Source organism: Diadema setosum, chromosome 14 (assembly GCF_964275005.1).
Source record: "Diadema setosum chromosome 14, eeDiaSeto1, whole genome shotgun sequence".
Taxonomy (NCBI): Eukaryota; Metazoa; Echinodermata; class Echinoidea; order Diadematoida; family Diadematidae; genus Diadema; species Diadema setosum.
The window spans coordinates 39,161,294-39,439,362 of record NC_092698.1 but is presented as its reverse complement, the minus strand read 5'-3'; the positions used below and the strand labels follow the sequence as shown (position 1 = coordinate 39,439,362).

The following is a 278,069-nucleotide window of genomic DNA, read 5'->3' as shown; positions in this document are numbered from 1 at the left end:
GACGTTGATTCTTTTATTATCGGAAATGGTGGTTGTTAAAGGAAGTAGCATGGATGACCGCAAACTGTCCATGTCAAGAAATTAATTGGTTGCGGAGGTGTAAGTTCATTGGCTTAAAGATGATAATAATAATTAACAGTGCTTATAGCGCATAACACATTATGTATAGTGTCCCTATGAGCTCAAAAAAAAAAGCATGAACTAATCGTTCTGATGTGTGTTATCAATGAACTCTCGAATTTTCCCAATTTAGTAAAGTGTGAATGAAGCAGAGCGACATTTTTGCGACACAAAATTTTCCATGAGCAATTTATCATCCAAGATAACATCTAAATTTCTGAAAATGTGTGCTGCATGGATGTAGTACCATCAAAATCAAGAGACTTTATGGATTCTACGGCCCGAAAACGCGAAGAGATATGGATAAATTCTGTTTTGGCACTGTTCAACTTTAGCTCATTGAGTATCGACCATTCCTTTGTCACTGATACAAGATTCAATCTGTGGGATGACATCTTAACTTTACATTTCTTAAAAGCTAAATAAATAAATGAATTGATTACAGATGCACATGGTTCTTTAAGTAGCTATATAGTATCAGTTTATTCAATAGCTGTGATTAACCTTCATATTTCGCGACAATTTGTTTCATTCCTGTGTTAACCGTATAAATCCCAAGCTATTTCGGCCCTCCCCTGCAGGCCCAAGGCACAATGTGCCCCCCTCTTTAACTTCTTTATTATACGATGTATCACCGTCAAATCGTAAGTACAGCAACTCATACTCTACATGACCCGACATTTGAAATTTCTCAAGGTCACCCATTGAAGGCGCTAATTACCAAAACATAAAGAAATATATACATAATCTGCTAAAATCATGCTTTTTCTTTATATTTATTCATTCCAGGATATAAGTCATTATTTCATACCAATCATTTTTATATTTGCCACAAAGGAAAAGCAAGTCAACTTGGGCTATTTGTTATGGTTGAAATTTCTCAAGGTCAACATATGGGGGTACTATTCATTACAATATAAAGCAATATTTGAGACCTACGACGCATTGTTTGCAATAAGTATCTAATATTGGTATCACATTTCATATTTCCATAGTATTGGAATTTTTAGTTTGCAGATTGGTAATATAAGAAACAAACGATAGGCCTAGTACATGTAACCCTTGTGTGAAAATGACACAAAATAACAGGGTAGTCTTTGGTATATACTGTATTTTCAATTATTTCTATTACATCTATTGTTTTATGCATATGTCACAAAAAATAAAGAAAATACTTGTAATAAGAAGACCATTACAAGCTAATTCACGTCCATAATTATTTCATATTTCGGTCCTGCAAGAAATTACACATCCATTATTAAAGTTGGAACAGAAAAACATGCAAAATCTGACGAACGTGGTTGTAAGGTTACGGTTGCCATGGCAACCAGCAATATCGGACGTAGCTAAATTATATATCAAAATGTTTGCAGTAGTTTTAGGAAAAGTCACAAATTTGGTTTAAATTGGATAAAGGGCGTAGGAGTGGCAAATGAAAATATGGTAGGGGCACAATATGCCCCCCCCCCCCCCCCCCTTGGGCTCGGCTGGTTAATAAACGCTTTCCAATAGGTGATCCCACCACTGCAAGCCCTTGAAGCTTTTACGTGACACCTTTTTCTTTCAGTTTGCTATACTTTTCCATTTATTTTTTTTTTATCTGGCTTGCTTGCTACCTTGTTATGATGACCTAAGATATCCCTTTGTTATGTGCTACGTGTGACACATGTTCATGTCATCGATAGAAAAAAATAGAGTGGTTCTATGCTCCGATGCAGTAATAATGTTAATACGAACTAAAGGCTAGGTGTTCTTTGATACGTGTTCATTCTGACCAGATACTTTCAATGTCACATCATGTCAGTAGAGTGTGTCAGACAGCAAACCTCGATCTGAGAAACGTATCTCGTGTTAGAAAGTATCGTGCAGAGAATGCAGATAACCTTTTACTGAGCAGGCTTGATTATGGAAATTCTCTGCTGGCAAATATGAATGTCATTGATGTGAAAAGACTTCAACAAGTCCAAAATCGAGCGGCTCTCCTGGTGCTTGGTGGAAAGAGTAGATCACCTTAGTGCTCCTTTACTGAAGCAGTTAAAACACTTGCTCCCAATCAAAGAGCATATTGATTACAAACCAGCCCTTCTGGCTTACAAGTGCATAATGAATAGCTTGTCAATACCTATCCCACCTGCTACCAGGTATACAGTCTACAACTCCGGTCACAAAATGATAAAACAATCTATCCTACAAATCCCACAAGCAAAAACCAAAGCTTCTGATCGCACATTTTCATATGGTGGATCTGTCGTCTGTAATACGTCACCAAAACAACTCTGCCTATGTGTATCAGGAGAAATGCCTAGAAAGAAACTTAATGAATGTTGATTATGTTGTCTCTATATTTCGTGAATGTCGGATGTTGATTGTACCGCGCTTTGATCAGATCCTGTAAAAACACTGTCCATCGCCAACTGAAACGAGCGCTTTACCTTTGGGGATTCAGGCACTTCATACTCGGTATATGAGAAATTATGCTCAGGCTGATCGTTGTAGGAAACGAAATTTTGTAACTATAACACAAAACAAGCGAAGTGAACTTAACTTCGTTGTTTGGAATGCTGGTCTCTTAAAGCAAAGGGGAAAGCACTAGCACTATATTATGTGATTTTCTGAAAGAGAACATGATCTCTTTGCTGCCGCTGATACATGGCTGACAAATTCTGAATGTGATTGAGATAGAAAATATAAAGGCAGCATTACCTAGTCTTAATTTTCATGTTCCAAGAGCCAAATTCTCTGCACCAGGGTTGGGGTAGTTTTCTAGTCCATAGAGAATTTGATGTCCTCACACGTCCACCTAAACATCAGTGGTGTACAGTTCTATGAGTACATTACTGTGCATTTTCTGTTTTGTAATCAAACCCATCATAAGACAGTAGTATCTTGTTCTTCTTGATCATCTACCGCCCATCATACAGCAGGCCAGTCATACAGTAGTAGATTCAAGTCTAGACCAGCAAATTTATTTAATGAGCGATATTCATCAAGACAGATATTTATGCTGGTATCTACATTGTATTGATGTATATATATATTTATATATATATATATATATATATATGAAACCTGCTCCATCATGTTATTAGTATTAATGCTCATCGCTCCCTATTCAGCTTGAGTGTCCCCCACATAATATTGAATTATTCTTGCTTCCCTAGAAGCTGGACTGCCACTTTTCCTATACGTTGATGGCCATGTGTGTGTTTGTGTGTGTGTGTGCGCGCGCGCGCGCTCGTGTGTGTTATAATTTGAAGAAATTTAACTTATTGTGATCGCCTCATTCTCCCCGGGTCTAAAGACCCGTCTATCACGCCGTTGGATGTGGGTAACTCAGTGAAAAGAAAATCCCTGCTTCTTTAGCAAATTAAATAAATGATATGAAAAATAAATGAATAAATAGATGAATAAATAATAGAATACAATAAAGATAATAATGTTAATGCAATTGTCACGACCAGTCTAGCTCCAGTAAACATGCATGCATGCAATCAAACAATCTGGAATCTGATTTCATTTTTTTTTCTTTATATAAACATATTCTTCGACGTTTGTGTTTCCGTATTACTTCAGGATTTGTCATTCCTTTCAATAAATTTCATGTAAGAATTCATCTCAAATCAGTATCTTGGAATCTATACCCTACAAGCAATGCTTATTTCTCTTGTTGTATTCGATAATTCACTCATTTAATTTGTTGTTTTCTATTTGTTAAAAAGTGGAATATGGAACGATAAAAACAAAAAATATTTATTATATACAATTCAAAATAAACAGGCCCGACAATAGATAAGAGCCTTCCATCGAAATAGAGCGGAGATTAGGAAGATCTAAACCCCATCTGTTTCTGATACAACTTTGCAGTTTGGACTCCTTAACTTAGAACCCCCAATTGGGGGAAAAACATTTTGAAACAAATATCCTTCGGAATCTGTTTGCTCGAGATACAATAACACACTATATTCACGTCCTACATTCATCTGAGGGATGTGTAGATATATCCATGTCATTGTGGATCTTATATAGAGTAATCCAATGACTCATTTTACTAGTAGTTGTTTTGACACGTGGAAAGAGCTGTCATCACATCAAGTATAATTACGTATGTTCATTTTGACGGCGCCTGTGAGACATGGAACAATTCATGGAAGAGCAAATACAACACTTTACCATCTGTTTACTGGATTTTGTATCTAAAATCAATGTCTGATATATTGAATTGTTGCAAAACTTGATTTTTAAAAAATCTCTATTATTTTTGTACTTTGGTTTATCCATTGTATTTTCAACCAAAAAAAAAATAATCACAGAAATAAACTGAAATCAAAATTTCGAAAATAAAAAGTACATCATCTGAACGAATTTCATGAAGCTGACAAACTAGCACATGAATAATTTTTGTAGAAAAGACAAGAAGTAAAAATGTGATCTAAGAAAAATGAAGACTTTGCTATTAGTCATTCATGAAGAAGGACTGAGTTATGCTTTACCAAGTCTTTTCCCCTTGCCTTCTATGACATTCTTCGCAAAATTTGTATTCTATTCTGAAGATTAAAAAGATTTTCTTCTAATTGTCTTTTTTTTTCGGACAGCATGGCACCGTGGGGTGGATGATGTCATTTGCTAGCAACTTTTGGTTGATTCGCAGGTGGTGTGTAAGAGGTGGGTATCGTACAACTACTTTACTTATGGGGGGGGGGACTTCAAGGACATTATTTAGTTGTGTTTTCTTTTTTTTCAATTCCAAAGTTGTTTTTTTTTTCCATGGATCTTAAAGAGGGATCGTCTCCTAGTCTGCTGACCGAGGGCTATTCTTTCTTGTGTCGATGAGGTCAAAGAGGCAACACATTGTTTTTCTTTCTTGTTTCTTTTTTCTTCATTGTTAAATGTTGTATCTCCTTCTAGATTTATGAGCGGCAGAAGTTCACAAATTTTAGTCAGAAACAGTCGTACTTTTGGGGGTGGGTCATCTTTCCATATCATTACTTTTATCATGAAAGATTTGGCTTTGCGGTAGGCCCTTGTGATGCTTTGCTTTTGAAAAAAAAAAAAGATGTCTGCAACGTGCAATTTCAAAAATAAGTAATCCCATTAAAGGATTAAAGGGAGTTTATTTCTTACAATAAAAAGATTTTATCTTTTTCCATACAATAAAGGATTGAAAACCCATAACCAAATACACTTCCTGATGGGAACATGATTTTCAACAAATGTGTGCCTTTAATGCTTGCATTTTTACACACAATGTTTCTGGATTCATATCATTAATGTAATCGTTGATGTTATTTCTTTTGTTTTTCTTTCTTTTTGTAAAGAGCCGGGATATATTGACAACGAATGATGGTAGCTATAGGTAAGTTTGCTATTTACATAGACCCTATGTATAAGAACAGAAACCGGATATACATATGTATATATATATATATATATATATATATATATATATATATATATATAGATAGATAGATAGATAGATATTGTGTATACTACTACAAACTACTACTGTTTCAAAATAATCATAAAATCTGAAAAAAAAAATATGTGCACAATATTTGTGCTTACAGCTCAACAGTTTGACATTGATGTAGATGATCATTGTAGTACATGGATGAGACAGAGATCGCATTTGAATTTAGATTCGGGCATATAAGCTTTTGCTTTCCATAATGCCAGGTCCTCATAACAGAGTTTATATCTGATGTTTTAGTGCAAAGGGGAAGGTTATCCCCATAAAATATTTTATTGCTATTCTAATGGTCGACTGTGTCAGTCATTCTACTCTGATGCAAGTCTGACTTTGTTTTATCTGCAAAATCAAAATTATAAAAAGTAACAAGAATGCCTACCTAAAAATGTTTAAGAATTTAAAGAATCTTCGTAACATATTCTTCTTTTGGTTTGCTTTAACTATGGTAGAACTACCAAACCTGCCGACCTCTGATAAACCAGCAGCATTTCACTTTACTGTATAATAGCAGGTTCATATATCAAACGTTCTCAAATATTCGGTTTTTCTCGACTATCACTGCGCTGAAAGTTTTAATTCATACAATGTTATAACCAGCAGTGTCAGTGGTGTCTGTCCTTCTCTGTTATCTCTTTCATTCATTTCTATTTTATATTCTAGTTGATCATGCTCTTTGTAATAACCTGGATTTCTATTTTAGACGTTAGCGTATCTCGATGGATCTCAGCTCCACATAACTAGATGAGCTTACTTTATACTTATAGAGTTATGGCATGGATTGGAGATACCGAGGGGTTGTAATATCATGAATGCCCAGTTACAAGCAGCCCATAGTTGTAAGTTGTATATATTATGCCGAACAGAATCAAATGAAAAATTACTTCTTTTACTTTTCGCGATCGTGCATGCCAAGTTACACTCTAGGGATATTGTCTCGTGAACATTATATTTCAGGTGCAAGTTTCTTCACTTTGTCTCCCTCTACAAATTAAATTTGTTAAGATCGCAACTGCTGATCTGAAAAAATAACAAACATGTCAAAAAAAATGAACTAGTGGGACTCGAACCTGACATACTGCTACAGATCAGCAGTTGCGATCTTAACAAATTCAATTTGTAAAGGGAGACAAAGTGAAGAAACTCGCAGCTGAACCTTCACCCCTCTGAATAACATCTTTCTTTCAACAATATATTTGTTGAATTTATGCAACCAATTTCAGCAGATCACAATCGAGTATTTATCAAATGAGGTATGTCGTATGTATGAAATTCAAACCTCTACTGGCAGGTGACTACATCTGGGTGGCAGTTATCATCGCTCTCGTCATTTTAATCTGCTGTTGTGCGACGTTTTGCAAGTCTTTTGGATCACGACAGGATGGCGAGAACAGTAGCGGTGCTAATCAAAATCGTGTGCTCCATGTCGAGAGTGTGTACTCTCCCCCGTCACCCGGGATTCGACCCGATGACTTCTCACCACCGCCCATCTATTTAGACTACACCTCATCACCGTTCAATTTTGCCCCCGGAGATGGAAACGAAGGTGGCATTGGCTTGACTAACATGGGACAAGATATGATCGATGCTCCACCTTCTTATGATGACGTCATAAAGGCAGATAGCAGTCTATGTCGAAGAGATGGGCAAAATGAGAATAATAATAGGCCTTCAGAAGGACCAGACGCATGACAACGTGATCTACAAGATCGCCAAACTGAATACTCACTAATGATTATAATAATACAGTGTATGAATAAAACAATTTCCGACATACCTTTATCTGAAGGGTTGTACATATGGAAATAAAAAGTCTTACGCTCCGCAATAGGAATCTGCAAGGAAAATACCGCTCCGATGCCTATCGCTCTAGGCGCTGTTGGATACCCGTGAACTGAATGCCTACATTTTGATGACAAGTTCGAAAAAAAAATGGCAACAAACTGTAGCAGACTGCGCTCTGAGCAATACCATTGTGTTATACTGCCATTTAGGCATCAAATCTTACATTCCTACTTAAGCACTCTATGTACATATTAATGATTCTTTGAAGTATGCAAATTACAGTGCTTCAATTAGCGGTACAGAAGATATTCTGACGACCTCGTCATGTAATGTCAATCTATGTTTCTAGATCTGTTACATCGAGCAAGAACGAAGTTGAAGATCACACTGTGACGTGCTTTCATGTTTTGACCTGACATTTCTGTATTCTCAATTTGTTACGATACAAGTGTAAGTGTGATCTAGATAGTGAATGTGATCCACGACTAAATTGTGCAGACTTCTCAAAGTAGCGTTCCTCGCAACACTGGACGATTCCTGACGCGCAATACATTTTACATTTGTGCCATCTCTGTTGTCTCAAAGTAACCTAAATTTCTCAGAAGACAGAGAAAATTTTTATAAGTGCCAAAGATAGAAACAGTTTCAATCGCTTTTTACTGTTTGGATGGTTCAGATACACTGATTAGATAGCGTCATAATCGCTGCATTCTTCATTACAAAGATCGACGATGTAAAGCTCGTTAACTGTCAATCGAAGTATACATGCAGATGCCTTCTTTTGCATTTATTAAAATTAGTTCAGTTGGCTGTACGTATAGGCCTATACAGCGTGTCCCAGAAAAAACGAAACGGGTTTCCATGCAACTTTTTACTATCAAAATCATACATTTTCTTTTTGAGATATACATCAATGGAAAGATAAACTTTCTTTCATTTGATGTACAACTTATTGTTCATCGTTCATGCATGACTGAGCTAGAACAATGAACAGTGGTGATACCAAATTTTCATTTGCACGCACAAATGGTGACTTTAAGTGAATTTTTCAGACTTTTAACGTTACGTTTCCGAAAAACAAAGTTCATAACCCAAATATTCATATTTGCTCCTTTCATATGAGACTAATACGCGTCAAATATGAATAACGCATTCTTGAGGAAAATTTGCATGAAAACATGCTTCATTTCTACCGATTCTACGGATAGTCGACAAACAAACATTCAGCTCTATCGACTTTGCATTAGACAATGGGCTCATCTGCACCATTGAATTCACACAAAACAACCGCAGTGCTACAGTGAATGTTGTTCGGAGGGGGGGGGGGGGGGGGGAGGTATTTATAGAGAATGCTGTATGAGACCGAAAGCCCTTTGTTGTCATTTATTTAGAATAAGCTATATGTAGAAGACTAATATCGTGAGTATTCTCAGGCTGCACGCAGTCCAATGGCTATGGGAAATCAACATTACAACAATTAAACACATTTTGATGAATGTGTACCTCAAACTTATTCCTCTGTTTTCATTACCCTCTACCGTATCCGGGCACTTACCCCCTGGGCAACTACCCTCCGGATAACTACCACCCGGATAATTACCCCCCAGGTCTATTCCCCCCTAGGGCAACTACCCCCCGGCCAACTCCCCTCCTAGGGCAATCACCCTCCAGGGCCATTACCCCCTAGGACAACTACCACCCGGTCATCTACCCTCCTAGGGCAACTACCCCCAAGGGCAATTACCCCTAGGACATCTACCCCCTGGACAACTACCCCCTGGGTAACTACCCCCTGGATGACTACCCCCGGATAACTACCCCCCAGATAACTACTCCCCGGATAACTACCCCCTGGATAACTACCCCCCGGAGAACTACCCCTGGGTAACTACCCCCCGGATAACTACCCCCATGATAACTACCACCCGGATAACTACCCCCGGATAACTACCCCCGGAAAACTACCCCCCGGATAACTACCCCCAGGATAACTACCACCCGGATTACCACCCCGAGATACCCCCCCCCCCCCCATAACCATACCCCGAACCCCCGCCCCCTCCTGATACTTACCCACTGGACAACCCTCCCCCCCCCCCCGAAAGTTACCATACACCCGTTGTAATTTTTCCATTAGTTCATACACCATATCAGAAGACTAAGCTCATGTAGGCCCTACATTAATGCACCTTTTTCTTACACTGTCATCATTTACTCTTTTGGCTTGTCATTTTCTACCATTATAACACATTAGACGATAAACATAGGAAAAGGAGAGTTGATTTCACTGTAATTCATTATTCCCTTAACATTAGCGAGGGACCCTTCGATATAAAGCCATAGTTTCTGATAGGATCCAGGCACGGTTTTATTAAAGTTATCAGTCCTGACAAGCTGTCAATTCCACACAATTACCAATCGTTGTAGGTCGATCAAAGCAGGTCCATGGTAACAAGTCAGTGACTCGAGCTTATTAATGAAGCAGAACCCATGGTTTTATTGAAATTATTAGAGACTAACAAGATGTCATATCTGGCAACTTTTATCAAACGGTGCCCTAATCTGTCATTTGAGTAAAATTACAGCTTATTTTACATACAAGTAGAATTATGCAAGTTTCCAAATTAAATGTTCTCGACACTTTAAGGAGAAATCCAGTTCAAATATAAGCTAGTCTGATGAGAAAGAGTAAAATATCACGAGCTTGACGGTATTTCTTTTTCCTTTTTTTTTTTTTTTTTACAAAACACCTCTAGTTGTTAACGAAGTCTTTTGTCCTGCACCCTCTTTTTGAATAGATCTATAGAGTTGTAGTTGACAGAATCCTTTTTACATTAGGGCTGCTCTGTTTTATCCCGGCCATTTTAAGACTACATGTCAAAACCAGACGCCTGCACGATATGAAAAAATATTGTTGTTGTTGTTGTTGTTTTCAATTCAAATAGCAAACGTTGTTCGAAAATGACAATGAGAGACGTAATTTTCTGGGGGGGGGGGGGAGTTATTGCAAGAGGGGTGATTGTTTGGAGCCTAATTCTAATAAGGAGTGATTGTCAAGGGAGGTAATGCTCTGCGGTGATCATATACCAAGGATGTGACAATCTCTTCCGCATCCTTGATATACTAGTTGTTAATGCCCAATGATGCAGTAGGGCAATTCTGAAATGAGCGTTAACGGTATAATAGTAAAACAGTTACAAAATTGATGAAACAATGTAAAGAAAGCAAATTGAGACAGAGACGAAGTACACAAATAAAGATATAGTGTACTCCCGTTACAACGAACACGGTTATAACGAAATTTCGTTAAAATTTTTCGCAAAACTTCTGGTCCCAAAATTATCGCCATTAAAGTCTATGGTACAAAATTCGCTTATAACGAAGACGGTTATAACAAAATTTTCGTTATCATGAAGTCTTTTCTGAGCACCACTGACAAAGAAAAACAAAAGAAATGTGCTCCGTTACAACGAAATGCGGATCGCATTCGAAAATGCGTAGCAGAACAAGCATTTTTATAGCGTCTCTGCATGCATGAGCGAACGCTTCACATCATTGTATGTTCACTCCATATCGGATCACGCACAGTTTCCGAGGGGAACTTGCGTTATTGTAATACAATAATCTGAATTCAGATAAGGTTTGCTTCATTGTTCCGAAGTCCTTTAATACAAAACACAGATTCTGATACAACTAAATGTCCGCAATAGTTCGGAAATGAAATATTAAGCACATTTTGGCGTTATTCCAAAGGTTCGTTAATCCGATAATAAAATATGGTTCTTATTCTTATTCTTATACGGTTCGTTAGTCCGAAAATGATAGGAATTCAAAACGAATCGTTAATCCATGGTGGAACAAGGTGAGTAGACTAACAAAACTTAAGAATTACAATCGTCTAAAGATAAAGAAATCTTCGAAATAACTAACCTTTCTCATTCTTTTTTTTTTTTTTTTCATTAACAAACTTTCTTCGGAATAACGAACCTTATTTCATTTTCGGATGAAAAAGCTTTCGGAACAATGGACTTTTTGAATAGTTAACCTTTCTAATTTTTTTTTTTATTTATAATTAACCTTCAGAATGACGAATCTCATTTCATTTTCAGATCAACGAACCTTCGGAAAATGAACAATGTATTATTTCAATCTAAATCATGAACTTTCGGAATAATGATTTTTCGGAAATGCGAACCTTCAGATAAACCATCGGAATCCCGGGAATGGCGAGACTTCGGAATAAGGAGCCTTCGGAGTAAAATAACGTACTTAAGTAAGAAAAGAACCTTTAGAATAGCGAATTGTAACCAAATCCTTTATACACCGTCATTTCGACACATGTGTGACACCACAAACAACTTTATGCTCTTTTTAAAATGTAATATTTAAACGAAATTAAAAAGGTACTCTCCCATTTCACATAGCTTTCCAGCGTATGATGATGATTCCACAAACATTTTTTTTTTTCTTTTATGCGCGGTTTCCTTTTTTTCGTTATGCATTGCATATCATATTTGTTCGGTTGTAACGAAATTTCGTTAAAACGAAAAAAAAAAAATGCCGGTCCTGAGCATTTCGTCATAACGGGAGTGCACTGCACATGAACACAAACGAGATAAATCCCTTGTATTAATGAGAGAAAGAGGAAAGGTGAGTAATGAATGACAGGAATAAAGTACCTTCACGGTACATGGACAGAGAAAAGCGAGAGGGAAGAGGAAGATGATGGGTCAAAACCAGGGCACGTGAGGCATGAGATATAAGCTCCTCAAAATAAAGAAGTGTTACATGGAGTTGTGGTAAACGATAGACGATTGTGATTAAAAAAAAATTGCAAAAAGTGAAGTGTAACATTTCTTCAAAATGTCTTTAGTTCAATGGTAAAGGCATTCAAACTTAAAACTTCTTTTATACTACTATCAAGAGAAATCCGAAATTTCGGAACAGTAAGAGAAAATACAGATTTAGCGAAAATAGTTTTGGTTAAAGGCATTGACATTTACTGGATTACCGGGAAGGATATGCAGGGACAGTTTCGTTTTTGATGAACATAGAATCAAAATACAGAAGGGAGAAATTAAGCTTGTACATAAATCGTCCTAAATGCAAACGATACAAATCGTAAATCCTTAAGATGTTGTTTTTATAAGATGAAGTATCAGTATGGTATCTCAGTATGGCATCTCCTGGCAAATGATACAAAGTACTTCGTGTTCTGTAGTAATAATATTCTTTATATTAAAAGTAAGAGTTGGGGGGGGGGGGCAATGACCCGAGAGGTAGTTATCCGGGGGGTAATTGACGTGGTGCACTGTCCTGGGGGTAATTTTCCTTTTGATAGTTATATAGGGGAGGGGGGTTGTAGGCCTACTTATCCGGGGTAATCATCCATGGGTAGTTATCGGAGGGGGTAGTTATCGGGTGGAAGTTATCTGGGGTCTAGTTATCGGAGGAGGAGGTAGTTAACCTGGGGATAATTATCCTGGTGGTAATTATCTGGGGGTAGTTATCCGGAGGGTAATTATCCGGGGGGTAATTATCCGGGGAGTAATTATCCGGGGGTAATTATCCGGGGGGTAATCATCCGGGGGGTAGTTATCCGAGGGGTAGTTACCCAGAGGGTAGTTTTCCGGGGGGTAGTTATCCAGAGGGTAGTTCTCCGGGGGGTAGTTACCCAGGGGGTAGTTCTCCGGGGGGTAGTTATCCAGGGGGTAGTTATCCGAGGGGGTAGTTATCCAGGGGTATTTATCCGAGGGGTAGTTATCCAGGGGGTAGTTTTCCTAAGGGGGAATTGCCCTGGGGGTGATTGCCCTAGGAGGGTAGTTGTCCGGGGGGTAGTTGTCCTAGGGGGTAATTACCCTGGAGGGTAATTGCCCTTGGAGGGTAGTTGTCTAGGGGGTAGTTGCCCTAGCGGGGAATTTTCCTGGGGGGTAATAATCCGGGTGGTAGTTATCCGGGGGGTGGTTTTCCAGGGGGTACTGTTCCTAGACCCCGCGCTTCTAACATTTCAAAGGTGTAGGTGCAGGGCAGAATGGGGGAGGGGGGTGGGCTCGGAAGGATTATTTTTTAGCCCGTTACTCCCATCCCACCTTCCGAAACATTCCGCTGATGAACACCCTTTGCTCTGTAGTTAGCTGCATGGTCAGGCAAGCTCATGATCATGTGCTAATATTTACGACCCTATTCACAACCGAACCGTCTGAAACAATCCTTTTTACCCACTCCCTTCACGTTTGTGTAAATTCATTGAAGCATGAAGGCCATTGTTATCTGCCAAGTTAGGCAGGTGTCGGGAAAGCCAACTGGCTCTTTATTTAGTATCTATCTATCTGGGTTAAATGGAAGGATATTTTCAAATTAAGTTTTCTCGAGCAGGCGTCGATCACTTTTTACGCATGGGATATCATATGAAAGGAAAAAGAATGGATATTAAGGCTATGATTTTATTTTTTGCAAGAGATTGCTAAAAAAAAAGTCTGAAAAATTCATTTTAAGTCGCCATTTGCTCGTGCAAATGAAAATTTAGTAGCACTACTATCTATTGTTCTAATTCAGTCACGCACGAATTTTGAACAATGAGTTGTGCATCAATGAAAGAAGAGAAGTGTATCTTTCAATCCATGCATATTTCATAAAGCAAATACATGTATATGATTATGATCGCAAAGAATTGCAATGAAACTCAGTTTCGTTTTTTTCTGGGACACGCTGTATAGAGTATTGTTTACGATCAAGTTGTTTTGGACCGATGGTATCAACTACATGTACTAGTATAGGACTACTATTATATGCACTTGTTCCATGAACACGATTAAGCTATTGACAAAGTTTGTCTAAGAAGGATCTCTATGTAGTAGGCGGAAAAAGCGAATTAAGAGACGAACTGAGATTAAAATATTTACCATTTTCATACTCACCGCAGGGGCCGCGGAACGTATTTTGATATGAGTGTGTGTGTGTGTGCGTGTGTGTGTGTGTGTGTGTGTGTGCGTATGTGTGTGACAGTAGTGATGTGTGTATGTGTTTGTGTGTCCCTGTGTGGAGGGGAGTCTAAGAGCAGTGCATGCACGGATACTTGGGTTGAGGGTCAATGGGCCGAATGCATAAACGCTAGCAATTGCTTGTGCTAGCCTTAAAATTACTCGAATCCGTATGCATAAAAACAAGCAATTGCTTGCAAGCAGAAGCTTTTGCTAGCAAGCACAGGCTATTGCTTGCTGCCCGCAAGCAATTGCTTAGAGACCAAGCATTTGCTTAAAAACATATGCATAAGACATACCATTTGCTAGTTCTTGCTAGCAATTGCTTACGATTTTCCAAGCTCTGTAAAATGAGCTTGAGCTTTTGCTTGAACTGGAACGTTCCCTTTTAAGTATCATTTTCATATTCATGAAAGAAAGACCACACTTGTGAAGGAGTGGTATAAATCTACAAGAAATTACTCATAAGTAGTGTAAGAAACTTTTTCATTTCAACAACGAGAATGTCCGGTGGTTAGCACGCAAAATGTGATGAAAAACAGGTAGGATGTCTGACTTCGGTGGAGAGCGAGGAGACCTCTCTCCACGTGCGATCTGGCAGATCCGGGCTGCTGTAAGCTGCAGTGATGGGAATCAGCCAGTAATACGTGTGTGTGTATAGATGTGTGTGTATGTGTCTGTGTGTGCATTTCATAGCTCTTCTGCTATGTCAGGAAATGTTTCCACACACACATGCCTTTTCAAATACATGCTGCCACACTCGCCTTTGTTCTTGTGTTCGCACAGGCGTGACATCCCTTTTGTTGAAAACGCAAGCAATTGCTTGTGCGGGACAAGCAAAAGGTATTGGCATAAGCAAAAGATTATGCATATGGATTTGAGCATTGCTTGAGCTAGACCTTTTGCTAGACGAGCTTCTGCTTTTGCTGGAAGCAATTGCTTACAAGCAATTGCTTGTTTTATGCACTCGGTCCAATATCGCCTCCCAATCCCCCTGCTCTCCCCGAGCGGAATCTCCGGGCGGAATCTACTGGAAATTTTGATTTCTTTTTTTTTTTCTTTTTTCTTTTTTGGTATTTGTTTTTAAAAGAGTTAAGGGTTGCTTTTTTTTTCTATTTGTTTGTTTGTTTGTTTTTTAAAGCAAATGGTTTGTGTGTGTGTGTGTGTGTGGCTGCAGTCTTCCCCCGATATGAGCGGCTCCTACGAATAATTACCTGTAGTTTATTCGGCGTTCGGAACAACATGGCAGATGCGTCACATGGCAGATGCGTAGGTGGTATGAGGTCTATGGGGCCTATGCAACAGCGCCCTCTTGGATCCTGAATCGGTTTCCCTTTTAACCGGAGGGCCAAACCCAAACTCTCTCTACAAACTAAGTAGACCATGCTTATTTTAAAGTTTTTATTGTAACAAACAACATTCCACTGGTCTACCTCAAAAAATTTGTTGCAAAAGCCTCCAAATCCAAGATGGCGTCCAAGATGGCCGCCATATTTACTGAATTTAATTTATAAAATTAGGGGTCAGTTCCATTTTCGGTTCAGGAGTTATAATGTCTCAAACTTGAAAACTCACTACGTAAAAATGGCCACTTTAGTTGTGACAAGACCTTGTTGGTCGTAAAAAGAGTCTGCGCAATAAGACTACTACACGCAGTGCAAAATAGCAGTGCCAGTGGTGCGTGTAGTGGTCTTGGCAGACGCAGACTTCTTCTTTGACAAACAAAGGTTTGTGCCTGCAAACTAACTTTTCATACCAAGTGGTAGCTCAGGTGACGCTGATCGCTAATATTTCAATGTAGATTATTCTGAAGCAGATGAGATGAAGCAAAAAATATCTTTCAAATAGAGGTAGAAGCTTGAAACAATCTTGCTATAAAAAGTTTAAAACAAAATTTAGATCAATCACTCAAAAAATTCAAGATTGCAGGCCATCAAAGCTGACATAGTGTATTGCGCCAAAGTAAATGTATTATTTCGATTTTGATACAATTTTGTCTGTTTTGCTGTCTATTTATAGGGTTTTTATGTATTCTGAACATTGTAATGCTATATCAAACCATCTTAGTTTTTTATGGAGACATTTTTCAGAATGCACCATGAATATTTCTCTAAAAAGTAAAAAAAAAAACAATCAAATTTAAAAATGTTTATGAAAACCATGTAGAAATTAACATCTTTCCCACATAATCAATATTTGGAGAAAATCAGAGGTCAGTATATATTTGGTTCAGGAGTTATAATGTCTCAAACTTGAAATCCCATTTTACATAATATCATGTATTTACACGCATCTGTTTCCAAAGATGTCACAGAGGGTCAAATCCAAGATCGTGCTTACTTTTCGAGTTCCACTCTCTCTATAAACAAGACCATACATGATACTAAACATAATAAGCAATGTTCCGTAAGTACACCTCAGTAGATTTGTTGCAAAACCTCCAAAGTACAGATGCGGTCCAATAGGGCCGCCATTTTTATTGAATTTAACATTTCAAATATAAAATTTGATAGAGACATTGGATTGCAACAAATTTGATGTCATACGAAGGAGGGTAAAACTTCCTAAAAGTTGATACCACTTTAGCTGTGTATTGTGATAAATGAGGGGGGGGGGGGTTGTTTGCTTTTTTTTTTCTTTTTTCTTTTTTGGTGGGGGGAGGAAATCCATAATTTTATAATGTTTCGAAAAAAGGAAGAAATGTAAAAATGCATGATTTAGTATTTATCAAAGAAGAACTTAAGAATTATTTTGAAACCTGCGATTGAGATTGAGATTTACTGAGATTGAGACATAATTCATATTTATGGAACAACAGGCAATATCATACACATTTGGCAAGTTAACATCTGAAACTTGAAAAAAAAATTATATTCATGCATTATAAATTTTGCATACAATGTGTTTGCATGGTCACATGTAATACTGTAATGGTCTAGCGACTTGCAAGTGCCTGCAAACTAACTTTTCATGCCAAGTGGTAGGTGACGGTGGTCGCTATTTTTCAGTTCAGTTCAATTCAAAGTTTATTTCATTTTTCGACAAAACATATGTTTCACTTCTTTTGATAACAGAGAATAAGGTAAATAAAACATAGTGAAATGAAAAGACTGTACAACAATTGAGGACCTATAGTAATCATACATTGTATAGTAAAAAAGAAACAGAAGTGATCAAAGTGAAGTACATGTATTACTGTAGCATTTCATAGTAGATTGTTCTGAGGCAGATAAGATTGAACAGAAAGTATTTTCCAAAAAGAGATAGGAGCTTGGAATTTGGCACAAATTTTGCCAATGTGTCATATCTAGCGACAAAAATAGTATCCACACAAAATTCAAGATGGCGGTAATTAATCGAGGTTGTCGTTCAAGGCATTATTTACCATTAGTGCACGTAAAACAAAAACCCAGCTTTAGTTAATTCCTCAAACTATAGTTCTAAACTGTGAGTTAGAGATAGAACAACTAATGTACCAACTTAAATTAGTATAATTAATGCTAAATATTGTTAGATATACTAAATAAATCTGATAAGAATTTTTTTTATACTAAGCTGTCAACAGTTATCATGGTTATAGTTTCTTGAAAAGAAATGGTGATATCTCCGTATGTTTTAGGCTTTATCATAATTTTTTTACATGGTAGAATGTTTTGTACTAACCTGCACATATAAATCGAATGTGATATCTCTCCCAATGGTAAACAATACCTTTAGTGTGTTGCGTCAAAGTTAAATCTCAACTTATAATTTGATATATTTTTTTTAATCTTCTTATATTGCTGTCTATTATATGTTTCTATACATCCGAACGATATTGTACTAGTGTAAACCATATTGAGGGTCTTTTTTTTTTTTAGGGGGGGGGGGTGTGGAGCTCATTCCAGTGTTTGGATAACGCCCGATCTTTGATTTAAATAAATGCTTCTGTATCAAAGATATGCTTTTTTACTTGTATGTTACTCTGCTGTTGTAGAAACGTGAATGATGATGGTATATGTGTTATAATGTCTGATCCGCAGATGTCCTTGAAAGCCCTTCTGATCCGAGAAACCCCCCCCCCCCCCCGAAAAATCCGACATGGCGGCAATTTCTCAAATTTGCTCTTAAATGTGTTGTGCGAAATTACTTTTTAGTATATTGTTCGAATAAAACTGTCAAAATTGATTATTCGTGCTGTATATTCGCAGTTACAAATAAACATGCTGAAATTGTATTTACTGTTATTAGATTTTTCTTACATTGTTTTTAGGCTGATTTCATGTGGGTTATAGTGTCACAATTGATCTGAACTCATGCCATTGGTAGATGCTTTCCCATATTAGATATCAGGATCAGTCGATAGTGAAAATGTTCATTTTCATTCATTTTAGAGTGACCTCAGGGATCACTCGAAGAGTGACGAGTGATCCCTAAGGTCACTCTAAAATGAGTGAAAATGAACATTTTCACTCAAAGTTCACTCCAATTTCACTCAAAATTCACTGTTTTCTGTTATTCACTCCTTCAAAAGTGAAAACTTCCACTCGATTTTTTTTTTCTTTTTCGGAGTAGAATATCACTGGTTTTCAAAATGTCTCCATAAAAAAAAAAAAAACCTAAGACGGTTTAAAATAGCATCACAATGTTCAAAATATATAAAAACATATAAATAGATAGCACAACAGACAAAATTGTATCAAAATCGAAATAATACATTTAATTTGACGCAATACACTATGTCAACTTTGATGGCTGTCATCTTGATTTTTTTTTTCAGTGGTTGATCTAAATTCTGTCTTAAACTATAACAAGATTGGTGCCGAGTTTCAAGCTACTACCTCTATTTGAAAAATATTTTTTGCTTCATCTCATCTGCTTCAGAACAATCTACTTTGAAATAATAGCGATCAGCGTCACCTGAGCTACCACTTGGTATGAAAAGTTAGTTTGCAGGCACAAATCCTCGTTTGCCGAAGAAGAAGTCTGCGTTTGCCAAGACTACTACACGCACCTCTGGCACTGCTACAAGCGCCTGTGCCAGTTGTGTGTGTAGTAGACTCTTTTTACGACCAACAAGGACTTGTCACAACTAAAGTGGCCATTTTTACATAATGAGTTTTCAAGTTTGAGACATTATAACTCCTGAACTGAAAATGGAACTAACCCCTAATTTTCTCCAAATATTAATTATATGTCAAACAAAATTCTTGAAACGTTTCAAGATAATCCTTTAGTCTTTCTCTGTTTTATGCTGAATCAAGCATTTTCATGATTTTCATTTTTTCAGAAAAATATCAAAAAATCAGTGTATTTTCCTTAAAATCTCAATCCAGTTATCACAATAACCCACAAAAATGGTATCAACTTGTAGAAAATTTTATTCTCTTTCATATGACATCCCATTTGTCGAAATTTGATGTTTCTATCAAATTCTATCTTTCAAATAACAAATTCAGAAAAATATGGCGACCATCTTGGACGCCATCTTGGATTTGGAGGCTTTCGCAACAAATTTTTTGAGGTAGACCAGTGGAATGTTGTTTGTTACAATAAAAGCTTGAAAATAAGCATGGTCTACTTAGTTTGTAGAGAGAGTGGAACTCGACCTCTGTTTTTAGCTTTTGGCCCCCGGTTATTTAACCCTATATACATATCGATACATTGTTCAATAATTAACACGCTTTCAAACAAAACTTATATGGAATTTTTAGCATTGAATTGATGATGGACCACTATGCATTTATTCGTATACATCCATACATGCTTCTATAGAAACAAAGTATTGCAGAGATTGCATCATCATATATAATATATCAGATGATTCATGAGATATTTTAGTCATCGTTTACTGAATATATCGGATCGCCTGAAGACCACTTATTTAAACCTCATTGTACTGCTATTGGTTGTCCAAGTCAATCTGTCTACAGGCCTCTATACGCCCTTCAACTGCAAACATATACATTTAAAGGGAGATTCAGGTCCAATTTAAAGTTAGTCTAAAAGGAAAGAGTAAAATTGTATTAGCACAACAGTGAAATAATTGATAGAATCTGACATAAGAAAGTCAAGTAAGACATTGTTCATTTTAGCTAAGTTTGGGCAAAAGTCGAATAGTTGATATGATTGAGTGTGCTTTTGTTAAGGGGAACTGATGATGTCACCCCTACACAATTTTCTTGATCGTATACAAAAAAAGAAAAAAAAACTGATTTTTTTTTTTATTTGCCATGAAAATGCAACAGAATGGTTATCCAGGCTAAATAACTTCAAAATGATGTTCAGTCACATGACATTAAAATCTGAGACTAGGCCATAATTGCATTTGAACAAAAAAGATGAAAATTTAAGATATTATGTACAATAGTTATATGGCAAGTTGTGAAACAATGCAAAGACATCTTCAGCCCTTTGTGTACTGAGAAGTTTTGACATTGACTGCTCACGGACTCAAAACTTATTAAAACTTTACAATTCCTTAATTTTTATCCGATTTTGATTAATTTTTCACTATTGTGCTCATATATAAAAAAAAGTTTTACTTTTATAAGTCTAAAATTACCCTTTTCAATTTTACAGCAGGATAATATATATAAAATGTGAAATGGACACAACTATAGATTCTGACTTGCACCTATATGATGAATCTATGCATTTTGCTCACGGAAGCTTTCATACGAAAGATAAGCGGAAAAAAAAAAAACTTTGATAAAATTGTGTGTATGTTTGTGTGTGTGCTTTTGTTGTTGTTTGTGAATTCAAACGTGGAATAATAAACCATTGTATTCATAATGATGATATTCTGTCATTGTGATTGCTGATCTCAGTCAAACGATTTGGGCATTGCCATGTCGGAAACGCATGGGCCATTCCTTTTTCGAAAGGTTAATACCTTTCCCATTAAAGCTGACTTACAAAAGGAATAAAATCAAACAAATATAATAGTGTCATTTTCATCGAAATCAAACCAGATGAAGAATCTTGTGAAATTTTAATATTTACACTTTAGCACAATAATGTCAGCCTCAATCTCAATAGCAAATTTAAGGAAGCCGCTGCATTCAAGTCTCCCTTTGGTTTATAAGGAAGGTTTTTGGTGAATATTCCAAAATTATTCTTATGAGGATCTACATTTATAACTGTCTATTACAACTCTATAAGAATTATTATATGTCGAGGATACATGTCTTTCTTTCTGAATCTAGTTATAAAGAATGTTTAGTGAACTGTGTGCAAGGAAATGGGCACCTCAGATGATGTCAAGAATGTCTGAAGACCAGGGGGGCATTTCATGAAGGAACTTGTCGGATAAAATGTCCGACAAGTCAAATTATATCCGACAAGTTCAGAGAAATCAGCCAATCAGACTAGAGAATTTCTCAAAACTTGTCGGATATAATTGACTTGTCAGATATTTTATCCGACAAGTTCCTTCATGAAATGCCCCCCGGGGGCGTTTCATCAACGAGTTCGTCGGAGATTTCACCGACAAATTTGCTATCAGCCAATCAGACCAAGGATTTCATTAGCTTTTAACAGTTGCCAGTGTAAATCCTTGCGTCTGATTGGCTGATAGCAAATTCGTCGGTGAAAACCTCCGACGAACTCGTTGATGAAACGCCCCCGGGGGGCATTTCATGAAGGAACTTGTCGGATAAAATATCTGACAAGTCAATTATATCCGACAAGTTTTGAGAAATTCTCTAGTCTGATTGGCTGATTTCTCTGAACTTGTCGGATATAATTTGACTTGTCGGACATTTTATCCGACAAGTTCCTTCATGAAATGCCCCCCCCCCCCCCCCAGGGGCCCGTTTCATAAAATTTGTCATCAGTGACAAGTTGTCATAGATGCGACAAGCTACTGAAATCCTTGCATCTGATTGGCCGAGAGAAAATTTGTCATAGAAATGTGGCAGTTGTCACTGATAACAAGTTTTATGAAACGGGCCCCAGAAGTCATCGCCCTTATTCACCCACTATTGGAGTATACCCCACATTATGGCTTTAATTATGCTAGTGCACCAGACTATACCCTCTTACGTTGCTAACCCTGCATGTCTGACTTAGATCAAGCGATATTTTTAGATCAATGTCCTGAATTCGTCATACCAAATTCGAATAACTCAATCAGGTGATAATGCATCTAGAAATTGGGGGGTGGGGGGACTTTGTCTGCAAACTTATGTTGAAAAGATATTTTGAAATTTCCTATCCGTGTTGGGTTTCAGCGTTTTTGTCGTTGTTTGTTTTTTTTATAAAGTCTTGCTTTGTTTATTATTGAGTGTGAGGATGAGTCAGGCAATGTCGGCTCATTTCGAAGAGGCAGGAGTGACACTACATTCAAATTTTGCTACATGTATAAAAGTGACATGGTTAGAATACTTGTCAGTCCTATATGACCTTATATACAAACACCCATGCAGCAAAATCTTTAATCCCAGAAATTGATGAAATATATCTCACAGTACATCATCAGCTTCAAACTATATAATACCCTCCCGACGCTATACGAAAAGGAAGCACGTGCACGACGTCGTATTCGGACATGTTTCCATTTTATGTGTATTGAATTGGTGCTATACCATATCTGGACGCAAAAGTTACTCGCGAAGGACAATGTTCGAGGAAATTATTGTCAAACTTTAATACCAAAGTAGTGTGAGAATCATTGTCCTCTTGTAAACAATACCTCATCTGGAAAACCCAGAACGTATAGACGTATAGTAATAAACAAAACAAAGAGAATCATACTGAATGTAAAAGGGGATAGACAATAATCCGTTCAAAAATTATGAATTTTTAAAGTCTTGATACAGCCGTTGCTGAAGAAGGAGGACCCATAACATGAGAAGAGGGAAAGGCAAAGAGGGAGAGTGAGATAAAAATGGGGGAGATGTGGAGAGAACAGAAAAATGATAAAAAGATTTATATTGTACAATTAACATATATGATGCCTTTTAATTGTCTTTATAAACATAATTTACTTTGTTTGTGTCCGGAGACCATTTTGACCTTTTGTGGTGATATACATACTGCCGTATACAGGTATCATAAACGTTGTATGACATCACCGTTAATATGAGGAGTTTGTAGTTTTCTCTGTGCTTTACTATCATACGATTCCATCACGTATGCAAGGTGACAGCAAATACAGGCCTATAGAATTCTTACATTGTTTATTGACTTTAGAAAAAAAAATGTTGAACAAACACAGAATTTAATCAAATTTAACCTGTCTCTTCCTTATACAGCAATTGAACTAAAGGATACACACAGTCATTTTTTACGAATTATCGTATATCACATAATAGAGAACACATATGATGCTTGCTGACAGTGATTGGGGACTATGATAGAAAGGCAAGATTATCAGTTCTCATAAGCGAGAGTTATACGTTAGAACGCATGTTTTCAACTTTTGATTTGCAATGGAATTGTCAATACTTTAGGTCATAGAGAAATTCAATTCAGCATGTATACAATCGATAAATATATATATATATATATATTGTGGTCACAAAGTATAATAGCTTGCAAGCGATTACTGTCCATGCAAAGTGGTTTGTTGTTTGTTTTTTTTTTTTCAAAAAAGCGTGTACTTATAAAAGCTATGTAAATCGAATCTTTCCGCGGTTTAAGAAAACTTTCCCGGTCGCCTTTTTTTTTCTAAAAATTGATAGAAAATTATTGCACATAGTTATATGCCGGTACTGCTATTTTTACCTTTCAGGTGCAAAATGATATACCTAAGAACCTGACGAAGACAACTCATACAGCATCAGTAGTGTAGGAGTTTTTATAGTCATGATGAAATCGGCCATGTCCCATGATTGTGTAGAAACAATTCCGCTATAGGATTATCTGGATTAGTACTTCCGGTGGTGACTTGATGTTCCACATCATGTGGTGGAACACCCTGATCAGCAGATCTGGAGCTGGTTTCCTAGGGGTCCACAATATTTCAGCATTGCTGGCATATCTGTAATTTTTCATACCAGTGTACCGTATATTGTTATCACAAGCAACAGTTTTCTGCCCATGTGAAAAGTGAAACTATAACGGACTGCTATAACCTTGTAATCAGTTATGTTTCATATTTATGACGATACACGACAGGTTATGCAACATGGAATGTTTATACGAGGATCCCCAATGGTGTTGAGAAAAGAGGAGAATTTATCACTTTTAGGCACAAAAAATCACACGCACACACACACACACACACACACACAAACACGAACACACACGCGAGTGCGCGCGCAGGTTGATACGCACACACACACACACACACACACACTCAAGAACACGCAAAGAATCACTTCCCTTCGATCCATAACTATTCTTTAATACTTTTCATGCCCGTAACTAGGATTTTTATGGGAGGGTTCAGAATTAGTAGTGGACCTCTTCCGGGCAAGCAACAACAATAAAAAAAAGGCTCCCCCGTGCGCTTGTTTCGTTTCTTGTGCCACTTCCAGGTTTCATCGGCTGACAAGCAAAAAAAAAAAAAAAAAAAAAAAAAAAAAAAAAAAAAAAAGGCTTCAGCACAATTTTCTGATGCCACTAGATAATAAACAAGACTCCTTTCATTAGTTTGTTTATCACTATTATTTCTCGTCTTCCTTTTTTTTTCTTTTTTTTTTTGCTGCTGCTGCTGCTGGCAAACGGGGGGGGGGGGTGTCCGCGACTAATTTTTTTCTTTCTCTTTTTCTTTCCGCTTTAGCTCATGTTTAATGAATTCATAGTCTTTTTCAATAATCAAAGACAAGTTACTGTTGCAACCGTCTCTTCTCGCTCATTTTTGTTTCTTCTGGTAATTAAAGTCATGACGCAAAAGACCTTATTTTCTCCTTATTGGAATCGTTTATTCATCTCGTAACACAATCTGCCTCTCGTGATATTTACCCTTCGATCGTCTCCTCTTCCTTCGTCCCTTCCCTCTCTTAAATAGTCTCTTCCTGTTGTTCAGGTTTCACGATTATCTATTCTTACAACGTTTGCGTAGAGTATAGAACCACGAGGTGCCTAGGCCTATATCCAGAATGTTCTGTGATATTTACACGCTTGAACCCGGTTCGGTTTGGAATTTTGGGAGAGCAGATGGGCCTATCTTACCCCTTTCCCCTCTTCCTCCGGCCCCACCGCCCGGCGCCTACTTTACTAGTAGCAAAGGGTGCGCTTCTATACTCAAGTTTCAAGTTTCAAGTTTATTCAAAGTTTCCACAATACAAAAATTTACATAAAAACAATAATATGTAACAAGGAATACATTGTTGAATATATGCGATTAAAAAAAATTGCAGAATATTTGAATATAAATTGACAATGCATGTAGATGCATTAAAGTGGAGGGGTCTTAGAAAAGCAAGCTTATATAATAAGACCCCTGAAAGGCAAGTTAAGACATGTAATATAGCAACTCACAAATATATACAAACATATTAAAGCCACAGAATAATTTTAGTGGAATCCCTCAAGAAGCGCAGCAACCACACCCCAGAGACCAAAAAATTTACACCAAATTTATTGCCCCCCCCCCCCCTCGAGTCAATTTAAAAATTTATTTTATCGGCTAGTGATATATGACCACAAGAACTAGTCACAGTCTGTTTCGAAACAAAACACTTCTACGACATGAACAAGGTTAAGGATATACACAGCACACGTAAATATTTACAACTGAGTGACACGCGCCTTAAAAATAACAACAACGCATACATACACAAACATTACCATACACATTTTCCCCGTAATCTTTACCCTATGCACCATGGGCGTAAATCCCGGGGGGGGGATGGGGGGGATATATCCCCCCCTGAAATGGAGGAGGGGGGGATGGCCTGTACAATCATCCCCCCCTGAATTTTGAGGGGAAAAAATGGAGGAAGCAGAAATGTGATTGTATAAATTTTGGCATACTGCATGACGTTTGTACGCCGGCCTCCAGACAGGTAACAGAGCTGAACAGTATTCTATCTTGTAGGAAAATGTATAATTTTCTCAAGCGCTCGCTCGCTTCGCTCGCTCGCGAAGAAAGTAACATCAACATACACTGTAAGGTATGGCTCAGGCGTTGACAACGTCTAATAGTATAGGTCTACATATAAACATGCTATGACGCGAGTAACTGGGGACCATCTGCAAAATATGTACGAACACATACAAACAAACAATAACAACAACTTTATCGCCATAATTGAATCCCCTCCATTTCCTGAATCATTCCTGAGAAACGACAGTGACTGATGACTCAGTCAGGATACATCTATGGGCATACCAAGGGAAGATCAGGGACGTCGAATCTATGGGGGGCAAAGGGGCATTACATGCCCCGCCCCAAAGGAAGTGTTTAGACAGACAAATCATTTATCCCCCAAGCAATTCCCGAGATGAGGACAAATCTCGAACTTTCTTAGTGGAAAATTGTCCAAATATCGCCAGAACTATGCACCAGATCGTTGTATTGCAATCATGAACATGCAAAAGGTCCGCTATACAGGATAAGGGATAAACTTTGTACACTTTTGACATAGACGTATATTTCCTAATTTATCAAAGAGTGTGCAGCAGATCTTTCACTTAACAAAAGCAACCTCGATGGGGGGGGGGGATGGTTCTCAAATAAAAGTGGGACAAAGAAAAGCGAAAAATATAGCTACAAACGGCAGTTTTTGGAGTGTAAAATGTTAAAATTTTAAAGCTCGCTCGCTCCGCTCGCTCGCATTTAACCGCTATGCCATTCTCCTGATGTTGCTGCCAGTGATTGACAGCAGGTGCACCCGGTGCGCCCCCCTTAATTTCTAAAGTGAAAATATAGCTACAAACGACAGTTTTTAGGACTGGAAATGTCAAAATTTTCAAGCTCACTCGCTTCGCTCGCTAGCATTTAATCAGTATGCCATTCTCCTGATGTTGCTGCCAGTAATTGCCGGCAGTTGCGCCCGGTGTGCCCCCCTTAATGTCCAAAGCGAAAAAATACAGCCACAAACGGCAGTCTTTGGACTGTAAAATGTCAAAATTTTCAAGCTCGCTCGCTCCGCTCGCTCGCATTTAACCGCTATGCCATTCTCCTGATGTTGCTGCCAGTAATTGCCGGCAGTTGCACTCGGTGTGCCCCCTAAAAAAATAGCTACAAACGGCAGTTTTTAGACTGTATATGTCAAAATTTTCAAGCTCGCTCGCTCCGCTCGCTCGCATTTAATCGCTATGCCATTCTCCTGATGTTGCTGCCAGTGATTGTGAGTATAGCTACAAACGGCAGTTTGGGGACTGTAAAATGTCAAATTTTTGAAGCTCGCTCGCTTCGCTCGCTCGCATTTAATTATTATTCCATTCTCCTGATGTTGCTGCCAGTAATTGCCAGCAGTTTTCGCCCGGTGTGCCCCCTTAATTTCCAAAGCGAAAAATATAGCTACAAACGGCAGTTTTTGGACTGTCAAATGTCAAATTTTTGAAGCTCGCTCGCTTCGCTCGCTCGCATGTAATCATTATGCCATTCTCCTGATGTTGCTGCCAGTAATTGCCAACAGTTTTCGCCCGGTGCGCCCCCTTAATTTCCAAAGCGAAAAATATAGCTACAAACGGCAGTTTTTGGACTGTCAAAAAATGTCAAAATTTTGAAGCTCGATCGCTTCGCTCGCTCGCATTTAATCATTATGCCATTCTCCTGATGTTGCTGCCAGTAATTGCCAACAGTTTTTGCCCGGTGCGCCCCCTTAATTGCCAAAGCGTAAAAATACAGCCACAAACGACAGTTTTGGGGACTGGAAAATGTCAAAATTTTCAAGCTCATTCGCTTCGCTCGCTCGCATTTAATCATTATGCCATTCTCCTGATGTTGCTGCCAATAATTGCCAGCAGTTTTCGCCCGGTGCGCCCCCCCCCCCCTTAATTTCCAAAGCGAAAAAAATACTAGTACAGCCACAAAGGACATGTGGGACTGTAAAATATCAAAATTTTCAAGCTCACTCGCTTCGCTCGCTCGCATTTAATCGTTATGCCATTCTGATGTTGCTGCCCGATTGCCGGCAGTTGCGCCCGGTGTGCCCCCATAATTTCCAAAGCGAAAAAAATACAGCCACAAACGGCAGTCTTTGGACTGTAAAATGTCAAAATTTTCAAGCTCGCTCGCCCCGCTCGCTCGCATTTAACTGCTATGCCATTCTCCTGATGTTGCTGCCAGTAATTGCCAGCAGTTGCGCCTGATGCGGCCCCCCTTAATTTCCAAAGCGAAAAAGTATAGCTACAAACGGCAGTTTTTAGACTGTAAAATGTTAAAATTTTCATGCTCGCTCGCTCCGCTCGCTCGCATTTAATCGCTATGCCATTCTCCTGACGTTGCTGCCAGTGATTGATAGCAGTTGCGCCTGGTGTGCCCCCCTTAATTTCCAAAGCGAAGAATATAGCTACAAACGGCAGTTTTTGGACTGAAAAATGTCAAAATTTTCAACGCAAAGAGATTTCACCGTAGGAGGGGAAACCCCCCTACCATACCCTCCCCCCTCGCTTGATTCGTTCCCTCACATATCCGCTCCTCCTAAGATCAAATCCTGTCTACGCCGATGATAGGCCCCATTATTTAGTAGGCCTTCACAGTGATGTCGCACAGCAAGAGCTGAAATACCACGATTTTGTCATTCAATAATATATTGTGAATATTTCATTTTCTTATTGTTTTTTTAAAGAAAAGAAAACAAAATTTTCACCACAAGTGAGCACCAGATCGCTGAATTTCAGGTCTGAAAATGCAAAATCTTCCTCGTGTGGGAGAGGGATACCCCCCCCCCCCCCCATACACACCCTTCCCCCGTTCGGTCGTTCCGCTCCCCTTCACAGATATTTCCACACACACACACAAAAAAAAATGTTTTCATACTTTTAAGGTCTGATTTTCCGCCGAAAGTTGTCTGACAAGCAAAAAAAAAAAAAAAAAAAAGCAACAAGAACAAAAAGTCTTTATGTTGTTGCTGCCACTTTTCTCCCACTTTATATTTCATGCAAAAGAGTGGGGCATCCGATCCCTGTAAAGTGTGTGTGTGTGTGGGGGGGGGGGGAGGGGGGGCACAAAGCTTCTCCCCCCCCCCCCCCCCCCCAAAAAAAAAAAAGGCTGCGCCGGTCCGGTTATGGGCTTGTAATCGTGGTGATGGTGACCATCCCCCCCACTCCTCAGTATGGATTTACGCCGTTGCTATGCACAGTTTACGCCCTCCCACCACACCGTAGCATAGTTTCGAAATGCTGGAGTAAGAGCAAAGCTGTTTCTACGCCGAGATGTCCCGGGCCGCGTATTTTTTATTTACACGCAAGCCTGTGGCTTTTCGCAATCTAATTCAATGAAACCGCTCGTGATGCGTCTATGCTTACTCCACTAGGGTTGTTGGTTGCGAAGAGTGAGCACCGAGCACTGAACCCTCCGCTCGCGATTCGTACACGTTCATCATGAGTGAGTGTGTGTACGCGCTGTGAAAGTTTTGCTCGCCGTGGTAGACCTGCATCCAAGTACATGTACGTATGTAAACGAGTGAGAGTGCGAAAAAGAAAACAATACAAAATAAAAAATCTGACCAGGAGGAGAGGGGAAGAGAGAGAGAATCATAAGGAAAGAGATAAAAAAAGCAATGAATACTGTATTCTGTGATACAATGTATCTCATCAAATGAGGGTACATTCCATGGAAGACCAATTATTGGTGTATGATGGGGGTGTCAATGGGCTACACTGACCGAATATTATATATATATATATATATATATATATATATATATATATATATATATATATATATATATATATATATTCATTTATATTCATATATATCTATATATCTATATATATATATATATATATATATATATATATACAGGTTGGAGTGATTTTAAAAGGGATGGTAGGGGCGCTGAGCATACTCCCAAAGAATTACATTTAGATGGTCATTTTTCGCCTTTGTAAATTGTAGGCCTATACACGTTTGCGTTTACTGATATGTGGGGGGGGGGGGACTGAAGGTGAAGCCAATCCACCCCCCCTCCCCCCATATTGAAACGCATAACGACACAATAGGCCTACACATGACGAGTAATCTAACAGAATGTAAGTATATAATGTAACACTTTTCCATCTCCGTTGATTGATAATTTAGATATTGACAGGAAAGATTGAAGGGAAAAGGAGTGGAGAAGAAGAGCATGGTTGGAAAGCTTGAAGGGAGAGTACTAGTAAGTTATGGAATAGGCTACAGCTGGTACATATGCATGTACATGTATCAGAGAGTTGTGAAATAACATGATCGCTTAAATCTAATGACACCTGAATGGAACAAACATCATACAGTACATTGGAAAATGTTTGCCTTTTTTCACATTTTAAAATCAATACATTGTATCAAAAGTACTGTATTTGTCTTTCAGACCCTCCTCACTCTCTTCTTTCCAAAACGTCTCTCATCTCCCGTCTCTCCATACATCATAGTATTTGTTCCAAATTCAAGCTCTCTCTATCTCTCTTGACTCCCTCTCATATCACATGATTTCTGTTTCTAAGACCCCCTCTATTTATACATTGTATGTACATGTACATTTGTATTAACTTTATTTCTCAGACCCCAACCCCCTGTTATATCTGTTGCTATTAAAGGCCCCCAAATCTATCTTCATACTGATGGTATATTATTTTGTTTCTCAAACCTGTCCCTCTTTCCTTCATACTAGTTTCAAAGACTCACTCTGCATATTCATTTTCCGACCTCTCTCGGACCCCCTCCTTTTTCAAATTCATGACTCGTGTATTCCTTCCTCGATCACTGCTTGAATTAGCATTATCATACAATTCATTTTTCATACTCTCTCTGTCTCTCCCATTCTCTCTTTCTGATTCTTAAACTTTACAATGTTTGTTTACAAGACCACTTATTACTCTCTACATTGATCAGTTTGTCTAGAAACATGTACAGTCACATGTTATCTAGGAAAATTACACCACTGTTGCATGAAGTCATTATACACTTTATTCACTTCTTTATGTTCAAGCACTTTTTTTTTCATGAAGGTATACTACAGATGTACTCGGATCCTCCAATATCCAAGAAGTATTGTGATACAAACTAGAACTATCACTCAATGTGATTAATATCCCCAAAACTAAACACTGAGGCATGCAGTTAGCGCAACAGGCAATGATCACTTTGTATATGCTTTTCTTAAAAAAGAAATACTATGACAATGTATTGTTCAACATTGAATAAAATTAACAAAAATGCGTTACTATGCTCACTGATAGTCACATGTTCCATATCTCAAGTCAAGTGCTCAAAACTTGTGTGAGTAAAGTCAGTAAATCAGCAATTTCTATGATTTTCATTAAGAATACTGTTACCATGTCAACACAATGTTTGACATTAAGAAAAAATGAAGTTTGCACAACTATATGTCATAGCTGTCACGTGGTCATGTGCCAAATTTCAAGTCAAATGCTCAAAATCCGAGGGAGTTAGGTGAATTCACAGTATCATTGCATAAGATTTTCATCCAAAATGTGCTGTCACCATGTGTAGAGCCCACTAATGTCAACAATAATCGACCAGTAGAGTCATAACAACCACTAATGTGACTGCCGTATCTTCAAGCTATATGCTTACTTGACGACAGTCTTCTGCATTTATACACTCCGTTAATTTAGTCAGTGATTTTCTTTATTCCGAGTGGTTCCCTATCGACGCGTTCTCTCATTATACTCTTTTCTTTAATCAGTCGATACACGTATATCTCAATTTTATATTCATTTCATCTCATTTTCATTTCATTTCATTTATTCCATTCCTTCTTTCTTTTTCGTCAAACATAACACGAAATGAATCAGAAGATATAACATAGTCATGTATTCGACTTTACATGGTAGATAATGGTTAACAAATAGGAAAGTATACATGCACACCGGCAGAATACAAAGTTATGTTTGAAGGGGAAAAAAAGAAAGAACTGAGAGGTTCACTGAAAAGCATGTTGTAAATTGTGAACCACTCAAAGGATTCTTGTGAATACATTAAACTTTTTTTTTTTTTTTTTTTTTTTTTTTTACAAAGACAGGAGAGAACAAGACAGGACAATAGACAAGACAATAGAAACACAACGACATTACATGACTTTACAGTAGGGTATACCATGACAGTAATAAAACACAAAAGAATAATGGAAAGGAAGGTGAGAAAGGAAAAGGAAATGAAAGGAAAAGCCAACACGCTAAACATCGGGATCCTAAGAGGGAATTGAGGTGTTTCAGCTCAGTCAGCCGAGCAAAGTGTATACAAATAAGATAATGTAAAAAATACACAATGATGAAATCAATGATTGACGATGAACCCTTAGGCTGTAAAGACCAGCTAAGTAATGAATCGTATATATTAAAAAAATATATATATATTTTAACTTACGCTGAAACGAATTCAAAGATAAAGAATTTTTTATATCACAACTTAAAGAATTCAAAAATCTAGGGCCAGTGTATATAAATGTATTTTGAGCCAATAATGTTCTCAGAAGGGGTAAATGAAACTCATTTGATCGCCTGGTGGGATAATTATGAAAATATTGATTTCGGGGAAACATTAAATCAAAAATGCTGGAAAGTGCATTTGTGTTATATTTAAAAGTAAACTGACCCAGCTGTAAGAAAAACAAATCTTTGATTTTTTAAAATGTATCTAACAAATAATGAATCTGCATGGGAACGTGGAGAAACGCCACAAATAATACGAAGTGCCTTTTTTGTAATAACAATAATCTATCTAATAAAGTTTGATGGGCACTATACCCCATGCTAAGATTCCATAATTTAAATAAGGTAATATTAATGAAAAATACAACGTCAGCAAAGAAGACAACGGGATATGAGATTTAAGTCTATTAATAATACCAATATTACGCGAAATTATTTTACTAATATTAGAGGCTTCCACGAAAGTTTATCGTCCACTGTAATACCGAGAAACTTTATATGAGATACACGCTCTAAGTGAACGTCATCAAAGATGATATCTGTTGGTAAAACTTATATAGACTTACTGAATAACATATAGTTAGTTTTCTGAAGATTCAGTAATAATTTGTTGGCTCTTATCCATTGAGTCACTTTTTCTTAATTCGGAATTAACAGTAGAGTGATTGGATTTTGGTGGGAGAAGAAAATATTTGAATCATCGGCAAAACGTATAAAAGAAAGTATGTCGGATGATCTACAAAAATCATTTATGTAATATGATGAAAAGTAAAGGTCCTAATATACTACCCTGAGGGACGCCACATTTAATAACTTCAAGACTAGATTCGGATGTACACACTGCATGTTTCATTCTCTTGTAAACAAAAAAGAAATGACTGTATTTCATTTTTAAATATCATGATCGATGCAGAAAATTCTTAATAAATTCATTTAAATCTGGATCGTGTAATGTCATAACAACCACTATAATATCATCATAATACGTCGACGACAAATGTCATAATGGCCATAACACTAATGTCATAACACGTCGACGACAAAATTTAAAATCGAATTAATCACAAAATGTCATAACTCGTCGACCACAAATGTCAAATTTTTCAAATTTACTGCAAATGTCATAACGCGTCATAGGGGAGGATCTAGGAATTCCGTAAAGGCGGCGTGCCGCCTTTACAAAATCAAAGACTGGCGTGAACCCCCCCCCCCTTTTCTTCTTTGTATTTCTGTTGTTTTAACAAATATAGAGAGGGGGCACAAGAGAGGGAAGCGCCCCCTCTCGATCCGCGATTGCGTTAACCACAAATGTCAAAATCGGATTAACCACAATGTCATAACACCTCGACCAGAAATATCAAAATTTCCAAATTTACTGCAAATGTCATAACGTGTCACAGGGGAAGATCCAGGAATTCCATAAAGGGGAGGCGCCTTATACAAAATCAAAAGCTGGCGCAACCAGCTTCATTTTATTTCATTTTATTTCTTTTTGTTATAACAAAAATATAAGAGACGGAGGGGGGCGCCGCGCCGCCCCTCTACAAAAGTACAAGCTGGCGCACCCCCCCCCCCTCCCCCGCCCCCATTTTTTGTTTTTTGTTTTTACTTCTGTTGTTTTAACAAGAATATAAGGGGCACCAGAGGGGGATGCGCTCCCTCTCGATTCGCGATTGCATCATCCACAATTGTCAAAACTCATTGCTTGCATTTCAGGGGCGGATCCAGGAATTCCGTAAAGGGGAGACACCTTTCAAAATAAAAGGCTGGCGCAACCCCATCCCCCTTTTTTTTTTTCGTTTTATTTCTTTTGTTTAAAAGAAAAAAAAAGAGAAAGAAAATGAAGGAGGGGTTACTTTTGTAAAGGCGCCTCCCCTTTTATACGGAATTCCTGGATTCTCCCCTGCGTCACATTTGCAGTAAATTTTGAAATGTTGACATTTGTGGTCGACGTGTTGTGACATTTGCAGCAAAAATGGGAATTTTGACATCAGTCGTCGACGTGTTATGACATTTGTTGTTAATCCGATTTTGACATTTGTCGTCGACATGTTATGACATTAGTGGTCATTACGACATTTTGTCGTCGACGTGTTATGACATTAGAGGTTGTTATGATATTGCACGATCCAAAAGAATGTTCTGCATCGATCATGATATTATAAAAATGAAGTACAGTCATTTCTTTTTGTTTACGAGACAATGGAACATGCAGTGTGTACATCCGAATATAAAACTGAGATATACGTGTACAGATCAAAGAATAGGCTAAGAGAACACATCGATTGGGAACCACTCGGAATAAAGAAAATCAAATGATCTGACCGAATTATGGCACATGTATTGGGAGTGTAAATTCAGAAGACTGTCGTCAAATAAGCATATAGCTTGAAGATGCGACAACCACATTAGTGGTTGTTATGACATTAGCGGTCGATTATTGTTGACATTAGTGAGCTCTAACATGGTGACAGCATATTTTGAAAGAAAATCATATAATGATATTGTGAATTCACCTAACTCCCTCAGCTTTTGAGCATCTGACTTGAAATTTGGCACATGTGACAGCTATAGTTTTGCAAACTTCATTTTTTCTTAATGTCAAACATTGTGTTGCCATGGTAACATTATTTTCATGAAAATCATAGAAATTGCTGATTTATTTACTTTACTCACTCAGGTTTTGAGCACATGACTTGAGATATGGCACATTGTTGTGAGTGAGCAAAATAACACATTACTGTACTGTTAATTTTATTCAATAATACATTGTCATGGCATTTTTTTCCAGGAAAAGCATACAAAGTAATCATTGCTAGTTGAGCTAACTGCCTCAGTGTCTAGTTGGGGGTATATATTAATCACATTAGGTGATACTTCTAGTTTGTATTACAGTACTTCTTGGATATTGGAGGATCAGATTACATCTGTACCTTCATGAAAAAAAAAGTGCTTGAATATAAAGAAGTGAATAAAGTGCATGACTTCATGCAATAGTGGTGTAATTTTCCTTCATACATGTGACTGTACATGTTTCTAGACAAACTGATCAATGTATATAGAGAGTAGAAAGTGGTCTTGTAAACAAACATTGTAAAGTTTAAGAATCAGAAAGAGAGAAGGGGGAGGGACAGAGAGAGAGTATGAGAAACGAATAAATTGTAATATATATATAGGCTAATTCTAGCAGTGATCGAGCAAGGAATACACGAGTCATGAATTTGAAAAAGGAAGGGGTCGAGAGAGGTCGGAAAAATGAATATGCAGAGTGAGTCTTTGAAACTAGTATGAAGAAAAGAGCGGGGCAGGTTTGAGAAACAAAATAATATACCATCAGTATGAAGATAGATGTAGGGTCTTTATTATAGCAACAGATAAGGGTCTGAGAAATAACATACAATGTATATTTATATAAGGGGTCTTAGAAACAGAAATCATGTGATATGAGAGGGAGTCAGGAGAGATAGGAGAGAGCGTAAAAGTAATCTCATTCATCAACCCTTTGCAAGAACTCAAACTGCCCAAAATTCATTTGTATATATTTGTATTAGAGAGTGGAATAATTTGCCGTTGAGAATTAGGTCAGCCTCATCACTATCCAACTTTAAACGTACATGTCGCATCTATCTTGATAAGGGAAATTTGTAAAACAAGAATTGATTAGGGAAGCTGAATTTAAAAGTATAGTAAAATAGAAAGTATCTTTCTGCAATTTCATGTGAATTATATGTATGTGCATGAGCGTTTTTGTGACACGTGTTTGTGTGATTGAATGTGTGTGTGTGCGCGTGTGTGTGTGTGTGCTTGTGTTGCATCTGTCCTATGTAAATATGTTACTATTATACTTCTTGTTAATATGTTTAAAACTTTAGTATGTTTTGCTTTAGTATGTTTTCCTATGTAAATATGTTACTATTATACTTCTTGTTAATTACGGGGTATGTTTAAAACTTTAGTATGTTATGCTTTGTTTTATATGTTTATCCGATCCGGGACCCCTTTTTTACAAGCTCTGCTTCTTTTGGGGTCCCAAACCATTCATTATTCTTATTGCTGTATCCTTTTGTAAAATGTCAAATGTTTAATGAGTATTGGTTAAATAAACTTGAAACTTGAAACTTGAAGCTTGTATTTGGAACAAATACTATGATGTATGGAGAGACGGAGAAGAGAGACGTTTTGGAAATAAGAGAGTGAGGGGGTCTGAAAGACAAATACATTACTTTTGATACAATGTATTAATTTTTAAATGAGAAAAATGGCAAGCATGATTTTCCAATGTATTTCATTCCATTCAGGTGTCATTAGATTATGCGATCATGTTATTTCAGAACTCTCTGATACATGTACATGCACATGTACCAGCCTATTCCATAACTTTCAAATTTTTTGTTTTGTATTGTCTTGTTTTTCGCACTCTCACTCGTTTACATAGTACAATGTACGTACATGGACTTGTTGGATGCAGGTCTACCACGGCAAGCAAAACTTTCATACACTCACTGATGCACGTGTACGAATCGAATCGGCGCGAGCGGAGGCACTGTACAAGTACTACTGAGTATTCAGTAACCCACAGAACTCTTCGCAACCTGAGCGGAGTAAGCATAGACGCATCACAAGCGGTTTCATTGAATTAAATTGCGAAAAGCCACAGGCTTGCGTGTAAATAAAAAATACGCTCCCGGGCCGTTGGCAAGGAACACAAATCGTGAGCACCAGAGAGTCGTACACATTATGCTATGCGTCGCGACAGGATAGCCGCCAGCGTAGCACCAGTACAGTGCCAGCATGCAAGCTGCAGCAGCTCCTCCGCGGGGCCGCACGCTTGCGTAACTGTGCTATTGCACGTTGCGAAGACAGTTGCCTTGTCGTGAAGGAAAAATGAAAAAGCTGTGTAGGAGAATATGTTTGCGAGCCGTTGACATCAAAGCTGACAGGGAAAGGAACAGCATTTAGACTGGATTTTAGATGCATTTTGTCTTAATTCTCAAGTTTTCAAGTTAATTAGCTCCGGTTTTTCACGTTGACGCCTTTCCAAGGCCGGCCTAGCTGGCGCTGGTAAGCAGTTGAGTGCTCGAGAGTACGAGCACAGTCATGAAAGGCACTTGTTGGCTATTGACCCCATTATTGATTGACCGCAGGCCTACACAGAGGGTCTAATTGTTTGAGAGTTGATAGCAAGGGTGGCAAGTCTACCAATACATGTACCTGATTTAGTATTGTATAGATCTATTGATTTTGTTTTCACTTGATCATATTGTAACGAAGACTAACCGTGTTACAGATTTAAATCACAGCAACTTGTTGTTGACATGTTATGACATCGTTTTCACTTTTCAGTTCAAGCAAACTTGTAACGGGTTAGACTTACAATACAAATGTCGCTTGGGAGTATGCATGAACATTAAACCAACCAAGCAATTAGTACTAATACAATTAGTATTGATCAGTAGTTATAGATCTAATGTTAGAGGTTAAGTACTGGCATTTTAATAATAATCAAAATCACATCAAAAAGCTTTGAAATAGATCTATAAACACCCTGCACTGGCTGCAGTGCGTACTGCTGTTAAATGTTAGTGTTACACTGTTATAGGCCTACAGTTATGACTCAATGAGTCAGTGTTACTGAGTGTTAGTGTTGTCGGCTGATGTCTGGATTTTGGGATCAAACTTCATTCATTCATCGCAACCAAGGCAAAGGAGAGTAGGGTGCACACCCCAGTGAAGTGGTCCACGTCACATTTTCTCTCATCCAACATGTTTATGCCTGGAAGGGTCATGTACTGGTATCATAAACTGTAGGCCTATGTCCAGATCCAGCCAGGTTTAACAGTTAGGCAAAAAGAGAAGTTCTCCTCAGCATCCTGATCACCTTTTTACAAATTCTCAGTCTCAGACTACAGAGTCAAACTTTTGTTGTGTATGTCAATTCTAAAGGAATGACCAGTTTCATAAAGGATGCCGTCCCTTTCATCAGAGTGATGCAATGATGCAGCCACCAGCAGGTTCCCATATTAGTTTTAGATACACTGGAGCTGGATTGGTTTAAACTTTGCACTTGGCATATATTTCATAGCATTTTTTACTGTGCATGATATTAACTGCATTAGGCGACGGACAGTGCTATGCACCCAATTATGTACCCCTGTACCAGTTTATAGGGGACTGGGATACAGCTGGTGGCAGATCAATTATTGGCGTCCAAATAAAGCCACACCAGTTGCAGAACAAAATTTAACTGTGTTTTACTAGACTGCTATACCTGCCCGCCACTGTATTTCTGCTCGTCACGACACTCCTTCCAATGGCTCACTTCTCCTAGAATTCCTATCATCTCACTTCCAGTATAGTCTGTATAGTGTAGCTTCCTTTTTGAACTGCCGAAGGGATTGCTTCATCAAGTATCAAGTATAGATTTCTGGTTATTGTTCTTGAGGCTGTATGGTGCAGTACCAGGTACAGTACCATGGTAAAACTCGGCCTAGCGGGTAAGTGCGACCACTTGTAATGCACACACTGGGGACCGAGATTACCCTTTAGGCTGAGTTTATCCATAGCTACGGTATATTCGATATTATTTCTTGTCATGCATATGATTCAAATTGTGAAAACAGGAACAATTTCCATCAGTCCAAAAGACTTCATTTTCAAGCAGTTTAACTGTACAATGTACATGTAGTAAGCAAGGCAAGTATGGACTACAGTAGTTTTTGCTTATATGAGTAGGATTGCTGGAAAACAAACCAGTGACTACCTCTTGGATCCCTTGAGTTTGTTCAAAGCCAGAAAGTGATATTATAGACCAGGGGTGGTATTCTGAAATCCTTCCTTGGAAGAAGGTTATTCCTAAGTCAGGATTTTTTTCCTAAGTGGTATTCTGAAAATCTTCCAAAGTTTCTTCCTAAGTCTGTTCCTTAAAGTTTTTTTTCTTAAACTTAGGAAGAAACTTAGGAAGGGGGCAGGAGTACAGCTGTATGCAAATTTCTGACTTCAAGGAAGAAGTTGGTATTCTAGAATGCACTTAGGAAAGAAATTTAGGAAGATATTTAGGAAAGCTCCACCCCTGTCCTAAGTACGTTGTTAAGAATAGCAAGCTGCAAACATCGTGATAGGCGCGCTTGTCATTCACTGCGCGCACATGTACTTTGATGTGCGAAATGAGCATGAGAAAAGGGACATGCTGCGCACATGTGTATTTGGCCCTACGTCATAGTAATATGTGATTGTCATTGGTTGGTTCCTTATGATACAACATTTCGTATTGGCTTCTGAAAATCTTCCTAAGTTTTTTCCTAAGTTTCTTCCTAAGCCAGAAACTTAGGAAGTGCCTAGGAAAGACAGAACTGGTATTCTGAAATTTCTTCCTAGGAACTTCTTAATGCAAGTTAGGCCACACTTATCCCCGCCCACGTCTTTTCTTATGCCAATACGAAATGCCGTATCATAAGGAACCAACCACTGACAATCATATATTACTATGACGTAGGGTCAAAACATGTGTGCGCGGCATGTCCCCTTTCTCACACTCATTCCGCGCATCAAAGTACGTGCAAGTGCGCGCAGTGAATGACAAGCGCACCTACATTGTATCATGATGTTTGCAGCTTGCTATTCTTAACAACATACAGTATGTACACTGTACGTAGGACAGGGGTGGAGCTTTCCTAAATATCTTCCTAAATTTCTTTCCTAAGTGCATTTTAGAATACCAACTTCTTCCTAAGTCAGATATTTGCATACTCCCGCCCCCTTTCTAAGTTTCTTCCTAAGTTTAGGGGGAAAAAAAAAAACTTATGAACAGACTTACGAAGAAACTTAAGAAGATTTTCAGAACACCACTTGGAAAAATCCTGACTTAGGAAGAAATTCCTTCCTAGGAAGGATTTCAGAATACCACCCCTTGTTGATTTTAACTCTGGTATGTAATCATGTTTGTCAGTGACAGGGTAAATGGGAGGGAAAATCATTGCATACACTGTAGTTGTACATAATCGGTGCATAAGGCTTGACCAGTTTTTAATTTGTTTGTTTGTTTATTCCTTCTTTTCCTTTGATAGTAATGGCTTCTTCACCAGAAGGCAGAAGCTCTCAATCCATGGAGCAAAGTCACAGCAACAAGTAAGTATACAATCATCGAACCTGGATGACAGAATGTCATCATAGTGACACTGTGGGGTTATACAATCAAACCTCCCTATAGCAGTCACCCTAGAGAGATGAAAAGAGTGGCTGCTATAGACAGATTTGCTGCTATAGACAGGTAATCTGACATAACAATTATAGTGTGTATTGCAGATCTTTTCAAGACCATGGAAACAGTCTGGGAATTAGTAAGTTCCATATGACAGGTATAAGCAGGCATGATATTCTGTAGATTTAAATCTGATTTCAGATTTTTTTTTTCTCAAGTTTGTACACATTTTGCTATTTTCATGTATTAAAATCACCTGAATCACCTGTGATTTCCGATTTTTTTCAAAAACCTCAATATCATCCCTGAATAAGTTAGATTAAAAAAAAAAAATGCCAGCCTATTGCTGGTGAAATATATAGGGCACTTTTAGAGGTGCCTGATGTTATGATTTTTGTCCGTATAGTACAAAACAAGCACCCTGTTTACTCAGGGTGCTCCCACAGTGTATAAATGGAGCACCCCGGAGTTGGGTTATGGGTAAAAACGCATGTATAGATGTATCAGTGAGTGTGAATTGACAGTCATATTGCTTGCATCACTTGTGAACATGTAGCATAGGCCTAATGTTTCAATGATCAACCCAAATTTCAAAGATGTCATTAAGAGAAGACAAAATTGATTTTCTTGGTATTTTTGGCATTGTGTGTGTTTTGTTTGTAAGACTCATCAGGGTTTGCTTCTCATCAGAAGATTTTCTTGTACAAGGTGGCCCTGTAATTGGAACCGTGCATTGCCTTTACAGGAAGGTTGAATCTAGTCTAGGCAGCTCCTCTAGTGTGATGATCTATGGAGTCAAGATAGAAAACACACTTACCATCCAAGATCTACAGGCTTTAAAAGCTGCATTTATGGTATGTATACTCAATTTGCCAATATAACATAGAGGGCAATCTGTCATAGTTTTTAAGAGCACTTTTTTTTTTTGTAATTCATTCTGTAAATGATATCTTACTTTTCTGTGCAAGAGTGGGCATATTGTCTTTCAATTATCTATGTTGTTGTCTAAGCTTGTTGTGATGCAGGGCTTTTATAACATGATCATAGATAAGAATAAGTCATGAATATACCTGAAGGATAATGATGTTACTGGATTACGTATTGTACTGTATACGCAATAAATTTTGCAAGTCTAAATTTTTGGCGAATCGGGGATTCCCAACAATTTCGCGAGTGGTTAAATTTGCAATTGTGGAGTCCTGTACTGAACAGAGAAATGTACACGCGTACGTTACATTCACGTCGGAATCAGAGTCAATATTTTCGCATGTCTTTAATTTCGTGAATGGCACCTGACTCGCAAAATTTGCGAAAATAAAAACCTCGAGAAATATTCGGCGTATACAGTATTCATTTTGTAGTATTTGCTACATGCATCAAATTTTATTGAATTGTGCAATGAGTTGATATTTTTGTATACATTTTACTACAAAAATTACATGTTTCACATCATATTTATTAGAAGTACAGCTGTGGTATTTTTTTTTTATTGCAAATGCTGAAGAGATAGCTTGTCATCGGATCAAAACCTGGGGAAAAAAAAAACAAAAAAAAAAAAACATTAATATGCTCAGACCATGGACCTACTACACATGGACATTCATCATTTCCTTAATTAATGCATGCCTCTGTGTAAAAAGCGTCACAAAAGCATTTTGAACATTCTTCCCTGCTTTGATCATATGAACTCCGCCGAAAAGCCGGGGCAAAACACAACGCAGCTTTGAAAAATCAAAACTAAATGCGCAGAAGATAACAACTGTCTTAAATCAAGGAAAATGCCTGTGCAGTTGTGGTAGGTATTGATATCACCGCTCAGACATTTCTATTTGCGAAATGCAGGTACTTTTGAAGAGATAGCTAATTTTTTAGGTAATTGATCATGATTTGTTATCTCATTTTCCACCTTCTCCGCACATTTTTCCAGAGTAAAAACAGATAGTAGGGGAAGAGGATATGTCTGTCTTACTATCAGGCAAAGTCATGTGTGAGCGCTAGCGAGCGAATTGGTAATTTCCAATCCAATGAAACGGGATCAGGCATGTTCTGAGGTTTGCTGCTACTCGTCATTGGCGTTTATTCAAATATGTTTCAGTCTGAAAAGGCGCATCAGTCAAATAAGATCAGAATTAGCGAAACAATTCTTTTGTCAGTGACGATGCATGATTATGCAATCATCATTTTTTAGACACCTGTATGTACTCATTGAGATGCGCATAGTCAGGTGGCAGCGGACCTCGTACTTCAAAGTGGTAGGTTTCGGTGAAAGTCCATTCGTTAGTAGGTCCATGCTCAGACCAAGGAGGTTTAATAGCTGGAGTTTTAACTGGCTGTAATTATTCAAACAGTTGTCAGATTTCTATTGATGTACAAAAGAATTCCGCAGATGCACTTGTGCCTTTGAAGATCGATGTTCCAAGCCGCCGTCTTGCTGAGCAATCTGAAGATTCATTTTGGAACGTTATCATAATGTTGGCCATATTTTGCTTATTCATTTATTAAATGAAATGAAATTTCAATTAATGATAAAGCATGTAAAACAAAAGTCATTTCCGTCCAGAAATTTGAGCAAAAGAGTAAATCAGAGCTGTATCATGTGAAAATGTTTGAAACTGTACCATCCTAGAAAGCTGGTTTTATCATTTTTCCGCTTAATTTCCACAAGTGAAAGTAATATGGAATAATCTTCAAGTATAATTCTTTATTGATAGATATATCAGATTAGTGCCCGGGTATGCCCAGTCGAGTAATTTTCATCTTTATTTCAGCATTTTTTGCTCGATTTCTATTCGCGCATCCTCGTGTCTGTACCACCTACATTTTATGAGAAGGGATAGCGAAAAGTGATTACCACCACAAAGACATATCTTCCTTTGAAAGTGGCTGGTGATTATGCAATGAGACACGAGTCAATTGTCTTCGTATCTGCGCGGCACACCCTGTTTGGCACATGCTTCAAATATTTTTGAGCGGCGGCTTCGAACATCTAGCAAAGGGAATAAGACGGTTGTGACTCCATTCTCTAGAACCTCCTTTCTCAGACTAAGGTTCCAATACTTGTGATGTGCTTTGGTACTTCTGCACTCTCACCACAGAACTTTTGAATTCTGGTATGCTCAAAATGTTAAAGATTCCAGCAATCCTCAGCACTTCAGATGAAGCCTTGATTAACCATGCTTCTTTTTTCCCCCATTTACATTTGGTATCACACCAGAATCATATACAAGTAATGAGATACAATGTAGAGATATCTACTCACTAGGCGTTTTCACATCAGCCCGATAAACATCCAAGCTTGAAAAATTTTCCGCGATTGCAAATTAGAGCGCTATTTCATTTGTTATTCACATCAGCCTGAAGAGGGGGTAGCCCGAATAGTTAAAAATTTTCAAATAGCTAATTCGACAGCTGAGTATGTGCAAACAGCATCAGTAATGTGTGTGCCCTCTCAAAAATTCCTCATGCTTTGTGTGCAGTTTGCCTCGGTCGATCGGGTCACACACGCTAGGAATGATGGAATTCATCGCGCAAATTTCTCGAGTCGTTTTCACATTATCCAATAGCGTGCTACTATCCTGCTATTTCAGAAATTTCCCGAGTTGGAGTCGAGAAATTTACTCGATCAGAGCGATACAATTAGCGCGCAAATTTGTGTTCACATTATCAAATAGCGCGCTATCTCGCTATCGGGAAAATTTCCCAAGTCAGAAGATAGCGCGCTATCTCGAAACATCGGGCTGATGTGAAAACGCCTACTGTAATTGAACCGTCTGGTGGTGATTGTATTGCAGGTGTTATGTGTTGCCTTTTGACATTGAATGAATTAATCATGCAGTAGTCATTAAGTAGTCATTGTGAGAAACTAGAAGTATCCAGTTGTGAAATTAAAGAGGATAAAAGTGCAATTAAGACAGGTAAATAGCACATCAGAAATGTACTTATGGAGGTTAGGGCATTGATACATTGATCTTTAAACATTCTTACAGAGATATACAGACAGAGATGGACTTGATAAAGAGGAATTTTGCAATCTTCTGGACACTGTGTTGACAAAAGGCACACAAACAGAGGTAAGAACTTCAACTTAGCAATCATGTCATGTATTATGCATGATTACATAGTTCATAGTACTCAATCATCATTAAAGGGACATTCCGGACGATTTTCATAATTTCACATCATGTAGTACATAAATTGACAGCTCCATGTATAGATTCGTGGAATTTGTTGTGATCCTTGAGCAGAGAAACCAATAAATTGAAAATCTTAAACAAATTACACTGAACAGTGTTGATACAGTGTAACATCAGAGCCTTATATATTTCAGAAATGTAGCAGTGCAATTCCATTACAATACCACTTGCTCAACAAGTTCACCTGTGAAGAATCATATGCATGCCTTCTTCTTTTGTTCTGCTTCCGTGAGCCCCAACTCATGCATTCTTGTTGTGAGGCTGCCATGTCATCATCCTTGTTCATTGCAATTTGTTATAAATTTTGAAAACATTCTCATTCCTCATCCCAAACACTGTAAATTCTGAAACTCTGTACTCAATTTAAGTGATTTATAGTTGTTCAAATGTAAAAGTCTGAAAATCATCCAGAGGTCCCCTTTAATTTGAAGAAGAATCCAGTATCCATGTATACTGCTGTAAGGAATCAGAACCATCACTGGCTGTTGGTGGAAGCTTGGTAGTTTTAAGTGGATATGACACCCTTCTAGTAATAAAACTTGTCATCAGTGACAAATTGTCATAGATGTGACAAGCTACTGAAGTCCTTGCATCTGTTTGGCTGAGAGCAAATTTGTCATAGAAATGTAGCAGTTGTCACTGATGACAAGTTTTATAGAACGGGCCCCTGGAGGTCATTGGTTCAAGTCCAACCCGTGAAAGTGTTTACCCATGATTTTTTTTTTTTTTTTTTTTTTGGGGGGGGGGGTGTTGGGGATCACGGCTACAATTTAAACACGGAATAATCACTGCTTATTTATGTTGAAGAAGGGCGATTTGTCAATCAGTTGCAATAAAAACAACATAACCCAAGAATCACTCAATTTGAAGTAATGTGCACGACCCACTGCTACGAAGGATTAGAACCATGACTGGCTATCGGGCAGAAGCTGGTAGTGTAGTGGATGTGATGCCTTTCCAGCAAGCAAGAGGTTTTTGGTTCAAGTCCAACCTGAGTTTTTATGCCTCCGCCACGAAGCGGTGCCGGAGGCATAATGTTTTCGGGTTGTCCGTCCTTCCATCCATCCGTCCTTCCGTCCGTCCTTCTGTCCGTCCGTAATGAATTTTGTGGACAGCGTAACTAAAAAACCTTTTGAGGTATCCTAATGAAACTTGGCATGTATGTGTATTAGGGGGTGAAGTTGTGCCTATCAACTTTTGGGTGCACATGCTCAAGGTCAAAGGTCAAAAGGTTAAGGTCAAATACGTAAAATTTCACTATTTCCACCATATCTATGCAATGCCTGAAGATATTTTCTTGAAACTTAGTGTATACATGTATTACCCAATTAAAATTCTCTGGTGAAAGTTTAAGGTCATGAGGTCAAAGGTCAAAAGGTCAAGTAAAAATATTAAAACTTCACTTTTTTCTCCATACCTTGGAAATTGTTCAAGGTATCTTCATGGAACATAGTATCACATGTACTGACTGGCAGTGATTATCCAGAGAATTTAGGGTTCATGGGGTCAAAGGTCAGGGGTCAAAGGTCAAGGGCAACACTTCAAAATTTTACTATTTCCCTCATATTTATGCAATGCCAGCAGGATTATTTTTTTTTATATACTTGGTGTATGCATGTATAACTAATAGAGATTCTCTGGAAACTTTCTTCTTTTTTTTGCGTAAAAGGTCAAAGATCAAGGGAAAGTGCTGAACTAACTTTTTCCTCCATATCTCGGAAGTGGCTCAAGTTATCTTGAAACTTACTACATATTTATGCATCTTCTGCCTGACAGTGATTATCCTATGAATTTTAGGGTCAAAGACCAGATGAAAATGGTAACAATGTACTTTTCAATACAGAAATTGCACTTTTTCTCCATACCTTGAAAATTACTCAATGCATAAACTTATAAATGGGTCAAAGTCAAGTTAAAGTCCTTAAATTCCCAAATACATGCTCTCCTATTCATCCAATTAAACCTAGGTCAAGGAAGGTGAACATTCAACACATTTGTGACAAACTTGTCATTTTAATATTTTGCCAGTTTTGTGAAAATGTAATCACACATTGTCCACATGTACTGTAGACCTATTAGGAGAATCATGCATTAAATGGCGGAGGCATACCAGTCGCCATTTCTAGTTTGCCCATATTTTTTTTTTTCAATCTTGGCTACTACCAAAACAGCAGGTGTTTATTTATCATGATGAAGAGCAGTTATTATTTTGTCGATCAGTTGCAATCAAAACATTTTGAGGCAGGAAATATACAATTGGGAAAAAAAAAATTTTCATCCAGTACTTGAGTTGGGATGTGTGATGATATGATTCAAAATTAAGAATAGAACTATAAATGGTTAAATGCCTTAAATGATAATACTGCAAGGTCAAATATGTGTCAAAGATCACTCTTCTTTTATCCCTTTGAGGATGGACCGACTTTGCTACAACACGCATTTCCCATAGACACCTGCCTGAGTAAACTCGGGACTCGTCCTCAATGAGTAAATGCAATGAAATTTTGCAAGAATAAATTCAGCAAGTAACATCCAATTATGATTTTTTTTTTTTTTTTTTAGGAAGGATGGAAAATAATAAGCAGTCATTTGCGTGGAGTAATAGTCTTGAAAGGACATAGTCAATGTCTAGGGTACTTGTACAAAATGTGCCACTCTCCTGCCATAGCTTTAGCAAAGAATATCTGATGGTAAACTTAACTGGTAAGAATAGATGAACTACCACCATAAAATCCAAGGTCAAAGGTCACTTGAACATAGCTAAAACTTTCATTTTCCAGTCATAGCATTCACTGGGACAGTCCAATTATTCCAAATTAATATTAAAATATTACCTTTATGCAGAAGGGGTTAATCAAGATTAATAAACTTTATCAAAACATGACAGCAAACCCAGGTAATTGTGGCAGAATCGATGTAGAGTAATTGCTTGAGAAGGCAGAGGCAGTCCTGTTGATTGCACACTGCAGTTGAATTGTTATCATTTAAATACTACCAAATTCTAAGTGTAATATTTAACAGGTAGTACATTGTATTTAGTGAAGATATCATTGTTTCAAATAGATACATGTACAGTTACTGTATAAGCAATTATGTCATGCTATGTCATGCTATGGTGAAGCAACTTTGCAACAAAGTGAAATGGTGTGAATTCAATGTGAAGTAGGTTCTCTCCCCATAAAATTTCCTTGTTATCCCTCAGCACTACACTCTGTTGGAGGCATTATGATTATGGGTGTGTCATACATGTATGTGGCGAAATCATATTTAGTTTGATTTGTGCTACAGTAATGATAAGGATATTTCTTGTCACCCTCTATTCCACACATTTTTCTCCAAAAGGAAAGGAAATTATGGAACAGCATTTAAAGCAAACCAAAACCCAAAAGACAATTAAACATGTATAAAAAGTACATATTTCACCAATTCAAATGGTACCCGACTCACCCCTTCATATAGCCTATTTAGAAACAAAACGGAAATTCTAGAAGCATTCTCAGCTCTCTGAGATGCTCAGAGAGTGCCGTGTACGGTTCCATTCATTTTGACCTCCCGGGGTTTGTGACGTATTTTTGGACTAACGCTGATTGGTCAATTCCCCTAAACCTTTAACTGTTCGTGTTGACTCTGTTAAATTCATATTCTCTACTATCTAAGCATAATTTGAATAATTATAATCACTACTATAATAAGAAAAATTATTTTAATAATCTACAATCTTATTTTGGACAAAAACGTGCCAATAAATCAAATAAATTAGTCTTAATTTTGAACGAGCTTACCCAAGCCGAAATATCCGAAATATCGCCATTACGAACGCGTACGTGTTCGCTGTTCATTAAAATTAATTTGTAATTTTTGAAGAAAAAAAATTTTCGAGCAGTAACATTCATTAAAATATTTGTATATATATATATATATATCTTTGCATTAAATTCTTAAAGATTGAAAATTGTATATTATTATGTATAAAAAAAAATATTTAAGTTTACTATACAAATGATGCACAGGATAGAGTGCGTTAGTGGAGGCGTAGCGCACTCGAGGGTATTTACAATTGTGAAACATGCACGAGGCGAAGCCGAGTGCATGTTGCACTACATTGTAAATACCCGAGAGTGAGCTGCGTCTCCACTAACGCCACGAAATAATCCTGTGCATCATTTGTTTTATAAAATGGGTCGAAAACTAACAACATTTTTCACGTACCTTTGTGGATCAAGATGTCCGAAGATGTTCGTCCCAAACACTCGGAAATCCCGCACATATAAGTACTGTACGTATAAGAGTATACGTACGCCACACATGTTATGCACAGAAGAAAGGCCAGCCGGCAGCCCGAACTAGAAGTTGTTTACAGGATTGACAGCGCGTATAGTAGCGCGCGACGCACTTGTAACAACTGATTGAGTGCGCACTGCTAGTGCAAACATTGTGACGTTGGCCGTGGATGTTAGTGAGAAATTAATACAAGCACATGTGACTCATTTCAGCGCTTCCAGTTGGCTACATTCTTGAACCCATTTTATAATTTGTTTTAATACAGCGTTGCATATACGGCAACTCATTCCCCAGCTTGCAGCATCTTTTGCATGCACGTCGCACACAACGTGTATAGACGTACCGTAGTTATGGGTAAACTCGGCCTAGCGGGTAAAGTCGATCGGCCCCAGCATGCACAGTACAACTACTTGTAATGCGCGCTGGGGGCCGACTTTACCCGCTAGGCCGAGTTTACCCATAACTACGGTATATAGACGCTGTATCGTATACCCGAATTCGTGCATGCATGTGAGCGCTGAAGCTGAGCTGAGTAGCTAATGTACTCTGCACTGTCGATACTGTCACTCTTTGTACACCAGAGTCTACATGTAATTTTATTTTCGAATTCATCGTGAACTTTAACTATTTCACTAACTGAGAACTTGAAAGTTTGCAGATTTTAGACTGTACTCTGTGTAAGTTAGCATGGATCAGGCTGAATTAAGGACAAGGGATAGAGCCATACAACTTCGAGCCGACCTACAATGTAGATCTATCAAAGGATATCAATTTACGGTAGGTATGCCTGAAGTTGAAGCTGGATGGAGACGCCTAATCTAGCCTATGCCATGGTGTACTAATCATCGGACCGGGTCAGGTGATGAGTTCAACGGGCCACACCCGGGCAAACCAAAGGCTGCGGTGCGGTATGCACGAGCTTGTGGCTGATACTGCTGCTGCAACGAGGCTGTGCGACATGGAGGTTTATACGAAAATTTCCATGTACTTGAATGTCAATATCATAATGGAATACAACAACGTTTCATTCTTCACGGAAATCTTGCATCTTTTTTAATGGTGGCATACTATTTTAGAATTTGGGGGACCTGTAAACATTCGGTGTCAAACTTTATCACGCCTGTCATTCGTAAAAAAGGCTGCAGGTCCAGCTAGCTGCATATTTCATGCATAACATAACAAGCCTGCATGTGTTGTGTATTATACTAGTAACACGCGCGCGCGAGCAAAAGCAACAACGAAAACCTACAAAACAGACATAATTATTCATCAAAATTCACGTCAAAATAAGTAAAAAAAAACAAAAAACCTGTCTCTCAGAAGCTCTTGCTAATCTTTTCTTGGTTCCAGCCCTCACTTTTGACGGCGGCCTAAACGAGAAGATAGAAGGCACGGCTCCTTCTTTCAGGATTTTCCGAGGCTTTGTCCCCATGAACCGAGCCTGCATGTCATCCTCGAAGTCGTCGGCAAGGAAGTGGTCGCAGCAAATGACGTTGTTTCTGTCGAATTTATATTTACTTGACCCAAATTTTTCAACTTTAAGTGCAGCCAACCACCTCCGACACAATTCTGGCTCCTCCAGAGGATCGGGGATGGGATGAAAACTTCTCACCGGAGATTTCCCACTCCGGTTGTAGCACCCGTATGCCTGGCAAAGCACCATAGTTCTAAAACGTGGGAGCTGCATACTGCAGCTGCGCTGGGGTTTGTTGATGTCCACAAAAACGTCACAACTACGCAGGGGGTCTCACCGGAAAGTGTAAACATGGCGGACCCCACTGTAGCAGACGACACAACGAATGTGCATTTTGCCAGGTTCTTTATGAGTTGATAAAGGGCTATTCAGATGGCCAATTTGGATGATCTATACATCAAATTGAAGCTACAGGTGCCCTTAACACAGTTATTAACTTGAAAACCCATCGTTTTGGTTTCCTTTAAGAGAAAAACAATAAGAAATTAGAAATTGGAGAAATGACAAGAAATACAAGTTGGTGAGTTAAACTGAAGAGCCAGTCCGGTCATATTGTCAGTTCTAATGAATAAACTTTGTCACCAAAACTGATCAGATTTTGCTGTTAAAAGAAGCATCCAAAAGTACCTGGTTTTCTGCTACTGAAAAACATTTTTCTGTGCATTACATACAATAAAACTTGCTACATTGTATCTTAATCTATTCTACAAAATGGGAAATAGTATATCTAGTAAGGTTCATATGAGTCACATGAGGCATGGTCACACTACACAAAACTATGCATAGTTTCTCTGTCCGCTATTTTGATTCGCATCTAGGTTGGGCAGTGTGACCGCAAACTTTTAGAGAATTTACCAACAAAATTTGCTGCAAGACTGTGCATTCAGTCTAATAATCACATCTTCTTATGTTTACTTTCTTTTGCAGTATGCTGAGCTTTTTGACAAGATTGATGTGACGAAAGAAGGCACTGTCAATTGGGTAAGATTGACACAAAGTTTGGTGGTGATAACAGACTATCACCAAAATGTCACTGAATCAAAGGCTTGATTCTTTGATTTTCACTGTGTTGGACTTATGTCATACAGTGCACTCCCGTTACAACGAACACGGTTATAACGAAATTTCGTTATAACGAAGTATATCTTCTGGTCCCAAAATTATCACCATTAAAGTCTATGGTACAAAATTTGCTTATAACGAACACGGTTATAGCGAAATTCCCGTTATAACGAAGTCTTTTCCGAGCGCCACAGACAAAGAAAAACAAAAGAAATGTGCTCCGTTATAACGAAATGCGAATTGCTTTCGAAAATACGTAGCGGAACAAGCATATTATATCGTCTCTGCATGGGTGAACACGTCACACCACTGTGTGTTCGCTCCTTGTGTTACGCACAGTTTCTGAGGGGAACTTGCGTTTATTATTGTAATACAGTTATCCCATCACATTTTACATAGCTTTCCAGTGTATGATGAGTATTCAGCAAACAGAATATGATATATATACATGGTTTCCTTGTTTTCGTTGTATTTGTTCGGTTATAACGAAATTTCGTTATAACGAAAGAAAACTGCCGGTCCCGAGCATTTCGTTATAACGGGAGTGCACTGTACTTATGTAGATTATGAGATTTCAGTGAACTAGTATGATCGAAATGTGCACAATATGGTTTTAGGATCGTCATATCCCTTTATCATATATCCTGTTGGATTTTGTTAGTGATTACTAAAGTACTTCACACCATCTACAGTAGTTCCACAAGATTTTACATTTGCTGTTAACCTATGTAGCTTTTTAGACTTCTTTAACCATGTATACTGCAAGCATATCATACAAATAGTTGAATTTGTGATTGAAAAGAGCAGTGCTGGAATGAGACAGAAGACTTTCCAATAGAAAATTTAGTGATGACGTACCTGAGAGACTCAGTCTATGCATTGCATTTCTCATATGGAAGGCAATACTGCTGTGTATTGCTAAGTTTGCAAAAGTCAATCGACCATCAGAATTTGCAAATATCAAAACACTGCAAAATAAATGGCCTATGCAAGAACCTCACACACCTATCAGAATGCACCATTAGTTCAGATTTTTTTTTCGCTATTTGAAAGTTTGACATTCCAGAGTGGGTGTAACAAGGCAATTTTTCAGTTCTGAGAAATCTGATTTTATCCAACCAATGCATCAGAAATCCATTTATCCAGCAGCGCTGTCCAGGAGAGACTATTGCAAAAAAAAAAAAAAAAAAAAAACAGTGGGGAAAACAAAGCAGTACTGTGACTTTTCATGTGCAGCAACTCCCTTGCCTTAACACTAAGTTATCCCATCATCACAAAGACTCACACCTTTTATCAAGTCAGATGTCTGACAATGAAGATGACGATCAGCAAACTTTCGATATCAGATTAAAGCATTGCAGCTGCTATAATGATAATGAGGAGAGGAAAGATAGCCCCCAAATCAGGTAAAAAGTCTGCGCATCAAACTACTTTCCAGTTTTCAAGCAATTCAAACAAAATTTGGCACACATGTTAAGCTCAATTTAAAGTTGTGCAAGATATATTTTACAACATAGCAGAAAGTATGTTGCCATGGTAAGGGCACATTATGGCCTTCAAAATCAGACAAAAGACTTGCAGATGAAATTACAAGTATACTTCTCCAGTTTTTCAAACTTGTTTTTACTTAGTTGTGCAAGATTGTTTCAAGAGTACCAAATGCTGTGTCATGGTAACAGGGCATTGTGTTTCCAAAAATCAGATGAAAAGTGTGCAGATTGAACTACTTGCCCAGTTTTCGTACAATTCCAATGAAATATTACATGCCTGTTAGCGCAAAGTTAATACGTGCAAGGCACATTTTCAGTATATAGGAATAGCGGATAGTGGGTTGCCATGGTAACATATTATGGCCCTCAAAATCAGGCATATGGCTTATGGATCAAAACTGCTTCTCCATGTCTTCAAGTGATTCACAAAGAAATTGGCACACATGAAAAACGTGCAAGGTGTGTAAAATGCATTTTTCAAGAGTATTGGAAATTGTGTTGCCATGGTAACAGGGCATTATGTCTGGAATCTCACTGAAATCAGGTTAAAAGATAGAACTTTAAACATATCATTACTGTAATATAAAGTTGTGTGGAACAAACTTACAAGAGGAGCAGAAGTGTGTTGCCATGGGAGTAGTGCATTATGGCCACCAAATCAGGACAAACCTTTGCAGTGAAGTTCTTTTTCCAGTCTTTAAGTGATTCAAATCAAATATGGTACACTTCTGAACTTCATGCAATGTTGTGCAGAACAAATTTGTGAGAGTAGCAGAAAACCCTGAGGGACACCTGATCCTACTTCCACATGAGATGAAGTTGTGCCTTCCAGTACAACTTGTTGTTTCCTGTTGTTCAGGAAGCTAGATATCCACTTGATATTATCATCTCTGATGCTGTAGTACTCCAGTTTGAGAAGCAATCTCCTGTGTCCAAATTTGTCGAAGGCTTTTCCGAAGTCAGCCACAATAACTTCAGTCTGATTGTGTTCCTTCATATTCTTCAAGAGCTCACTGACATTGTTCGCTCAAAAGTTGAAGCTTAGGAATGTCTTCGACGAACGCTATTTTGATGGTCATTGCAGGATGTTGGTTTTATTGCTAATTCTCATAATGTTACTAGCAATGATGTGTTCCAACAGCTTAAATGCAAGACAGATGGGTCAATAGTTTTCTAGGTTCGTTTTGTCTCCCGTCTTCAAGATAGGCACCACATTCTCCCATAACCACTCATGTGGAATTTCCCTGGTTTTGGAGGAAAGATGGAAGATTGCGCAAAGTGCTGGAGCAACTACACAAGATAACTTCTTCAGAGCTAGGGCTGGGATTCCCTCAGATCCAGGTGCTTTTCCAGGTTGGAGTCTGTCCAGCATCTTCTTAATGCCTGCTGTGGTGATGTTAATTTCTGACATGGGTGAATAGGGAGACTCTATGGGGAGAAGATCTGAGAGTTGACTTGTCTCCAGAGTGAACGCCTTCATGAACTGGCGGTTCAATACCTCTGCCTTCTCCCTTGAACTTTTCACTGATTTTCCATCTTCCTTTAACAAAGGACTTCCATTGCTGTCTAGTCTGTTGTTTTTCACAAAGCTCCAGAATCTTTTCATACAGGTAAACTCATCTGATATGTCAGGAGGTGTGAAGAGAGATTCTACATGATTCCAGTAGGCTGTGCATGACTGTGCTTGGATGTCCTTTTTCAGCTTCTGTAGTTTCTCTTCAAGATTCACTGGGATGGGTTCTTGTTTCTTCTGGAACCAGCTGATTTTTTTTTTTTTTTTTGTGCAACCTGTCCCATTTCTTGATAAGCTGACGAAATTAGTTGCAGCAATTTGTCGCAGCATTTGGCTGCATATATGCATTTAGGAATTTAGTTTCAAATGGCAAATGAATAGAAACATGCATGTGGCCTGATAAGCACTCATCAGGACACATGCATGATGAATGATTGCACGATGAATGACTGCAAAATTATGCTGCAGACACAGGTAAGGCAGCTGTGTGATTCTAGATGAGCTGGGACTGTAAATGACATGTGTGATGTGTGCTGTGTGTCTGATTCAGAGAGGTGTTTGATTGGTATGGAGTATCTTTTTGTAGTCTCTGCATAATTGGGTAAGGAATGCTCTGCCAGACACTAACAGATTAAAGCAGAGACTACTGTATTTGTAAAAATAGGCACTATGCTCCTAGAGTCCCCCTCCCCTGTATGAAACCAGAAATGCTCTGAGTAAATACACTTCAAACACTATTTGAAGCAGATCCAGGGACTATCCCTTTGGTGCTGGGACTAAATTGGGGGCCAGTTTTCACACCTATTCACATTCTCTACAAACTTGGCAGGTATTGTTTATTGCATGTGTGATAGTAAATAGACACCATGCCCTTCTGGAGGTCCCCAAAAGCTTCCCAATTTTGCTTTGTTCTTCATGAGTAGGACTCGTAGTCTGCAAGAATGTTGTGGGAGATGAACTCATGATCGATGCTCAGCTGAGTGCTAGACTCCTTGGTCTCTTGTTCAAAATGCGACAGGCATCAGTAATAATGGCATACATGAGATTATCAGTATGAATGGATAATGGATTTTTACTGCAATCAGACAAATGCTATTTCCTGACTATTATACCCATCAAAATGTCACAATCTTGCCCTGTAAATCATCTTCACAGGACAAGTTTACATCACACCTTCTTCTGGAGTATGTAGAGAAGGATGACAGAGTAAAGTCAACACAGGTACTACTGTATGTATGAAGATTGTATTGGAATGGCATGTAATGTCTTTTGTTTGATTTTGGTCTCTTGTCTCTAGATACTAATGTGAGTTTCTTAGGAAAAATTGGAATTATGGTTTAAAATTTTTTATTCTTTTTTTTTTTTTTTGGATTTTTGATTTTCTCGCAACTCCCTGGAGACCAGGCTAGTCTCCAAGAATATTAGCCTTTAACCCAATCTGGGCAGTGGAATTATGGCATGTATACAAAGACACTGAGATACAATGTATTCCATGACAAGCAAGGTTACATAATCTTTATAGAGTTTGTTAAAGTGCTTTTTTTTTTCCACTTCTAATCTGCTAGTCTATGCTCTGTAAGGTTGTACCTGCCTCTATATACAGTGTATTTCATTCATCCAAAGTGTTTCTAAAGCAAACAAGAAAGAATTATTGAGAGTGAATGAGTGCAATGAAACTTGCTTCGGATGCCATAATGACTGTTTATTCCAGGAATTAATCAAAATGCCATTACTTACATATTTTGATTAGATGTGATTGATTTATTCAATTTGTAAGCTATCACGTATAATGCCTGTTAATGATTTGATGTGTGATTTCACAGCTACTGCAAAATATTACTTTACAATTTTATAGTAAATTTTGAAATTACAATGCATATGAAATATTAGCTTCGTATTTCACCCATCAGCCTAACGACTTGAAATTGTATATTTTTGGACACAGCATCACCAATTGTTATGATGCAATAACCCATTCAATAATGATTGTGACAAAGGGTGGAATTTATCATAGGAAAATTTTCAGTCTGCAGTAAACATTTAGATAGTGTTCAGTGGAATTTGTCCATATTTTGGCTTATCAACCTTGAAAAATAAAGTGAAGAGAGAGTGAACTCTCTCAAAGTGTAAATTGGTTGTCAGGTAGAGTTGAGCTGTAATGATCAGTGGTATTTTCTATGACTTTCAGGTACCCCAGTGGAAGGATATTAAACACCTCCCCAGGTAAGACTGAGAAGAAGTGGAAAGTTATATACTGGTATTTGATTTAAAAAAACAATGATGATAATTTATTATTTACTATAGCACTTGATAATGTCTGTCTCAGCCCTGAGTCTGTCTTAATTATTAAATCAATTTAATGTTGAAGAAAATTGTGATAGGAATGTATGATTGATTTTGAATACAAATATGTAAAACCATGCCATGTAGTTTCAGCGATGATTTGACTAAATGAACACAGACGAATATGTCCCTTGACTAAAAAAAGCTACATGTAATTGATAACAAAACTAGTATTTTGACAATCAGTCGTATAATCAGATTGGCCTTTTTGACAAAATGTCCTTGTGGTGTTGGCAACCTTTTTGTGATTGGCGTTAGTCATTGAACGGTAATACATGTACGTACATGTATCATATGACCGTTTTTAGAGTTGGTTATGGGAACACAGACTGATTGCTGACTACTTAGTCATTCAATTTTAATTGAAGCCATCCCTATTATACATATGCAAGACCTTTTTTTTTTTTTTTGGGGGGGGGGGGAGGCATTGCATGGGTAGATGTTACTCATTCATTACAGGGGCCACGGAACGTTTTTCAGTGTGGGGGGGGGGGGCTGCGGGACTGGGGGGGTTGTCAAGGTCAAAAGGGGGCTGTCCCCCTCCCACGGTGAGAACTTTTTGCATTTTGATGTTGTAAATGGTGCGATTTGATGCATGTTTTATCAACTTGAAACGGCCCCACTTGTTTAAGGTAGCAGGATATTTTGATGTGGATTAATTGACCAATTTGCCTATAAAGTGATAGCATTTAAATAAACGTCTTGTATTACAGTAATTCTTACAATGAATTTCATGAACGCTGTCTGTTAAGCAATCAAACAGAAAAGGCATGCACACGAGGGTGTACATAAGGGATATTTCTCCTCCTTGACAGAGGTGATTTTACATTTTCAGACCTGAAATTCAACGATCTGGTGCAAACTTTTGGTGCAATACTTTGAATTTTTTCTAGCCCCCCCCCCCTCCCCCCCCCCCTCCCCCCCCCCCCAAAAAAAAAAAAAATAAGAATGGAAATAATTAGGGCTTGTTCTTCAGGGAAGTGTTAATGGCAAAATCATGTCATTTAGCTCTTATTCCGCGTGTGCATCATCTGTGTGTATGTACAAATTCCAGTAAGGTAGAGAGGAAGGATGTGGGAGGGGGATACCCCCTCCTGCTCTACAGAGCTTTTGCATTTTTAAAATTGAAAAAAAGCGATCTGAAGCACACTTTTTGTGGGAAATTCGGAAATTGTCATCCCCCAAAGTGTAATAAGTCTAAGGGGACCAATCAGTGGGAGGGTGGCAAAGTTGAAATTGAGATATCTCATATACGCATATTTGATAGAATATTTGGGAAATCATCCCCCCCCCCCCCCTCAAAAAAAAAAAAAAAAAAATGATCGGGGAACTGAGAGAGGAAAGGGTTGATCAAAAGGGGATATTACCCTTGTACATGAGGGAACTATTGATTTTTTCGGAATGTAAAAGTGATAAGTCTTGTGCACTCAGAATTACTATAGTATTCAGAATCTTAAGGCCCTAGGGGGCGACCGCCCCCATCACCCTCCCCCCCCCCCCCCTTGCTACACCGGTGCTTAGACGGGAACTTTATGTAAGGGCGGAATCTTTGGATATTCAAATTCATGGGTGTTGTGATTTTTTTCCCTGATTTTTTCCCTTTTTTTAATCTTTCTTTCCATTTTGTTTTTGTTTTGTTTTTTACGAACCAAAAGTGTGGGGGGCTGAAGCCCCCCCCCCCCCCCACCCGGTGTTGCGGCCCCTGCATTACACTCAATGCCTCATGAACATTGTACTCCAACAATAATGCTGCACAAAGTCAAAATGACTTAGATTGCAAGACATAATTGTACTTTGGATTAAACGACTGAAGTTTCTAGACTGATTAATTTTGATTTGATTTATTGCAGAGCTAGAGCCAATGCTATCAATGATACAGATTGCTCATTCAAGGATACAAAGATTTTACTTCTATTGAAAACATGAAGTTATATTTCAGATGTATATTAAACATGATTTTGTGCATGTTAGTGTACATACCATTAGTAATATCTGGTTATTCTGTTCCACAAGTCCTCACAAGGATGTTGTGCAGAAGGTAGCATACATCAAGAATACATCTCGCTATATCATCGTGAGCAAAGAAGGCAGTATATCAACATTTGACAGTCAGCTAAGAACGCAGAAATCGATCAAGGTGAGAAATGGAGACACATCTATAGCTAATCTGGGGTGTGAATATGTGCACAGCCAAAGGGCATGTATCAGCTGCAGTTATAAAGTAGAACTATGCAGATTAATTGTTATTAAAGTCATGAGTCCACAAAGTAAGATATCATATAATGGCAAGGAACTATCATGCCTAAAAGTGTAGTGTAGGGCTGTGAATGCACTACACTCGCAACTGTATAACTGAACAGCTTTGGCAGCAGACTTAGCACTGTTGACAATGGGATTTTAACTAAACACACAGAATGTACAGTGTCCTATCAAGCAGTGGACCACATTCCTTGTATGTACTGTGATGTTCCTGCATAGATTTGAAAAAAGTCAGATCGAAACTGGGTTGTGATTTACTGTTGCTCATATGGAAGTTATCAGACAGACCAAACAATGTAAAGCCTCAAAGACAGCCATGTGAGAGATAAAATGATTTGAAAGCAAACCGTTATTCACAAATTTTCATAGTGATCCAATCTCAAGACTAAAACTCTAGCTTTGTTACTGAGACACTGTTGTCATTACCTCATCATTTTTAATATCAGTTTTATGCCATCATGTTTATTTTCCATATCTTTCCTCTTTTCTTTTGTTTCTTATTTTGTCTTATGTAGATTAGCAATGAATCAGTAAAGCCAAGAGACGTGTGGGTCACAACATTTGTTGTCCTCCAAAACATCAACAAGATAGCTCTTGCATTTACGAGCAAGGAGATCGGTAACGTTCAGCATTTTATTGTTGTTTATTAATAGACGAGGTTCCAATGACGTCACCAAGTCATGCTGAGGGGCAAAAATTGCGTAAGGGGAACCCCATACGAGTGGGCAAGCGCGTAAGAGTTACATAACCACGTCTCATGATAGGCAGGCAGGTATACGCTAAGCGTACACCGTGCTTGAGTCATGCGCGTAATACACATGAAATTTACTTTTGCCCCTCAGCCAAAGCGTCATTTGACGTCACGGAACCTTATCTATACCTTGATAATCTATTTGTACATCTGTTTGTCCATCCAAACATCTGAGTTTTGTTTACATAAGATGACAAACAAACAAATGGAGCTTGATATAACTTTACATATGTGTATATGAGTAAATATGACATTGTCACAAAAAAATCAAAATTTTATGGGTGGAAGATTTTTTTCTGAAAAAGAAATTACTACTTTGATATCATTTTTCTTATTTGTTTTGGCTTAAAACCATGTACATATATTACATTGTATGCATTAGATCTAGATTTACATATTCTCATTTGTTAATGTCAATGGTAGCTTGGCAATTAATCAAACACACTGCCCAAAAGTCGCGTAAACGCATAAATCACGCAAGAAATTTGGTTGTGCATGCTTGTCCGTCGAGAATTTTCGCTGATTTACGCAATGAAAATCACTGATGAATTGCGCAAGAACTACGGAAAGATCACACAAAAATCACTAACAAACCACGCACTTTCAGCGCATAGGCACGCAAAGGCCTCAGATAGGGCGAATACGTGGTTGTGTGTGACGACTGAGGTCCATGGTAAACCACGCATAGTCTGCGCATTATCACTAATGAACTGCGTATGAATCGCGCAATATTTGCGCATGAACGCGATAGCGGCAACATTTTCGCGAATGATCACTGATATTCCACGCATATTTCGCGCATTATCGGCGTAAGAACTACGGAAACTACGCAAAAATTATGTAAAACAGCGCAATACTGCATAAACTTTTATGCGAAGCCGAGTTTTGAGCTGCTCAAAACCTGGAATCGTGTAAAGTGCCGATCCGGCGCACATTGGCGGACAACTACGAAGGTTCCACCTCAGACAAACTCAGGAAATGTGCAAATCGCGCATGTATCGCATAAGGCTCGAATTTCTTACGTGATTCATGCGTTTACGCAACTTTTGGGCAGCGTGACGGGGCCTTAAATTTAGTGAGCTTTGGGCTACATGTATATAGAGGCATCAAGATTTTCATTGACTACAATCTTCTGTCTAAAGTGCATTTACTAGGAGTTATGTCAACCCTTGTTAAAACCTTTTGGAACATGGTGTTTCAATTTGTAAAAAGCACCAAATATTCAGATGACGCTGCAGTGCGTACTATTCATTTGGGCCTTCTTTTCAGTGTTTTATGATCTGAGTTCCAAACTGGAGTTCAATGTACAGTACAGAGTGTATGGGCTTGAACACACCCCTCTCAGCATGGATCACTGGTGAGTTTAGTTTTCACTCACACCTCTTACAGTAAATCTCCCCTGCATCATTTGGTATGTACACCAGCAGAATGCTCGGTAATAATTTTGTGTTTTACGGAGTCATGCTCTGTAATGTACGCTTGTGTATCACTTATCAGAGAAATCTGACTTTCTGGGGTTCATTTTCTGCATGTTTATTATCAGCTGCAGTTATATTATTTCTGTAACAATAAGAGGTCTTCGTAAATTCCTTTTTTTTCCTCTTCTTCTTCTCTTTTTTTTTTTTTTTGGGGGGGGGGGGGAGGTGTATCACAAACACAGAAATGATAACCTGGGTGAATATCCTGACTCGCCTAAATCAGAAACATAATTCTTTATGGGATTGTATCAGTTTTCGTCAATCTTATGACATATACCGGTATGTAAAGAGGATGGTTTAAATGCTTTGTGACTACATGTATGATGAATTTCATATGAATTATGAGTTGATGCAATGAGTACACCATGAAAATATCTGTATCACAGTTAGCAGTATTAAGAGAGCAGAGTTACAAGTGTATGTCTAGAGGACTTCTGCATCAGCAATAAAGATTGTTTGATTGATGAGTGAGATAGTTTGAATGTAAATTTTAGATGAGATAAGATTTTAGGTCAATGATTTCTGACACATGAAATTTGGAAGTCTTGCAGCAGTGTTATGACAAAGGGTCACTGTCATACATCATGCTTACCAGCTTGTGGAGAAGAGTCTCTGTCTTCAAATAACTTCTTACCAGATTGGAGATAGACTGTTCATTGTCAGTATTTGTAATGGTATTAGCTGAATCATGCAGTCTGCCTTAACATGCTTCTGGCAGATGATGGTCATTGTATCTCGCTTTTGTTGAACCATCTAGTGCAAGTTAAACTTTTGCAATTATCTCAGATGTGTACGTCTTCCTAATTATTTCTTTAATCAGGAGCTGGTTCAAATGTATGATGTTGCCTTGTAAATGTTACACTAGAGCATCATCAATGATAAGCTTTGCAATGTTTGCCATCTCAGCAACACATGGGCAGTTTTGTTGGCAATAATCCTTTTTGTCAGATATAGACAGAAACAGAGTTCTCCGTTTTATGTTTCAGCCATTGCCATTGATTTTTTTTTTTCATGAACAGTCATATAGAGATTTTCAATTTGATACAAATGCACACTCACACTTTGCTCGTTTGATTGTTTTGTTTTTACATAGGAGCAACCCAAAGAACTCCAATGAAGCCATTCTAGTGATGGGAGATACTGGTGGGCATGTCAATGCTTTCCACTTCACTTCAGCAAATATAGCACTGTTTGACAGACCACAACAGCCTGGTGGAGAAGGGCAGGGTGATAAAAAAATATATATATATTGACTCCAGACATCTTCATTTTGTTAAAGAATTGTCTGTGTGTTTGTTTGTTATTTAAGTGTAAAAATTGCTGATGTCACAGTCAACAAGCACCAATCTCTCTTTATGTTCCATAGCTGTGGTCACACTACACAAAACTACTTAATACTTCCCAATAACTTCCCATAGTGTGAGCACTTGATCACGCAACAAAGACAACTACATGTAGTTTGAGTGATGCAAAACTTCCCGTAGTTTCAGGCTCTAACATGCATGATCTACATGGGCATAAACCATTCACCCTCCTAGAATATAATAGTATGTCCAAAAAAAAAAAAATTACAATCGGATTTTTGCATTGAAAATTCCCAATATGATTAAACTGTAAATGCTACTTCAGGGTCTTGAAATATAACATCTTTAATAGCTCTATTTTTGTAGAAAACCCCATTCAATTTGGTTAAGCGGGTACAGAGAAAAATGGATTGTTGTAAAGCATGTCATGAGTCTGATTCTTCCAAGTTTAGCATTTGGATGCTCTTGGAACTGCATATTAATGTGTGAACACAATAGCCAAACATGGAGGGAAGAGATTCCTGACATGCTCTACAATATTCCTCATTTCTCTATGACCACTGGAGCAAATTGAATGGGGTTTTCTGTAAAATGTAGGCAATGAGTCATAAGCTGTGTTCAGAGTAACTTTGGAGGAAGGGTCAAGCTTAGTCGGAGTAACTTCGGAGGAAAGGTCGGAGTAGTGCCCGTCTGAACAAGATCGTGGTAACTTCCTCCGGTCGGAGGAACTTACCACGACCTCTTCCTCTGACCAAGATACTCCTGAGTTTTCTCAGGAGTATCTCGCTACCACGACTAGCCAGTCAGAGTAAATTGCCCGTGCGGACAAGCCCTTGGAGTATCTATGAACTTACATACCTCTCGACCTAGGTAAAACTTCCAGGGTCAAACCGCAATATGTTGACATTTTGCGAGTACACGTGCGCGAATGTAATGCAATTCTAACCTAGTCGGTCGCGACGAAGAAGCTAGCGCTCAGAAAGTCCCATCAACAAGAATGGAGAAGACAAATGTCGCTGGTAAAAAACAATCGTATGGTTGACATGCGCAGCGCTACTACTTCCGGAAGTTACACCGACCTCCACGGTGATCCCCGCGAAAGCTGTGGTAAATTGGTCGGACTTTCTTCCCACGACCGTCGTGTGGCATGGACACAGGGTCGTGGCAAGATAAGTATAAAAACTGAATTTTAATTGCTGCGGCATAAAATTTTACTCCGACTAGAAATACGTCTGAACATGGCTATAGTTTCATACCCTGAAATTGTATTTGAATTGATTCACTGCTTTTAAAGTTATCATTGCGTAGGGTCCCGTTGTAATTTTTGGAGGGACATACGGTATATTTACCTTTAACAGTATGCGTGCAAAATAATGCCCAGTATGCATAAACAGCATGAAATGAACCTAATCATGTGACAAACTTCTGGAAGCTTCAGCCATGTGTGGTCACACTGCACAAAACTAGGCATAGTTTGAGATAAGTGAGAAACTTCCCAAGTGCATGCAGGAAGTTTCACTGGTAACTTCTCAAGAAGTTTGTGGTCAGACGCCCAAAGTATGCAAAGCAAAATATCGGGCAGTAAAAGTATGCTTAGTGTGAATGCGGCTCATGATTGAGAAACTGTCTGATATGTGCAAAGTTTGCCAGTCTTTTACCTTGATGTCAATGATTTCTTTGTGCGCCAGCTTCTCTTTCACATGAATGATCTTAAACGCTCTAAAATACAATTATGTACATGTAAAAGTGTAACTTTTGAATCACAAAGATGTTGCAGCAGCCTTTCTGTAATAATATAATTCAGTTCAGTAATGAATGAAAATTAATTTAGAAACAAAACGAGAGTCGAATTATTAAAGCAATTTTGGAATAAAACTTCTCTTCTTTCCCTACGTGCCTGACATAATCATGCTCTTAGGTACATTGGCAAGTCCTAGCTTCCATGTATTCATGTTTGACAAAAGCTTTTTTTAGAAATTGCCAATTTGACAAATGGTCTGAAAAAAAAATTCAATCTTTCATATTTTGCCATATTTATTTCAAAGTCAGAAGAAATGTACTTAACATTTTTTTCTGTGTCATCTTTTTTTTTTCTCAGAACAAATAGTGAATGTGAGCTTCAAGCAACTGATGAAAGACAGGTTCAAATACTGTCGCCTGATAAGACACAGTGGTCACTCAGAGTGGGCAAGGCAAGGCAAGTGATAACAGGACAAATTTTTCATTCTCAATTAAAGAAGTGCATTCAATTAATCATTGCCACTTCTCATTTCAGAAATGATTTTTTTTTTTTTCCTGCCTCCGCCACAAAGTGCCACCAGAGGCGTTATGTTTGTTGGTTGTCCGTCCATCTTTCCGTCTGTCGGAAATTGATTTTGTGGATGAGAACTATTTAAGGTATCCAAGTGAAATTTGGTATTTAAAAAAAAATGTGTATATATATATATATATATATATATATATATATATATACACACACACACACATATATGTATGAATGGAGGAAGCTATGCCTATCAACTTTTGGATGCACACACAAAAGGTCAAAGGTCAAGGTTATATCTTTTTCCCCCATATCTCTGCAATGCCTGTTAAAAGGTATTTTCATGAAAACTACTGATAGAGATTATACAGAGAAAGTTGTGGACCATGAGGTGAAAGGTCAAGGAAAAATGCTAAGATTTCACCTTTGTCGCCATTTACTACCTCAGAGATTATTCAGTGCATCCACTAAATTAAACTATCAAGGATCAAGTGAAAATTTTGAAAGATTACTTTTTCCCATATTTCTCTAAGTATTGTTCTGGAAATTGGATATCATTAGTAAGTGATTATTTGAAGAAAGTTGTGGTCCATGAAGTCAAAGGTCAAGTAAAAGTTTTCAAATTCCCAGATATTTGCTCCCTGAAACATGTTAGCCATCGTAATGAGACCTAGTCCAAGGAATGTACATTCATGGTTGTGCCAAACTTTCAAATATGTCATTTCATTTTTTTATTTATTATTATTATTATTTTTTTTTTTTTTGCAATCATGTGAAACTTGTCTGACATTGTCAAAATGTACCACAGACCTATTGGGAGAATAATGTGATATGGCGGAGGCATAGTAGTTGCATAGGGACATTTTTAGTTTTCTTCTGTTTCGTTTGTTTGTTTCAGTCTAAGGGGGAAAAAAAGGACTGTGTGGATGACACAGGAAGATTGTGTTTGAATCTCTAGAGAGTACAGCTGTACCACGGAACCTGCTGAATGTTAATGATTACAAAAGATAATTGTGTCCTTGTGCCATTAGTCTGTTTTTCATTGTGTAAGGGGATGTTAGAAAAGTACCTACAGTGTAGTCTAAACATTTGTTATACTTTTGCAGACATATTATGGCTGTGCTACACCTTCACACTATACTGTAATAGTGGATATTTTCGCGCGACTAATTTTTTTCACGCTCGATCCGGTAAGAAGAGTTTTGTGTGTTTTTAATTCTGCGTAATCAAGATATCAACTACTGGAACATATGGCAAACAAAAATATTCATGTGCTTTTGTTTTCATGCTAGTTTCTAGTTGCGCAAAATGTGCAAAAATTTCAACACAGTGAAAATTTCCACATTTTTAAAGTATTTGTTTGTTTGTTATTCATACTTGGAGTAGGCAGTGGTGGGAGAAAGAAGAGCAGCATATTAGTTGTGTATGTGTGTGTTTTGTTTGTTTAAATAAGCTAATTTTAAGGAATTATACAGTCATTCTTTAGAAGGGATCGAAAATGGGTCCAGAGCAGTATGGTACGAAGAAAGTGAGTAAAATAAAGAATGCTTTGAACAGTTGTTAGCATCAAATACAAATGATACACTTATCAAAGAACCGTGCAATAAAAATGACTATCTTGTAGGAGAGATACGTTGTAATTTGCAAGGGATTATGTTCTTTTATGAAAATTTGTACTGAAATAAAATAACTGGAAGTGATAATCATTTTTTCTTATTTTTTAGATCAGATATATCTCAGAACTATATATGAGTAACAAATGTCAAGGATTCTTTGAGAGAAAAATATAGATACGGGAATGTTGTAAACGTGTTTAAAACCATAACGTTGAATTAATTGCCCACTAGCAGGTTATTTGCACGGGACCAAATTCTTTTATGAAAATTGATGCTCCAGAAAGTTTTTCTTCGGAAATGCTATTTTTTCGATGTACTAAAACAATGTATAAAGAAAAAGTAAAATGTTTAAATATATTATTTAAGAACAATGAAATTGAAAACTGTATAAGCTGTTAGTTTCGCGAGGGTTTAATTTTCGTAAATTTTGCGATTCATACTTGAACTGTGAATTTAACAACATGTGAAAATGTCACCATGCACTAAGGTAACCTAGTGCACTTATGAAGGCCTCTCTGTCAGCTCAAGAAAATAACATTTCGCGAAAATGTCCCTGACCTCCTCATTCGCGAAGATATCTATACGCGAAAATAACACCGTATACAGTAAATATCCTGAAAATAACTAACAGAAAATTTTCTTTGGCAGTTTGGCCATATATTGGAGAAATTTTACTCAAAGATTTTAACATAGATTGCAATAGGGTGATTTATCTTTGTCTCAGACAAGGACTGGTGTAATTACACTGTCAGAAAGATAAATATTCTAGCTATGTAAAAATTGCAAGCCCATTACTGTATTAAGTGTTTACTAGAACTCTTTTTAAAACTTTAACAATCAGAATGAAATATGTTTTCACCAAAATGTTCAAGTGAGATTAAGTGGATTAAATGAAGGACAGGAATACTGGGGAAGCCATAGACTAATAGAGGATGTAATACATCATTGTTTAAGTAGTGATATAGTTTTTTGATAGCTCTGGATTTTGAAAATGTTTTTAAGACCGTCTCATTCTTAGTGTATCATAGCTGCACTATAGAAATGTATCTTAATTTTATTATCAGTTCATTAGTATGAACTTCATCTGCTACGAATACTGTAGAAACTTAGATATATAGCGTCTGACATTCCACAAGAATTTTACTTTTGTTATTTATTGATAGTGAGGTATGCTCAACACCTCAACTGCTTCATCTCATGCTCTACCACCTACCAAAGTGCCATGGTGCTGGGATGGATTGAGAAAGCCAAGCAAAAGATGAAAACGTAAGGCTTCCTGCTTGTCTTTGTCCAGTCATTCCAAAGCTTGATAATTTTTGAATTTCATCTACTGTCTGCCAAGGAAGATTGATGAGTGTACAGATTTTATGGTTGAGTTGTGTTGGTTTGTTTTGTTTTGTTCTTTGCACATGGGGGGGGGGGGGGGGCTCCTTGGGGCTGGGACCAATTTGAGGACCAGATTTCACATCTTGATCTTCTTCTTTTAAAACACATGGACAAATTTGTACAAACTTAGCAGGTATTACTGCCAGTGTAATTGAATATTCAACTGGATAGCATGCCCCTGTGGATGTCCCTCCAAAGCTCCAAGTTTGCTGTATTCTTCCTAGGTGACAGGCTGTAAGAATGGATGGAACTTGGTCTCTTGTTTGCTATGTTACTTACATAGCAATGATGTTCTATCTCTGACTACATTTCAATGTTTATTTGACAGGAATTCATTCAACATCTCACAAGGAGTGAATGCATTTGCCTACCATGAAGGACTGAATCTCATCGGTATGTATTGTCTCTTAGTTTTGGTGTGAATACAACCATTTTCGTATCCTGGCTTGTTTGATAGTGACTGGCCTGAAATCATTTTCCTTTACAGGTATGAAATTCAATTTAATTCAATTCAATTCAATTTATTTCCTCATAATCATGGAAATAAAAATGAAGATATGCAAAGGATATACAGAATTACAAAGTATAACGAACAATATATAATACATGCATACATTAAAAAGTGTGGATTTACAAACAGAAATTGAAATAAAAGAAAGTACAATGTAATTTTAGGACCAGTGACTCCCCTCTTTACAGACAGACTGTACACATATGCAATGACGATCTGCATAGCCAGGTTTTTCCATACATTATGATGCTACCTCTTCTTCAGATAATGTGGTAGTTTCATTATGTAGGGAGCATTAGATAAATCCAAATTAATGTACAGCAAGCATTAATTTTCCAGCAAGAAAAGATATGTGAAGAGATATGTGAAATCTTCAGTATGTTCATGTGTTAATTTATGTAAATTTTGTACACAGAAAAACTCCAAAATTATTTCTACTTCTTGACATAATTATTAGAAAACTAAGAAATATGCTGCAGATACTGTTATGTGAGTGGTATAAATCAGACTAAGAATTAAAGAAAAAGAGAATTAACCCTATTCCAACGGGGGGGGGGGGGTTAAATTGACCCCCCCCTCGACATTTCGCGCCACGATTCCGCGATGCGCAAAGATTTTGCCGCGTCGTTTCATGACTTTTTTCATTGAAGTCTCCCGCATATTTTGAGACCAAATTTGCAACGTCCGGGTACTCTGTTCTGAAGTTACGTAACGTTTTGCATATGCATGTCAACCCGAAAACGGCTCAAATTCATGATATCGTGTGCAAATCCAATGCAAATTGTCAGTGGTTTTTTTTTTTTTTTTGTTAAATTGATATAAATTAGATTATTTCAACTTTTGATAACTGAAATTAATCAATTCTAGTGTAGATAAGCTTTAAAAAGTGCCTGCAACAAATTTTGGCAAAAAAAACAAACAATAGAAAACAAAAGGTCGAAAAACAATAAAATACATAAGAAATTAACAAAACAATAAAAAAACAAAAGAAACTAATTTTGATTTTGCTATTTTTTTACAAGAAAATTGTTTGATGTGTCTTGAGGAACTCTGACACAAAAATTTAGTGATCCTTCAGTCATTTAAATGGAGTTATAGGTGAAAATATGATTTCATGCGTAAATTTGCATAATTAATATACTAAAAATAGAAAGCCAATTTTTTTTCTATTGTATGACCATGTAATCTTGTAGTTGACATCTGGCTCTATCTTCAGGCAAAATTTCGCGACGATCACGCGATTGGCGGCCGAGATCTGAAGGGGGGGGGGGGGGGGTTCAAATGGACCCCCCCCCCCCCCCCAGTAAAAACTTGGTCTCAAATAGCCCAGTTAAAGGACAAGTTCACCTTCATTAACATAAGGATTGAGAGAATGTAGCAATATTTGTAGAACACATCATTGAAAGTTCGAGGAAAATCGGACAATCCGTTCAAAAGTTATGAATTTTTGAAGTTTTTGTGCAGTCACCGCTGGATGAGAAGACTACTGCAGTGTATGATGTCACATGCGTACAACAATATAAGGAAAATATAAAGAGAATTTCACAAAATTTTATCTTTTGAAAAAAAGTACACATTCCCTTGACTCGTTACTGACATATGTTATGGGTAATATTATTCCCATTGCCTTTAGAAAGAGACAAGTCAAGTGCTCTTTTATTATGCGAAAAAAATGAAAATATGTTGAATTTTCTTTACATTTTCTTTATACTGTTGTACTCATATGACATCACGAGCCTTAGTAGTCTCCTCATCCAGCGGTTCCAACACAAAAAATTTAAAAATTCATAAATTTTGCATCGATTGCCCAATTTTCCTCAAACTTTCACTGATGTGTTCTACTAATATTGCTGCATTCTCTCAATCCTTATGTTTATGAAGGTGAACTTGTCCTTTAAAATAGGGTTAAAGGAGAATTAAAGAAAATCAGACAGATATCTGAAAAAACACACATACACACCAAAAGTTATGTAATGTCGAATGAAAATGCAGTTGTGGCATTGCTGGCCTGATGCTCTTTGATTTGTACAATTGTTTCCTCCAAAGCAACCTTTTTTTTCAATGGAACCTGCTCAAGGTATAGCAATGTTTGTGTTATTTGCATGTTGCATGTAAAGGCAATGAACACCACTTTGTGTATGTAGAAGCAATGTGCCTGTCTGAAAATGGAAAAAAAAAATCATCTCTAGGTCTATGGTTGAAACTTGAGATGCTATGTTTAAACCACCTGCTGCATTTATCATGGTCATGAAATTCTTATTACTTTCCACTTGGTTTGTAATAATTGGTTGCTGCACCTTGCCAAATTTATTCAATTCAACTTCTTATTGTGGTTAGATTATTTTTCATCCATAAATGATTTGAAAAGTTTGCAGTGTTGCTGTCGTAAATCCTATGTAAATGTACATGTTTCTAAGAGGTCTTAAAGCATGTTGAAGTGGATTTTCTTGATTTGTACAGCCACTGCTGGAGTAGACCATCACGTGTGTCTGTGGAACCCATATGTTGTCTCAAAGGCTGTTGGGGTGAGTATTTATTCAGATTTGTTTCTGTGCACTCTTTGGAAAAAAAACAAACAAACAAACAAAAAACATGCATTCATATGAAAACTTTTTAATAGAGCAGAAGTCAATCAACCCTTTATGTGCCCACTAAGGTACTTCACTAAACTTGCCAAGCTTTCTTTTTCACCATTCAGTAATCCATCCAAAATTTACCTACAAAGTAGTTGTAGATTAGCATAAAGCCCACTAAGGTGTAGCAGTGTGCCTTGGTTCAAGTGGAAGGCCATAGTGACACAATAAAGATTGATATAAATGAACAAAGAAATGAGCAAAGAAAATGGGATTCCAATAGAATAGGGATTAGAAGGATAACGTTCTCTATATTCAGTGACAACTAGTTTGTAGACATCTTTGCCAGTGAATGAAGAGAGCACTTTAGCTAGCTTGCCAGTTGGCGAACAAAGCGTGATGTGTTACAAATATATAGAAGAACAAAAGTTCACACATTCAGTTTGTTTCTCACACGTGTATACTTTTACATTGAAAAGATTAGACATTAGAGAGCAATAGAAATATGATATATTAAAAGGGAGAAAAATACCTGCACCAGCCTAATAGTTTATTTCAAGACATATCCTGGATAAATGACTAAATGTGAATTAGTCCTAGTTGTATGTTTTCTCCATTCTGTCAGACTTGATTGAATATTCTTCTGAGGTGTCAAATCATGAAAGCATAAATCAGTCTGGAGTGGGACAAACAGTGTGGGGATGAGACATGTTATGCCAATTAAAAAGCAACAACTAGATACTTCACAGCATGATGAAGTGTGGATATTTTCCAGGCAAGAAAAGAAGACAAACATTTTGTTGTCAAACTAATGTCTTTTGTGTCTAATGTAACTAGCTTCTGCGTGGTCACATGGCTCCTGTGATGCATGTCCAGTTCAACTTTTCCCGAGGGCAGCTGATCAGCTTCTCCAAGGATAAGGTCTTGAGAATCTGGGATGTACAGCTCCAAGTCTGCTTGCAAAGGATTGCTGGAATGTTCCCAAAAGGAACAGAGAGTGAGTTCTTATATCACATTGAATAGAAAGAACCAAGCTCTGTTAGCTCATTTGACCAGAATAGGTCCGATAAGGTTATACCATCATGGCAAGGTGTCCAATGTCCATTGTCTGGCTTCGGTCATCCAGCATATGTTGGCCATCCACAAGCTACTAATGCTTCTTCTTTGTCATTTCTTGTCCAATTTTTGTTTTTAAAAAATTATATGATCAGACTAAATTAGAGTTCAATTAAATCTCACAGGGTCATTTGTATAATTTTCAAAATTGGAAAAAATACTTCATTTATCAACTAATTTCCATTTGTTGTCCCCGCCGAACGAGTTCGAGCAGGGGACTATGAAACGGGCTCCGTACGTTCGGTGTCCGTGCGTCCGTCCGTGCGTCCGTCCGTCCGTCCGTGCGTCCGTCCGTGTGTGCGTCCGTGTGTGATCATAATGTTAAATTTGCTACTTCTCTGTCATTTATGAGCCAATTTTGATTCTGTTTGCTTTATATGATAGCACTACATGGGAGCTTTGAAACTTCTACACAGAATTTCAGTTGTGACCTTTGACCTTGACCTTTGACCTATATTGTACATTTTGCTACAAAATGCTACTCCTTCGCCATTTCTAACCCGATTTCGATTCCGTTTGCTTTATGTGATGGCACTAAGTGATACACAGAATTTTGACCTTTGACCTTGATTTTTGACCTATATTGTACATTTTGCTACAAAATGCTACTCCTTCGCCATTTCTAACCTGATTTCGATTCCGTTTGCTTTATGTGATGGCACTAAGTGAGGGCTTCAAAACTTCTACACAGAATTTTGACCTTTGACCTTGATTTTTGACCTATATTGTACATTTTGGTACAAAATGCTACTCCTTCGCCATTTCTAACCTGATTTCGATTCCGTTTGCTTTGTGTGATGGCACTAGATGAGGGCTTCAAAACTTCTACACAGAATTTTGACCTTTGACCTTGATTTTTGACCTGTATTGTACATTGGCTACAAAATGCTACTCCTTCGCCATTTCTAACCCAATTTCGATTCCGTTTGCTTTATGTGATGGCACTAGGTGAGGGCTTCAAAACTTTACACAGAATTTTGACCTTTGCCTTCTTTGACCTTTGACCGTGATTTTTGACCTGTATTGTACATTGGCTACAAAATGCTACTCCTTCGCCATTTCTAACCCAATTTCGATTCCGTTTGCTTTATGTGATGGCACTAGGTGAGGGCTTCAAAACTTTTACACAGAATTTTGACCTTTGACTTCTTTGACCTTTGACCTTGATTTTTTACCTATATTGCACATTTTGCTACAAAATGCTACTTCCGGTGGGGACATATATTACGCACCGCGTAATTTCTACTTTTCCTTGTTAAATTTGTTTTTACTAAGAGAAATGTAGAGAATTGAACTATGGCTTCATTTTTTTGTCCCCGCCGAACGAGTTCGAGCAGGGGACTATGAAACGGGCTCCGTGCGTGTGTGTGTCCGTGTGTGTGTGTGTGTCCGTGTGTGCTTCCGTGTGTGATCAAAATGTTCAATTTGCTACTTCTCTGTCATTTATGAGCCAATTTTGATTCTGTTTGCTTTATATGATAGCACTACATGGGAGCTTTGAAACTTCTACACAGAATTTCAGTTGTGACCTTTGACCTTGACCTTTGACCTAGCTATATTGTACATTTTGCTACAAAATGCTACTCCTTCGCCATTTCTAAACCGATTTCGATTCCATTCGCTTAATGTGATGGCACTAGGTGAGGGCTTCAAAACTTCTACACAGAATTTTGACCTTTGACTTCTTTGACCTTTGACCTTGACTTTTGACTTTATTGTACATTGGCTACAAAATGCTACTCCTTCGCCATTTCTAACCCGATTTCGATTCCGTTTGCTTTACGTGATGGCACTAGGTGAGGGCTTCAATAACAAAATACTACTTAAATAATATATATATCTTTAGCTGCAACAAACTCATTGATGCCAGTCCAAAGATTTAAATTTTCGGCGGGGACATATATTACGCACCGCGTAATTTCTACTTTTCCTTGTTTAGCACATGAAATTGCACTGCTATACGGCATTACTTTGATCTTCTCTCGAGAGTCTGAGAAAAGGTAACGTATCTAACTGCGATTTGGCGACATGATATAAATTATTTTTTAGAGAAATATAAAAACATGATATTGTTATGTAATATTATTTGTCATTCAGGCACTTGAGGGGCAATGGAATTAGGTACTGACAAAAGATTCGATTTGAATGATATTTTAACAAGCAACAACTTGTTATATGAGCACTTCCTATTCTGGCGACATGGGGTGTTTAGGGTTACATCAAACTTCGAATCGTATTTCTAATATTATCCTGGATGTCCCAATAGCTTTATTGATATGTATTTTACAGGTCTAACCTCTTGGATGAATTTAATATAAAAAAATTGATTTCTGAGGGATAAAATATCGATTTAAACTGTATGAACATGCTGGCGACACGAAAATCGCAGTTTTGCGCACTTTTTGGGAGAATGTCCCATATACATGTACTCTTAGACAAAATAGCAAACCTAGTTCAAGGAAAGTGAACATTCAACACATTTGTGACAAACCTGTCATTTTAGTATTTTCCCAGTTATGTGAAACTGTCATCACACGTTGTGAAGACCTAAGCTTGTACTGTACACCTATTAGGAGAACCATGCATTATGGCGGAGGCATACCAGTCGCCATAGCGACATTTCTAGTTTATTTTATGTTGTAGATGTATGCATAAGTTAGACAAACAGAACTTCTTCTTAGTGTATTGACAATGAGTATGAAGCATTATTATTCTTATTCTTTGTATTCATTTTATGTCACAGAAGAAAAGCTTCGTTCATCAGCCAGTTTTCATTTGTTTGTCTATGCCATATTACAGAGAATGTGAGATACACAGACATTTTACACAAAATCATGACACTTCACTTGGCATAAAACATACAAAGATACATCACAAAACAAGACGATACAAAGATCATGACACTTCATGTACAAAAAAAAAGAGAAATTGTGCAAGTGCAAGGAATCAGCAGAAAGGCGGAGGCCTTATACAAAAGCTGAGACCCTGAGATAATCATAGCAATTATACACTTAACACAATACACATACACACACACACTCACACGCAGTAATAAAATAACACTGACTATAACTGTATGGAGTTACAATGTACAGAATACCTGATCATACACACAAGCAATGTTCCAATTATATAAATGATATAGTTTCATATGAAAATTATTACACCTTATTCAACAAATATTGTTTATATCTCCTTTTAAAATAGTTTATTAAACTTTGACTTTTCTGAATAGTTTCTGGCAAATGATTCCAAATGTGCGGTCCTGAGAAAAATACAAATCTCTTGTACACAGATGTTCTAATTTGTGGCAAATGAAAATTATTAACATTTCTTGTATTATAATTGTGAACACTTTTATTCAGTTTAAAACACTCTAGAAGAGACTTTGGTAATAAATTATTTTGGCAAGAATACATAAAAATAGCAACTTGATATCTATACATGTCATAAATATTAAGAAACTTCAACTTTTAAAACAAAGGTCTTGTATGTGCATGATAAGGTGAATGACAAATAATTCTGATTACCCTTTTTGGGAGTTTAAAAAGCCTGTTCATATATTTCTCACTTGAATTTCCCCAAGCAGGTAAACAATAATTTAAATGCGCTACAATTAAAGAATTATATACAATAAAAATTCTTGAGGGAACTTTTTCATCCTATTCAAAACACCCAAACACTTTGCAATCTTGTTGCAAATAACACCAATGTGAACATTCCAAGATAATTTGTCGTCAATTATAATTCCTAAAAACTTTGCGGAAGAAACTCTTGTAATGTTATAACTTCCAACCTTAATTTCAACATGATCTGTATTTACATGTCGATTTGTAAAAACCATAAAATTTGTCTTTTTGTAATTCAAAACCAATTTATTGATATAAAACCAATTTACCAATTTATCAAACTCTAAAACAAATTTATATTGCATATTAGTAGTATCTTTAAAGGACATAAACACCTTTGTATCATCAGCAAAAAGAATTAATTTTAACTTATATGACACATTAATAATATCATTCACATACAATATAAATAAAAGCGGGCCAAGAATGGAGCCCTGAGGCACACCACATTTAAGAGTTTGCATTTGAGATTTTACACTTCCAAACTTCACATATTGTTGACAATTATCTATTAGCTTTTAAACCAAGTCCAAATAACACCACAAATTCCATAAGCATGTAACTTACTCAGTAAAACAGAATGGTCTGAGACATCAAATGCTTTGGTTAGATCTGAAAACAAACTAAACATTATCTCATTACTATCAAAAACTGATTGTATTTTGTCTATAAAATCAGCCAACGCTGTGGATATATTGACTACTATTTATAATATTGCACTTTCTGAAAATCTCTGTAATCAGCTGTAAATACACTTCTCAAGAATTTTCGAAAATACCGGTAGAATTGATACTGGGCAATGATTTGATCATTCATCCTTACATGTATGTCCACCTTTATGAATAGGAATAACCTTTGCAATTTTAAGTTTATCAGGAACAATTCCACTCATTAAAGAAGCATTAAATAAAAAACAAAGTGGAAAACATATAATATGTATAACCTTTTTAACTAATTTTATATCTATATCATCAAATCCAGGACTCTTTCCATTCTTGAATTTACATACAATATCAATAATTTCACCAGGAGTTATTGGAGCAACAAAACAAAAGCAGATGTGATGTTTTTCTTCACATACAGTTGTATTGAGTATGACATTGATCATTTGCAGTATTGTCAAATTGTGAGGCAAGATTTGGTCCAATGTTAATAATTAAAAATAACCATTAAAAAGATCTACTATTTTATTTGGTTCACATAAAACCTGGTTATTATACTGAACTGATTGCGGCATAAATTTATTATTTGAACATTGACCTGAATAATCATTTATCACTTTCCATGTTTGTCTAATATTTCCTGTTGCAGTTTTAAACTTCCTTTTATAAAATTCATTTTAACCTTTTTAATTTTACTTGTAACTTTAGTACGAAATTTTTTATACACACATTTCCGGTAATCAGTTGGTTTTTTCAAATATTTCTTATACAATACACACTTCTTCTTACACATTTTCAATGAATTATTGGTAAATCAAGGTTGTTCTTGTATTTCACATTATATCTAACAGGTATAAAAGGAAAACAATTATCATACACACATGTAAATTTATTGAAAAAAGAATCATAAGCCTGGTTTACATCACCTTCAAAATTCCAACAAATATCATTAATGCTAAATATAAACCTATGTAGTTGTATATAATCATCATTAATGTCACATTTCAAATAATCATAATCAAACTTCATTCTTTTAACCTTCATCTTAGAAATGGAAAATACAGGAAGATGATCACTTACTGTATACACCATATATTTCACGAGTCTAAATTTTCGCGTATCGCGACTTCCCGACAATTTCGCGAGTGGTTAAATTCGCGATCGTGGAGTCCTGTCCTGAACAGAGAAATGTATATGTGTACGTCACATTCATATCAGCATTAGAGTCAATATTTTCACATGTTTTTAATTTCGTGAAAAGCAGCTGACTCGCAAAATTCGCGAAAATAAAAACCTCGTGAAATATTCGGCGAATACAGTACATATGTACATCAGCAAAAACAACACCAGAAGTAGTTTGTTCTGTATAATTTGTCAATACATCTGAGGGTTGCTGTGGTACTTGTAACTCAAGTAGGAAGATGAATTAATGGAAACACAGAATATGTCATTAATAAATCAATGAAATTATTTTAATCTTGGCAAGACTTGACATCTTATAAATTAATGTTAAAATCTCCCATAATATGATGACATAAATGGTATCCTGGGGTAGCAAATAAAAATCAGCCATTTTGTTGAATTATTTATTTTTTTAAAAAGGTTGTACCCTGGGTGCCAAAAAGAGGAAATTATTTAGGTGCTGGAGCTAGCGTGTGCTAGCCACTGCACTGCACTGCACTGCACTGAAGCACACGCTAGTGGTATCACAGCGTGCCATGCATGCAGAGTATAACATACAGTGGCATGGGAATTACTATGTACACGCACACACAGTGCGTGCATTTTTCTCTGGCTGTCGTCGAGTAGACATGAGGTGGCACTACACAACGTGATGCATCATATATATAAATTACCTTCTCTATTAACAGTGTTAACCCGTTCCTTCCACAATTCTTTGAATGCGCCCCCAAATGAGATTCTTTCCTGCCCATCAACAGAGAACAGACAGGTTGGTAATCCATCTGAGCGAAAGCAGTCAAGCGGTACATGTATCCCCTTACCACGGTCAACTACATGTGCCATCAAACAATGAAAATATTGATCGAGTGCGAGGTATATGAATAGAGTGACAGTGTGCGCTGATGGGCCCACAGACACTTTTGTTTTACATGAAACCGGGCACGTGAATGGAATGACTGGGGTCAGCGAACACAAAAATCTACTCGAGCTCAGCTTTGATTGCTATGTACATGTCCATACGAGTTTTATAGCAAAGCAGGCGCAAACTAAATCAGAAAAAAAGGTAATAATGCTATGATATACACATTTTTCCGGCAGAAAGAAAACCTATGGTGATAGAATGAACTCTTATCTTTTTATCAAACCCATTTTTGCGGGCATTACAACACAAAGAAACATGAATTTAGGCCACGAAAGTAGGCACTCTTGTCTTCATCCTGGGAACCTGGTATACCAGGTTCCCGTATGTCAGTTGCTCCCACGGGAACCTGGTATACTAGGTTCCCGTAAGGAACGGGATAAGAAGTACTTCAAAAGTTTCTAAAAATAATTGCACAGACTCATTAGGTGGCCTATACACCACTCCTACAACAATATTCTTTCTAGAATTACAAACTTCAAGAAAAATAGATTCAAAATATGTGGTATTTACATCTGAATCAGTTCTTTTGTGAAACATCAAACTATCATGCATAAAAACACCTACGCCTCCACCCTTCCATCCTTGGCGACCTTTAAAACATGTTTCATAATTTGGAGTATTATAGAATGAATCAGAGTCTTGCAACTAGGTCCCTGTCAATCCTATTATAGAAAATTCTAAATCTAAAATACCCAAAACAGATATCAAATTGTCGTAATTTGTACGAATACTTGAACACATGAAAAATAATCTAGTGGAGCATTAGTGAAACCTTTTTCAACCACACAAAACTGTTGAATTCATTTGGAGTATAAAATGATTGATCAAGTCTATATACATTATCCTCACTTTCTATAGGAGATAAAATATCTGATAAAATTTGTGTATCTATAGAATTTAAACACTGCAAATATGTATCACGATCAGGCATTTATATTGCACTCTCACACATTCACACACACCCACACACACACACACACACACACACACACACAAAGAAACAAAGATTACACACAAATATACACAATAAGTTAAGATAGATAGGATATAAAAACCTAATAGAAAGGCAATCAACCGGAAACAAACTTCTTACAGTTTTCTACAAGAATACAGTGGAGAATGCTGGAAAGGATGAAACGTCCAGCTTGTGGGAGGTGTGTCACACAATCTACGTCTCTAAGTGGTTCAGATCTGAATGAGACTTAGTCAACTTCTTCCTCACGCGGTTGTTAGAGTCCTTGGTTATAACAAAAATCCTGCCATCAACAGACCATGCTGCTGTTGTATTCTTGTGGGTGTAGGCTGCAGACAAGAGCTTGGCATTGCTTGGAGTAAGATCTTTGGCGACAACAGTTACTGTTCTTGTTCCCTTCAACTTTCTCCTTTCTGTCATGAAGCTGTGCTTAGTCTTGTATGATGTAACCTTCACTATGATGGGACGGGAGTTGCTCTTTGAGTTCCGCAAACTCACAGCGTCGGCGTAGGGGTGTTCCTGACGTGCAGGTTGTCCAATTCTGTGTGAGCGATCTATGTTTTCAGGTGCTGCACGCACTCCAAGCTTATCCGCAAGTTGAAACACTAGCTGATCGGTATCTTCTCCCTGTCGTTCAGGCATCCCAAAGATTCTGATATTGTTCCTTCTGCCATATTGCTCTAGTGAGTTGAGATTTGATGTGAGCGTAGCGATGGTCTCCTGTTTTTCCATAGTGGATTTGATTCTATCGATATCAGCCAGTTTGCTGTCCATGGTCACTTGAATGTCATGGAGCGTAGAGGCATTTCTTTCAATCAGTTCTTTCAAACCATCCTCTCTTTCTGCCATTGCAGTTTTCAACTTGTGTATTGTTTCATCCATAGCCTGTCATATGACCTTCTGAAAAGCTTTTCCAATGCTCTCAATAAAAGAAGAATTGTCCAGGAGTTCACTCGTAACATCCATAGCCATACTACTCATTTCACAGGTAGCTGTAGCTGTAGCAGCTTTCTTTTTGGAGTTTCTTGTATCTTTTGGCATCATGAAAAAAGTCCAATAATGTCTCAGTTTTAAAAGTATGAAGTGAGAGCAGTTGTACTTGAAGGTCAGTGAATTGGGAACTGGTCATAACTATCAATTGTGTAAGTTAAGGCAGTTTAATCACAAAATTTGCACGAAATGGTTTTCTCCATCATCTATTTGCCAAATGTGAATGTTTGGGTTGTTTTGGGGGGTTTTGGAGGTTTATTTTTTTCTTTTAATTTTTTGTTTTTGTTTTGTTTTTTATTGTAGATAAAAATAAGATACACTAAACATCTACATAGTATCTTAATTATTTGATCAAACATTAATTTTGGTAATTTTTGCAATTTGCTGTAATCATGAAATAGCTTCAGTAATCTCCTTCAGACATGTTTGCCTATTTCCTGTATGTTTATATCTAGGTGAGATACATGGAATTACTAAAACATATGATATAGATGTTTGACCTAAAAAAAAATGTAATGATGAATTTAATGTAAATTCTTTTAGAAAGTTTCAAAATTACTTCCAGTCTGACTTTTTTTTTTCAAATCCTAGCTGAAAGTCAAATGAAGCAGCAGGCACACTTATTCACAGGGCTTTGTTTGATACTCAGCCTAAGTTTGTTGTCACTTTGGTTTTCCTCTTTGTAAACAGTGTACACCTCCATGTACTTCCATGAGATGACCAACCGTCTCTTCATCTCCTTCAACTATCAACTAACCATGCTTGAAATGAAGCCAGAGGTCAAAGACAGGGTCATGAGCCATGACAAGCCTGTCAGCATGGCCATCTACAACTCTACATTCAATCAGGTATGATATGCTTGTGCAATTTAACTCCATGCATATATTGTCGCAAGGGCGACAAGACCTCATATATACAAAATATCAAATGTTCGGGAAAGAGGAAAAAATGGCACCCATAGCACTATCTGTAATGGGATAGCCTTTCCTTTGACATGCTGTGGTGTCTTCATTTTGGGGGGTAAGACAGCTAGGATATGGAGAGGACATCACTTTTAAAACTGATTAATTGACCATTAATCCAAAAAGGTCATTTTCACTAAGATTTGAGATACAAGGTCTTGTCACCCCAGCGACGATATGTGACCCGCTACAACAAAAGGATCCTAAAGTCGCTGACGGGTGAGCCGAGAAAATCAAGTTTGAAGTCAGATCACCAAAATCTGTCAAAACGTTCAGATTTCTGTTTTTAACATAATTTTGTAGTCTAATGTATCTTCTATCATCTGCCGAAATTTCGAAGCTAAATGATCAAAGGAAAGGCCTGAAAATAGCATTTTTCTGGGCCATGCTTGGCTCGCCCATCAGCGACTTTAGGATCCTTTTGTTGTAGCGGGTCACATATGCATTTATTCTAGATGTTGCCATTCCTGTTTCCTGTATCAGTTTTTCAGCCTGTACAATAACTGTAATCAATATATACTGTATTTACATTTTATTATTTTACCAATTATTCCTGAGATCTTATTCAAGTAAACTCAAAGTTGAAACCTTAATTACATTATAAGTGTTTCCACTATTAAGACAAGACTTTTTTTTCAAGAGTGATTATATCCTGTGGTAAGAGATCATAATGTTTGCTGGCATCCATGAGTGGTGATCAGTTTTAGTATAATACTACTGAACCAAATATATTTGCAGGTTGTGAGTGCTTGCCATGGCTCCACAGTCATCGTCTGGATGCTGGACAGTGGTCAGAAGGTCAAGCAATTTCTCAACTGTCACGGAAATGCAGAAATTACTTGTCTTGCATTTGACCACAATGAAACCAGGATCTTCACAGGCAGTTCTGATGGCACTGTTAAGGTAGTAATCTTCTCAACTCTCATTTGCAAAATAGGATTTGAACTACTGGAACAAACGGCATGTAAAAAGTATTCATAATTATGCTCTTATTTTCACGCTACCTTCTGTTTGCGCGAAATGCCCGAAAATTTCCACTTTTACAGTATATTGTTGATGCCAGGAAAATGTGCAGTTTAAACTGTTCCAATGTCATCAGCATTTATCAAAGTACATTTAATATTATCATGTAGGCCTACCTTTTTTACCTAAGTGTGATCAGCACCACAACCCACCCCCCCCCCCCAAAAAAAAAAAATGGAATAGCAATAAGTAGCAAGAGTAGCAATGAGGTCCATACTATTGAGTTTAGTGTAATTTTCTGTGTATCTGAAACTTGGAGCTAGTGAATTCACCTGAAGCTCTGTTTCGGGGATGGGGTGGGGTTCATACATTTTATGAATTTAAAGTGTTTATGCCTGACTTTTTTTGTGTCTCCCCTTCTACCCACATTAGTCATGAAAGTGTGCATGGAAATGCTGCAAAAACTACCGGTATATAAGCAAAACAGATAGTAGTAGCATTATAATGTGTACACACATGTAGTCACAATTGTACTGTAGACTTTCTGTCAGAATATCAGTGGTAAATCAGAATTGACCCTCAACTTCACATTGGACAAATAAAAAAGCAAATATATAAGAGAAGTAGGCAGAAAATCATAGATGACATATTTCATTTTCTCAGCTATAAGAATAGATTATGCATGGACACTTCACATGAAGACATCTGTTGATGAAAAGAGTAGTTTGGGAATTATTTTCCCCTTGTTTGTTATGCTTGCATGGTTAGTCACACACATGTATGGACTGGTCAGTATCCCAACAATTGTGCAACATTAAAATGCGATAAGTGCAAACATTCTGCAACTGGGTGCATGGTACACTTCACGCATCATGTCCATTTGTCAGTTCTATGATCATGCATGAACATGCAGTGACTGGGGTAACTTACAGCAAAGTCTTACCCCCTGTTCCTGTGTTTGCTTTAGTTTTAAATCCTTGTATTGTTCCATATACAGTAAGGAGTGGTTCAGTGCAGCTAAACTTTGATCCATTTATTTATTTTTGTTTTTATGCCTCGGCCACGAAGTGTCGCCGGGGGCATTATTTCTTTTTTCTTAAACTGTCATTTGAATATCAAAAATCACTCTATGCCAAGATGAGGTTCAAGTAATCCAAAGGAATATTGTGTCTTTTGTTTACAGATGTGGGATTTCAATGGTCACTGTCATCATCTCCTGAATGCTGGGATGGGCAACCCTGTGGACATTAGTCAGATAGAAGTCATGAAAAGAGCCCTTATTGTCATCGGATGGGATAGGTAGGAAGCATTTTTCATTGACACAGGTTGCTGTTAGCTAAAAGCAAACCAACCCTTAGTCACCTCAGACCACTTAAAACTAATAACCTCCAGCAAATTTCTTTTCTGTGCTAAGTTAGATGTTGAATATTTTAGATATTTCTGTGTGTATCTATGTATGTATGTATGTAGATATCTATTTGTATAAATGCCAACAGAAAGAAATTCCTAAATGGACAATAAAATGAAATATGAATCTGAATCTGAAAAGGCATACATCAACAACTTAGTATATGCTGTTAGATTGTTGTAAATTGTATGAGATATTATAAAGATGGTTGCCACTTTTTTACCATTAGTGAGGAGGTAGCAGTCATTTCAAGTAAGAAAGATATTTGCAGATTTACAATCTGTTATCAGAGATAGTTGTCTGCCGATTCATTTATTGTATCTGTTCATGTCTTACTTAAATGTGTCAGAAAAAAAATAGACTAAGGTGAATATTGTCTCTTTAACTTCTAAAATTTGAATTGAGAATTCTGTCACATTTTGAAGCCTTGATGGAGATCAATTAAGTTATACAAGATCAAGATTAAGATCTGATAGTTTAAAGATAATATAAAGTTTTGGTACCTCAAAAGTTTCCCTGAATTTCCTTGTCTTAGTTTGTGTTTCAGGTTAAAGTACCTTTTATATAACTAACACTGTGAGACTTACTCGCCCCAAAGTGCTCTCATGTCTTAGTAATCATGCAATAATGGTTTCGTACCAGAGCCGCCACCGTACGGCGGCTCTGGTACGAAACCATTATTGCATGATTACTAAGGCATGATTACTTTGCCAATAGTCCCTTTCTGTTCGAATTGATGACTGAATGTGACTCGGTCGAGAGGACCTTGGGAGAGCTACACTGAATTGACGGCCAGCGCATGCGCACACAAACATCTTATCCGTTCATGGATTTGAAATTTGTGCGCATGTGATGTGTGCCAATGCGCTGGCCGTAGTATTCATTGTATGTAGCTCTCCCAAGGTCCTCTCGACCGAGTCAAATTCAGTCATCAATTCGAACAGAAAGGGACTATTGGCAGAACCAAACATTGCCCGAAGCCTGTTTTCAATACTTCAACTTAATTGGTAAGTCTTCAAATTGAAGAAATTTTTGGATTTTAAGTTGATATTTACCCGCGATACTAAATCTTTCATGATCCTGAATACTACAATGCGAAGCCCCATTACGCTATGCGTATGGGGCTGCTGGTCGCAGTTAATTGCATGATTACTAAGACATGAGAGCCCTTTGGGGCGAGTAAGTCTCACAGTGTTAGTTATATGAAAGGTACTTTAACCTAAAACACAAACTAAGACTAGGAAATTCAGGGAAACTTTTGAGGTACCAAAACTTTATATTATCTTTAAAGGGATCGTATTGTTTTGGTTGAGACCTAATTTCAGGTTTCTAACATTTTTTGGGTGAGATAATGAGAAACCTCTTGTGAAATATGAAAGAGCATGTAATTCCATGAGGAATTCATGTTTATTTGATGAAAATTAGTTTTGAAGTGGCTGAGATATCCAAAACAGAGCGATTCTAATAAGTTTGGGACCCACACTTTTTTACGATCGCTTTGTTTTACTTTTTTTTTTTGGATGTTTCAGTCATGTCAAACCCAATTTTCATCAAATAAACTTTGAATTCCTCTTAAAATGGTATGCTCTGTACTATTTCATAAATGTTTTCTTGTTATCTCACAAAAAGTTAAAAGCCTAATTCTCATCTCGACCAATACTGTACCATCCATTTAGTACTACAGTTGTAGGACTGAGATACATGTAGTCTTGAATTGTTATCCTATACTGTAAAAGTAGATATTTTCGCCTGACTAATTTTTTGCGTTTGGCTGGGTAAGAAGAGTTTTGCATGTTTTTAATTCCATGGAATCAACTGGAACATATAGCAAGTAAAAATATTCATGTGCTTTTATTTTCCCGCTAATTTCTGGTTGCGCGAAATGCGCGAAAATTTCAACACCGCGAAAATTTCTACTTTCACAGTAGTGCACAGGATGCTTGTTACATGTTGTAGATTCGTTTAGTTAAGTTTAGTTTGTGCTACTACACATTCAGCTGAGGAAGTGAGACAAAGATTAACTACTGTGTACCTCATTAGCAAGGTTTGGGTAATTTCCCATCATCTTTGTTTTAAGTCTTGTTGTGACTTATGGATGTCTGATTTATGTCTGATTTATTCTGATGTCTGATTTATGGATAAAACATTTCCCATTATTGACAGTCGGCTTTTGAGGTATTTCCTCCTTTTTTATCATGCTCTACAAGGTACATCACAGTGTTTCGCAATCAGCAAATCAACCAATATCTTGTTGAGCCATCCGAATGGAGAGGAGGGAAGGTGAGACAAGGAAACTGTTGAGAATCTATCCAGCATCATTTAACACCAATTCAAGCAAGAGTCATATTTGAATTACTTCTCTTTTTTTCCTCTGTGTAAATTTTGTCCAGCAAATACCAATCATTGTTAATGTACATTCTGTGTGTTGTCATGTTTCTTCGTGTAGACCGTTGTATTATTGAGTTTTATGGTATAAGATGGCCGTGATTTGGCAAAACAACGTATCTGCGTTTTGGTACTTTCGAGATATTCGCGATTTTAGATTTTGAAGCCACAAAGTACTAAAATTGTTACCATTTCTCTCCAGTCGAATAATTTTCCGAGATACTTTTTTTAAAATATGGCTTATATCATTCTTCTAGTATCTAGTTAAAATTTAAGTCAAAAAGAGATTTTTTGTTCAAAATATCAAAGACTTTTTGTAGATACGTTGTTTTGCCTGATCACCCAAACTTCGGATCACGTGCGTGGTTAGGCAAAACAACGCAAGTTGTTCTGCGCACCACGGCAGTGGCATGGCAGAACAACATATCTTACTTCGCACTGAGCAGTTTTAGCAAGGCAGAACAACGTATGTGATATTGTATGTGATATTGTATGTCAATATGTCAATGAGTTTCAATTGCACCCTGTGACACACGTCTTTGTCATACTTTATATGATATATTTGTTGTGGTATGCAAGATGTAATGCATTAGGTTCTACCTCTAGTATTCTGAGAAATATTTTGGAAGCCTTGTACTTTGAAATTAGCTGAGACTCAGAGCACAGTCCTTTCTTGTATTTGTGTTAATGCAACATGTATAATTATTGACAATTGTGTTGACTTAAGCTGCCACCTAGTCCTGTAGGCTGTAGACGAGGCTGTACTGTAGTTTTTGTTTTTTTTTAAAGACTTCCACTTTTAGTTTTAAACCAGCAAGATCGATGCACGTATAATTTCAATTACCAGTCCTTTATCTTTTTAATGTGAGCGCTCTTCATATTTTTCAATTGATGTGAAAAGAGAGAGTATTTTGGTTGGGTCACTAAAATAAGCCTTATCATTATGATCGACAGTGCGACAACATGATGTCAATCTACAGCCAGGTTTTAGAGTCTAGATAGATCTAGCACATTTTGAGATAAATTTCAGATAATTTATACATAAAATACTTCCACTAAGGAGGCTGACAATCACTATTTTCCCGAAACTAGGACCCCACAACCATACAGACTAACACACTCTAGATGATAGATCTAAAGTTAGGCCTAGTCTAACTTAGTACAGTCTATTATACATGTAATGTTACTGCAATCAGCCCGCTCACGAAGTGAGCGGGAGGGTCCCTGGGCTACATGTAATGTAACTTAGTCAGGGATGCCAAGTTCAAAAAATTTTTATGAGTGAGATTTTCATGACTCGGCATCTCGGCGAGCGAATGTGCGCACGAGCGAGGGTGTGGGAGGGGTTTTCCCCCCTGAGGCCTCCCACGGTAGGGAGCTTTTTCAATTTTTAGCTCTTAATGGTGCGATCAGGTGCACACTCCAGTGATTATTTTTTACTTATTTTGAAAGACAAAAGGGAAATATACCTTCAATTGCAACTATAACTTTAATCTTTTGAGCTATGCTCATTATTATAGGCCCAAGTTGCAGACTTTGCCCTATGCGTGAGAAAAATGGGTGTCATGCGTGAGATCGTGAGATGGCCCCTAAATTCTTGAGTGTCACGCAGAATGCGTGAGACTTGGTAGCTTTGCTTAGTTACAGTGGTCAGTGCTGGTACAGCATTCATGCCATGGCACACGTTGAATTGAAAGTTAGACCTAAACATTCACGATTCAAACTTGTTTGTTTTTTTAAGCTTTAGATCTAGATCTACTTACCTTTCTTTTGGTTTTTAAGAGAAAGATTCAGAATGAACTGCCCTCTGGAACAGACAGTAACTGCAGCTCTAGATCTAGATCCATTCATCATGAACGGTAACCGTTGCAGCTGAAAAGCTGCACTGACAATGCTCGATCGATTGTGTGCATAACGTTAACATGCAGCCGCAGCTGCTGCGGCTAGACCGGGCAGGCAGCTGCATGCTGCAGTTACGTTGTTTTGCCATGTCACACAACGAAGATGCGTTATTCTGCCAGAAAAACCGGAAGCTCAAATGAGATCTGGGACAGAAACTGTTTTGGCAGAACAACGTAAGTAAGTTACTTTTTTTTTGCCAAATTATTTGGACTTATTTTGAAAAATCGCTGAAATTTAAATGCATTTTTCTAAAAATTAATATCACTTTGAGAGCTGAAATTTTGACAGATGTTCAAAAATGGCTTAATGTATCTAAAAAGCCAAAAACCTGAAAAACCACAAAATTTCAGATACGTTGTTTTGCCAAATCACGGCCGAAGACTATCTAATCTTCGATGGCATATACCCCGTGAGGAAAAGAAAATTCAACCCTCAGCACAATTTCCTGCATTTCATTACAGTGGGCAACAGCATGCTTGTCGTTGTTAATAACGAGAAGAGAAAAAAAAAAATAAAATGGAACCCTGTATTGAACAAATATTTTGCCCCAAATTTGCATGCTTCTCCCTTGAAGAATCATTTTATATCGAAAGGTGCAGTAAAGAGCACCAAGACTCCAGGGCCCCATTTCATAAAAGATGTTTGGATGACAACTCTTGGAGGAATGACAACTTCCAATAGCAACGGCCAATCAGGAAGCTGGATTCTTGTTGTTACTATGACAATTGTCATTCCAGCAAGAGTTGCTATCATATCAACTTTTTATGAAACGGGGCCCAGGTTTACAAGCATTAATGTATTGACTGGTATTATACACTATACTGCTAGGAGCATCAAGACGACATTCTGGGTGCATCTTTCACTGGTCCTCACACTCTGGCCACTGGGAGCTATGATGGTGAAATTGTTATCTGGAATACAGGGTCAGAGGTTGCCTCACGACATCTTCAGCAGCGCTTCCTGAGAAAGATGGCCAAAACTAGGGAGAAGTCAAAAGTGGTACAGTTACATAGTGGTCACTGTTTTCAATATTGAAGCTGTAATCTAGGGATGAAAACAGCTTCCTTTCAACTTTGTTACAGAAGTGTGATATAAACTCATGGGATCCTGGATAACTTTTCAAGTTGTTGCAAAGTTTTAAAGACTGTTGCAGAATTTTGATGGAAAAAAAAACCCTGCTATATCATGGACAAGGTATTTATCTATTATGATTTTGGCAAGATGTGTGCTGTTGGGTCAAAGTTATGATCCATGCAATAATTATTCCTTGTGATGCAACTAATTGTATCCCCCGGCATGTATGCCGGAGGATATACTTTGGATTCAGCAGTAGCGTTACGCCGCCACCACCGCGTCACATTCTTATGTGCACTCTAGGGGCCACAAACTTTGACGGATTTCTTTGAAATTTTGTATGGAGGTTCATATTCATTTGGTAATATCTCCACACCTATAACTTTGGGTGATGCTGCCCCCAGTGTTCCATCTTTTATAAGGTAAAATGCCATATTTTTGTGTGCACTCTAGAGGTCACATTTGTATATTTTCAAATTTGGTGTGGAGGTTTATCATGATGTAATCTACAAGCCTATAAATTTTGGATCTGCTGCCCTCCATTTTTCTGTCTTTTATAGGGTCAAAGGTCATGTTGTTGGTGGATGGTTTGTGTGCGCTCTATAGGCTTCATTTCTTGACGGATTTTGTTCAAATTTGTTACGAAGGTCTACCATGATATAATCTACAAGCCTATAGATTTTGGATGTGCTGCCCCCAGTGTTCCATCTTTTATAGGGTCAAAGGTCATGTTCTTGGTGGATGGTTTGTGTGCGCTCTATAGGCTACATTTCTTAACAAATTTTGTTCAAATTTGGTAAGAAGGTCTACCATAATATGAGCTACAAGTTGAAAGATTTTGGATGTGCCGCCTCCAGTGTTCCGTCTTTTATAGGGTCAGAGGTCATATTGTTAATGGATGGTTTATGTGCGCTCTATAGGCTACCGGTACATTTCTTGACGGATTTTGTTCAAATTTAGTATGGAGGTTTATCATGATGTTATCTACAAGCCTATAGATTTTGGATGTGCTACCCCCAGTGCTCCGTCTTGTATAGGATCAAAGGTCATGTTGTTGGTGGATGGTTTGTGTGCGCTCTATAGGCTACATTTCTTCACGGATTTTGTTCAAATTTAGTATGAAGGTCTACCATGATATGATCTACAAACCTATAGATTTTGGATGTGCTGCCCCCAGTGTTCTGTCTTTTATAGGGTCAAAGGTCATATTGTTGATGGATGGTTTATGTGCGCTCTATAGGCTACATTTCTTGACAGATTTTGTTCAAATTTGGTATGGAGGTTTATCATGATGTTATCTACAAGCCTATAGATTTTGGATCTGCTGCCCTCCATTTTTCCATCTTTCCATCTTTTATAGGGTCAAAGGACATGTTGGTGGTGGATGGTTTGTGTGTGCTCTGTAGGCTACATTCAAGCGCGGCGGAACACTTCTGGTTTTAGAGGGGCAAAATCTCGATGGGGGCACATAGTGACAATGCGAGATCCTCGGTGAGGGTATGGGAGGGGGATACCCCCCTCCCAGGGTAAGAACTTTTTGTAAAAACAGGGTACAAAAGTCACGTTTGTAAGCATTTAAAAGCAATTTTCTAGGGAATCAATATATTTTTTTTTTAAATTAGTTTGAAGGACTATGATCATAACATACGGGGGGGGGGGGGGGGGGAGCGAAGTGATGGAGCGGGGGAGGGTGTGGGAGGGGGTCGTAGGGACATTTTGTAAAAACAGAGTATAAAAGTCACGTTTATAGAGCATTTAAAAGCAAATTTCTAGGGAATCAAACATAGGGGAAAATTCAGTGCGAAGAACTATGATAAGAACATACGGGCGTACATTGTGTGACGGTGTGAGATCCTCAGCGAGGGAGCAAAGCGACCGAGAGGGGGAGGAAGTGGAGGGGGATACCCCCCTCCCACGGTAGGGACTTTCTGTAAAAATAGAGTATAAAAGTCATGTTTATATAGCATTTTAAATCAAATTTCTAGGGAACTAAACATAGTAAAGAAATCACTGCAAAGGACTCATAACTTATGAAAAACTATTCATTTTACTACAATGTATAAGTACGGGCAGAGCGAGCAAGCCACTTTCACTTTGCCATTCGTCTGAAATGTATTCATTAAAAGCTTAAACGTGATCGCATTGTTCGAGTAATAAAAAATATTATGATACTGCTAGAATGCAGAGAAGAAAAGGAAAAATGTAAGGTTCACTAAAGGTATGTTTCAGCGGGCACACTCGAGGACTCAAGGCTACCATCTATACACTAAATTTTACTCGTAAGTTAATATTAGTGTGTAGATATAATAAATGTATATTGTTAGTGTATTTTCAGTTCTGAACTTGACAACTTTTAGACAAGAAAATGCCTTCATTCATTTTGGTCTTTAAATAATAGATTAATTATTTGTTACAGGGGGCACTTTGGGGGGCAAAAACTGGTTTTACCCCCCCCCCCCACTTCCGGCATCCTTGGCTACATTTCTTGGCGAAGTTTGTTCCAATTTGGTATGAAGGTCTACCATGATATAATCTACGAGCCTATAGATTTTGGATCTGCTGCCCCCAGTGTTCTGTCTTTTATAGGGTGAAAGGTCATATCATTGGTGGGTGGTTTGTGTGCCCTCTCTAGTGCCGGTGGATACAATCAAATTGCGTGGCAATGGAAATTTCTAGTTAATAGAGTAATATGAGACCTTCAGTACCATCAAATAAAATGTGTTACACTGTGTACCAATCCTTTAATATTTGTCTGACTTTCTCAGGGCCTTCATGGTAGTATCTCTCCAAGCACACAAAGACAGCAAACCCAGCTGCACTCATCCCAGAGTAGCCGCCAGCATCACATCATGACTGCCAGGAAAGGAACTAAAGCAGCAGGTCTGGTAGGAGAACATGATGTGCCTGGAAAGAGACCGTCCTCTGGCGAGAGTCAAACTAGTGAAAGTGATGAGGTGATTTTAATGCTGTATGTAGAATAAGGATATACTGTCAAAACAAGGACTATGAAAATATGTTTAAACTACAACTTAAACTTTAGACTACAGTGTATTAATTAATAAAATTCTTGGTACTTGCTTGGTAAATAGTGGAGCGGCATAGCCGAACAATTGTGCATTTTGTGATAAAAGCACCAAATTTCGTATACAGGTTAACAATCACGTTCAGATTAAATTTAGATATTGGGCCATTGTAAATAGCGCCATCAACGTCTATGGCAGCCATTTTTCAAAATGGCTGCCATAAATGCCATGTTTTTCGTAAAATTTGCTAATTTTAGGAGAGAAAAGTAAACAAGATTTTGGTTACAAATGGGAAATTACATTCAAAATAAATCTAGATATTGATCCATCGGGAATAGCGCCCTCAACGCCCATGGCAGCCATTTTTCAAAATGGCCACCATAAATGTCATTTTTTTTTCAAAACATTTGCTAACTTCAGAAAGGAAAGCCAGTAAGATTTTGCAAACAAGTGGGAAATTGCATTCAAAATGAATTTAAATATTTTGCTATTGTTAACTGCGCCCTCAACGTCAATGACAGCCATTTTTTTTAATGGCTGTCTAATGTGCCACTTCTTCGATGATTTTGCAAATTTCAGAAGGGAAAAGTTAATCAGATTTTGCCCATAAATGTTAATTACATTCAAAATAAATCTAGATATTGGCCATCGGAAATTGCGCCCTCAACGGCCATGGTAGCCATTTTTTTCAAAATGGCCGCCATAAATACAATTTTTTGTTAAAAAATGCAAATTTCAGAAGGGAAAGCCAATTTTTTTCTTTTTTGTGCAAACAAGCGGGAAATGACATCCAAAATAAATCCAGATATTGGGCAATTGAAAATTGTGCCCTCAATGGCTATGGCAGCCATTTTTTTTTTTTTAAATGGGCACCATAAGTGTCACTTTTTCATTTGAAAAAATGCTAATTTCAAAAGGAAAAGTCAATGAAATTTTGGTTATAAATGGGAAATGACATTTAAAATACATGTTAATCTCGATATTGGGCCATCGGAAATTGCGCCCTTAACGGTCATGACAACCATTTTTCAAAATGGCCGCCATAAATGCTATATTTTCGAAAAGATTTACTAAAATCCGAAGGGAAAGCCAACGATATTTTGCAAACAGGTGGGAAATTACATTAAAAAGTAAACTTATTGGGCCTTTGCAAATTGCCCCCTCAATGGCCATTCCAGCCATTTTTCAAAATGAATCACCATGAATGTCTTTTTTTTTTTCGTAGTGTTGCAGACGTCAATCGGAATTTCCACAAAGGTGGAAAATTACATTCAAACTGAATTTGATAATAGGCCATCCAAAAGTGCACCCTCAGCAGCCATAGCAGCCAAGTTTCAAACAGCTGCCATGGATGCCCCCCCCCCACCTTTTTTTTTTTCAAAAATTTGCTGATGTCAGAAGGAAAAGTCAATAAGACTTTGCAAACAAGTTGAAAATTCTGCTCAAAAATAAATTAAAGTATAAGGTCTTCTTAGAAGGCGCCCTCAAGGGCCATGCTGACCGCCATGGATGTCTGCTTCTTTTCTTATTTTCTTTATTTTTTGGGGGAAAGATTTGATAATTTCAGAGAGAAAATCAATGAAATTTGTACATATGTTGAAAATCATATTCAAAAGAAAATAATATATGAGGCCATTACAAATGGCACCATCAACGACCATGGCAGCCATGTTCCAAATGGCCACTATAGATGCTATTTATTTCTTGAAAATATGATAATGCCAGAAGATAATACAATTTCTTGTGCAAATTGACAAAAGACATTCAAATAAATTCAAGTTTAAATTTGAATTTGAAATGAAGATATTGAGCCACCATTTAAACATCGTCCCCAACGGCTATGGCGGCTCTTTGTCAAAATGGCTTCCACACACTCCTTTTTATACCCCCGCCAAACGAAGTTTGAAGGGGGTATATAGGAATCAGCGGACGGTCGGGCGGTCGGTCGGGCGGGCGGTCGGTCGGGCGGTCGGTCGGGCGGTCGGTCCGTTGCAAATCTTACGTCGCGAACTACTTCCTCAGTTTTCAACCGATTCCCATAAAACTTGGCACAGATGTGTGCCTTGGGTTGTAGATGTGCAAGACGTATTTTTTGACAGTACCCAAAAGTACGTTGCCATGGTAACGGCATATTATGGGCAATAATGGGTACAAATCTTGCGTCGCGAACTCCTCCCACAGTTTTTGATCAATTTTTATGAAATTAGGTACAGATGTTCATCTGAATATGTTAATGTGCAAGACACATATTTCCGCAGTGGCAAAAAGTGCGTTGCCATGGTAACGGCATGTTATTGGTAAAATATAGGGCAAAATGCTTCATGGCAAAACTGCTTCATCAGTGTTCTTCCAATTCTCATGGAATTCATATTGAATGTTTGTCTTAGGATATAGGTCAGCATGACACATTTCTTGACAGTGACAAAAAGTATGTTGCCATGGTAACAGCTCACATATTATGAGCCAAAATGATGGAAAATTTTGTGTTGCAAACTACTTCCTCAGTTTTTGCCCAATTTCCATGAAACTTGGTACAGATGTGTGCCTTTGGTTGTAGATGTGCAAGACGCATTTTTCGACAGTACCCGAAAGTACGTTGCCATGGTAACGGCATATTAATGGCAGAAGATCAAGGAAAGATCTTGCGGATTTAACTACTTCCTCAGTTTTTTGACCAAAGCTTATGAAATGTTGTTTTGACCAAAGCTTATGAAATGTTTTTTGGCGAGGGTATAACCAGTCGCTGTAGCGACATTTCTAGTTTTATTTGCTTATTCCAGAAGGAAAAAGCAATAGAATACTGCTAAAGAGCAATTATATCTCATGCAATCTTGTGTTCAAAGAAATTTAGATTAAAAAAAGGTTTCATTGATGGGTTAGTTCTAAATTCATGTTTTCAGTTTAGTTCTAATTGCAGTATTTAGCGTGTGACGGCTAACAGTATGGATATCAAATGTATGTGTTTTTATGGAAGCATAGCATAAAGTAAATTAACTTTTTTCGGAAAATGAAAGGTTATTATTTCATATCTGTCTTAAGAATGTTTAGGAAGTTACATTTTAGAATAGATACACGTCATATAGTCCCATATATTCAATGATATGGTGTTACTGTCAAAGTTGATACATGGCGCCATTATCCCTGGATATTCATATTACTCTTTTTCGGAAATTTTTCATGTTTGCCACCTAAAATATGCATTCATCATTGGTGAGATATAATCGCATTTGCCTTGTTTATTTAAGTTGTTCCTCAAATGATTTCTTTAACACCATATTTCAGATGACATAATGTCTCTGTGAGTATTCTACTGTCTTCTTCTGAAGTTAAGCAAATTTTCCAAAAAAGAAAAAGAAAAAGAAGAGTGTATTGTAGCCATTTTGACAAATAGCTGAAATAGCCATTGAGAACACAGCTTATGATGGCTCAATGTTTAAACTTCTTTGTATGTAATTGTCAACTTGCGCAAAAATGTTTATTGTCTTCTTCCAGCATTAGGACATCTTCATAAAAGAAAAATGGCATCTATGACAGCCATTTTGGAAAATGGCTGCAATTACCGTTATTAGCAATTTTTTTCTTCTTGAAAATTTGCGAAGGAACAATTTCTAGAGTTAATGCAACCTAGATATAATGTTTGATTTTAAACATGATTTTCAATTTATGTACACATTTGTTGACTTTTCTTTCTGAAATTACCATTTTGTAAAACAAAATGATTATGACAATGGCAGCCATTTTGGAATATGGCGGCAATGGCCGTTGAGGGCAGTATTATAATCTAATACAAATATTTATTATAATAATCTAATACAAATATTTATTTCAAACATGATTTTCAAATTGTGTGCAAATATTATTGACTTTTCCTTTTGTGAAATCAGGAAATAAAAGATAATGGAATCTATGGTGGCCATTTTGAAAAATGGCTGCAATGGCCATTGAGGGCGCTATTTACAATAATGTAATACATAGGCGCAAGATATCTTTCAAATGAAATTTTTAAATTGAGTGCAAGATCTTATTGACTTTTCTTGTGGAATTAGTAAATTCAGAGAAAAAATTGCATTTATGGCGACCATTTTGAAAAAAAAATGGCTGCCATGACCATTAGGGGGCACAATTTGCGATGGCCCAATATCTTTATTTATTTAAAATGTTATATTCCACTCGTTTGCAAAATCTTATTGATTTTCCCTTCTGAAATTTCTAAAATCTTACGAAAACTGGCATTTATGGCGGCCATTTTGAAAAAAAAATGGCTGACATGGCCGTTGAGGGCGCAATTTGGGATGGTCCAATATCTAGATTTATTTTGAATGTTATTTCCCTCTCGTTTGCAAAATCTTATTGATTTTCCCTTCTGAAATTTGTAAAATTTTACTAAAACTGGCATTTATGACGGCCATTTTAAGAATCCCTGCCATGGCCGTTGAGGGCGCAATTTGCGATGGTCCAATATCTGAATCTATTTTGAATGCTATTTCCAACACGTTTGCAAAATCTTATTGATTTTCCCTTCTGAAATTTGTAAAATCTTACGAAAACTGGCATTTATGGCGGCCATTTGAAAAAAATGGCTGCCATGGCCGTTGAGGGCACAATTTGCGATGGCCCAATATCTAAATTTATTTTGAATGTTATTTCCCACTCGTTTGCAAAATCTTATTGATTTTCCCTTCTAAAATTTGTAAATTTTTACGAAAAATGGCATTTATAGCGGCCATTTTGAAAGAAATGGCTGCTATGGCCGTTGAGGGCGCTATTTACGATGGCCCAATATCTGAACTTATTTTGAATGTTATTTCCCACTAGTTTGCAAAATCTAACTGATTTTCCCTTCTGAAATTTATAATTTTTTGCGAAAAATGGCATTTATGGTGGCCATTTTGAAAATGGCTGCCATGGCCGTTGAGGGCGCAATTTGCTGTGACCCAATATTTAAATCTATTTTAAATGTTATTTCCTACTCGTTTGCAAAATCTTATTGATTTTTCCTTCTGAAATTTGTAAATTTTTACGAAAATGGCATTTATGGCGGCCATTTTGAAAAATGGCTGCCATGGCCGCTGAGGGCGCTATTTACGATGGCCCAATATCTGAATTTATTTCAAATGTTATTGTCAACATGTGTGCGAAATTTGGTGCTTTTATCATAAAATGCACAATTCCTTTAATTTTTCAAGCTATGCCGCTCCACTAAAAGTGGTTCAAGGGAAGTCAAGATATTGTTTCCTGTTCTGTCTCACATTAGCTGACATATGACACCAATACCAGCCATTATGCCTTTGTGTAAAAGTCAAAGAAGGTACACTATGTAGCAAAATGATTTTTAGAAACAGTAAAGATTCAATCCATCAATGAGACAAAACTACATACATGTAGCTACATCACTACACTCCTATGAGTTAGCTAGTATTAAAGCAATAGCACACTTGTATTCAGAGGGAGTCTTGCATTCTATTGTGAAGGAACAATGCCTCACTGCATGGATGAGATCTGTCAATGAAAGTGGCCAAATAGGCCAGCCTGTACGAATGCAAGTTTGTGTTTAGAGCTTGTGTTTAGGGTTTCTCCTAACATTTTATGGTTGATAAGCTTGAACATGGTCACCTGTCCTGTCAGATAACATAGTCACTCCCACAGAGGTCAACCCAGACAGTCCATTTTCTCTGTTCATATTCTACATACAGCTTGCAGCAACAAACCATGTCTTGAATATGAAGAGAAAAAAATGGGTAATGGTTTATCCTTATGGGAAACGACATGGTCATGTTGAAGGTTATGAAGCATAAAAGGTTAGAAGAAACCCTAAGCAAGAACCTGCAGTCGTGCAGGCGGGCCTAATAATTTGGCCACTTTCGTTGACAGATCACATCCATGCAACATCAATCCAACCAACATTGCGCTCTCCGTAGCTGACAATTACAGTTGTATAAAATAGCAGCCCTCCAATTTTGGAATATCATTTTTTTATACGCACTGTACATTGCAGCATTCTCCTTACAAAGCTCTTTATTTTGTATAGAAAGTGGGGAAAGAGTAGGTCTTTGTGAGATAAAGACCTTATTTGGGGGGCCAGAATTTTTTAATATGATTCCCACCTTGGACTGTTCTCCATGAGAATTTGTCATACTAATACACAGATGTGCCTCCTTTTATATGTGATAATGTTGTTCTTTTCCCAGGTGAATGATTACTTCATCAAAAGACTTCTGTTTCTTGAGGGCCGCAAGCATTTGTCTGCAGGTGCTGGAGCCAACTTGGTATCATGTGGCGGCAATGGTTGGGTGCGCTTCTGGAATTCTAGTAAAAGCCTGCTGCTGGCAGAGTTTGTGGCTCACCAACATGGTATGTTAGCATAAGATATATCCCTGTATCTTTATGTCTAACTTTGTTTAATGCTCCCTAATATGTCATTCTTGTAGGTAAATTCACTGTCTTTTCCTTCTTTTCGTTTTATATATCGGTCTTTCCGAGTTATAGTTGTCACTTTACTACGTGGGTTAACATTAGCTTTCTGGTTTAAAAGAAAAGAAAAAGGTGTGTATATACATGTGTTTTCCTGTTTATGGTATTTTTTCTATTTTTTTTTTTTTAGTCTTTTCACACATTTTGCTCTTGTGAAAATGTTTGTCACCTCCTCATTCGCGAAAATATCTGTACGCCTAAATTACAGCTTATACAGTACACTCATGACAATTACATTGGTGTTTAATGCGTCATTAATAGCATAATCTTGTTTTAATATCATTAAATCAACTGAAGCCCCAGAAGAAATGCAAACAGACATTCCTTTCATACGTGACAGGGCACAAGCATTTCAGGTACACCTAATGATTAGATGATGATGGGATCACATGATCAGATCTAAAGTCAAGTAAAAACCTGATGAAATTTCTGTATTTTTTCCATATTTTGATAGTTGCCCACTCAAAGTATTGCCATAGGACTTTGGTGCATGTCATTTCAGTTTTTTGCCAACGATGTGAAACTGTTTGTTATTATAATAATTAAACAGTGCTTATATAGCGCATAACTCATGGTGCCTACAATGTATGTCCCTATACGCTCCAAAAATTGAAAGATTATACAAAAACATACAATTTCAATTACAATATGTAAAAACACATATTGTCAAGATTCTATGTTCATTTTTGTCATTCTGTTGAACTTTACCTTACTACACATCATATGTGACCCTGCACCTCAAAACAAACAAAAAGTCGCCAGACGTGAATTTTTAGTTAAGACCATATTCTGAAAGAGCAGACTTTAAGCTTTAAAATGATGTATAACTCAAATCAAATGGACTCTCCTAATCTATCTAAATATTGGAAAGAAAGCACAAACTCAGGAAAAGTGTGAACTGAGAAAAGAGGCTCTGAAGTACAGTGTCTATTCGAGCGCTTAATCTTTACCAAACCGTGCTGGCTGTGCGATGAATGGGACAAAAAACAGGAAGTAAACCACAAGAGTAAACAACAATGAAGGGATTATCAGATTAAACTGAAATTAAGCATGCCTCAACACATTCTGTACATAATTAATGCCAACTTTCAAAGCAGTAGCACTATCTTTTCAAAAGTTATTAGAGTTGAAAGTGAAGAGTGTGGACAAGGTTTTTCAGAGATGAAAAAGGGATTCTGAAGACACACCTAATCGCACTATTCTACCAAAAATGTTCGAGATAAACTGCTAAAAAAACACACATTTTCCTGCCCGTTTTATGATACCAAATTTAAGCATAATGTAAAAGAAGACTCGCTCTTTCAGAAAATATGAAAAAGTCAAGTTCGGCTAGGTTGACCCATTTTACTTATTTTCAGTCCTCACGCAAAATCAGTGTGTGCGACTTTATGTTCGTTTTGAGGTGCACGATCACATATACAGTGTATCTGTTTCAGGTATAGTTATTTGCAGGAAGTGATTAAAAATGCAAACCAAGGGAACATGAAAGATGCTGGTAACCCTTTGGCACTACAATGTAAGTAATGATTTGCTGTTTGTGTTTGTGTATGTGTGTTTGTTGTTTTTTATTGCAGTTGGGCACATAGTCATGGCAGTGAGTTCTAACAGTCATTATTTAGTAACAGGTGACAGTGAAGGCACCATCAAAGTCTGGAAAATCCAAGAGTATTGTTTGCACCAACCTGAGAGCATCACAAACACACCACCACGTAAGTCTTTAAGTCTCTACACCCAAAGTTTTATTAAATGTCTATCACTTCAAATCAATTTTAATACATTGACCTGTACACCCACTACTACTGTTTTCTTGTGGTCATGATGTATCATATTAATTAAAGACTTTTTGAAACTTTGTGTCATTATGTCTCTGCCCTAAGCTATGCCCGAGGCATTATATTTTTCAATTGTCCATCTGTTTGTTGCATCTTGTTATTGCATTGTGGATTTTCCTTCATCCTGCCCCAGGTATGCTACTGTAAATGGGATGACGATGTTTAACTGAATCATTCATTGTCAGAGGTCAAAGGTTACCAAACAATGACTAAAAAAAAAAATCACCATTTTCAGCTGTAACTTCATGGACAGTAGTCAATTGGGGAAATGATATGATAAGAAGGGTTGAAAAAGAAAGACTATTATATTCATTAAATGATAGTGTGGAAAATGATGACAGGTCAAAGCCAGCATACTCAATAATAATAATAGTAATACACTGTAACGATGATGTTAATGATAATGATAATAATAATAATTATAATAATAATGATGATGATAATAATAATAATAATAATAATAATAATAATAATAATAATAATAATAATAATAATAATAATAATAATAATATCACACTAATAAAAATAAAAATAATGATAATAGTAATAATAATAACAACGACAACACCAACATATCAATATCCCATTCATTAGACTACCAATTGATTTTTTTTTTGACTGACTGACCGACTGACTGCAACTTCAATGTAGTGTGTATAGATCACATAAAATGCATGCACATAATGTTGCTTCTGTTTTTTTGTTTTTGTTTTTTAGACAATGCTGTGTGAACATGACATGAATTGTGCTCAATTCATGCCATATTGTGTAACAAGTGCACTAAGAACATGTTGTTCTGAAATCAGTGTACATGTACAGTTGTGTACACCTGTATGGTCACATGACCTACACATGCATTTGCCATTGGATGCTTTCTAGAATATGTGGCATTACATAGGCTTTCATCATGAGAATGATATGTGCAGTGCATTGCAAGTATTTCAACTCAGCATGCTGCCTTTTTAGTTTTCTTCTGACTATGGGTATAGCTAATGTCCTCAGCCCAGCAATACATGTATCATATGCAAATGACTTTAAATACTTTGTTTTGATATCTTCGTCACTTGTGGGTCAAGCTTACAGTTGCAATATAATTTTTTTTTTCATCCAGCCCTTCTGTCGTCATGGCACCTTCATACTGACAGCATCAACCATCTGTGTTTCTGTGAACGCAATGATCGATTGCTGATCATTTCTGCATCTGCTGACTGCAGTGTACAGCTCACAGATATCTATGGCAACCACATAGGAGCATTTGGACAGGTAAAACAGTTGACAACTTTAATGAACTCTTGAATTCCAAGATTGAGATGATTTGGAGTTTACAGATTGAAAAGTGGAATGACTACTGGAAAAAAATATATATATTGATAATTCTCATCTTATCGTCTTTGTTACAAAGGACCATTATTCATAGACCAAAGAAAGAAATGTTTTTGGCATTATTTTATTTTTTTTTTAATAATTGCATTTTTTTTTTTTTGTATAGGTTACATCATTCTAATATCAGAGGATTACCATCTAAATGGTTAACCAACTGTGTTACAAGGTGGAAGGAAACATGTGAACTTGAAAGACACAAATTTTTCAAGCCTCTAGCTTTTCCAGGTTTTATCTCATCTTGTCACACTGTTCCTTTTTACTGGTTATACTACATAAAGATAGAATATGAATTTGGTTTGTGGACCATGGTGTGGAATGAAAGATTACATTGATTTTTGTTTATGCTGCATCTACACCTTGTACTATACATGTCTTGTGCATGACACCAAATGTTTTTACTGCTGGCTGCGTCAAAACCAGGCCATCTTTACAATACAAATTTCAATACCTTACCTTAACCTGCTCTTTAATAAAGATGAGTGTAATTTATCATGCAATTTGATAGAAACATAGAATGCTATTAAACCAAATGGCATCATAGTCAGTGGTAACATATTGCATACTATGGCAAGTTATGGATAAAGAATTGAGTGAAAGTGCTAGTTTCATTCCCAGGTGTGTGTACCAGAGGATGCTGTGGATTGTAGTGCTACACCTTTACCATGTCACATTTGTGTGCATGATACTGGCCATGTTTCTTGATGGACTTTATTCATATTCAGTATGGAAGTATAGCATTAACAATTTGAGAAACATTGAAGCTACTATAATGATTGGCTGTATTTTTTCCCAAAGAAATAGAGAGGTAGCCTTTTTACATGCTGTTTCCCTATCAGCCCATCCACTCAGATGTAACCTTTCATACCCTCCTCTGAGAAAGTTGTGATTACAAGCATTGATAGCTATTTTGCCTTCAGAAGGGTGTCAAGAAGTAAATTACTCAGGCCTGATGGCATCACAACCACCGCCATGAAGTAAATCTCATTAGATATTGCTCCTGTCTCTGTCCACCATGAATTTTTCCAAGCATGGAGTGTGGTTAAAATCACCTCGGTGTTAAAATATGGAGACAAAGCATAACCCACCAAACAAAAAAGAGCTATGACATTAATTGTCTCAAACTATATAATAGAATCTTACATTGATTTCTTTTGTCACTCTTTGCTTCAGGAGTTTGAGAAGCAGAAAGATTTCATTGATTTGATTGCATTTGTGAGTGTGTAAAGCAACCATGAAATTTATCCCACAAGAAGCTATAGTGGAAAATGTAGGTGGTTTCCCTTCAATACTTCACTTAATTAACTCATGGTAGGGATGCCAAACTTAGAACCCAGATACAAGAGGCAGGATATGACGCATCAGTGAACACCATGTACAGTGAAACCCCGTTATAACGAGGTCCGTGGGACCGGCGATATTACCTTGTTATAACCGGTACCTCGTTATAACTGTACGCATCAGAAACAAAGAAAAACATAAGCACGACGTCATATACACTATACCCATCAATCAAACTTAAGAACATCCTTTGCGTTGATTTTAAACAATTATGGATCATTATTATTGAGAGAATTAAGGGAAATTATTTGTGAATTGATACACTTACAAAAAAGACGGAAAAAAGTAGGGGTTGAAAATGCCTTAATTCTTGATTTTTCTTCTGAAAATCTCTTCGCATAATAGTACACATTATGTTCTTGACAAGTAGGCCTATATTATATTCGTGATTCTTTCTACACCTATTTCTTCTTTTTGTATTGAACCATTCTGAAAGTATATTTTTTCGTTTGTGAAAAACAGCGTAGAATGATTAATGAACAAAAACAGATTGTATAAAATGCGTTTAATTTTTTCTAAACACCAGCGCAAATAGAGTAACATACATGCGTTGTTTACCCTAACATTCGAGGTATATATTTTACACTGTCGGTTTCCAGCGGGAATGCGATGATTTCATGAATCATTTCGGCTGTAATCTTATTCAATGTATGATCGTTGCTCCCGAAGGAATTAAAAATACGTTCTTTATTTTCTTCCGAAAATCTCTTCCCGTTTTCTACATCCTTTCTGGAAAAATATGCGACAAGAAATTTGGAAGGTTGTGAACCTTTTTACGCAAATCTGTACCTCGTAGCGCATTCTGAAAGAAAGAAAAATTTCCGTTGTGAAATGCAGTATTGAACGATAATGAACAAACCCAAATCTATTCAAGACGTTGAATGCGTTTGTTTCTTTTTCTGAACGCCAACTCAATTAGATTAATACGCGTTATTCAACTATTTTTAAGCTATTGTCACCCGGTGGGATCGCGTTGATTTCATTAATCTTTTCGGCTTAAATTATACACATTCATACTCACATTATCATTTGTTAAATGATAATGAACAAACCCAGATCTATTCAAAACGTTCATTGCGTTTGTTTCTTTTTCTCAACATCGACTCGAATAGATTAACATGCGTTATTCAACCATTTTTACGATACAGTCATCTGGCGGGATCGCGTTGTTTTCATTAATTATTTCGGCTTTATACATGTACACATTCATATTTACATTATCATTTGTTAAATGATAATGAACAAACCCAGATTTATTCAAACCGTTGAATGCGTTAGTTTCTTTTTCTGAACACTGACTCAAGTAGATTAAAATGCATTACTCAACTATTTTTACGCTATGACCTATTGTCACCCGGCGGGATCGCGATGATTTTATTAATCATTTCGGCTTTAATCATACACATTCATATTTACTAATCAGCAAAACTCGCGTAATTCAGAACGAAAAATGGAAAGGACATAATGATGAGTTACACACGCATTCTGAATGCGTTTTTTTCCCCTCTCTCTCTTGTTGCGGTGTGGTCTGATCGACCTTCTATCACGCACGCGTATCTCGCGAAAAAGGAAAATAAAATTATAATATTCGATAACTTAGTCGGAACATCGGAAGGTATTCCTGTGTCCTAACACATGGGTTAGAAGAAAACATGGAAGGAACGGTTCTCTACAAAACGGGGAAAAAGACATGGATAGCGTGAATTCGGATTTCAATGTTTCGTTTGTTGCGTGTTTGAAAGCGGCAAGTCAAGAAATGGAACCTCGTTATATCCGATCAAATTGCTTATGTTTTTCTTTATCACAATGCACCGAAATTGTCCTCGTTATAACCGGAATCTCGTTATAACCGAACTTGTTATAAGCGATTCGTTCTGCCATAGGTTTACACGCAAAGAAAAACGGGACCGACGCGATCACCTCGTTATAAGCGGTTCCTCGTTATAACCGAACTCGTTTTAACATGGTTTCACTGTACTTATTCATCCTTTGTTACATGCTACCGTGTGTGTTTAGAACATGAATTATTCAATCAACAACAACAACAAAAATTTCTGTTTATTTCTGCAGGAAGATCACTGGAAGATTGAACCATACATTCCACCACCTGAGCCAAGTGAAAGTGATCTTCAGGTATCTATCTGGCAGATGTTGCAATCTCCAGAATTTTGCCCTTTTCAAATTTTTATACTTTGTGACAAATCAAACTAGTTATGGTAAATCAGTGATATTTCATTCAAGTGATATGACTATACCATTTCATAATGACATCAGTTATATCAGATCTAAAGACATAAACAAAAGCAATAGTTTGAAAATACATGCACCTACATGTATATCTGATGTATTGCAGTGTTGAGTTGGTTTGCTGAGAAGGTACTCTTTTTTTTATTCTTTAGATTTCTGTGTTTGTTCATTTGTTTGTTTGTTTAAAGAGTACCATGGTGGATAAGTTCCTGTAGTAATTTGTGTGACTTACAGTGGAAAGCAAAACAATCGCTTCGTGCTACTGTAAAACACGATATATTCGCGGCATTAAATTTTCGCGAATTGGAGCCGACGGCCTTTTTTGCGGCATGAAATTTTTGCGAAATATCACTGGAATTCAATGCATATAGTGTAGACAAGAACTTTCGCGTGCATTTTAATTTCGCGAATCTTGGCGCTCGCGAAATTCGCGAAATTAAAATGCACGCAAACATTCCTCGTTTTACAGTAAATACTGCAGTGGTGTTACGCATTAGAAAGAAGTTAGTCAGTGTATTGAACACAGTCATCATGACCATCGTTGGGCCTTACCTGTTTTCATTAAGATCTTGGCGGGCGCAGCAATCAAGTTTCAGACCACTTTGGACAAAATAGGATGGACATACACAAAGCAGGGGGATGGAACAGGCGAACCTGACAATGCTAGATGGCTGTATACATTGTATGTCAAGGCAGATTTTCAAACTGTCCCAAAATTTGCCATGTCAGTCATGGTGCAGATGGGAATGCTGGAATGCCATAGTAAAATTGGTGAATGAACAGTACATTACAGCACACAATAGGCTGTATTAAACAAAACTGGGGATGGTCAGTTAGTAGACGGAAAATATGTGTCTTCCCTGGCATCTCACAGTCCTTTGAAGTTTTATCATGTTCTGCCATGTTCAGTGGGCATTTTGTCCTGTTTTGTCATGATTTATGGTAGCTGCTTCATCGCATTCAATTATGCCACCAGAGAAGCTAAGATGTACAAAAATTCTCCGTATAACCTGGATGTATGCAACCAGCGAACAGACAAATTCAAAATCTTATTCATCTTAAGCATTCATGATGTTGTCTCTTTGAAGTCTCAGGATACAGTCAAACCTGTCTATTATGACCACCGTCTTATAGTGGCCACCTGCCATATGCTACCACTGAACACAATTTCCCCCAAGAGAAAAGCCATGTTAATGACCCTGTCTACAGCAGCCACCTGTCTACAACAGCTGCTTTTTTTGTCTCCCTTGGGTGGCTGCTACAGACAGTTTGACTGTACTGTGATTGCTCTTCCTTGGGAGGCCTTTTTTATACCTTGGGCACAAACATGCTCCACAGCTCTGCCCCCCCACGGAAGAAAGCAGTAACTGCATAACTGCTGAGCTGAGATAAATGCGATTTTGTGTTTTTTGCAGATTCTTTAAAAACACAGAAACATTCAAAAATAATTTTGTGGTATGATTATGCACCATACCTAGTTGTCTAACAATACCTAGGAAAAAATTATGTTTCCGTTATTTTTTAAATGTTATTTAGGAAAATGCAGTTACTGCGGTGGCTCACCCTTGATTCTGGGTAGTTTCCCCACGGAAAAAAGCAGTAACTGCAGACGGCCAGGAGTCTGCTGTTTTCCCCATGGAAAAAAGCAGTAACTGCACATGTCACATGACCATAGGAGGAGAATTGTTACCACCACCAGGTTATAAAGTTCTTCTACTTTCTGGTTAGTCTAGATCTATAAGATCTAGGCCTAGGACCTATCGCTAGACCTAGACTAGGTCTTGTCGATTGAATGGCATTCTGTGTAAAAATAAGGTAGACACCTATGTACCCTAATTGAACTTTGGAGTGCCCGGCCTGGCCCCTGACACATCATGACATGACCCTGGACTAGACAATAAAGTCAAGTCTCTTCGTCTTACTCTTAGATCCTAGTCGAACTCTGACGTTACACTTAAGCTAGACTACAGATCTATGCCCAATGTTAGTGCTAGACCTAGGTCTATTACGTTAGATTAGGCCTACTGACATTTTGTCTAACACTAAACAGTTAACAATAGATTAGAATCTAGATTTACTCTGTAACGTTAGATCTGGTAGACCTATTTTAAACTTTAGGGCCTACATCTAACATTAGACTAATGTTAGTGCATTAATACTAGTGCTCATCTCCCTTCAATACATTTTCAGCTCACCTAGATTTTCTGGTTCTGGCCAAAGCCATGGCTACCATGACTTTTCCTCTGCAATTCATGATAGATTTACAGGCATGCCTGGACCGCAGAAACTGTGTGACAGCATGGTTAGCACTGGCATGATCACTCAGACTGTACCAGACCTGCAATACTGTGCATGCATGGCCATGGATGAGTGTGATGTGATGCAATGTTTAGCTAGTTACTGTATGCTGCAGAATTTATGCGCATACATGCAGCTGCTGCACGCGTATTCTGCACTCTGAGCGCGCTGAGTCTGCCAGGTTTGCTAGTCTCCAGAAAGAAGCTTTTTCTACAACTTGTCATATGATTCCCTGCGGGCAGAGTCAAGTGACTGGTGAAACAATCTTTTTATATCTACTCTCCTAAATTATGGGAGAAACTGCTGTTTACATTGTTTAAAAAAAAATTAGTAGAAAAAATAAATGGTATTAGGGGAAAAAATATGCAGGAAGGACTATACAGAGTCTGAATGATAAAGACTAAATTGTTAGTTACTGCTTTCTTCCGTGGGCTTTGTTAGTTACTGCTTTTTTCCGTGGGGAAACTTGCAAAGTTGAATCAACTGGATGCAGTTACTGCTTTTTGCAAAAGTGAAAAATTGTATTTTTGGTCACTTTCATTTTTCTTTTTGCAAAACTGACCTATTAACATTGGAAAGCATTTGGTAAACTATTCATTTTTGCAAAAAAGTAGACATTCATAAAAATGTCAGTTACTGCTTTTTTCCGTGGGGGGGCAGAGCTGCCCAGCATATACTTTTTGTTCAGGATAGTATACTTTGACAGAATGTGAAGAATGTGCCAGACCAGTTTGTGACAAGCCAGTAGGAAACATAGTGGCATCCATGGTAAACCATGGACCGAAACATGGTGCACCTTTAATCCTTCCAGGACTCAGCAGGCCCTTTCCCCCACAGCCTGTTTTGAATACCATGATAGTCCATGAGGAATCTTAGCGAGACATGACAAAACTTGAATGTGGAGCAGAAAAGTAGCCAAAATCTCATGGCTTACTACATTTCAGGAGAACAGGGCTATTGTTGCCACTGGGAATATCATGTACACCTGGCATAAGATTTTATAATCATCCAGAAAAATGTGTGTTCCACCTCAAGATATATTTTCTATTGCTTTCTGTTTTAAAGGACGCAACAGAATCTTATCATGTAGCAGATGGAATGGATATTGACAGCTCAGACAAAAAGGATGAAGAAGACATGGAAACAGACAATCTGGTTGACTTTGACCCGCTGCGGAAAGTCAACACTTGGGAAAGCACAAGACTAGGTATGCAGGAGACAATTGTAACTTAGTGCCATGAAAATCACATTCACATTATCACAAATCACATTACTGTAGCCTCTGTTGATAAATGCATTAATATCAGTCAAACAAGAGTGCTCGAAAAGGATTGCTTCCATTGATCTTGAAGATAATAGCGTGAAAAACAGTTTACAGAAAAAGATCAAGTACACATGTAGTGTGTGTAAAGGGAAAGATTTCATGATTTAAATCAATTCATGTAACTCTGACTAGGGATGCACACAAGAAAGGAACTTTAAATGTCATTGTACCTGCTATGAAGTACTATCAGATAATCCTGAAGAGTGGCATACTCGTTGAGTACATTCTTTACATGATACACTGTAATTCAAAAGTATCCTTGTGTTTATCAAAGAGTGACTGTTGTTATTTCATTTAAGTATTCTTGATTTTGTCATTTTTAGCTCACCTGAGCCAAGGCTCGAGATCTCTTCAGATATTTATCGTCTGGCGTCCGGCATGTGTAAACTTTTTACATTTTCATATTCATCTGGAAAACGCATGGTCAGATTTCCACCAAACTTGGTAGGGATTACCACCAGGGTGATGGATATATCAGTTCAGATGGACACTATTTTACAGCATTATTGTTTTCATTGCAAAATTGCTAATTTTGCTTCCTGAAAATGAGTAATGTGCGCTGATTTCTTTGTCCATTTAGTCCAGGCGCAGTGACCCAGAAAAAATGACTTCGTTCAACCCACCCCGCAGAAAAGGTTTGACTGCATGGGGTGGTCGGTTGGACCCTCTGGAACACCCCTAGGTAGTATGTGATATCAAATTGTGGTATCAATGAAATTTTACAGGCCATTTTAGTTGCGACATGACCATATTCTTCGAGGAAGCGTCTGCGCACACTAAGACTACTACACGTACCACTAGCACTGCTACAGGCGCCAATGCCAGTGGTGCGTGTTATAGTCTTAGTGTACAAAGACTTTTTCCGCGACAAACATCGGTTTTTGCCTGCAAACTAACTTTTCACGATAAGCTGGTGTCGGTGTAGTGTAGTTTCCAGACGTTTTTATTTCGTCTTTATTTCTCCGAGTTGAAGCAAGCCAAGTGAGAGTGCGTACCCAGCGATTGTGACGCCCGAACCGTTTTTGGTGGCAATCATTGAGAATGCACCCTCACTCGGCTTAGCGCAATACAGCGGGCTTCTGCACAATACACAAACTGTAACTCAGAGAAATAAAGGCGAAATAAAAACAGCTAGAAATTAAGACTAGGGTCGGTAACGCTTGTTGCTATTGGGGCACTGAAAATGACAAAATTATCACAGTTTTTGCATTTATTTCACGAAGGATTCATCGAAACGCCTTAAAACTATTATGTGCATGTTGCTAGAGATGTCAGCAATACAATGGGATATATTGTAAGGTATAATATTGTGCATGGTTACCATGGTAACCGGATGCCTACAGGTGATTGGTAACTCCCAAAAATATCTGGAATTTAGACAGGTTTGTTTCTTTTGCCTTTCGTGCACATCACTCATTGAAGATGAGTTCTACACTGTAAAATTAGTCTGGATAAAAAGGGAAAAGACGCCCAAAATTTGTCCCTCATTCTCTCCTCAGCATTAATTCATTACTGCACGTTTTGAATAAAATTTACATATCATGATATGTCATTTCATTCTATATATATATATATATATATATATACATATATATATATATATATATATATATATGTATATATATTTTTTTTTTACAATAGCTAACGAACACAAAAGTACGCTTAATTCTTTGATGGATAATCCAGCGCACGTGTATATTCCTTCTTTAGAAAGGAATTTATCGGTATTGAATAAACTTCCTTTAAGAACATAAACAATCAACTGCTTTCCTCTGCTCTTTTCCAGGATTGTTTTGAATAACCATCGCTCTGTAAATACTCGAAAGAGCTACTATAGAATACTGGCTTTGCTTTCTGTATTCATCTTATTTTTAAGGGAAATTTGTGTCCATACATTATTAAAAACTATATACATTTGCCTATGCTTTGAAGTCAAATTTGTGTTGAAAGTACGACGGATGCAATGTATTTTTCATGCATTTTACTATTCGAAAATGATATTTTTCTTTCAATGACCGTTTATTATGCCTTTGCTTACAGATTTTGGATAATACTGGTTGCCATGGCAACAGGGAAAACTTTTTTAATGAAAATCAATAAAAAAGTGTGTGTGTTTTTTTTTATTGCATCTATAAGAAAAAAAAAAAAACCAAAACAATGTTTGCAGCAGCAGGAGGCATTTTGGGGGTTACCAGTCACCTTTAGGCATCCGGTTACCATGGTAAACATGCACAATATTATAACTTACAATGAATCCCACTGTATGGATGACATCTCTAGCAACATGTACATATATAGTTTTATGCAGTTTTGATGAATTCTTCGTGGAATAAATGCAAAAACTGTGTGAGTTTGTCGTTTTCAGTGCCCCAATAGCGACAAGCGTTTACCGACCCTAGTCCTAATTTCTAGCCGTTTTTTCGTCTTTATTTCTCCGAGTTGCAGCTTGTGTATTATGCAGAAGCCCGCTGTATACATTGCGCTAAGTGGAGTGAGAGCACACACCCAGTGATTGCGATTCGGTCTTCACAATCACCGGGTATGCACTTTCACTCGGCTTGCTTGAACTCTTGAAATAAAGACGAAATAAAAACGGCTAGAAACTACACTACACCGAACCCAGCTTGGCGTGAAAAGTTAGTTTGCAGGCAAAACCCTTGTTTATCGAAGAAAAAGTATATGCGCTCTAAGACTACTACACGCAGCACTGGCACTGGCGCCTGTAGCAGTGCTAGTGGTGCGTGTAATAGTCTTGGCGTGCGCAGACTCTTTTACGTTTGTTCCAACAAATCATGATGAAAAGTGGCCAGTAAAATTCTACTGACACCACAATTTGGAACCACATACTACCTGGGGATGTTCATAGAGGTCCCATCTACCACCTTGTCTGGTCAAACCTTTTCTGCGGGGTGGGTTGAACGAACTCCTTAATTAAGCCTCTTACAGGAATTAGCGCCTTGACTAATTGCTGCACTCCACAATCGTGAATGTAACCACTCACAAAATTATTTGGGAAGTCTAAATCTGTGAAAAATCTGACTTGCTTAATATATAGCTTATACTTTACAAGATACGTTTTCAGGCCCTCAGGGAAATTGGCATGTGCCATTTTTGTGGGTTTTGTGGTGCATAATCACATGTTATAAGTTCTACAGTTACTTTGACAAATGATTATCAGTGTACTGTTCCCAAGTAATTCTAAATGCAAAAGCATTGTGTGGATTTGAACATTCCATTTTTGCCATGATAGGTAAAGAGTATCAGGCAGTGAGGATGAGTAAACGAGAGAGGCGACAGCCAGGAACCATTCCAGACCTCCCTTACCTGACCTGGGAGAAAACTGGCCAGCCACCAGCAGGACCTTATGCTGTAAGTCACTTCTAATCTTTTTCACTTATGTGAAAGGACAGCATCAAAATTCTACTTTCCTTTTATGTGGGTGTCAAACACAACATTTTAGGTTGAATGTCTGTACACACATCTATTACATTTTTATTACAAAGGGGAAAATATGTGGATGGGGGTATTTAGCAATATTATGCAAGAAATGCACATTACACCAAGCATTAAAAAGTATTTTCCAGGCCAGCATTAACTCCAAGCTAATGCAACCACACACAATCAAGTGCAATGCATTTAGGATGCATTGGCCATAGAGCTGCCCAGATGAGCAGTTGTTAGTACCAGTCATTAGTACTAGTATACTTACACCTAGTGAAAAATTTGGGTCTTTACAGCAGATGAAAAGGTCGGTCATGTGATAGCTCTCAGCTAATCTTTTGATCCGGATCCATAGTCACCATTTCATAAACCTTTATCTAAACCTTGTGGTATTGATTTGACCTCAGATAACCTCTTCCTAAGACATTCCATATTAAAAAATCTTTAGTGCTGTAGAGTTGGCAGTGAAGGTGTCTGACGTATAGTTGAATCAAAAGGGCGTGGTCTAGTCAATGAAAAAGACTTTTCAGCAAGGTCTATGATCTTACAAAACCAGCTGATGCCTGCAAAAATTTGGATGGGAATATTTTGGTCACTGAAAAGTGAAAAATCAGGTTGATGTAGATTGCTGACGAGAGTTTTCCCATTTGAAATGGATGTGAATTAAAAAAAAAAAGACTTGCCCTAACCCTAACCCTAGTCAATGGAAAACAAAAAACAAAAAACAGAGGGATGTTCCAGTTGGGGCTGCATCATCTTGATGGATTGAATAGTAGCCTCTTTCAAAGCTCTCAGTGGCTTGAAGTGTAGGATTTCTCCTGACAGTTTCCATAGATGTAACTGTCTTCTCGTTTGATCTATTGTTGTAGTATGCAAAATTAAAGGAAATTTGTTTATTGTTTTACATTCCCTTCTTCCTGATCAGTCAGCAGAAAAACTAAGGCCTCCTATGTGGACCCAGGTAAATCACTGTGTGAGAGTTTGATATCAGAATGTATAATTACTAGATATCTGAAAGATATCATGTGATATGTTGTAGGGTGGTTTTTGGTTTGTTTGTTTTTTCTGTCTTCTGCTCATAGTTATCCCTTGGGTGACTTTTAACTTACTTTTATTTCTTGTTGTAACAATTCTTTTACAGTCACTGTAATTTCCATTTTTATTTGGTATGTCTTTTGGGATACTAATGTGAATTTTTTTTTTTTTTTTTTTTTTTTTTGATGGAATCATTGCATGTATGCAGTGTGCATGGTTATGTTCTTTTTGAGACTGAGTACTAAAAAGGAAAAATGATTATTTGACCTCTAAATATAGTCACATGTTTAAATAAATGTTTTTGTCTTCTGTTGTTGACGTAATATTTTGAAAATCATTTCCCTCGCTACTAAACTTTAATTCTGGTTGTTGTTTACTCATGCTACCCTCTAACCCAACTTCACATCATGTATAAACCTCTTTGTATATTCAGGAGGGAGTTTAATATGATTTTCTATTTTCATGAACATGTGGAGAATATTTGTACAGTTTCTGGTTTCTGTACATGTCTGGTGTCAAACATTTGTGGTCTTTAATTGTCTTGGTATTTCATGGGACTGATAAACAGCTACGAGACTAATTTGATTTACTTGTATTCAAGTGCATCAATGTCATACATCGTATGTCATTCATAATTGATCCTCTTTCATCAACATTAGGAGAGAACAACATATATTATACAGAATTTATCGGCAAAACATCTTATTTCAATGCAAGGAATGGCATTGAGGATTTCTACAGGGCAAGCTGGTACCAGTACTGAGAAAAGGCGTGAAAATGATTAATGAATTAGTCTGTCATAGTATATATATACTGTATATAGTGCATGAGGCTGAATGCACTATAACAGTATAAGAACTGACAAATTCTGAATTTGCCCCGAAGGTCAGTTATATTCGATGAGGCCGCAGGCCGAATCGAATATAACTGCCTGAGGGCAAATTCAGAATTTGGAGGTGGTTGACACTTGTTATAGTGCAATAAGAAGTCATGCACTGTGTGTTATATAAAATAGTATACATACCCACGGCAGATAGATGGAAAAAATACGAAAGCCTTGCTTTCAATATCCGTCAGACTGATTCCTTTTTCAGAACAGTAGGAGTCCAAAATTCGTAGGGTGTATTTGATGACTTCCTTTGTTTTCTTTGCATCCTTATCGTCTAAGATGCTGTTTATATAGATCAGTCTCTGTGAGAGTAGCTTCCATGTTTAAATCTACCGCTGAAAGTCTAACATTAGTTCCACACAGCTAGTTGCTGGCATGGCCAGCGAGAATCGAGAATAACGATAATATCGAGCAAAGCATATCACGGTTGTGGCACAATCGCGTAGATTAAATGCGGGATTCAGGTACTCGATGATTACAGTGAGGGAGCAAAAACCGATAGTCATATCGATAGTGGGTTATCGGTTGCAATCGTTATATTTTGCATGCAATATAACTTTTGTCATGCACTGCCGGCCTGTATCATATTAAAAGTATGTATACTATTTTATATTCCATTATATTCCTCATATGTTGCATTTTTATGCCTCCGCCACATTTTGTCGCCGGAGGCATTATGTTTTCGGGTTGTCCGTCCTTCCGTCCTTCCGTCCATCCGTCCGTCCGTCCGTAATAATGTAGCCAGGAAGTGTATTTTAAACTTTGGAAAGTAAACCATCAAGCATAAAAAACCCAGTGAATTATCAAAATCTTTGATCTTAACTTGTCTTCTAAAATGAACAACATATTTACGAATATGCCGTGATAGCCTAATTAAATAGAGGATCTAGTAGGCATAGGCCTAACTCTGTTTCAAAATCTGTGCATTTTTTATACCGTAACGGTTGTATTTCACTTGTCTCTGATTGTATATTCATCATGCGTCATTGATGAATGAATTTCACACATTGCCATGCAGCTTCCATTTCCATTTTTGTCTGTTATTTGTGCACCCAACAACCAGAAGCGGATCTAGAGGGGGGGTTGGGGGGGTTGCAACCCCCCCCAACAACAAAAAAAATCCGGGGACCATTTTTTTTTTTAATCTTATCTTTTTTTTTTAAACTTGTAATTTTATTTTTTTCTATTTATGGCAATGACCTCTATACCAAAAATAGTGGTGTTTTAGATGCAAGAAAACGCCATTTTCACACACAGATTTTCAAAAATTCTCCCTACTGTGGGAGGGGGGGACACCCCCCTCCCCCCCTCGCTCGCTCCGCTCGCTCGGGCTCGGTCGCTACCCTCCCTCGCATACCGCCCCAACCCCCTCCTTTATAAAAAGCTAGATCCGCCCCTGACAACTGCACAGTATGTTTTCCTTATCCTTCCTTTGAAGTTTTCATTGTAGATCAATATGTCTGAATCACTGAATTTGTCCAAAAGAAAGGCATTAAAAGCCACTGAAAGACTTTCGCACAGTGAGTAAACAATCACAGTATTAGCGCCGCGGCAGCCGGCTAACTATGCGCGATGGGTGCACTAGGCTGCAAGCTGACTGTAACTCCAGCAACTCGCTAGGTAGCTAGCTCACTGGATCCAAAGCCCCCCAGCTATGGCGACCAATATAGCGCCGCTAACGGCGGTAGGTGTACAGGTCATCGAAATCGAATTGGTCTATACCCATCTAGTGAATATGAATCACAAGGCAGTGTGCCAACTATACTGTAAGTAAAAGTCTATCATTATAAAGCAATACTGGTAGTAGCTAGCTTCCATAGGCCCATATGAAATGAAATGAAACATCAGAAACAACACTAGACTTTCTGTGGATGAGGCAAAGATACGACTGATCAGATGCTACATTTTGTAGATGGCCAATTTAGCTTGTCTCCTACTAGTCCATTAAGAAAATCAGTAAATTCAATACAACCACCAAAAAATTGCTTCTTTTTTAATCCAAATCATATCAGATTTTTATGTAATCATGCACTTATCCCATGCCAAAGTGTAATGACAATACTAAGATAACAATTTTACATTTCCTTCTATATCTGTTGTTACATTGGCTACATGGCCAATTGGTCTTGAGTTACATCAGTTACGTCATGTGACAATCGCACTCATGAGTTGGGTTTTTTTTTTTTCTTAACCTGATTGTAGGTGAGGCTAAGCTGGCTGAAAATTGAGGTCCAGTATCAGAAAACCAGCCTAAAATTACAATTGTGTGTATTTTTAAAGGACTTTTTTTTTTTCTGTAGACCTTATTTTCAAGTCCACAGCTATGGAATAAGTGTCAAAATGTGCTGTAATTTTCAGTTCCTTTAAAGTGTATTGATATACAGAAGACAATCTATGTATTGACAATCATAATACAATGTATATGAAAATCATGAAAAGATTTTGTTAAAAGTCTCAGTGTAGGCATAGTGTGTGTACATACTTGTATATGGCACTTTGTGCTGACACCATTAGCTGTTGTTACTTTGATCATTGCACAAAAAGTTAATGTTTGAAATCGTTTCAATTGCCTGTTTTCTAGAATACCTATTAACACATCACTTCACAGAGTTTTGCACCCTCCTCTTCATCAGATGTTAGCTGAAATCTTTGAAGTTTGTGGCATGTGATTCCTCTAGATGCAAATGCTGCATTTATGTCATATCTACAGTGTACAATAAGGGATAGAGTTGAGAACAGGAAAGCGTGAATTATGTACATAAACCCATGATGTCATGTACCTAGGTAAATCCACATTTTTTCATGGTATTAGTGTACATGACTCATTGTAATTGTTCAGGCATATTTCTGAAAACTAATCTTCTTGCATGTGTCTTGAGATTAAGTGCCATATCAAAAATTCTTGATATGACAAACAGTCATACTTCTATGTTCTACATGACTTTAAGAGATAAAATATTGTCTACATGAACTAGATCTATGCTTTATGGTTTTTATTTGTTTTGTTGTTGTTGTTGTTGTTGTTTTTTGTGTTTTTTTTTTTTTGGGGGGGGGGGTTTGTCTTTTCTTTGGAGGGGTTGTGAATTTCTGTCATAACAAATTATAATTTTGTGGTGTGATTTTCTTATGTACACAATTTAGTCATTAATCGCGAGAGGGTCAGACAACTTTAGTGTAGCAAGTATGCATGTATTGTTCATGGTGCATCAAGTTCTTCTGGCCAGTACACCAGGTGTTTATAAACTTGCATCACAAAACCACCTCACACCCACCACCAAGTTGCCAGACATGGATTTTTTATTCAGGCAGATTCTGAAAGAGTAGACTCTCAGATTTAATATCTAAATACAATGTAATGGAAAGAAAGCACAGCTATGCACTCTGGAAAAAGAAAAAAAAAAAGGGTGTTTCCTGAAAAAAGAGGCTTTGGAGATTTGGGTCTGTTTAAGTGCTTATAATCTCACCAAGCTGTGCTCCGTTCAATGAATGGGACAAAAAAAAACAGGATATGAAACTGTAAAGCAACCACAATAAAGGGGTAATCGGATTAAACTGAAATTTTGCACACTCTGTTAGCATAGTGTTTTATTCATGACTACTACTAACTTCTAAGGCAGTAGCATCATCCTATTAAAAGTTATTAGAGTTGAAAGTGAAGAGTATGTAGAGGGTTTTAGATAAAGACATGTACCTAGTCACACTATTCTACAAATATGGTGTTCTAGAAAAACTGTAAAAAAAAAAAAAAAAAAAAAAAAAATCCCATTTATTTTACAATTCCAAACATTAGATTTATGTAGAAGAAGATTTGCTTTTTCAGAACATATGAAAAATTGAAGATTGACTAGATTGACCCATTTCACTCAACACATAGTTAGGGTTGACAACTTTCTTTATTGTTTTGTGATGCATGGTTATATTTACAATTTATTTTGCATGTTATGACTCCATGAACTGCATACTGTAGATTCTGTCTCCTTATACATGTAAGATAATAATGTGTGACATAGATAATAGTCTTGAATGAAATTTTCAACACTTTTTATTTATTTTCAAAATGAGAGGCATCACACAGCGCTTGACTTGTACGCTTTATGAATAATGGGTATAATATATCAGGCCTTTTCGTACATGACAGTTTCGAGGCAATCAAAGCTTTCAGCACAGTTAGTTAATTTGTTGGGGGTTTTTTAGGCAACCTTGTTGATATCATAATTTGTTTTTTCGTCAAATGATTCTGTGTATTCAGGCCCTAGGAGTATCTCAGTTGGATGAAGTTGGAACTCTACAGAAGCCTGACTTTATCGCTCATCCTCACAAGTATTTCAGGTCAGCTGAGGAGGCAGAAACTGGGTCAGATATCCTCCAGAACAAAGGTTCAAGTCCAGGTGAGCTATTGATATTAACCTTTCAGCTTTATATCAGATTACATTAATGGAATTCGGTCGTGAAAGAGATAATGTGTGCTTCAGTGATGTGTCCTGTTCACTGGTCTGGTATCATGTGGTACTGGATGTGACTGTTTCAGAGTTTCATTATTATTCATGATTGCTCTGAAAAGTAATTGATTCAGAGAAGAATGCTTTTTAAGTAATCTCAATTGTGATCTCTAATGAAAAACAGGTAAAAATTACACCAAGTTATCCTGTAACTTGAATTCTCAAAATCATGTTGAGAAATGGATTGTTGTATCAAAAAGCATGTGTCAAAGTCTAGTTCAAATTATCGTCTGTGCAACAGTGGAATCTCAAAATATTCCTTGAATTTTATATTTCATGGAATGGCCTAAAGCTGATGCTAACAATGTACTCGTAGTTTTGCCAAGAAATGTAACATTCTAACCATGAATTCAGTAATAGAATCCAACAAATATACTAGGTGTTACAAAAAACATTTGCCACATTTGATGCTTAATATCTTGAAAACTATATATCAGATAAAACTGTCCTTGATATGAGTAATAGCTGAATAGTGTACAATTTAGTTGGAGGTAATTTGAATATGAAAATCTAGATCAATTTCATGAAATCCATGATTAATTTCAGAGTTAGGTTCCAGATTTTGGTCAAATTTTAACCCTCTGTACAAAACCTGAACTTTACACAGGAACTAATGATGTGTATGTGAGTGTGTACTTAATACAATGACCCTGAACAATGGATCTGGATACCACCTGTTCAGAGCGCTGCTCCAAGGCACATGAATACTTTATTCATGGCTCGACACTAACTTTTTTGTTTGGTGGCCCGATGGGGCCACCAAAATCCTAAATTTCAAATTTTTGGTGGCCCGAGAGAAAAATTTGGTGTCCCGAAAAAAAAACAATACAAAACTTTAAAAGTCCTTTTTTTTAAATGAATCAAATATTTAAGTTTTATGATAGTAAGAATTAGAATGTGGACATATCTACTCATAAATAAACTTCAACAAACTTGCAACACTCACTCTCAGGCACTCATTCAGTCCTTTTCATCCATCCTTTAAACAAATTTAACTGCTAATTTCCGGCGCAAAAAGTTACGAATTTATTGACATACTTTTCAAAAAATGTTGGAGGCCCGAGGCGGGCCACCAAATTTGCCCTTTTTTGAAATTTGGTGGCCCGACTTTCGTTTTTGGTGGCCCCGGGCCACCGGGCCACCGTTAGTGTCGAGCCCTGCTTTATTAATTATTCATGACGAATTGCCCTGGGCACTGCTAGTCTGAATTCATAGCAAAGGGTGAAATGCATGCACATGAAAAAAGTAAGCATATGCTTCCATGTGCTTGCATACACCACATTTCAGAATGAATAAAGACTAGCGGTGACAGTGGAATTTCTCATGAATAAATAGTGGAGCATTCAAATCTTGGTCATTGTCCAGGACCATTGTCTGGATGTCAACTACACACTCCCATACACACCAATTGACTTCTGTGCAAAGTTAAAGTTTTGTACAGAGGGTTAAAAATAGAGCAGAATCTGAAATCTAACTGAAAAATTAATGTTTAATTCAATGAAATTGAATTATGCTGTCATTTTGAAATTGCCTCCAACAAAATTATACACTATTCAGCTACTGCTCATATCAATGTCAGTGTTATCTGATACATGTATATAGTTTTTGAAATATTAAGGATCAAAAGTGGGAAATGTTTTTTGTAACATCTAGTACAAGTGTATAGACAAATTTGATTTCATAGTGCTTACCTAATAATAATAATGATAAAAAATTCCTATACAGCGCATTTCAGACTTGAAAAGAATTTCAATGCACTTTACAAACAAATTATACCATAATACAAAATGTAACAATAAGAATTGCAATTTACCAAACACAGTATATTTCTCTACAATAACTACTTCTTATACGTACATGAAGGGTCAGAGTTGCCAATCTAACATAACTACATTAATGAGATCAAGTTCAACAATTATATGCTACTTTGTATAAATAAGTTTTGAGTTTTTGTTTGACATTGTCTATTGGCATCTGACTTCTAAGTGGGTCAGGCAGAGAATTCCATAAAGTGGGTGCAGCAAAAGAAAACCCCTCTCCCCATAAGACTTTGTACGAATGGTAGGTACAACAAGTAAGTATCGAGCTGAGGATCGGAGACATCTAGAAGGCTTGTATGGGGTTATAAGTTCTGTAATGTAGTGTGGGGCTGTTCCATGTAGTGCTTTGAAAGTGATGAGGAGGATCTTGTATTGAATGTGATACAGTGAAACCCCGTTATAACGAGTTCGGTTATAACGAGGAACCGCTTATAACGAGGTGATCGCGTCGGTCCCATTTTCCTTGCATGTAAACCTATGGCAGAACGAATCGGTTATAACGAGTTTGGTTACTCGGAGATTCCGGTTATAACAAGGATATTTTCGGTGCATCATGATTAAGAAAAACATAAGCAATTTGATTGGATACAACGAGGTTCCATTTCTTGACCTGCCACTTTCAAACACGCGACGAATGAAACATTGAAAAGTGAATTCACGCTATCCCCGTTTTACATAGTCTGTGTAAAACGCAGGAACACACTGCACAATTTAGTGCCCGTTCTGTCTCCATCTCTTCAAATACTAGTAGAAGCGGGAAGACTCGGAAACAAACATGTTTCAGTCCCACCGTTATCCTTCTTTATACCGCCCATTATCAGTGACGAATAACCGAGTACCGTTCCTTCCATGTTACTTTCTTCTAAACCACATAACATAATCATAATCATTCCATTTTCTTTTTCGCGAGGTTCCATTTCTTGACTTGCCGCTTTCAAACACACAACAAACTGAACAATGAAAACCGAATTCACGCTATCCATGTCTCTGTCCCGTTTTGCAGAGTAGTTTTCTTCTAAACAACGCAGTAAGACACAGAAATACCTTCCAATGTTCCTACTAAGTTATTGAATGAAATCATTCGATTTTGTTTTTTGCGAGATCGTGTGAGTGATATTAGGTCAGACAACAGCCCAACGAGAGAGAGAGAGGGAAAAAAAAAAACCTTTTCATGTAGCAGCACTCGCGCCCAAAATGGACAATAATATTGGAATGCGTGTGCAACTCATCACTATATCCTTTCCATTTCTAGTTCCGACTTTCAGTTATTTTGCTGGCTAGTAACTATGAGTGTATTATAATTAAAGCCGAAATAATTAATGAAATCATAGTGATCCAGCCAGGTGACAGTGGAGTAAAAGTAGTTGAATAACGCATGTTAATTTACTTGAGTCGGTGTTTAGCAAAAGAAACAAACTCATTTAACAGTTTGAATAGATCTGGGATTGTTCATTATCCTGTAACAAATGATAATATAAATATCGAGTGTGTATGATTAAAGCCGGAATAATTAATGAAATCATCGCGATCCCGCCAGGTGACAGTAGCGTAGAAACAGTTGAATAGGGCATGTAAATCTACTTAATTGAGTTGGTGTTCAGAAAAAGAAACAAACGGATTTAACAGTTTGAATAAATTTGGGTATGTTCATTATCATTTAACACTGCATTTCACAACGAAGATTTTTCTTTGTTTCAGAATGGTCTATATAAACTATATGAGGTACAGATTTGCGTAAAAAGGATCACAACCTTCCAAATTCAACACTGTCGCATATTTTTCAAGAACGGGTGTACAAAGCGTGAAGAGATTTTCGGAAGAAAATAAAGAACGCATTATTTAATCCCTTCGGGTGCAACGATCATTCATTGTATAGGATTACAGCCGAAATGATTCATGAAATCATCGCATTCCCGCTGGGCACCGACAGCGTAACACACCTCGCAAGTTACGATAAACAACACATGTATGTTACTCTGTTTGCGCCGGTGTTTAGAAAAACTGAACAAAAACTTAACAGCGTAACATACATGTACCTCGCAAGTTACGATAAACAACGCATGTGTTACTCTATTTGTGCTGGTGTTTAGAAAAACTTAACTAACGCATTTTGTACAATCTGATTTTGTTCATTGTCGTCTTACACTATACAGTTATTTCACAAACGAAAAAGAAAAAAAAAATTCTTTCGGAATGGTTTGATGCAAGAGGAAGAAATAGGTGAAGAAAGAATCATAAATATGATCCTGCCGAGTAGGCCTACTTCTCAAGAACATAATGTGCAACTATTATGCGAAGAGATTTTTTGAAAAATAAGAATTAACGCATTTCAACCTCTACTTTTTCCCCGTCTTTTTTATGCATCAATTTACAAATAATTTCCCTTTATCGTCTCAATAATAACGATCCATTATTGTGTAATAACAACGCAAAGGATGTGCCTAAGTTTGATTGACAGGTATGACGTTGTGCTTATGTTTTTCTTTGTTTTTGATGCGTACGGTTATAACGAGGTACCGGTTATAAGGAGGTAATATCACAGGTCCTATGGACCTCGTTATAACGGGGTTTCACTGTACCTTACAGGAAGCCAGTGCAGATCTTGAAGGATTGGGGTTACGTGTTCACGTTCACGTTCACGTTCACCTAGTTCTGCAGAGGGGTCTTGCTTGCTTACAAGCATTCATATCTTCCTGAGCAATTACATTAGATAAATAAATTGGAAATCAAATGAAACAAATTAGGGATACTGGAAGAAGTCACTGAAGCACTTTAAAAAGTATTTTAAGGTATCCAACTGTCATTAGAATCGATTCATTGTGTAATAACTCCGCTGCAGAGACTTCATATTTGCAGTTGACTGAATTTTACAAGGAAATTAATTGTAAAATGTATGGTCAAGTGAGCATTGCCGTTATGTATTGCATGTCAAACAGTATGAATAGAGACAAAATATTACACCATTCCTTACGTAAATGTGTTTATTCCTCAAGCTTACAGCAGCCTTTATATTGTATATATATTATGTGGCACAGCATGCATGTGGCCCAGTTTGTGTTGAAGCAGGTTTTGTTGCACAGCACCTTTTTATTTGCAGTTAATTTTTTTTTTCTCACCCTCTATCCAAAGAGCTGAAGAATTCTTTTGATGAGCGCTCCCTGTTCCCAAAGTACATCCTAGACTATGAAGCAGAGATGAAACTCAAACATCGATTCTTGTTGGAGGGACAGCTTGGATCTAAAGCCAAAGATAAGAGGAGTGGCAGCCGAGTGTGGAATGTCTTATCGTCCACTTCCAGCATTCCCAAGACTATTCGCCCCTTTAGACTGTCCCCTCTACAGGAAGTGGTGAGAAAGAAGAGTGCTGAAAAGATGTCACAGAGCATGGGCAATGTTTGAAGATCAGCACCTACATAAGACATTGTCATCAATCAACTTCTTTTTCATTGCAGAGAGGTAAATGTAATTATTACCTACCAGTACTTTCTGTGCTTTATCAAAGGTGTATCAATTAATGTACTCCAGCAGTACATGTGTGGGAATTCTACAGCCCAGGAGGATGCCAACTTTTTTTCCACAAGCAAAACATTGATTAGCTGGAAGAGAGGGCATTCCCAGTTCCATAGTTCAAATGATGTACCATAATTGAATACACCACTGTTGACATAAGTAAAACTAGAAATGTCGCTATGGCGACTGATGCCTCCGCCATAATGCATGATTCTCCCAATAGGTGTATAGTACAATGTCTTCACAATGTGTGATGACAGTTTCACATAAATGGCAAAATATTGAAATGACAGGTTTGTCAGAAATATCTTGAATGTTCACTTTCCTTGAACTGGGTTTGCTATAATTGTGCAGGTACACATATTTGGGGAATTGAGGATTTTTACTTGACTTCTGACCGCCCCTTTTATAAGTTTATGCATTGAGTAATTCTCAAGGTATGAAGAAAGAGTGTAAGACCTGTAGTACAGTACAAAATAGTTTTTTTTTTTTGCATTTAAACCTGGCCTTTGACCCTTAACCTTTGACCTTCTGGCTGGAAATTTCGCAGAGAATCTCCATTAGGTAATACATGTATATATTAATTAAAACTACTAATGCAAGCATTGCATAATATACTAGTATATGAGGGAAATAGTAAAATTTTGAGGAGTTGACCTTGACCTTTGACCCCCTGACTATTGACCCATGACCCCTAAGTTCCCTGCCAGTCAGTACATGCGTATGTACCAAGTTCCATGAAAATACATTGAACCATTTGCGAGAAAAGTGAAATTGTAACATTTTCACCTAACCTTTGACCTTTTGACCTTTGACCTTATGACATGAAACTCTCTGGAGAATCTTTACACAGTAGTACATGTCTACACTAAGTTTCAAGAAAATACCTTTGGGCACTGCATAGATATGGGGGAAATAGCAACATTTTTAGCATTTGACCTTGACCTTTTGACCTTTGACCTCTTGCCAATGTCACTTAAATCTACTCAACTAGTTGCCCCATCAGACATCATCCTTGGACCAAGTCTGGTGAAAGCTGCTTCATCCAGTCTGGAGTTATCGCGCAAACAAATACAATTTCATGATTTGATCTTGACCTTTGACCTTTGACCTTTGGCCAATTTCACCCAAAATCTAATCAAGTAATTGCCCCATCATACTTTATACTTGGACCAAGTTTGGTAAAATTCCAGTCAATATTACTCAAGTTATCGCGTAAACGAATGCGGACGGACGTACGTACGGACGGATGGATGGACAACCCGAAAACATAATGCCTCCGGCACCACTTCGTGGCGGAGGCATAAAAATCTTCAGCAGAGAGAATGTCGATTTGAATGAAATAGTGTGGTATAAGTGACAGAGAGGTAAGAAACAAATTTAAAAAGAAATGGGGGGGGGGGGGAGGCTGTGAGATTAGAAATACAGTGAAACCCCGTTATAACGAGGTCCGTGGGACCGGCGATATTACCTCGTTATAACCGGTACCTCGTTATAACCGTACGCATCAAAAACAAAGAAAAACATAAGCACGACATCGGAATATACCCATCAATGAAAGAAACTTAAGAACATCCTTTGCGTTGTTATTACACAATTATGGATCATTATTATTGAGATAATAAAGGGAAATTATTTGTGAATTAGACGAAAAAGTAGGGGTTGAAATGAGATAATTCTTTATTGTAATTCTTGTTTGTTAATTTTTCCTAACACCAGCGCGAATAGAGTAAAATATAGGCGTTGTTTACCATAACTTGCGAGGTATTTTTACGCTGTTGGTGCCCAGCGGGAATGCGATGATTTCATGAATCATTTCGGCTGTAATCTTGTACAATATAATGATCGTTGCGCTCGAAGGGATTAAAAATGTGTTCTTTATTTTCTTCCGTAAATCTCTTCGCGTTTTGTACATCCGTTCTTGAAAAATATGCGACAGGATGGAATGTGGAAGTTTACGTTGTGATCCTTTTTACGCAAATCTGTACCTCATAGACCATTCTGAAAGAAAGAAAAATCTTCATTGTGAAATGCAGTGTTAAAATTGTGATAATGAACAAACCCAGATCTATTCAAACTAATAAATACGTTTGTTTCTTTTTCTGATTTATGTTAACATGCGCTATTCAACTATTTTTTACGCTACTGTCACCTGGCGAGATCGCGATAATTTCAGAGTAACATGTATGCGTTGTTTACTGTTAACTTGAGAGGTATTTTACGCAGTTGGAGCCCAGCGAGAATTCGATAATTTCATGAATCATTTCGGCTGTAATTTTATACAATGTATGATCGTTGCGTCCGACGGGATTAAAAATGCGTTCTTTATTTTCTTTCGAAAATCTCTTCGCGTTTTGTACATCCTTGAACTGTTAAATGCGTTTGTTTCTTTTTCCGAACACCGATTAAGACAAGGTTAACATGCGTTATTCAACTATTTTTACGCTACTGTCACCCGGCGAGATCGCGATGATTTCATTAATTATTTCGGCTTTAATCATACACACTCATATTTAAATTATCATTTGTTAAATGATAATGAACAAATCCAGATCTATTCAAATTAATAAATGCGTTTGTTTCTTTTTCTGAACACCGATTAAGTAGGTTAACATGCGTTATTCAACTATTTTTACGCTGTTGTCACCCGACGAGATCGCGATGATTTCATTAATTATTTCGGCTTTAATCATACACACTCATATTCAAATTATCATTTGTTAAATGATAATGAACAAATCCAGATCTATTCAAATTAATAAATGCGTTTGTTTCTTTTTCTGAACACCGATTAAGGAGGTTAACATGCGTTATTCAACTATTTTTACGCTACTGTCACCCGACGGGATCGCGATGATTTCATTAATTATTTCGGCTTTAATCATCCACACTCATATTTGCTAAGCAGCAAAAGAACAGGAAGTCGGAACTAAAAATGGAAACGATATAATAATGAGTTGCGCACGCATTCCAATTGTCCATTTTTGGCCACAAGGATGTCGCTACATGAAAAGTTTTTGAATGCGTTAACTTTTTCTCTTTTTTTTTCTCGTTGCGGTGTGGTCTGCCCTAATATCACGCACGCGTATCTCGCGGAAAAGAAAATCGAATGATTATGTTTAATGATTTAGTAGGAACATCGGAAGGCATTCCTGTGTCTTATCGCGTGATTTAGAAGAAAACATGGAAGGAACGGTTCTCTGCAAAACGGAAAAAGACGTGGATAGCGTGAATTCGGTTTTCAGTGTTTCGTTTGTCGCGTGTTTGAAAGCGGCAATTTAGTCAAGAAATGGAACCTCGTTATATCCGATCAAATTGCTTATGTTTTTCTTTATCATGATGCACCGAAATTGTCCTCGTTATAACCGGAATCTCGTTGTAACCAAACTCGTTATAACCGATTCGTTCTGCCATAGGTTTACACGCAAAGGAAAACGGGACCGACGCGATCACCTCGTTATAAGCGGTTCCTCGTTATAACCGAACTCGTTATAACGGGGTTTCACTGTACTGAGGACAGTGGTGTTCTAATAGTTTTGTGCTTTAATTGTAAGGAATGATTCATACAAACAGTTGTTGTTGCTTTAAAGTGCATCAAAAGGAAATATTTGCTGGGGGGGCAGAAGTGTTATCGGTTTTGTGTTGTGTTGACATACCGGTATTCTCTCATGAGAGGACATTTTCATGTCAACAAATGGTCGATGATATCAATGATGCAACAGTCATATTTCTGGTGCAGTGGACATAATTAATGTTTCTTTTCTGTCCAGTGCTAACAACTGAGTGACCAAAATGGAAATATGGTTGAAGACAGTGGCAAACACTGCAGGCTTGAGGCAGAAGAAGTTGGACTGTACAGGTGCTGGTGTTATGAAACTGGCTCTCATGAAAATTCCCATGTAAAGTACAGCTTACCAATTTAATGTAATGAATGGCGACTTTTGCTGTCTGGAATATTATACAGATTGTTCAATGCTCAGGGTTTGAAATGCAAGTGAAGGAAAGACCCTTGATAGCATTTCAAACTCATTGGATGAAACAATCTGTGCGTTCTCTCTCCCACTAGTTATCTTTTTATGTATTGTTTCACCTAAAAGTCACACCATATTTGCTACTCATAGGCAAGTACTGCAAGTGGTATTTTCAATATACATGTACTAAATAAAGTTTAACACCATACAACCTGTTCCTTCCAGGAACCTGGGGTTTCCATAGCGTCAACTCATAGATTGGATACCAGGTTCCCAAAGTGTACACTAGAGTGTCTTCATTTGTGGCCAAAATTCATGTTTGTATGTATGATACTGAATTGAAAATTTACATAATTGACAAATTAGGGTTGTGCTATCAACATCTGTTTTTTCTGTCTCAGAATGACATGTACTCATGGCTTAATTTGCCTTTTCCAACAGAGTAGTGTGCTTGTATTGCTGCAAAACTTGTATTAAGATGTACATAGCAATCAAGGCTGAGTTCAGTAGATTTTTACTTTCACTGCCCAGTTTAGGTGCCCTTATGGTGTTTAACCCGTTGAGGACGGTTTGATTTTGCTACAACACGCATTTCCCATAGACGCTTGCCCGAGTATACTCGGGACTCGTCCTCAACGGGTTAACAAAAGAATCTGCCATTCCAGTGCACACTCTATTCATATCTCACATCTGATCAATATTTTGCATGTTTCACGGCATGTGCAGTTGACCATGGAAAGGAAATACAAATGTAATGCTTGTCTGCTTTTGCACAGGTGGATTGCCAACCTGTCCGTTCTTCACAGATAGTGCATGGAGATTTGATGCTCTTAGGTTAAACTTTAGATAGTATTGATTATCTTGTGAGTTGTCTTCAATGCCATCATATGTGACCCGCTACAACAAAAGGATCCGAAAGTCGGGGGAGGACAATTTTCTAAAAATGGCATGACATTATTCCCTTACTCTTCTCCTATAATTTCATGTATATCACAACTTATCCAATCACTCGGTTGTGAAGATATCGATTTTATTAGCGCATGTCAAGTGGTTGAGGAAATCAGAGTTTTGAGAAAAACGCCTTCAAAGTTTTCCTTCCGACGCTGTCATGATCAAAGGGAGGCAAGACAGTTTTCACCGCTGGACAATAGAAGGTATGCTCCTAGCGACCGCCATGATATTCATTCAAGCTTAGCGCCAGCGGTCTACGCACGACCAATCAGTAATCAGGATGCCACGCACTGACCAATATGATCACTCCCTCGTTGCTAGGGGCGGAGTCTAGCTGCAGCGCTAAATACAAATCTTCTGACACGTTTCTGTTACGTTGAAAATCATGGTCCAGAAAAACGCTGATTTCTTGCCTTTCCTTTGATCATTAAGCTTCGAAATTTCGGCAGATAATAGATAAAACATTAGATTGCAAAATTATGCCAAAAACAGAAATCCGATTGTTTTGACCAATTTTGATGATGTGACTTCAAACTCGATTTTCTCGGCTCAGCTGTCAGCAACTTTAGGATCCTTTTGTTGTAGCGGGTCACATATAATCTTAATTCACAAATGAAACAGTCTTGGATTAACGAAGCACAGTAGGACCTCGCACTTCTAGCATATTGTGCTCAGGGTATACACATGCTACTACCAATTTACTAACATAATTATCTGCCTGGCATTGTCATGTTTTGTACTTCATTAAAGTTGATACGGAAATAAAACAAAATGTACATAAAATATCCCTTCATTTATTGTTTGTTTGGTTGATATTGACCAAAATGACATTGATATTGTGACTCGTCAAATACTGCCGCTGCATCGCACTGCTGTGCACTCATTGCTAGTGACGAGTGCGACACCAGTCACTGATTTAATCTTCTCACAAACTGGCTTTAAAAGCTACAGTCCACTGCGATGAATGGAGTATGTTCCATTGTGTGTTTTCACGATGGTTGAACATTCTTTTGTTTTCAGTGAGATTTGGCACTGAAAAATACATGAAAATATTAAAAAGAATGTCAGCCAGTTGGCGTCCAGATAACTGAGAATCTGGATAGTCGATGGCCAGATAATCAAGGTCGTACTGTTTACCTAAAACATTTTAAATCAACACGTTTTTTGTTTTGGAGCACACAAAAGGGGGGTTAGGAATGTCTGTTGGTAAGTTTTTATGTGTAGTGGCTAGTCATGGTGATTCCATCGTCACCCCAAAGGTGTATACTTTGTTGATGTGTCAGTGTTTTGCCCTCACAAGGGCCTTTCAAGAAATTAACACTGGACATTCTGCAATTGCCATTTGAAATTCTCAGTCATGAAAAAATATGTACATACAACATACATGTATTAAGTTTTTTGTCTTAATTATCCTTTTTCATTGTTGTCTTTGTGATTTAGAATGTAAATATTGCAGTGACAATCAATAGTTAAGACATACAGTGAAATATCATTAGGCATGTGATAACATGTGATTTTGAATGTCTTTGTAGTATTTGTCTCTTTTTTTTGGGGGGGGGGGAGGAGGTATTTTTACTTGCGGAACATTTATCACAATTGCTGTGCCATGTGCTTACTCATGTACATTTGGTACATTGTATTTGAGACATAATTCGCTATATTTCTCAGTGTTGAAAATAAGATTGTTGAATGGAAAATATCACATCAGCTCTACTATACCAGATGATACAGAAATTTCCTGTAATGTTCATAATTGCTCTGGGACTTTTTTGTTCGATTGTTCACTTGTTCACCTACAAATGTGTAAATGTGTCTGCCTAGCATTTTGCAATTTCAGTATTACAGTTTGTAAGGGCCAATGTTTGAACCAACACTGTTGACAGTGAAATGTAATACTCATATTGAAAACAGTCATCATTTAAGCAGGCCACATTTTGCTCATGCATATTCTGCTTTCTTTGTAAATCATTTAAGTAGTCCGTCCAGTCATATAAGATATCAAACATAATAAAAACAAGTCTTTGAAATGTCAATACAATGAGTTTTGTGTGCTTAGACTTAGAATGAGTGTTGAATGCTGTACACCTAAGGAAAACAAAAATACAGAGTTGCAAATACATATTCATCTCTTTTACAGCTGAAAGCTGTAATGATGTGTCTGTGGATATCAATCAAATATGTATTCACTTCAGAATTCATATCTATTTTGGCCTTAAAGGACAAGTTCACCTAAACTATGTGAATTGAAGGAATGCAGCAATGTTAGTAGAACACATCAGTGAAAGTTTCAGGAAAATTGGACAATCTGTTCAAAAATTATGAATTTTTAAAGTTTTGGTGCCACCACTGCCAGATGAGAAGACTATTGTTAGTGATGTCGCATAGGAACACTGTAGAACCATGTCAAAGTATAAAGTTTGTGATGTCGCATACGAACACAGTAGAACCATGTCAAGAAAGTATAAAGAAAATTTTACAGAATTTCACCTTCCTCACATTATAAAAGAGCACTTGACTTGCCTCTTTTAGGAAGGCAGGGGGGAATATTACCCTTAATATGTGTACATGAACATCAGTAATAAGTTGAGGGAATGTGTACTTTAAAAATAAAAGATGAAATTTTGTTAGTTTCTCTTTAGTTACTTCATCATTCCACATGTGACATCACAAACTGTAGTAGTCTTCTTATTTGGCAATGGCAGCACTCAAACTTCAAAACTTTGTAACTTGCATGGATTGTCTGATTTTCCTCAAACTTTCACTGATGTATTCTACTACAATTGCTTCCTTCACGCAATCAGCACACACATTAAGGTAAACTTGTCCTTTAAAAATAGTGAATGACTTTAAAAGCCAAGTCCCATGTGTAAATACAGTTTCACATATTAACACCTATAAAACAAGCATTCACACTGTTGAGAGTATTCAACATATCTTTTGTTTGCTCATTTATTTACATCTGTACAGGAATTAAAAAAAAAAAATAGCACTGTAAGCATGATTAATAAAGCTTTCACAATTCTTCCTTGGCACATCAGTGTCTCACAAAACATAGCAAAGCAAAACCTGCTGGTTAACTTCATTCCCGCACTATTCATGCTACCGCCTGACTCAGTTTCTTGTGACACATACAGTACATTATACTTCTCATTACAAAAAGCTTTTAGGAGTTGATGAAAACAAGGGAAGAGACGAGATCCATTTCCTTTTCCACACCCTTATATGATGTGGACTGTAGACATGCATGCCCAGCTTTTTGTGTGGCCTCCTCACTTTTAGTACATTCCATTCTACCCAACTTCAGAAATCAGTTTGTGAGAATGGAGAACAGCGAGGCAAAGAGTGAATGCACAACTGAGTTTTACACTAGTCACAAAAAAGAAGAAGAAATAAATCTGCCTATCATACTAAACTGCATTTCTAAAATAATTCACAAGCCCTATATGTACATACATACAATATACTGTACATACATCATTCACAAAGCCTAAAAGCTTCCAAATAACATCCATGCATAGCAATCAGAGTCACTCAGGATCTTGTGTACCCATATTAACATTAACTCGAGTGATGTGTAATGTTGAACCCATACATTTTCAGAGCACAACAAATCATGTATGGTAACAGCAATGTAATACAGTGTTAAAGCCTCTCATTAGCATTTACACTACATTATTCGGACCTTGACCTGTGACCCCATGACCCCAGGATTCTCAGGAGAATCATTGTCTGGCAGTACATGCATATTATACATACTATCAAGATGCTAATTTGAGTCAGTTCAGAGATAAGGAGGGGAAAAGATTAGATTTTAGCATTTTCATTTCACTCTTGACCTTTGAACCTGTCCAAAAACTTTCCCAAGAGAATCTTTATCCGATACTACTACATGTACATGTATACAGTTGAACCTCTCGTATCCGGACAAGTCGGGACCGGGGCTCATCCGGATAAGGGATTTGGCCGGATACAGGAGACACAATGCTTTATACATGTGCATATACATACAAATGTACTGATGTAGCCCATTGTAGTACCACATGTAGTAATGTGTATACCGCAACCTTTTCATTGTTACATTTGGGGATGTTTGGGGATGTTAAAATGTCTGAGGGTAAGCAATATGGAAAGAAATTTGATGTAATGTATGTTGATCATGTTGGAAGTAATATGTAATTCATGTGTGTTTGTGTAGGAGTTCTCAAGGAGTTGGGATTCCCCTTTCCTCCCGTAATTAAAAAAAAAAATAATCACGGCGAGATTGCGTCCGTATAATAGAGAGATCCGGATAAAGGGAGGCCGGATAATAGAGGTTCAACTGTATTTGTACTAAGTTTTATGAAAATACCTTCAAGCATTATGGAAATATGGGGGGAAATTGTGAAATTTATGAATTTGACCTTCATCTTTGACCTTCAGCTTGTGCACCCACAAGTTGATAGACTCAGCTTCATCCATTCATACATACATAATACACTATGCCAAGTTTCTTCTGGATACCTAAGACAGTTCCTAAGTTGCAGTACAATGTCCACAGAATCAATTACATATACTGACACAAGGACGGACAGATGGCCAGATGGACAACCAGAAAACATAATGCCTCCAGCGACGCTTTGTGGCAAAAGTCATAAAAAAACAAACAATAAAGTTACATTTCCACATTCTGCCAGTTAGGAACACATTTCACTGTTGTAATTCACATGTGTGCCACTTGAAACACCCAAGGAATGTTCTTTCCTTGTGACCATTCTGCAGGTGCTCCTATATTGTCACAGAATTCACTCCTTTTCCCACTGTTCCTGTCTTTACATGGTAAACATGCCCTAGCTTCTTATACCGAGCATGAAGGAAATTAGAGTTATGAATATCATTTATACAGTCAACCTTGCTGAAGTCAACCTCACATAAGTCAACTTAAGCAAGGTTAAGTTCTTTTTAAAGTCCTCTTCATAATCCACTGATTTTAATCCCTTACATTGTATAAGTTGAATTTTCTCTATTAAGGTGAATCTACTTCTTCAGTCCACATAGATTCGACTTAGGCAAGGTTGACTGTATTATACACTTGGATGGACTTTTGAGATGGCCATCACTGTTCATACACATTTAAGATATCAAAAGATTATTTCAGGTAGGAGATTTGAAAACTGCTCTTGCACAAAAGAATTCTAGTGAGTTATCACTTCTAGCTGATTTGTAAGATAGCTTCATTGTGAATCACTATGCCATAAGCAAGAAGTAAATCGTCGCTGGGGCGACAAGACGGCGACAAGACCTCGTATCTCAAAAATGTCAAATGTTCAGGAGAGCCAAAAAACATGGCGGCCAAAGCACTATACTGAATGGGATAGCCGTTCCTTTGACATGCCGTGGTGGCTTCATTTTTGGGGTAAGACAGCTGGGATTTGGACAGGACATCATTTAACCGATTATTTGAGCACTAATGCAAAAAAGTCATTTTCACCAAAATTTGAGATACAAGGTCTTGTCACCCCAGCGACGAAATACTTGTAGTCCTTACACACAGAGCCTTGTACATATACAAATTTCTTTCAATCCAAGGAAGAGATCTCTGCATTACTTACTGTACAGTTCTATCAAAATTGTAAAGATTACATCTCAGCAAATATATTCCCTCTCGGTCCCACTGATGATAATTGTTTTTCTACTGAGGCAAGGAAGGTATCCTCCAAGGAAACCTTTTAAAACCTTAATATGCAGTTTAATGTACATGGAAAAGCAGATTTAATTTTTTCATGGTTCAAATTATTTGCACAGTTTTCAAGAGAATACTGTCAATTATGTATTCCTTAATTACACTACGACAACCATCACTGAATGGCTGGGGCCTAGGGGAGGATGTCCAGCAAATACAATGCATGGTGAAATCCCTGTTCAAAACAGAAAACCAATTTCATTCAGACATTAATGGAATTTGGTCACAGATACTCCATTGAATGGGCAGTACATGTACACAGTGTGATTCTTCTCCCATGCCTACATGCAAAGATATTCAACAGTAAATGAAAACAGAACTTAATCTCAGTCACTTTCATCATCAGACAGCACAGCAACTCTCTTCTTCTTCTTCATGGCACTACCATCATCATCATCCTCGTTGCCCTCAACCTTGCGTTTCTTGCTCTCTGCATCAGAGTCCTACAAAGGGTTCAAAGTCAAAGATCACTGATGTTGCCAGACACAACAGTATAAACACTCCTATAAAATTTGATGAGAAATTTTGTAACATACAACAGTTATTTGCTATCCTACTGCAAAGCTCCCATGGATGCACTGTCTAGTCCATGCATCACTTTTACCTTATGAAGCAAGGATTGAAGCAATGAGCAGAAAGTAGTCAATCATTGGCCAAGGAGATCATTTACAATGTAGACACAATTCATTCCATGCCTAAATCTTAAAGTAACCAACGTAGATAGAGATGATATTCACATAATTCTTGTGTCACTCTCTTCATAACAGAGTACTATAATTATTATGTATGTGGCATTTCAGATAGCTGTAAGTATCATTAATCCTTCTGTAATCGGAGTAGTTAATGTCTCAAATCACATCAAAACAATGCACTGCAGACCTAGGTATGGTAAACAGCAGCTGCAGTTCACTGGGCCTGTTTAAGTACACTGTGATAGCAGTCAAAATATGCTAAGAGAAGCTAGAGATCTCCTTCATGGATGTTTATCAGACCAATGTAGACTGAATTTCAACTTATCATATGTGACTGTGATATTTTTGTTCCATATCAGTTGGAGGTATGAGCCGTTATCATACCAACTGCCTTTCGGTTCAAGGTTTTAACTGTTATTGAACTCATTGGATGTTAGTTCAAGGTATGTTGCTTCACTGCACTTTGCCTATTATGAATCCCTCCTTGTCATTCTGCAATGGTATTGGGCTAGTGAAATTGAATAATCTTCCTTGCATGGAAGCATTACCACTGTTGAAGACAGCCATATTTATACATTTCTTCTTCATAAACAATTGCATATCAAAATCTTGAAATATATCATCAAAATTCATCATATATCTGCTAAACAAGAGACCCGGGGGTCACGCACTCAGCTGAGTATCGCATGTTCACCTTCCATGCATTCTTGCAGACTCTTACCTGAGAACATTGGAAACTTATGGTGGGGGGTAGCTTTGAGAGTGGGGGCATTGGGTCCATTTACATATTCCATCACATTGGTAAAATACCTACCAAGCACACTGTACTTTATAGAATGTTGGATTATGCAGCTTTGGGAAAAGAGACTTAAAGCCCTATCACATTTGATTAGAACTAGAGAAAAATATTATTGAATATTCATTAATTTAGGAGGTTTGGACCCCCGGGGGCCCCCAAGGAAAGCATGGTGCCCATTCAAACACTTTGAAATCTTATCCCCATGGGAATGCTACTTGCCAAGTTTGGTGAAAATCCATTATGTTGTTTTCAGCACGAAGATGAAAATTTAGGCCCGCATTTGGACCCCCCCCCCCCCCATCCCATCCCGCTTCCTTGGGTCCCAAGGGGGTGGAGGGGGGAGGGCACTCCTGATTTTCCCATGAACAAACTTGAAACAACAGTCATCAATATACTGACTCATTGTATCAACTTAGCTCAATCACTTCTGTTTCCAGAGAATATCTGTAAAGATTCCTTACAGGAGGGGGGGGGGGGGGGAATGGGACCCCTGGGGCCCCCAGGTGGGGTATGGTGCCCATTTGATGGAATTGAGATTCTATCCCCCTAGAGATGCTACATGTACCTGCCAAGTTTGGAGAAAATTTGTGATAGGGTTTTCAAGAAAAATATGAAAATTTACAATTTTGGTCCAAATTTAGGCCCCCTGGGCCCCCCCCCCCCCCCCCCAGGTGGGGCATGGTGCCCATTTGATGGGAATGAGATTCTTTCCCCTTTGGGATGCTACCTGCCAATTTTGATGAAAATTCATAATGGCATTTTCAAGAAAAAGATGAAAATGTACAATTTGGGCCCCATTAGGACCCCTCCCCACCCCCTCCCCTGGGTCCCATGGGGGGGCACCCCTGATTCCGCCATGAACAGACTTGAAACTACAGTCATCAATTTACTAATTCAGAGTATCAACTTAGTTCTATCACTTCTGGTTCTAGAGAAGAAGATTTTTTAAGATTCCTTAATTTTGGGGGTTTTGGGCCCCTCTGGGGGCCCCCAGGTGGGGTATGGTGCCCTCTTGAACAAATTGAGATCCTATCCCCCTAGGGATGCTACCTGCCAAGTTTGGTGAAAATCGGTCAAGGGGTTCTCAAAAAGAAGATGAAAATGTAAAAAGTTAACGCACGACGGACGACGCACGATGGACGACAGACGACGGACGCTGGACGAAGAGCGATCGCAATAGCTGACTTGAGCCTTCGGCTTAGGCGAGCTAAAAATGCTATTGAGAAGGTTTTAATAACAAGCACACACACAAACTGTGACCGGCGACAACGGTTTCAGGCAAAAGTCTGGAATTTTGAAAATTCATTTTTTCATTGAATCACTTTGCCCATTTCCTAAGCTTTACATTGATATAAAACACTTGTATTCTCCGGTACTGTAGGTGGTCATATAAAGCGAAATGTAACGCACTTTTTGATTTGTTAGCTTGACAAAATTGCGAGAAAATGGGCTTTGAAGATTCCCCTCATGATCAAAGACAATGCCCAGTGGCGATGCAAGGTGAGAATCACCCATCCGTACAGTGGTGCCAATCGAGATTAATGGGTGTGTACAGTTCTGGTCGGGGTGAGGATTTAGCTTTCAACATTTTGCGAGATATTCAGAAACCACTCCATGAGATGTCAAAGAGCATGCAATTCTAAGGGGTATCAAAAGTTTATTTGATGAAAATCGGTTTTGAAATGGCTGAGATATCCCAAAACAAGGTGAAACAAAGAGATCCTAATAAAGGTGGGGCATGTGGCCTTTTATTATTATCACTTTTGGGGATATCTCAGCCATTTGAAAACCAATTTTCATCAAATAAACGTTGAATCCTTCTTAAAATCACATGCTCTTTCATATTTCATAAGAGGTTTCTCATCTCACTTAGAAATGTTCAAAACATGAATCCCCACCTCAACCACTACTGTACAGTCCAATTAAGCTCCGCCTCTAGCAACCATAGCGGCTTCTGATTGGCTCACTGAGAGAGTCAAATTTCCCGGGCACCTTCCTCGAAACTCAGTGTATGGAGCCGAATGCACAATGCGTTTCGCTCGGGTTTGTTTACCAGTACGTCTTTCAAGATGGCGGATACGATATAATACAAGCTGCTGGTTGCGTGTGTATGGTCCACGTATTACTCAATGGCATCCACACGCTATGCCTGTGTGCATATGTCACGGGAGTGGGTGGCACTTTCCACATCTTTACAAATCACGTTTTCATAGCGGCTGATTTGTCTTGTAAATTTCGTCATTGGGACCCTTTCGAAGGCAGAAAGATGAAAAGGGTCACGCTTCCTGTTTTGTTTTTTTTTCAAGCCGTGAATGTGTTGCATTGTGCGGTAGACAAGCAAGCAAGCAAACAAACGAACAAACAAACAAACACGACTTTACTTAGTTTGGTGCAATTTTGACGTTTACTACAGTGTATTATTTGAATACTGGTCATGTATGACCACTGCTGCCTGGTGTTGCTGTTCACTTTTTGTTTCATTTTCGTTGTTGAACATTGCGGTAGAAAAGCTCAGATAGAAAGCCAAACGAAGAGCATACACTAAAGACCGAGCGTATTGATATCTATTGTAGCAACAACAATGGAGCATGCATGCGTGAACAAAACATTTCCAACACGCTGCGAGGCGTATCGCCGAAAGCCGAACTATGTAAATGTGTGCGAAGCACTATCCAATCGCACGCGAGATGCCTCGCCGTAGCAACACTGGGCATAGTGGCGCGGCGTTCGAAACAAGATCGAAACTGACGAGTGCGATCCAACATAGGGTGTTTAAAATTTCATTTTCGGTAGGAAAAACTTAGTGTTATGCTGTGAAATTTGGTGTAGATGTACAAAACATATCAAAGATTCAATTTCTGAAAAAAACCAAAATCGACAAAAATAATGGTCAAAATCTTTGTACCTTGCCTAGGAGGGAATTTGCTCTTGCAACTTTTGCCTGAAACCGTTGTCGCGGGTCACATATAAAGTATATTTTTGCACACTCTTACCTCACTGTCACTGTAGAGAGCCTTGACTTTTGAAAGTTTCTCGGCTTGGTCTACTTCGTCTTCATCAGATGAATACAAGCCTCTCTCATGCACTGAATGCGGTAGTGTAGATCAGACATGAGAGCAGAAAGAAAAGAACTTAGAGCAAAGCAAATACAGCTATTCAGATGTCTGTTAAGTTTGTAAAAGAATAAGGGCTTCTAAGACTTTAAGATTCATTTCAACAACTTCATACAGCAACAAGGCCACTGCTGAAAACTATTTCAGCAACAAAACATTAAACATGGCAAACAAAGAACATGTCACAAAATTCTAAAATAGATAAGTACAGGGCAAAATAAGTGATATGATATCTAGTTCTGGTAGAAAATGTTCTTTTTTTTTTACTGTCATACTCCTGATAAACTAAGACTCTGATTTACTAATCACTGTCACTGTAGGCCAAAGGTACAACCTTGCTGTACTTTCAACTTCACTCAAGTGCTGTTGCCTTGTGGATTCTGCTTGATACACCATTCCCACATAAATGGCATCGTTAAAAAAGTTAAAGGCTGCTGCAAAACAATTTATAATCATGCTTATGATACAGTGTAGTGTTACATCAAAAGATCCATCTGACAATGAAAACATGGTAAGTTATGATCTCACACAAGTAACACTAGATGTCTTTCAGAAGATTTAAAGTTTAAAAAAAAATCACTGAGACTTTATCCTGATTTAGATTGATTATCATTAACATTCTCCACTTTCAAATGAAAACCTTCCACTGCCAAACCAAAGATCAAACACATCAATAGACTGTCTCTATGTGGTGTACATTCCAATGTGCAATATTGTCGCTGGGGTGTCAAGACCTTGTATCTCAAATTTTGGTGAAAATGACTTTTTTTTTTAGTAATGGTCAGATCATCAGATAAAGGACAAGTTCACCTTTGTATACATTTTTGTACATGCGCACTGAGTAAGCGCAGCAATCCTAGTAAAACACATCAGTGAAAGTTTGTGGAAAATGGGACAATCTGTGCAAAAGTTGTGAATTTTTACTTTTCTGCGCAGTCACTGCTGGATGAGAAGACTACCACACTTTATGATGTCACATGCATAGAATGATATAAGGAAAATATAAAGAGAATTTTACCAGAAAAAAAAAAAAATGCAATTTTGAGAAAAAAAAAAAGAAAGAAAGAACACATCCCCTCGCCTTGCCACTGACTCGGGGTGGATCCAGGAATTCGGTAAAGGGGGGGGGGGGGGGGGGAGGGGGAGGGGGAGGTGGTGGGAGGGGGGTGTTCCCCTTCCCATGGTAGGAAGATTTGTTTATATTACCGTGTATGTTGGTCATCATTGCGATTTCATTCATACTTTTGGTACTAATGTTTGTTTGTTTTTTAATTAAACGGGGGGTGCCCACCCAGGTGATGTCCTGTCAAAATCCTAGCTGTCCTACCTCAAAAATGAAGCCACCAGGGCATGTAAAAGGAAAGACTATCCCATTTGATATAGTGCTTTGGCTGCAATGTTTTCTTGCTCTCCTGAACATTTGACACTTTGTAGATACAAGGTCTTGTTAACCCAGCAGCGATGTGCATTTCAATGGGTCATCATCAGTGGCATATTTATTTGCATTTAGGTTTGATTGTAGGATACAATCATGATACATCCTGATATGATTGGGATCTCTGTCATTCAACTTTTATGTACATTTGTATGTCTATATACTGCAATAAATACTGGTATGTAAATCCAAGGAGGCTGGTTTTACCTCCTTCTGCAATATGTTATATATTCCATATTTTCATATTTTTCTTATTATACCACCAATTGATTTAATGAAAGGATGAATGTCTTCTCACAATCATTGCAATTATTGATCTTGTAACTGACCACTGTTCCGTCTTTACATTTCAAATATCTACATGAAAAGACAATATCGTACGCCAGTTAGAATACAGTTAGAGAAGAGAAGTCCTACCTTTGGCTAAACTACTTTTGAAGTTTTTCTTGATTGCTGAGAGGCTGATAGCTGTATCATCATCTTCCTCAAAGCCATCTTCCCTGTCAGGTTCAAGGTATGAGGCACTCAACCCTCGCTGGTGAGACCTCTCCCTAATCCGTCTCTGCTGGTTCTGTCTCCGTAATGCTGCTCTCAATTTTTCTTCCTCTCGCTGCATACAAACATAGGTCAAATCAAACATTGACACAAACATTTAAGTACGCAAAAGGTAGCTTGAAGTGCATAATCATAAAACAAGGTACATGTATCATAGGAGTCTAACTTCACCCTCACAGTCTTACTACAAGACTTTGTTTATAATGAGACTCTTATGTTTAAGATACATTGTACCTTGCTAACTTGAAATGCTGGTAAAATGCAAAGTTAAACATTTTGTGGACAATGATTTATTTATTTCGCCATATAACAAGAGACCAAGTGGGTCTAGCGCTCATCTGAGTATCACAAGTTCACCTTCCAAGCATTCACGCTGCCTACTACCTTTAAAGAAGAACACGATAAACTTGGTACTAGGGGTCTTCAGGGAGACGTGGTGTCTATTTTTTTTAATTCTATTACACTGGTGATAATACCTGCCAAGTTCGTACAAAATTTGGCCATGCAGATAGAGATGTAAAAACAGACTGCCAATCTGGTCCCAGCCCCTGGATCAGGCGTAAACAAACTTGAAAGTGCACATGCACTAGTGCATTTTCTCAGCGCATTTAGGTTTTATAAAAAGACATCTTTTTTTCTAGATTCTCTAATTTAGGAGCTCTGGGGTAACCCTAGAGCAACCAGGGGGCATGGTGCCCATTTGTATAAATATATTCTACCACCCTAGAAATGATATGATAATAGAAATTGTGATATGGCTGAGATGATAATGCATTGATATACTGCAAATTTATCAAAGATCACAGAACTCTGTAACTACACACTTGATACATTACCCACAATTATGTCTAATTCTCACTATCGCCAATGACGTAAAAAGGTACCCGGATACGGTGCATTATGGGAATGTTCAGGAGCCAAGTCACTTTGGTTCGTACACGCGTGATACGCGAATGCTCTTTACATATACAGCTCACAGCTATACAGCCGGCCGACTGTATTCTTGCGTGTACTTACTGTTTCCTCGACTTGAGTTTTAGCTTTTATATGACTGAAATTTCTCCATTCTAGAGAAATTGTTGTAAATACGACTATGGGTTGTTACTTCTAAGCTGCCATGTGTTGATTGCACCGCTTCTGGAATATGCATGCCCAGTGTGGCATTCAGGTCTCACGGTCGCCCAAGCAGGTCTACTTGAACGGGTCCAGAAGAGGGCACTGAGGACCATTCTACCGCACTGCAACTACGAGGTAGCACTGGAAACAGCCCAAATCTCCAGCCTAGAAGTAAGATGCGAGGAGTCGTCCATGAAATTTGCGCAGAAATCGGCAAACTCTGTGTACTTCAAGAAATGGTTTGTGCTGAATGTGTCCTCTCGAAAACTCAGACACACAAAACGCTACATGGAAAAAAGATGTCGCACCAAGCGTTTTGAGAATAGTGCCATTCCTTATCTCACAAGACTTTTGAATTCTAAATCAATGTAAAATCATTTTGAATTATTCCGGGTTAAGATGACCGACAAGTCTCTGTCTGGTCAGAATGATGACATGCCCCTCATACTCATTCCTTACAGTTTTTGGGGGTTTTTTTCTCTCTCTCTCCTTCAGCCTTTTACTTCTTTCTCTCCTTTTAACCTCCTCCTTTCCTGTTCAGAAAAGGTTACCAAGTTCATAACTTTTATATCATTACCCAATTACATAATACATAACATAACTTTTATATCATTACCCGATTACATAATACATATGAGTTTCATCATGCTATTTTCTTAATGGACAACCTTCCTGATTATGTTACTGTATGACTTCTGAGTAAGGTTGTACATGCATATGGCTGTGTTTGTATGTGTATACCTATGTGTGTATTATACACACATCCACATATTCCTTTCTTTATCTCTCCTTCTCTCTCTCTTTCTTTACTAGACCCCTTATTTACCCATTCTACCCTGTTCTTCCCATCTGCTCTACCAGGTGAAAGCTTTCATTGACTGTTCTTATTTTGATGGGGCCACCTTCCCTATCACTTTGCTGTATCTCCTTATCTTTCCTAACCCTAACCCAAACCATTGAAACATTTAAAAAGCTTCTGAAGTCATATATGTTCGCATCTTGTTTTGGTTGAATAGTCGCTGAATTGCCCATCGGGTATATATTTCTATCTCTTTCTTCTTCTCCAACCTTCTTATGTACAATTATGATTATAATGTATGTTATTCTCTTTATAGTTATGTCCCTCTGCGCCTCAGAATAGGCTACTAGATCAATGGGGCATTACAAATGCTGTACTTATTATCATTTATTATAATTATCTTTGCAATTTTTAAATGTGTGGTCCATGATATGTATGTATGTACATTGTATTATTGTGAAAGTTAAATAGGATATAAACGTGTCATTTTTTTCATTCTGCACCCCCATACAAATGTTTATAATTATGTATGTACATACATACAATTTGTATGGCTGTGTATGTATGTGTATACACTGTATATACACATCCAAATATTTGCTAGACCCCTTTTTTTTATCCAATTTACCTTGTTCTTCCCATCTGCTCCGTCAGGCGAAAGCTTTCACAAATAATGTAATTATTTTGATGGGGCCACCTTCCTTTATGTTGCTGTTAAATACCAAGTATCTTTTTATTTTTCCAATTTCTATATGTGTGGTCCATGATATGATATGTATTTTATTGAGAAAGCTAAGTAGGACCATGGAGCTACAATTGTAGCTCCATGGTAGGACATAAATGTTATTTTTTTAACTCTGCCCCCCCCCCCCCCCCACACACACACACAAAGATTCGTATATATGTGTGTACATGCAAATGGCTGTGTATTTGTGTGTATACCTGTATATGTATTGTATACACATATCTACTTATTCCTATCTTTATCTCTCCTTCTCCCTCTATCCCTCTCGTATCTCTACTCCACATCTCTTCCATATTGATACTTACTTTGAGAATCACTCTCCTAATGTTATTTTTTCCCCCCATACTTCGGCAATTATGAATGGAGATATATTCATAAAATTTTTATGAATATTTTCGGACAGTTAAAGGAATTATTTTGTAAATTTGATGTTGTTATTTGGATGATGTTTAAAGAAGAATGTGGGTCACGGGGTCTTGGAGGGGTCGGGTGAGAGTGCTAGGGTTCCTTAGTATATGTTTCATGTGATAATCTAGTCATTAGAAAGAAATGTGGTTATGAAATATAAAAACAGTTGATATAATTATATTTGGGTGTTGTGCAATCACATTTCTAAATATCTTATTTTGGTTATTATCAGTCACGCAAGATTGTTGTCTTGTGTATGATGTTTTGTAGCTTTATTGAAGTAGAGGCAAACCAGTCGTCACAGTATTTTTTTCTTTATATAGGTCTGCCTGTTTTGACAAATGTGGAATATGTTCCTAATGTGCATGTTATATATCGCATAATGCTCAACCTATTGAATTGTGTAATTGATATGATTGATATGTAATTGATAATGATATTTTCCCACTCATTTTTATCATACGTGTAAATGCTTTATTTTCTAACTGTCTGAATGTTCGAATTTGTATGTATATATTATTTGTAAAGTTATACGCAAATTAAGCCCCTGGGCTACGAGATATGATATGAATAAATAAACCTTTCTATACATATTTTATATATATATATATATATATATAAAAACAAACAAATCTACAGAAGTATCCCTGGCATGCGAGATGTGACGTGGGGTAAAGTTTCCAGGTGACTCCACAGCGCCTGCGAATTGCTTGGAAGAAATTGCTTCGGAGACAGGATAAGTTCGAGATCATGGTTCGTTCCCGATTGTGTTCACGGCACTACGACAGAGAACATATAAAAAAAGATGGGTATTTCATGACGATATCCAGGTGGGTGAATATTTTCCAGTATTATTTTCAGTGTATGCAGAGATGGCCGATGTGCAAGTTGATCGCAATGATCAAGCAGCACCGGTATGTCTAGCTTGTATGCGTGCGCTGCATGCTATGCAAGGCCTAGGGCAATGCGGGGGCTACAGCTACAGTATGTATCACAGGCCTGGCTGGCTCTGGTACTGGTGCCTATACGTGGCCGGCGCAGCGCTAGGTAGGTACACATACGCGCACGCTAGCGCTGTGCAAAATATGCCCTGCACTGTGCAAAATATGCCCTGCACCGGAAGTGCCCGAGTCCCGGAAGTGCACTAAATCTTGACGAAAAAGCCACATCCTGGTACTTTTTACGTCATTGGCGATAGCGAGAATTACCATATTTTTTTCTTCTGTCTACTTCCACTTCATATTCATGGAAACAACTGTTGATATGTGATCTGTTACTATCCTCCCTTCCAAAGAGTGAAATCCTTCATGAAGACTGATGTCCAATTCAAAGCATGGATGCATGTATACCCACAAAACAGTGATAATGTGAGTTTTAAAACTACGTCCATGCACTCATCTATGTCCCACTCCCATAGAGTGACAACAAGATGTTATCAACTTGCTGAAAAACACGCTAGTACAATCACATCCCATTCTAATATCTTGCACCTTCACATACACACACACTACCACTGGGTAGAATGTGTTGCACATGGTGTATATGAATAGGACTTGGTTGAACTCTATATCTCTTGACTGCAACCACATCAAAAATTCACCTTAATCATCTCTCCCCTCTGAGCTTCTGGGTCCTTGCCAGCAATGGGAACCACTTTAATCTTTTGAGTCTTAGAGCACCGGTCTGCCATGGACAGAGTCATCTTTCTATGTGTTGCACTGTCTGTGGAATGTGGTCTTGAAAAAGAAGAAAAAGAGAGAAAAAAAAAGAGAAAGATCCGTCAGTGCATTTGTGTTGATGACAACCCTATGTATCTTGTTTAGCCCATAGTCACTGAAACACACGATATTTGTGTTGATGACAACCCTATGTATCTTGTTTAGCCCATAGTCACGGAAACACACGATATTTGTGTTGATGACAACCCTATGTATCTTGTTTAGCCCATAGTCACTGAAACACACGATATTTGTGTTGATGACAACCCTATGTATCTTGTTTAGCCCATAGTCACTGAAACACACGATATTGCTGTACCTTCCAGAGAACCATAGGCCATTACGTACAGAATCTTCACTTGAAACAGGTTAATCATACATTTGATTCATATGCACTCATATTCTTGATTCATATTCACAAGGAATCTTTCTCCAACAGTTATCAATGAACAATATGTCTTGTAATTTTGGTGAAAGAGTCTTTATTCAAAAGATAAAGTATACTACCATCAACATATTTAAACAACTTTGCCAGTCACTCATTTTAGACTATTCAGTAGATTTATAAGATTTCATTGCATCTAAAAACAACAACAAAACAAAACAAAACAAATTTAAAAAAAAACACACACACACCTGACTGTACCTTACTGCATAGTATGAGTTATAACACACTGGAGGTACAAAACAAAGTAGTTAAATACCTTAATTTACAACAAGCAGTAATATTTGGGATTTAATTTAAATGCAAGACTTTTTACAAAACCTCGCTAGCAGAATACAAAATTAAAATTAAGGTTTTGTTAAACCATGAATGATTCTAAATTGGGTTTAACCCTTGTTCTACAGCAGAATACAGGCCAAAGGGGCCACTTAACCTCTACAGGGGTACTGAGAATTACCTGAATGAAAGCTTGGTTCTAAAGACTGCCAGTCCCTGCAGACCAGTTCCTTGCCTTATGAAGAGATGGTTGAAATCACCCTGCTGGTTCATCTTGTAAACATCAAACACCTCTTGGCCAAGATGTAGGGAGAGGCTAGTAGACAAAATTTAAAAAAAAAAAGGCAAAATGTTTAAGTCATGCATCAGAAAGTGTCTCAGGAGTCAGTTTGGAGGTTAACGAGAAAAGCAATTAATGAAACATTTCTTGGGAAGATAACATGAACATGGCCAAATGGACAACCACTAAACAAGTAATTAGACAAAAATCATGCACTGATAAGATGAAAATACTGACCTTAAACACTGGGCCCTAACCAAACTTGTTACCCCTTGCCCAATGTCAATTCCTACATTAGTGGGCAAGTGGGCCCAAATATGAGAATTGTGCTACCATAGATCATCTAAACATGCACTTGAACATGATTTCTATATGTAAAAATGATAGGATTCACAGTGCAATTTTTGTACGGCATCCAGTCTTAGGATAAAAACAAAACAAAACAAACCACTTACCTTAATGCATCAACTGTATAGACCTGTTCATTTTGGGCACTATTTTCTACGTAACTGCCTACTTCAGCTTTAACTAGGGGGTAGAGGGGGGCTTCAGTATGTCTAGAAATAGTTAATTCATGCACTGACATAGCAATACACCTGATTTATTGCACATCTATTGAATCATCTCTTCCTCTCATTTTGGAACCCCCCAAGTTATGGCCAGCATAAGTTTTAGTGTTTCAAAACTGAATAGGTCTATATACTGAATGTAACATGAACTTGGCACATCTGTATAAATGCATGCAGTAAGTGAACTCCCCCCCCCCCCCCTCCCCTGTTTTTCTGCATATCCCACTTTTTTTTCAGAATTCACATTGACCACTACATTGTATATCATGGCTTTCTCACAGATTGTAATAAAAGCATTCAACCTGCAGATGAGTAGACTCACCTTCCATCTGACCATCGCACTATCCTGGCATTGCTCTCCTTACCAATTTCATTTCCTTCATCATCAAATACCTTCCGCCATCTGATTGTATTTTCCACCTGTTTCATCAAATATCAAACACAACAACCACAAATATCATTTTTGAACATTTTTGGACTCATCACAATTGTTTAGTCTCACTCACACATAGGCATCTGGAAAATGTTATTTGGCTACTTTTTAAAACAAAAGAAAAACTTCATATTTAAAACTGCTTTGCAGTCAGCTGGAATGCCTCTGCTTCTTGCACAATCACTACAATAGGCACTGCACATGTACATGATCCTTCATTACATTTTGATCTTGTTTACTACTCTTGACCAATAACAAAGAACTGACCTTAACCTTAGGTTTCTGCAAGACAGAAATATTTTCAAAATGATTTCAATCCACGACATCAAACAACATAATCACTTGACATACCTCCAGGAATCCAAGGTCAGAAAATGACATATTTTAACTTAATTTTGGAGGCCTTTTACTTTGACCTTTGAGCTTTTATCCTGTCATTTCAGGCAACTAATTGATTATCATGCTCAAATTTTCTAATACAAGATGATATTACTGGCCGAAATCATGGTTGGAAATTAACACTTTTAACCAAAGTACAGTGACCTTTAAGCATAAGCCTGTAGGCAAGATAAAAGGACAGACAATAGCTGCAGAAACAATTAGAGGAGCACTCTGAAAACACAGACCTCCGCCAACCAGCAAATTTCTGATGATCTTGTTCTTCCATAGAGATCAGTGATTTCCACCCATATGTATACATGCTGAAAATTGCCCGATTTCCCAATATACAAGCCTTTTGTTACGTCATCAACTTACAGCAGCATGGTGCACCTCGCCCTAGCAGAAACTAGAGCACACACTTTAGTGCACTTATGAAAATGTCAAAAACGCGCAGCTTGAACTTCAAGTTCATTGACCCTACCTGCCCAAATACTGAAAATCCTTTATAATATCCATAAAAATTTCTGGATCACTACCAAAATTTATTCATCTGTTTGTTCCTTGTGTCATTTTCAACCTTTCCTGCAAGTTTCATCTAAATCCATTCACAATTTTTTTAGTCATCTGGCACACGGACAAACAAACAAACAAACAAAAGTGATACTGTTGTCAAGGTAAGAAAGGTGCAAAAGTGCAAGTTGGGAAGAGATTGTTGACCCAAAGTGGTTAGCCTCATCAGGCCAGCTTTCTTGTTTGTGTAACAGGGGTCTTGAATTCAAGTCAAACATTTTGTCAGGGTATATGAATGTCTTGCATGAAACTCAATCATACCAGGTTACAATAGCACACCCATACCTTATCAGTTAAGTTCTCTCTATGGGTACATTCGAGCACTCTCTTAGAGCGAAATGTACCATACTGTACCTGTGCCAGAGGAGTGTTTGAACAATCCCAAAGTGTACCTTACTGCACCATACTAAGCCTAAAGTGGACCACTTCCCAATGTGCTCCAAAGGCATACAAAATTGTACCATAACCATTCCAGAAGTTGGCATGAGAAAATGTGCGTAACACTACATGCACTACGTCATAATACAAAGAGTTGAATCTCTTTGTTCGGGAAACCTGAATGAACAGTAAGCGTGCCAGGTGCATGATCGTTTTGCTACAAACGTGTGACCCCTCTGACTACAGTTCACAAATAACTCACAAAGTATGTTTTCTCCACAGAGTTCTCAAACGTTACTAATCTGGCATGGTATCGTACAGTACAGTATGGATTGCTTGCTTTGCTTTGCTTTTGAGCACTCACATGCAGCCTATGAGAGCATGTCATGCTCAACGTGGATGAATTCACTCACTGGGTATTTGTGACAAATCATACTAAAGTAAATGATCTCATACCTTTAGCTTCAGCCTCGTTCTTCCTTCCTCATCAAGGACTTCATCCTCATCAGCATGCACTTCATCCTCATAGAACTGAGGGTCAAAGGGTCTGAAGTGACAAGGAGCAAATATCAGACTTTATTCCTTCCTCTCTACACAGACAGGCATTAAAAAAATAAACTCACCAAGACTGCTTATAGTTGGGTTCTTTTTAATGACACAAATGTTTACAGGTGTCATTAGCATATGGGCAATTCCAGCGTTACGGGCAATATATTTAGAGAATTTTTTGTGACTTTGTGGGCTTACTTCAACAACTCAGCATAATCGTTCTTAATCCATTCATGATTTATTCTAACCCAGTCATCCTGAAATGTCAACAGTCCGAGTTTTGATCAGTCACTATAAATCATTTGGTAGATATTACACAAAATGTTTGCCGTTACGGACATTACATTTTTTGGACACGATTTTTTACCTTCATGTGGATATGTTGAGAAATTTATGAATCAGAGCATTAAGTAAAAGGAATTTTCTTCTGAAATGAGTCCTCTGGTCCTGTTTAAGTTGTAGATTGAAATGGTGTGCAACACATTCAGCATTTACTCTACAGGGTCACAAATGTAGCGTTACGGACATTACATTTTTAGCGTTAAGGACATTACAACTTTGTCCACTTTTTAAAGTCCGAATATTCATAATTTAACACAGTCCATATCTCAGACAAGGACAATATTAGTGTTTTTTGGTTCATTCTTAACCCTACACTACTTTGAAACTAATGCTGAAGTGTTTCTGAATATGAAATAATGAGAGTCAAAGATTGTGTGTGAAAAGAATGCCTGAATACACTTTAATTGCATCAAAATACCACTTAAATGAAAGAACTAAACAAGTTCTAGCATTTGATACTAAATTTATCCCTGCAGCTCATATATTTTTCAAATTATTGCAGATTTATGACTTTTAGGAAAGGTAACATTTTTCGCGGAATTGCCCATATCTGAAAAATCATAGGATGAAATGTAAAGTAAAACATATTCATGCAATGAGTACTGTAGATCAAGTTAATGGACATCTTAAATACATACCAAATCAATCTCCTTTCACTAAAGAAAGTGTTCTGGTACTTCTAACAATGCATACCTGATAAAATCTCCACTCATCCCAAATTAAGTTTGTCATCTTGCTGCAAATATACACATTAAATGCTCTTGGCTACTGTACAATTGGAAATATTTGTGGTGTGGAAATTTTGTCACATTTTGCATGACCAGAAATCAGCGCAAAAATAAGAATACCTAAAACATTTTTGCCCACCATGTTCCACTAATGAATGTCTTGATTCAGCAGAATTAAAAACACACAAAATTCATCCTACCCAGCAGAGCGTGAAAAATTATTTACATGAAAATATCCACTTTTACAGTATTACTCATTAACAGTTCAGGAAGCAACCTGGGCACAGACTTATTTGGTTCGAGACAAATGACATAAGATGTTGCACACTAGAGATATTGAGCTGAAGACAGAATATAGACATATACAATAGCTTGTCATCAGAAGTATATATTTGAGAAATTTCGATGCCTAATGTTATGGTAAGAGGAAGAAATCCAGTGAGCTCAACACTGCTCCAAACTCCCATAGTGCATAACATCGAGAGGAAATGCTCTACCACTAATGTAGCCAAACACCAGACCATGGATGCCTTAATAAAGTATGCTGCACTATGGTGCACAAACTCAGAATTCTCTGCCATGCTTTTATACCACTTCAGTGTGCTAAATTTTGCTTGTGCAATCCTTGAAATGATGACATAAATGGTATCCCGGGGTACCAAACAAAAATCAGCCATTTTGTTGAATTATTTATTTTTTCAAAAAGGTTGTACCCTGGGTGCCAAAGAGAGGAATATATTTTGGTGCTGGAGCTAGCGCGCGCTAGCTACTGCACTGCACTTCACTAAAGCACATGCTAGTGGTATCGCAGCTTCCATGCACACATACTGTATACGCTATATATTTCGCGTGGGTTTTATTTTCGCGAATTTCGCGAGTCGGGAGCTATTCGCGAAATTAACAACACATGAAAATATTACCTTCCAAAATGAATCCCTTGCCTTGACGATACGAACATTTTACGGCTTACCGAACAGACCATACTGGCTATGCTTGTTTATGTACATATAGCATGTCCACGTTTCACTACTAGTAATAAGAAGTATACACAGCCCAGTCGCTGTGGTAGCATTCGTTGCTAGTAAGTTGAAAATTCACACTTTCTTTGCCACTTCATATTTTCCCTGGTCCCCCAATCGCGAATTTAACCACTCGCGAAAATGTGTGACATCGGCAATTCGTGAAAATTTATGTACGCGAAAATTATAGCGTATACAGTAGTATAACATGCAGTGGCATGGGAATGACTATGTACACACACACACAGTGCATGCATTTTTCTCTGGCTGTCCTCAAGTGGACGTGAGGTGGCGCTACACAACGCGGTTACCCGGGGTACTACGGTACCCCGGGGTAACGCGTGATGCATCAAATGAAGATTCATTATGTGACAAAATGTTGAATTATTGCAGTACAGTGTACATTGTGCCTACCTTGTCTCAACACTGAGGAAGTTTGGCAATTTGGCAAAATGGTACTCTTCCCCTAGATCCACACTGAGTTTTGGAAGCTCAACGTCAATCCTTGTTTCTGGAATTTCTTCTTGTTCCTTGTCTTCTTGAATCACCTCCCCATCTTCATTGATGTCGGCTCCTCTAATCACTCTGTCTTCATATTCTTCTTCATCATCTTTTTGTTCTGTTCCTTCCTGTCAATACATATACATGTTCATTCATGTTTCATAAATAATACAGCTTTACACAACTGAAATTGTACTGGGCAAAGAATGCTGAAATACACTACAGTGAAACCCCGTTATAACGAGGTCGGTCGGACTGGTGACATTACCTTGTTATAACCGGTACCTCGTTATAATCGTACTCATCAAAAACAAAGAAAAACATAAGCACGACGTCATACCCGTCAATCAAACTTAGGAACATCCTCTGCATTGTTATTACACAATTATGGATTGTTATTATTGAGACAATAAAGTGAAATTATTTGCAAATTGATACATAAAAAAGACGAAAAAAAGTAAGGGTTGAAATGCATTAATTCTTTATTTTTCGTCCAAAAATCTCTTCACATAAAGTCATATACAGTAGATGCACATTATGTTCTTGAGAAATAGGCCTACTTGGCAGGATCATATTCTTGATTCTTTCTACACCTATCTCTTCCTCTTGTATCGAACCATTCAGAATGAACGTTTTTTCCATTTGTGAAATACAGTGTACAGTGTAAAATGACAATGAAAATCAGATTGTATAAAATGCGTTTAAGTTTTTCTAAACACCAGCGCAAATAGAGTAACATACATGCATTGTTTATCGTAACTTGCGAGGTACGTTACGCTGTTGGCTCCAAGCGGGAATGCGATGATTTCATGAATCACTTTGGCTGTAATCCTATACAATGTATGATCGTTGCACCCGAAGGGATTAAAAACATTAATGCGTTGTTTATTTTCTTCCGAAAATCTCTTCGCATTTTGTACAACCGTTCTTGAAAAATATGCGACAGGGTTGAATTTGGAAGGCCTTGTGTGATCCTTTTTACGCAAATCTCTAATTCATAGACCATTCTGAAAGAAAGAAAAATCTTCAATGAGAAATGCAGTGTTAAATGATAATGAACAAACCCAGATCTATTGAAACTGTTAAATGCGTTTGTTTTCTTTTCTGAACACCAACTCAATTAAGTAGATTAACATGGGCTATTCAACTATTTTTACGCTACTGTCACCCAGCGGGATCGCAATGATTTCATTAATTATTTCGGCTTTAAAGATACACACTCACATTTATATTATTATTTGTTACTACTTACATGATAATAAACAATCCCAGATCTATTCAAACTGTTAAATGCGTTTGCTAATTTTTCTAAACACCGACTGAAGTAGATTAACATGCGTTATTCAACTATTTTTACGCTACTGTCACCCAATGGGATCGCTATGATTTCATTAATCATTTCGGCTTTAATCATGTACACTCATAGTTTAATAGGGGCCTACTAGCCAGCAATACAACTGGAAGTCGGAACTAAAAATGGAAAGGATATAATGATGAGTGGCACACGCATTCCAATATTATTGCCCATTTTGGCCACGAGTGTCGCTACATGAAAAGTTTTTGAATGTGTTATATTTTTTTTCTCTCTCTCGTTGCGCTGGTGGTCTGACCTAATATCACGCACGCATATCTCGCGAAAAACAAAATCGAATGATTTTATTCAATACCTTAGTAGGAACATCGGAAGGTATTTCTGTGTCTTATCGTGTGGTTTAGAAGAAAACATGAACTATACTCAGCAAAACGGGAAAGAGACATGGATAGTGTGAATTGGTTTTCAATGTTCCGTTTTCGCGTGTTTGAAAGCGACAAGTCAAGAAATGGAACCTCGTGAAAAAGAAAATGGAATGACTATGATTATGTTATGTGGTTTAGAAGAAACATGGAAGGAACGGTACTCGGTTATTCGTCACTGATAATGGGCGGGAAAAGAAACATGGAAGGAACGGTACTCGGTTATTCGTCACTGATAATGGGCAATAAGGAAGGATAATGGCGGGACTGAAACATGTTTGTTTCCGGGTCTTCCCGCTTCAGATATTGTACATGTAGAGATCGAGACGGAACGGGCACTTGTGCAGTGTGTTACTGCGTTAAAACGGGGACAGCGTGAATTCGCTTTTCAGTGTTTCGTTCGTCGCATGTTTGAAAGCGGCAGGTCAAGAAATGGAAACTCGTTGTATCCGTTCAAATTGCTTATGTTTTTCTTTATCATGATGCACCGAAAATGTCCTCGTTATAACCAGAATCTCGGTATAACCGATTCGTTCTGCCATAGGTTTACATGCAAAGGAAAACGGGACCGACGCGATCACCTCGTAATAAGCGATTCCTCGTTATAACGAACTCGATATAATGGGTTTCACTGTATATATATTTGAGTTTTCCAATGTATGTGATAAATGAGGCAAGAAGATATTGTGCACTCTAATCGTAACAAACACGGTTTTGATGATTGCAAAATAAGTTCATAAGGATGGTTGATAAATATAGGTAAAGAGTTCTCTACACACATCCAGAAGTTGTATTTACCTGTGACAGTTTCGACGACGGGCTGTCATCTTTCTCAATGGATGTGTTTAGAGAACTCTTTACCTACGGTTTTGATGAAATTCTCAATGCAACAGGGGAAAAATTAAGACCCCAAAATTGTCATCTAATTATTTTTTCATATTTTACTATTTGGCTATAACAAAATTTTGATATGATGAAAGAAAACTGCCAGTCCAAAGAACATTTTTTATAATATCAAGAGTTGCCTGTACATCATTTTTATTCACCTATTCATGTCAGAAGATGTGTTCACATATCTTCGCCTATATACTTAGTACATGTACAGCTGTATATTAGCCAATCACTCGACTACTAAGTATTGTATGCCAATGGACTGCATTTCATGATACAATAACACACTTGAGCAAATTATCAGTGTGGTACAGTTGGAATTCAAACATTGCTGATACACTCATTGTACTTTTTGTTCCCCTAGGTGAAATTAAGTTTGAAGTTAAAAAAAAAATGCAGCTACATTCAATTTAAAAGTAATGGCGGTGGATTTGAAATTCTCTAAAAGTGTTTGAACACGTGTTTTTTTATTTACATTACCAGCATTTACGTGTACTTCCAATTACTTGTCTTTATGTAATGACAATTTTCCATGAACCACTCATTTCAGCACAGCTTTGTATCAGAAAGCATTTGATAGTAAATTACATCTTGATCACTTAATCCTGTGGTGTTAATTCATGAATACAAAATTTGATTCCTGAAATTTTACATCAACTTTGAGACCACTTACATCTGAGAAAATAAATACCAGGTACATATGTCTCTATGAGCGAAGGGTACCATAGTAAATACATTCATACATTTTTCCTGATAAAGTGGATTGTACTAATGCCTAATTGGGCAAGCAGGGAGCCAGTGCCTGAGGAGTGCTCATACTGTATACACTGTTATTTTCGCGTAAAGATATTTTCGCGATTGATGAGGTCGCAGACATTTTCGCGAGATTTTGTTTTCGCGAATCGACGCCGATGCTTATGTTAATGCTCTATTAACAAAGCGCATGGAGACAATTTTGCGTGTTGTTAAAGGACAAGTCCACCTCCATATACATAAGGATTGAGAGAATGCAGCAATATTAGTAGAACACATCAGTGAAAGTTTGAGGAAAATTGGACTATCCATTCAAAAGTTACGAATATTTTAAGTATCTGCGCAGTCACTGCTGGAAGAGAAGACTACTAGAGTGTATGATGTCACATGCGTACAACTATATAAGGAAAATAAAAAGAGAATTTCACAAAACTTTACTTTTTGAATAAAGTGCACATTTCTTCGACTTGCTACTGACGTATGTTAAGGGTAATATTATTCCCCCTACCTTCTGAAAGAGAGAAGTCGAGTGTTCTTTTGTTATGCGATAAAAATGGAAATATGTTGAATTTACTTTATTCTTTCTTTATATTGTTGTACTCATGTGACATCACAAGCTATAGTAGTCTTTTCATCCAGCCGTGACTGAGCAGAAACTTCAAAAATTCATAACTTTTTAACGGATTGTCCGATTTGCTCAAACTCTCACTGATGTGTGGCACTGCATTCACTTAACCCACATGTCTATGAAGGTGATCTTGTCCTTTAAATTCGCGATCCAACTGTGATTCGCAAAATTTGCGAAAATTAAACCCTCCCGAAAATAACAGCTTACACAGTATGTCACACTCACCATCACTCCACAACAACACCTTCACACTCTACCTACAGAACATACACTATGTATTACTCCCAAAACCAACTAAGATTATTTCCCAATGAGTATTACTGTCATCTGAAGTGAAATAAATGAGATTTACACAATCATTTCACTTCATCTCAGAGCTTCATTGAACAAAGTTAAGCGAGACAAGGTGCAGATGAGGCACACAAAACCTGTATACATGTCTGACTTATACACATTTCTTCCCACTTGCGTCATATCACAATCCTTTTAAAATGGATGAACATGACATACATGCATGACAGAAAATCCCCTAGTACTCCTGTGGGCACTTAAAAAGGAGTTCCCTGTGTTGCATCTTTTTTTCTTTTGTTTTCAGACATGTCCTTGTCTCTGTCTACATTTATGGGTCATGTTTAACTTATACTGTAAGTGTATTGCACTTATTTTTAACATAAGGAAACTACTACTAATAAATCCCAGTTGGTAATACTTACTGCAGGCTCCTGTGACTCTTCAATCTGGTTGACTATATCATCCAGGTTATCATCATCGTTATCATCATCATCATCAGAGATGTCTCCGGCATCACCAAACAAGTCTTCCTGTGTAGCATGTCCTACAAACAGGAAGTTGAACAAAGAGAACTGCATTACACCCAGACAAAACAATGGCGTGATCGACAACATTACCTGCTGATAAAGGTACAATGTATCTCTATGTCACATGTAAAAGGAGCAAAAATGAGCTAACTGGTAACAATCTTGGGGCTTTCATTCAGTAGATTCCACAAGTAGGATATGGCAAAACATGAGTTCATTGAAGGAAAATCACAGAGTAAGATCCAAGAACAAGAGATCAATTAGAAAAAAAAAAAAGAAATTTTGTTCAGTCTTGGAAGAGCTCTACAAGTTTGTCATGTTCCATGTGATGTCATGATGACATGCAATAACACTGTGCAAGCATTAACTATGAAACTTGGAGGGGTTAATCACTTGAGAATCTAATGGAAAAGAGCAACACATGTACTTCTCTCCAGTTTTGGTTTATTTTTTAAACATAATACACTAAAGTCCAAGTGTGAATGTACTGTAATATACACATACTGTGAAATGCTAATGATGCATCGAGTTGTATACTTTGTGACAAATCAATATGATTTTACTTTTGATTTATCCACTGTGACTGTCTCAATTTTCTTCTAAATGGCACTCTTTCAGAACATGGCAATTCAAACTGTGTCATAATACAATTTTTGGTTATCTACTACTTCACGTAATGAATAAAGAAAAACAAATCAATGAATAAATGCAAGGAGAAAATAAAATTGAAGTACTCACCTATCTCTGCATCCTCTTCAACATCACTGTCAACTGCCACCTTCTTCTTTGGCTTTCTTCCAATGTTATCATCACTGTCACTCCCTGTGTCACACAAGAGTTGGCAGGCAGAAAAGGACCACCCATGCATATTACATTCATTTACATTTCACATTTACACTATTGTATTTGTATCAATCAAATCATCAAAAGACCCTTCTCCTTCAAAGTACATACAGTAGTATACATGTAGTACACAACGCCATGCCACATATTTACATCCAACATCAGTGTTTTCATGATGGCTACATTCTGTCCCAATATCCCTTGTAGTGCAGTAAAATTGTAATGTAAAATACATATCACAAGATACAGACACTTGACCCACAATATCAGCTGCAAATTAAGTCCTGTTGGTAACAGACTTTCAGACCTTCAGAAATGCAACTTTTGTATGTAATAAAATATTGACAATAAAAGAGAGGTTTATCCTTTCCAAGTTTCTTGATTCATACTGAAAGATACATGTAAGATATTGGATAGCATCTACTTCTCAATGAGTAAAGCTAATCTTATGTATCACTTCATATCTAATGCCTTCTGTATTACTGTACACGCCATATATCTAGCGAGTCTCAATTTTTGCGAATCGCGACTTCCCAAAAATTTCGCGAGTGGTTAAATTCGCAATCATGGAGTACTATACTGAACAGAAAAATGCAAACGTGTGCGTCACATTCATATCAGGATCAGAGTCATTATTTTTGCAAGTCTTTAATTTCGCAAAGAGCACCTGACTCACAAAATTTGCGAAAATAAAAAATGCACTAAATATTTGGTGTATACAGTACCAGCCAGTATACATTTGTACATACCTTCAGAAACAGTTGCTTGGTGTTGTTGTTCTTCCTCATCTTCTCCTTCTCCTCTTTCACCTTCCTCTTCCTCATCATCTTGACTAATAAGTAGTCTGCTTTCACCATCACCTTCTTCCTCTTGTTCTATAGCTCCATCCTGTGAGTGTGCCTCTTCATCTTCTTCTTCTACTTGATCTTCTTCCTTGTCTCTAGCTTCCATTTCTTCTTCCTCTTCCTCCTCCTCCCTATCACCAGCACCAATCTCCTCCTCCTCCTCCTCTCTATCACCAACATCAATCTCCTCCTCCTCCTCCCTATCACCAGCACCAATCTCCTCCTCCTCCTCTCTATCACCAACATCAATCTCCTCCTCCTCCTCCTCTCTATCACCAACATCAATCTCCTCCTCCTCCTCCTCTCTATCACCTGCATCAATTTCCTCCTCCTGCTCCTCCCTATCACCGGCATCAATCTCCTCCTCTCTATCACCGGCATCAATCTCCTCCTCCTCTCTGTCTCCAGTCTCCATCTCTTGCTCCTGCCCCTCTTCTACTTCCTGCTCAGAATCTCCTTCTTCCTCTTCTGCCCTTGTCTCTTCTTCCCTCTCTCTTCCTTCTTCCTCATTAATTTCTTCCCCTTCCTCTTCAATCATTTCCTCGTACTCTCCTTCTCCGAGTTCCTCTTCTTGATCTTCTTCATGAAATTCTTCAGCATCTTCAGCTTCTGAAATATGACATACAGTAACGACAAATATTCAAGGTGTCAAAAGTTTACAATTGTGTCAGAGTGTCCTTATTGACATTACATTTTCAGAACAAATTCTATCAATGAGTGGTGATACTAATGACTGGGACCCTACCAAGCTTGTACCAATGAGTACAATTGTACACTATCTGATGCATAACAAAACATGCATGTACAACTGTAACAGTGATATCAGGTCCTGCAATACTACATTGATTTTCACATTTTTGCGATTTGTTGCTTTCACAGAGCTGTACATATACAATATGTACATTGCACATTACAATAGGTATACATGTAAGTAGACACTTAAAGATAATATAAAGTTTTGGTACCTCAAAGGTTTCCCTGAATTTCCTTGTCTTAGTTTGTGTTTCAGGTTAAAGTACCTTTCATATAACTAACACTGTGAGACTTACTCACCCCAAAGTGCTCTCATGTCATTAGTGGAAAAGTGAGCAAAGAAAATGGGATTCCATCGGGAGTCGAACCCGAGACCTCCGGATTGCTAGACCGGTGCTCTACCGACTGAGCTATAGAAAGCCCTAGTACAGTGTTCGTCCCAGAAAATGAGATCAGATAGTTTACCCACATTATATGCCATTCTAGTTTCTATCTACTGTAAGAGCAAAACCAAAAAAAAAAACAACACCTAACTAAACTACATTAAAACAAACTGGAAAATGTTCTACCACAATATGTCTAATATACAACTGGATACTATTACAATATATCCTCACATCTTTTAGGACATGATAATTGATCTTTACCCTTCTAGGATGCAGAAAATTCTGGGTTCCAACATGTTGCATGTATCATAAAGAGTCTAAATATGAAGACAATTGTGACCGTGCATCACAAAACAAACAAAAAGTCACACCACTTGATTTTACGTGAGGACTCAAAAAAGGTGAAATGGTTCAACCAAGTCAATCTTGGTTTTTTTCATATTTTCTGAAAGAGCTATCGTGCTTCTACATTATTTGTCAGTTTGGTATGTTAACATGAATGGAAAAGTAGGGTTTTTTGCAATTTTTCTACAACCCTTTTTGGATGAAGAGTAGAATGATCAGGTATGTCTTAAAGGCCGCTGTTCATTTCTTGAAATCCTTTGCACACTCTTCACTTTCAAGTCTAATAACTTTTTGAAAGGATGACACTACTGCTTTGAAAGTTAGCATTAATCATGGGCAGAATGTGCTGATAGAACATGCTCAATAGGCCCATTTACACTTGCTTGGAAAAATCGTGATTTTTCTAAAATCGCGACATTTGGGTGCAAGTTGCTAAGCAACTACACCCAAACACCCTCGAAACATCGCCAGAAAAATCGCCAGCCAGCGTGCGATTTTTTGAAACATCGCGATGTTTGAGGCGAAGTTTGGCGAGTGTAAACCCAAGCTGTAGAAATATTGCGATTTTTCATCACGTGACTTTCGGTATCGGATTGCACCGGTCGTTTACGCGCGCTCCCGATCCCTCTGTGGAACATGTAGAGAGTACGTCGGCCGCTGGCCAGAGTACACGGTACATGCTGTACATACAGGTAAACGGCCGATCCTCGGCTGGTTTCTCACCTCCCTGATGAAACTACTAAGTATATTGTACATGAAAACTAGTAACAAACCTCTGAAGTTCTCCAACCACGTATCATCACCCCATAACGACTTAACCAATTAATGTTCTCCCAGAAATGCGTTGATTTTGGGAGTGACCATACTGCTCTCGGTATACGTTGACTTTGTGGAATACAGTGGTACGTAACAAGTGTCGGTAAAACAATGGTGAATTCTTACTGTCATCTGATGAAATACCAGTGCTACTTCTCACTTTCGTCATATCGGCGAAATTTCATGATCCTCCTGAATGCTACTTTCATCAACTTTCCCATACTAAGCTGAAGTTTTACACAGCTGCTAGTGCTACGTAGAATACATGATCTAATATAGCAAGCTATATAGTTTTACCGTAAGTTTACACTCTCGAGAAACACAAATTTATGTGTGCATTGGACTGATAAAAAGCCCTGGCTCAACGTTCCAACCAGCTAGCTAGCTGCGAGCAATATAGACTGCACTGCAGAGAATACGAATAGCCCGCGCTTCCACTCATCTACCGTGTTGAAGAGAGGTAAATTACACATGCGCACTACCGACCAAAAAATCGCGATGTTTCGTGAAGCTCAAACTTCGCGTGCTGTTTGCACAAGTGTAAATGGTGGAACCAAAATATCACAATTTTAAAAATTGCGCGGTTAGTAGGTGTAAATGCAGCTCATTTCAGCTTACAGCTTAATCTGATAATCCCTTCACTGTTGTTGCTCTGGTGGTAGCATCCTTTGTTTTGTCCCTTTCATGGCACAGCTAGCACGGCTTGATAGAGATTAAACGCTTGAATAGACTGTGTACTTCAGAGCCTCTTTTCTCAGTTCACACTTTTCCAGAGTGTGTGCTTTCTTTCCAGTATTTAAGTAGGTTAGGATAGTCAATTTGAATAGAGTTATACATCATTTTAAAGCTTAGAGTCTGCTCTTTCAGAATCTGCCCTTAACTAAAAATCCATGTCTGGCAACCTTTTGTTGGTTTTGTGGTGCGAGGTCACAATTTGCCTGAGTCTTATAAAGTGTAAAATGAATAAATATACCCTGGTTACAGACACTGATCATGATTACATTTTCAACTAGAAATGTCGCTTTGGCGACTGGTATGCCTCCGCCATAATGCATGATTTTCCCAATAGGTCTAGATAGTACACGTGGACAATGTGTGATTACATTTTCACAAAATTGGCATAATATTGAAATGACAAGTTTGTCACAAATGTGTTGAATGTTCACCTTCCTTGACCTAGGTTTAATTGGATGAATAGGAGAGCATGTATCTAGGGATTTAAGGACTTTAACTCGACTTTGACCCATTCATACATTTAGGTATTGAGTAATTTTCAAGGTACAGGTGTGGAGAAAAAGTGCAATTTCTGAATTGAATAGTAAATTGTTACCATTTTCATCTAGCCCTTGACCCTAAAATTCATAAGATAATCACTTTCAGGTAGAACATGCATAATATGTACTAAGTTTCAAGATAACTTGAGCCACTTCCGAGATATGGAGGAAAAAGTTAGTTCAGCACTTTCACTTGATCTTTGACCTTTCGACCTTTGAGGCAAAAAAAGAAGAAAAAAAAACTTTCCAGAGAATTTCTATTAGGTTACACATGTATGCATACACCAAGTGTAAAAAAAAATAACCCTGCTGGCATTGCATGATAGGAGGGAAATAGTAAAATTTTGAAGTGTTGCACTTGACCTTTGACCCCTGACCTTTGACCCCATGAACCCTACATTCTCTAGATAATCACTTCCAGTCAGTATATGTATATACTATGTTCCATGAAGATACCTTGAACAATTTTCCAAGGTATGGAGAAAAAAAAAGAAGTTTTAATATTTTTACTTGACCTTTTGACCTTTGACCTTTGACCTCATGACCCAAACTTTCACCAGAGAATCTTAATTGGGTAATACATGTATACACTAAGTTTCAAGAAAATATCTTCAGGCATTCAATAGATATGGTGGAAATAGTGAAATTTTATGTATTTGACCCTGACCTTTTGACCTTTGACCTTTGACCTCATGACCCAAACTTTCGACAGAGAATCTTAATTGGGTAATACATGTATACACTAAGTTTCAAGAAAATATCTTCAGGCATTCAATAGATATGGTGGAAATAGTGAAATTTTATGTATTTGACCTTGACCTTTTGACCTTTGACCTTGAGCATGTGCACCCAAAAGTTGATAGGCACAACTTCACCCCCTAATACACATACATGCCAAGTTTCATTAGGATACCTCAACAGGCTTTGATAGTTACCTTGTCCACAAAATTCATTACGGACGGACGGAAGGACGGACGGACGGACGGACGGACGGACGGACGGAAGGACGGACGGACGGACGGACGGACGGACGGACGGACAACCCGAAAACATAATGCCTCCGGCACCACTTCGTGGCGGAGGCATAAAAACAGGTGTATTGGTGTGTCATACAATCTCCATGGACAAAGTATAATATCATGTGTATCTAACATGTATGCACTAAGTTAGTACATGGAAGCAAAGACTTGACCATTACTTTTTTGGCCCATTTATCACTGGTACTGTAGGTGGCCCGTTTCTTGGTTAGGCGCCACTTTTCATTTTTTTTTCAGTTTTCAGTCTACTACACAGAATAAGAGCAGATTCATTAAAGGGAACGCAAACCCAAAGAGCAATGTGGATCGAGTAAAAGCATTAACATTGATAGAACACATCAGTGAAAGTTTGAGGAAAATTGGACAATCGATGCAAAAGTTATGAATTTTTAAAGTTTTGGTGTTGGAACCGCTGGACGAGGAGACTACTAGAGGTTATGACGTATGAGTGGACAACAATATAAAGAAAATATAAAAGGAACTCCACAAAAAGTCACTTTTATAGCAAAATGAAAGAGTACTTGACTAACCGCTTTTAGAAAGCAGGGGTAATAAGTGTTACCCCTAACATATGTCAGTATCAAGTTGATGGAATGTGTAATTTTCATGAAAAATGAATTTCTGTTGAATTCTCTTTATATTTTCTTCATGTTGTAGTCCTCTCATACGTCATACCCTCTAGTAGTCTCCTTACCCAGCAGTTCCAACACCAAAACTTAAAAAATTCATAACTTTTGCATCGACTGCCCGATTTTCCTCAAACTTTCACTGATGTGTTCTACTAATGTTACTGCTTTCACTCAATCCACATTGCTCTTTGGGTTTATGTTCCCTTTAGATGTTTTGCTATGCATACATCCTGTATGTTAGACCCCCATGGGGCCTACCTCTCATAGCATAACGAAAATGTAACTCCAAAGCATTTGCTCACAGTGAAGCAAGACGTGCCCAAATCTGACTTACTGGGTGTCAACCTGGCAAACATCCCTTTTTTTTTGCAAACTTCGCCATTCTTTAGCATATCTGGCTTTGAGTTAAGTGAACATATATATGTGTAGTGAATGAGTGGCCATAATGAATCATATCAGAGTCAAAAAGTTTCAACTCCTTTTTGATTCATTTTTTCCACCCCCAAATTCTCTTGGTGGATGTGACATTGTCCGTTCACATTAAAGCATCTGCTTATATGGGTTGTGTAAGTATTTAAAGAAAACAAAGACAAGTCTAAGGAAAATAATGTAAGAGTGAAGTATAGCTTTGTATGAGTAACTGTAGAAAGTTTGTTTGTACTTCAGTTCCATTTGATGAAATGACAGTAATATGAAAACAAAATTTAAATGTCCGTTCACATTTTTGTCACATCCACCAAAATTTTATATAACTATAACTCGTTAATGGTGTACAGCTTATTTCTAAAATTTTTGCATAAATCAATGATACACAGTTGGGTGTCCATCCCTCCAAAACAATTCAGCATTTGAAATTCAAATGCTTTTTTTATGTCAAATAACATGGTGTCCGTTCACACATGTCACATCCACCAGCCTTTCTTGTCAGAAACACATTTTGGTGTGCATCTCATTAAATACTGGCCTGATTGACTGCGAATCTTCAGACATTTTAGACTCTGTACTAAGCTTACAAATGCCATTGATACTGACATTGCTATGAAACTAAAAATTTGAAAAACTTCGAGAATGCTTGAAATGCCCTGGTGGATGTGGCATTCCTAGATGTGAACGGACATTTCAATTAATATTAAGTAAAATCTAGGGACAATTTATTTTGGGGGACAAAGTATGTTTAGATTTTTAAAAGTATGTCATTACCAAGATATCTAGATATCAGACACCCACTTTAACATATTCACTTTAATTTTACATTGAAATACTTATTCACAGCGAGGATGTAGCATGATCTTGTCACTGTACCTGTGAAAGCTGATGTTACATATTTTAATCAATTTTCCAGATGATTAATTTCATAAAGGCAAAAGAATATAAATGCTATTTAATTTTATTAATTGAACCTTTGCTGCACCATGTATTCGATATGTCTAATAATGATTAAATTATATGGTGGATGTGACATTTTTGGGTGTGAACGGACACAGAGTGTATCTCACAAATGTATAGCGTTTTTCAGCACTAGCTCCCTCATGCGTTACCCTGCAACACGACTTGAACACAGTGTGAAATGATCCACAACCATTGGCATGGTTAACTAAGATTGAGGGGTTAAAAAAAATAAATTGGTTTGTAAATTATTTTACTGCAACTGATGGAACAATTAGCCTACAACTTTGTACAACATATCATAAACACTGGTTATGCAGTGTTTTAATAGTTGCCATGACAAAATCATGGGCATTCAACTTGGGTTACTTAGATTCCAACCAACTATCTCCTAATTTACTGGTCTTGGTTACTAGACAGGCTAAGTCCATAGGGGCTAAGTATCCACCAGACTACCCAGCTTCTGCCCGACAGTACAGGTTCTAATCCTAAATAGGAACAGGTAGGGAAAAGTGGGTTAAAACTGATTCCTAACCTTGGCTAATCCCATCTCTGCAATAAGTATACAAGTATTCAACGTTTTTCTGTAGTAACACAGGATAGAATCTGGTTGAAGTTAAAGAGGCCCCTAGTAACTTTCTTCAGAATCCCTTACTTTTCCTGAAAAATGTTAATAATTTTTTTTTTTTTTTTTTTTTTTTTTTTTTTTTTTTGGGGGGGGGGGAGGTCCATTTTTTTTTTTTTTTTTTTTGGTCAGGTAAAACGAATGCAGGTGCATGGGCAAACTGGACCACTGTGGCATATCATTATCAATAACCCTTATTGCATATTAATCAGATTAATTTTGTGTTCAAGGTCCATACTGTTGGTTTTTAATGAAACAATCAGAGCGATGTCTGCATGATTAAAAGAGATTTTGGTAAAATAAGTGATAATTTAGTTAAATGCCTTTGAATATTTTTGTTTTGTTTTTTTTTTTTTGGGGGGGGGGGAGGGGGAGATATAATTGGTATTTGCACACACAACCTTATAAAGACATGACCAAGAAGGAAACAACCTTTGGGAAATACTGCATGCCCAGTGCCCCCTGCTGAAACAGCCTCATAAAGCCAAAAAAGTGAAATAAGACTTGTTATTAAAAACATGGAAAAAAATGAACAGTCATTAGCAAAGAATGGCTCATATTGGTGATGATGTACAAGTAGAAGAGGTGGAAGGGTGGCATACTACGAAGGAGGAGAAAATGATTCTTTTTCAGAACACAATTGTATTTCAGTTTGTCATTAAGTATGAAAGTTTATCCTGTGAGTTCACATGTTAACAAACTAAGGCAAATTAGAAATATGATTTTTATCCGACATGACAAAGTTTCTTGGGGGAATCCTGGTAGGTGACGTATCGGAGCGTTAGTGTAGCTTTTGCCTGTACTATAGATTTCCAATGTATGTAATGAAAACAGGGCCATGACCACATAATCTGCATTTTATCTATTATAATTAGGATTATAAATAGGATCGGTCCTTATACTACATGTACATGTAGGTTTTTACTTCTAGGTTCATCACAGGCAGAAACTATAGGTGGACAATTAACTTAAAGTACAGTAAGACTAAGACTCACAGTACTTGTAGGCCTACCTTTTCGTTTTAATTCTCTGGGAAAACACTTACAGCAAGATTTTGCATATTTGGGATTCTGATCCCAACAAAAATGTCACATCCACCACATCGGATATCATTAACTGTAAAAAAAAAAACAAAAAAAAAAACAAAAAAAACACTTGAAGGCAAAGATCCCGTTTACAGTGCGGGACCCCGACCTCAATTGCGCGGCCGAGCCTCGCAATTTTGTCCGTTTACACTGCTGGGCTCGGCCGCGCTTTAGATTCAAACCTTTCATTATTTGGTCGTAGTGGCGCTCTGCTTGTAAACTAACGCAATTTGGTATTGTCTGGTTTTCAGACCCTTTGCCAACTGAATTCCGTGGCGACGAAGTCGCCGTTCGGGCAAAGACCTTTGCCGAAGGAAAAAATCCTTTGCAGGACAAAACCACCTTAAACTATACTAGTTTTCGACGTTGAGGGGGTTAATATCCTGAACAGCAAAAGATACAGGCAGAGGGTTTGGAAGCCAGACTAAAACTGGCCGCGCAATTGGCCGCGCATTTGGCCCAGTTTGCGTTTACACCAAGAAAAGGCCGGGCTCGGCCGCGGCTCGGCCGCGGCCGAGACCACCTCCAGAGCGAGGCCAAATGCGAGGCCAATTTTGGCCTCGCATTTGGCCTTTTGCGCGTTTACACTGAAGCGGGGCTGGACTTGGCCGCGGCCGAGCCGCGGCCGAGCCTCGCACTGTAAACGGGGTCAAAGTTGCTCTACACTTGTAACAAAAACACTATGATTTGACTGGTTAATGAATAAGGATGCCACAATTGCACATCAACCGCAGGTAAAAAATGTCTATTCACATCTGATTTTGTTACATCAAGAAGGAGTTTCTTACATTCATACATTGTAACTTGAAAATATGTGGACCCTTGTGTGCAGTGATTTGTGTTCTAAAAATATGACTGTTCTATGTGGTTCTTGCAAACAGAGTAGGCCCTACTGCTTAACAATCACCAGTTGATGATAAAGATGAATATTTGGAATTCTGTTGTAAATTTCAGCATCACATCCACCATGTTGGATCCAATTTACTCTGAAAAACATTCAGTGTCCAATGAACATAGTGTACATGTTAAAAAAAACTTATACTATGATCGTACAGTGTATGTAAGCTGATAAAAATTTCAATAATGGTTTGAACTATTACTATCAAGTATAAATTTGAGAAGATTGAAAATGTCCGTTCACATCTTCAATCCGTCACATCCGCCACATGGGATTTCAGGCATTCATAACTTTTACAGCACGAGGCCTTATCAGCAGTGAGTTGTGAATTTGTAGAATATAGTATTCTCGGTGGTTTTGCACATATGCAAGGTGTGTACAAAACAAAATACCAAGGAAATTGGTGTTCCGTTCACACGTCACATCCGCCACTATTGGCTATTACTGATGTCATTTATGCTGGAAACAAAACTTTCTTGTGAAACATAATTTGTTTCTTAGTGTGAACTGACTTGTGCTGACTATTCTTTGGGTAATCATTTGCCTTATTTCTGTTGTTTATTGGTCAAGGTGTAAAATGTCCGTTCACATCTGGTTTTTTGTAACATCCACCATATCTTCCAGCTAAAATTTTAAATGTAAAAAGATGGACACTCACAATGTTAGTATTAAGTGTGTGTATGTGCCCCAACATAAGTATTATCTCCATGAAATATTACACATCCTGAAGGAGGAAGATTAAAACAACAGAAACTTTTTGAAGTCATGTACTCTATTCTACACTATATTTTTCCTTCAAAGTGGTACAATTTTCCAATAAATCCAAATAAGAACACAAAATCTGGCACCAAGTTTGCTTAAATATCACTTAATCATGTTACAGTTTCAAATCACCTGTTGGACACATAGCGCTTCAGCTCTGTCCATGACATTATAGCACTATCTTTCAGCAAAATTGCCTTCATCTCCAATAGAATCATTTATGGTATCAAATATTGCAATAATAATTAAGCTGAGGCATTACATTTTCCATTAAATTCACATTCTCAGGAATAAAAAAATCATGACATTCTATCTCTAAAAGAGAACTTGAAATTTTGACACCTAGGTTGACAAAAAGCAGCGCCTAACTGTGAAACGGGCCATGATTACTGATACTACACATTGCTTTGAGGAAAAATATGTTTTCAATGTAATTGACAATTAAGACTAATCAATGTAAGATCTATAATAAAACATAAAAACAAAAACTTAATTAATGTTATGATGTTACATTCAAAAGTCAATCTTCTTACCCTCTTGTTCATCAAGCTCCCCCTGGTCTACATCTGGAGACATTACATCTTCTCCTTCATCTTCTTCTTCAGCTACTTCTCCTTCCTCCATGTCATCTTCTCCATCATCATTGACATTTCTCTCTTCTTTCCCCTCTTCTTCCTGCTGTTCCTCTTCTTCTTCTTCCTCCTCCTCTATGAGTCCTTCATCAGAATGCCCTTCTTCTCCCTCACTGCCAGAGCCAGGAGCTATCTCTTCTCCTTCCTCCTCTTCTTCCTCTTGTCCTTCCTCTTCACTTCTGTCCCCCAACTCAGAGTGACCCTGATCCCCATCTGACTGGACTTCTAACTCTTCATGGTCAGAACCTGTGTATATGAAAACAAATACAGTAAATACAAAATAGCCTGTTTATTCATGTGCCTCATAAAGCTAGAGATGTTTAGTACAGAAGCACATATAGCGGTGGCAAACTCAGAAAATCCTGATGTTGATTGTATTACATGTCAATGTCCAGTGAACAGCAAACAACAAAATTTAATGAACAGTATTTCATAAACAGTGGCCCCACCTTAAGCGGAGGCTGGTTCCAGGTATACAGCGAAGGCCAATATACACTTGTTAATCATCCCACATGAAATCCAGTATGTGGGGTAGTAACTTTCTTCAGAATCCCTTACTTTTCCTGAAAAATGTTAATAATTTTTTTTTTTTTTTGGGGGGGGGAGGTCCATTTTTTTTTTTTTTTTTTTTTGGTCAGGTAAAACGAAGGCAGGTGCATGGGCAAACTGGACCACTGTGGCATATCAATAACCCTTATTGCATATTAATCAGATTAATTTTGTGTTCAAGGTCCATACTGTTGGTTTTTAATGAAACAATCAGAGCGATGTCTGCATGATTAAATTGACATTTCTCTCTTCTTTCCCCTCTCCTTCCTGCTGTTCCTCTTCTTCTTCTTCCTCCTCCTCTATGAGTCTTTCATCAGAATGCCCTTGTGGGGATTGTACTAAGCGTCTCTCTATGTGATTTTTTAAAATCATAATTGTACACTGAATCTACAAATGTATTGTGCCGTTTCTCTGTTATATTGTATGCATGGACTTGCAGAATAATAGCCACTGGCTGAGCAAGTTCCTTTTATCAATGTGTTGAAGTAAAATGAATATAATGAACCATGAACAGTTATTAAACTCACGTCCATGGTAATACGTTTCTAAGCACTACGACACCCAGAAAAACAACAGCAATATGAAGATGGCACAGTAATCTGATAGTTTGGACACATACATCAAAGGAATTGTATGCCTTCATTCAGTTTGATCCACAAAATAAATGTTTTCAGAGATACTGTAACCTTGAGAAATACATAGCACCGCAACTACCTTGAATGTGATTCAACTTTACAATTGGAGTGAAAAACATACCGTACATGTAAAGTACATTATGATCGATGTGAAATCCCTGTGATTATTTCTAAGTATTAAATGTATCATTTTTAGATATTAATGATGGACAATGGAAGTGTTTCCATCAAAATATGCCCCAAGAAAGGAAGATTGTGGTTCCAATGAAACGGTGAAAATCACAGGTACACTGTACAAGTGTAGGTGGTTTATTACATGTATATTAGCATGTATACATTTGTACCTTTTATACAGCTTTACTTGTACTTTTCTACGATTTTTTTTTCACTCCATTCTCATCATCTTTACTACAGTGGATTTAAAATCAATAGCAAAAATGACTGATTGGGGAACTTTAGATTGAGTGTCAATTGCTACGTTAAGATGATTGGTAATCAGTACAGTCAGCTGCAGCTTGATGCATGATGACATCGCTACCTTGTTTACCCTGTATGCTATACTGTAGATACTTGAATGCAGTTCAAGAAAGCAGCTTGACTCAGTTCAAGAAAGCAGCTTGATGCGTACTCAGAGAATACGCATGCTCTTTAATAGTTGCAATACAAAGTGTATGCTCATATTCATGTTGTGTGTTGATGTGCTAGGCGGCAGCGCTGCTTGCTACGTGCTGGCTCACAGGCCTACACTGTAGCTACAAGTGTAGCAGCCACAGTCCCAATGTAAGAAGACTCCATCATATTGTTATTATTGATCCTAATCTATCTAAAATCCCCTAATCAATTGCAATTTTGCTATTGATGTAACTAAATCAATCTTATAAAGGTAAAGAAAAAATTGTGGGAAAATAAAGTAGTCACAAATGAAGGTATGCTAAATGAGGTTACATGTATTTCCATAGCTTTGCAACCATGTCAATGTAGTCATCCACTGCCTGCATGTTGATTTGGCTACACACAGCAGGTTCCTTTTATACAGGCAATGTCCAGCATCTTCGTGTGGATGGATGTACAATATGTGTACAGTATACATGCATGTTGCTGTATCCAGCAACTCTGGTCATAGTAAAGGTTACTTTACTATGTAAAGTAAAGTACATACTAGGTATGCCGTTTGTGATCTTAGACTCAACAAGAAGACCTTGATATCTGCTATTGCCAACTGGCCGTGCTTGCTCTGCTTGCTCAGCCTGTGATGCTCGCTGTGCTTGCTCTGGTGTCCCGTGCTGCATGCCACCATCATCGCTACAAAGTGGAGCTGGTCCCCACTCTGGCTGACTGCGCACTGGTATCTGCTCGATAGTTGATGCTTGGGGGCAGTACCTCCGACCATGGCCAACTTGATTGCAGTGGTAGCACCTCGTTTTGTCTGCACCTATGCTTACTGGCATACTTCTAAGTGGTGGCTTCACTAGACATGGGCAATCTCGTTTCCAGTGGCCAGCTTAGCCGCAGTTGAAACAGTTGTTGCTCTGGTCCCTAGGCAGTGATGATGCTGGTACCCTTGCAAATTGTGATGTCGCGTTGGTTCTCGATCGTGCCGGTGGAGAAGATTCCACTCTGGAAATCAGCTCTTCCACTGCTTTCGTCACTCACCTCATACATGTAGCGCCATATTTCTCCTTGGTTGCAGGGCTCTTCTGCTCGACGTTATCAGTCGCCAGTGCTCTGCTATACCGCTGCGACCGGCCATCGTTTCTCTCCATCTCCATCCTCAGGAAAGCCTCTGTACTCAGTGCGGCTTCTATCGCCTCGTCAAGTGTGTGGGGCTGGGCACGAAACAGACCCTCTCGTATCTCTGGTCTAATGACTGCGTCCATGAAGTGGCCTCTTGCTAGGCGATCTTGCCCCGCCTCGTCAAATTCTTGGTAGGCTAATGCAGTCAGCTCCCAAATACCCTGCCCCAACTCCTGCAGAAGTCTCCTTCGGTTTCCCCCTCCTGGTCCGCAGCTCAGCCAAGAAAACCTCAGATTTACCTGCTGGGCCGAAATGTTGCTTAAGCCTGTTTACCAGCTCGTTGTACGTTAGCCTCCTTCCTGTTTGCTGAACAAGGACCTTTACTGCTGGCCAGTAAAGTAACCTTTACTATGTACTTTACTTTATGCCGTTTGTTACTTGTGTCATTCTCAACCTTTTCTGTAAGTTTCATCCAAATCCTTTGACTACTTTTTGAGTTATTTTGCACAAGGACAAACACACAAACACACAAACGATGAACACACAAACCAGCGGTAACGAAAACATAACCTCCTCCCTTGGCGGAGGTAATGACAGATCCCTATACTAGGTCTGCTGAGTAAGTTAACAAACATGATGTTAGGCCTAGGCCTAATTTAGAGTAAATGTCCCAGTTCGCGGCCAGGCGCCGGTTCGCAGCCATTACAGCACATTTGGTAATATAACGCTGAACACAGCAATACACTCTATATTACATGTATACCACACATTCACTAACACACTGCTAATCTACAAAAATCAACCGATGACATGGGCAAAATCTCCAAACAAAGTGAAATATTCTCACCTACATGTAAATGACAACATCTCGCATCGAAAATTTAATTTTCGATACTTCAGAACATCACAGTTAAGGAACAAGGGGTCTAAGAAACTGGAAATGAGAAACTGTTCATGGATTTTGAATCCATATCCTCACATAGAAACAGAACTTTCGTAAGCCGATGTGGGCCGCCATTTATTTCCGGAAGTGGATGTTACGATTGAAAAAGTCATGAAAAAGACAACAGTAACACCGCCACAACAGCAATCACTGCTCTTGGTCAGTGCACGTGTGCCAGCCCTTTTCACGGGCTTTCGCAATGGGACTTGGCGCTTACGCAACGTTCACGAGCCAATGAAGGTGTTCAGTAGAAAATCGCGGAGCTACAGTTGGTATCACTGACGCAAACCAGCAGACGCTGTACCGGGTCGCGGCCGTGGTCTTCTTTTGCTATCGCGATGGACATTGGTCTTGCGATGGCGACAATGCAACATGAATTGGTATTAGTGGTCAACCACTATGATATACACTGTAACCTGGGTTTAAGCAATTTGCAAGTTTGCGTTTCAGTGTGGAAAACCCCTTATGCGGCCGCAAACCGGGACACTTACTCTAATAAATTCAAAATCTTGTTGTCGATCCGTCTGGAATAGGGTGAACTTATTTCAGATCTCGACTGGCATGGTGCAGCCCTGTCGCGACACTTAGTGACAAGTCGTGTATTGCCACAGAGTAGGGCTGTGTATAGTTACCAACCTAGGCCTAGAGTTGAGTCTAGGCCTACATGCTTTTTTTTCTTTTTTCTTGTTTCTTTTTTGGCACAAGGTCGAACCTTGCATGGGGTTGGTGCCGGTGCGCTGCGACAGAGCAGGGCTGTGTATAGTTACCAACCTAGGCCTAGAATCGAGTCTAGGCCTACATGCTTTTTTTTTTCTTGTTTCTTTTTTGGCACAAGGTCAAACCTTGCATGGGGTTGGTGCCGGTGACGCTGACGGCAGGTCCTACACATTGTGTATGGTTGATCCTACTACTCATTGACCGCCTAATTTTTATCTGCCTGATAAGAATATTGAAGACTGTAATTCACATTAAAACTTGACCTAGGACCCTACGTGATTGAGAAAATCCAGCACTATCAAATGCTGTTGTCCCCTTTTCAATTCGAAGTTTCAGTGCAAAATTATCGCCGTCGAACTTGAGCGCCCTCTTTTCAGCTCCTCGCGTAGACAGAAAGATCCGTCTGTTCGGAGGAGTCTTTTATCTTTTTGACGTTATCCCTCTCCTCCGTAGACAGACGGAAGCTGGTACTATACATCACTGTGGGGAAGCTCTTAACCACTGTCTCTATGGAGAATTGGGTGAGGTACCTCACCCTTCTCGATTGCATCTAATTCACAGCCCTAGATCACCAAATTTCAACTTGTATAGCAAAATCAACATTTCAAGCATGCATTGCACTCACCAGATTAATGATATATCCAACATTTTGGTAGAATTTTCATGAAAAAAGATGCAACTACCAGCAGTCGTAACAGCTCTCCAACATATGAATCCATTAGCCAATCACATGCGAGGTAGATTTCTATGTGTTTTTTATCAAAACACGTACCTCGCATGTGATTGCCTAACAGATTCAAAATGGCGACTTACAGCTAGCGAACGGCGATGTTGCGATAAGGATACAAATTTCTGCGATATAACCTATAGTCACTGTATTTCAATTGCACAATGTGAGAGAGTTACCCCAAATATTGCTGCATAATGTGTCATGTCATGTCAAACTTGTTTGAATGTAAAAAAGCTGTCTGAAATTTGGTTTATCGTGACGTTTGATCAGTGCGAGACCGCTGGCAGCTCATCCCTACAGGAGCCAGCATCATTGCCTTCAGTCTGTATTAATAGGAGGGGATCCGTGAAGCCTGACGCAGTCTCCGCGGAACATTTCCCCGACGACCAGATACAGACCAATCTTTCGGTCAACTCCTCGCGGTGCCGCCGCTTTTTTTAATAGACCGCTGTTTTTGTTTTGACAAAGCACACAAACCGAGTTGTATTGAACAACGCTTGTACGAAGCTTTTTAGAAAATGCATCAAATTGACATTACATTATGATTCGGTTAAAATATTCATTCGAAATTTTTGTCCTCGATTTAAACCATAAATGGACAGTGAATTTTCGTTTTCCCACACATCCTCATCAACAGTCAAAGCCAATACATTTTTATGTGATCTGCGCACAGTGCAGTGTGTACTAAGCGTTCTATGCGCCAAAAACTACGCTGTCGGTTTAAAAAAGGGTGGTCGATGTGTAGTAGAGCTACCACCATACTAACCGCAGCACCGACCCCAAAAAGCAACACGTACCAAGTAGGGGTCGCATAGGAAGCCCTATGGCTATAGAAGAAACCCGTGATATGGCTTAGCATTTTGGTGACCAGAGACCAAAATACAGGGTTTTACACTGAAAATCATAGCCATACTGTTAGATAAGATACTTACAATCAGAGCCGCCAAAATCAATTTACGTTTCACGTGATATGTTCAAAATGGTGATTTGCATCTTGTGGAGATAGTCTCAAAGATGATGACGATTAATCTTGTTTTCGGAGGTAAATGGTGAGTGGAACATTGACGTCATTGACATTAGTTAGTTGCCTAAAATGGACAACATGTAGGGTAACATCCCCAGTATTCGGTCACTTAAGCTTCTTTGCAATATTTTTCAAACTAAAATAATACATACATACATCATATCTACAGCAATGTATGCGAAATATATCAAATTTCTTTAATCTCAACTTTCATTTTGTTAAATATCTCACAGAATTGCACAAAATCCCGAAATATTTCACCTTGAAAATTCCCCAGTATACGGTCACCAGCACCAGTATTCGGTCACGCGATGTACGCGTTCAAAGTCAATGCGTGTTCAAGGCAGCTGAAAAATGCGCGCGCGCGCTACCTTGTTGGCACAAAATTGCATCGGGGACGTTGCGGCGACCGTTGGTGACCTAATACTGGGGCCTCGGCACTTGCATTCAACCCTTGTACATTGGGACACTGTATCGGCACGTACGGAAATTTTGTTTTTCTTTTGCGTTTTTGAGGATACCATTAAACTCCAAGCTTGCGATAAGCGAAAAATCCCACGAGAGAACGGCGTATTTCTCGATTTTTAGCGCTTTTTCGGCGACCCGTACTCTTAAAACCGGGCCTTATCCGCGCGCGCTTTTTGAAAGTAGCGCCGATTCTGCACTTTTGACGGTAAAATCTGGGATTTTGGATGGATTTTTGGAGGGGACTAAGGGAGTTTCCTGTTGTGAATGAGTGTGCAAGTATGTGAATTACTGTAATGTGATTTGCGTGTGTTGTGACAGTTGAACTTACTGGCTGGTGACAAGTGATTCATAAGCATATTGATAAGTGACTGAATACCGGGGGCTGACCGAATACTGGTGGTGGTGCCCTTACCCTACAGCTTTTCGTTGCGAATCCAAGTGTCGTTTTGAACGAAGGGTTGTTTACTGAATTGCAAGCATCGCAGTGCACTTGATTACTTCACTATTCCCCCGAAAATTGCATGCAAGTCTTCGGGTAGCCGGGGTTACCACTGCACTGCTACCACCATATTATATCCATACAGATACACGAGATGCAAGTTTACCTACAAAAATACACATACCTCGGGACTAAGCCTTTGGTACTTTTACATGACACATCATTAGCCTAACTTTCCTACACTTGTAATGCACGTATGCTTCCAACAACATGATGCCTAGATACAACATAGATTCCCTTTATATCGCTTCTCTACATACTTTGAAGCTCCCCTTCACTTTCTGCCTCACTCCTCGAAAGTCCTTCTTCTTCCGACATGGTCTCAGGTTCACCGCTGTGAAATCAGGAAGGTACAAAAGGTGGGCATAGGACATAGAGCTCTATTATCTGATTATACAGCTCTATGGCATGGGATCATGATCGTAATGATGACTGTACAGCAAAGAGAATAGAGCGTGCGCCAAGAGGGTCTACTCTCGCGATTTTGCGTAGTACGCTCATGGGCAGATTTCGGCGCCATTTTAGGAAGCAAAGCGAGCGATGGCGGGCGTATTTTTACGTGACCATCTATATGGAGAGGTATCGGCCTTCCTTTCATTTTCTCCTTTTTATGGAGACATACAGGTTAAAAGAAGTACTTCGAACCTCATTACGACATTGATAAGTATCATTCCCTTCAAAAGTGAAATATAAATGAAGAAATTCCCTTTATTATCCAATCTGTAGTTCCTCAAAATTCGAGCTTTTAAACTAATGACTTAATGATTATAGTGGGAGTTTAACATGGTGTTTGATTATTATGCATGAGATTGCTCACAGCTTCAGAGTCCCACCCCCTCTCTCTCTCTCTCTCTCTCAACTCTTCTCCTGGTTAACGATGTAGACTAATATACAATGATTTCCCTAGAACAACCAATAGAAATCATTGCAGGCGGTCAAAATTATCATTTCTATACAGTCATTTACAGAAAAGCTGCAGAACACTTATTTCTTCTTTTGAGGTTATCTTTTTTATATTTTTGTTTCTTTATTTTTGTTGGGGGGTACCAAGGCTCGGGTAATGTAGACCTCTAGATACCAGTGGTGGATCGGGGGGGGGGGCGCAAGAGGTATACGGCCCCCTTTATTTATCGTTAAATACAAAAGAAATAACAAGAAAAAATGAAATGAAACCCGGAAGTGGCACCAGAAATATTAGTTGCCCCCCCCCCCCCTTTCCTGGATACGCCCCTGGATACGCTTTTATGAGCTTTTCACTGTGTTGGCATTTTCAAAATTTATGAATTGTATGTCTTTTTTATTTGTACTGATCATAATTTATGAACATGTTGTTATTCTTGGGTCGATGTGTATAGGCATATGTTTTCAAAGAAATGCATGTCAAATTTCATATACATTTTGTACATTCTGTTGAAAAAATAAAAGTAATGTTTGAATTTGATTTTGAATTTGAACTTGAATTAACGTGGACCAAACAGATGAAGGGTATTATTTTTAGTATATATCTTGTTTGATATGATCCGCGAATTCGGGCAGAACAGCCCTTTTTTGTTGAATCATAATGTAAGATGGAGAAATAGGGAGTTTATACCTTAAAACAGAACAAACCTCATGTAATTTATAAGTGTCTTTTGATTGACCAAGTTAAGAATTTATCCCCATTTCCTGCCCCAATTATACTGTCTAAATATACGACCAGTCCAATCCCAAACCCTATGTACACTTCCCAGCTTTATAGGCTCATGTCCTTTTATTAACAAGACCATCAAACCTCCAATGAAACTTCCATTCAGAACCCAACCATCTTTGTTATTACTTTGGTTAATCTCTACTCAATAGTTAATCCTTCCCTTTGTCCTCAATCAAGTTTAAGTAAATTCAGACTAACTGTGTTTACAATTCCCACCACCAGTCCCTTACACAGTACTGTTCAATGACTATAATCCCCACATCATAGACCCTCTCCTACTAATCTCTTAACTTCTATCCATGTCCCTATATATCTTATGCTTCTAGAGTTGAGGAATAAATCTGACTCCGGCCCCGACTCTGTTCGGTCATGTGCCAAGAAGGAGTGGAACAGTATTCTTTATATATACATGTACTACCGACAATATTCCCTTGTCAATATTATGCACCATTCTGGAATTCCTGATTATTATATCTAATAAACTAATTGTATATCTTGGAACTACCACCTTGTCTCCTGCATGGACTAATGTTCGACTGTGGCTTGACATCATATACTATAGTTGAGAGTGCACACCACGCTACCGACACATAAAACCAGCACTCTTACAATAACAATGCCGTCCTAAAGTAAATGAAATTAAAGTGTATAATTATCAACATTCTTCTTCTTTGCATTATCGTTATCTTATCTAGTCGTGATTTTGTCGCCGTCACCTTACATTTATTTTATTTTCACATTGCTGATCCCCGCCTAGAAAAACAACAACAGCCGCTTCAGTATAGTGTCTATAGCTCGAACTTTCAGGGACTACAGATTCGAAATAATGGACATTTCTTCATTTTTTTTTTTTATTTCTAGGCATAAATGATGATTCTTTATGGAATTTTGAGGTCTTAAACAATGTCATACCGCTGTTTGCCTACTTAAAAAGGAGAAAATTAAAGGGAAGCAGAATTCACCCCTACGAGTATATAGGTCACGTATACGCTCGCGATAATCCTGCGGTTTGCTTCCTGTAATGGCCGCCGTTGGGCTCCATGGCGTACTACACCTGTTTACGTGTAAAATCGCGAGAGTAGACCACAGAACGAGTTCTGTGGAGTAGACCCTCTTGGTGCACTGCGTGCGCCTCTATACTCTTTGGTGTACAGTACTGCAGTTAGCCCGACCAATTTACGTACAGCGACTGGGCTGTGTATAGTTAGTGTACAGTGTACTTCGTATACGCGAGTACCAAAGAGCTTAGTCTGAGCTCCGTCCCCTTTTCCTTGGTAAGCACTATTTGGGCACTCGTCCCGCTTCGTCATGAATATTCATCAGGCAGTAAGATACTGTACTAGTAAATGGCAGAACGCTGGATATGTGCCATAGAATGTAAAAACGTATCCCCGGGAAACCTAAAAATCTCGAAAAATTGCATCAACGGGGAATGTTAAAACGCCTCGCCGGGAGATGGACAAATGTTCAGATTTGCCGGAAAATGCAAAAACGCTGCCGGGAAATGTAAAACTCATGTATTTCCACGGTATTACGGATACATGGAGATGATGAATATTCATGATGAAGCGGGACGGGTGCCCAAATAGTGTTTACCGGTGCGATAAACCAAGAGAGGGCGCAAATTTTCTGATAGCGATAATCGAGAGACTGCGCGCCCAACGAACTCGGGTATCGCAGTTCTCGGCGTATCGCAATCCTCGGTTGTCACGCCCTCATACGGCTTGTCGCGTACAATCACGGCTACGAGTAAAAAGTGTCCAGAAGCTAGACTACAAAGAGCTTTGCCAGATGATGCGTTGTTCCCACTCACTGTCACGATTGGCGCTTGAAATCGCAATATTGGTATACCATAATTAGAAATGATTTATGTTTGTATGCCAATAGTTGAAATCAATAAAACATCTAAAGAAAAAAAAATATTGGTAGGGCCTACACTGATCGAATAAGATCTTGTTATTGAGGTCATTCGTGGTAATCGCGTTAATTAATAGTGTAGAACATTTTTGACCGGTTCAAAAATTGTCTACTAATCGCATCAGATCGTCTTGGATCGTAACAAAACGCACCGGATCTCATCTAATCGTGCTTCGTAATCGTGTAGAGCAGAATAAACTTTAGGCCTATCACTTCCCTTCTGCTCAGTTTTTGCACATTTCCCTTATTTTACTCGCAGGCTGGTCATATTTCGCATTCCGCAAGGTGGTATCCTGCATTAGATTATCATTTCAAAAATGCATTTTATTACCATTATTTATAAGGTGCCCGTAGGCTTATTATTGAAGTTGTTTATCATTTCGTGAGACTAATTATATTACCATTATAGAGACACACACACACACAACAATAACAACAACAACAAATAGCTCCCCTAATCTAAATGGCGCAATTAAAAAAATTTTTAAAAATCGCCAAAACAAAACAAATCGAAAAAAAAAACTGGCAATATTATGTCTGCATGCATTGATTGCTAACGTGAGCATGAAAGTGAGAATAATTTCCTGAATCCTGCATGAGTGAGCACACATTAAATGCAAATGGTTACTCTTTAAAAATAACTAGATTTTTTTTATTGGGGGAAAGAGAGGGGCCTGTGAAGCACTGTGTTTCTTGTATATGATAAATTATACTGAAAACAATTATTCTGTTGCTTGAAGGTTATTAACAATTATTGTTTCATAATCCATTGTTTGAACATCTCACACCTATATCCTGACACTTTCCATGTTTAACATGTTTTTTTTATGGTTGGTTGAGCACAAATTTAGAGGAAAATAGCTCAGTATGGTCAGTCTTCATTAAACTGCAAAATCCATCTAGCTTATTGAAATAATTGACATCAGATAGATAGGGCCTAACCAACATTTAACAGCACATGTCGAGTGAAAACCCCCTAAACCTGTATAACCCCCTAAACCTGTATTCCCTTATCATATCTTATATGATGGACAACAAGGAGGAGACCATCCCCGGTAGCAAAGCATTCTATTTCATCTTACTGTAGTATGTGATGTGAGGGGATGACCGACTTGGGGAATTATGGGTAAACGTCCTGGTCTACCTTCTCGTGGTGGGGGTTGTGACCCAACTGACCTGTGCAGTTGGTGACGAACAGACCAGGGTGGCTAGGAGAGGAATGTCTCACCCGCCTAGCTAACTCTTGAGCGAAACTGCATCATGATGGAACAAAATACTGGCACCAGGGTCCCAGCCCCTGCTTCTACTAACCAGCCATCTCGCCAAACGAACCTACATCCTGTAGAGAAGAATGACGCATCACATCTCAATCTAACTAGAAGACCAACGGGTACTACTAGGCTGAGCCATGCAAATAGCAGGCCACCGATTAGACGATATGATGCTGATAAATCGAGAGGCAAGAAGGCGCTACTAACGACGAAAAAGAAAATTGGAATCGGGACATGGAATGTACGGACACTCCATCAACAAGGAAATCTCGAAATCCTGCTTAACCAGATGAAGAAGTTTGACTGGGAAGTCCTCGGCATTTCAGAAACTCACTGGACAGACTCTGGCGAGTTCATACACCAGGGATACAAAATCCTGTGTTCAAGCAACAAATCGGTCCACAGGCAAGGGGTAGCTCTCATACTCAACAAAACAGCCCAAGGTGCTTTACTAGGCTACAACCCCGTCTCACAAAGGATCATGTCAGCGAGATTTCAGATGAAAGCTGGGGCCATAACCATTATACAGGTGTATGCCCCAAATACAGCTGATCCGGAAGGTGAAGTAGATGAATTTTATGACCAACTGCAAACCGTAGTCAACAAAACAAACAAGAATGACCTGCTCATTGTAATGGGAGATCTAAATGCCAAAGTAGGAAGTGATAGAACAAACTGGGAGAATGTATTAGGCAACTACGGCTATGGCTCCCAAAACGGACGAGGAGAAAAGCTACTCAATTTCTGTGCTGCAAATAATTTGTCAGTCACCAACACCATGTTCAAACAGAGAAAACAGAATCGACAGTGGACCTGGGAATCTCCAGACCAGAAGACGCACAATATGATAGACTACATCCTGATCAATGAAAAGTACAAGCACTGTGTCACAAATGCTAGAAGCTTCCCAAGTGCAGACGCGGGATCTGATCACCAACTAGTGCTGGCAAACCTACGACTGAAATTCAAAATAAATAAGAAAATTAATTACCCAAAACATTATGATGTCTTCAGACTGAAAGATCCACAGGTCAGGGCCAACTATGAAGTGGAAATTGGAGGAAGATTCGCCCCTCTGCTAGACATGCCAGACACTGACACACAAACTGTGTGGGAAGAAGTAAAGACAGCATTTGCCGAGACCTCAGAAAAGATCTTGGGGAACAGGAAAGCTAATAAAAGTAAACCATGGATCAGTGAAGAAGTTATTAATCTGTCAAATGAACGTAGCAAAGTGAAGCAAGCTAAATCACATGATTCATTAAAAAAGAGTAGATATAATTTTTTGAATCGTGAAATTAAGAGGAAATTAAAAGGATGTAAAGACACCTGGCTCAAAAGCTTGTGTGCAAAAGTGGACAAGGCTCACCAGGCAGCAAAATCAAAGGAGGTCTACTCAACGATAAAGATCATTACCAACAAAGCATCTATCAAAATGCAAACAATAAAAGATAGGAATGGAGAAATTTTGACAGAACTCAAAGAGGTCGAAACTAGATGGAAAGAAAGCTTTGAGGATCTGTACAATAATCAAAACCCAGTTGACGAGGACACAGCAAGCTGTATACCCCAAATGCAGAACACAGATGAAGAACCTAATATTACGAGGGAAGAGATTGCGAGTGCTATCAAGAGATTAGCTGATGGAAAGGCAACCGGATTTGATGGCATTTCAGCTGAAGAGATAAAAGCTGCTGGAGATGCCGGGATAGACGTCTTGCATCAACTATGCCAAAAGATATGGCAAAATGAGTCCTTCCCAGATGATTGGGGAAAGGCAATTATAACCCCCATCTATAAGAAAAAAGACAAACTTGATTGTCGTAATTACAGAGGAATTAGTCTTCTCAGCCATGCTGGCAAAATATTAGCCCTTGTCATTCAGAGACGCATTCTAGATAGAACAGAACAAGTTTTGTCAGAATCACAGGCAGGTTTCCGACCAGGAAGATCAACAGTAGACCAACTCTTTACTCTACGACAAATCATTGAGAAATATATGGAAAGAAAAAGAGGACTATTCTTATGTTATGTAGACTTTGAAAAGGCCTTTGACTCTATCTGGCAAGAGGCTTTGTGGAAAGCACTCAACTTCTTTGGATTTTCTAGAAAAATCATCAATATTTTGAAAGCACTTTACCAGAAATCACAAAGTGCAGTTAGGGTAAATGGCGACCTAACAGATTGGTTCAAGGTAACAGTGGGAGTAAGACAAGGATGTGTAATCTCACCACAACTATTTAACATCCTACTTGAACTTGTTATGCAATACGCCCTCCACGACATCAAAATTGGAGCTAATATCCAAGGACAAGTCATCAACAACCTATGCTATGCAGATGACATTGCTTTGATAGCAGAAAGTGAAGAAGACCTCCAAACTCTTGTTGACAAGGTACATCTCAGCAGCTCCTCCTTGGGTCTGAAGATAAATATCAGGAAGACAGAGGTGCAGTATATCAGCAAAGAGCCCAAACAAATACACATCAGTATAGAAGATAAAGAGCTGACTCAAGTGGAAAATTTCACCTACCTAGGTGGAATTATTAGTCAAGATGGATCCAATGCTCCGGAAATCAAAAACAGGATTGGAAAAGCCATGGGGGCAGTCCAGAAACTTCACACCATATGGAGCTCAACAAATATTAAGTCATCAACAAAGACCGAATTATACAGGGCACTAATTCTCCCTATATTACTATATGGAGCAGAGACATGGACACTCAGGAAAGAAGATGAAAACCGCCTAATGACTTTTGAAATGACATGCCTGCGGAAAATATGTGGCGTAACACGAATGGATAGAATAAGGAACACCACAATAAGGGACCAATTGAATGCAACAAGAACAGTATTAGATAGAATCTCCCAAAGAAGACTACGATATTTTGGACATCTCATACGTATGCCGGTAACACGCCTTCCTAAATTAGCAATGGAGGGAAGAATTTCTGGTAAGAGACCACAGGGAAGACCACCCAAGAGATGGACAGACTGTGTAAAAACAGACTGTAGGAGCAAAAACATATGCTCACTAGTAGAAGCCAGTCATCTAGCCAGCAACCGCCAAGAATGGCAGGACATCATGAAGCGGATGCCACCACTCAACCCTTTGTTGGAGTGAAAGGCATAGGTCAAGGTCAAGGTCGAGTGAACATAATGTAAGAAGGAGTAGTTTTTGATGTGTCTTGGTTGGGGGAGCCGCGCGCACTTTGAAGATAGAGCAAGAAATGCAAAAAGTGTTCATATAGCATAAAGGGGGAGGGTGACATCGTGAATGATAAAATAACGAAGCCACTGAAACATTCACCAGAAGCAGAAATGTTTCACATACCCCACAAAATCAACTTCTGTGACACTTAAAAATGACAATTGTCGTAAATGTGTGGTTACTCTAACATGACTTTAAAGATCGCTCTCATTTTCTCACAGAACGTTAGTCAATAAGTGATAGCAATACCCCTGCCAAATAATTTTGCTTAAACTTTTTTCATTAAAGAGTGACATCATTTTTATTAGGGGAGCCACTTTTCTGGTTGCGTGTATATTAGTTAGATTAAACATTGTTTAGTAAAATATTAAACCAAGCCAAAACCAAATCAAACTTCCGATGCCCTCCCCGATAAGATTTTTGTCTCGAATGTTTTTTTTTTTTTGTTTGTTTGTTTGTTTGTTGTTTTTTTTTTTCCTGGTGAAGATGGCAATGATCTGATCTAATGTTTGTGGGGGGGGGGGAGTGTTCGGGGGGAGGGTGAGCATGTCAAAGATTGAATAATATGTAAATGTCTTTAGAATAGATTAGAAGAGGAGGGACTATTATAGGTTATGGCTGATCTGGGTACTGCTCGCCTTCTTCCTCGCCGATGATAACGTTATATTTCGCAATACTAAAAATGTCACGTTGTCATCATCCTCAACCTGTCGACCCTTGCCATCATCAATAGTTGTGGGTTGTAATCACTATGCAGAAGCTATAGGGAAACAAGTCCATTGTCAGCCAGGTTATGATTTTCCCATTCAAGTCCAATCGTAGGCCAAATGGTGGTCGCTTTCGATCCAGATCGTGAAAAATATAGTATCCTATCTCAACAGAGTGCATCGGTTCGCGGTAGTATCGAACATATCAGAAAGTAGCTGCACGTACCAGATAGGAGATCCCGATCGTAATGATTGCGTAGATCGGTAGCAATCATGGACTCAATTTGGATAATCATATCGGATCGTATTTGAACGGGAGATCCCTTCATAAAAAGTTGATATGGTAGCAACTCTTGCAGGAATGACAATTGTCATAGTAACGACTAGCCTTTTGTCAAGGCCCTCGCGCTCGGCTTGGCTCGCTTCGCTCGCCCATTACAGCGAGAGGGCCTTGACAAAAGGCTAAGTAACGACTAGAATCCAGCTTCCAGAATTGGCTGTTGCTATGGGAAGTTGCTATTTCAGCAAGAGTTGCTATCGTGTAACATCTTTTATGAAATGAGACCCAGATCATGACAGATTGTATTGCTTGAACTACACCAATCGTGTCTATCGTGAACGCATCCAAGCATTGCTTCTCGTGTCCGCTCGCATCACGTATCCAAACGTGAAATTTCAGATGAGTTGAACCAGGCAGGTGGAAGAGTGCTTCCACCTCCCTGGTTGAACAAAACTTCCACGATCGGTTACGAATGGCCAATCATGGCGTCCGTAACGGATCGCATGATCGTACTGGAAACGCAACATGAATTACCACATTACATAAGAAGACATTATAGGGCCGTTATTGCATAATGACCATCCTGTTTACGATGATGATTACTTTTCCTCATCCTCAGGCTTATGGTACAGACTTGGGGATGGGCGAATATACTGTAAATTGCACCTAGTATGGATTATATAAAATGCCTTCACTTATAGGCCTGAATGATAATAAATGTGATCTAAAATAGTTTGAGCTTTCGATCCTAGTACAATCTTCGTCAGAAACAAAATGACAAACACAAGCGCCAGTAGGAAGGACACAGCCACACGATTCTACTGCAATTCTTCGATAACTTTATTAGGACGTGAAAACCAAATCTCCAGTGGAAAGAACATAGCCCCATCCGACACAAGGGGGCGACATAACCAATGGCGTAATTTCTCTTCTTTTCTCCCCTTTGTGTTTCTCCCACACTGAATTATAAACCACATACACAATAACTGAAATGTCTTGGTGTAAGGCTTCTCACAACAATTATCTAAACAAATAAACGACCTTACAAGGATAAGAAAGGTCTTATTGTAACAGATATTTTGAGAACTGTGCCGAATGTGTAACACAAGATATGTATACAAATGTATTCCGTGGATACAGTGAATGTGAGTTCATGATATTACATAATGACACCTCTATAAACTGTGAACTCTATAACCTGTCCTAATAATACAACACATCCTGCAAACAGGCAGTATATTACTGCCAATATAACTACTAACGTAAGCGGTATTAACCTTCAAAAACTAGCATACATAACATATAACAAAAAGGGCAGCTTACTACCAGAGCGAAGGAGTACACTATAACACAAATGCAATAAAATGTATTAGCTTTTTGCAACTAAACCAACTCTAGTACGTATACGTTCAAACATACTGTTCCCAAAAAACAACCACTGTGATGGGGTAATGCATTATCTCACTACATCTAAAAATACACTGGATACATCTAAGTCACAAAAGGTATGTAACGTTAAATGGCATAGTATGTATGGCCTACAAACAACCAGGGATATAACCACGAAGTATAAATACAACTGTAATGACACTTTTATCACACAATTGTTTGAGATGACAATAGTAATCACATGTGCCTTCAGTAGGACCTGTGTAGAATACATACATAAGAACTAATCTCAAACACAGTGTTTACTCGAGTTCAAGGACATAATCATGCAGCCTCACAGGAAGCCGTCGTTCACGTCTGGGGTATCTACCAGGATCAACAGGTACCTGGATAGGAGCGGGCAGAGAGTCAGAGACAGAAGTGTCTGCTGGAGTGGCGAGTTCGGTGGGAACTCGAGGAAGGGCATCCAAGGGAGGGGATGGGGGAGCAGGGTCACCAGCCGGGTAATGGGGTCCATCGGGAGGTGCAGGCGGAGGATCGGTGGCAGGAGGAGCGCGAGGCAAGGAACCAGGAGGGGTGGACGGGTATGGTGGGACGTCAGCGTTGTCATCTGGGTCATCATCAGATTCCACATGGTGTGGTGTGGAATGAGGAGAAAGGGTAGAAGGGACCTTCAAGCAGTCGGCCAGTCGGACACGGTAAGACGAACTGCGTAGCTGGTTGCCAACGAACTTCCGGATGTTGCACCACTCGCCGTCGATTGAGCAGACCAGGTAGCGTGGTCTGGCATGATGTTTTGACCGATCAGCACGGAGGTATACGAGGTCACCAACGAAGATACGTGGTAGAGAAAGCATGGGGCCAGATGTAGTCTTGGACGTCTCGCTGTATGGGTGATTTTTCAGTCGCTGAACATGTTGGGCAGAGATGATATCCTTGTCCGAAAAGGGGATCTGCTCGCATGTGAACTGATCACGTTGCATTAACATTTCCCTTGCCGACAAGCCACGGGATCGAAGACGACTATTGAGGCGGGCAGTGGCAACTGACAAGGTCAAAGACGTGATGGGGGCACCAGATGGGTCATGGCGGAGGAGCTCGTCCTCCAACTCGCGGACTGCTTTTTCAGCAACAGGGTTCTTGTCCTTGTTCTTTGCATGCCCAAGCTCAATGCGGATGTTGTGGGACGAAAGGAGGTCATCATGGCATAAAGCAGAAAATCCAGGAGCTGGGTCTGTGCGAATAACTGCTGGTGGGCCATCAAGAGGTCTCAATTCAAGGCAGAGTTGGAGAATGGCAGCACGCAGGGTCTCCTTCTTTTCATCAGTGATAAGGCGGGTGACGGTATATGAGGTGACCGTTTCGCGCAGGATGAGGATGAGTTGGCGAGAGCGTTTCAGCACATCAGCTGCAAAGGAGATACCAACTACATCAGGAGGGTCATTTGTGGACTGCGGATGGACCAGCCGAGGGAGAGTTTGGAAAGAGACACAGTGGTGGCAGGATGAGGTGACCTGTTGGACGGCAGATTCCATGTCCAGGGCATAGAAATACCGGGATGCAACAGTCTTTAATTGGTGAGCAGTAGGGTGGTCTAGTTGGACATGGATTGCCGTGAGGAGACCATGGAGGACAGACCGAGGGACGACAATGGCTTCACGAGGGGACACAAAAGCTTGCTCTTGGCGGACAACCAGGAGACCATCTGGGGCAATCGTGGCAACATGGAGGTAGCGTTTGACGTCCCGGACATTCGTGAGTTTCTTGGAGGGTCGCGTACCCTGGACAAGATGGGCATGGGTGCGTCGTAGAGATGGGCATTCAGACTGAATCTTAATCCAAGCTGGCCGTGATGTGTAAGGGGGGCGAGTCTTCCCAAGGAGGATGTCATCTGCAGAAATGCGATGCACGACAGAGTCCTCCATCTGTCTCACAAATGTGCACACTTGACACAATGAATCAGTGCAGTCTGGAGCATTGCGACTTGCAAAATCGGATGGGACATTTGCAGATCCAGAGAGGTGGCGCAGGGACAATTGGTATCTGCTCACCGTTGACAGGAATGTGGACACGCGGGGGCTGGCAGAAAATTCACCCCGACACAACTTCTCAAATGCCTGGACACATGGTTTGCTGTCCGTAAGGACACATGTGCGGTGCTTGGACTGAACAATGTATGGGCTGAAGTGCTTGATAGACGCAGCAATGGATAATGCTTCTACCTCGCATGGGAGCCAGGAAACTTGTCGTCCCCTCAGCTTGGCACTGAAAAAACCAGCCACAAGAGGCTTGTGATTCCTCGTGACATAGAGAGTAGAGCCGATACCATGCTTCTTGACTGATCCGTCTGTGACGAGCCACAGTTGGTCAGTAGTGTGGGGGAGAGTGATCGTGCGGGGGGAGGTGAGGGCATGCTGGGCTTCCTGGAATGTAGAGCGGAGGTCATCAGTCCAGGGAATAGTATCCTGAGACTGTCGACCCGCAACAACGCCGTCTAAGGGAGAGAGAAAGGAAGCGCAGTGGGGGATAACGCGGGCAAGCATCTTAAAAGCTCCAATGAAGGAACGCATGCCTTTGACGGTAGATGGTGGGGGGCATGCTGCTAGGGCAGCAATACGATGGGGGCTAGCCTTGAGGGTGCCCTGAGACCATATCCATCCAAGAATGGTGGTGGTCTTGGGGGAGATGGTGGTCTTCGAAGCAGAGAGGTTGAGCCCTGACCTGCTCAGTGCATGAAGGACACGACCCCAGTTATGCAAGAGGTCTTCTGGTGTGTTACCGCCACAGTACAAGTCATCAGCAAGTTTGACGACAACACCTTCCACCAGGAGGTCACCCAGTACGCGACACATGAGCTCTTCCAGAGAGGTTTCTGAGCCAGGCATTCCCATAGCCGAGCGAGTGTATACACGCACTCCACGGAAGGGTGTGGCAACACCACAGTACTTCAGTGACTCATGAGACAAGGGGATCTGATAAAATGCATTGGTCAGATCTGAGGCAACAATGTATTTCCACTGGCTGATCTTGCGAAGAGTGGAATCAACATCTGGCATAAGTGATGGTTGGGGTTTCGAATACCGGCCAACATCAGCGAAGGCAGTCACAAGACGGTAACCACCACTGGGTTTCTTTACCAGGAAAGAAGGATTTAGGTATTCCACAGTTACTCCAACATCTTCTGGGCGAGCAAACACACCCAGTGCTTCGAGTTCATCGAACTTGGCTTGCAAGTCGACCAACTTGTCTCTGGGGTATAAGGGGAGGCGACCTTTCCTCTGTGGGGGTTGAACAGGACCATTATTTACGACTGCCTTGAAGGGACCGACGGCACCATTGTAGCCCTTGAAATGGGGGTCAAAGACGTCATCGTACTCAGTGTGTAGGTCCTTGAACTGCTGTCTGATGTTCGGGGGAAGAATGTCATTAGGATCTGTCTTCACCAGAGCAGAATGGTTACTGCTAGAGGTACGACGGGAAAAGGCTGCCGGAGGGGAGATCTCATCACTTGGAGTGTATTCAACATCCTGGGAAACTACTGGACGCACCTGACAAAAATGTTCATTACGACGCAGAACTCGTGGCTCGATGGAAAGATTCGGAATCCGGATTTTACCATCGACACTTGAAACAATGCAAGGGGTGGGCCAATATCTAGGTGACTCCAAATCAGCAGACCGGACCAAACCATGTCGGGGTTCCAGAGCAACACACTCATCAGCGTGAAGTTCAGGAGGAAGTGGTACCTCAACAAACTGTCCAGGAAACACGGTGGTAGTTTCAGGAGGTGCACGGAGAACATATGCGCGACGAACAGCAGGGGACAGGTTGGTTCGCTGAGAGGACCCATATGAGTACACTGTGCCATCACTTAGGGTGATTTGACGTTTGGCAGGCCGGATTGCAATATCATTGCATTCCATGAAGGGTGTACCAGCCAATACTTCAACGTCAAGATTCTCGACAACAAGGCCATCGAACAAGAAGCGTTTGTCATTGCGAGTGAATGTGAGACGGGTCTCGCCAATGACTTCGAGAGGGGAAGACCCATCAGCCTGGTGAGCAGACTGGCTGCTGTCAGTAATCTGACATCCGAGTACTTTCGCAGTTGATGCACGGATCATATTTCCGGTTGCACCGCTGTCTACAGTAATGCGCACAGCATGGTGCGTGTAGAAAGCATCAAAATACGGGGACTGTCGAATCTGGATACGGCGAGTAGATGGGGAATCGGAGGAAAAGGATGGGGGAGGATCATCCTGACAGTAGGCGGGTGGGGATTCGGCCGTAGTGTGCCCTTCGTCGTCTGTGAGGTCATCGGTGAGGTCGTCGACATGACCCAAGATACTTGCAACCTGTCTGACTTTGGCCATGTACCGCCTGTCCTGTTCTGGCAGGTATGTGCAGTCACTTAGAAAGTGATTGCTATTTCGCCCAGCCTGGAGACAAAGAGGACAGGACCTGACAGGGCTTCGACGCGATTGAGGCTTCACTGGAGATTGAGATTGACGACCTCCAGTGGAACGAGGGAAACTTCTACGAGGTCTGGAGGGTGCAGAGCGCAGGACTCTGGGAGATGCGGCGCAATTCAGTTCAGCCAACAGGCTATCAAGTGCCTGTGATATCTCGGGCTTGAGTGACGCGAGAGTCCGCGTACGCAAGTCGGTGCCATAACGCTGCTTGACCAAGCGAGGCAGGTCAGGATGTACCAGCCGCAACCACTCAAGTACGATAAAATTCTCTATAGTAGGAGATAGCTCCTCGTCTTCAGTGATTGGGTCACCATGATGTGTGATGCCCCCATTGACTGTTAACAGGTTATCTTCAACAAAGGCTAGCATCCGCTGGTATAAGTCTTCAGGGCGTTCATCGGGGCCCAGACTTATGTCGCAAAAATCCACAAAATGTGCGCCTGTGGATTGGAATCCAAAGTGCAATCTGATTGCTGCCCATATGTCACTGAGTGAACAGGAGTTCTTGACAATGGTATTGCGGGCTATCACGGGGCAATAATTGGCTATCTGCCCTAGCATGAGCTCCAGCATTATGACTTTCTGCCGGGCAGTCTGTCTTTGTGTGGCAGGGATGTCTGAACCATCATCATGTAACCCACGGAGAGGTTTATTCTTTGTTTTCTTTTCCCATTTGGCACTATCGCCAAGGAAAGGAGAGAAATTGGGGTCGAGGTTGAGGGTATAGAGCAAGTTTTGACGCCAGCTCTCAAAAGAGGTGATCGTTTCAACTTTCGTGAGGCACCACTGTTTCGGTGCTTTGGGAGCAGACGCCATAACGTATGTGTGGGACTGCTAGGGTAGAGACTGCAGTAAAACTTCGTACAAGAACTTACTTTTTGTCCGTGTGACGGCGAGGGTTGCCAGTAGTATCCTCCTTTATAGGTAAATAGGTGATCGATGCACGGGATTCAAGTTTCCAGCTGCCACCACGCCAGTAGGAAGGACACAGCCACACGATTCTACTGCAATTCTTCGATAACTTTATTAGGACGTGAAAACCAAATCTCCAGTGGAAAGAACATAGCCCCATCCGACACAAGGGGGCGACATAACCAATGGCGAAGTAGGGAAAGCAATCACAACACACAACAGGAACAGTCTTAGGAGGGCTAGGGACATAGCCGGCAGAACAATGAAAATAAAAGGGGTGGGTGAGAAGTCAAAGGCATACAGGGAGTCAAATAGGTAATTAAGGGAGATTAAAGCAAGGCGGTGAACAGACAAAAGGCAGAAGTTATACTGTTGGTCAGTGATGACCCCAAGAATCATAGGGGGCAACCTGTGAAGGATAAAGATGATAATAGGGAGGCAACATGAAACAGGATGAGGAACAACAGAGGGATAAAGAATAGAAAAAGAGTGAAATAGCAACTGTATGAGTGCGGGAAGCAGCGAGCCCTAACCTGGTGTAAGAGGCTATAGTCTGGTCTCCATTCCTTTTTTTAGTGCGATATTATTTTTGCCAATTGCGACAAACCAAGAGAGGGCGCAAATTTTCTGATTGCGATTCTATCTTGAGACTGCGCGCCCAAAGACGATTCTCGGGTATCAAACTAGTTTTCGGCGTATCGCAATCCTCGGGTGTCACGCCTTCTTACGGTTTGTCGCGTACGCTGAATCACAGCTACGATTAAAAAGAGTCCAGAGTAGACCTGCAAAGATACTTATTCAGCCATTCCACCACAATCATGCTGTTGCTATTTTACTCCTTTCCTATTATTTAGTGATTGCTTTCCCTACTTGTCACGTTTTCATCAGACGAAGATTCTGCTATAATCAAAAGCCCAGTCCCCTTTTGCCTCCATTTTAGTCAACTGGCTCGCCACTATTGGATATGCAGTTTTCAGCAGCTTTCTTTTTTTTTTCTACATAAAAATACTTTATACATTTTCTTTAAAGTAATAGGCCTACTTTGGATGATATCGTAAATATCCAATAATGTCTATGAAGGGAAGTAGGGGCAAAAAAAAAAAAAAAAAAAAAAAAGATCGCAGAATTTTGTCGTATTCTTCATTCATGAGAGAGTTTATAATTCTAGTGTGCATCATAAATAATATTTCGCATAGGTCTATATTTGAGACAAATACCTTTTAATACAAAAGTAAGCGCATTGAACCCTTATCCACCAAAAAAAAAAAACAACAACAACAACAACAAAACAAAACAAAACATCGAGCTACCATACCATATTTTGCGCTTCCCTTGAGCGGGCCTTATTACCAGGTTTATTGTAACAACACTGAGAATATTGCATGACAATGTCTTTTTTTTTTTACACCCCCCCCCCAAAAAAAAAAGAACACAAACAAACAAACAAACAAACACATATATTGTGTATTCCGCCGCCTTTGAATTCACCGTTATATTACACTTTGTACCAGTGCCGAAATATCTAAAACCTACATAATTAACCCTCGTGCAATCAGTTCTGATGCTGATTTTCATGTTAGCAGCACGCAATATAATTCCTGCGACTGAACTGAGTGAAAAAGCCTTTCAGAAGAGTAGCAACGAACTCTCTGCATTAGCGCCATCTGTTGTTTGTAGAGCCTCCAAAATTTAGTGTAGTCACAAAAAAGCAACAACAAATACCCGACGTACTTCGTCCTACGTGAAACAAGAATCTTTCTATCTGAAAACATCTGACTATCACATGATACAGAAACACAATCTCATTTTTCTCAGTTCATAGTCATGTAAACACGCATGTGATGATGATATTATAACGATAGTTAGCCCTCATGCAATTCAGTTTGACAGACTCAGAGGCTGATTTCAAGATAGCGGCATGCAATGTAGCTGTGCAATGGCGCACATGAAATGACAATATCACTGCATTAGCGTCATCTATTGGTCGTTAATGCTGCGTTTACACCACTGCCAGGTTCCCGGCAAACCGTGGCAACCACGTTTCAGCTAGGCCACCTTGGACAAAACGGGAACATGGTGTAAACCGCAGCTGGCACTACATTTACGGTAGTCAAAAAAACAAACAAACAAACAAACAAAACACACACACACACACACACACAAACGAATTTTAGGACGTGAAAAGAAGATGACTGTCAGTGTCACAATAGTCATGCTCCTACAGAATACATCAGAAACAATCCAATATTTCTCAGTTCCTATAGTCATAAAAGCACGTGTTATTTGCCTAGTGTCGAACTCATGGGCTGTATGACTCTTTATGAGCTGTATGACTCATGAACCTGTTTTCAATGTCGAACTCGTGGGCTATATGAATCGTGGGTGTCGGTCTAGTGGGATGATCACGTTGCATGTTTGCTTATCCACTGACCAGCAACGACGGCACGTGGATCTCTATTCAAAACGTTCAAAATTCATAACTTTTGAAAGGATTGCAAGTTTCCTCAAATTTTATGACGAGTTTTACATGGACTTGGTCCACATGTAGAGATATAACTTCCCCACAATGCGGGCACGCAACAACCCCCGGGACAAGAATCTGTGGACAAACCAGCTGGAGATATCGGTGGGAGGAACACTGACAAGAGGAGAGAGAGAGGGAGAGAGAGAGAGAGAGGAAGGGGGAGGCGGGGGGGGGGGGTGGGGAGAGAGAGGGATAGAAAGAAGTGGAGAGAGAAAAAGTAGACAGAAACAAAATTCCAGCGTTGTCAGCAATTAACTTCCAACAGTGGCAAGGGTCGTGTCCTCCTATTGTCAGCCTCCTGACAGACTTTTTTTTCCTGTAACAGAGTCACCGGGAGAAAAAGTGTGTCTGCGGCTTGGATTTCGAGGTTTCAACATGTATCTCCTTGCGGCAGCACAAACTCAGCGTTTTGTGCGTGGGCATGGCAGTTATTGGTCTCTTCGTGAAGTAGACTTTAGCCTTATAATCAACCGCAAAAATATTATTGAATCGATTACATCACTTAGTGGATATCGGGGGCATGGTCACTAACAGGTGATGGTGATAAAGTCACTTTGCAGATGATAGGCTCCATCTTTATTTGGTGTCCCATTTGTGAGTTCGTTGAAAAGAAAGAGAGGGTATGCGAACAAGAAAACATGTTTTCCAGAAATCGGGCAAGAAGTTCTCATCTATGAGATAAAATAGGACTCAATCTGCCTACTGTCATAATCATCGACATAAGATCGAATGACATGGTAATGGTATGATGTATAGTCACCTATTCATCCGAATTTGTAAGGTCATGACCATTCATGTCTCTATTTCTAAATGGGAAAAAAATCGAGACATTAGATAAGAAAAAGCAAGTCTTTATTCTAATGGTGACTACCGCTCCAAACAGCATAACAGGTGTGTGAGACTTGTTTGTTCAGTGCGGTTTTATGACTGACATTGCATGTGTCCCACGCAGTATACTGTATCATAGTCTCATGTACAGACAGTTGTTAGATTGAACATTCAGGTGTTCTTGAATTTATTCGATATACTAGTAATTACTACTTTGAGGGTTGCTGTGCTCCATTTTCGAGTTATGTAGAAGATAAAACAAAAACAAAGCTTTATCAGAAATTTGCAAGAAGTCGGCCTAATTAGTAATGGAATAAGAGGACGTTTTGTGAAACAGTGACATCTATAGCGACAAAATATGCAAACTAGACAAGGTGATGACGTCATCTCCTCATAGCTCTCTCTCTCTCTCTCTCTCTCTCTTTCTCTTTCTCTCTCCCTCTCTCATTAATAAAGGAAGACCAGAAAATCGTTTTACAGCAGAAAGTCATTAGGGACCTATATCTTTATTTGTAGCAACTGCCGAAAAAAAAAAAGATGTTAAGGATTAAATTTCTATTTAAATTCAAGTAACAGTGGGAAATTCATGTATTGCTTTGCAAACAAATTAAGACCGTGGCATCATCACCCCTTGTCATTTGCATAATATCATGTGACCGTGACCAATTTCGTACTTCATGGAAACATAAGAAACCATTAAATTTCACAGCCTTACTCCGAACAAAAACAAGAAAAAAAGAAATTGTCAATGGAATGAATATAGTAAAATTTTGTATCTCTTCTAGTTTGAGCTCACCCCACCACGAATAATAATGGTTTGCTTACGCACACACACACACACACAGACACATACACACACAGACACATACACATACACATACACACACACACACACACACACACACACACACACACACACACGCACACACACACACACACACACACACACACACACACACATATATATATATATATATATATATATATGCAAGTATACCTTATGACCTCTGTAGCAATAATGGAGAAATTAGCAATGTGTGCCTCCACAGAATTGAAAGATAGCATTGGTAGAAATAATCATCAATAATGATCATGATGGTCACTATAACAGAATGTCCAGAAATCATAAAAGCGTCTCAAGGCCATCACGAATGAGCTTTTTTGATACATATTAATTGCGTCGTCGTTTGAATGGCTACTCCCTTCTCTACCTATACCCTTTCTGCATATTTCTCCTTAAAGACAAAAATGTTCACTAGTCGAGTATATGTATATGTTGAATATCATACAATGCAATACAATACAATACAATACAATACAATACAATACAATACAATACAATACAATACAATACAACAGGATGCAATGCAATTAATGTTTAATACTCTCTTCTTATGAAGGTTAAGAGCGCTTACAAATATACAGAAATTGAAAGAGATTATTTAACAGAATACGGTAAATAAAAGAGTAAAAGAAAAACATTTTGATCAACCTTAACATACATAGTTTATAGTGAAAAAAAAACACGCAGGCTGGTCTCATTGTGGATCTATTGGCTGTAATCTTTCGTTTTAATGTATTGTTAGCTGAAGATGTTGTCACGAGTATACTAGATGCCGTTCTTTACTTTTAAAGAAATATTTATATAGTTACGCCAAAACTTCAAACAGTATAGTAATAGATTTGATTTGATTTTGATTTATTGGTTCCTGCATTATATCATTGCTTATGCAGATACATACACATATATCATATACACTGTTGGTACCATACATATAAATGGATATACATAAACATTAAGTGCTAACAAGGTAAGTTTCTTCATTACCTTTAGAATGTACAGCAATACAGTTTCTTCGTTGCCTTTACAATGTACAACAGAACATATCAGTGATGCAATGAATAACGCAGAAGGGCTACAGCTTAAGCATTGCTTGATTTGCATGCAGCCCTCGTACATAATACATAACATATAGGAAAATAAGGGGAGGGATGACTTGCATAGAGATAGGATAGGAGAAAGGAGAGAGGAGAGGTCTGTCTGCTTTCACTATACACAAAGTTAGATCACCTGGATCACTGAATAGTAAAGCATAGCAAAGTATTTTCTCACCGAGGTACAGGTGAACACTTACAGGTCATGGTCGGTTACATAACATTGCGCAATAACTTCTGAACGGCGATAATTCAACAAGGGAATTTCACATACGATACAATTGCAATGACATTATAAGATCACTGATATCCAGAAAGCAGCATTGTCTTTACAGCTTTCTTGAAAGAATACATAGACTTTAAAATTCGAATTTCTGAAGGAAGAGAGTTCCAAATATCAGGTCCAGTGTGTCTGATAGATTTCAGAGCCATCACCGTTTTAGGATTTTGTAGATGAAATTTATCAGATTGCCTTGTGGGATAAGAATGTATATCCTTGTTTAACTGAAATAATGGGAGGAAAGAAGATGGCAACTGACCGTTGTACAAACGAAACATAAAAAGTGAATTTTGCAGAAAATTAATATCATTTACCTTTAGTGTTTTTAATTCTACGAACAAGGGATCCGAATGGTCCCGATGGCCTGAATTGGTACATATACGTATAGCTTTCTTTTGTAGAAGCAATATACTGTCAATGTGACTTTTCGCAGTTGCCCAAACAATGTTACAATATGAGATAGTCGACACTATCAACGAATTATAAAGCATAAATAAAATATTCTTTGGGACATAATACTTAAGCTTACAGAGTATACCAACGTTACGAGACACTTTATCTGAGATGTATTGCACATGAGCATTCCATTTCATATTTTCACTGATATATATTCCAAGGAATTTGACACTTTCTTTTTGCTCCAATGATATACCATCCACCATTATATTCAAGTGGCGCATTTCATTTTTATTCTTCTTATTATGAAAATAAATAAAATTTGTCTTTTTTAAGTTGAGTGACAATTTATTGCTCTTAAACCATGTAGATAATTTCGGCAATTCAGTATTAAGAGTTCTTAAAAGCGACTGAAAATCAGAATTGGAGCAAAATACGTTGGTGTCATCGGCGAACAGTATATATTGCAGTAACTTAGAGGAATTTGTAATATCATTTATATACACTAGAAATAGTAGTGGTCCCAATATGGATCCTTGTGGGACGCCACAATGTATGGGTAAAACTTCAGAGTTTACCGATTCATAGTATACGTATTGCTGTCTATTTGATAATAATCTTCAGACCATTCCAGTGGAATGCCACGAACTCCATAACAATGTGATTTGCGTAAAAGGATAGTGTGGTCAAGAGTGTCGAATGCCTTGCTTAGGTCCATGAACACACCAATGACATGTTTTTGTTCAGCTAGGGCAGTCGACACTCTGTCATACAACTGGGCTAGTGCCATATCAGTAGAGTGAAATTTCCTGAAACCATATTGGTCTTGGTTCAGTATATCATTTTGTAACAAAAAATCATACAGTCTGTTATAAACAAGTCTTTCTATGACTTTAGAAATACTAGGAAGAATAGAGATAGGTCGGTAATTCGAAACAAAAGAAGAGTCATCTTTTTTGTATATTGGAATAACTTTTGCAATTTTACATGCGTTCGGAAATACACCAGTTGACAACGACAAATTACAAATATGTACTAAAGGTGTCAATATACTCCCAACAATCTGTTTCAAAAAAGACGTGCTCATTTCATCATGACCACATGTATGACTAAATTTTATAGAATGCACAATATCAAGGATCTCTTTAAAATCTGTTGGTTTGAAGAATAATGAATTATCGTTTGACGTGCCCAAGTACTGCGAGAAATCTGTCTGTGTATGATCAATCTTAGAAGCTTGACTAGGACCTACATTAACAAAATACTCATTAAAACAGCATGCTACATCTTTAGGGTCACAAAACGTTTGTCCATTATTCGTAATTTGAGATGTTGATACCTTCTTTTGTTTACCAATGACGTCATTAATAACCTTCCAAGTGGCTGACATATCTCCAGTAGCATTTTCAAAAGCTTCCGTATAATACATTCTGCGGGAAAGCCTGATAATCTGTGTAAGTTTATTTCTGTATAATTTATATCGATTAACATTATCATTATCAGGATGCCGTAAACTATTTTTATATAAAACATTTCTTTTCTTAATGGAGCGAAAAATTCCCTTTGTTATCCACGGATTTTTGATTTTTCTATTGTTTTTCTTTTCAATTGTGGGGATATGTTTGTTGAAATAAGAAAGGAATATATTCCAGAAGGTGTCATAAGCAATGTTTGGGTCTGCAGAAATTAATACATCATCCCATGTTTCCGTAATTAAATCATCGTTGAGTAATGATATATTTTCTAGCGTGAATTTCCGCTTCTTCTTACATTCCTTCTGCTTAACATGAGAATTCTGTGTGTCGCCACAAATGAAAAATATGGGTAAATGGTCAGAGATTTCACTTTACAAAAGACCAGATTTCGAATAATCTGTGTCAATATTCGTAAAAATATTATCGATCAACGTTGATGAAGTGACAGTAATTCTCGAAGGCTTATCAATTGTAATATTACAAAAATTTGCTTGCAGAATAGAGTATATATACAGTATGTATAATATGTGCGTGTGTGTGTTTGTGTTTGTGTTTGTCTATACCCATTACTCCCTTGATGAACGCATGGCAAAGACTTGATTCAGCAGCATATGCAACATTAGACCAAGGCAAGAAACCATCTCCCCAGTATCGTGGGAGGTGATAGGAAGGGAGGTGCCTCTGTGGTTTGGAGCTCGTTTTTCTGTCTCTCCCTCCCCATCTCTCTCCCTCTCCCTCCCTCTCACTCTCTCTCTCCTCCTCCTCTCTCTCTCTCTCTCTCTCTCTAGATCGGTGTCTCTCGAGCAGGAAAGTGTCTCGTCATGAGGTTTCTACCAGATATCCCTTTTCCTCTTTCGTTAGACCTCCTTGCACGACCAACGGCCAAGGTCAGACAAAGAGAAAAGAGAAAAACAACAAAATTCTCTTCAGCTGAAAGAAAAACAAACAACAACATGAACATAAAGAGGGAAAGTATCTTTCTGGTAGAAAGGTATATCGACCCCTTGACAACAATGAAAACTCGTCTTATCTCATCAAACTTCCTTTGATGTTTGCAGTCATACAGTTTCGCATCTAAATATTTGTCACTCTGAGAAATTCAGATTTAGTTGATGGATGAAAAGCGTGTGAAAATTGCAACCTGGTAGGAGCATTATGTGTGAGTCTACGTGTGATAGCGACGTGCAGAGAACGATGCTTCAATGCAATGAACATTGTAAACATAGCGGAGTATTCATTGGCACAAATAGGGCTGCAATGAAGTGCAAGCAGATCATACAACGATCATAATAGTATATAGCATAGAATAGGTCCATGATCACAGCAGGGAGGTGGGATCCCACCTCAATGATCATAGCCTCGCGGAATCTTCACCCATTATCGTAGGGGTGTGGTGTAATGCATATTTCCTCTGCTGGGGATGATTTTAGCCACAAAATGCCACAATCATAAACATCTGTATTCTGATTTTACGCATAATGATGCAGAATAAATCAGTTATGATCATAATATATAGGCCCTATGAAATGGAGTAGGCCTAGAGTTGGAAGAAAATATTTATATTTCCTACTTACTACTAGATACTTTTACGAACGTAAAAGTATCTAATTATAATTTCAGGAACTCGGCATTTAAAGTATTGTTACCAAACCCAAAGACCAATTTCTGCAAAGTAGTACAATTTACATAGCAGCTCAATTACATCGATTCTGTTTTCTTATTTGATTTATGAGCTTTTCTATTTCTGAGTAATAATTTTTGTTTTGAAATCACTTTCTTTCAGAGATTTTTTCTTTCTGCATTCTACTGTTTTTGTATTTGATTCTGCCAAAGAGTATTTTTTCTCTCATCTTTTTGTTTCGTTATATCGATTATTGTCTATGTATTATCCTATACGTTGATTGTACCACATTTTGTTTGTTTTTGTGTACAGCGTATAGCATACGGACTTGCTGAAAAACAGCCTAACGGCTGAGTGCAAGTATTTTTACCCGTTTTTAAATAAAACAAACAAACAAACAAACAAACTTCTCAGAACCGTGCATATGCTTTCATGCTTTATGATGTGTGGGGAACAATCACATTTGTACAGTGAGTGTACGTTTCCCTTTCGGCATAGTGTTGATCCTATAAAGTATTTAGAGTTAATTGGTCTCATTCCATTTCCGAAAAAAAAAAAGTTCATCAAATTGTATAATACATAATGATGGTGACACATGCTAATGATAATGATAAAACAATAAATGACATAATGAGCAAATAGCATACAGTCTCAATTGTCTGATGAGAAAATAAATATGCTAAAAAGAAGAGCACAAGTGCGCTTCTGTGAGTATAGATCCGTATCCATGGGCGGTATCACCGACTTTTACGCAGGACGAAGAAGCCAGTTGTGCATATTTTAGGAAATTGACACAGTTGTACCATCAGGCAGTCTTCATTCGAGTAGGCCTACATGTATCACAGAAAATGCACACCAAACCTATATTATACATCGATGTTGAAAAGTTTTATTTGTCAATGTGATTTGAAACATCGTCATAAAACACGATAGTGACATGTAAAGCAAAACAACAAACAAACAAGTTCTGAAGTAATTCGGCAGTTCCACGTATAGAGCGCATTCATTTTTACAAGCAATTGTTATTTTGATCGGTGTCAACTTCTTTAAAAATGGATAGAAAGATAATGTTTTAGTACGATCACAATGTGGGAATACAAAGAACAAGTGTCAATTCAACAGAAATGGATCACAGTCACAACAGACAGGATGTCGATATGGATGTGTGTCAAAGGAAATAGGTCTGTACTTTCAGATACAGTGGTTTCAGCTATAAGTGGAAGAAAAATGGTTATCACCGAAAACCTTGTACCTTCATATAAAAAGAAATGCAGTTTTGCAATAACCTACATATATATATATATATATATATATATATATATATATATATATATATATATATATATATATATATATATATATATATATATATATATATATATATATAGCCATAGTGACCGAAGGATTGAACTCATGGATGAGAAAATAAGACATTGTAAGATAATGTCATTTTTCTCGCTCAAATCACATCACAGTACATGGGTTAAGGTTGCAGGTGTTTAATTTGTCACTCTACAACCAGAAATTTATGTTAAAAATCAAATATAAATCATCAATGAATCCCCCATTGACCAGATCTCACTTTCCTGTCGCCTCGATTTTGAATCTGTAGATTAGCTATCAGGCAGATTAAATTCAAAATGATTTGTGTGTGTGTGTGTGTGTGTGTGTGTGTGTATGTGTGTGTGTGTGTGTGTGTGCGTGTGTGTGTGTGTGTGTGTATGTGTGTGTGTGTGTGTGTGTGTGTGTGTGTGTGTGTGCACAAACCAATGAGAGAGTTGCAAGCTGATGTGTTTCCGACCTACAATGATAAGACTTAGGGGGCACTGCAAGAAAGTTGCAATTGCAAATTAATCTCCAGAGGTTGTATCTTCCTTCATGCACAATGATGCATGCCTCCGTCGAAAAGGGCGCTGGAGGAATTCTGTTTTTGGATTGTCCGTCTGTCCGTCAGTCAGTCCTTCCCGTATCTCGTTATAGGTGTACTTTGGTAAAGATGAAAATTTTCAAACTTTTTCTTAACCAGGAATGTCTCATGATTGTAATACTAGTATTCCATTCAGAGTGGGTAACTCTAATTAAGTGTTATGTACTGTTATAGTTAAAAAGCAATTAGGAACTTCTCCTTGTGCATGAAGTAGGATAATTAATGTCAACTCTTCTTTTACTCATGCACTTTTCTTGCATGTATAGGGTTATCTTTGTTTGACGAGTGCCTGTGGCTGACACAGCATTTGTGTGAGATTGCCTGCACGCTGTAGTCGAATTGGTCTGTGGTTTGAAAAGAAATAAAAATGAATAAGATTTATTGTGGCATCAGGCAAAGAGATTAGCATGAAATCTCTTGGGCAACAGGTTATTACAGTCATGTGGCAAAGATGACTTTCTGTGGATGGGAGTGCAGCTAGGTGAAGAGCTGAGTTAGAGCAGGACAATATCATAGATCTAAATAGTGATAATAATGTCATAAATCTACTAATGTACTTCTTCTTGTGATATTCTGGTAGCTTTCGAGCAAGGGTGGGGCAATACATGGCGATTCTACAGGGCAACAATTTAATTGTTGCCCTGAATAGGGTGGGCCCGGCAGGGAGCTCCTATCTCTTCGGTTTGAGCAAAAACAGGCAATCAGTCTGTAACATGTTTATGACTGGCCTTGGGATATTATGAGAGAAGATGTTCAGTTGGAATGGAGAGTTCGAGTCCTGCAATTCCTTTCCGGGAGCAGGTACGAGAAGTGAGATCGATTTGGAATCTGTACCACCCTGCCTGGATAAGACTAGAATATTATCCAGATGAATCTCATAGAAGATCAGTCCTATTGCGATGACCACTTGTCGATCGAGAGCAATTAGTTTCTTCATCGTAGTCTGCCTTCAAGGTTGATGTTTCTTAATTATGAGCACAAACGTTTACTTCAATACTTATGTGTTCAGACTTGTACAAGTGCTAGCCGTAAAGACACAGTTGATATACATAGTACTAAGATTTCTATGGTGCCATCATGAAGCTCCATGGTGCCATCAACTCATACGCGTCACTACTATTACAGTATTAGTACTAAAAAAAAAATGGTGTGCTAGTTCAGACAATGAACTAGCTTAGTCTGGTTTCCAGACCCTTTGCAACTGCCAACGCAAACCACCTTAAACTTAGTCTGGCTTCCAGACCCTCTGCTCGTACTATTTCGCTATTCAGGATATTGACGCCGTCAACGTCAAAAGCTGGTATTGTTTAAGGTGGTTGCCTTCGGCAAAGGCGGCGACGAACGCGGAGTCCGGTTGGCAAAGGGTCTGGAAATCAGACTACTTTAAACTATACCTGTTTTCGACGTTGAGGACGTCAATATCCTGAATAGCGAAATAGTATGAACAGAGGTTTTGGAAGACAGACTAGAACTTACAACTAACCAGGCCTCTACACAGCGTCTGGTGTAGTCTAGTTCTGGACCCTTTTTATCGATTCTTTTTTTTTTTCGCCCACCAAACGCGTGAGGCCGAGTGAGGGCGCGATCCCGAGAACTGCGCAACCGAGGTGCCTCAGTTGCACAATTCTCGGCCTAGGCGCGTATAGTCGGCGAAAAAAAAAAAAAGAATCGATAAAAAGGGTCCAGAACTAGACTACGTCTGGTGTGGCTAGACCCCATTTACACATACGACTGACGCCGGCCGCCTCAAACGTAAGTGTAAATACACAAGTGGACTGACGGCGGCTTGAGGCCGCCCCAGTTTCGGTCCACCTCAGGAGGTGGTTTGAAGTCGGCTTCAAGGCGGCCTCACGCCGCCTTCACGTATGTGTAAACACAAAGCGGACTGACGCCGGTTTCCCAGAGTCACGTGATCATCACGGGCTTGTGCAATAGTGCGGATACGTCATCGTTCGTGAATTTGTTGACCTCGGTATTGCTCGTCAGAAATCCGAACGCCGAATGACCAACTACTCATACAAATAATCAAATAAGTGTTTTTGTTTTGTGATTAATTTTGCTTCACTGGAGTCCTGAACTACGCTGTTGAGTTTTCTGCTTATTCAGTCGTTCTGTATCTTTTTTTTTTTTTTGCGTTTGTGTAGAGTCTAACTTGTAAGATTTATATTGTTTACTTCGTATATGAGCTCCTTATTAACATCATCGAACTTCATAGCTATGAAGACAACGCGTCCGTTAAAGGAGAACAGATAAGTGAAAAGCGTTAAAGTACTATATTAATGGCGAAATCGCATAATGAAAATCACATGATTTGAGATCGTACACGATGACCGCGCGAAAAGAAATAACATGAACAGACCCTTGAAAGCCTCGCCACGCAGACCGGCCAAGCCGCTGAATGTGTAAACGGGGGGTAGTCAAGCCGACTTCAAGGCGGCGTCCAGCCGACCTTTCTGCTATGTGTTAACACACTTTCGACATTTTTTGGAGGCAGCTAGACGCCGGCGTGAGGCCGACTCGATAAAGCCGGCCCATGTGTAAATGGGGTCATATTCGGTGCGAGAAGACTCGCCTTCTCGGACACGAAGAAGTCGAGAAGACGAGATACATATCTCGTCTATTCGGCTTACTCAGACTTGTAAAGGTTGAGAAGGCGAAGAACTATCTCGTCTTATACCCCTTTCATATTGGCCAAAAACACGGTACGTCCTCCGAAGGACGTGCCGTGTTCATCCCAGACCACTGTCAATATGAAAGTTCGACTCGGCGTGAACACAGCACGAACAGTGGATGAACACGGCGTGAAGTTCGTGCTAGACGCTGCCAATATGAACGGACACGGCATACAACCGGAACCGGAAATCCCAGATAAACACAACTGCGAGCGTGCAAGTATGTGTACAGTAACTGTAACACATGTACATGTGTGCTTTGTCAACATACAATGATCGTTTATTTATCGTATATAAGCCATTGCAAATTGTTTGCCGACTTGCAGAGGTATCAAATTAAAAAGAACAACGAATTCTTATTCTTCTTGTTCTTGTGTTGACTACAAAATATTATGGGCCTAGTGTTAATATGTTTTATTTATGTCTAAACAATTTTACACTCATTTCACGTGTAAAATTGCAAGGCAATCAAGACAAGTGCGTCTGCTTAGAATCGGGTCAGTCTGCGCTAGTAATTGACACGATTACTGACGACTGCCATCAGTGGCTATACATACACTGTACTGACTGCTGTCAGCTGTAAAATGTATGTATTGTTGTAATGCATTTGGAAAAAAATTGTGGATTCGGCATTTTGGTGGACTACCAGACTGTCGTTTTCATGAAGAAAAAAAAAAGCGGGAAGCTGGCCGCAAGTAATCACGGGACCTTAATTGTCCCGAGCAGGTTGCTATGAAAACGTGTGCCGAGTTCGTGCCGTGTTTGAGATCAATATGAAAGGGTGTTTCGGGCTGTACCTCGTGTTTACATAAGAATTCGGGAGGCCAGTCACGCCGTGTTCATCCCAGACACAAGTCTTGCGTGACATCCGAGGAAGCCAATATGAAAGGGGTATTATACCCCTTTTATACTGCCCACGGCTTTAAAGAGACTGTAAAGTACTGGTAGGGATTCATGTTTTGAACATTCCTAAGTGAGATAATGAAAAGCCTGTTATGAAATATGAAAGAGCATGTAATTTTAAGAGGGATTCAACGTTTATTTGATGAAAATTGGTTTTCAAACGGCTGAGATATCCCAAAAAGTGCTAATAATAAAAGGCGACATGCCACAACTTTATTAGGATCTCTTTGTTTCACCTTGTTTTTGGATATCTCGGCCATTTCAAAACCGATTTTCATCGAATAAACTTTTGATACCCCTTAGAACTGTATGCTCTTTGACATCTCATAGAGTGGTTTATGAATATCTCGCAAAACGTTAAAAGCTAAATCCTCACCTCGACCAGAACTGTACACACTTAAGCTAAATCCTCACCTCGACCAGAACTGTACACACTGTGTACAGTTCTGGTCGAAGTGAGGATTTAGCTTTTAACGTTTTGCGAGATATTCAGAAATCACTCTTTACCTATATGAGATGTCAAAGAGCATGCAGTTCTAAGGGGTATCAAAAGTTTTCATTTTCTCACTTAGAAATGTTCAAAACATGAATCCCCACCTCAACCAGTACTGTACAGTCCCTTTAAGCTCGCTTCTGAAGCGAGCTAAACTTAGCTCGGACACTTATTTTATACAGCCTTTCTCGAACACCCAAGGTTACGTGCGAGGCCAGACCTATCGCCGCCGCCCCCCCCCCCCCCCCCACCTCAGCCTGCTGTCCTTCCCACCAGAGCGAAAATTCAGGGACAGTTTTCATGCTTACTTACGAGCCCGCTGTTATACGTTATTCGCGGAATTCAGCCAGTCATCGGCATCCTAATACAGTGTACGCACTGCTCCGGTGTATTTTTTTTTTCTCTCTCTCTCAAGATTTAATCATGCCGTTTGCTAGGTCAAAGATTTCACTGCGAGTTTTACCGAACGGCGAACAGTGACAGCAGTGTATAAAAATTAAACTATTACTACACCAGTGCGTGCGATGCGCCGGTGGCAAAAGTACGGGAGTAAACGTAATATACACACTGTGTATTGGCGACCCGGAAGCACCGTACACGATTTCCGATCACGGGTCAGTGGATTTGGCCCGAGCTAAATTCGCGTACCTTTTATGCTGAAGTTAGCTCGGACCTGAAGCTGACCTGATCCACCCCCTAGAGCGGACTAACTTTAGCTCGGACTAACTATTTTTTCGGCCTTTTATACTGAGAGTTAGCTCGCTTCAGGTCCGCACCTGAAGCGAGCTAACGCCCAATATAAAAGGGGTATTAGTTGTTTGATATGCTCCTATTTCCCTATATATGTTTCCATAGTACATGCAGGGTGGCTCGAAAAAACCTGCAAGCATGCGCACATTTATGCACAAACTATTACAAAGTCAGCTGAATAACGGGATAAGCCTCAAAGTTAGTCTGTTTATTCATTTTTGTTGTGGGGTCCATAAAAGTATGCATGATTGAGGTATATGCGTATGTAACATGCCGCCTAAAATTTGATTCATAGAACCAAAAAAAAAAAAAAAAAAATGTCGAGCTTATAGGGTAGGGCCCGTTGTATAGGTATCAACAACGATTTTCTCTTTCCTCTTCAGGCTGCTTTCCTCAGTCATTGCTCTTCCATCAAAAAATATACTACGTCAGTTTTATTATGCACGTCACTATACATCTGCAATGGTTTCATCACGGTATATTTGTTCAGTCTACAATATTTCCCATTTATATTTATGACCATTTATCCGAATGCATTATTTTTACATGGTAGGACTCACACCTGTAAATATAGTGGAATGTCCCTGACCAAATGAAGAAAAATTTTATTAAAAATCAAAGAATAAATGCAGTTTGGCAAAAAAAAAAATGGATAGCTGCAGAGATTGCGTGTGAATTCCTCTACAAACTACATTTTGGTTGGAAGATGAAAGCTTTTCTCATGGAATTGAAGGGACTATATATCATTGGGTGCATGTACAGAAAATAGGTGATTTTTTTTTTGAGTGAAAAGAACTCGTAGTCTGGCTTTGCGAACCCTTGGAAATTTGATGGATGAAAGAGTCATCTCACTTATCCAGGTTAGTGAAGATGAAACACCTCATTTCTCCCAGCTTTTTTACAGAATTTTTTGACTTTTGAATTTTAACACATGTATCTATTGGGAAGTTCCACTCTGAGAGTGAGCAAAAATCTCTTTGGAGTGAGCCTGCATGTCAGAGTAAAATGTCTCCCTCTGTAACCCGGTGCATCATTGTTTCGTTCAACCATGCATGGACCAACCAACAGCACAGCTCCATGACGGTTGTCCATGCTGGTGGACCATGGTTACTGTGTAATCAGGGAGGTGGTGAGAGATCACCTCCCTGGTGTAAAAGTAGACCTATTCAGATTGATGTATTACTTGTGCAAAAAGTATTGACCACAAAGCTTGCTAGATGCTTGCCCAACCTAGTAAAAGGTGAATTTTTGCCTGGGGCACTCATTGAGAAGGAATAGGTGAATTCAATGATTCGTTACTAGGCTGTGGGAAAAGAAACCTCCACGAATATTAGTTAGTGGTGATATACATTCCAAACCCTGTATATTATTACAGATGTTAATATTTTTCTTTCATGACTGATCTCTTCGAAAAAGATTCCTTTCGGAAAGGTCAAAATGGTATGGTCTCACCATTAATATGGTTTCACCATGGAGGAAAGTGGTTAGTTTGCTGACACAAACCCTTGTTGGTCGTATAGGAATCTGCATGCGCCAAGACTAAAACACGCACCACGGCACTGCAGCCTCTCCCTTGGAGAAGCTACAACACAGGGCCTATGGGACAGTGCCGAAGTGGTGCATGTAGTAGTCTAGGCGCAGACTCCTTTACCACCAACAAGGGTTTGTGCCTGCAAACTAGAAAGTGGTAGCTTTATGGTCTCACGAACTCCAAGGTTTAATCAATCGGTTTCTTCAGACGCCATAATGTTCTGACAAAACAATCTTACACTTATTTTGATAAAGAGAAGACAACAATGATGAAAACAGTACTGAATTATCACGATGATGTTAATAAGAATGATACTGCCATCATCCAACTACTAGGCTTATTGGGCTTATGATGTAAAAATGGAGATGGAAAAATCACAGGTAACTGCCGTTAAAAAAAAAAAAAAAACTGAATAAAAAACAAACAAACGACAACATTGTAAGGTTATAGTTGAAAGTCCAGTACTTACGAATATCATAATCACGCAGAGTGCTTTTGAAATTACCCTTATTGATATCTACTTAATAAAGTGGTCAAGGATGCAACCGTTTCTAATGACGTAATCAGAATATGCGACAAGTTTTATAAAAATACGAGGCCATTCTCATCAGAATACAAGACAAGTTTCAACACCAAATACCAGCACGCAATAATCTGATTCTACTCTATTGATAGCCGACAAAGAATTAACTTCACATCTGTGGAGCCATGATTATTATTGGCGACCACAAGCATTATTTTGTAACAATATCATTATGCATGAAGAAATGTTCAGTCGTATCTTTGTGTTTGTACGTTTCAGTATACGATGTCGATATCATTTTTCCAGTACGTGTTAAAGTTCCGTTTAAACATATCGAAATATCTCAGTATATTACAATACAATTGTGACAGTCATTTTGGATGCCATTAATTTTTGGCTGATTTAACAAATTCTCTCAACTGAGTTAAATTAAGAATACGAATTATTGCTTTTCACCCTGGGTTTAATCCCCCGCTTCGCGTTAGAGCACAATATTTCACCATTTGTGACCCTGCACAAAACCAACAAAAAGTCGCCAGACATGATTCTGAAAGAGCAGACTCTAAGCTTTAAAATGATGCATAAATCAATTTAAATGGACTTCCCTAACCTACTAATGGAGCGGCATAGCTTGAAAAATTAGAGGAATTGTGCATTTTATGATAAAAGCACCAAATTTCGCACACATGTTGACAATTACATTTGAAATAAATTTAGATATTGGGCCATCGTAAATAGCGCCCTCAACGGCCATGGCAGCCATTTTTCAAAATGGTCGCCATAAATGCTAGTTTTCGTAAAATTTTACAAATTTCCGAAGGGAAAATCAATAAGATTTTGCAAACGAGTGGGAAATAACATTCAAAATAAATTTAGATATTGGGCCATCGCAAATTGCGCCCTCAACGGCCATGGCAGCAATTTTTCAAAATGGCCGCCATAAATGCCAGTTTTCATAAATTTTACACATTTCAGAAGGGAAAATCAATAAGATTTTGCAAACGAGTGGGATATAACATTTGAAATGAATTTAGACGTTGGGCCATGGCAAATTGCGCCCTCAGCGCCAATGGCGGCCATGTTTAAAGTTGGCTGCCATAAATACCTTTTTCTCTGAATTTACTAATTTCAGAAGGAAAAGTCAATAAGATCTTGCACTCAATTTAAAAATTTCGTCTAAAATATATCTTGCGCCTATGTATTACGTTATTGTAAATAGCGCCCTCAATGGCCATTGCAGCCATTTTTCAAAATGGCCACCATAGATTCCATTATCTTTAATTTCCTGATTTCACAAAAGGAAAAGTCAATAAGATTTTGCACACTATTTGAAAATTATGTTTGATATAAATATTTGTATTAGATTATTATAATACTGCCCTCAACGGCCATGACCGCCATATGCCAAAATGGCTGCCATTGTAATAATCATTTTGTTTTAAAAAATGGTAATTTCAGAAAGAAAAGTCAACAAAAAAGTACATGAATTGAAAATCACGTTTAAAATCTAACAATATATCTAGATTGCATTAACTCTAGAAATTGTTCCTTCGCAAATTTTCAAGAAGAAAAAAAAAATGCTAATAACGGTAATTGCAGCCATTTTCCAAAATGGCTGTCATAGATGCCATTTTTCTTTTATGAAGATATCCTAATGCCAGAAGAAGACAGGAAACATTTTTTTTTTTTTGCGCAAGTTGACAATTATATACAAAGAAGTTTAAACATTGAGCCATCATAAACTGTGTTCTCAATGGCTATTTCAGCTATTTGTCAAAATGGCTACAATACACACTTCTTTCTTTGTCTTGAAAATTTGCTTAACTTCAGAAGGAGAAGACAGTAGAATACTCACAGAGACATTATATAATCTGAAATATGGTGTTAAAGAAATCATTTGAGGAACAATTGAAATAAACAAGGCAAATGCTTAGCAATTGTATCTCACCAATGATGAATGCATATTTTAGGTGGCAAACATGAAAAATTTCCGAAAAAGAGTAATATGAATATCCAGGGATAATGGCGCCATGTATTAAAGGGTGTGTACAGTTCTGGTCGAGGTGAGGATTTAGCTTTTAACGTTTTGCGAGATATTCAGAAACCACTCTATGAGATGTCAAAGAGCATGCAGTTCTAAGGGGTATCAAAAGTTTATTCGATGAAAATCGGTTATGAAATGGCTGAGATATCCAAAAACAAGGTGAAACAAAGGGATCCTAATAAAGTTGTGGCATGTCGCCTTTTATTATTAGCACTTTTTTAGACATCTCAGCCATTTGAAAACCAATTTTCATCAAATAAACGTTGAATCCTTCTTAAAATTACATGCTCTTTCATATCATAGGAGGCTTTTAATTATCTCACTTAGGAATGTTCAAAACATGAATCCCCACCTCAACCAGTACTGTACAGTCCCTTTAACTTTGACAGTAACACCATATCATTGCATATATGGGACTATATGACGTGTATCTATTCTAAAATGTAACTTCCTAAAAACAGATACGAAAAAATGGCCTTTCATTTTACGAAAAAAAAGTTAATTTTCTTGCTATGCTTCTATAAAACACATACCTTTGATATCCATACTGTTAGCTGTCACACGCGAAATACTGCAATTAGGACTAAACTGAAAACATGAGTTTAGAACTAACCCATCAATGAAACCTTTTTTTTAAATTTAAATTTCTTTGAACACCAGATTGCATTAGATATAATGGCTGTTTAGCAGTATTCTATTGCTTTCTCCTTCTGGAATAAGCAAATAAAAAAAAAAGGAGTGTGTGGAAGCCATTTTGACAAAGAGCTGCCATAGCCGTTGGGGACGATGTTTAAATGGTGGCTCAATATCTTCATTTCAAATTTAAATTCAAATTCAAACTTGAATTTATTTGAATGTCTTTTGTCAATTTGCACAAGAAATTATATTGTTCTCTTCTGGCATTATCATAATTTCAAGAAATAAATAGCATCTATAGTGGCCATTTGGAAAATGACTGCCATGGTCGTTGATGGTGCCATTTGTAATGACCTCATATATTATTTTCTTTTGAATATAAATTTCACCATAAAGGTATGTACACATTTCATTGATTTTCTCTCTGAAATTAGCAAATCTTTCCAAAAAAGAAAAGAAAAAAAAAGCAGACATCCATGGCGGTCATGGCCCTTGAGGGCGCCTTCTAAGAAGACTTTACACTTAAATTTATTTTTGAGCATAATTTTCAACTTGTTTGCAAAGTCTTATTGACTTTTCCTTTTGACATCAGCAAATTTTTGCAAAAAAAAAAAAAGGGGGGGGATTCATGGCAGCTGTTTTAAAACTTGGCTGCCATGGCTGTTGAGGGTGCACTTTTGGATGGCCTATTATCAAATTCAGTTTAAATGTAATTTTCAACCTTTGTGGAAAAAAAAAAGACCTTCATGGTGGCAATTTTGAAAAATGGCTGGAATGGCCATTGAGAGGTAATTTGCAATGGCCTAATAAGTTTACTTTTGAATGAACTTTTCCACCATTTTGAAAAATGGCTGTCATGGACGTTGAGGGCGCAATTATCAATGACCAAATATTTAGATTCATTTTGAATGTAATTTCCCACTTGTTTGCAAAATCTTACTGGCTTTCCCTTCTGAAGTTAGTATTTTGAAGAAATGGCATTTATGGCGGCCATTTTGAAAATGGCTGCCATGGCCGTTGAGGGCGCTATTTCCGATTGACCGATATCTAGATTTATTTTGAATGTAATTTCCCATTTGTAACCAAAATCTTATTGACTTTTCTCTCCTAAAATGAGCAAATTTCGCGAAAACATGGCATTTATGGCAGCCATTTTGAAAAATGGCTGTCATGGATGTTGAGGGCGCTATTTACGATGGCCCAATATCTAAATTTGATCTGAATGTGATTGTCAACCTGTGTACGAAATCTGGTGCTTTTTTCACAAAATGCACAGTTTTTCGGCTATGCCGCTCCACTATACCTAAATACTGGAAAGAAAGGAAACACTCTGGAAAAGTGTGAACTGAGAAAAGAGGCTCTGAAGTACACAGCCTATTCAAGTGCTTAATCATTACCAAGCGGTGCTAGCTGTGCCACGAAAGGGACAAAACACAGGATGTAAACCACCGGAGCAACAACAGTGCAGGGATTATCAGATTAAGCTGAAATTGAGCATGTTCTATAAGCACATTCTGCCCATGATTAATGCTAACTTTCAAAGCAGTAGCGTCATCCTTTCAAAAGTTATTAGACTTGAAAGTGAAGAGTGTGCAAAGGATTTCAAGACATGAAAAGTGGCCTCTAAGACAAACCTGATCATTCTATGCTTCTCCCAAAAGGTGTTGTAGAAAAACTGCTAAAAACACGCTTTCACATTTATGTTATGATACCAAACTGAGAATAATGTAGAAGAAGGATAGCTCTTTCAGAAAATATGAAAAACCTCAAGATTGACGTGGTTGAACCATTTCACCTTTTTTGAGTCCTCACTTAAAATCAAGACTTTTTGTTTGTTTTGTGGTGCACGGTCACATTTATAAGAAAATATTAAGGAATTTCCATTTATACAGGACATTTATAAATGTCCCAAAACCTTCAAAGACCTTCAGCACCCTCGAAATGGAGTAAGACCATCAATTTATTTTCAAATTTCCCTATTTAGAAAAAGATATTAACATTGGAATGTCAATTTCTGCCAGTTATTTTGGCAGTCATCTTGGACATCTCAAAATCCTACAGAATGCACAATATTGCAACAACCAAGTTTCGAGGGTGTTTAATAGAGTCTAAAAAAAAAAATCACTTTTTGACAGTTATTATTGGCGGTCATCTTGGACATCTCAAAACTCTAAAAAAAAAAAAAAAAAAAAAAACAGACAAACAAACAAACACGAAAGTTGCATCAACCAGGTTCGGATTCAGCACCCTCGAAATAGGGTAAAACCACTTATTGTTCTCAATTTTACACCATTTAGAAGAAAATAGGGGGCTTACATGGACATTTTCGTTTTTGACGGCAATTTGGGGGCCATTCTGGCAGCCATCTTTATCATCTCAAAACGTGCAGCTTCAAATTCAGCAAACTCAAATAAGGAAAAACCACAGACTGTTTTCAATTTTACACCATTTAGAAGGAAATAGGGGGTCTACATGTGAATTTCCGTTTTGGGCGGTCATTTTGGTGGCCATCTTTATCATTTCAAAACCCTCTGTATCCTGCATCTTTCGGACTCAGCACACTCAAAATAGGTTAAAAACCACCAATTGTTTTCAAATTGTCACCATTTAGAAGGTAATGATACACGGAAATTTCATTCTTTGGTGGCCATTTTGGCGGCTACCTTGAATACCTTAAAAAACCTTCAAGGATGCAAGAGTTGCATCATCCAGATTCGGATTCAGCACCCTTGAAATATGGCAAAACCATCAATTAATTGTTTTCAATTTCTCACCATTTCGACGGACTATCACATGGGAATTTATTGGGGACCATTTTGGCGGCCATTTTGGCGGCCACATTGAATATCTCAAACCCTTCAAGGATGCAAGAGTTGCATCATCCAGATTCGGATTCAGCACGGTTTTCAATTTCTCACCATTTAAGAAGGAAATACATATGGGAATGTCCGGTTCGGGCGGCCATTTTGGCGGCCATCTTGAATATCTCAAAACCCTCAAGGATGCAAAAGTTGCATCATTGAGATTCGGATTCAGCACCCTCGAAATAGGGTAAAACCATCAAAAAACATTGGGTGGACGGTAAAACAAGGTTCAGCCTCTGGCACCCAGACTATTAATAGTGGAGAGCCTAGGTCACTTGTACCCATGTGCCCATGAGCTAACTCCGAACTGGCTTACTAGTATTATTACATGTAGATTTGATTCTAAAATGAGAAAGTGATAGTACTGATACATTGTCTTAAGCGATTTAAATTTCGATCTTTTATGTACATTGAATTTAAGTGTATTTTTATGCGAATTTGAATTGAAAAGAAAGGGGGACGGGGCGCTAAAGGTCAAAGGTAAATTCTAACCCCCCCCCCCCGCCCCACAGAACCTTTGCAAAATATGGGCGATATGATTCCCCCACCGCCCCCTCCATTTTTTTTTTTTTTTTTTTTTGGGGGGGGGGGGGTACTATTTTTGGTGTTATTGTTGACAGTCCCCAAAACTGGTGTGTCCGCGTGTGTGTGTGTGAGTGTGTGTGTGTGTGGGGGGGGGGGGGGCTGCATCCCCTAGCTCCCTGCCAGCCCTTGGCACTGTTTCCCTTGTATTCCATTATACAGTTTGATTTTTCTATCGATTTTCGTTCAACAGGATTCACCGGCTTGTGGAGTATATATAGTCACCTCCTCTCCGCTCATGGCTCTCACCATGACACGTATAGGCGAGAAAGAACGGAATGATATCACCACTAGAATTAAATGACAACACACATCGGTATAACATGGGGCAAAACGCCCCTGCATTTGTATACGATTATAATAATATTGGTTATATAATGAGCTACAGCTACAGCTTTTGTGTAAAGGGTCTGACTTAGTATTTGCTTTCGATTTATGTAGATGTCAAGGCATTTAACATCGCATCTTTAAAAGGGGTCTTGTCAAGCCCGCTTCGTATTTCCAAAGTCTTGGCGTGTATAAGGGAAATAATTTACTTCAAATACAGGCCCGTATATTAATTTTTCTCTTTTTTTTGGGGGGGGGGGGGGAGGGGAGGGGGGTGGGAGGGGTGGCTTCAGCATTGGTAAATGTGGACCTAACATAATATAATGAAACAAAATATATGTATTAGGCCAACATGATACAACATTAAACTTATAAAGAGAGAGAGAGAGGGGGGGGGGGGGGAGGGAAAGAGAGATTTTAGGCCTTGTTGGCCTACATACCCTCCCAGACCGTACCCCGTAACGATTATTATAAACTTTAACATAATAATAATGATAATAATGATAATAATAATAATAATAACAATCATCATCATCATCATTATCATAATATTATTATTATTATTATCATTATCATAACTTCTGACGTATAGTAGTTATCAGCCATGAAGTAAAGTCTTTTATCTTCCTCATGTCTATATCATACTGAATTGTTTCCTATTATCTTGAAACCACGTTCAATATCATCGTTCTTGGGTTTGTGCTGCTGACGGTGTCAACCACTTCTTTCAGGTTGATCACTTCTTTAATGTGAGAGCGCGCAAGAGATGTTAGCCAAGTTGAGGGTCGTGTTTATGCCCGGAAATATTTCATAGGGCTGCAAGAATCTGTTAAGCATTTTGGGGAACACGCAAGAGAAGGGTAGGGAGAGGAAGGAGGTCATCCCCTTTCTCATGCGAGCTATATAGGGAGCTTTTCCATGGAATTGAAATATTAGGATCTGGTGCACACATTAATTTTTCCACGCAAACAAAATTCTGTAGGCCTAATGTTGTGGCGTGACCGACTTATTGAAGCTCACATGTAATATACTATAGTATACATGAGGATACCTCCATCCGCACGAGGAAGTTTTTGTATTCTTAGAATGATTTGGTGGGGATGGGTGCTGTTCGTTATTCCGAAGGTTCGCTATTCCGAAGGTTCGTTAATCCGAAACACGCAAATTCCCTATACCTACAGGTTCGTTAATCCGAAAATTTGTGGCGTTATTCCGAAGGTTCGTTACTCCGAAGATTGGTTAATCCGAAAATGAGATTCGGAACAATGAACCTTCGGATTAACGAATCTTAGGAATAAAGAGCCTTCGGAATAACGAACCTTCGGAATAACGAGCTGTAACCGGTGGGATACGGTCGTGTGAAACTCATTTTTGCACTGATCCAATTTGAAAACGTAATACATGAATTCTATACATGTATGCAGGCGCAAGGACCGAGCGGGAGGAGAATGTGGAAGAGGTTCCTGCAGGAGGGAGTTCGTTCTATTCGGTCAAACCCCTCGACCCCCACCCACCCATCCCCATAATATAGTTCTGTACATTGCCATAAAGCCAACGAGGTGGAAAGAGTCAGCATGCAGGCAGTGGAATATTAGTATTTCAGGAAATTGATATTCCAACTTTTATAATCAAAAATAGAGTTGAATATTTCGGGACAGACGGCAAATTACACAATATAATCGAAGACAATTTACGAACATTTTGTCAAAGATTTACGAGAATTTTACAGTTTGGAAATAAAAGATTTATAGGGCCTAGAAATAACAATAGGCCTATTTATTTCACCGACAAAGAAACAAGTACATGTATAGGTGTTTACAAGGCCAAGAAACTCAACGTTTACACTCTCAAAACACTCAGGGGCTTTTCAACTTCATATAGGCTACTCTTGGATTTACATAGGGCATAGACTCTTCATAATATTTCAAATTCACTGAAAGTCTGGTTTTGGATGAAATGAAAACCTATTCACACTTGCAACTGATTGACAAATTTCCCTACATCGACATAAATCAGCACTGAATTGATCAGTGTTTTAGTAGTAGCGTTGATAAAAAATCATGGGCGTACATACTCATGATCTTTTTTTATCATGGCTACTACTAAAACACTGATCAATTCAGTGCTTATTTACGTCGATGTAGGGCAACTTGTCAATCAGTTGCAATGAAAACATCTCGACGGAAGAATTTCATGAATTTGAACTATTAATACATTCTGTTAGAGTCAAACCGATAATAGACGATACGGCTATGTCGAGTGTAGGCCTATTAATGGTCTATCTTCAGCCTAATTCAAATAGATTAAGTATGTGAATGGCTCTCGTTTGTGGTAAAATATGTAGTTCTTCAGTCAAGAGCACAAAATAGTACCTTCACGGATATGAGTTTATCATACAGAAAGTCGTTTTGGACTTCAAAGAGGAGGAAAAAAACAACAACATAACAGGAGGCTAGCCTTTTGTCAAGGCCCTCTCGCTGTAGGTGAAGAGAGCCCAGCTGAGTGGGGTTGCGCTCGGGGGTGCTGTGCGTTATTCCGAAGGTTCGCCATTCCGAAGATTCGTTATTCCGAAGGTTCGTCAATCCGAAACACACAAATTCCCTATACCTAGAGGTTCGTTAGTCCGAAAATGAAAAAGGGTTCATTTATCCGAACATTTGTGGCGTTATTCCGAAGGTTTGTTATTCCGAAGGTTCGTTAATCCGAAAATAAAATAGGGTTCACTATTCCGAAGGCTCGTTTATCCGAAAATGAATAGGGTTCGTTATTCCGAAGGTTCGTTAATCCGAAAATGAAGTAGGGTTCGTTATCCCGAAGGTTCGTTGATCCGAAATGAAATAGGGTCCGTAACGAACCTTCGGAATAACGAGCTTTGTTTCATTTTTGGATTAACGAACCTTCGGAATAACAAACCTTATCACATTTTCGGATTAACGAACCTTCGGAATAACGAATCTTCGGAATAACGAACCTTCGGACTAAAGAACCTTCGGAATAACGAACCTTCGGAATAACGAACTGTAACCGCGCTCGGCTCGGCATTGTACAGCGAGATGGCCTTGACAAAAGGCTAACAGCAAGCAAAGCTCGAACCATGATGGGTGATGACAGTCTGTTATAGAATCTCCAAAATTGCGGCAATAATGCAGCAAAATTAAATTGAATTTGTGTTTCTTAAACAACAAAGAAAGAGATATAAGAAAGAGAGACACACGCCTTTAAATTAGAATAATATTAAGTGCAAAAATGAGAACATTAGTTTCGGGAGTCACGCTGCGCGGTAGCCTTATAGGCCTAACCGTGAGTGTGGTGGTTTTGTGGGGTGGGGGTACGGGCTACTAGCTGTTTCGCGAGAGAGACACTTGTCCTTCTAGGCCTGCAGACGATGGCCAAAAAGTGGCTTAAAAAAGGCTCAACTGGCAACTATCGTATAACAAGCAAATTTTAACTTTTTAAAGAAAGTATACGTCCTCACAATATCCCACATGAAATTTACCCAGAAAATCTAATCGGGAACATGCTCAAATGACGTCATCAAAATGGCGTCTTAAGGACTGCAATTTTGCTAGAAAAATTGTCGCTTCCCGTTATCCAATTTTAAAGATTTAAATGTATGAACTTATATTTTGTAGGTCAATGAACACGATGGATGCCTTTTCGAATTGGTCATACAAAAGTAATTTACATAAAATGCAAATTAGTGGTAAATGTAAGAGTACATTCATAACAACAGTACTCACGTTGGCATAATGCACGTTTTGCAGATGGGGACGCGGGGTTGAGGGGGTAACTTTGGGCGCCTCCCAAGGGGTCGCTTTAAATGTACACCCCTTTTTACTATGTAAGTATTGTAAAGCAATGTCTCCTGTATTGATTGCATTGCATTTCTTGGAAACAAACGTGCCCTTGCTATAAGGCACGACAGCATGTACGTTTGGAACATTATTCGCGATGATAATAATATTGCCAAGAGGATAAAGGGCATTTGGGGGCACACGGCACAGGATCGCCCTTCAATAAGCACCCTCTTTATTATGTAGATTTTGTAAGGTAAATCTTCTATCATTTCCATGACTTTTCATTGATGTAAGAGTGTATTTGCAGCATTGCCGGACATTGCCATTCACGCTAGAACAACTGTATTTGCGTTGCTAATATCCGTATTTTGTAATAAAGGCCGTGAGCGCAGGTGTAAATTTAGACACCTCCCCAAAGATTACCTTTGAATGTTCACCTTTTTGACAATGTAGTTATTGTAGAGCAATGCTTCCTCTAGTAATTGGTTGCATTTTTGGATACAAAAGTGCCTTTGCTATTACGATGGAATTTCGAAAACATGTACGTTTGGAACATATATATATTCGCGTTATATCATGTTATTATGTTTTCTATATTGAGGGTGGAGTATTTTTGGCACATCCCACAGGGTTGCCGTTTAATGCGCACCCTCTTCACTGTATAGTTCTTGTAAAGTAAAGTCTCTTCTATCATTTCCATTACTTGTCATCGATGAAAATTGTATTTGCTGTATTGCCGGGACTACTTTTACAACCATTCACGTTAGAACAACGGTATTTGCGTTGCTAATATCTGTGTTTTGTAACAAGAGGGCGTGAGCTTAGGTGTGAATTTGAACACTTCCCAAGGGATTAATTTTGAATGTTCACCCTTTTGACAATATAGTTATTGTAGATCAATGTCTCCTCTATTAATAAGTTGTATTTCTTGGAAACAAAAGTGCCTTTGTTATACGGCACGATGGCATTTTGAAGACATATACGTTTGGAACATTATATTCGCATCATATGATTTTATATGTTTTATTGCCGTGAGGGTGGAATATTTTTTGGCACATCCCACAGGGTTGCCATTTAATGTGCACCCTCTTCACTGCATAGATCTTTAAAGTTAAACCTCCTCTATCATTTCCATGACTTTTCATTGTTGAAAGGTGTATTTGCTATATTGCCGGAACTTATACTTTTAAAAGCATCCACGCTAAAACAACGGTGTTTGCGTTGCTAATATCTGTATTTTGTCTTAAGGGGGCTTGAGCGTAGGTGTATATACCTTTGGACAATTCCCATGGGGTTGTCTTTTAATGTTCACCCTCTTGACGATATGGATATTGTAGAGCAATGTCTCCTCTATTAACTACAATGTATTTTTGAAAATAAAAGTGCCCTTGATGTACGGCACGATCAAAGTTTGAAAACATGTACGTTTGGTACAATATATTTTAATGATATTCAATGTTTTCTATATTGCCATGAGGGTGGTGTACTTTGGGGCACATCAGGATTGGCATTTAATGTGCATCCTCCCACTAAATAGATATATTAAAGCAATGCTTCTCCTATCATTTCCACGACATTCATTGATATAAGAGTGTGTAGCTGTACTGCTGGAACTACTTCTAAAACCATTCACGAAAGAACGTCGGTATTTGCGTTCATAGTATCCGTGTGTTGTAATTAGGGCTTGAGCGGCGGTGTAATTTTGGACACTTCCCAAGGGATTGCTTTTGAATGTTCACCCTTTGACAAGAGCATTTTTTCTTTTTGTAATTATATTGCATTTCTTACAAACAAAAGGGCAATTGCTGTACAATTGTAACGACAATGTGAAGGTATGGAAAATTGAAACATATTTGTGCTATATGCTAGTGCATGTTTCCTATATTGCCCTGGGGGTTGGATGATTATGAACACATCCCACTCCGTTGCCTTTGAATGTGCACCCCTTTGACTATAATAATACATGATGATTGTAACCCAGTGTCTCTACCATTTAAAAATCATAAAAAAGTAAAGTGTCTTTATTTACCACTCGGCAAAACGACTTTACATGCATGTACAAGTGAGTTTGCTTTGGCATATAATGCATGTTTTGTTAATTTGTTTTGGGACCACGACGGTCAGGGTAGGGGTGATCTGGGCACTTCCCAAGGGCTTGACAAAATAGATATTGTAAAGCAACGTCTCCTAAAAGATATCACCGTCTTAATTGCATTTTACGAAAATAAAAGCGTATGTGCTACACAGGCGGAAGAGGCATGTAACCATGGAACATTGCTCGCGGTTGTATACTGCATGTTTTTAATTGCCTTTAGGATGCATGGGGTTACTTTGAGCACCTCCCACAAGGTGGTCTCTGCAAGTGAACCCTTTGGACTGCATAGATATTGTAGATCAATGTTGTTATTTTTTTCTCTACCCCGGCAATTTTTATAGAAAAAACAGTGTCTTGATATGGCAGGAATCAAATTCAATACAATTCAATTCAATTTTTATTTCATTTTTCGACAAGAACAGATAGACATCACTTTCTTTGTAACAGAAAATGAGGTGCGTAAAACTATGTCGAATGAAAAGAATGTACAATGATTATAGCGCCATACGATAATTATACATAATCATAAAACAGAAGTGATAGTCATAAAACTCAAGGAACGACCTTTTTTTTTGAAACATGCACTTTTGGAACGACTGTAATTGCGTTGGTATTTGCGTTACAAAGGGTCATGTATAGAGGCAATTAATGTGGGCACTTCCCATATAGTAGGCCTAGGCTCCCTTCGAATGATAACCACTTTAACTATGTCAGTGTAAGTCAAAATTGCAGAGCAATATATCGTCTGTTGACTCCATTGAATTTCATTAAATAAAAGTGTTTTTTTTTTTTTTTTTTTTTTTTTTTTTTTTTTTTTTTTTTGCTAGAGGACCAGAAGGACCCTATTTTGACTGGACTAATGTGATCCATGACAAAATGTGTATCCATGCAGTTTCTGTTAACAGTGCTTCGTTTCTTTCAGAAGTACAGTATTTGTTGTAGTATAGTCCATGGAGTATAATGAGCTTGCTTTGGTATCGTACAGAAGTCCATGCAAGACCCGTTTCACCAACATTGATTTCAGTGAGATCAGTGCCACTTAGTGTTTTCAGTTTCACTTAGCAAGCCCTCGTGACTGAAACATATACCAATCAGAAAAGTGAGATAGCGAGACTGAAACCATGCAGTGAAGTGAAACTGAAACCAATGAAAAGTTTGGTGAAACACCCTACAGGACTGCAAGAAAGGAACAGCCATGAACTAACCATTTTTATTGGGAGTGGGGGCGGAGGTGGAGGAGGGTCTCATTTTATGAGAAATTGACTTAATGTTCTATGCGTAATTGACTTGAACGAAATGTCAGCTTGTCTTATGATTGTGCTAAATGCAAAACAAAAAACAACCAAAAATCCAGCTACTGAGATGGAACATACATAATACACCACTAATAATGAAAATTTCTGGACAGCTGTGTTATAATGGCTACAGGCAAGTTTGAGTGTAACCATGGTCTCTCACAGGTTAGGTCTCAACTCCAGTCAATTGAATTTACATACTTATATAAATTTAAAATGGTGTTGATCGTTGAGAAGGTGTTGCATTTTTTGTTTCAGAAAAACATTGTTTTCAGCATAAAGTTGCCATAGAAATGACCTAATTTGGGCTCAGATTTTTTGAAAAAGAGGTCACAAATGGGCCCAATTTTGCGTGAAGAAAGGCAGGAAATAAGAAATACATAACACTAGCAACTCATCTCATGATTGATGTCAGTTGTATAATGAACACTTGAGATATCCTAAAATTCCCATTCATTTTTCTGTTTTGGTGGGTGGCCATGTTGATGACGTCATTTGGGCATGTTGCGAAGCAGAACTTCTGGGTAAATTTTACTGGTATAAGTTTGTTAAGACATATACTTTCAAAAAATTACAAAATTTGTTTGTTATACGATAGTTGCCAGTTGACCCCCAAATTCAGCCTCAATCCGCTGGCCTATTCAGAGAGAATATCATTTCATAACGGTCAAGTGTTTGTTTGCTTTTGTTTTTCATTGTTTGTTTTTGTGCATGAGGGAGGGGATATGAAAATCAGTTCACCCAATTAATGCAGCAAACGCACACATGAGATTATAGGACTACTAGTATCTGAAAATATGGATTTCGTTGTATCATGTAAAATGTTTAATTTTGTAAAGGCCCCCCTCTTTACGGCATTCCTAGATACGATCCTGAATGTAGGCCTACCAAGGGCGGATCCAGGAATTCCGGAAAGGGGGGGGGGGGGGGGCGCAAAATAAAGAAAGTTGGGTGCACGCGCCCCTCTCATTTTTTTTTCTTTTATTTCTCTAATTTTTACCAGAGAAAAAAGGAGTAAAAGGGGGCGTGCCCAGCGCCCCCCCCCGAAAAAAAACAAAAAACAAAAAACAAAAAAAAAAAAACGGTCGATTTTAAGCGTGTTTTAGGCTTCACGATTGCAGGTCTTTGTACAATTCTTTTTGTTCCAGTGATGAGTGTATGTATTACGTTTTATATTTGCATTATAGTAACAAATACAATAAAGATATAAATACGTGACCATGCATGCAACATTGAATGATGGAATTCTACTCAGCAGGGGGCTCAGCAGTAGGTCTACATAGGCTACGTTTGCTGCAGTGGCGTATCTAGGGAAAACGGCGCCCAGGGCAAGCGCGAAAATTGCGCCCCTAATTTCTGAAAAAGTGTTCACCCCCAACCCCATCCCGGTAGAGACTTTAAAAAAAGTCCACATGATGTGCTTTTTCAAGCACTTAAAACGGGTCTTTTGAGGGTGATTTAAATGCAATAAAGTTAGATAAATTTTGGCGAGTGAGCGCAGCGAGCGAACTGAAAATTTTTGTATATTTCCGCGTCGTCATCACGTTTTGTTCTTATCTTTTTTTATATAAATTTTGGCGAGCGAGCGCAGCGAGCCAGCCGAAAATTTGTATTTCAGCTTACAAAGCATGGAATTCTTGTCATTTTTTGCTTATTAAATCTTACAATTCTAATGAAGATATAGTGACGGCCTTATAGATAACGATTTATACCAACAAACTGAGGACTTGAAAAAATACTCCAAATTAGTACGCACGAATGAGCCGAAATTTGTATATTCCGCGCCATCATCACGTTTTGTTCTTATCTCTTTTTTGTTGATAAATTTTGGCGAGCGAGCGCAGCGAGCGAGGCGAAAATTTCTGTATTTCAGCTTATAAAACATGAAATTCTTGTCATTTTTTGCTTATTAAATCTTACAATTCTAATCAAGAGATAGTGACGGCCTTATAGATTTATAACGATTTATACCAACAAACTGGGGACTTGAAAAAAATACTCTAAATTAGTACGAGCGAGTGAGCCGCAATTTGTATATTTCCGCGTCATCATTACGTTTGGTTCTTGTCTTGTTTGATTTGGTTTTTTGCGCCCCCCCCCCCCCCCCCCGTATGTTTGACACCTTTGGCGCCCTCGTTTGATCCAATGGGCGATCGCTTCAGAACGAAAGAAATAAAATTGCAGCCGCTGCTCCGTGTAACATTCTGCTTTCTAACGATGGCATGTGTGAACACAATATACATTGTCATTTTGTCCGCGTCATCATCACGTTTTGTTCTTATCTTCTTTTTTATATATATAAATCAGAAGCGGATCTAGAGGGGGGGTTGGGGGGGTTGCAACCCCCCCCCCCAAAAAAAAAAAATAAAAAATAAAAATAAAAAATCCGGGGACCATTTTTTTTTTATCTTATCTTTTTTTTTTTAACTTGTAATTTTATTTTTTTCTATTCATGGCAATGACCTCTATACCAAAAATAGTGGTGTTTTAGATGCAAGAAAACGCCATTTTCACACACAGATTTTCACAAATTCTCCCTACTATGGGAGGGGGGACATCCCCCCTCCCACACCCTCCCCCCCCCCCCCTCGCTCGCTCCGCTCGCTCGGGCTCGGTCGCTACGCTCCCTCGCATACCGCCCCAACCCCCTCCTTTATAAAAAGCGAGATCCGCCCCTGTAAATTTTGGCGAGCGAGCGCAGCTTACAAAACATAGAATTCTTGTGCGAATAAACATTGTCATTTTTGTTTTTATCTTGTTTGATTTGGTTTTCTTCCTCCCCCCCCCCCCCTCCGGTCTGGGCGAGGTTTTTTCTTTTTTCTTCTTCTTCTTCTTCTTCTTCTTCTTTCTTTCTTTCTTTCTTTTTTTCTTTTTCTTCTTCTTTTTTTTTTTCGTTTTCGGCGCCCTCAAGGAGTGGCGCCCGGGGGCGTTTTTTTTTTAAGACGGCACAGATTGGGGCATGGCGCGTGTTAAACCTATGGGAAAAACGTTGGGTTAGGGTTTTTGGTTATGGTTATGGTTAGGGTTAGGGTTGGGGTTAGGGTTAGGGTTAGGGTTTGATGGTTAGGGTTAGGATTAGGATTAGGGTTAGGTTTAGGAATAGGGTCCCCGATAGATATTTAGTTTCCCCAATCTGTGCCGTCTAAAAAAAAAACACGCCGCCCGGGGCACGTGCCCCCCTTGCCCCCCCCCCCCCCCCCTAGATACGCCACTGGTTTGCTGCGACCGCTATTTTGGGTCTAGAGCAATAAAGTTAGGGCTACCCCCGGGCAACCCTAGACCCTTCCCCTGACCCTTACCCTTATCCTGAACCTAATCCTAATCCTAACCCTAACCCAAATTCTAACACTAAACCTAACCCTAACCCCTAATCCTCTAGCCTTTAGCCGGAAAGGGCCGGGGGGGGGGTGGGGGGGGGGGCGGTAATTGCCATGGGGGTGATTGCATGCCCTGATACGCGCTGCTTTGTGTTATGTATGTACGGGGTATATAATTGTTTCTTTGTGAATCTAATTTGGAATGAACTAAATTCGAATTAACAAAGCAAAAACAAAAGTGTACGTGTGTGTGTGTGTGTGTGTGTGTTTATGCTTTCACTGCTTTATCGGTTTGATTTTCATATTTTTTATAAAAATCAACTTGGAACATTTGGCCTACCAAACGTGTTACTCTGGCCGATATGGCTTGACCCTAACATCTAAGTTAGGCAGACCTAGATCTAGCTACCCCAACGGAGGGACACAGGCTATGCGTGTGCATGATGATTGACAACCGCCAAGCACTAGATCTAGTATACGGTACTGCGATGGAAAAAAAAAAAACCAAAAACAAAACGCAAATATGATCCATGAAGAGGAAGAAACGGGAAAAAGTGTGATGATGGAAACTGACCAACAAGTTCCTTGTATCGCGTCGGCCAAAAGAAATGAGTAATCGGAGCTGGTAAGTAATGTTTCCATCACCAGATCTACATAAGGAGTTTCTATTAACGTTAGACTATAGTAGGTAGGGTTCTACATCGTACATGTTGACAGGGGCAGGGCTGCATGTTGATGTCCATTGCGAACCTTTTGGAAGGGATGGATATCAGCACATACACTGTGCAGTGCTCACAGTGCAGGTGATGTCAACAGAAGCAATGTTCTCTGTTCTGCACTTGTCTTAACCCATTGAGGATGAGTCCCGAGTATACTCGGGCAGTCAATGTATGAGTTACAGAACAACAAAACAAATGTAGAAAACTCAGTCTTTTTTTTTTTTCTTCTTCTTCTTCTGCATCTCACACAAATTTGTCTCACTCCTAGATTGTTACAGTAATGTGTGTTATGGCACTTCTGCCATATAGGCCTACTGAGTAATGTTAAACATTTTCTTCAGAGGTAAAGTTGTAATACTAATAGGGGCACGTCATACAATTATTCTTGTTAATATTCATATTCTTTATTTACAACTTACAAGTGTGACAATAATATCGGTACCCAGTCCCAGGTATGTAAGAAGTACTGTGTCTAAGATTTATCATTGTCACCCAGGTCGAAAAACCAGTTGGCAACTGGTACTGGTACTGGTACCAGTTGATTCCAGTTAAGGCAACTGTTTCAATATGGAAATTGGAATGAGTGACTAGAAATCAACTGGTATCAACTGGTATTCATTCAACTGATATCAACTGGTATTCGTCCAACTGGAATCAATTGGTAGTTGACAACTGGTACCAGTTAATTCCAGTTGTCAACTGGAATCAACTGGTACCAGTTGTCAACTGGTATCAACTGGAATCAACTGGGATCCAGTTGACAAAATTAATTATGTTTAATTATTTGATGTATAATGGGTGTTTCATGTATGTCAAGACATTGTTAATATCTCACCTAAAGGGCTTTTTACACTTGTAAATTTTTGCTTAGCCCCGGACTATCGGTGGGGCTAAGGGGGGGCCTTAGCCCCACCGATAGTACGGGACTATCCTTAGCCCACTTTCTGTTTACACTCGTTTTTGCCAAAGTGGGCTAGCCCCACCGATAGTACGGTACTATCTGGCCCTGCAAAATAGCAGGGGTTAGCACCGCAATTGCGGTGCTAGCACCGCAATTGCGGTGCCAAGCAAGTGAGTGTAAACAGAACGAAAAAATAATCCTGGGCTAAGCGACGGAGACGAAGTGCGACCCTCACTGACCAATCAGAAACGAGGTAATCAAGTGCTGCCGGTGCGTGCGTGTACGTGTACAGTACACAGCGTAATTATGAATATTCATGTGGTTTGGAAAGTCCGGGGCTAAGAAAGACGAGTGTAAAAAGGTCAGTTTTCTCCTTAGCCCCGGACAAGAGATAGTACGGGACTAATTGGCGAGTGTAAAAAGCTGAAAAAATTGGTACGGGACTAACGATAGTCCTGGGTCAGAGAAAGTCCGGGGTTAAGAAACACAAGTGTAAAAAGCCCTTAACATATCCTACAGCTAGTCTTTAAGCCTATACCTACGATTACATTTAGGCTTAGCCTACATCCTAGACCTAGTTAGTACTAGGATATTTCATTCATACATATAGGGCTGTATAGCTGTAATGATTTAAGACATGGTTACCAAGTAGATTAACCTTTTATTATAAAAATATGAAAATACCTCATCAGAGGTACAAGTTGAAATTGTGAATATCACGGCAATAATATTAGACAAATTTCTGATGCATTTCAGACATTTCTGAGTTTATTGAAATCATAAAAAAATAAACTTAAAGGGTGTGTACAGTTCTGGTCGAGGTGAGGATTTAGCTTTTAACGTTTTGCGAGATATTCAGAAACCACTCTATGAGATGTCAAAGAGCATGCAGTTCTAAGGGGTATCAAAAGTTTATTCGATGAAAATCGGTTTTGAAATGACTGAGATATCCAAAAACAATGTGAAACAAAGAGATCCTAATAAAGTTGTGGCATGTCGCCTTTTATTATTAGCACTTTTTTGGATATCTCAGCCATTTGAAAACCAATTTTCATCAAATAAACGTTGAATCCTTCTTAAAATTACATGTTCTTTCATATTTCATTAGAGGCTTTTCATTATCTCACACAAACCAACAAACACACACGCACACACACACACACAAACACAAGCACAAACTGGTCAAAATACAGTATGTCAGTTAAAGTGTCAACTGATCTTAAATGGTTCCAGTTTCATTTAGTTGAAATCAATTAAGAGTCCAAGTTCAATCATGTCAAATGTTTTGTTTAATTGTGTTTCGTTTACTTTTTAATATAATGTTTTAACTAAGTTTGAGTTTTAATTGATGAACTAATCGAATTCAAAAGCAGACTTCAGCTTGTGTCAACTGGTACACAATAAGACATGAACTGGTATCAACTGGTACCAGTAGACTTGTACTGGTTCCAACTGGTATTAAACCAGTGCAACTTCAACTGGTACCAGTAGACTTGTGCTGGTTTCAACTGCTTAGCAGTGCAACTTCAACTGGTATAAACTGGTACCAGTATGACTTCAACTGGTACCAGTAAGACTACAACTGGTACCTGTAGACTTGTACTGGTTTCAACTGGTAAGCAGTGCAACTTCAACTGGTATAAACTGGTACCAGTATGACTTCAACTGGTACCAGTAAGATTACAACTTGTACCAGTAGACTTGTACTGGTTTCAACTGGTATTAAAGCAGTGCAACTTCAACTGGTATAAACTGGTACCAGTAAGACTACAACTTGTACCAGTAGACTTGTACTGGTTTCAACTGGTAAGCAGTGCAACTTCAACTGGTATAAACTGGTACCAGTAAGACTTCAACTGGTACCAGTAGACTTGTACTGGTTTCAACTGGTAAACAGTGCAACTTCGACTGGTATAAACTTGTACCAGTATGATTGAACTGGTTAACTGATACCAGTACATCTTCAACTGGTATCAATTGGTTTCAGTTAGAATTGCTTATTTTGTTACTGGAAATTTGAAGTTGCCTTCTGATTTCAACTGGTACCAGTTGAAACCAGTTAAGACCAGTTAAAACCAGTAAAGACCAGTTAAAAATGCTTACTGGTTTCTACTGTTTTCTACTGGTTTTTCGACCTGGGCAGGTTGGATCCTTCACTCAAATCCAAGACAAAACTGTAGACGAGTGTATTCTACTTCAGCTAAACATAGATACTGTATTCACCACAGGATACAAAATGAGTTCCAAGAATCCAATATTGACCTCTCGACAGCAAAGTGACATACCCCCAATTAGCAACTTGATTGTGGTCCTCGTGAAGAATAAGAAGATTGTTTTAAGACTTTATTTCCTAACAAGAATAAAGGATCTAATTCACTGGTAAAAGACTAATGTCGGTGCTAGGTTTTCATCATAAGCTTTTAATAATACACATACTACGGTATGTCACAAGCTGTCTTCATGATGAGTGATAATGTTAAAATTGCATGCTATCAAAATTTTCAGATTTCTACAAACTATCACAACAATACAGTGCAGTACATAACTGAGCACTGCTAGAATTTTATACTGCATAAGATGGAGTGCCTGAATTTAAATCTCTTTAAAAATTTTGCAAATTGCAGGAGTTAATTGCTTCTGCAGTTTAAAGGAAATGGTGGTATTCAGGAAGTGATTGCTAAAAGACCTTGCAACTGTAGAAAATAGTTTAGTGAATGACAAATTAGCAAGGTTGTCTAGAGGTGTGGGAAATGGCACAGGGACACTGACTGAAGGTAGTAAACTGAATTGTCAGCAAGAGCTACCGTACTGTAAGTAAATTGGTTAAGAGATTTTATATAGCTGTTGTAAGGAAGTCTGCCACTCAGCACAAAGTAGTAACCGGTATGTCACAGTTCAGTGGTTAGACACTGTGGGTGTATGTCTGTCATTACCCCCCCCCCCCCACCCACCAGTGGTAAATTTCTTAACATTTTGATGGAATGAAAAGAAATATCACACATGATAGACCATTTGTGTACACTGTATTATGATATTCATGGATGTTTCTTTTCCTACAGCCTAGAAATGAAGCATTTCACTTCTAAAGTTATTACTAGGTAGGGCAAGCCTCTGTCAAGCTTGGTGGTTGTTAAGGGCAACTTTTGTGAAAACAAAACAAAACAAAACAAATGTACTGAATTTGAATACATTACTGAAGTGTTCTATTGCACTGACATCTTTTCATTTGACCGTAGATTAATATGTGACCGCACCATAAAACCAACAAAAAGTCGCACCATAGGTCAATCTAGTCAATCTTAATTTTTTCATATTTTGTGAAAGAGCTATTTTTCTACATTGTTCTAAAGTTTGGGATCATATAAAGAATGGGAAAGTGTGTTTTTAGCAGTTTTTCCAGAATTATATATAATAGTGTGATTAGGTATGATATGTTTACTTCTTGAAAATCATGTACACACTCTTCACTTGCAACTCTGATAACTTTTGAAAGGATGATGCTACTACTTTGAAAGTTGGTATTAATCAGGGACAGAATATGCAAGTAGAGCATGTTCAATTCTAGCTTAAGCTGATAATCCCTATATTGTTGCTGCAGTGGTTTACATCCTGGTTGTTTTTTTTTTCTCCCATTCTTTGCACAGCTACAACTGTAGCACAGCTTGGTATAGATTAGGTGCTTGAATAGACCCTATGCTTCGGGATCAGAGCCTCTTTTCTCAGTTCACATTTTTCCAGAGTGTGTGCTTTCTTTCCAATATTTAATAGTTCAAGAGAGTCCATTTGAATTGAGTTATAACAAATGTACATCATTTCAAAGCTTTTAGTTCGCTGTTTCAGAATCTGCCCTTAACTAAAAGTCCATAGAATTTGCCATCTTTTTGTTGGTTTTGTGATACAGGGTCACATATGGTTTATAGTAGATGAAATTTCTGCCTCATTTGGCAACAGGATAATGAACAGGTACAAATAGCATATAGTGTAATTGGGTACCGGTAACCCAAATTCCTATATTGCAGAGTAAAGTTCCTGAATACCACTAGCTTTTGAAAATGAAGGTCGACAGCTAACTATTGGACGGAGGCAACTCTCATTTATATGGCAGTGAAATCTTGTTGTTGTTGTTGTTTATGTTTTGCTTGATCTACCTGTTCATCATATAGATGTTGGGCTCTGCCCCCCCCCCCCCCTAAAAAAAAAAAAAAAAATGGGTTGGGGGGGGGGGGGGAAGGTTGGAGTTGGGATGGGTTTGGGAGGGGGTTAAAGCATTTTACTTGAGATTACTGTAAAAGCTGTTATTTTCTCCAAGGGTTTAATTTTCTCGAATTTGCAAATCATTGTTGAGTTGCAAATTATCGGCACCTGATTGATTGTAGAAAGTGAAGTGAACGGACAGGCGTTAGCGCACTTATGATACCCTCAGTGTCATATCACGGAAACAACATATCGCAAAAATGTCTGTGACCTCCTCATTTACAAAAAATATCTGTACATGAAAAGAACAGCTCTTGCAGTAATTGCAGAACCAAGCCTTTAAAAAAAAAATTATTATTTGTACTTCTTCAACTTTCCTGCCCTAGAAAAAAAGATATAAAAGAAGTTCTTTTGCATATAAGTTGGAGCCAATTTGTTAAATGCATCCCTGTAGATGTCCAAAAACAACCATCACTTTATGGATTTAAAAAAAAAATGTAAAGCTGTGTTAATCAATTGATTTGTGACAGTGATATAACCACTGTGTATAAGTGTTTATCATTAATCCACTCCTGATGTTGGTAGTGTACAATGTTACATTTTAATTATCTGTAATGGGTATTTTCATGTAGAATGATGTTTGTTTAATACTAAGAAGCAGGGTGCCTTTAGAAAACAGTTTTACAAAACTGAACAGGCCAACCGAGCAGAGTAGAATAAATATAACAGAATGAATGAATAAATAGATATGTGTTGCATATTGTCTGATGAGTTATGATAACACCAGGTAGAATCACTGTAACAGCTTTACAAGGTTATCCCTTTTGTAAACTTCATGAAATTTTTCATCTGGTTGAAGAATAATGTCTCCCAACCTCATGTATAATATCATACAATGATCATCAGAGTTAGAAAAAAACAAACTATATGAAAAACTAACCTCATGTCCCTAGAGAATACACTCCTCTTTTGTAACAAAATGAACAGTTGGAATTTTTTTTTTCTGGGTTCAAATCAATTCAGTAGGAAGCCTATATCATTGTTTCCCCCTCCATCACAAGAGAACTTCCAGTTTTATCATTTTGAGGATCTGTCTGAATTACCTACTAGTATCTCTGCATTATAGCAGCTCATGAAATCAAACTAATTTTTAGGGTTGCAAAAGGGACAGACAAACTTTAAAGGACAAGTTCACCTTCATTAACATAAGGATTGAGAGAATGTAGCAATATTAGTAGAACACATCATTGAAAGTTTGAGGAAAATCGGACAATCCGTTCAAAAGTTATGAATTTTTAAAGTTTTTGTGCAGTCACCGCTGGATGAGAAGACTACTGCAGTGTATGATGTCACATGCGTACAACAATATAAGGAAAATATAAAGAGAATTTCACAAAATTTCATCTTTTGAAAAAAAGTACACATTCCCTTGACTTGTTACTGACATATGTTATGGGTAATATTATTCCCATTGCCTTTAGAAAGAGGCAAGTCAAGTGCTCTTTTATTATCTGAAAAAAGTGAAAATATGTTGAATTTTCTTTGCATTTTCTTTATACTGTTGTACTCATATGACATCACGAGCCTTAGTAGTCTCCTCATCCAGCGGTTCCAACACAAAAACTTTAAAAATTCATAACTTTTGCATCGATTGTCCAATTTTCCTCAAACTTTCACTGATGTGTTCTACTTATATTGTTGCATTCTCTCAATCCTTATGTTTATGAAGGTGAACTTGTCCTTTAAGCTAAAATCACTTTAAAGTTACAGAGTATGAACCCCAAAGATGGCTATTCCCACTTGTACACCTCCTTATCATTGATTCCACCTGTATGTAATGGAATGAAGAGGTTATAAGTTAGGCGTGATTAAATTGCTTAAAATACCATATCAAATCATTCTTTTAGTATCAAAAATTGCCACTAAAGGTTTTGGTGGTGAGTTTTTACAGAAAAGAAAAGTCTCTTAAATCTTAATGAATGAGTGTTGTTGATTTATGCAGAGAGTACCTACTATACAGCCAATAGAAGATAATTTTGGTCAACACTCGGGTTGTATTTTTTGTTTGGTGCATAAGCATACAGCATTGTCGTTCTGTAGTAATGAAAGATTGCTATGCGATTGGCTTGTGTGTATGTTAATAGCCCCATCTATTGGCACAAGTTAGCTACATGATACAAAGGGCAAGAATGGAGGATGTTGTCCTGTGGCAGGCAGGAACATTATGACTCACATCTGTCCCTGTCACATAACTACCAGGTAGTCTACATTCCTGGACTGGAACAATCCTCAGGCTTTCTCTGTTACACCAAAACCACCACCACCACCACCACCACCACCACCAAAAAAAAAAAACAAAACAAAAACATAAACAAAAACAAAAACAGAACAAACACTGAGCTGTAAAACTGGGTCCACAGAGTTTTCATAAATCCAGGACAGAACAAAATGATAGTCCACGGAGGGGAAGATCTATCATGCATGAACAAATTTGGACCTCACGGAAGACCAGTTTTCTCCAAGACAAAGTGAATACTGTATACGCCGTTATTTTCGCGAATGACGAGGTCATAGACATTTTCGCGAGATGTTGTTTTCACGAATCACTGCCGACGCTTACGTTAATGCTCTATTAACAAAGCGCATGAAGACAATTTCGCATGTTGTTAAATTCGCGATCCAACTGCAATTCGCGAAATTCGTGAAAATAACGGCGTATACAGTTAATACCCTGAATATGACTTTTTATGTCTAACTAGCCTGGTTTGTAGCATTTATGGAAGGATTATACTACTGTTCTTCTTGAATGATTTTTTTCCCAGTGATAATCTATAGACAGTCTTCACTTCATAGAAATCTTAATAATGATAATTTTTTTTTTTTTTTTCACAGTCATTTATATCTTGGACCTGAGAGTACTTTCGCCTCCAACTGGTGGCTTAACTTCAGACTGCATCGTAGATGGTGATATGATGCTGGACATGAGAGAATGGTATAATTGTACATGGGAGAGAATATGTGTATATTTATATGAGAATGTATTATGGTAGGTTTAAAAAAAATACACATCTATTGTCATATGTAGTATGAACGAGTATGATTTTACTTAGTAACATGAATTCACATTGTGTGTATCGTCATATCCCCAGAAAAAAACGAGACATTGGCACATTGTTCAGTAGGCTGATTGGGAAAATATTACGATATAGCAGAGGCATATACCTGTAACCATAGTGACATTTCTAGTTTCTATTCAAACTTTTTGCTGAGCAGCCAAGATTGAAAAACCATGATTTACAAAAGATTGATTTTGTTAATTCATGGTGTGTATTGTTGCAAAACATATAGCTGAATTGCTGAATAGAATTAACAAACACACACATAGTACTACAATTTCAGAGCAAATTATCTATAAAGCCTTGACAGCACTTTCAGGAAACCACCATTCACTATATTACACACTGATATTTTCATGTGTAGATATTTCTGCAAGCAGCTTTGTGGCCTTCTCATTATCATGAATTTTGCCCCCCCCCCCCCAAAAAAAAAAAAAATAAAATAAAATAAAATTTTTAAAAAACTTTCATCAGAAAATGTGACTTCTTCAACAAAGTTTTGTTGAAACATCGCTTATACAGTGCTCACCCGATAATCGGAACCGCTTTAGCAGGAACCCCGCTTATGTGCAACAAAACTTGATGCAACAAAATTTTCACATGTTATTTCCACCGCTTAATCAGAACCATGAACCGCTTTATCGGGACAAATCTGGCTGAAACACTTCCAGTGTCAATGTATTAATGTCTAAAAATGATAATGAAATCCTTAGAAAAAATTGCAGGGACTTAATTTCCTTACCAGAAGGATTATTTTCTCACTAGTTACCGATAGATTATATGCCGACTGCAGTCTAAACATTTGCCATTAGACAATGAGACGTACCGGTAGCGCAATAGTGGCGTTCTTACTGAGCGTCATCTTATTGTGCGTCGTCAGTTTGTACTCACGCACTTACACTGTAATCGAGTCCACTGATCTCACTAGCCAGCCAGCTACACACATAGCTGAGAGACTGAGCTCTCTTCCTGCTTAGCCCTCTTGTATGCTGCATATCATGCTCTCACCAAAACATGCGGTGCACTGTGTGAAATTTCAGCTTCGAGATTACGCACACAGTCGTCCATTGTATGCAGGTCTGCTTCTGATCGCCTCTTTCCCGTGCAGGGCCCCGTCCCTGCAATCTACAAGCGTGCGTGCGCAAATTCCTTTCTACCACGGGGACAGCCTGGCCAGGTGGCTGGCATGCTTGTTGGGTGTCAGACTGTCACTTTCCCTCTATCTATCACCAATTTTATGCCTCCGCCACGAAGTGGTGCCGGAGGCATTATGTTTTCGGGTTGTCCGTCCGTCCGTACGTCCTTACGTACGTCTGTACGCCCGTACGTCCGTCCGTCCGCATTCGTTTACGCGATAACTTGAGTAATATTTACTGGAATTTTACCAAACTTGGTCCAAGTATAAAGTATGATGGCTAAAGGTCAAAGGTCAAAGGTCAAGGTCAAATCATGAAATTGTATCCATATATGCGATAACTCAAGACTGGGTGGAGCAAATTTCACCAAACTGTGTTGGTGGATGATGTATAATGGGACAATTACTTGATTAGTTTTTCAGTGAAATCGGACAGAGGTCAAAGGTCAAGGTCAAATCCTAAAATTTACCTGTCTACGTGATAACTCAAAACTATATAGATGAAGCAGCTTTCACCAAACTTGGTCCAAGGATGATGTATGATGGGACAATTAGTTGAGTAGATTTTAGTGACATTGGCAAGAGGTCAAAGGTCAAAAGGTCAAGGTCAAATGCTACAAATGTTGCAATTTCCCCCATATCTATGCAATGCCCGAAGATATTTTCTTGAAACTTTGTGTGGACATGTACTACTGCGTAAAGATTCTCCAGAGAGAGTTTCATGTCAAAGGTCAAAAGGTCAAAGGTTAGGTGAAAATGTTGCAATATTACTTTTCTCGCAAATGGTTCAATCAAGGAGAGGTATCATACCTCCTTGGTTCAATGTATCTTCATGGAACTTGGTACATATGCCTGTACTGTCTGGCAGGGATTATCTAGGGAATTTAGGGGTCATGGGTCAATAGTCAGGGGTCAAAGGTCAAGGTCAACTCCTCAAAATTTTACTATTTCCCTCATATACTAGTATATGCAATGCTTGCATTATTAGTTTCAAAACTTAATACATGCATTACGTAATGGAGATTCTGCGGGAAATTTCCAGCCAGAAGGTCAAAGGTCAAAGGCCAGGTTTCAATGCCTCCCCCCCCCAAAAAAAAAAAGGAAAAATCTATTTTGTACCGTCATCACACTCTTTCTTCGTACCTTGGAAATTATTCAATGCATAAACTTCCCCAAAATTCCCCAAATATGTGTACCTGCACTCTTAGAAAATTATAGCAAACCCAGTTCAAAACATTTCTGACAAACCTGTCATTTCAATATTTTGCCAGTTATGTGAAACTATCATGGATCACACATTGTGAAGACATTGTACTATACGTCTATTGGGAGAATCATGCATTTAATATGGCGGAGGCATCAGTCGCCATAGCGACATTTCTAGTTTTTTCTTATTCTTCACCTTGCACGAAACACCTGCATGGCTGCTAGCAAGTGGTTTGTTGTTTAATCGCCGACAGTGTTTTTGTTTTTCTCTGTCATTCATGGGATCGGGCCAGGGTGAGGGATATCAAAAGAAGGAAGTCTTCTCAGGCCAAGTTGTCTCTTGCACCGTACCATCAAATTGTCATTACGATCACTAATCATTTTGTTTTCCTTAAGTCCTAAAGTCGGGTTGTGTCTTATACACGGGTACATCTAAACACAGAACTTAATGGATTGTATTTTCACTCTAAAAGAGGGTTATTTGTGGATCAAATAAATGGAGGTTTATCTTGTTCTGATAATGCATTTGTTAAAATTGTGAGACTTTCGTGTCCTTTCTTATCGCCGTTTTGGGTCTGCGTGTCGTAGCGTGCGGGTATTTGATGCTGTGGCTATCGTCGGGTGTGATGACTGTGCATGGTTTAATGTAATGCCCACATACTTGGCTTCATGTTGTGTGGTTTGCACAGGCCAATACCGGCCATCGCTTAAGCGGGAGCACCGCTTAAACGGGAAAAAAAACTTTTCTCCGGACCCCTCCTGATTAAGCGGTGAGCACTGTAATGAAGAGTCTTTTAGCCAAAAAACCCCCAACAACAAAAACAAAAACATTAGTAGGCCTATATTCCAAGAATTTGAGCAGGGGGGCCAATATCATATGTCACACTAAGGAGGTACTCAGTGAGTGGGGGGGGGGGGGGGGAGCTGATGGCATGTCATGGGACTGTCTAGCCTTTTGTCAAGGCCTTCTCACTGTGTGGTGGTGAGTGAATGGGGGCGACTGAAGTGAAACAAGCTCAGCTGAGTGTGACAGCACGAGGGTCTTTTGAGATCTGATTCACATCCTTATGTTAGCCCTTCAAATTACTAATTTCTGCTCCCCGAATTGAGCAAAACTTAATGAATCTATGTGCCCCTCTGCCCAAGCATAAATGCATATCTGGTGAGTGCATGCCACTGATCACAACTGGTAGTGGTTCTTGATTTGAATGAATTTTGTATACATATCATAGATATAAAACTATTCTTTGTTTAGTTTAAAAAACCTACCACAGAAACAAACAGAAATAGTTCTAGTTGCCACTTAAACACACTTTCAGGAAACTTTGTTTCTAAGTCATCCAACATCCTCTGATTTTTGTATCAATTTCCATGCATTCATAAATTTTAAAATACTTCCAAGAAGTTGTTACACCACAAACACAAAGCTGTTGACAAAATTCAGATTTCCTAATTTGTAACCAAATTACTCAATTTTGTAGTTTTGTAGGTTGTCACATAATGAATTGGAAGATCATGTTTGTAAACCTGCTATCACAGAACCAATGACATGGTGCATGTTTTGTTCTTTTTATTGCTCGATTCCTCCCCCCCCCCCCCCCCCCCCGTAGTTGTCTGCAGGAGATGATTATACCCCCGCATACACGTAGCATAAAGGGGTATAGGAATCTGCGTGTGGTCAGTCGGTCGGTCGATTGGTCAGTCCATTGCAAATTACTTAGTGAACTCCTACAGTTTTGAAGCAGTTTGGATGACACTTATGGGTACATGATGACATTTAAGTGTAGATGTACAACAAATTTGTGTGTGTGTATTTGTCAGAGAAAGCATTGCCATTGTAACCACAATTTTACCAGTGCCTTGTGGAGCAAACTGCTTCCACAGTATTTAAGCAATTTTCAATGATCTATAGGTGTAATTATGCAAGACACTCTTTGTGTTTGTACCTGACAAGGCGTTGCCATGGTTACTGCATATTTTCGTGAAAATCTTGTGGAGTAAACTACTCACACAATTGTGAAGCAGTTAATTGAAATCAAATCTGGTGAACATTATGGCATTGAGATTTTTGTGTTTGCCGAACAAAGCATTGCCATGGTAACTGTATTTCCTAGACAAAGCATTGCCATGGTAACCACAATCTTACCAAAACCTTGTGGAGTGATCTACTTTCACAGTATTAAGTAATTTATTTCAAATTTGGTATGTACCGTATGTCCACAAAAAAAAGAAGAATATAACGGGACTCTCTGCAATGATAACTTAAAAAATAGTGAATCAATCTAAATACAGTTTCAGGGTATGAAACTCTAACTTATTACCCACATCGTACAGAAAACCCCATTCGATTTGCTTCACTGGTCAAAGAGAAATGAGGAATTTTGTAGCTCAGCATGTCAGGAAGCCTTTCCTTCCAAGTTCTGTCCATTGTGTTTGCACATTATGCAGTTCCAAGAGCATCAAAAGGGCTTAACTTGATTGATTGATTACTTTATTGTCCATTCTGGAAATTCTTTGTACATTGGATATCACAACAAAATAAACATTAAATACATCACAGGTACACTACAGACATATCACATTAACATACAATAACATATTCACCATAACAACATAATACACTGACCCGACATTTACAACTATACAGAAACTATTAATATATCACTTTTATCCAATTATTCAACTCATAAATATATTCATTAATATCCTTTCCTGCATCATCATTATACACCAAACAATATATCACCTATACATCCCAATGTATATTTTAATAATCCACTCCAGAGAATTAAAAAAAATAGAAAAAAAAAATATATGTATATTTATATATTGTCGGCCTCACACCAAAAGAGCCCCAAAGAACTTCCCCTGCCATGCCAAAGGGGCACTAATCGTGTACAAAGGCCTTTTGGCATAACAGTGAAAGAGGTTCAAGGCCCCTCCGGCACACGACCGACTATAATGCCATTACCATGGCAGCGACTTCTCAAAATAACATGAAATGTGTCTTACATAACTACACATATATAAATCATCACACATTCCAAATTTAAAATAAAATTACTTAAATACTGTGGAAATAATTCACTCCACAAAATAAAAAAATAAAGTTACCCATGGCGATGCTTTCTCCAACAAACACACACAAAAAACATATCCTACAAATCTACACCTCAGTTTCATCATATATACCAAATTTGAGTTCAATTACTTCAAACTTGTGGAAATAATTCACTCCAGAAAATTTTCCCCCAAAAAAGTGCTGTTACCATGACAGCCCCTTATGAAATACAAACATTTAATATAACTTACATAACTGTGTACACCTATAAATGATTATTCATACCAAATATATCATAAAATACTTAAACACTGTGGAAATAATCCACTGCACAAATAAAAAAAAAAAGAATTAATTACCATGCCTCCATTTTCTCCAATAAACACAAATCATATCTTACACATCTACATAAACTTGGAAGAATCAGAAACATGACATGCTTTACAATGATCCACATATCTCTGCGACCACTCAACCAAATCGAATGGGGTTTTCTGCAAAATATCTATATATCTATATATATATCTATATATATCTATATATCTATATATATCTATATATATATATATCTATATATACATGTATCTATATATATATATATATATATATATCTATATAAGTTGCATTTTGAGACCCTGATGTACAAGGTTTATGGTATCATTTAGACAGTTTAGTCATATTGTAAGTTGTTAGTGCTAACATCTGATTGTATTTTTTTTTTTTTTTTTGGGGGGGGGGGGACACACTATAATTATCTAAGGTGTAGACACTCTTTGTGCAAGACACTCTTTGTGTTTGTACCTGACAGGGCATTGCCATGGCAACTGCATATTTTCTTGAAAACCTTGTGGAGTGAACTACTTCTACAATTACGAAGGAATTGAAATAGAATTTGGTGGACATTATAGCATTGAGGTATAGATGTGGAGACTTGATTTTTGTGTTTGCCAGACAAAGCATTGCTATGGTAACCACAATTTTACCAAAATTGTGTAAATCATATTACTTCCACAGCATTCAAGCAATTACATTTGTAAGGTCAAACTTAGTATGTATGATCTATAGGTGTACATATATGCAGGACACCATAGGAGTCTGCATGTGTGAGCTGCATGAAATAATCAGAAATTTTTATGATATCAACTCACAGTCAATTCTACATTTTAGCAGGCCTGTGCTATCACGGTTTTCAAATGTGCCCAGGTGGGCAATGAACGAAGATGATTCAGTCGGGTACCCTTCTTTCCCCACACTACCGAGTCTTTGAAAAAAATGCTGTAAACCCAAATCAGAATATTTCAGTAATCTGCATCAGACTGGACAGAAATATTATATAACAGACTACTATCCAATAACTATACTGTACCTCAGAACTGGTAGGTGTCATCTCCCTGCTAAGAATGAATATAATTGAGATATCATAATTGGCCTGATGCAGTCATTACATAAATCTAAAAATTTAACAAACTACATGGTTTGCATTTTAATTGACCATTTTGGTCCTCAGTTAACACTGGTCTAACTGAATGGATGATCATTGGCTCACTTCCCAATATTTATCACAACAGGTCTTCACTACTGACAATTCCTAGAAGAGGGCTTTGAATCTTAGTGAAGCATGCAAACTCCACTCAATTGCCATAAAATATGAAAAGAAAAATAAATACTGCATTTGGTGTATGGTACCCATGTGTGTGTGAATTATAATCAAATGCAAGTAAATCCAAGAATTGCTGAGGATGCAGGCTTTTCTGGTTCACAGACACAGTAAATGCTGTTGAAATATTTTTGGTGGCAAGGACAAGAACCTATTCCCTGGTGCAAATAATAGATTCCCTACCAATGAGTTCACTGGAGTCAAACTAACATCCAGATGGGAGAAAAAGAGGAAAACTTGCCATCTGTTGAATATGAATTCAGGCTGACGTACAACATGTCAATATGGGAAGCGCAGCAACCCTCAACTCAGCTTGACTTCAGTCTGACCTTTTCTCTCTTTTTTGTCTGTTTGTCAGACTGTGCAGCAAGAGAATGCCTATCAGCAGTCTTTGCTTTCTCATGTAAGCAACATAATCACTGTGAGGAAGGTGATGCCATAAAGCAGGTTGCCTGAGAGAAAAACACCTCAAATACATCAACTATCAGGATATAAATGAAATGTAGAATCACAAAGCAATCCATACATCATGAATATAGAAAAAGATGGTATATGAATTTGCCATGTCTACTTAAATGCCTTCACTTGTGCAGTGTTTTCTTGTGATCAAGTAGGCCAAAAACTTTAAAAGTTCCCAGGAATGATAATGAAGGGATTATATATCAGTTTAGCTGAACCTCAGAACTAAGAAATTAAATGCTCCTGTTACCCTGAGTACTTTGTATAACTTAAAAAAAAATTGTTGAATGATGCTCGTATTCCAATTCTACCATATGTGCCATTGTGCACAATATAGGCCTACCAGTAGGACCTACTATGAGTAGGCCTATGTCTTTGTGCTCATGTATCAGTTTCCAAAGGCTTTTAAACCCGTTAGAGAACAGACTGATTTTGCTACAACACGCATTTCCCATAGGCACGTGCCTGAGTATACTCGGGACTCGTCCTAAACGGTGTGGTGTGGAGAAAATGTTGGTTATTAACAAAATGATTAGCATATCTTGAAAGGAAGCATACACTGATTGAGTAGTTTTGAATGGAGACCTGAATAATGAAATCAAAAATAAGAAATGACAAAAAAAAAATCAAAAATAAGAAATGACAATGGATTTCATCCTATTGACCTGAAAATAATGGCACAGTCATGTATACACTGTAGCTGTGATCATGTGTCTTGGAAAGAATTCACTGTATTGTTTACATGTACAGATGAGCATACCAATTATCATCTGATGTGGCCTCAGTAAGTGTAGGCCTACATTGATGGAATATCCAACAGATGTGTATGTTGAGCAGACTCACAAAGTATAGTTCTTGCGTAAACATGTGAGATATTGGCAACATTTCATGCTAACAAAGGCCAATCAGGAGTATTCTGGTAGCAAAACAATGGGTGATTAATTAGGTCATTTAGAGGTACTTACTAATCATTGACATAACAATTGGAAAATTTGACATTGTCAACTTTGGCTGAAATGTTCACTGCCTTCTTTTGTTCCTGGATCATTAAAGGGAAGATAAACCCCAAGAACAATGTGGATTGAGTGAAAGCAGCAACATTAGTAGAACACATCAGTGAAAGTTTGAAGAAAATCGGACAATCGATGCAAAAGTTATGAATTTTTAAAGTTTTGATGTTGGAACCGCTGGGTGAGGAGACTACTAGAGGTTATGACGTATGGGTGGACAACAATACCAAGAAAATATAAAGAAAATTCTGCAAAAATCCATTTTTCATGAAAATTACAAATTCCATCAACTTGATATTGACATATGTTAAGGGTAGCAATAATTCCCCCTGCTTTCTGAAAGCGGTTGGTCCATTGCTCTTTCATGATTGTAGAAAAGTGAATATTTGTTGAATTTCCTTTATATTTTCTTTGTATTGTTGTCCACTCATACGTCATATCCTCTAGTAGTCTCCTCACCCAGCGGTTCTAACACCAAAACTTAAAAAAATCATAACTTTTGCATCGATTGTCCGATTTTCCTCAAACTTTCACTGATGTGTTCTACTAATGTTGCTGCTTTCACTCAATCCACATTGTTCTTTGGGTTTACCTTCCCTTTAAAGCACGTCTCATGCCCACACATTGTCCTGTACGATATATTGTGTGTCAGAAATAAAAAGCTTTTCTCTTTTTAAACACTGAGAAATCGCTCAAAGCTGATAGTTCCTGGCTCAGTATTTCTTTTTTTTCTGAACACAAAACCTCTTGTATTGGTAAAGAATATAATGTCCATCTTTATTCTCCCTCTTTCATTTGAAGACACAGACATGGATTGATCATTACCTTTAAACCTTCCTGTTACTTCCCAGTTCAAACACAGTGAATTCAGCAGAACTTCATACAGTCAAGGTTACTTTGTATGAGTTGTCATAGCCAGTCTCTCACTATCTTTTATCTCACTATTCCTCTCTCCATCCATCTGTGTGGAATGTGAGCTGTGGTCCAAATGGGAGTGAATTTTGCTGACGTTGGAGAAAGAGAGCGGCGTGATATATGTGGCCTGGCTGGCAGCCTGGTGCTCAGGGATCATACGAGAAGTTTACAATGTCTGAAGTCTGCATTTTGAGTGACAGTTCTAGTCACAAATATGTCTGAAAAAAGTTCCTTCCCTCACTGGTATTGCATAAGCAGGACAAATCTAATCCTGCTATCTTAATACATGTATTACCCTCTCTGCATGCTAAGTAACAACAAAAGAATAGTTGCCTTTTGACAAATTGCATCTTTCAGGGCTCTTCGTCAACAGTTCCTGGGACATTTTCAGGAATAGAGTCCCATTACTTTTAGTTGTAGTGAGCCACCTTGTGGCAAGAATGACAAACTCTTGTATCCAGCTTTTATCCTTACTTCTGCCATGAAGCTGATTGGTTTGTAGCTTCATGCTTCTGCCTAGCATGCCAGACCATGTCATGGCTATCTAATACTACTCCCATGATAGCAATTTTCACATTGACTTTCATCTGCCTGTAATGGATGTGCTTACACTGGAAACTTGCCAGGAATGATAGGCAGGCATCATTTATGTTCGGCAAAGTTGCTACAAAACCAAAAAGCATTTATCATTGATGAGAAAACCTTTTAACATTTTAAAATCAAAGAGTACCTCTCAGTGGTAAAACCCTGAAGTGTAGGTAGTGCACATCATATGCTATGAACTTGTTTCATGCATAGTGAATGTCTGCCAGAAATAGAGGAGTAAGGAATATACAGGCGGGCATTATCCTTTGCAGAGACTCCAACCCTCCTTCTTTCGACGGGAGATCTCCCGCCGAAAGCCCATTTTTGCGAAATCTCCTGTTCTCCCGCTTGAGATTTAATTTCTCGATCCCACTTCAAATGATTTCTTACATAGTGTCATTGTATGTTGAAAAGCAAGCCTTAGATAGCGCAAGATAACATCTAGAACCCTAGAGCTGGACCCCAGCCACAAGGAACATCGCGCTTTGTGCACATCAAGTTGGAGTCTCCCATTTGCTAGGGGTTTCAGGTGGGAGAATCTCCAGATCAGAAGGTGCTTGGTGTTGGAGTCTCGGCCTTTGGCTGTGATTTAGGGTAACTGCCATCAAAGTTGACTCTAAAGTCACAAGCAAGATATTGATGGGAGTGAGGGGATGAATAGGCTTTCAGAAAGGGTGAGGGTGATGGGTAATGCTAGGCTGACACTTGCACGACTTTTGGCCACGATTTTGTTGTGGCAAGTCGTGCCATATTTTGGGGCACAAACTGGGAGGCTCCCGCTCTGTTCACGCATAGTTCACGATGAGTTCACGAATAGTTCACGAATGCGTGCCCATCAGTGTCCACATTGACACGAACTGGCACAACGAGTTCACGCATAGTTTGCACATATTTTACACACTTCCCGCATTGGCACAACGAGTTTGCGCAATTCGGACGGTGTCGTGCCGACTTGGGCATGCCATATAAAAAGGGGGCCTCCCCAACCCCTGGTCATTTTTGGATTGGCTGTGGAAGAGACAACATGCTTGATAATTGTACATATTTGTTGTTTGCTGTTTTCATTTTAATAAATTGTTATCTTATTTCAAAACACTTGTTTTTCTTTTTAACCTTAAAATAAAGTTAAAGAGAAATGAAAATGAAACGAAATGAAAAAAATCAATGAGAAAGAAACCAAAAAAAGAAAAAGAAACGAAAACAAGCAAAAGAAAAAAAGAAAAAGAAACAAAAAAGAGAAAAAGAAACTAAAAAAAAAGAAAAGGAGAAACGAAAAAAAAGACACGAAAAAAGAAACAGAAAAGAATACGAAAAAAAGAAAAAGAAAAGGAGAAATGAAAATGAATTTAACTCTTTATGTGCCACGTTCGCACGTCCGACTCAGTCGACGGCGTGCCAACTTCGCATATTCTGCTCAACAAACAAAGCCGCCAAAACCGATCGATAAATCACTAATCCCGCGGTACAATGAAAGCGTTTCTCGCGCTTTTGTTCCTCTCACATACGGTTTGCATTCTATGTGGTGATTGACTATCAAGCGGTGTTCCCAACTAGATTTGTGTGTACATTCTAAGTTTCTGTCACAGTTTTGTGTGCAAAAGTCAGGCCTTCACAGTAATGTAGCAAACTGGTGATTCAAAAGAAAAATTGAAAATAGATTTGTCATACAATTTATATCGAAGCAAACTTTTGCTTTCCTCTAAACTTTGCTCACTATTATGTCCAGCTTGACAGAAATTTGTAGAAGTTATACACATTGGAATAACAGAATTCATTCTCAAAACATGTCTACCTTCGTGTCCCAGAATAACGTGGCACACAGGGGGTCGGCACCATGGCACATAAAGAGTTAATAAAAGAGAAGAAATCCGCTCCCCCACTCACCACCCCCCCCCCCCAAAAAAAAAAAAGAAAAAAGAAATGAAAAAATGGAAGTAAACTAAAAGAGAAATGGAAAAGAAACGCAAGAAACGAAGGATTTCATTGGGTTTTTTTTTTTTTGGGGGGGGGGGGTGGGTGAGGGGACTTTCTTGGGTTTATTGCCCTATATATACCCTTGCACCAACGGGCACTGTCGCACAGTAGTCGTGAACTGCTCATGAACTGTTCGTGAACTGCTCGTGCATCAATGCATGAAGTACACGTGACCGTGTCAGTGGGAAGGCACTGCCACGCTGCGACGCGCACCAATTTGTGAACATGTCGTGAACTACTCGTGAACTCAACGTGAGCTGTTCGTGAACTATTCCTGGCAGTTCATGACAGTCGTGGCATGGCGCGCACTGCCACGCACTGGCACGCACTGGCACGCATCCTCCCGCATCGTCCTGATGAGTTCACGACGAGTTCACAAACAGTTTGCACATAGTTCACGACACGGTCGCGAAATTTTGTCGTGACCAAAATTTTGAACATTTCAAAATTCTTGTCCCGACATGGCACGCAGTCACGACGGGTTTACGCACACTTCACGCCAGTTTACGACTAGTTTGCGCACTGGCACGACTCGAGTCATGCCAATGCGTGCCACAGAATTGTGCAAGTGGCAGCCTGGCTTAAGTAATGATGAGCAAGAGTTAGTGATGTGCTGAAACATTTCAAGAACACAGACTTAAAAATATAGGCATTTTATGCTGTAGGGATTTATAGGTAGGCCTGTTCATGCATTATACGTGAATATAATGGGCTTTGTGATTCCACCTCCTGATTAAACTGAGGAACTTAATTTACATTTAAACTAGAGAAGCACTCTGAGAGTGCAGACCTCTGCAAAGCAGCTCAATTCCACTACTGATCTTGTTCTCCAAATAGATCCAAATGAGACTCATGCATGCTATATGCATGCTGAAAATCATCCAATTTCCAAATAGAAGCCTTTTAATGTCATCAGCTTCCATGCTGCACAGTGCCTTGCCTGAGCAAAGCAGGCACTTTAGTGCGCATACATGCAAACCTTAGAAAATGTGCAGCAGAATTCCCAAGTTCATTGACCCTATACCTTCCAAAATATATAGAAAATCCTTCCTAAATCCATAAAAATTCCAGGATCGCTTCCAAAATTCAATAATCTGTTCCTTGTATCATTCTCACCCTTTCCTGTAAGTTTCATCCAAATCGGTTTACAACTTTTTGAATTATTTTGCTCACAGACAAACAAACAAACCAACAAACTAACAAACGCTGATGAAAACATAGGCATGACAGTATTTTTGTGAGTTGTTTGATTCAGGAATGTACAGCGTAGTAGTCAACTTACAATATTTGTGGAGATAAGAACACCACAATATACTGCTTAAAATGCAGTAGGCCTATTATATAAAACAAATGAAATGAATATATAAAGAGAAGACATCAGTGTGTTTTGTTGGTGTTGATTGAGATTTAGAATATTGATTACATATATTTTTATGCCTCCGCCACTAAGTGGTGCCGGAGGCATTATGTTTTCGGGTTGTCCGTCCGTCCGTACATCCGTCCGCATTCGTTTACACGATAACTTGAGTAATATTGACTGGAATTTTACCAAACTTGGTCCAAGTATAAAGTATGATGGGGCAATTATTTGAGTAGATTTTGGGTGAAATCGGCTAAAGGTCAAAGGTCAAAGGTCAAAGTCAAATCATGAAATTGTATCTGCTTACACGATAACTCAAGACTGGATCAAGCAAATTTCACCAAACTTTGTCCAAGGATGATGTATGGTGGGACAATTACTTGATTAATTTTTTAGTGAAATCGGACAGAGGTCAAAGGTCAAAGATCAAGGTCAAATCCTAAAATTTATCTTTTTACGTGATAACTCAAAACTGGATGAAGCAGCTTTCACCAAACTTGGTCCAAGGATGATGTATGATATGGCAACTAGTTGAGTAGATTTTAGTGACATTGGCAAGAGGTCAAAGGTCAAAAGGTCAAGGTCAAATGCTAAAAATGTTGCTATTTCCCCATATCCATTCAATGCCCAAAGGTATTTTCTTGAAACTTAGTGTAGACATGTACTACTGCATAAAGATTCTCCAGTTTCATGTCATAAGGTCAAAGGTCAAAAGGTCAAAGATTAGTTGAAAATGTTACAATTTCACTTTTCTCACAAATGGTTCAATGTATCTTCATGGAACGTGGTACATACACATGTACTGACTGGCAGGGATTATCTAGGGAATTTAATAGGGGTCATTGGTCAATAGCCAGGTTCAAAGGTCAAGGTCAACTCGTCAAAATTTTACTATTTCCCTCATATACTAGTATATGCAATGCTTGCATTATTATTTTTAACAACTTAATATACATGTATTACCTAATGGAGATTCTCTTGGAAATTTCCTGCCAAAAGGTCAAAGGTCAAAGGTTAAGGGTCAAGGCCAGGTTTAAATGCAAAAAAAAAAAATCTATCTTATACTGTAATTACACTCTTTCTTTATACCTTGAAAATTACTCAATGCATAAACTTATGAAAGGGTCAGTAAGAAGTCCAGAAAAATCCTCAATTCCCCAAATACATATACCTGCAATCTTTAAAGATAATATAAAGTTTTGGTATTACCTCAAAAGTTTCCCTGAATTTCCTTGTCTTAGTTTGTGTTTCAGGTTAAAGTACCTTTCATATAACTAACACTGTCAAACTTACTTGCCCCAAAGTGCTCTCATGTCTTAGTAATCATTCAATAATGGTTTCGTACCAGAGCCGCCGCCGTACGACGGCGGCGAGGTAGTACACGTATTGTGCGAGATAACTGCGACCAGCAGCGTGCAGCCCCATACGCATACTGTGTAGCTAACTGCGACCAGCAGCCCCATACGCATAGCTAAATGGGGCTTCGCATTGTAGCTTACAGGATCATGACAGAGAGCTACACTGAATTGACGGCCAGCGCATGCGCACACAAACATCTTATCCGTTCATGGATTTGAAATTTGTTCGCATGTGATGTGTGCGTATGCGCTGGTCGTAGTAATCAGTGTATGTAGCTCTCCCAAGGTCCTCTCGACAGAGTCACATTCAGTCATCAATTCGAACAGAAAGGGACTATTGGCAGAACCAAACGTTGCCCGAAGCCTGTATTCAAGACTTCAACTTAATTGGTAAGTCTTCAAATTGAAGAATTTTGTGGATTTTAAGTTGATATTTACCTGCAATACTAAATCTGTCATGATCCTGAATGCTACAATGCGAAGCCCCATTACGCTATGCGTATGGGGCTGCTGGTCGCTATGCGTGTGGGGCTGCTGGTCGCAGTTAATTGCATGATTACTAAGAAATGAGAGCACTTTGGGGCGAGTAAGTCTCACAGTGTTAGTTATATGATAGATACTTTAACCTGAAACACAGAAATTCAGGGAAACTTTTGAGGTACCAAAACTTTTTATTATCTTGAATAGACAATTATAGCAAATGTAGTTCAAGGAAAGTGAACATTCAAGATATTTCTGACAAACCTGTCATTTCAGTATTTTGCCAGTTATGTGAAACTGTTATCTCACATTGTGAAAACATTATACCTATTGGGAGAATCGTGCATTATGGTGGAGGCATCAGTCGCCATAGCGACATTTCTAGTTCTCTTTTGAATTATATCTAATCCTATTGCCCAGTATACATACATGTGCAGTTGGCATTCATGGATGTTGGAAGGCTTCTGTCATAAAACTGTTACAGGAGTCTCAAGCTTGCCTCCTACTGTCAAAGGTGTAGATGGTAGAGTGAGATCACTGTGAAAACGCTAAACTTTTCCTCACAGCATAGGAGAAAACAAATTTTCTCTCATTATTTGACTGTTCAGTCTTCAGGCTGCTGGTGTGAAGGGACTATGTAGTGTGTGAAACCAGTAAATTGTTTGTCATTCTGGATTTGCTCAGAATGATTATGAAGGTCAAACCTTGTGGCTCTGGTATGCAACATATTGCATGCAAGGATTGCACAGAGGGTTAGCCAGCAGCTGTGCCTGTACCTAGTCTTGGTCATGCAGACAAGGATTAAAGCAAAAGATCAGAGACCTCAAAATGATTGCTAACAGCACAAGAAATATGATTAGAAATCATTGATTAGGAAACTTTTTACGAGATACCAATTAGGAATCTCTTATGAAATAATACAGAGCATACCATTCTAAGAGGAATTCAAAGTTCATATGATGAAAATCAGTTTTGGAATGGCTGAGACATCCAAAAATAAAGTAAAACAAAGCGATCCTAATAAAAGGTGGGTCCCACCATTTATTAGGATTGCTCTGTTTTGGATATCTCAGCCATCTTAAAACTAATTTTTCATCAAATAAACATTGAATCCCTTTTGGAATTACGTGCTCTTTCATATTTCATAAGAAGTTTCTTATTGTCACCCCCTCCCCCCCCCCCAAAAAAAAAAAAAAAATGTTAGAAAATTGAAGTTAGATCTCATTTGCAGATAAAACAAAAACCCCAACATTAGTGCTTCAAAATTGTTTTAAAATGTGAGTTAGGGATAGAAACAACCAATGTAAACATTTGAAGAAGTATAATCCATGTTAAGTATTGTTAAATATACAAAATGTGAATAATAGTTATGATAAAAATGTTTCCAGACTGAACCATGTACAGTTATATGGTTTAATGAGAAAATAGTCATATCTCCTTATATATTTTAGGATTTATTGCAAAAATTTTATATGGTATGATGTTTTGTGATACAACTGACCTACACATATGCATCAAAAGTGATATTTTGAACATTTTTTTTTAAAATCACTGCTCCCAAAGGTATACAGGACCTTTAAAAGCATGTCTACCTTCATTATGCAATACAAAAGGATTGAGAGAATGCAGCAATATTATATTCAGTAGAACGGGTCTAGGGTAATTACCCCTTTGAATCCTAATCCTGAACCTAATCCTAACCCTAACCCAAACTCCTAACCCTAACCCTAACCCTAACCCTAACCCTAATCATTACTCTAACCGTGCCACTTAGCAGTATTTAGCGAGGGGGGGGGGGGGGGGGTAATTGCCCTGATACGCAGTAGAACACATTAGTGAAAGTTTGAGGAGAATTAGACAATCTCTTCAAAAGTTATAAATTTTTGAAGATTCCATGCCACAATCACTGGATGAGAAGAATACTACAGCTTGTGATGACACGTGTGTAGAACAAAATAAGGAAAATAGAAAATTCAACATATTTTCACTTAAATCTTGTATAATGATAGAGCACTTGACTTGCCTCTTTCAGAAGGCAGGGGGAATAATATTACCACTAACATACGTCTGTAGCGAGTTGAGGGAATGTGTACTTTTTCAAAAAATGACATTTTGTGGAATTCTCTTATACATTTTCCTTATAATCGTTCTGTGCATGTGACATCATACACTGTAGCAGTCTTGTCATCCAGAAGTGAATAACTTTTGAGTAACATTTGAATGATTGTCTGATTTTCCTCAAACTTTCACTGATATGGTCTGTTGATATGGCTGCATTTACTCAATCCACATGTATATGAAGATGAACTTGTCCTCTAAGAACTGCATTTTCCATTATATTCAAGAGGCTATAGCAACTTCTACAGTGAGAATTAGATATGCAGCAAATTTCATATTTCTTTATGCAGTAAATTTCATATTTCTTAGTGCTATCGATGTACTTCTTAAAGTCTTATTAAACTTCAAATCATTATGCCACTTAGACAGTGCCATGTTGCATGTGATGATCAATACATTTTTCTTCCTTTTAAGTTCAATAACTTTGAATTACTGAACCATTCACAATCAAAATCACTGCTGACTTGGATATGATAAAAGGTGGCTATCGACTTTCAACATACAGTACAAGTGGAAATTATAATGATGTTGAAATTTTTGCACAATCGTCACAACCAGAAGCTGGCGCGAAAATAAAAGCAAGGGAATATTTTTGCTTGCCATATGTTCCAGTAGTTGATGTCTTGATTCTGTGGAATTAAAAAAACGCGAAACTCTTCTTAACTGCCCGAGCACAAAAAGTTAGTAGCGTGAAAATATCCACTTTCATAGTACTTGAAATGAATGCAGTTCTTTAGAATATGCATGGTATGTGTGACTCGCTGCGACAAAAGTATCCGAAAGTCGGGGGAGGACAATTTTCTGAAAATGACATGACATTATTCCCTTACTCTTTCACTTTAATTTCATATATTACACGACTCGTAAAGGTACTCGGTTGTGGAGATATCCATGATTTTGTTAGCGCATGTCAAGTGGTTTAGGAAATCAGCGTTTCGAGAAAACCGCCTTCAAAGTTTTCCTTCCTACGCTATCATGATCAAGGGGAGGCTAGACAGTTTTCACCGCTAGAAGGTATGCTCCTAGCAACCTCTGCGATGTTCATTCAAGCTTAGCACCAGCAGTCTAGCACGGCCAATCAGTAACCAGGATGCCACGCACTGACCAATAAGATCACTCCCTCATTGCTATGGGCGTAGTCTAGCTAAGGCGCTAAATCCAAATCTTCGGACACATTTCTGCTCCGTTGAAAGTCGAAAAAATCATGGCCCAGAGAAACACTATTTTCTTGGCTTTCCTGTGATCATTTAGCTTGAAATTTCAGCAGGTAATAGATGATACATTAAACTACAAAATTATGCCATAAACAGAAATCCGATGGTTTTGACCGATTTTGATGATCTGACTTCAAACTTGATTTTCCTGGCTCAGCCGTCAGCGACTTTAGGATCCTTTTGTTGTAGCGGGTCACATATATTTTTCCTAACAATATTCCAGAGAATCAAAGATTAATGAAAAATAAACTTTGCTCTGGCTAACTACTTGAAAAACAATCTGTTCAAATGACTCAAACATATAGATTCAGCAGCATGATGGTTACAGAATAATACCTGAAAGCACCAACAGTTGTCCTAAATCTGCATCGCCTGTAATTGCATCTAGTGATGTTTTGTTACTGAGCATTAAAAAAGTAAAGATTACACAGATGTTGTCTTTTTGTGGCACTAGTAGGAATTTGTTACATGAAGATAGTTGTAGTACTGTATATATGTTTACAAGCTGTGTATTTATCATAGAGCAAGCACAAATTCCCTGCTAGTGGTACTTCTTTCAGAGTCATAACTTAGCTGTTTGATTTAGGCTTTGTGAAAAGTATATTTCTCTTGTATAAATGTTTTGTAGTTGTCTTGTCACAATTTCAATTTGATGAAGAAGATGCAAGAGGATGAATAAATGATGAGAAGGTTAAAGGGATCATATAGTTTTGGTTGAGAACTAATTTCAGGTTTCTAAAATTTTTTGATGAGATAATGAGAAACCTCTTATGAAATATGAAAGAGCACGTAATTCTATGAGGAATTCAACATTTATTTGATGAGAATTGGTTTTGAAATGGCTGAGATCTCCCAAAAAAGAGCGATTCTAATAAAGTGTGGGACCCACACTTTATTACGATTGCTTTGTTTTACTTTATTTTTGGATGTTTCAGTCATTCCAAATCTGATTTTCGTCAAATAAACTTTGAATTCCTCTTAAAATGGTATGCTCTGTACTATATCATAAGCGTTTTCTTGGTATCTCGCAAAAAGATAAAAGCCCTATTCTCATCTCCACCAATACTGTATCATCTCTTTAAGGAAAGTTAATGTTGTGTTTGTCCACGTGTGCATTGATGTGCTGCAAATGTGATTTGTTTACCTGATAGATGCAGAGTGAACTTCTTCTGTATTAGCAGCTCTGCATTATTGCCACCCCTTTCTATTTGTCAGAGCCATGATGATGAAAGGGCATGCTCTACAATGAAATACATCATACCCCATATGGATGAAATGAGTGATGTTACTCTATTGATAGTGTGTGTACAGACAGTACACGTTCTATAAAGGACACATCCACCTTCATATAGGCCTACATAAGGACTGAGTGAATGCAGCATGCATGCAGTAAAACACATCATGGAAAGTGGGAGGAAAGTCGGACAATCCATTCAAAAGTTATGAATTTTTAAAGTTTCTTCACAATCACTGCTGGATGAGAAGACTACTACAGTGTATGATGTCGCATGCGTAGAAAGACAAGGAAAATATAAAGAGAATTCGACAAAATACAAGTACACATTCCCTCTACTTGCATTGCCATATGTTAAAGGTAATGTTATTCCCTCTGCCTGAAAGAAGTAAGTTAAGTACTCTATTATTATGCGAGAAAAGTGAAAATATGATGAATTTTCTTTATACTTTCCTTTTATTGTTCTATACACATGACATCACAAGCTGTAGTAGTCTTCTCATCCAGCGATGGCGGCACTGTAACTTCACAAAATTTGTAAGTTTTGAATGGATTTTCCTCAAACTTTCACTGATGTGTTCTACCATATTGCTGTATTCTGTCATTATGCGAAGGTGGACTTTTCCTTGTCTGCATCCAGACAATAAGTACCTTTTACATCCATCATGCTGTTTGGTTCACTGCACAAGCATGTATGATTACATACCTGGTAATGTATCTCATGTTCATCTTGCACATGTACAGTTTGAGTAGCTAGAAAGAAACGGATACATCACACACTCATCATTATTACTCTAACCAGGGAGGTTAGCTGTTTTCACTGTATAACAGCATGGAGTTTTAGTCCACTCTTTTCATGTAATGCTGACCTCTCGTGGTTCGTCTCGGGTGACTAGGAATAGTCAGTAAATGGTATCAACCACTGACATTGTGCCATATGTTTAATTGAATGAATATACCTTGGTGGTAAATGGTGGGGGTTGGTCACTTAACATCTTCCAGAGATTCTTAGTAAACTTCTTCAGTTTAAAAAATAATTATAATAAAATAATTATAGTTACCCCCCCCCCCCCCCCGCAAATAATCACAATTTATTTGAAGAATCCAGGAACAACTATAGCAATTTGTGTAAACTAGCATGATTCCACCTCTCATTCAGTCACCATATTTGTCATGAATATAAAGCCCTTTATTCACGTCAATGAAGGTCATTGAACCTGAACACTGACCAATTGTTAAACTTGAACCTTCTCGGTAAATGTCCAAGCTATCTTTATCCAGTTTGCCAATTATTTTTGGAGATAGTACTACATATTTGGGCACAAGTTTGTTTATGATTAAAAACTGAATTTATGTAACATTTTTGACCTTTCACTCTTGTCATTTAGGGCAAAAATTTGCTATTTCATATCCATCCTTGCCTGTTAATTTAACTGCTGGTCATACCTGATCAAAGTTTTTGGAAATGACATCTTAAACTCTTTATGTGCCATGGTGGTTCAGCCCCTGTGTGCCACATTATTCTGAGATAGCAACGTATTCATGTTTTGGGAAAAAGTTGTTTGTCAAGTCTATGGGTGTGTTCGAGTGCTCTAAAGCGAACCAAAGCGAACTGAACTAAAGCGTAGCGTACCGAACTGTGCCAGATTTGGAGTGTTCGATTGCTCTGTTGAGAAAGCCTACCTCACTTGCTATTTTTAAAAAAGGTCACACATTTTTGTAGCAAGAATGTCATTCACCTGGCGCTTGGAACTACTGACAGCTGTCCGCAACAAAGAGAATGATGTCTTTGCATTGTAACATATGCGCATGATACGCGCATGCTTTATAGCGAACTTTAGGTACGCTTTTGGAGCACATCAAGATGTGGTCCACTTTTGGCTCGGTACAGTATGGTACGGTACACTTTAGGAGCATTCAGGCGCACCTCTGGCGCGGGTACGGTACGGTACGGTTCGCTTTAGGAGAACGCTTGAACGCATCCTAGGTGACTGTTATAGACTTTTGTTACTCTGGACATGTAATGAGCAAAGTAGTAAAGAATTTTCCAAGCTTAGCTTTGATGTAAATTGTACAACAAATTTATAGTTATGGGTAAACTCGGCCCCGAGTGCGCATATTACCAATGGATGGCCAAGTTTACGAGCTATGCCGAGTTTACCCATAACTATGGTACATTGTGCATATGTCTGTGATCACCAGCAACAGCTATAGTCCCCCTCCCCCCCCCCCCCCGATCCTCCCCCTTTTTCTCTCTCTCCCTCCCTCTCCATCTCTCCCTCTCTCTCCTCTATCTCTCCCTTTCTCTCTACCAATTTCTCCTTCCTCCTCTCCCTTGCTCTTTCTTGTGGACACACAATTTTTGCTGTAGGAAAAAAAAAAACCAAAAACAAAATGAATGACAGCGGCTGAAGGAAGGCTAAATTTGCTATTGTTTGAAAATATAACATGGGATTGTCTCCTTTCTTGAAAAGCATCAAATCATCATGGCGGTGCATTTTCTTGGTTCAAGAATACGTGAGAAATTTGATTTTTTTATGCCTTCACCACAAAGTTTGCCAAAGGCATTATGTTTTTCGGTTGTGATAGTGAAATAGTGAAAATTTCACTATTTCCCCCATATCTATGCAATGCTTGAAGATTTTTTTCTTGAAACTTGGTGTATACATGAAATACCAAATAAAGATTCTCCAGAGAAAGTTTAGAGTCATGGGGTCAAAGGTCAGAAGTCAAGTGAAAATGTTAAAATTTCCCTTTTTTTTCTCCATATCATGGAAAGGTTCAAGGTATCTTCACTGAACTTAGTACATGTACTGACTAGCAGTGATTATCTAAGGAGTTTGGGGTCAAAGGTCAAGGTCAACCCCTCATAATTGCACTTTCCCCTCATATTTATGCAATACTTGCTAGATTTTTCTTGAAACTTGATATGTACATGTATAACCCAATAGAAATCCTCTGGGAAGTTTCTTGCCCAAATGTCAAAGGTCAACTGAAAGTGCTAAATTTAATTTCTTCCTCCATATCTCGAAAATGACTCAAGGTATCATCATGAAACTTAGTACATATCTATGCATGTTCTTCCTGAGAGTGATTCTCTTGGGAATATTAGGGTCATAGGGTCGAAGGTCCAGGGTCAAAGGCCAAGTTAAAATGCAAAAACTTTACTATTAAGTATTTGATACTGAAATTACACTTTTTCTCCATACCTTGAACGTTTCTCAGTGCATAGACTTATAAAAAAATAGAGGTCAAAAGTTAAGTAAAAATCCTCAAATCCCCAAATACCAGTGCTCTTCAATAGGCAGTATAGCCATCCATCCAATTAAACTTACTTCAAGGAAAGTGAACATTCAACACATTTGTGACAAACCTGTCATTTTAATATTTTGCCAGTTATGTGAAACTCATCACACATTGTCGAGACATTGTACTATATACCTATAGGAGAACCATGCATTATGGCAGAGGCATACCAGTTGCCATAGCGACATTTCTAGTTTTTCATATATCAGTTTGCATATAAAAATAAGCTACTATGTTGGTTATTTCATATGTCACCGTGCATCACAAAACAAAAAGTCGCACCCCGCACCTGACTTATCTTATTATTCTTGAGTTTGGGATCATAAATTGAACGGGAAAGTGGGTTTTCAGCAATTTTTCTACAACCTTTTTTGGTCGAGTAGTGTGACCACATTTTTCTTAGAGGCCCTGTTTCATTTCTTGAAAATCCTTTGCACACTCTCTCAATTCTAACAGCTTTTGAAAGGATGATGCTACTGCTTTAACTCTTTATGTGCCATGGTGGAAACCCCCTGTGTGCCACGTTATTCTGAGACACGAAGGTAGTCATGCTTCGAGAAAGAATTCTGTTTTTCCAATTTGTATAACTTCTACAAATTTCTGTTAAGATGAGCATAATAGTAGGCAAAGTTAAAGAGGAATGCCAAGCTTTGTTTCGATATAAATTGTATGACGACTCTATTTTCAATTTTTCTGTTGAATGACTAGTTGCTACATTACTGTAAAGGCATGACTTTTGCACATAAAACTGTGACAGAAACTTAGAATATACGAGCAAATCTAGTTGGGAACATCGCTTGATAGTCGATCACCACATAGAATGCAAGCCGTATATGAGAGGAACAAAAGCACGAGAAACGCTTTCATTGTGCTGCGGGATTAGCAGTAATTAGCGGTTTATCGATCGGTCTTGGCGGCTTTGTTTGTTGAGCAGAATATGCGAAGTTGGCATGCCGTCGACTGAGTCGGACATGCGAACGTGGCACATAAAGAGTTAAGAGTTGACATTTATCATGAACAGAATGTGTTAATAGAGCACACTCAATTTCAGCTTAATTTGATAATCCCTTCATTGTTGTCGCTACAATGGTTTACATCCTGTTTTTATACCTCTGCCACGAAGTGTCGCCGGAGGCATTATGTTTTCGGGTTGTCCTTCCGTCCGTCCGTCCGTCCGTCCGTAATGAATTTTGTAGACAGTGTAACTAAAAAACCGTTTAAGGTATCCTAATGAGACTTGGTATATGCGTGAGTGGACAAAGTTGTGCCTATCAACTTTTTGGGGCACATGCTCAAGGTCAAATGTCAAAAGGTCAAGGTCAAATGCTCAAAATTTCACTATTTCCCCCATATCTATGCAATGCCTGGAGGTTTCTTCTTGAAACATGGTGGATACATGTAATACCAAATGAAGATTCTCCAGAGAGAGTTTCGAGTCATGAGGTCAAAGGTCAGAGGTCAAATGAAAATGTCAAAATTTCACTTTTTTCTCCATATCTTGGCAATGCTTCAAGCTATCTTTATGGAACTTAGTACATAATGTACTGACTGGTGGTGATTATCTAGGGAATGTGGGGGTCATGGGACAAAGGTCATGGGTCAGAGGTCAAGGTCAACTCCTAATAATTTCACTTTTCCCCTCATATCCAAATATAATACCTGCCCGATTTTTCTTGAAACTTGATATATACATGTATAACCCAATAGAGATTCTCTTGGAAGTTTCTTGCCCAAAGGTCAAGTGAAAGTGCTAAATTTCATTTCTTGGTCCATATCTCGAAGGTGACTCAAGGTATCATCATAAAACTTAGTACATATCTACAGTTCTGCATCCATGTTCTACCTGACAGTGATTCTCTTGGGAATTTTAGGGTCACAGGGTCAAAGGTCAAGTTAAAATGCAAAAAATTTACCATTTGATAGTGAAATTACACTTTTTCTCCGTACTTTGAAAGTTTAATCAATACGTAGACTTTTAAATAAAAGGGTCAAAAGTGAAGTAAAAATCCTCAAATCCCCTAATACCTGCACTCTTAGGCAGTATAGCCATCCATCCAATTAAACCTACAATGTAGTTCAAGGAAAGTGAACATTCAACACATTTGTAACAAACCTGTCATTTTAATATTTTGCCAATTATGTGAAACTCATCACACATTGTCAAGACATTGTACTATAGACCTATTAGGAGAACCATGCATTAAGGTGGAGGCATACCAGTCGCCATAGCAGCATTTCTAGTTTGTCTCATTCATCGCGCAGCTAGCACAGCTTGGTAAAGATTAAGCGCTTGAATAGACCCTGTACTTAAAGGGAAGGTAAACCCAAAGAGCAATGTAGATTGAGTGAAAGCAGCAACATTAGTAGAACACATCAGTGAAAGTTTGAGAAAAATCGGACAATCGATGCAAAAGTTATGAATTTTTAAAGTTTTGGTGTTGGAACCGCTGGATGAGGAGACTACTAGAGGATATGACGTATGAGTGGACAACAATACAAAGAAAATATAAAGGATATTCAACAAAAATTCACTTTTCTAGAATTATGAAAGAGCAGTGGACCAACCGCTTTCAGAAAGCAGGGGGAATAATTGCTACCCTTAACATATGTCAATATCAAGTTGATGAAATTTGTAATTTTCATGAAAAATGGATTTTTGTAGTATTTTCTTTATATTTTCTTGATATTGTAGTCCACTCATACGTCATAACCTCTAGTAGTCTCCTCATCCAGCGGTTCCAACACCAAAACTTTAAAAATTCATAACTTTTGCATCGATTGTCCGATTTTCTTCAAACTTTCACTGATGTGTTCTACTAATGTTGCTGCTTTCACTCAATCCACATTGTTCTTTGGGTTTATCTTCCCTTTAACAGCTTCTTTTTTTTCAGTTTAATTTCCCCGAAGTGTGTGTTTTCTTTCCAATATTTAGATAGATTAGGAGAATCCATTTGATTTGAGTTATACATCATTTTAAAGCTTAGAGTCTGCTCTTTAGAATCTGCCCCTAACTAAAAATCCTTGCCTTGCCACTTTTAGTTGGTTTGTGGTGCAGGGTCAGTATTTATGATTATTGTCGAGGGTATGTCACAGACAGAAAAGTCATTGCCATTCACTTTGTACAGTCTCGCTCAACATGGAGATTGGCGGCGATTACGTAATACCACATTCTATCACGACTTTCCATGATGATGGCCTCTCCTGGGAAATTGAGGGTTTCCCTGACTGGCAGTAGTGATATTTTGTGAGAATGGTTGGACAGACGAACAGATGGACTGACAATCTGAAAAAAGTAGTGCCTCTGACACCCTTCAGATGAAGGCATGATTAATCTGTGTGGTTTGATTACTCAATTTAACAATGTATTTTGAGTACTTTGATCAGGGTCATATTTCTGGACAAATGTCCTAGTGCCATATGGTGTGCATTGCTATAGGGCTGTACAGGACTGGAGTGCATTAGTTCTGATCTAAGGTAGATGTTGATTAAATATGAATGATCTAGGCAGCATGGTGTAAGTTGTGAAGACAGATCAGACAGTGACAATGTGAATTTCCAATCATTTTGTGGCAGGGGACACCCAATTGTGATGAGCTAGCCCTTTATGTCCCCAGACATTTTTTCATCAGTCCCAAATCTTGTCCTACATGTAGATGTAAAGTTTTCTCAAATTAACCCACTCAGGTGTGGCAATGTGCCTCAGTCCACCAGGAATGCTATGGTATATGGTATTACAATAGGAATTTACATGTAGGTGGATTGGGTAATCTGTCTTCATTGACAACTGCTTTCCTGATGTCTGTGCCAATGAGCAAAGAAAGCACTCCGGTAGTGTTCCAATTGGTGGACAAAGCATGTTAATTGTAACACATCACTCAAAACTGAGAATTTCTGCCACATAGGCTTTATCCAGCATCTTTTTTTTTTGCTTGCCTGACCCATTCAGTGAGCTATTATGAGTTCAAATCGTCCAAATACATTGTGCAGTGCGTATAAAAACACAGGTAATCCAACTTTGGAAGGCTACTATTTCATAATAATATTGTCAGCTATGGAAAACACAATGCTGGTTGTGAGAAAAGGGGAACTCTTCCTCTTTCCATTGATGCCCTATTATGTTGACAAATGTCATGCATGACTGAGTGCAGGACCTTTAAAGACAGTGATGACAAATTGCACTTTTTCCTAATTTGAGTGTTATCATGAAGAAACAATGAATGTCTCACTGAGTGAAAGTTGCCAAATCAATCGGCCAGCCTGCACTAATGCGGGTTTGTGTTTTAGGGTTTCCTACAAGACTTTATGGTCCATGATCTTCGACATGGCCACCTGTCCGATGACTTGGCCTCTCCAACAAAGGCCAACCCAAAGAGTCGATTTTTCTCTGTTCATATTCAACACATAGCTCACAGTGAAAAACCACGTCATGAATATGAAGAGAGAAAAATGGATAATAGGTTAGTCTTTGTGGGAGGGACCAACTTATCAATAACATGACCATGTGAAAGGTTATAGACTACAGAAGGTTAGAAGAATCCTTAAACAGGCTGGCCTGTTAATCTGACTGCGTTCATTGACAGATCACATCCATTCAGTGAGACATTCATTGTTCCTTCACAATAACACTCAAACTTGGAAAATGTGCAATTTGTTATTGTTGTCTTCAAAGGCATAATTTCCCCCAGCATTAGTGCTTTATAATAGTTGTAAAATGTGAGTTAAGGATAGAAACAAGCAACGTAAAAATTTGAATTGGTAAAATCGATGTTTAGTAATGTTAATTATATACACAATGTGAACAATAGTTGTAATAAAAATGTTTCCAAACTAAAAACCGTTTACAGTTACGGTTTATTGAGAAAAATACAGATATCTCCATATATTTTAGGCTTTAACACAAAAATTTTATATGATATGGTGTTGTTTGGTGCAACAGACCTACACATATGCATTAAAGGGTGTGTACAGTTCTGGTCGAGGTGAGGATTTAGCATTTAACGTTTTGCGAGATATTCAGAAACCACTCTGAGATGTCAAAGAGCATGCAATTCTAAGGGGTATTGAAAGTTTATTTGATGAAAATCGGTTTTGAAATGGCTGAGATATCCAAAAACAAGGTGAAACAAGTAGATTCTAATAAAAGGCATGGCCTGTCACCTTTTATTATTATTACTTTTTTGGATATCTCAGCCATTTGAAAACCAATTTTCATCGAATAAGCGTTAAATCCTTCTTAAAATTACATGCTCTTTCATATTTCATAAGAGGTTTCTCATTATCTTACTTTATGAATGTTCAAAACATGAATCCCCACCTCAACCAGTACTGTACAGTCCCTTTAAATGTCATATCTTGAATTTTTTTTTAAAATCACTGTTCCCACAAGTAAACAGGACCTTTCAAGTTTATATACTCTGTCATGAATGAAATTTGTCAACATGATGAGATGTCAAAGTAAATACGGAGAGTTTCCCTTTCCTCCCAAGCAACATTGCACTCTCCATAGCTGACAATTATGAAATAGTAACCCTCCAAAGTTGGATTACATTCTTATGCCTCCGCCATGTAGTGGTGCCAGAGGCATTTGTTTTTGGGTTATCCGTCTGTCCTTCCATCCATCTGTCCGTCCTTCCCTCTGTAATCAAATTGTGGACAGCGTAACTAAAAAAACTTTTTAGGTATCTTAATGAAACTTAGCATGCATATGTATGAGGGGATGAAGTTGTGGTGCTTATCAACTTTTGAGTGTGCGTGCTCAAAGTCAAAGGTCAAAAGTTCAAGGTCAAATGCTCAAAATTTCAGTATTTCCCCCATACATCTATGCAATGCCTGAAGAAATTTTCTTGAAACTTAGTGTATACATGTACTACCCAATTAAGGTTCTCTGGTAAGAGTTTCAGGTCATGAGGTCAAAGGTCAAAGGTCAACTGTAAATGTTCAAATGTTACTTTTTTCTCCATATCTTGAAAATGGTTCAAGCTGTCTTCATCATACACAGTGTGTATGCTTGTGCTGACTGGCAGAGATTATCTAGGGAATTTTGGGGTCATTAGGTCAAAGGTCATGGGGTCAAAGGTCACTGTCAACTCTTCAAAATTTGACTATTTCCCTCATACACTGTATTTATGCAACACCTGCAGGATTTTTAAAAACTTGGTGTATACATGTATTATCCAATAGAGATTCTCTGGGAAGTCATTTTGCCAAAAAAAAGGTCAAAGGTCAAAAGGTCAAAGATCAAGTGAAAGTGCTGAACTTTACTTTTTCCTCCATATCTTGGAAGTGGCTCAAGTTGTCTTGAAACTTAGTACATTCACGTATATTTATGCATGTTATGCCTGACAGTGACTCTCTTATGAAATTTAGGGTCTTAGTGTCAAAGGCCAGGTGAAAATGGTAAAAATTTATTATTCAATACAGAAATTGCACTTTTTCTCAATACCTTGAAAATCACTCAATGCATAAACTTATTAAAGGGTCAAAGTCAAGTAAAAGTCCTCAAATCCTCAATGCTCTCCCATTCGTCCAATTAAACCTACATGTACGTTGTAGGTCAAGGAAGGTGAACATTCAACACATTTATGACAAATATGTCATTTTATTATTTTGCCAATTATGGGAAACTGTCATCACACATTGTGCACATGTACTATAGACCTATAAGGAGAATCATGCATTATGGCGGAGGCATACCAGTCGCCATAACAACATTTCTAGTTTTGATATGCAGTGTATATTGCTTGTTGCTCATTGTCTGTGGTTGTGCATATTTCTTTTTTCCTCCAAATTTCCTAATACATGTAGTTTTGACAACAAATGACTGGAATTGGGTGTGGGAGGGGGGTTTCCCCCCTCGCACGGTAAGAACTTTTTGCATTTTGATGTTGTAAATGGTGCAATTTGATGCATGCTTGTGCTCGTTTTATCGACAGTCCCACTTGTTTAAGGTAGCAGTATATTTTGATGTAGATTATTATTGAACAATTTGCCTATAAAATGGTATAATTTAAATACACTTCTTGTATTAATTCTTTTCACTGAATAACATGAACGCGACTGAACCCGAGCGAGCGGAGCGAGCGAGGGGGGAGGGGAGGGTGTGGGAGGGGGGGGGGGATGTCCCCCTCCCACGGTGAGAACATTTTGCATTTTGACGTTGCAAATGGTGCAGTTTGATGCATGTTTTTGCGCGTTTTATCGACGTGAAACAGTCCCACTTGTTTAAGGTAGCAGTATATTTTGATGTAGATTATTTTTGAAGAATTTGCCCATAAAATGGTATAATTAATATTCACTTCTTGTATTAATTCTTTTCACTGAATATCATGAACGCGACTGAACCCGAGCGAGCGGAGCGAGCGAAGGGGAGGGGAGGGTTATGGAGGGGGGTGTCCCCCCCCCCTCCCACGTGAAAACTTTTTGCATTTTGATGTTGCAAATAGTGCAATTTTATGCATGTTTTTGCGTGTTTTAACGAGTTGAAACAGTCCCACTTGTTTAAGGTTGCAGTACATTTTAGTGTAGATTATTATTGAACAATTTGCCTATAAAATGGTATCATTTAGATTATCTTCTTGTATCAATTCTTACACTGAATATCATGAACGCTGTCTGTTCAGCAATCAAACAGAAAAAGCATGCACACGAGGGTGTAGATAGGGGCATATTCCCTCCCACACAAAGGTGATTTTTTCCGTTTTCAGACCTGAAATTCAGCAATCTGGTGAATTTTTTGGTGCAATACTTTTTATCGAAATGTTAAAATCGCAGAATTAACTCTTATTCCGAATGTGCATCATCTGTGTGTATGTACAAAGTCTAGTGAGGTACAGCTTAGGGGAAGGGGGATTCCCCCTCCCGCTCGTGGAGCTTTTGCGTTTTTAGAATTGAACTAAAGCGATCTGGGGTACACTTTTTGTGGAAAATTCTGAAATTGTCATTCCCAAAAATGTACAAAGTCTATAGTGGGTAACAAGCAATGAATGGGTGGCAAGATACCTCTCCCATATTCAAGGGACCTCTTTTTTTCAGTTTTAAGCTTTTAGAACTGAAATTCAACAATCTGGCACACACTTTTGTTGGAATATCTGGAAATTTGTCAATCAGAAGAGAAGTGTAGCAAGTCTGTGGAAGGAGATTCTGTATAATTTTCTGATTGCAGTTTAACGTTTTGGTGCGCACATTTTGTGTCATATTTGGAAAACTGTTTATGTTCAAAGTGTAGCCACAGTCTACTTCTATATGTATGGCGGGGGGGGGGGGGGGAGGGGTGGGCGAGCAGGGAGAAGACGAGGGCGAGTCTTATCTCCATCCTTCCCTTACTATGGAGTTTTTGAGATATCTCGTATACGCATATTTGATGGAATATTTGGGAAATCACAAAAAAAAAAAAATGATGGGGGAGGGTGGAGACTGAGGGAGGAATGGGTCAATTAAAAGGGGAAATTCCCCTTGTACATGAGTGAACTTTGAGTTTTCGGAATATAAGTGATAAGTCTTGTGCACTCAGAATTATTCATAATTTTGGGTAAATCTAAAAAGTGCACTAAGCTAGGGAAAGAGGCACAGAGGGGGAGGGTTTGGGAGGGCAATACCCCCTCCCTAGCACAAGAGATTTTGCATATTTTGAATTGAAATTCAACGATCTGGTGCACACTTTGAGTGAAATATAAAAAAAAAAAATGATCTTATTTGATGAAAGGTTGCAAAGGAGACCCGCTTCGTGTGCATGCATACAGTATACACACATTTTTTTTTTCCGCCTCCCAAATCCCCGGTCCCCCCTGGCTACGCCAGTGATTGAACTACACTTATACATCATGTCAGTGGAATATTGTCATTGCAATCTAATTCACTCTGATTGCACAGTATCCATCACCGTTTTTGTTTGTTTTGTTCCGTGACATCTGCTCCTGTGACAATTGCTCCCATAAAATATCTGCAATCTGAGCCAAACATACCCCCAACTCTAATCTTAATCCTTACAACCAACTAAACCCAAAACCCTATCCTAACCCTAACCCTAAGTCCTTGGAGACAGAGCAATTGTCCCAGGAGCAAATAATGTGTCACTTGTTTTTTTAGGCTTGTGCCGAAAGGGTGGGTTGGGTGGTGGCGCGTCGCGTAAATGGGAACACCACCCTTCGTCCAAAGCCCCCCCGGTTTTGCCGAAAGGGTGCGTTGGGAGCGTTGGGTCGCGTCGCGTTGACTGGAACCCCACCCTTCGTCCAAAGCCCCCACCCCCCCCCCCCCCCCCCCCCCCCCCCGGTTTTGCCGAAAGGGTGCGTTGGTACTTTTTCTCATGTAATATTAAAAGACGAGTTTTGAATTTATATTTAACCATCAAACAACCATTTCAAAGAGGCTATCGTCCGGATCGGTTTACACTCTATTACCACTTGGTCTACAGCCAGTTGGGCTAATAGACTGTTTAATATCAGTTGGTCTAATAACCAGTTGGTCTAATCATCATTTTGTCCAATTACTGTTTGGTCTAATTGTTATTTGGTTTAATTACCATTTGGTCTACAGTCAATTCGTCTAATAATAGCCATTTGGTCTATTTTTGGTCTAACACCAATTTATATCATCAAATACCTGGTACCGATTTGGTCTATTATGAGTTGGTCTAATTCCATTTCGTCTAATTATCAAATGGTCTAAAATGAAACCAAATTTGTCCAATATAAATTTGGTGTACACATCAATCTAGCCTCTGTCTATCATCATTTAGTCTACACCCATTTAGTCTAATAACCTTTGATCTTATTGTCATTTGGTCTAATAGCCAGCCTCCTGGTCTAATCAGTTTACCATTTGGTCCAATCATCGTTTCGTCTATATGACCAACTGGGCTATTTTTTTTTTTTTTTTTTTTTTTGGGGGGGGGGGGGGCCTTTTTCTACGACTACGGACTACCCTCATGTTCATACACATGAAATAAGATTAGGGTAAAGTTTAGGGTCCCTCGCCCCTCCCCCATGGTGCCAGACCAACTGGCTGTAGACCAAGTGGTAATAGAGTGTAAACCGATACGGACGATAGCCTCTTTGAAATGGTTGTTTGAAGGTTAAATATAAATTCAATGAGAAAAAGTACCAACGCACCCTTTTGGCAAAACCGGGGGGGCTTTGGACGAAGGGTGGGGTTCCACCAGTCAACGCGACGCGACCCAACGCTCTCAACGCACCCTTTCGGCAAAACCGGGGGGCGTTGGACGAAGGGTGGTGTTCCCATTAACGCGACGCGCCACCACCCAACCCACCCTTTCGGCACAAGCCGTTTTTTTATGCCTCCATCATGAAATGTTACCGGGGGCATTGGGGTTGTTTGCTGTCAATCTTACAACCTGCAACCTACATCTGTACAACCATCTCACAACTTACAACCGTTCTTGGTATTCAAATGAAACTTGATATATGAATAAGTGGATGAAGATGTTCCTATGAACTTGCGGGTGCACACGTTCAAGGTCAAAGGTCAAGGTTAAATTCCTAAAATTTCACTTTTTCCTCCATATCTCTGTAATCCCTGAAGGTATATTTTCATGAAACTTGTATTCATTATGTATGCATGTATTACCAGATAAAGAATTCTGTAGGGAAAGTTTCAGGCCATGGGGTCAAAGGTCAAGTAAATATATGCTGAAATTTCACCTTTTTTTCCATATCTTGGAAGTGGCTCAAGGTGTCTTCATGAAACTTAGTACCGTGCGCTTATGTACCGATTGGCAGTGATTCTCTTGGGAATTTGTAGGTCATGGTGTCCAAGGTGAAAGGTCAGTGGTCAGGTTTAAGTGCTAAAATTCTACTATTTAAACCTGAAATTATAATATTTTCTCCTTTTCCTTGGTGGTTGCTCAAGTGTTGTATCGATTAAAGTGCATACATCACTGCACAATGATTCTGTTTGGGCCATGGGGTCAAAGATCAAGGGAAAAAATTTGAAAATGTCCCAGTACTATTTTTTGGACATACTTTGAAATATTGCTCAAAGTATTGTGAAAATTGAATATTACCAGTTTGTGATTGTTTGAAAAAGTTTCTTGGCCATGGGGTCATAGGGCAAGGGTCAAAGATCAAGTGAAAAATAATGTTCAAATTTCTGAATACTTGTTCCCTGAAGCAATTTAGTCATCCAAATGAAATCTGGTTCAATGAATTATGTAAACAACACTTTTGTGGTTTTGAAAGATTGTTCAACACGTCATATTGATTTTTGCCAATCATGTGAAACTGTCATCTCACATTGTCAAGATGTACTTTTGACATATTTGGAGAACCATGTGATATGGCAGAGGCATACCAGTCACCACAGTGACATTTCTAGTTTAACATTATAGTTATCTTAATCAACTATAGTTATCTTAACCAAAATGTGGACAGGAGTGCCTGCATTCTTGGCCTAAATTCATATTAATTTGTGTCTTGCTGTCCAGAAAAATGGTTTTGATAGAAAGATTAGAGTTTTTTCTGTCAATATCTGTTTTCTTTCTGTATAAAAACTACATGTATCACAGTATTATTTGACATTTTTATACCCCCGCCAAATGAAGTTTGAAGGGGGTATATAGGAATCAGCGGATGGTCGGGCGGGCGGTCGGTCGGGCGGTTGGTCGGGCGGTCGGTCGGGCGGTCGGTCGGTCGGGCGGTCGGTCCGTTGCAAATCTTGCGTCGCGAACTACTTCCTCAGTTTTCAACCGATTCCCATAAAACTTGGCACAGATGTGTGCCTTGGGTTGTAGATGTGCAAGACGTATTTTTTGACAGTACCCAAAAGTACGTTTCCATGGTAACGGCATATTACGGGCAAAAATAGATACAAATCTTGCGTCGCGAACTCCTCCCACAGTTTTTGATCAATTTTTATGAAATTAGGTACAGATGTTCATCTGAATATGTTAATGTGCAAGACACACATTTCCGCAGTGGCAAAAAGTGCGTTGCCATGGTAACGGCATGTTATTGGTAAAATATAGGGCAAAATGCTTCATGGCAAAACTGCTTCATCAGTGTTCTTCCAATTCTCATGGAATTCATATTGAATGTTTGTCTTAGGATATAGGTCAGCATGACACATTTCTTGACAGTGACAAAAAGTATGTTGCCATGGTAACAGCTCACATATTATGAGCCAAAATGATGGAAAATTTTGTGTTGCAAACTACTTCCTCAGTTTTTGCCCAATTTCCATGAAACTTGGTACAGATGTGTGCCTTTGGTTGTAGATGTGCAAGACGCATTTTTCGACAGTACCCGAAAGTACGTTGCCATGGTAACGGCATATTAACGGCAGAAGATCAAGGAAAGATCTTACGGATTTAACTACTTCCTCAGTTTTTTGACCAAAGCTTATGAAATGTTGTTTTGACCAAAGCTTATGAAATGTTGTTTGGCGGGGGTATAACCAGTCACTGTAGCGACATTTCTAGTTTCCAATGTAGTTTGCGCTTGTTTTGCTGTAAACTCGTAAGATGTACATAGTGATCCAATTAAGGGTGAGTTAAGTAGATATTTGATTTTTCTGACCCCATTCAGGTGTGTCTTTTGAGTATAACAAATGAGTTTTTGAGCGCATCACTGCACACTCTATTCACACCTTGCACCCGATTGATATTTCCTTTGTTTGATGGGACATGTACAGTAGATGATGGAGAGGGGATTTTACACTGTACCGCACTGTACTGCTTTTATACACAGGTGGATTACCAACCTGTTTGTTCTCTGTCGACCTCGAAAAAGAATGTGAATTTGAAGTATCATTTGTGAATTTGCAAAAGGAAACAACTGATATGCTTTTTATTCTATTTATTCCACAAGCAATCTAACAGTGTTATAAGAATTAGGGCCTTTTTATTTTGTGGTCGTATGTGAAATGAATACTGTTATAGGTGTGTGTTGTGAATGTTTGTGTGTGTGTAATGCATCCCCGTGATTTTTATATTATTTGCTGTTGATTGGTTGTGAGAGTTCTGATATAATATTGGGTAATTGTGTGTGAATGTGTGTGTATGTGTAAGTGTGTGCATGTTTAGGCACATGTTTGTGTGTGTTCATTTGCATATTTCACTGTCCTATGTGTCATGACTCGGAAAATGAAAGTTATTGGTTTATGGATTGATTCATTTTATTATTCATATTTTAATATGTATTGCATGACATGCGTTTTCATGGTTACATACTCTGAAGATGTATTTTTTTTTTTATGCCGAGAATAACATCATTTATAATTGAAAGTTGCTACAGAATTGAAAAGTTGAATGGTTTTTTAAATTTTGTTTAAGTGAAAATGTTTAAGAATGTTCAGTTATAATTATTTGTTGTTGGTTTTTCCCAATGAAGCCTATCAGCATGTTCAATTTGCCTTTTTGGTGTATGTTTATAAGATTACATTTTTCGTTTCATATGCAAGAGTTGAATGGTTGCATGAGATGATGATGGGTTTAACTGTATAGACATGTGGATGTGATGTGCATGTGTACATGTGTGTATGTGTGTATACATGCGTGTGTGTGCATGTGCGTGCGTACGTGTACATTGATAACTATGGTTATGTATAATATATTTTGTATGATAATTGGAATGAACTATTTATCATTTTGATATGATGCCGTATATTTGTTGTGTAATCAGTATTTGTCTTTGTTGAAGTGTTCATACAATGTATGTTGTTTGATGTAATTGATATGTTTTTTAATTCGATGCATTATAATCTAGCCTTCTGGCTACTACTTTGCATGTTTGTTTCAATAAACCATTATCAATTCAAATCAAATCTCGTTTGGGGCATTGAAGACCCTCGCAGAATTGCGGGAAGAACAGGTTAAAAAAAAAAAAAATGTTCCTCGGGCATGACATATATTATGTAGTATTTAAAAAAATCCTCAGTGCTCTTCATGACTGAGACCCCTTGTCATACACACTCTCTCTTTATCATATTGTATATTAACATATTATATATACAGTTCGACCTCAATTATCTGGCCATGTCGGGACCGGCGCTCATCCGGATAAGCGAATTGGCCGGATATGGGAGACACAATGGATAGGGGATGGCGTATGTATTGACAGGGCAGGCCCAAGGGAGTGTGCTTGAACATTCAGTGGGGATGGGGTACGTTGGAGTGTGTTGTTTCCTAGTTGGTTGAGGCTGAGAGTGGAGGGGAGACCGGGATCGGGAACAAGAACGGGATCGGGAACGGGAACGGTAGCAGGGATGGTTGGAGAAGGCGCCTGGGTGGTTCGACTGTATGTGACGTTGCAGATTGCTTAACTTAGAGGCTTCATAGGGGCACAGTCTGCATTTGTACGATGACCCCCGCTGAATTCCATGATTCCGACGAAGATGAAAATCCAGACTTTGTTGCTCAGTACAACATGAGTTTCCACATCGCCTGCAGACATGTCGCCTTCTGTCTCCCCCAGCATGAACGATGCGGTGACTTTCCATCCTGTATACAAAATTAGGAGTAAACAGAACAACATGTAATATGGAATATTCAAGGCTTTCCATAATATTGTGGAGATCTACGTTGCCGTACTGGGTAACGCTTTCTTGTGAGTTACGTGCCTCCGTGTCACTAGTTTGCTTTACATCTCGACTGCCTTTACTAGTGATCTTGGTATTTGCATTTTCTGCCTCAGCGTTCCGTGTAGGGCTACTTTGTGACGGTGCTGGATGGACAGGGGTGTTTGCATTCGATTGAACGACTTCAGGGGCATTGTCATGATGAGGTGGGGCTGGTGGTAGAGAGATATCCTCTTCTGGTATGACAGTTGGCTGTTTGTACTTCCATGCTTTTCGATTATCTCCACGATAGGGTTTCAGTCGATCACAGTGAATGTATGATGGGTAATTCCATGAAGTTGGGGCAGTGTCCATGTAGCATCGTGATATTTGAAAAATACATTTCAGCATAACTCAATATTAATTATGCTATACATTTATTGTTTGTAAGCTTTACATTTGCATTGAGGCCACACATTTTCCTGGAAATTTTGTGCCATTCAGACTCAATTTTGATGAAGTTATGAAACAATATGTAACGGTGTCCTGTAGCATCGTGATGTGTCCATGTAGCATCGTGAAATTTTAACATTTGGTCCTAAGAGACAAATTATGGCAATTAGCTTGACCAAAATTTGATGTAATATGCATATTTACTAGATTAGTCAGATACAGATGTAGCTAAATATCTCAAATTTCCTGTACACAGTTTTAATTCTAAAAGAAAATTACAAAATGTATCACGATGCTACGCGGTGTCCTTTTTTGTTACATTTGGTGGACACCGTGTAGCATAGTGACACATTGTGTAATTTTTTTGTAAAAGTAAAACTGTGGAAAACAGAGTTAAGATATTTAGCTATCTGACTAATCTAGTAATTATGCATATTACATCAAATTTTGGTCAAGATAATTGCATTAATTTGTCTTCTAGGACCAGATTTTAACTATCATGATGCTACATGGACACGTCACGATGCTACAGGACACCGTTACATTTTTTAAAAATAACTTCATCAAAATTGAGTCTGAATGGCACAAAATTTCCAGGAAAATGTATGGTCTCAATACAAATGTAAAGCCTAAAAAGAATATATGTATAGCATAATTAGTATTGAGTTATGCTAAAATGTAACACTTTGTGCCCCAACTTCACGGAATTACCCATATAGCTGCCGTCCAAGCTGCCGTCCCAGTGCACTGGCAGCTAGGCAGGTAGCGTACCCCGCAACGGTGGTGTAATCTATGCTAGCCTGCGCAAAATTGTAGTCCCTTCTTCACAAAAATAAAGTATACTTTTATGTGAAAATCATACATGTTTTATCTCATTAGATATTGAGAAATCTATCATGCACATCTAATGAAATTAGTGAAATAGATCCATGAAAGTCACTGTTTTTTCTCAATTTTTGGATGCAAAAAAAAAAAGTCCTTCACTAGGCGTGTCTTCATCAGCCCGAAGTTCAAACTAGCGGGACATTTTGCGGTCTTAGAAAATAGCCCGATACAGCGAATGTGCGTCTTCATCAGCTCGAACAACCTGCTTCGGGAAATTAGTCCGAAAATTGACGCATGCGCACTTTGCAATATTACTCTGCCTGGCTCGCGGTTCGAAAGTGGATTTCCCCGCTCAAAATCTCCTATATCACCGTATGTACGATTCTACAACCAGGGAGGTGAGCAGTACAGCAAATTCTCGCCAAAGGAATATTAATAACGCTACTCTTTCTTCTGTCCAGTGAGGCATCTTATATGAAATTAACGAATTGCAATGTTTAAACAAATCCAAAATGCACACAATCTGCAAGAATCTTCAGCTAAGGTATGAATAGAGTGGACCAGAAGAAGAAGTTTACCAAAAAACAAACAAACAAACAAACAAACAAAAAAACCAGCTAGCATGCAAGGCACTGAGTTTTAATAGGGAGGTGAGAGAAATAACCTCCCTGGTTTTAAAGATGACAACAACAGTAGGCCTATAGTACACAAATGTGATCCTTGAATCCACCGTGCGTGTAATGTACTATATACACAATCACTAGCTGCTTGTACATGCGCTTTCCATTGCCAGCTGGCGAACCAGAAGCATGGAGGGATCGAGAAAATTTCGGGCTGATGGAGACGCACCCAAGATAGCGCGCTATTTCACGAATTAGCGCTCTAGTTTACGAACTAGACCAAGATTTTGGGGGAAATTTTCCCGATCAAATAGTGCACTATCTGCGTCTTCACTACACAGATAGCGCGCTATTTTGACATCGGACAAGTTTGGTAACCGCGAGATAGCGCGCTATCTTGAAACTTCGGGCTGATGAAGACACGCCTACTGCGTGAAGCGTGAACGCGTCTGGGTAATAGAGATTTCCGGATAAAAGGAGGCCGGATAATCAAGGTCGAACTGTATATGTGTGTGTGTGTGTGTGTGTGTGTGTATGTGTATAAGAGAAGGGAAAGAGAAAGTGGGAGAAGGGGTCCCAGCTATAAACAGCACCAGAAGATCTATAATATTTTTATGCCTCCGCCAACGAAGTGGCCGGAGGCATTATGTTTTCGGGTCGTCCGTCCGTCCGTACGTCCGTCCGTCCCGTTTTGTTTTTGTCGATATCTCAAGAACCGTGTGGTGGTTTTGCATCAAACTTGAGGGTATATCCTGGGGGGATGATACTTTGTTTGGATTTTAGGGTCAGGGGGTCAAAGGTCAAAGGTCACAGGTTATTTTGTGAAAAAAATGTTGAAATTTCATGTTTTCTCCATATCTCGCAAATGGTTCAAGGTATCTTCATGGAACTTAGTATATATGCATGTGCCGATGGGCAGTGATTATCTAGGGAAGTTGGGGGTCATGGGTCAAAGGTCAGGGGGTCAAAGGTCAAGGTCAACTCCTCAAAATATCACTACTTTCCTTGTATTTATGCAATGCCTGAAGGATTTTTTTTTAAACTTGATGTATGCATGTATAACCCGATATATATTCTGTGGGAAGTTTCTTGCCAGAAGGTCAAAGGTCAAAACGTCAAAGGTCAAGTGAAAGTGCTAAATTGCACTTCTTTCTCCATATCTCAAAAGTTACTCAAGGTATTATCATGAAACTTACATATTTATGCATGTTCTACCTAACAGTGATTCTCTTTGGAACTGTGAGGTCAAAGGTCAAAGGCCATGTTTAGATAATA

The 278,069-nt window shown here is 38.4% G+C and overlaps 3 protein-coding genes across 3 annotated transcripts; 2 read left to right on the top strand and 1 right to left on the bottom strand.

The window, feature by feature from the left end:
- Positions 1 to 37,693: 37,693 nt before the first annotated feature.
- On the top strand, positions 37,694 to 125,063 carry LOC140237437 (cilia- and flagella-associated protein 337-like). The gene is made up of 31 exons (XM_072317363.1): positions 37,694 to 37,884; positions 40,887 to 40,947; positions 41,766 to 41,874; positions 45,007 to 45,090; positions 51,896 to 51,949; positions 56,189 to 56,254; positions 57,222 to 57,256; positions 59,390 to 59,513; positions 60,151 to 60,253; positions 61,656 to 61,743; positions 62,958 to 63,091; positions 65,267 to 65,365; positions 68,211 to 68,313; positions 68,762 to 68,826; positions 71,405 to 71,469; positions 72,355 to 72,514; positions 81,682 to 81,839; positions 82,692 to 82,856; positions 84,100 to 84,215; positions 86,532 to 86,604; positions 89,440 to 89,610; positions 92,451 to 92,639; positions 98,897 to 99,059; positions 100,754 to 100,888; positions 102,123 to 102,274; positions 105,803 to 105,865; positions 109,343 to 109,484; positions 112,852 to 112,970; positions 113,968 to 114,003; positions 119,216 to 119,354; positions 124,415 to 125,063. The coding sequence occupies exons 2-31, from the start codon at positions 40,889 to 40,891 to the stop codon at positions 124,681 to 124,683; spliced, it is 3,438 nt and encodes a 1,145-aa protein (XP_072173464.1). The 5' UTR covers positions 37,694 to 37,884; positions 40,887 to 40,888; the 3' UTR covers positions 124,684 to 125,063.
- Positions 125,064 to 132,631: 7,568 nt separating this feature from the next.
- Positions 132,632 to 178,095, bottom strand: LOC140238354 (uncharacterized). Its single transcript, XM_072318286.1, has 13 exons — positions 177,986 to 178,095; positions 170,328 to 170,672; positions 159,703 to 160,407; positions 158,849 to 158,932; positions 158,006 to 158,127; positions 153,200 to 153,414; positions 150,604 to 150,694; positions 148,708 to 148,805; positions 147,718 to 147,852; positions 146,698 to 146,833; positions 141,892 to 142,084; positions 139,920 to 140,011; positions 132,632 to 135,878 (listed from the first exon to the last, which is right to left on the bottom strand). The coding sequence occupies exons 1-13, from the start codon at positions 178,041 to 178,043 to the stop codon at positions 135,762 to 135,764; spliced, it is 2,391 nt and encodes a 796-aa protein (XP_072174387.1). The 5' UTR covers positions 178,044 to 178,095; the 3' UTR covers positions 132,632 to 135,761.
- A 4,797-nt stretch (positions 178,096 to 182,892) lies between these two features.
- On the top strand, positions 182,893 to 185,727 carry LOC140238353 (craniofacial development protein 2-like). The gene is made up of 2 exons (XM_072318285.1): positions 182,893 to 183,784; positions 185,537 to 185,727. The coding sequence occupies exons 1-2, from the start codon at positions 182,893 to 182,895 to the stop codon at positions 185,725 to 185,727; spliced, it is 1,083 nt and encodes a 360-aa protein (XP_072174386.1).
- Positions 185,728 to 278,069: the final 92,342 nt, after the last annotated feature.

Excerpts from the sequence above, each read along its gene's own strand:
- LOC140237437 (XM_072317363.1), top strand. The coding sequence starts at position 40,889 with ATGGCTTCTTCACCAGAAGGCAGAAGCTCTCAATCCATGGAGCAAAGT. Across the intron at positions 41,875-45,006 it reads CTTTAAAAGCTGCATTTATG|AGATATACAGACAGAGATGG; the intron begins GTATGTATACTC and ends ACATTCTTACAG. Across the intron at positions 105,866-109,342 it reads CAAGTGAAAGTGATCTTCAG|GACGCAACAGAATCTTATCA; the intron begins GTATCTATCTGG and ends TCTGTTTTAAAG.
- LOC140238354 (XM_072318286.1), bottom strand. The coding sequence starts at position 178,043 with ATGTCGGAAGAAGAAGGACTTTCGAGGAGTGAGGCAGAAAGTGAAGGG. Across the intron at positions 170,673-177,985 it reads AAGTGAAGGGGAGCTTCAAA|GTTCTGACCATGAAGAGTTA; the intron begins GTATGTAGAGAA and ends TCATATACACAG. Across the intron at positions 158,128-158,848 it reads TGAAGAGGATGCAGAGATAG|GACATGCTACACAGGAAGAC; the intron begins GTGAGTACTTCA and ends TCCTGTTTGTAG.
- LOC140238353 (XM_072318285.1), top strand. The coding sequence starts at position 182,893 with ATGAAGAAGTTTGACTGGGAAGTCCTCGGCATTTCAGAAACTCACTGG. Across the intron at positions 183,785-185,536 it reads GAACAGGAAAGCTAATAAAA|CAATGGAGGGAAGAATTTCT; the intron begins GTAAACCATGGA and ends TTCCTAAATTAG.